This window comes from Camelus dromedarius, chromosome 3, assembly GCF_036321535.1.
Source record: "Camelus dromedarius isolate mCamDro1 chromosome 3, mCamDro1.pat, whole genome shotgun sequence".
Taxonomy (NCBI): domain Eukaryota; kingdom Metazoa; phylum Chordata; class Mammalia; order Artiodactyla; family Camelidae; genus Camelus; species Camelus dromedarius.
The window spans coordinates 84781112-85052059 of NC_087438.1; the positions used below are offsets into that span (position 1 = coordinate 84781112).

At 38.1% G+C, this 270948-nt stretch overlaps 3 protein-coding genes and 1 long non-coding RNA gene across 9 annotated transcripts; 3 read left to right on the top strand and 1 right to left on the bottom strand.

The window, feature by feature from the left end:
• Window positions 1–11922: 11922 nt before the first annotated feature.
• SNX2 (sorting nexin 2) lies at window positions 11923–65189 on the top strand. Its single transcript, XM_010998816.3, has 15 exons — window positions 11923–12081; window positions 33259–33376; window positions 37977–38140; window positions 39491–39557; window positions 39899–39942; window positions 41109–41250; window positions 43480–43558; window positions 48898–48973; window positions 49954–50067; window positions 50321–50414; window positions 51771–51976; window positions 57741–57884; window positions 59083–59163; window positions 59287–59358; window positions 60856–65189. The coding sequence occupies exons 1-15, from the start codon at window positions 11974–11976 to the stop codon at window positions 60904–60906; spliced, it is 1560 nt and encodes a 519-aa protein (XP_010997118.1). The 5' UTR covers window positions 11923–11973; the 3' UTR covers window positions 60907–65189.
• Window positions 65190–73935: 8746 nt separating this feature from the next.
• SNX24 (sorting nexin 24) lies at window positions 73936–208332 on the top strand. 6 transcript variants are annotated; one of them, XR_010379569.1, is made up of 8 exons: window positions 75994–76279; window positions 149302–149385; window positions 160093–160197; window positions 199707–199801; window positions 200220–200299; window positions 200615–201208; window positions 201737–201801; window positions 206791–206838. XR_010379569.1 is itself a non-coding variant. In XM_031448902.2 (8 exons), exons 1-8 carry the CDS (start codon window positions 76220–76222, stop codon window positions 206884–206886), a joined length of 618 nt encoding a protein of 205 aa, XP_031304762.1. In that variant the 5' UTR covers window positions 75994–76219; the 3' UTR covers window positions 206887–208332. The 6 variants fall into 6 exon arrangements, 2 of the variants coding, with proteins under 2 accessions (XP_031304762.1, XP_031304763.1); XM_031448902.2 differs by having other exon boundaries at window positions 201176–201208; window positions 206791–208332; XR_010379560.1 differs by lacking the exon at window positions 75994–76279 and adding an exon at window positions 73936–74034 and having other exon boundaries at window positions 200220–201208.
• Window positions 208333–220433: 12101 nt separating this feature from the next.
• Window positions 220434–232602, bottom strand: PPIC (peptidylprolyl isomerase C). Its single transcript, XM_010998822.3, has 5 exons — window positions 232422–232602; window positions 226016–226129; window positions 225469–225562; window positions 222969–223153; window positions 220434–221092 (listed from the first exon to the last, which is right to left on the bottom strand). The coding sequence occupies exons 1-5, from the start codon at window positions 232536–232538 to the stop codon at window positions 220964–220966; spliced, it is 639 nt and encodes a 212-aa protein (XP_010997124.1). The 5' UTR covers window positions 232539–232602; the 3' UTR covers window positions 220434–220963.
• LOC105105063 (uncharacterized) lies at window positions 232492–235583 on the top strand. Its single transcript, XR_010379573.1, has 3 exons — window positions 232492–232539; window positions 233560–233598; window positions 235242–235583. It is a non-coding gene; the product is annotated as an uncharacterized LOC105105063 (long non-coding RNA).
• The last annotated feature ends 35365 nt before the right edge of the window (window positions 235584–270948 follow it).

Genomic DNA, 270948 nt, shown 5'->3' on the forward strand with positions numbered 1-270948 from the left:
AGGAACAGAAGAGGCGTTCTAAGCAGGAGTGAAAAAGCAGCAGTAGAAAAGTAAGATCAGGAAACAAGAAGCTATTTGTTTAGAGTTACAGTTCTAGGTACCCAGCTTGTGTGAAGTATAAACATTCCTTACCCTCTGATTTAACACGTTAAAATTTTTTCATTAAAATCTGGTTCAAAATATGATTCAGTGTCACTAAAAATATTTTCAATGGAGATAGTAGTACCTACTTCCTAGGATTTTTGTGAAGCTGAAATGATACATAAAACATATAGCAGTTACCAGGCATGAGTAAGCACTCAATAAAAATTTTAGTTGCTGTTATTATTTTAATCGTTATTAAATCAATATAGTTCCTTCCAGGCATTCTCTAAATACATCATCTTAAAAAAATGTTTTTAAAAATCATTAAAGCTTTCTTTCTTTCCTCCCTCGCTCTTTCCATCCTTCTTTCCTTTCCTCCTGCTATCCTTCCTTTTCTGTTTTCTTTCTTCCTTTCTTTTTAACCACATCCTTCTCAAGACAGTGCTCTGGCCTTCATTATTTTAACTAGAAAGTGGTTGTAGAAATTTCACTTCACGCACAAGGGAGGCTGTTTTCTCCCACTGCACATAAACTCAGGTCTCTATCCAGAGCTTTAGGTTTTGAACATCATCAAACAGCACTTATTTGAATAACACAGTAAGAATCCTTAAGATATACATAATGACAACACACAAAATGATACTTAAATACCAAAGATCTGATAGATGTAAAACTACATATCAGTTGATTAAAGACCTTTCTAGTTTTAGAGGCAGAACCAAATATAGGCTTTTATCCTCTAGATCAGTGGTTCTCAAGTGTGATACTTGAGAACCAATATTATCAACCAATAGCATCAACATTATGGAGAACTATTTAGAAAAGCAAATTCTTGGCCCCACCTCAGATCCTTTGAATCAGATATGCTGAGGGTGAAGCCCAGAAATCTCCAGGGCATCCTGGTGCACACTAGAGTTTGAGAATCACTGCTTTCCCTAAGTGAACTTTTTCACAAAGACACTGTCCCACAGGGAGTGGAAAAACCATAAACAGATTGTCATCTCACCATGCCCTCATGACCAAATGGGAGAAAAAGGAAATGATCTTTAGTGATCTTTAGCCAAGAGTTAGTTTCTCTAGCCCCTTAGGCAAATGGAGGAATTGGGTGGGTGGAGGCATTCAGACAGCCAACAAGCCTTCAGGGAAATTGAGTCTGACTTTGCCCCAACAAACAAGGTCAACTTAAATTAGCAAGTAGCTGTGACACTGGCAGCATGAATTTGGTGTATGCTCTATTGCGTTATGCTGTTTCCAGAGATTGTCATCATTCCCTTCCTCCCATTTGACTGGCTGGATGTAGTTCTTTTATTGATGGGAGCAGGAAACAGGGACAGGACAGCCCAATCACGTCAAGGGACACCATACATTCAGGGTTGGGGCTGCCAGTCAAAAGGGAAACTCCAAGTCTTTGAAAACATGTACCCCAAAGTCAATCACACACTAAAATTTAGATAGAACTTTGGTACCTGAACTTAAACTGCTGTATTTAATCACATTCCATCAGTCTGTTTTATATCTAAAGGCTATGGCTTCAAATACTTTTGAGAATCTGGCATCAAAGCTAGAAAGCCTCATTATCATTGATGTTTACCTGGAGGGCCTTGGTCCCATACAAAGGCATTATTCTATGGAATTCTCACAAAAATAAACCAACAACTATAATTAAAAAAAAAAAAAGTCCCCGCAATTGCACATTCGTAGAGTTTAAAAAATTGTTGGAAAAAAATTTATTAGTATAATCTCTAACAGTTACAATATGGTTTCTCAGATCATTTTTAGGGCCATTTTGTATAACTTATTCATGCATGATTATATCATAATTAAATATAAAGAAGACTTAAGTTTTTTATTTAATTACAATATTCCTTTAAACATGGAGGACAACAAAGGAATGAGATATAAAGACTGTTTCTTCACTGGTAAAATGACAACTTGAATATAAAATACACTGAAGAATAAGATGTTCTCACTGTGAGCACTATGAGTAATGAACAAAAATGTCACCATCTAACTATGTAAATAACATACTGACTCTATAATATTCTTTTCCCACCTATGCAAATATTTTTCATTTATACTCTATTTGCTGAGAGAAAACCATTTTAAAATTACTTCCTTAAAATAGCCATCTTCTTTATTTCTTCTAAGCCCTCTGTTTACTTTCAACTAAGGATATTTTTAAAGTTTCAGGCTTCTCTGGTGATTATTTTAGAAAAGGGTTAGATATTGGTTTAAGGAAAATTTTTTTAATTATATAAAAACTACCAAATGGATGGAATTTCTTCTGATTCTAGTTTACTGGCTCATTGGTTCTAAAATACATATTATGCAAATATATGGAAATTTTTCTACTGATAGAAGGAGAAATGTGTACGTTCTGTATGTACATTGTTCTTAGTTCATGAGAATGATAGTTCTCTAACAGCAGGAACTAAGTCTCTTTGTAAACTTGGGGCTCTCTTGAGAATTTACTTGTCTAACTATAGTGCTTTGAAAGAAAATATAATTCCCATTCAAATTTCATTAGATTCATTGCGTTTAGAGATGATTTGTGTGTTATAAAAACAGTAATATTTGAGATTTCCTCATTAATCTTAATTTCAAATACATCATATATATGCTGCCTTGAAGTAACAACACACTGACCTCTTTTATGGTCTGATGAAAACTTTTCACTGTTACTCCCACCCTCTTCAATACTTCTTCACGTAGGAAGAGCAGAGCGAGCAGAAAGAAATGTGCCTCTCTTTAGCTCCATATGCCTTGCCACCTCCAGGCCGTCATTCTGTCTCATCTGCCTAGAATTTAAGAATGAGACTTTTCTGCTCGGCTATGCATATTATCTTATCTAATCTTTCCAAGAAGCCATTGAAGAAGTTCCTATTTTTACTATCTTCATCTTATAGAAGAGAACCTTGAAGCAAAGAGATACTCAGCAACTCTAAAGCCTGTATGTTTCACCACCACCCAGCACTACCAGAGACAGAGGAGCCTCAAAACATCTGTATTCATGGAAAGTACATGTACCACTCCCAAACTATGGGATCTACTTGCACACATCTTTCTTTCCAAAGCCTGTGCTTTTTCATAGTATTTACCTTTTATCAACAGTAGTCATGATAAAGAAGAAAAATCCTGCTTATCAGAGATGATTTGTAGTTGTATTATTTTGGATTAGGTTTGGCTGTATGTGATAGAAATTCCCAAACAAAGATGGTTTAAACAAAATAGAAGTTTGTTTCTGTCTGTTGTGAAAGCCTGGAAGTAGGCATCCCTGGGGCTGATACAGCCAAATCTCAGAACCACAGAGTCGGTCCCCCTCTACTTTATTGCTATACAAGTTCCATCTTTACCTCATGGTCCCAAACGACTATTGGAGTGCCAGCAGTTACATATGAATTCCAGCCTGCAGAAGGAGTAAGTGGGGAAAGGGCACATCTCCTTTATTATTTTTTTAAAGAAGTTGTGCTTTAAACTCCTGACATTATATAGGGTGGCCAGAATTAGTTACATGGTCACCCTTGGTTGTACGTGAGGAGGAAAAGTTCTCTTTATTCTGTTACTATGATGCCTTCTGAAACCTGATGCTTACTATTAAGGAAGGATAGGATAGGGCTGGATTTGGATTTGAGGGATCAACTCACAGTCTGCCACAGCGGGTCTGGGGGGATTCATTCATGTTGGGAGGACAGCAGGGTGAACTGGAGACTCTGAAGTGTAGGACAGCATATGCCCATAGAGGTCTCAGCCATATGTAGCCAGATCTATTAATTTTTTAAAGCAAGGCCAGAAACCTGGATTTTTATGCAACATTTCCTGATTTTTTTAATATAACCAGTTGATTAAAATATTAAACAAACAAACAAACAAACTGTGGGCCAAATAAAAACCATCTGTGTCAAGGCTGCAGGCTGAAAGTTTGCTTTCTCTGATCTAAAAGAATTGGCTATTTTTCTTTTTTAGATTTATTTTCAATTAAACAACAAATAATGATTGAGGAGTACAATGTGTCAGATATCATGTCAAGGGCAATGAAAGACAAAAATACAATCTTTCACGGGAACAAGTAAGTCTCTGATGTTGGAGACAGGGTTCATAACTAGAATTGAAAAAAAAAAAGGTTGCAGTAACTCTTTCAGTTTTATTTCATTTTATTTTGGGCTCGATTTCTTACCTGACCCCAACACTGTATCTTATTTCATTAGATCTTTACGCCACGTTTAGTAGTTTCCATTTCTATTTTAGCTCACGCAGGTAAATAACTGTCCCTAGAGTTCTGTATTCGTAAATGCATCTCTTGGAAATACCAAATATTCTCTTCCTGATTTTGTTGCCAATGTTCCACTCTACTGAAAAATTGCTTTAAGCCTTTTTTATATGCTCCAGTCCTTGTAAAGTTAATCATACACACTTACATGCCATAACTTGTGTCTGAACTTGACTTATCCTCAAAAGAATATGTGATGGAACAAAAATTATTAATATGTAAGTGTCTACAACTTTCACTACTGCTCCTCCCAGCAGTAGAGAGGTGAGAGCCATGGATGCAGCCACCAAAGCCACTCAGGCTCTGACTTGATAGTCCTCCCCTGTCCTGGGAGACATGAGACAGCCATTCCTCCCCTTGTCCTCTGGTGCTGTCATAACTGGCAGACTGGAGTCAGGACCAGCTATATAATTTGCAGGGCCAGTGCAAAATGAAAATGTAGGGCCCTGTGTTCAAAATTGTTAAGAATTTCAAGACAGTAACAGCAAAGCACTAAATGAAGCATGGGGTGCTTCTGAGTGCAGGGTGCCATGTGGCTACACATCTTATTAGCATGAAGCTGGCCATGACTATAGTAGTGGACCTATGGACACTTGGAGCCAAGGAAATGGGCAGCAAGTGGGTAGCAGGAAAACACAGCCTAGAGACATACTTTGGGGATTTTTTCAAGGGCATTTTGGCGTGAGAGGCACAGCGATTGTTTCCAGTATGAGAAAAGGGAGGGAGGGAAAAGGGTAAAGTTTTTTTGTTTGTTTAGAGTGTTATGATCTGCATGTCTCTCTTTATGGTGTTTAAGAAATAGTAGTGAAGAGGATGGACCTCGAGATTATCATACTAAGTGAAGTAAGTCAGACAGAGAAAGACAAATACATGATATCACTTATATGTGGAATCTAAGATAATGATAAAAAATAAACTTACTTACAAAACAGAAATAGACTCACAGACATAGAAAATAAACTTACAGTTACCAAAGACGAAGGGTTGGGGAGGGATAAAATTGGAATTTGAGGTTAGTAAATACACACTACTATATATAAAATAGATAAACAACAAGGACCTGCTTTATAGCACAGGGAACTATATTCAAAATCTTGTAATATCCTATAATGGAAAAGAACCTGGAAAAGAATATACATATATAATACACTGGAAACTTTGTAAATCAACTATAGGTTAATTTTAAATAAATAATTATTTTTTTTTAAATAGGAAAAAAAAGTGGGGAGGGAGCTCAGTGGTAGAGCACATGCATGCTTAGAATGCACAAAGTCCTGGGTTCAATCCTCCATTGAAATAAATACCTCCATTAAAATAAATAAATAAATACCTAATTACCTACCTTTCCCCCCAAAAAATAAATAAAAATTTTGAAATAGGAAAAAAGAAATAGAAGTGAAGAAATAATTATTCTGAAAGGATGTTTTACTCTGTAGGGCTCTGTGCCATTCAGGAACTGAGACATAGGGATCATGACTGTATAATCATTTTACAGCTATTAGTAATGTCACTGTTTAGGGGATCACTGATACTTCTAGAGTGAAATAGTAGTTTGTTGGCATTTATGACCTGTGAGAAAGCAAACACTGTGCTTGACTTCTTTCCTTCCTTAAACAAATGTGAAGTCCTTCATTCTCTTTCGATAAGAAGCTTAAATATTTTCATTCAACTATTGTTAGAGTTAAGCAGCCAAACGATTATTTTCTCAATATAATGGCAAAGGAGATCATAATAAATCTTATTTGTTCATAGCTGCTACCCTGAATGTCACTTCACTCACCAGAAGCTATGTTCAAGGATAAGCTCTCTCCAGGGTCTTTTTGACTTGCTCCCCTCACCTCCCACACACCCTTCCATCCATAACTGACTGCTGTCTTCACTCTTTCCACTATGCCTCCTAGACCCCCAGTTGCCATACAAATGTTCTTACATCATCAATTTCTGCCCAGAAACTTCCTTTGACCTCCTTGCCTTGAGTAACATGTCACTTTTCACCAAAAATAAAGTTCCTACTGGGTTCTAAATATTACTTTAATGCTGACTTTTTAATCCCCTTGAAAAAAAAAATCCCTCCTTCTTTGAGATCCATGCCACCTGCTATCCCTCCTTGTCATTGAAAACCGCCTATTTCTGGTTACTCCTTCCTGTTGAGGGGCTTCAAAATCCTTAGCTTCCTTGTTCCTCCTCCAAGCTCACCCCCAAAATATCTAGCCTTGAATCAATCTGATCATCCACTTCCACTCCTACACCTCCAATGCTAGACTATAGGAGAAAATCACTCAAGTGCCGGGATTATTGATGCCAGAAACATACGGTCTCCACCTCAGTAGACTTCCAGCACTATTTGCCAGTTCCTTATATGTCCCTGGTGAATATCCACGCCAAAACTTTACAAGGTCTACTGAAAATACTTGGAATTCCTTATGTCACCTGTGCTCATACTGACTTATTTTATTTTAGAAATTAACCCTCCCTACCCCAAAGGGAATATGTATGTATAGCTCTTAGGTGTGGACTTCTTCCATTTCCTGCCCCTATATTTATAAACAAGTCTGTAAATGCATCCACCCTGTGGTAAACCTACTGCATTAATGGCCCAAATTAGTGGTAAACCTACTGCATTAATGGCCCAAATTAGTGGTTTCCCCTTTCCACACCCTTTGCTGTGCAATTTTGTAGTCCCTTCCCATTCTGACCCTGGGCTTGGCTATGTGACTTTCTTTTGCGAAGGCTTGAAAAAGTACTTGTGTGTCTCCACCTTCTTTTTTAGAACCCTGCCATAACCTTGAAAAGAAGCCCAGTCTAGGAGAATAAGAGCACATGGAGCAGAGCTGAATTGTCCTAGCCAAAACTAGCCTTGCCCAGCCAGCTCCCAGGCAGTCCCTCAGCTGACCACAGATACATAAACAAACCCTACGACAAGATTTGCCAAATCGGGTCTTGCTGACCTGCAGAATCATGACAAGTAAGAAATGGTTGCTGTTTTTAGTAATTGGTTTTGGGATGGTTTGTTATGCACAATAGCTAATACAGGCTCTAAATGACCCTCTTTCCATTCTCAAAGGAAGAAGTGTACCTTCTCTTTTTTAAGGCATGTTCCTCTACTTCCTCTTTATCCCATTCCTGCCTGTATGCTTTCAGACCTTATCCGTTCTGATTATTTCTCTATATTGTATTTTTATCCTCTTGTTCTCTTTTCACCTCTTTCCCTAATACAGAAACATGTTTAAATCTAACTGAAGCATGCACAAAAAAATAATCGTATGGCCTCAGCAAGTTACTGACCTATTCTGTCATTCCTTCCATTTATATTTCTTAAAAGAATAGTCTACACATGTGTATTTGTCTGGGTTTGCCATAGAAACAGAACCAACAGCATGTGTTACATATATATATAGAGAGAGATTTATTTTAAGGAATTGGATTATGCAATTGTGGAGGCTTGGTGAATCCAAAATCTGATGGGAAGACCATCAGGCTGGAGACTCAGGGAAGAGTTGCCCTTCAAGTCCAAAAGCAGTGGTCTACTGGCAGAATTCCTTCTTGCTAAGGGGGGAATCAGTGTTTCTTCTGTGAAGGCCTTCAACTAATTGGATGAGGCCCATCCACATTATGGAGGGTAAATTTGTGTTACTAAAGTCCACTGATTTACATGTTGATCTCATCTCCAAAATACCTTCATAGAAACATCCATGATAATGCTTGACCAAATATCTGGGCACCATGGTCCAGCCAAGTCAACACATAAAATTTACCATCACAACTTGCTGTATTCATTTTCTGTATTCACCAATTATTCACATTTTCAGTTATCACCTTATAAATATACCCAAGGCATTTGATTCTTCCCAACACTCTCTTCTTTGTCCTTTTACTTCCTTTTGCCCTCTCTCCTCCATTAATTTCTGTCTCTCTGACTGCTGCAGTTTTCTTTATGGCACCTCTTCCTTTGCCTGCTTCTTAAATGATCCTTAGGATAGTGCTTCCAAGACTACCTGGATCCTCTCATGTACTAGTGGCTTTCACTACCAAATCTATATCTTCCACTAAGCCCTCTCTTCTGAGTTTCATATATTCATTCATCTGTTCATTGAAAGTATTAATCGCGTATCTATTTTACTGAGTAGTAAACAATGTTGGGGTTCATGGCAACCTCTAAAATGGCCCCCAAGATCCCTGCCTCCTGTTAGTCACACCCCTGCTTTATCCCTCTCCTTGAGTGTGAACTTCTAATGAACAGCCTACGGCAAAAGTGCTGAGATGCCACTTCTGAGATTAGGTTACAAAAAGACTCTGGCTTCTGTCTTGCTCACCTTCTCTTGTTCTTTCTTGGCTCACGCTGTCTTTCTTAGAGTCTTCATTCTAGGGTAAGCAAGCTGACATTATGATGTAATGTTGTATATGAAGCCGTATGGAGAGGCTTGTGTGGCAAACAACTCACATCTCCAGGCAGCAGGCAGCAAGACTTGAGGGCTGCCACCAGTCATGTGAGAGCTTGGAAGTAGATCCTCTCCTAGTTGAGTCTGGAATTGACTGCAACTCTGCTGGATACCTTTACTGCAGCCTCTTGGGAGACCCTGAGTAGAGGCACTCAGCTAAGTTGCACTTGGATTTCTGACTCACAGAGATCACGAGAAAATAAGTACTTGTGTTTTTAAGCTGGTAAGTTTGGTATAATTTGTTTTACAGTGATATACAGTTAATACAAGGCTACCCAGGATCCAAAGTCAAATAAGGAATGGCTCTGGAACTCAGAGATCCTGCAGACTCTCAAGGGTAACAGAAAGGTGACCATGATCACAGTACAATATAATAGGTGTTATAGAAACATATACAGTGAGTGATAGGAGCACAGAGAAGAGAATTTCCATTGTACTGAAGAGTGAAGGATTTACTTGGTAGATTTTATTTTGTCATTGAATGAGGAGGCTAAGTCATTTGCTGAAAATGGAGAGAAAACGTGACGGGATACTCAAGGAGAAAATGAATTTTTTAGAACCTCTACTGGAAAGAACAGTTGAAGGATTTGGAAAATAAACAAATGATAGTATCTAGGCAGTGGAGAGTTGGGTTTAGGATCTCCATTTGAGGTTGGAGTTTACTTTTCAAATGCTCTTAGCAATTTGGATATAAGATTAGAGAAGTTGATGGTTGCATTTGGGATTTCAGAGATGATAAAATAGAAAAGCATGGATCAAGGAAAAAGAGAGCTGAGAAAAATAGCAGAGAGAAATAGCAAGACAATTCTTCAAGCTCTTGCTCAATGAGTTTAGGTTGAATAGGGAAAGAAAGACAATCAAAGTTGCTGAGAGTTTTGGAAAATGCAGCCAAATCTGACTTCCCACCAATCACTAGGGCTCCAGGAGTCAATGCTAGGTTTGGCTAACCCTAGGTCATGCACTCCATTCCTGAGTTGGAAGAGACTTTCAGCCGAGGGTGGGAAAGTAATGATTACCCAGAGGAAATTTAGGTATGTTGCCATGAAAAGAGGGAATGGATGCTTTGTAACAGATACTGCTGTCCTACAATAGTCTCCATCTCTTCCAGGGTAAGAGAACCCCTAATTTTAAGGAGATGGAATAACGATGGCATTTCTTTGTCTCCTGTAGCTTGGGATGGCCATGTAGCTAATGAGGTCATGAAAGCAACATGGACAAAAGCAGTGTGTGCAGTTTCTTGACTGTGACCTCAAAGGGAAGGGGATATCATTCCATATCCCTTTACTCCTTTCCTGCCTGCTGGAATGTACTGTCCTTGTGAGCCAACTCAGACCATGAGGAAGAGCTTACATCCTAGGGAGGGCAGAACAGAAGCCACCTGTAATCCCTGGATGATCTCATGGAGCCTTCATCATCCTACATACATGAGGGATAATTAAACTCCATTTTTTTAAAACCACTTTTAATGCGGTTCTCTGTTACAAGAGGCTGGACCTATATTTCAACTAATTCAGATATTCAATAAAAAAACATAAGCTGGGAAAGAAAAAAAATTATAAGCTGGGAATATAAATGACATAGCATAAGACAGAAAGGAGTAAGCAATAAACAGAGGCACAGGTAAAAATTAAGGATACAGAGAAGAATCAACTCAAACCAGGCTGTGAGCTTTCAAAGGAGGTTAAAGTTGCTGATCAGTGACAGACTCCAGACTGTCCATAGGTGGTGGAGTGCAGGCCAGGAAACATGCCTCGACAGCTGATTATTCCAGACAGGCAGACGGCAGTGGCGATGCTGATGGTAGCATGGTAGTGACAACTGGCCCATGAATCAAACTCACGGAAGCAACATCTAGACCTTGATATATTTACTTACATTAGTTGTGATTTGGGTTGATGCTTCTTGATAATAATCATAATCAGAATTAAGAAATTTAAGGGTGGAAGAAACCCCAGCAACTAGAAAAACCTTCTGTGCCAATGCCCTTAAGAAAAAAATGCCAGTGATGCTAAGTATTGCATATAGCCAGTAGAACTCAGGGTTTCTAAATCCCTAGTGAGGGCTGAGGGTTTGTATATGCTTAATTTGTAAAGAATTCTTGTGAAGCTTTCTTCTTCTCCAGCAAAGTTATAACCTCAGGTTGCTATTTGCGTAACACCCCCTTTTATTTTTCCATGAATCTACCTTACATTGGCATAGCACTCATATTTCAGCATACTTTCACATATTTTCTCATTTGATCCTGACAATGATCCTATGCAGTGAGGTGAGTGGAGAGTGACATTCCCATTTAAATTATAAGGAAATTGAAGTGGAAAGTCTTCAAGAGAACTTCCTATGATAAAGATCTAGTAATTGGCAGAGAGAATGGAGTATGATGCTCTTCCCCGAACACCGACTGATTTTCCTAATTGTTATTTTCCAAGACATACTGACTCTATGGAGGAAAACTATTGTGTGGCTTGTGATAACATTAGAGTAAACCTCAGACAATAAGTTATTCAAGGCCTTTTTGTTATCTAGAGCTGTACTGTCCAGTAGGCAGCTTCTAGCCACACGCAGACTATTTGGATTGAACTTAAAATTAAGTACAATTTAAAACTCAGTTCCTTAGTCACACTAGTCACATTTCAAGTGCTCAGTGGTGATAAGTGGCCAAGGGCTTTTCTGCTGGACAGCACTGATCCAGGACATTTCCATCATGTCAGAAAGTTCTATCTGATAGCCTAGCGATTTAAGAGTATGTATCCCTTCCACCAATCTTCAACCTTGCTCTGTCTGCTTAATCCAAGCCCAAAGATGGTCTCCATCCTCTTCCACTTCCTAAAGGAGATTTAAAAACTGGTAATATCAGAATCGTTCGGCCTAGACCTAGTAAGAAGGGCTGTGATAATAAAAGCCCAAGATTTTTCCACGAAAGTCAGAGCAGCAAGTGGGCGGTGAAAAACTGGTGACCCAGACTTGGAGGTGGAAGGAGAGGCAAAGGGGAGGGGCTGCGCGCTATGCGCTCCGGGCGGGCGCCGTCACGAGGCTGGGGGCGGGGCCGCGCGCGCGGCTGGGCGGGGCCACGCGAGGCGGGCAGGGAGGCGGGGGAGCCCGGCGGCCGGCGCGCCACCCAAGCCGTGCGTGCTCACGTGACAGGTCCGTGAGGTCCCGCTCGCGCAGTCGTCTGGGCGAGCGAAGATGGCGGCCGAGAGGGAGCCTCCTCCGCTGGGGGACGGGAAACCCACCGACTTTGAGGAGCTGGAGGAAGGGGAGGACCTGTTCACCAGCACTGTCTCCACCTTAGAGGTGAGGCCGCGTCGCCGTGGGTGCTGCGCTCCGTCGCTGGTGCGCGTCTCACCTTTAGGTGCCTTTCCCCTGCCCCGACTTGTCCCTCCCCATCCCCCCGGGTTTGCAAGGACCTGGTTGGGGCGACACCTGTGACGCGGGCGCCACCTCGGGTCCCTGTCAGTGGGCCGGAGTTGGTCTGAGCGGCTAGGCCTTCTGAGGAGAGCAGCCTGTGGGCCGGGGGCCGACATAATCCCCTATGGGGCCGGGAACCGGACGGAGCATCGCAGTGCCCTTTCCCCGCTCAGCTGGTCCTCCTTGGTGTCACTTGCATCTCTTCTTTGAGAGCGGAGAAGGTATTGCCCTGGGTTCCAGCAAACCTCACCGCGCTGCCGGACCTCCGCAGCCCCTTTAGAGAGGTGCTTGCTTTTCCCTTCCCAGGGGAGGGTGTGCCTGTGAAAGGGAAGACCGACGAAAAGAGCGCTGATGCACTTTTTCCTGTTCTGGCCCTTCATGCACTACTAGTTCTCTTGGGACTGTTATGTAGTTAAATGCATTTGATCCGTTTTGTTTGTCTTCTTTAGCTCCTAGACTTTTAAAGGCTCTTAGTGTTTAGAAAATATAAAGTGTAAGGGAAGAAGTAGTCCAGGAAACTGCTGTGGGTGCGGGGTTGGGTTTTTAAAAAGTTACCAGGGGAGAAATAAAAACAGATCCTCACTCCCTTTTCCTCTTTTCTCGCATGATCAGCGATCTCTGAAGCTGAATGTTCCTGTTTTTGTCAAAGGAAACGCCCTCTATGAAGTTAACTTCTTGGGCCTCCTCTATCCAGTTCTCGTATGAACTGCTTCGGCTTTGATGAGAGCACACACACCTCATAACCCAACTGTGTGTGTGTATGCGTATTAAAATAGAAGAAAACTTCCCAGAGAATTATTTACCTTGAACTGTACTTCCTGTTAAAGTGCTTTTTAGTAAGTTTTTCTCGTTGTTCACCTCTGCAACAAATCAATTGGAAATTACTGTAAAGTGTCCATTATCTGAAATTAAGTTACCTGAAACTGGGTACTCCGGGAACTGTTTTCAGTACTGACCACATTCTGCTAATTGTAATATGCAGGTTCCTGGCCAAACCCCACCTCTCCTCAAGATTATATGCTTCTTGGGGCTAGGGATAGTGCCTTGATAATTTTCGTGTTCCTCACGAATCCTAAACATTCTCACTTAGCAAGTATTTGCTTAGTAAGTTGTCAAAGCCAGCATCTCCTAAGAAGTAGTAAAAAATAATCTTGCACAGCAGATTAGCTTTGAGGGTTTGTTCTCTTGTAGTCCTTTACATATGCTCTACAGCTCCCTTAACATGTATTGAAAGTTAGTGTCTATGCAGGATCCTAAAATCTATATTCCCTTTAAAGTCTACAAAGACTTCCCACCAGCAAAGATCAGAACGAACTTAATTGACATAGTATAAACTAGAATACAGTGAACACTAAGCATTCTGTCTAATTGAAATCTTTACAGTTGAATAAAAGGAACCATAATTTATAGTTCCCATTTGGATGGGACTTGTTAACAAGCTATTTGACTTTTTTTTTTGGTAAAACTCTGCCGAATTTTGAGTATGAATAAATTTATTTTGGTTAGTACGTTGTGAAAGTTTTTAAGAAGTTGGTTTTGATTGTTCATGTAAACCGCTTATTTCATGAGACTTATTCAGGTTATTACTTTTAAGGTAGTATAATTGTGAGAGTTATAAATTAAGAATTGTTTTTGCTTTTCAAATTATTTGGGGAAAGTTATATAGCATTATTTATTAGTATACCAACACTGCTCTAAAGGAATGTTTTTTTCGGTACTCCACTTTTCTTTTGAATAGTGTGTCAAATTTCAGTGTACAGGAGAAACCATGAGTTTCTTATTTAAAATGCAGATGCCTTTGCCTTGCTAGAATCTGCATGTTAATAAGTGTTCTAGGTCATTGCTTTTCAAACTTTATATGTAAGGTACCTAGAGATCTTGTAAAAATGCAAATCTGATTCTGTGGAACTGAGTTAAGCCCAATATTCTACATTCTTAACAAACTCTCCTCTTGACATTGCTTCTGGTCCATAGACAACAGTGAATTGCAAAGCCCCAGGTGATCCTGATGCAGATAATCATCTTTGAATAGTTATTACCTAGGAAAATAGTTATTACCCAAGCTGTAAATTGTAAGACATAAAAATTAATGTCTTTGTATTTTAAAAAAGTCAGTTTTTAAAATTATATTATTCATGTAGAAATTTTCTTTTGATGGCATTTGAGGAAAAAAGTCCATTGAAATCCATATAAGTAAAAATCAAATTATAGATAGCTTCAGTGTCATAATTAATAAGCTTGTAATGATTATATAGCTTAGTGTATTTGTATGCTATGAGTATACTTTATCCCAATATTAAACTCCTTCCCTTTCAAAATTAAGAATAGTCACATAAAAACATTCAGTAGATAAAGCATATTTTAAACCCCTAGTGTATGTTTCTATTGTGACTATGAAACAGAGTGCTGAAGGGCTGGCATAGGAAGCAGAGAAGATAGTGAGAGGGGAAAAATTTTGGCAAAAGCTTGTTCTTTTTTGGTACCTGAGAGGTAAGTCTCCAAATTGTTTAGGAATACTGCCTTTTTTCTTTCTTTTTTTTTTTTTTTTTTAAATAGAAGTTGTAACCCTAAGCTTAAAAGATACTTGCCTTAAAGAAATGTAAACTAGTAAGACAATGCCTTAAAAGAGTCTGGAAATATATATTGTATGCCCATTGTTTTTTTTTTTTTTAACAGCTTTATTGAAATATAATTCACATACCATGCAACTCACCCATTTAATGTGTACAATTTTGTAGGTTTTAGTATATTCACAGATATGTGCAACCATTACCACAGTCAGTTTTAAAATATTTTCATCACCTCAGAAGAAGCCCCATACCCTTTAACTACCATCTCCCGTCACCTTCCCTAAGCCCCTCTGGCCCCAACCTTAAGCAACCATTAATTGACTTTCTGTCTTTATAGACTTACCTCTTCTGAACTTTTTATGAATGAAATCACGTGATGTGTGATCTTTTATGATTGGCTTCTTTCATTTAGCATAATGTTTTCTAAGTCTATACTTCACTCTTTTTTATGCCCAAATAATATTCTAGTGTATGGCTATACCACATTTTGTTTATCCATTCTGTCATTTGTTGGACATTTAGATTGTTTTCACATTTTGGCTATTATTAATAATGCTGCAGTAAACATTTGTGTACAAGTAGAATTGCTGGGTTATATAGTGACTCTACATTTAATCATCTGAAGAATTGCCAGAGTGATTTCCCTTAATGGCCACACCATTTTACATTCCAACTATGTGTGAGGGAACCAGTTTCTCCAGATCATCACCAACACTTACTTTCTGACTTTTTGATTCTATCCAGTATATTGTGAAATGGTATCTTAGTGTGGTTTTGTATATCCTTATCTGTTACATGATTTGCATATTTCCCCCCATTCTTTTCATGTTTTGGATGGTGTCCTTTGAAGCACAAATTTTTTTTAAAGTTTTGATGAAGTCCAGTGTTTTCTATTTTGTTGCTTATGCTTTCAATGTCATATATAAAAATCCTTTGCCTAATCCGAGGTCATGAAGATTATATCTGTTTTCTTCTGAGAGTTTTATAGGTTTGGCGCTTACATTTAAAGCTTTGATCCATTTTGAGTTAACTTTTGTACATGCTGTGAGGTAAGGTCCAACTTCATTCTTTTGCATGTGGCAATCCAGTTGTCCCACCACTGTTTGTTGAAAAGACTCTTTAATTCTCTATTGAATGGTCTTGGCACTCTTTTTGAAAATCAGTTGACTGTAGTTATTTACACCAGGTTCTTGTACTAACCTCAAATCTTAAGGGTTAGCTGAAGTTAAACTGAGAACCACAGTTTCCCCAACATTTCAAATGAAATTTCCAGGTAGGAGATTCACAGGTCTTATAATTCCTTTCCCACCATGTAACCCCATGCCGTAAGTGCTCAGAAGATACTGTACTTGACTTCAGTAAATACTTGACTAGTTAGTCTCTGCCATACTGTTTAGATAATAATGGGAATGCAAGTATCAGAAGGTCATGCAAGTCTTTGAGGACAGAAAATCTCCAGTGGAGAAGAAAGAGGTGTACAGAAAACTGATATAGATAGACTGTGATTATGTGATCTGAAAACACCAGTTTTCACTGAAAGTACTAGTGAAATGGCAGAGATTCTAACTTTTAAAACTGTTCCTGACACATAGTAGATGAACAGTAAATGTTTCTGTTGGCTAGGAAAAGTCAATGATGGTAATATTAGAGAGTTTGAAAGGTGGGTCACTTAAGGCTCAGTCCGTATTCCAGGGAACCATAAATAATTCTGAGAGGCTGAATATAGGATGTTACAGTTGATATGATGATACTGTGAAGAGCTTTTTAATTATTATGTAGGCAGTTGAGAGCTGTGTAAGATTCTAGGGATTGTAACATGAACACCTGGGAAGATTAATGGGCTGGCAGTTACAAGGATAAATTTGAGTGGGAGGTATCATTGGTACGTTGACGAGTTGGAGGTAATTTGAAGTCTGAGGTTAAAGGCCTCAAGAAGAAAAGTGCAAATAATAAAGGAGAGAAGGAAATTGATGCTATAGCAGGTTAAAAGATAGACATCTTAAGACTTGAAATGTTTAGGGGAAGGAATTACAAGTTTATTTCATTTGGGTATAAGTTACACCAGGAAAGATACCATCAGGCAGCTAGAAATGCTCAATGTACTAGAAATAATAGATTTGGGAGTCTGTCAAATTACTGAGTGCTGACACTAAACCGGACTCTGGAAATCTAGTCCCTGCCTTCATGGAGTATATGAACCAAGAGGAGTCAACATACTAGACATAGCTGTGTGAACAAATAACCTGCAGTAACAGGTGATACATATGTAATTGATATATGCACATAGTACAGAAATAAAATAGAAAACTGGAGTGACTTAATTGCTTAGAGATGATCTTTGAAACCCTGAAAAGTGAGTGACATTATCAAGAGACTAAATAAAGACTAGAGACTCTTGATAAAGAACTATAATATCCATTGTCTCAACACGAAAGGTATTAAAAGCGTATAACTTGTTTTCTTAATTATATTTAGGTAGGCATCCAACTTTAAATATATTAAGTTTTTGAAAATTTTATTATGAATTACCCATGTTTTAGAGGAAAAACATTTTGTGACCAGGTGTTTAAAGGCAACAGCATGGAAAATTACTAGAAAGAGATTTATGAAGAGATGTAACTCTAGTTGATCACTTTCCCTGGAAACCATTAAAGTTAAGAATTTTAGAATGAACTATTTTTGGGTTGTTTTTTTTATTGAGCTATAGTCATTTTACAATGTTGTGTCAAATTCCAGTGTAGAGCACAATTTTTCAGTTATACATGAACATACATATATTCATTGTCACATTTTTTTTTTCTCTGTGAGCTACCACAAGATGTTGTGTGTATTTCCTTGTGCTATACAGTATAATTAGAATGAACTACTTTTAGTGCCTATAAAAAATGTTATTCTTTGAAGTTGCTTGAGGCAGAAGTGCTTTTTTTTTTGCAGGTTTTTTTCTTAAAAAGAATGAAATTTGTTTTTAATGTTAATTTTCAAATGCCCCCTGTCTTTTTTTTTTTTAAGAAAATCTTATTTTTAACAGTTTTATTGTGATATGGTTCCTGTACAGTAAACTACACATATTTCAGATTACAATTTGATGAATTTTGATAGCTGTATACATCCATGAAATCACCATCACAGTCAAGATAGCTAACATTTACATCCCAAGAGGTGCAGTTTTTGAATTCTCAATTTATCCCTTCCCACCCCTTTACCCCCTGGTAACCTAAGTTTGTTCCCTATGTCTGTGAGTCTGTTTCTGTTTTGTAGATAAGTTCATTTGTGTCCTTTTTTTTTCTTTAGATTCCATATGTAAGTGATATCATATGGCTTTTTTCTTTTTTTGGCTTACTTAGAATGACGATCTCCAGGTCCAGCCTTTTTTTTTTTTTTTTTTTTTTTTTTTAAGTGGACATACTGGGGATTGAACCCAGGACCTTGTGCATGCTAAGCGTGCACCCTGCCACTGAGCTATACCCACCCCACCTCAAATGCCCACTTTCCTATAAAATTGAACTTTTGGGTTTTTTCCTGTGACGATAATTTTTAGTTGAGATAAAATTTACCACAATTAGTAAAGTTCACTACTGTCTCAGTCAAAATATAGGATACTTCCATCATCCCCCCAAAATTCTCTCATGTAGTTCTCCCACTCCTAGCCTCTGGCAACCACTGATCTATTTTTTGCATTATAGCTTTGTGTTTTCCAGAATTTCATATAATAGAATTAATTATTTTATATTACATAAAACAGTATGAAATTTTTTTAAGGTAGCTACTTTAACTTAGCCTAAAACATTTTGAGATTTAACTGATGTTGGCATGTATCAATAGTTCATTCCTTTTTATTGCTGAATTAGTATTTTATTTTATATATGTATTATAGTTGTTTGTTGTTGAAGGACCTTTCTCTTGTTTCCAGTTTTTGGCATTAATGAGTAAAGCTAACAAACATCTGTGTACAGGTTTTTGTATGAACACAAGTTTCATCTCTTTTGGGGAAATAGAAGTAGGATTGATGGTTGTCTTCTAAATGTATGTTTAACTTAAGAAACTGCCAGACTTTCTGCCAGCAAGGTTCAAGGGAGATGAGGTGCAGGGAGATGAAGTTACTTTCTTTTTGTCCCACAAGTTAATGGCTGTAGTAATAATATAATTCAAGATCCTATCCATTAGGACAGTGTTCTCCAAGTCTGAGAATTGATAATATGTGGTTTCATTAAATCAAAAGCATGATGCTTTAAAACAAAAGCATGTCACTGTATTTCCTGGCATCCATAAAAGTTATTTTGATGTTGAAATTTTATCCCTATTCAGAGAATCACAGTTACTATGTATTATGAAGGCTAGCCCCAAGGAAACCAGTGCAGCTGGATTTGCCTGTTTTAGTCTCTGGTCATGTTTCCATTCATTTTATCTCTGACATCTAATGAAATTATAAAAGATCCTAAGAAAGAGAAAGAAAACTGCCAAACTGTTTTCTTCAATGAGTGAGAATTCAGTTGTTCTACATCTCTGTCAGCAGTTGTTTTATTTCAGGCAGTGGCATGCTTGAAATAAATTTTCAGGAATTTTATAAGCTGGTTAGTATTCAGCCATCGTTAAAATTAAGTTATGTAAACATATTTAAGTAAGTTATATTAAAAACAAAGGTAATAAATATTTAAAACTCATCACTTCCTAATTCCTTTATTGTGTTTTAACTATTTTCTGTGCTCTTGAGGCTATGTATTTATTGTCTGTATGGTAGAAAGTACATATCTTACTGGCTTCACATTCAGTCGGGGTAATCAGCCACAGAGGGCATGTTAGGGCACAGAAATCAGCAAAAGCTAAAATTCTTTGATGAAGTGTTCTTTCACATCTTTTGCCCATTTTATAGTGGGTTTCCTTATTGAATTTTAAGAATTCTTCAAGTATTCCAAATACAAATTCTTTGTCAGATATGTGTTTTGAAGATATTTTTTTCCAGTCTGTGGCTTGTCTTTTTATGCTCTTAAAATTTCTTTCACAGAGCAAACATTATTTTAGTGACATTCGAATTACCCTTATTGATAGCATTTTAGATGTTGCATGTGAAATACTTTGGTGATGTTAACCCAAGGTCCCAAAGATTTTGCTTATGTGTCTATCTATAAGTTTTATAGTTTTAACTTTTATATTTAAATGTCAGTTTGATTTTTAGTTAATTTTCTTATAGAATTGAGATTCATTTTTTATTCATATACTCATTATTCAAGCACCATATATTGAAAGAAAACCATGTTACAGATTGTTTTATGGCTCTATCATGGTAAATATTACATGTGTACTTGAAAAGAATGTGTATAGTCTGATACTGATACTGGGTGGAATATTCTATAAATATTAAGTAGATTGATAGTACTTTTCAGTACATGCAATGACATTGATAAAGTTATTTTTTTTTACTTTTTTTATTGAGTTATAGTCATTTTACAATGTGTCAAATTCCAGTGTAGAGCACAATTTTTCAGTTATACATGAACATACATATATTCATTGTCACTTTTTTTTTTTTTTTTTTTGCTGTGAGCTACCACAAGATCTTGTATATACTTTCCTGTGTTCTATAGTATAATCTTGTTTATCTATTCTGCATATGCCTGTCAGTATCTACAAATTTTGAAATCCCAATCTGTCCCTTCCCACCCCCTGCCCCCTTGGCAAACCACAAGTTTGTATTCTATGTCTATTCTGTTTCTGGTTTGTATTTATGTTTTTTGTTTTTGTTTTTGTTTTTGTTTTTAGATTCCGCATATAAGCAATCTCATATGGTATTTTTCTTTCTCTTTCTGACTTACTTCATTTAGAATGACATTCTCCAGGAACACCATGTTGCTGCAAATGGCATTATGTTGTCGTTTTTTATGGCTGAGTAGTATTCTAGTGTACAAATATACCACATCTTTATCCAGTCATCTGTCGATGGACATTTAGGCTGTTTCCATGTCTTGGCTATTGTAAATAGTGCTGCTATGAACATTGGGGCACAGGTGTCTTTTTGAAGTAGAGTTCCTTCTGGATATATGCCCAGGAGTGGGATTCTTCAGTCATATGATAAGTCTATTCCTAGTCTTTTGAGGAATCTCCATTCTGTTTTCCACAGTGGCTACACCAACCTGCATTCCCACCAGCAATGTAGAAGGGTTCCCTTATCTCCGTAGCCTCTCCAGCATTTGTCATTTGTGGACTTTTGAATGATGGCCGTTCTGGCTGGTGTGAAGTGATACCTCATTGTAGTTTTGATTTGCATTTCTCTGATAAGTAGTGATATTGAACATTTTTCATGTGCCTATTGATCATTTGTATTTATTCTTTGGAGAATTGCTTGTTTAGGTCTTCTGCCCATTTTTGGATGGGTTGTTTTGTTCTTATTATGTCGTATAAGCTGCTTACATATTCTGGAAATCAAACCTTTGTTGGTTTCATCATTTGCAAAAATTTTCTCCCATTTCATAGGTTGTCATATTGTTTTACTTATGGTTTCCTTTGCTGTGCAGAAGCTTGTAAGTTTCATTAGGTCCCATTTGTTTATTCTTGCTGTTTATTTCTATTGCTTGGGTAGACTGCCCTAGGAGAACCTTTTTGAGATGTATGTGAGATAATGTTTTGCCTATATTTTCTTCTAAGAGGTTTATTGTATCTTGTCTTATGTTTAAGTCTTTGATCCATTTTGAGTTTATTTTTGTGTATAATGTAAGGGAGTCTTCTAGCTTCATTGATATACATAGATCTGTCCAATTCTCCCAACACTATTTGCTGAAGAGACTTGTCTTTATTCCATTGTATATTCTTGCCTCCTTTGTCGAAGATTAGTTGACCAAAAATTTGTGGGTTCATTTCTGGGCTCTCTATTCTGTTCCATTGGTCCATATGTCTGTTTTTGTACCAATACCATTCTGTCTTGATGATTGTAGCTCTGTAGTATTGTCTGAAGTCTGGGAGAGTTATTCCTCCAGCCTCTTTCTTTCTCTTCAGTAATGCTTTGGCAATTCTGGGTCTTTTGTGGTTCCATAAAAATTTTATTATTATTTGTTCTAGTTCTGTGAAATATGTCCTGGGTAATAGGAATTGCATTAAATCTGTAGATTGCCTTGTGCAGTGTGACCATTTTAACAATATTGATTCTTCCAATCCAGGAGCATGGGATATCTTTCCATTTTTTTAAGTCTTCTGTAATTTCCTTCATCAGTGGTTTATAGTTTTCTGTGTATAATTCTTTCACCTCCTTGGTTAGATTTATTCCTAGGTATTTTTTTACTTTGGGTGCTATTTTAAAGGGGATTGTTACTTTACTTTCTTTTTCTGTTGATTCATCATTAGTTTAAAGAAATGCAACTGATTTTTGAACGTTAATCTTGTAACCTGCTACCTTGCTGAATTCTTCGATTAGTTCTAGTAGTTTTTTTGTGGACCTTTTAGGATTTTCTATATATAGTAGGTATTGATGAAGTTTAGATGCTTTATACTAAGTTAAAGGAAATAGACTTAAAAGTTTCTCCATTGGGTTGCCTTTGCATCTTTGTCAAAAATCAATAGAGCACACATGTGGGGGTCTGTTTCTGGACTCCATTTTGTTTCATTGATCTTTGACTTTACTTTTGCCAGTTCTATGCTGTCTTGATTACTGTAGCTGAGTCTTGAATTTTCTTTTCAACTGTTTTGGCTGTTTTAGTACTTTGCCTTTCCATATAATTTAAGAATCAGTTTATTGATTTATACTGAAAATTTCTGCTGAGATTTTAATTGGGATTGTGATGAATCCATAGATTAGTCTGGGGGAAAATTAACATATTAACAGTATTGAGCCTTTAAGTCATAAGTATACTATTTCTGGTTTTTTTTTTTTTTTGGCCCTTTTTTTAACCAGTATTTATAATTTATTTATAATTTTCAGCATACAGATTTAGCACATATTTTGTTAGTTTTTATCTAAGTATTTTATGGTTTTTTTGATGCTTTTATGTATTTTTACATTTACTTATTGATGACATGTTTATCTTGTATTCTGCAACTGTACTAAAAACACTCATTAGTTCTAGTAGGTTTTTGTAGAGTCCCTGGGATTTTCTATGTAGACAGTCATGTTGTCTGTAATTGGTTTTCATTCTTTCCAGTCTTTGTACCTTACTTTCTGTGGCCTTAATGCATTAGCTAGAACCAAGGGTGTAATATTGAATAGAAGCAGTGAGAGTGGATATCTTTTCCCTTTTCAGGCTTATAGAAATATATATTCATTCTTTCTCCCTTAAGTACGATTTTTTTAAGAAATGACCTTCATTGGGTTAAAGACATTCCCTTTTATTCCTAGTTTTCTGAAATTTTGTATCCACGAATGGATGTTGATTTTGGCAAATGCTTTTTCTGCATTTAATAAGATGGTCATGTAATTTTCTTTGTTAGTTTGATAAACCCCTGGGATAAAGCCCACACATTCATAATTCATAATGTATTTATCCTTTATATATTGCTGCATTCAATTTGCTAATATTTTGCTTAGACCTTTGTGTCTGTGTTCATGACAGATATTTGTGTGTTGCTTTCTTTTGTAATGTCTAATTTTGGTAACAAATACTGGCCTCATTAAATGAATTGGAAAGTGTTTCCTCCTTGTCTGTATTATTGAAGAAGTTGTATGGAATTAGTCTTTTTTCCTTAAATGTTGACAGAACTTGCTAGTGAAATCATCTGATTATGCAGTTTTGTTTTTGGAAGATTTTGAACTACAAATTCAGTATCTTTGATAGATAGAGAAGTGTTTCTTTTTGGTGAACTTTGATTGTATGTAACTTCTAAGGAATTTGTCCGTTCAATGTAAGTTATGAAATTTATGGGCATAGGTTTTTTTGTAATACTCCATTATCTTATTACCATATCTGTGGGGTCTATGAGTAATGCTCCTTCCTTTTCATTCCTGATACTGGTAATGTATGTCATCTCCTTGTTTGCTTATTTATTCATTTATTTTAATCTTCCTAAGGTGTGTCATTTTACTACCATCTTTTCAAAGAATCAGCTTTTGGTTTCCTGATTTCTTTATGGGTTTTTTGTTTTTTGTTTTTTTTGGTTCTGTTTTGTTTTTTAATTTCATTAATTTCCTTTCTGTTTAATTTGTTCTTCTGTTTTGTTAAATAGAAGCTTGGATCATTGATTTTAGCCTTTTTTTTTTTTTTTGGTATTAGTATTTAGCTATATATTTCTTTGTAAATACCTCTTTAGCTTCATCTTACAAATTTTGATATTGTGTTTTGTTTTCAGTCAGTTTAAACTATTTTCTAATTTCCCTTGTGACTACCTTTTTGACCTGTAGGTTAATTAGAAGTGTGTTCATTTCCAAAATGAGGATTTTCTAGGTGGCTTTCTGTTACCAATTTCTAGCTTAATTTGATTATAAGCAGAGAATGTTTTATAATTTCAGTTCTTTTAAATTTGTTAAGGTTTGTCTCATGGCCTAGAATATGATCTATTATGGTGAATACTCTGTACGCTTGAAAAAAATGTATAGTCTGATGTTATTGTAGAGTCTTATGTTATTGTTAAAGTATTCTCTAAATGTTAAGTCAAGTTGATAGTATTTTGCATGTCTTCTCTGTCTTCCTTTGTTAGGTGTCTATTCTGTCAACTGAAGAGAGTTTTGACGTCTCTAAGTAATTGTAGATCTTTAATTTTTTATTTCTCCTTTTCAGTTTTTCCTTCATAGATTTTGAAGCTCTGTTGTTAGAGACAGATATTTAGTATTGTTACAATTTCCTGGTAAATTGATCTTTTATCATGTGATACTCCTCTTTATTGCTGGTAACACTCCTTATTTTGAAGTTTATCAGTTGATAATGTGGCACTCCAACTCTGTTTGTGTGACCTATTTTTCCAATTGCTTTGCTTTCAACTTACCTGTCTTTACAGTAGGTTTTTGTTGTGTATTGTTATTTTTATATTCAATCTGGACACCTCTGTCTTCTAATTGGTGTGTTTAGAATATTTACATTTAATGTGAATATTGGTGTGGTTGGATTAGATTTTACTTGTTTACTGTTTTTCTCTTCTGTTTTTCTCTCTGAAAACAGAAGGAAATGTATACCTAACCATTTATGATCCAATTAGAGTTAATATTGTACATCTCCAAATAAAATGCAGAGCTTTACAACCATATAGGTCCGTTTACCTCTCTTCCTTTGTGTTATAGTTCTCACATGTGTTACATCTCCATACGTTGAAAACTTTGAAAGCCAGGCAGTGCTATAATTTTTGCTTTCATAGTTATGGCCATTTTAAATAATTTGAGAAGAAAAATGGTCTGTTACATTCCACGAGTTACATTTCTGTGGCTCTTCCTTTATTCCTGAAGGTCCGGGTTTTTCTTATTTTCTTGTATCTCTTCAGGCTAAATAACTTGTCTTAGCCCTTTTTTTTTTTAAGAGCTGACCTAGTGATGGCAGATTCCTATAGTTTTCTTTAAATCTGAGAGTAACTTTAATTCACCTTTGTTCCTAAAGGATGTTTTTGCTGGATATAGAATTCTGTGTTCACAGTTCTTTTCTCTCAGCACTTTAAAGATTTTGTGCTACTGTCATCTGGTCTCTGATTTCTGATGAGAAATATTCAGTCCTTCTAATGGTTTCTTTAAATGTAATTTTTTTGTTCTTCTGAAACTGCTTCAAATTTTGGATTTTTAATCTTTAGATTTCAGCCATTTTTAATGATGTAGCTTCATCTAGTTTTCCCTGAAGTTGTCCTGCTTGGAGTTTGCTTGTTTCTGAATCTGTAAATGGATGTCTTTTACCAGGTTTGGGAAGCTTTTAGCCATCAGTTCTTGAAATATTTTTTTGCACTACTCTTTTTCTAGGACTTAAATAACATTAATGTTAGTCCTTTTTATATTATTTCACAGCTCCTTGAGATTCTGTTCTTTTTCTGCATTTCTTTTCCTCTCTCTGTTACTCGGATTGGCTATTTTCTACTGATTTATCTTCAAAGTCACTGACTTCTTTTAAGAACTGTGAAAGGTCTGAAATTTTACCCTCCTGGTAAGCTAACAAATTAACTCATTTTATGGTTGCTGAAAATTGACATGATAAAGGACTTTATTAGTCAAAGCATAGCAAGTAGCATGAGTATGTTTGTGACCATTTCCCTTATCCCTCTTTTGCTAGGGTAGTAAGATGGAGGATCCAGGCTGATTTTGCACCAGCCTTTGGTTTGTGTGACAGCTGATGAAGTTGCACTTAGGGAACCCAGATCATTTATAATAGGCAGTAAGTGTGCCTGTTCTTTGCTCCGGAGGAGACATCATCTTTATTACACTGGACAGTAAATAAGCCTGGTCTTTGCTTGGGAAAGAGATGCTCATCTCTTTCTTCTAAGGCTGTTGCCCAGAAACATAGGCTTCTCAGAGTTTTAGCTGCCTGCATTGTCACATACTTTATCTCAGCTTGGGCCACACTTGTAGAAAAGCAATGAAAGAAGGGAGAGAAAATACTAGTGAGGCTTCCTGTCCCCTGCTCTTCGGGCTACTCGGTCCCCCTTTCCTGGCTCAGTTGACTAGAGAAGTAGCTTTTCTCTTGGGGTTTATATGCTAGTGCTCTCATCATTGCCGTGTCATGCAGCTAAGCAACCAGGTGTGGCCTGAGAGTAGGGATAGGAGAGAAAAAGGTTGAGGGCAGAGAAGAGAAAAAAGAATTTTCCACCTATGTTCTCTGGTTGCAGGGTCCTTGATGTTAAAAAGACAAATGTCTTTTTGTTTTTTGTTTTTTTGTTTGTTTGGTTTTTTCTGGAGGGGGTCATTGCTTTACACACTCCTAGTTTAGGTCTGCAATTGGCATCATACTCAGAAAGAACTGGGAGAGAGAAGAAATGATCCCTGTGAGGATCATTTTTCACATTTTTGACTCCCTCCTCAATCCACCTCTTATTTACTTTTAGATCATTGTTTTTATATTCTGTCCAGAGCTTTTCAATGTTAATCAGTGGGAGAAAGAGGCTCAGGTGGGCTTCTTTTGTCTTGGTTGTTTTTTGTTTTTGTTTTTGAATAGTTATTAGCAAGCTTAGAATTTATTGTAAAAATAATCTGTAGCAAACTACTAGATGATGATGTAGGGGGAGAAAAGAAGAGTATACATTTTATTAAAATACTGATGTCTCAATGCCTGTTTTAGACAACTATAGTTTTGATCACCCAGAAGCTGTCAATGTTCCCTTCCACCATCACTTCCTCATTCAGTAGCCATTCTCTTTCTACTTTCCTTCCAGTGGAGAACCGCTCTTCTTGCACTCACTAGGAACTGAAAGAGACATGGAGAGACAGAGGCAGAGATAAATGAGTCCTGAAGGCCTTTAGTGAGTGACTGCTCATTGACTTGCCCACCGTCACAGCATTCCCATTCTGTCCTCTAGTCTCAGGTGCTGAACTATGAGATAAAAGAATTCTTTTTGTTATATAAATATGCTAGTTTTTCTTTCTCTGATTTTGGTATCAGAGAACTATGACTATCCAAGTTATTAGCAAACATGAACATGCAATTTTGTGTGTGTTTCACTTTAGCTGTTTTGTTTTCTTCACTTTTTTTTTTTAGAATATATACTTTTATTGAAGTATAGTCAGTTTAACATCCAATTATATTAATACATATAGGTTATTAATAGTCTACATATATTCTAACTATGCACTGTATTACAATTTTTAATTTGAACAGTCATATATATCTATTTTAAAGAATTAAAGAGGGAAAATAGTTTCTTTTTGTTATTCAGATATTTAGCATTTCTGTTGCTTTCCCTTCATCCAGTGTTCCTCTTACGTCATTGTTCTTCAGTATAAACAATTCCCATTAGCATTTTTTTAGATGAAGTCTTTTGATGATGAATTATTTTATTTGTAGTTCATCTGAAAACTCTTTATTTCATCTTTATTCCTGAAGGATATTTTTGCTGTTTATAGATTTTTGGGTTGGTATGTTGCCACAACATGGCCTCCATACCCTTACCAAATTAAGACTCAAGGACAGTTTTGGACGAAGTAGAAAAGGCAGCTTTATTTCTTTGCCAGGCAGAGGAGGTCACAGTGGACTAAAATGGGTTAGGCAAAAAAGTATAATAGCAGTTGTGATGCACTTCTCACCATATAGACCAAAAGATTGGTACCCAAGGAAATTCATTATGTAATCATTAACAAGATTCCAGAGGTTTTGATCCCCTGGAAATTTTGATACTGTACAAATAGAAACCTTTGTTTAAAATGAAGTTGAGTGTACAAGCTATATGTAGGACCTTAGTGCCTGTATTTTATTCAGGACAGGTACAGTTGTCCCTATCCCTTGGTATCCACAGGGGATTGGTTCCAGGAACCACTCTCCTCCCCAATACCCAAGTCCTTTTATATGAGTCTCATATATAAAATGATATATGTAATATTTACATATAACCTATGTCCATCCTCCCATATACTTTAAATCATGTCTAGATTACTTATAATATGTATTTCAATGTATATGTTGTATCAATTGCAAATACAGTGCAATACTGTGTAATTAATTGCTGGCTTGTGACAAGTTCAAGTTTTGCTTTTTGGAACTTTCTGGAATTTACTTTTTTTTTTTTTTTTTTAATATTTTCAATCTGCAGTTGGCTGAATCTGTTGGACCCCACAGATGCAGAGGGCCAACTGCAGAAAACATTTCTTTCTTTATTCATTTGAAGTATAGCCAGTTACAATGTGTCAGTTCTGATGTACAGCACAATGTCCCAGTCATGCATGTACATACATACATTCATTTTCGTATTCTTTTTCATTAAAGGTTATTACAAGATACTGAATATAGTTCCCTGTGCTATACAGAAGAAATTTTTTAATCTATTTATATATGCAGTGGCTAACATTTGCAAATGGAAACACTTATTTTTGATGAATATTGTCAGGAAATTGGATCATGTGTGTAATTTTTTTACATATTGACATTACAGGCATTTTTCTGTCAGTAAATGCCACTCTGCTACTATGTGTTTTGAAAAATAAACTTTACTTTTTAGAGCAGTTTTAAGTTCACAGCAAAATTGATTGGAAGTTTACAGAGGTTTCCCATATACTTCCCTTACACATGTGTTATCCTTCATCATCAACATCTTCCACTACAGTGACACATTTGTTATAAGTGGTGGTGTATATTCTCTGGGTTTGAACAGATATATAGTGGCATGTGTCTACTGTTAAAATATCATACAGAGTAGTTTCACTACTCTAAAAATCCTCTGTGCTCTGCCTGTCATTCCTCCCTTCCCTCAATCTTCTGGTGTTTTTACTATCTCCATAGTTTTGCTTTTTCCATAGTGTCATATAGTTGGAATCACACAATATGTAGCCTTTTCAGACTGGCTTCTTCCACTTAGTAATATGCAGTTAGGTTTCCTCTGTCTTTTCATGGCTATATAGCTCATTTCCTTTTAGTCTAAATGATATTCTGTTGTCTGGATTATACCATAGTTTATTTACCCATTCACCCAATTAAAGAAGATCTTCCTTGCTTCCAAATTTTGGCAATGGTGCTTTAAGTATTATGTGCATGTTTTTGTGTGACCGTAAGTTTTCAACTCCTATGGATGAATGCTAAGGAGCACGATTGCTCGAACATACAATAAGACTATGTTTATCTTATAAATGTGCTACCAAACTGTCTTTCAAAGTGGCTGTACCACTTTGCATTCCCACCAGCAGTGTATGAGAGTTCCTGTTGGTCCACATCCTCATCACCATTTGATGTTGTCATTGTTCCAGATTTTGACTGTTTTAGTAGGTATGTAGTGCGTACCACCACAAGGTATAGTGGTATCTCATTGTTTTAATTTGCCTTTCTCTGTTGACATATGATGTGGAGCTTCTTTTCATATGGTTATTTGCCATGTGAATATCTATGGTGAAGCATCTGTTAAGAATTTTGGCCTGTTTTTTAATTGGGTTGTTCATTTTCTAATTGTTCAGTTTTAAAAGTTTGTTTTATATTTTGGGTAACAGTGCTTTATCACCTGTGTTTTCTGCAAATATTTTCTCCCAGCTTGTTTTTCCATTTTCTTGACAGTATCTTTCATAGAGCAGAAAATTTTTATTTTAATGAAGTCTATCTACTTACCAAGTCTTTCTTTCATGGATTGTGCCTTTTTTCTATCTAGAAACTCATGAAACTTGAAGTTATCTAGATCTTCTCCTGGGTTGTTTTCTAGGAGTTTTATACTTTTGTGCTTTACATTTAGGTCTGTGATCTATTTTGAATTGATCTTTATAAAGGGTATAAGGTCTGTGTCTAAGTTCTTATTTTGCCTATAGATTTCCAGTTGTTCCAGGACTATTTATTGGAGAGACTTTTTTTTCCCTGTTATATTGCCTTTAATCCTTTGTCAAAGATCAGTTGGCTATATTATGTAGATCTATTTCTGGGCATTCTATTTTATCCCATTAATCTATTCTTTCACCAATACCACATAGTATTGCTTACTGTAGCCTTACGGTAAGTCTTAAAGTCAGGTAGCTTCAGTCTATCCACTAATTCTCCTTCAGTAATGTGTTGTCTATTCCATATAAACTTTAACATCATTTTATCGATAACCACAAAATAACTTGTTGGGATTTTGATTGGGATTGCATTGAATCAATAGATCAAGTTGAGAAGAATTGACATCTTGACAGTATTGAGTCTTCCTGTTCATAAGCATGGGTTATTTCTGTCATTTATCTAGTTCTTTTTAAATTGTGTTTATCAGAGTGTTCTAGTTTTCCTCATATATATATTGTATGTATTTTGTTAGACCTAATACTTAAGTATTTAGTTGTTTTAGATGCTGATGTAAAATTTTTTTTTTTTTTACTTCAGGTTCTATTTGTTTGTTGATAGTATATAGAAAAGTAATGAACTTTTATATATTAACCTTGTATCCTGCAACTTTGCTGTAATTGCTTATTAGTTCTGGGAGGCTTTTTTGTTGATTCTTCTGGATTCTTCATCTGTGAAGAGTTTAATTTCTTCCTTGTCTGTATACCTTTTATTTCCTATTCTTGTATTACTGCATTGGCTAGGTCTTTCAGTACGATATTGAAAAGCAATGGCAAAAGGACACATCCTTACCCTTTCCTGATCTTAGTGGGAAGGCTCTGAGTTTCTCATTATTAAGTATGATGTTCACCGTAGATTTTATGTAAATACTCTTTAAGTTGAGGAGGTTCCCTTGTATTTCTAGTTTACTGAGGGCTTTTATTATGAATGGGTGTTGGAACCACTCTGCTACATTTTTATGTAGATGTATTTTAGGATATTTCAAACTTTTCAGTATTGTAGACAACCTGACTGACCAATTCTTAGATGTACTCATAATTACTTTCTTAGGTTTTAATTAAGAGATAGTCATTGAGTGTTTGTTGCCATGAACTGGGTAAAAAGTAATAAACAAGGAAAGATAGTCTCCAGAAGAACTCTTTTTATGAGTTTGTAGTCTATAAGCAGGTAAGTGTAATTTGGTAACAAATTATGACAGAAGAAATAGAAATGCAATGGGAGTGTATCTACCACTCAGCTAACCAGATTCAGCTAGAGATGAGATTGAGATTGTCAGGAACATCTAGAAAAAGTTTATAATAAAAGCTTATTTGTTTTTAAATTTCAATAAATAGAGGTAGGTCCACTTCTGTGAGAGTTTGGGTCTGTAAGAATGAGCTCCTGAGAGAAATGAAAGCCTCTCCTTTAAGTTTTCTCATAAGGAATTTGAACTGTTTTTGAAAGCTCTAAAGAAATGTCTTCATGCCAGAAGATAATCTACTCAAAAAGCTGATGAAAAAATCTTGTCAATTAGGAGTGGCCTTAAAAGATTATTTGTCCTACAAAAAGTTTACTAACAGTAAAACAAAAAAATGATAACTTACTCTTACTAAGATTAAGAACTTCTGTTCATCAAAGTCGGCTGTAAAGAAAGTGGAAAAGCAAGATAGAGACTTGGAGAAAATACTTAGTTATGATACATATGTAACAAAGAGCTTGTATCCAGAATATACAAAGAACTCCTACAGATCAGTAAGAATGAAAGAAAAAAATGGGCAAAATACTTGAAGAGACCCTTCACAAAAAAGGATATCAAATTGTCTGTTAAACATATGAAAGATTGCTCAGCATCATTATTTATCAGTGAAGTGCAAATTTAAACCTCAGTAAGATACACTCTACATCCTCCATAATAGCTGAAATGAAAAAGATGGAATATATTAGAGTGTTGACAAGGATGTGAAGCTACTGAAATTTTCATATATTACTGTTGGGAGTGTAAATTATACAACTACTTTAGAAGATTGGTGATATCTTCTAAAGCAGAGCATTCACCTGCCCTGTGATCCAGTTGTTCCACTCCAATGTACGTAACAAACAGAAATTTGTTAACATGTTTGCTAAAAGATACATATATTAAAAAGTTCATACAGCACTATTGGTAGTGGTAAAAAAAAAAAAATACCAATAACACCCAAATGCCTATCAAGAATAGAATGGATCAGTTATGGTATATTTATATAGTGGACTGTTTACAGCAGTGAGAACGAGTGTCTTATTTACTGCATGCAACAAATGGAAGAATCTCATATTCATGACATTAAATACAAAAACCAAACACAAAAAAATATATATTCCATATAATCCCATTTCTCTGAAGAGCAAAACCAGGAAAAACTAATTCATGTTGTTTTCTAGAAATCTGGGTGGGGAGAGGGTAAAGAATGGGAAGTTGCATGAGTGCAGTTTCTGGAGTTGATGGTAATATTCTTTCTTGATCTGGGTGCTGGTTACACAGCTATGGGTTTGTAAAAGTATCTAGCTGTGCACTTTTGACACGTACAACTTTTTTTTTTAAGGAGTATTGGTTTTAACATACTGTAAGAAAACTATGATAAAACTAAAAGCTTTACAATCTTGTTTCCATTATGCTGGTCATTGTGCTTTAAGAAGTACAAAAATAGTCCCTTTGCTTAGTTGAAATATGAATGTTTGGGTGAAGGCACATTTTTAGTTTGAAACTATAGAAATTTTAGAATAATTATAGTTGTAATTTAAAATGTTAAACCTTCCTCTTATAGTAAAGCGGCATTTTGAACTTCTTATTCATGCAGTATGTTTTCAAAATCTGATTTTTACAATTATATCATAATCAATATTGTATGCTATATAAATAATTAAATCTTGTTTTTATTAATTATAATTCAGCATGATAAATTAGTTTCCCTAACTGGATGATTAGAAAAGATTTTCTTTATTAAATCTTAAGTGACTTTTTTTGTTAAGAAAGGAGAAGACCAGTAAAAGTGTGTTTTTGATTCATCCTTACCTTCACAGGAGGAACCATAAATAGCTGTTCTTGTTCTTTCTTCCCTTCATATGAAGAGAATGGTCTTTTTCTGAAGTGTATAAGGACATAATTATAGCAGACAAACATGCCAATCTGTTATCAATTATTGTTTTTTTAACAGTCAAGTCCATCATCTCCAGAACCTGCTAGTCTTCTTGCAGAAGATGTTAGTACGAACTCCAATGGTCCAAAACCTGCAGAAGTTGTACTAGATGATGACAGAGAAGATCTTTTTGCAGGTAATTGTAAATATCTTTATTCTTTTTACTAATTGTCTGTTGTAGAACATATCTGATTAGAAAATATTTCATAAAGCAAAGCTGACATTTTGTGTAAACTATGAGTAGCAGCTGTTCTTGTTAATGACTTAGCAGAATAGGAAATTTCAGTTAGACTGCTTTGTGAAAAATAAAGACTGTTAAAGAGGAGCACAAATGTGGCCCTTTGTGGTTTTAAGCATTTGAAATAAATCACATTATAATTTTATTATTTTGATCGGTACTTAGGCTCAAACTGATGGTTTTGGCATTCATACTTTGAAAAATAGCAGCAATTGTATTCTTTATTACTTGTAAGTAGTCACAAAGCAAAAGTAAATTCTGGATTTAAAAATCACTTTATTTGTAATCTCTGTTTGAAATCTGTTTTCACAAAATGCTTCAGTATTTACCACTTGTTCCATGTTGATTCAGTTTTAGGTGAGTAAATTGATGCTTGAGGAATTTATTTTTGATGTGAAGGTAGGATTTGGTGAAATCCATTCTAACTTATAAAAAATTAAAATTTAGGTACAAATTAATGTTTAAATATTAAAAGGCAAAATCTCCCTTAGAATTAATGACACAAATATTTAAAACAGTGAATCTTTTTGTTTAAGATCTTAATTTACCTAAATTGGTTTTGATTGAGTTAAAATTTAATAGTGTGTCCTCCACTTTTGTAGTGGTTGAATATTTAAGCCATCTTGTTTTTTTCATGCAAGTGTTTAAAGAGACAGTCCTCCATTATAAAGGTCTATATAATTTCCTATTGATTATGTGGAAAGTTTTCACTGCAGATGAATTCATGAATTTTATGAATTCATGTCTGAAAATTTAATGTATGACACCAAACACCAATCATATCCCCCCACCTTTTTTGTAGCTACCTAACAACTTAGAGTAAAAATCACAGTTAATTAAAGTTGTAATAATTCTTTTTATTTTCTTTCATGGACTTTTTTCCAGGCAGTCCTTAGAAGTTTTTTCATGGCATTTGTATTTTAGTCCGAAAGACAACATAAGTTCTTTCTCTACTAAGTAGGTACTAGTCTAAAATTGTGCCTGTTCCTCTAATAGTATAGGGTTGTACATAGGACACTTGGATTAGCCCTTTTATTAAGGACTCTTTCACCTTTAATTCTCAGGATTTTACATCAATGACTATGCTAAAATTCTGAGAACTCTGTGTGAGTATGTGTGTATATTAGGAAAGAGGGTTTTCTTGTTTACAGTGTGCCCAGGCAGTTTGCCACATGAGGACAGTACAATGATATCTGCCCACTAAGCTTAATTAGAAAAGTCTTTTTTCGTGTTTTAGTCTACCTAGCATGACCTGTACTAAATATTTTGATTCAAATATGATCAATGTCAGTTTTTTTGTTTTTGTTTTTGTTTTTGAGGAGAGACACACTGAGCAATAGAAATAGTCATCTGTTTGTTTTGTTTTCTACAAACACTTCTTATGCTTTATCTTTTATCTTAAACTTAACTGCATTTCAATAAGGACATCATTAGGTGTTCTAAGACCTGTATCAGAGGAGAAACTATAGGTATTGCTCTAGAGATTTAGCCATTTTGGTTTTAAAACCATAAGGAGGTTAGATTGTATTAGTATGTATGCTAATGTGTTTGGGGTAGCATTTCAAATATTATTATGTCAGAAGTGGTATCAGTAAAACTTCAAGTGTGACGTGTATTACTGTTATTAGCTTACTTACAAAATGTTCACCAAATACAGGTGACTACAGAGCACCTTCCAACCATTTGTTAAATCCAAACACACACATTAGAAAACTGTCCTGGAAGAATAAGTGAGGGTGAGCAAATTGCCAGTGTTGAAATTGTCCTAGACTTTTAGAACTTTTTTCTGCCAGGGAACTTAGCTTATTTCACTTATGCTTTTCAGCAAATGATACCAAATCTAAGTTCAGTGAATGAAATATTACTTAGCTAATGTTGACATAATCAATTTATACTTAATCCTCAAAGGATCTCTTCCAGGGAAATGTTAATCTTTGTACTTAGTGTCTATGGGGCATTTTCTGAAACATTTAGGTGTAGTTTTAATTAGTCATTGTTAATTTGTAGTGTGTTCGTTTACTTTTGCTAAAATAAACAAGTCATGGGGAGAATTTAAGGCAAACTATATTTTGCTGTACTGAACCTAAATCTCTATCCTTTTTTTTTAAAGAAATTTTAAATTTTTTTTATTGAGATATAGTTGATATATAGTTATGTAAGTTTCAGGTGTGCGACATAGTCATGCACAATTTTTGAAGGTTATACTCTATTTATAGTTATTATAAAATCTTGACTGTGTTCCCTATGCTGTACTATACATTCTTATAGCTTATTTATTTCATATATAATAGTTTGTACCTGTTAATCCCTTACCCACATCTTGCCCCTCCTCCCTTCTCTCTCCCTTTACCTATTTATTTTACTTTCCCCCCTCCATACTAGCTATTTAGATCATATTTAGCTTTTCCTATTTTGAGATCTCCTATTTTTTGAAACAGCCTGTCAGTCTTTGTAAAGAACAATACCTTGCATCAGTGAAGTAGAATGTGATTGAAAAGTTAAAATGACTTTATCTGTACTGCTGTCTCAAAGTTACTACGTCTTTCAGTTTTTTTGTCTGTGGATTTCTTGCCAATAACAGTACCTTTTTCATAGATTTTTGGGTTTCTTTTTGTTTTGTTTGCTCCTTGTTATTTTGCTTGTTTGCAGATTAAAGATCTCACACCTCCTCGCTTTGATATACTTTCTTAATTGTCTTACACTGCTCAATGGTTTCTGTTTTTTTTAAGGCTAAATAACTAGCAATCTTAACAGCCTAAAGTTGCATTTGAGCATTTAGTTTATGTTAGGATCATCTATAGTCTGTTCAGCATTGGTAGTCTATTTTCCTTCCTCTGGCTACCATGGTTTACCACGGTAAAATGGTAAAAAAAACAAAAAAAAAAACAAAAAAACCTGTTTATGTATTTAATTGTTAATATATTTACGTTATTTCAGATAAATATATTACTGATATACTTTTTGAGGTATTAAAATGGCTCACTGACTATCGTTACTACCATCCCAAACCTCAAGGAACCTAAGAACCTCAGGTTAGAAACCACTGTTGTGATCCTGTTTCCCTTACAGTCAGTCCAGCCTGCCTTTTCCTGGTATCAATTCTATATACCAGCACAACTGTGGTTTTCATTTTGGCCACTGATTATAATTTTCACCTTTTTGGCGTTGCTTTTAGCTTATGCAGTTATGGTTGACTCTTGAATAACACGGGTTTGAACTAGGTCCATAATATGCAGATTTTTTTTAACACCTTTATTGCGATGTGGTTCCTGTGCAGTAAACTACACATATTTCAGATGTACAATTTGATGAATTTTGATAGATGTATATACACCAATGAAACCACTACTACAATCAAGATAGCTAACATTTCCATCAGTTTTATTAGTAACTACTATAGTATGAAATGATCCAAGGTTTGTTGAATTCAAGGATGCAGAACCTCGACTACAGTAGGAGCACATATTTGGAGGGCTGACTCTAAGTTACACTCAGCATTTTGAATGTGTGGAGGGATGGCAGCCCTAACTCCAGTGTTGTTCGAGGGTCAACTCTATTTCATTTTCATGGAATTCTTCCCTCTTTTTCACCCTCATATCCTCAGTCCAGCTTTGTAAAATATTCCTGATTTTCCCCAGCCTAAATTATTCTCTTCCATCTGCACTCAAATTATAGCGTTTGTTCTGTGGTTCATATAGCATTTAGATGTCTTGTAACGTTCTTTTTATTGTTCTCTTGGCTATTATTTGTCTTTTATTATTATTTAACATTCCACATGCTTATGTCTTGTTTTCCCAACTAGATTATAAACTCCCTGAGGGCAGGTATGATATTTTACATTTCTTTGTGTTTCTCCATTGCGTTTAGCACAATGTGACTTAGTTTGTAGACATTCAGTTTATTGATCTGATTTGTTTCTAAATATATTTAATTTTAGATTTTTCAAGTGAACAAACACTTTGAATTAAAACCTGAACACCTGTTTGCTTTGGATCATATTTGTATATTCAAGTAATATCCACTAATCTTTAGCAGTCGATTGCTTTAGATTACTAACTTTGTGGATTTCCCTTAAGATAGTTTGGGGCAGCCTTCTGCCATAAAATTTGTGTTCGTATGTATAAAAGAATCATAATGTTGGCCTGAATAAAAGATTTTGGAAGGTAAGTTACCATAAGTATTAGATATGTTACAGCTCCAGACACAAATGAATGTGGAATTATCCACATCATTGCTTTCCTACTAGCTTATTCCTACCACTAGTATAGATAATTATGATGACTTAACAGAATTCTTCCTAAAATCAACAAAATCACTGTTGGTTTTAAAGTTTTGGTAAACAGCTAAGGAAGGATTCATACATTATAACAATTATTTTAAAATGGCGTTTTTATATTTTGGGTCATGCAAAAATATTTTTCATAATTCATTAACTGTTATGTAGACTATTGAGAGTTTGTGACCATGTCCTTAACTAACTTGTTTAATTTGTATCTAGAAGCTACAGAAGAAGTTTCTCTGGACAGTCCAGAAAGGGAACCTATACCCTCCTCTGAACCTTCTCCTGCAGTCACACCTGTGACCCCCACTACACTCATTGCTCCCAGAATTGAATCAAAGAGTATGTCTGCTCCAGTGATCTTTGATAGATCCAGGGAGGAGGTATGGAAAAATGTTTATATTCTAAATTAATATGTAAATGATACATCCCTCCCAGCATCTCTTTTGTTACGTATTTGTAATTAAAATCTTTTAGACACTTTGGAGAAAGAACACTGGACTAAAGAGGTTGAGTGATTTGACTTCTAATTTTATCCTTACCACTTTTTAATCCAGTGACTTGGGCACATCACTTTCCTTCTTAGTCAAGGAATTTGTTATTTGTGATGTCATGGTGATAATATGTGCCTCTCAGGGTTCCTCTTTGGTCAAATAAAATGTCTGAAAGTACTTTGAAAACTTAAACACAATCAAGTGATATCTTGAGTAATTTTATTTGATCAAAGCCATGTAATCACTGTTAGTAATCGTGTTGGCAGAGTAGAGGATGTGTTGTGAGCAGAGAGAAAGCATGAGAGCCTTCCAGGATATAATGATAGTGTCTTTTCTTATTCTAGGTTCTGGTTACAAAGATGTGTTTACTTTGAAAAAGTAACTAAGCTATATACCTAGGATTTATATACTTTATGAATGTTACAATTCAAATGAGGCTTACTTTTAAAAATTCTGTATAAGAGGGCTACCTTAAAAAAATTATCATTAGAAGAATGCACTTTTCTCTTAGATAGTCTTAGACAATACTGATTTTAAAATTTGCAAGATGTAATTTCTGTGCTGCATCTTGAGAATAACAAAACGTTTCTTTGGAACTGCTATTAATAAGGATAGCTTATTTATAGTGGCATAAAAAGTACTACTTTGTAGTTTCATAGGATTATAATATTTCCTACTTCTTTTTTCTGTGAGATTTATGATGATTTCATTGGCTTCAAGAAGAACATGTGTTTACTAGGTAATTAGAGAAATCATGATGCTAAAGTTGCTTATAAGTATAGTAATTTCTGTAAGTACATAGGGTTCTACTGGCAAAAATAATGGCCACCTCCTGGTTTTTAAAGAAAAGAGATGCAACTTTGAAAAATACTAATATTAAAAATAGTTAAGGAGTTAATTATCTTAATAATCTGAAGATTGAGTATGTAAAACAAAAAAATTCCACAGTATCCCTACAGAAGAGTAAAACTTTTGTCTACATCTAAGAAGCTGGGGGAATGGAAGATTTTCTGTTACTTCTCCCAGTGGTCCTTTTCCTGTTGTCTTTGTGTGTGTTTTCTACATAGTCAGGAAGTGAGACAGCTTTTATTTTTCAGAAATGGAGTGTTGAGTGATTTTTTAAATTGTTTGTCATGACAGAGACCCTAATAAAAGATAAATAGTAAAAATTACAGTTTTTAGTGTTATGACTGTAATATAAATTAGAGTCTTTAACACCAAAAAAAAATGCTTTCCTAGATTGAAGAAGAAGCAAATGGAGATGTTTTTGATATAGAAATTGGTGTATCAGATCCAGAGAAAGTTGGTGAGTCGATATTTATTACATTTTGTGCATGCTTCTGTTTGATAATTAGCTTGGTTGTTAATGTGTTGTTTTTCTTAACTAAATGCATTGTTACAATATTAAAATGGTGCTTTTATTTTTAAACCTGTGGCAGCTTTTTTTTTTTCCAACTTTATTGAGGTATAATTGACAAATAAAAATGTGTATATTTAGGATGTACAATGTGATAAGTTAATACATGTACACATTATGAAATGATTACTGAAGTGAAGTTAGCATATTACCTCACATAGTTACCTTTTGTGTGTGTATGTGTGGTTAAGCTTCTGATTTTTCAAAGTGTTGTTTGGCTTTTCTTATAGGTGATGGCATGAATGCTTACATGGCGTATAGAGTAACAACAAAAGTGAGTCTTTTGCTCTTTTAAAAAAATATTGAGCCCTCACTATATGTAGTGTGAGAATGCTATGATTATTAAGTGTAAGTGATCTCTGTCTTTACAAAGATCCAGAAAAGACTGCATATAAGTAAATAGTTAAAATGAGTTGTGAATAGTTTGGTAAGTAGAATATCCTCCGAGAGTATGCATGAAAGGATCTAATCTAGACAGAAGTAGGAGACCATTGAGGAGGTTCAAACAAGAGTATGGCACAATTAGATTTTTGTTTTAGAAAGATCTCTCTGACTCAGTATGAATTGGGAGGGTCAAATTAAAGGTCAGGATTTCCAGTTAAGAGGCCATTGCAATTCTTAAAAAGATTGTAGGCCTTCAAATCTTAAAAAAAAAGAGAGAATCTATAAAGTCCTAGCTGTGAAAAGTAGTACTTTATACTAAGAAATTGGTTCTGGGGGTGAGCAAAATAAACAGCTTGAGTTACATAGGAGGTACAGTCAATAGAGCTTGGATGTAAGGACTTAGGGAGGAGGGATGCCTAAGAACTGTAGTTGTTGGAGTGCTTCTGGAGAAAAGGCAACACAAGGGGAGGAACACATTGTGGGGTGAGATTTGTTAATTCACTGAGCGGATACTTCTTTATTAAACACCATGGGATCAGGCTGTTTTCCAAGCATTAGAGTATAGTTGTAAACAAAACAGAGAAGTGCCCTTCATTCATGGAACTTAACGTTTGAGCAGGGGGAAATATGGTGAATTTGAGGTGGCAGTGAGACTTAAGTGGTGGCTTCCCTTTGGCATTTCAATATATTGGACTCCTAATTACCTCCCCCCCCGCAAATGCTGGCTTAATATATAGACTGAAGCTCAGAGGAGATCTGGGTCAGATGTAAGGAGTTAAGAATCATTGGCATAAATATGGATAGAGTCAGTGAGATGAGTCAAAGGTGGAATAAAGCAAACATTTCCTGTCCTCTTAAGTTTCTGTAAAAAACATCTGTGATTTGAAGGTTTTTTGGATAGAAATCTTTGTATCAAATTAGTTAGCTACTCTACTTTTCTTGCAGAGTAGACCAGTGTGTATGTTATATATATGCATGTTCACAGTTACATGTTACATTAACTTCTAAATAATTGTTTAGTATTCAAAATTTGAAATACTTCTTCTTTACTTGTAGACTTCTCTTTCCATGTTCAGCAAGAGTGAATTTTCAGTTAAAAGAAGATTCAGTGACTTCCTTGGTTTGCATAGCAAGTTAGCAAGCAAGTATTTACACGTCGGTTATATTGTACCACCAGCTCCAGAAAAGAGTATAGTAGGTAAGTATGAATCAAAAAAAACTGATTTTTGTTACTAGTCGATTTGAACTATAGATTTGTATATTCCATGGTCATTTACTGTCATGACATCTCAGTGTCTAAAGATACTGAATTTAAATGTTCTATTTATGATAGTCATTCACCAATTGAAGAATGTATAGCTAGTAGTTTTATTTTTTTATCACCTGAGGATTTTGATTTATATAATACAGTGATGTTAAATATTGGGTCAGAGTTTGCCGAGGTGAAAGCAATTGAAAACCCTTTTAGAGTTGTTAGCATATCTTATTAGTAATTAACACTTAGAGGATATTTAATATTATTAGCATATTTACATTTTTCTAAGGGATGGAGGTGTTTTGTGCTCAGCTATACATTGTACAAAAAAGAAGATTTGATCTAGCCTTGCTCACATAGAAACTATTTAAACTCATCTGTTTATTATGTACCTCAACTTAACATTTAAAAAACATTTCTACTTATACAGGTAATAAAGGCTTACTTAGTTAAAAATATGCAGATTACAAAAGAGGAGCGGAACTTCCATTGTCCCACCATTAAAAGACATCTGTCATCTCTTAAAATTTTGTAGTATCTTTTCCAGTCTTTTCAGAAAGTCATAGGGTTTTATTTACATAAGATTACCCTGAAAAATATTTTAAATGAATTTTACTGATATTTAAATTACTAATTTTACTTTTTTAAGCATTTGATTTGAAAAGCAGTTTTATCAGTTTCCTTTAGGATTTTGAAACCTACTGTATTTACATGAATTTATTATGTTCTTTCTCTTTTTTTAAATTCAGAAATCTAGTGCAGTTATTCAGCTTTTTGGTCTCAGGACCCCTCATATTATTCAAATTATTGAGGACACCAAAGAATTTTTGCTTTAGTGGGTTATATCTATTGATACTTATTATATGAGAATTTTTTAAAATTCTGTTTATTTAAAAATAATATGCTCACTACCTGTAAATAAAATTTTTGTGAAAATAATTTTTGTAAGACAAAGAACTTTAATGATAAGAGAGGCTTGCTTTAGCTTTTTTTTACATTTTTGCAAAATTTCTTGCTAAATAGAAAATAGCTGTTGTTTATAAAATATATAAAATAGCTCATGCCTGCTTATGCACTCTATCTGTTGTGATATAACATATTGTATAATCTTTGTGAAACTCCACTGAGGTCTCATGGAATAATAGTAAGAAAGATAAAAATAACAACTTAGTATTATCATGAAAATAGATTTTTGTGTGTACCTTCCATCCTTCATCAAAAGGGTATCAGAAATCTGGATATCCTGACCATACTTTGACAATTGCTAATCTAGTTAATAATGTTATTTTGCTGTTCTCTGAACTGTTGCAGTGGTATCTTTTGGCCTCCCATTGTCTATATAATGAACTTAAGTTTATCATAAATTATTTATTATTGATACCATTTTTTTGCCTTTTTCTCTATAGATTTTCCTATTCTGGACATTTTCTGTAAAGAGAATCATATACTGTATGGTCCTTTGTGACAAGCCTCTGTCACTTAGTATAATATTTTCAGTGTTCATCCATGTTGTAGCATGTGTCAGTACTTCATTTCTACAGAATCTAATTTTTAAATTAAAAAGAACAGGAAAAAAAGGAAAATCTGCAATCTGATATTAGTGTTAAAATTGAAGTTGCCAAAAAGGAATAATTACATGATTTTTATTTTTTAAATTTGAAGAGTTTCCAGTGTCTCTATGAAAGAGCTCATTATTTCAACTGTTTTAAAACCAGCTATGATAAATAAATAAGAATTCTATGTTCTTAGAATCTGCAGCAAAAGAAATATTTAGCATATTCATGGATTAAACTTACTTTTATTTTTCTAGTCCTTGAAGTAAAGAACAGTAATTGTTGTTCATAAGAAATGAAAACACATTTTAATTTACTGAGTGTAATATATAACAGATAAGGAATCCAGGCAGTTGCAGGTCAGAAAACTACAGACACAGCTCACTCAACCTCAGCTTTATCTGTTCTCTCTTATAACTTATATTATAAATAAGTACTTGCCAAACAGATATTAATATATTGTGAGTTTTCATTTCTCAAAAGTATGATACTGGTTACAGATTTAGGAGCTTTTTAATTTAGTTCAAATTTAAACTATATTTTAAATTATACAGAAATGATTGTAAGAGGATGTTTCACAGTAATAGAAAATCATCAAGAGTTTCAAATTTTTTCAAAGGCATGACCAAGGTCAAAGTGGGTAAAGAAGATTCATCATCCACAGAATTTGTAGAAAAACGGAGAGCAGCTCTTGAAAGGTAATTCTGATCAGCCCTACTTTATTACTCTCATGTTTTTACTTCAGTAATATAAGTTTAATTGCATTTAGTGGCAAAAGTATATTTTAAGTATTAAATTTTTCAGAGTACCACTTGATGACTCTTATTGAGTGCTTTAAGGTTTTATTAAGAAAATTGCTGTTTTCAAAAACACAATACTGTATATTTGTTCTGTTTTTATTCTCATGAATAGTCTGTCTAACAAAGGTAGCACCTATTTTCATCTAAATTAATTTTTCTTTTGAATTGTTACTAAGTAATATTGGAATATTAATAAATACAATGAAAATTAGGTTTGTGCTCCCTCCTTCAATTCTGTATAGTTAATTTTGACTTAAGTATACAAAAGTATTAGTCATTGCTTAAGTTGATTGCATGCATACTTAAAGGCTGATATTTGTGTATACACACACACACGGACAGTATGTATGTATACAATGCATATGTATGCAGTATCTTTCTTTAGTCTACTTGACTCAACACATCTCCTATAGCTTTGAAGACTTATGTTCATTGTGGCTTACTAAAAGGGAGATACGTGGGATGAATTCCTATTCCCAGAATCTTAACATTTATTCCTTGTTTGCTATGCTGAAAATGTGAGAAAACAAGTTTAAAACTATCTTTAAAGACCAACTTTTAGGACATAAGTTGGTAATTACCTAGACTTAAAACGTTTTCTAATTTTATAAATTTTTGTTTGTTATTTTAATTGAATTTTGTTTGTTATCTTAATTGAATCTGCTTCTTTGTTCTTTGTTTTATTTTCTCTCTTGGCTTAAAATTAGTGGTTGAGGTGGGTAGGACAGATTTTAAATGGGAGTAAATATATCTATAGAGCACAAATTATTTTTTAAAACTATTTTTAAAGGTAACGTATTTCTGGATTTTAGTAGTAAATTGTTTTACTTTCGAGAAAATGCTACAGTAAAGTCGGGTTTGAACAATTTGCAATAAGAAAAGCTGGTGTGTGGCTTAAAATCTTGTATCAGAGAAGACTTAAAAAGATGAGATTGTGAAAATCAGCAGTTATTTAGGAAAAGGATTTAAATTGCATCAACAGAAGTTTAGTTTAGACATTAGAATTGATTCTGTTGTGAAAGGTCATAGAATATTTTTAAGAATAAAGGTAGATAATGTACTGCCTTGATTTTGCTTAGTCCTTCCTGAATGTGTAACCATGACCTTTTGAAAAACCTTTCCAGTCCTGTTTTTCTATGAGTAAAATTGAAATATTTCGGATGGCATGCTTGATAAGGAACTTAATGAAGATTTATTGTACCAAGGACATATAATTTGATTCTACATTCACCTTTCTTGCAACTTGGGTGCATTGCATAGTACTTAAGCCATACCTTGGTTCAGTATGTAACATTGAGAATTTTGAGGAAGTGTTGAATCTTGTGACCTAGTGTGTATATGAAGATAGTTTCTTTACTAGTAAATGTTACTTGTTAAATACTACCTTAGTGGAATTTGCAGTAGTGAGGAAAAAAGAAACAGTGTACTACGAGTTTATCTTACATTAGAAAAGATGACTGTAGAAAATATAGGTGAAAAAGTGTAGAAGCAAAGGAATGATTTTTTTAAAGTGATTTTTCTGTGGGATTTCTTAAAATTTTAAACATTAGATAGGCATATGTGTGGATCTGGCAGGTCAGGGAAATATTTCTTTTGTATACTTTGTAGTATTCATTTATATATTTACTTGTTTGTTCAACTTAGAGACTCCAAATGACTTTCTTGAACAAAAAGATAAACATTAGTATTAAAATACAGGAAGAGAAAGGGAGTGGTTAAGAACCCAAGTACTCCTGATGCCAAGTAAAGTAAGCAGAAACTACTTCTAAGTATCCCAAAGATCACTCACTTGATTTTCTTGAGAGTACTTCTTATCTTAGGAGCATATTATGTTTATTTTTTAGGTGAGAAATGTAAAGTAGCAGGATACAGTGTGTAATGATTTAGAATCCTTTCTGTGTTGAAGCCTGCACTTCACTACACACTATCTGTAAGGCCTTGAGCAAGTTATTTAACTTAAATGCATTGTTCCTTTTCTCTAAAATACAAGTGTATCATTTAGGATTGTGTTAATGCCAAGCACCTAAAAACAGAACTGGCATAGCGTAAACAGTGCAGACTGAGTAATCTACTCTTCCGTATCAGGAAGTTTCGAGATAGGCTGATGTTTAGGATTATCAAATCCATCAGGAAATCCTATTTCATTCTTCTAATATATGGACAACATCTTTCACCCATCTACTACTAGTCCAAATGCCTAAATTAACTGCAGTAGGTTTCTGATTGGTCTCCCTGTTTCCATTCTTGTACCTCAGCTCTTTTTTTTTTTTTTTAATAGAGCAGCCAGACTGGTCCTTTTAAAAAATAAATCAGATCATATTCCCACCCCCCATTCACCCAGTCCTCCAGTTTCACTCAATAAAAGCCAGAGTCCTTACAATCACCTATGAAATCTTATGTGATATGCACTGCTCACTCTTACTTATTTGATCTCATATCCTCCTTGATCACTCTGCTCTAGGGCACACTCATCTTTTTGCTGCTCCTCAAAGATCCCAGGTATTTTCCTACCTTAAGATTTTTTTCCCTCCGCCTTCCTACTGCCTAGAAAGCTTTTGTTCTTGGGTAGCTGCTTGGCTACTTACCTTGCCTCTTTCAAGTTCAGACATTGAAATATCACCTTCCCAGTGAAGCCTATTTTGATCATTAGTTTCACTCTGACCTGTTCTGTTTAAATCGTCACCAACCACACCTTACACCCTTGATCCCATTTACTTGTCCCTTCTCTACTTGTCCTTTCATTTTCCACAGCATTTGCCACTTTGTCACATACTACGTAATTTATATGTTTATGGCCGTCTTTTCTTAATAAAATGAAAGCTCCACTGGGGAAGGAATTTTGTTCTCTTATATCCACTGATACATTCTGAGTACTCAGAACAGTAACTGACATGCAGTAAGTGCTCAATAAATATTTGTTAAATGAACAAATGAATGTCATCAAAGACCCAGGCTGTTTTCTGTCTTTCTAGTCTCTCATTGTTAGCACATGTGTTTGAGTTCTAAGCAAGAGAAATATCTTTAACTCTCTTCCTCTGAAGCATTTTGTATAACGTGCTTTATTTTGCTTTAGTTTTGATATGTAAATAGGATCTTGAAAGCCATAAGTGATTATAAATATATCAGTAGCCCTTCCTTAGAGCAAATCTCAGAAAACAACTCTTGTTAAGTTTGATACTTACTTTTCATCAGTTCCATTGCATCTCCCATTTCTGTCTTCCCTCAGTGTGTCTGCTTCTCCCTGTAGCTCTGTTCATGTCTTCTTCCTACATTCTTTTCCTCTTTTTCTTCTCCTTCCATTGTATATCTACAATCCTCTCTGACCTTAATTCTGAATTGATGTATATTTACAAATAGTTGTTAATTTAAAATCCATTTTATGTTGCTTTACTTAATTTTAACATTGTGTAAGCTTAATACCTTTTTTTGAGTGGTTAAGTGCTCTTCGTTTTATGTAATCCTTAAGTTTTACTGTCATCTTCTAGAATATCATTTTCCAAAATTGAGTCCTCAGAATTCTGGTATGTACTAGGGTGAAAAAAGGAAATCTATAGTAAATTGAGTTTTATTAATGTAAGGTTTAACAAAGGTAAACCGGGTTTATTTTCTGCAAGGCTTCTCCCAGTGCTTAATGTACTGCTGCTGTTCATTATGCATCTTAAAGAAAGGAATATGTATATATTTCATGCTTTCTTTATTGAAGAACCAATCTTTTTCATGGAATTTTGCATGAGAGTAGTATTCTGCAGAACCCACTTTAAAAAGCTATTTTAGAATATGGTAGTATTTCCATTTTGTTTTGAAATATTAGAATATTTCTTAAAGGTTGGGTACTTGATGTTTTGTCTTCCTCCCTGCTTGTTCATTTTACAAATGCCCAAGTGCTTGCTATTTACCAGCTGTTGTGTGTACAACTTGTGCAAACTGCTTTAAGCAGCACACAGTTGAAACAACTAAATAACTTACCTAATAGTACTGGAGAACTTCAGTGATAAAATTGTAAGTAAAATTCCAGTGGGAAAATACTAACATTTCTCAGGCTTAGAGGATTAGTGTTCCTACTGCATCTCTTTTTTTTAGCTTTAGAATATATGTAGCAAATATTTTTTTAAACCACAGTGGATTATACTGCACATATCTATGAAATGCTCTGTTTCTAATATAGTAACTACTTCTGTGGGCTAATGAAGTATAATATAGTGTATATTTTTTAAATATATAAAAGCAGAAGTTTTAAAGCAGTCGTTTTAACCATTTAACTTAAGGAGTCATTTTAACCATTATATATTGCATGATTTTAGAGAAGGTAATCACTTTATTTTAGGCATATTTTATAATCTTGTAAAGACATAGAAGAAATTACTGACTATATTTCTTCTGCCGAAATAGTATCTGCATTTAGTAATACCTACTAACTGTTAGAGAAAGTACTATAATTGAAATATTACTGCATGTAATCATTAATCTGGGAAAAGAGTAATTTTTTTAAAAATGAGAATAGTTAAGTAAACAAGAATCATGAAATAGACCTTTTCTTTTTTATGAAAGAATGATTGGTAATTTACTATACGTGTCAGAGGTGGGTTTTTTAGTAAAGAAAAATGACTAAAGTTGGGCTGATAATGATTTAATAATGATGTTTTTCTTTACTTTTATTTTTATTTTATGTGGTGTTATATAAGGAAGACATTAATCAAAAATAGCAAAACCTTAAAAACAGAAGTATTAAAGAAAATTTAGTTCTTGTCAAATAAGGACCAAAATTGATTTGATAATTTAAATCTGCTGGCAAGGAAAAAAAATTAGTAGGATATTCTTCATTTTGGTAATAATAGTGGTAAAAAAACTAATTGACTGGAATATGTGTTTTACTAGGATATATATAGTAATAACTGGGAACATACTGACCCAAAGATAAAATTATTTAACAAACTCATGAATATACCCTTTTGTAAATCTGATGCTTTGCAATAAGAAGTTTGGTAAGTCATTTAACTTCTTCCTGTCCTTACCCCATCCTCTGTCATGTCCCTTTTTACATAATTACGAATTTTCAAACGATGAATACAGTTTTTATTCATTAAATTGGTGTAAGATTCTGAATAATTAGTGGAGGCAGGCAAAATATCTTTTTACCTGTTTTTTTTTAATTTTTAGATTTTTATCCTTTTGTTGAAATAAGATTTAAAGTAAGATACTACTGATAAATAAAGGAGCGTTTTATTCTCAAATCCTAGATATCTTCAAAGAACAGTAAAACATCCAACTTTACTACAGGATCCAGATTTAAGGCAGTTCTTGGAAAGTTCAGAGGTATTATTTCTCCTTAAAAGTTTTGTATGTAAATGTTCTCATTATTTATGATTCAGTATTATCATTTATATAAGAATAGGTGTTCAGTAAACAGTTGCATTAATAGATGTAATAAAGCAATGATTTTTTTTGCTTAGTAATTTAATTGGCTCTAATTAATTACTTAACTAAACTACTAGCAAAATATCTTCTTCTCATTAATAATTATAGGTTCCTCAGTCCCTGTCTTGAAAATTTAAAACCAGATTTAAAAGAATGGCTTATAAATAGTCTAATAATGAATGCCCTAAGTTGTTGATTAGGCATGTGATGAAATATGTTTATTCAGACCTCATTTTAGAGATGGTTGAATGTGTGTTTGTCTACGTTCTAATAGTCTCATTAAAGTTTTGAGATGCAAATTTGTTACTCGAAAGAGCTTCAGTTATAACCATTATAACCATGCTGCTCCTTATGTTTGGCACATTTTGCCCTCTTAACAGGTTATAGTTCTGTTTGTTACTGGTTGAGATTTTTTTTTTTAATTTACTTGAATTTTTTGTTTTTAAACATTTCTTGAATTGTTAAAAAATTCAAAACCGCACAGTCCTAACTGAGCATAAGGAGATTTTTCTCTAGACTTTCTTCTTTCCTTGTAAGCAGTTTATTTCTACTGCCAAACAGGTGGCCAGTGTTAAGGTGCTTGGCAATTTCTTAATATATTTTGACAAACAGAGTGTTGTTCCATCTAAATGTAAACGTGCAAAAGAAAAACAAATGGAAAGTCTATTTTTTAAGTTTTCCTTTGAGAATGTACAAGTAGTGTATTTGAGAAATTAGATCTCACTATTGAATTGTATGAGAGTGAAGAAAATAAAACCACCTTTTTTTTCCTTGTCTTTTTTTTGGGGGGGTGGGTATTAGGGCATTCTCTTTTGTGGCCAGTTAAACCTCTAGGCTTTTAACCGGTTTGTTTGCCCTTATTTGTCATTCAATTCCAGCTGCCTAGAGCAGTTAATACACAGGCTCTGAGTGGAGCAGGAATATTGAGGATGGTGAACAAGGCTGCCGACGCTGTCAACAAAATGACAATCAAGATGAATGAATCGGATGCAGTAAGAGCTGATTTTTCGACTTGAATAATGAGATGAATTAATGAGCCCAACAATTGCATTTAAAGCTGTACAAGTATAAAATAGGATATTAATTTGCTTATTGAGTTTAGTTCTCAACACATCAGTTGACCACTATGGTTATACATGGTTAATTTGTTGCTTTAAAACAAGGAATGTAGTTTGCTATTGGTAACCTAATTTACAGTGGTTTGTTCTGGCTAAGTTAGCTGCATTTTTCATTTTTTTTCCTCAGTGGTTTGAAGAAAAGCAGCAGCAGTTTGAAAATCTGGATCAGCAACTTAGGAAACTTCATGCCAGTGTTGAAGCCTTGGTCTGTCATAGAAAAGGTTTGTCTTATTTATGTGTTTAACACCATAAGTTAATTCAGATATTTTGTTTAAATTGTATTAAATGTATAGTCTGAAGTTATTATTAAAAAGAGAAAACAATAGTTTAAGAGAATTTCTGTTTCAACTTTAACATTTTTTGTTCTATTTTAATCTAACTTCTGATTTAGAAGTAGAAAAATCTTGAGCTTATAAAAGTATATTTTGAATTTTAGAGTTAAAACTGTTCACTTGATTAACTCTTTGTTAAACATTTAATGAATGAATGAAGATTCTTATTGGTAATTTTTATTATAATTAAAGAATGAGGTTCAAAAATTGACATTTGAAATTTTTCTTTAGAATGTTTATTTTGTGCCTATACTTCCTAGAAAACTCTGAAGTATTTATTTTTGAACCTCCATATTTAAAGACATGGAGTGGGTGGAGTGTTAAAAATTCATAGAAAATTTGAATTGTAATTTTTTAATTCTATGGTGAGGTTCTTTTGGTTTTGCTTTATTTTTAAAGAATATATGTATGGCTTTTAATATCACCTTTCTAAAGTACCTGATAAGTAATTTAGTATGTGCCATTACTGGCAATATATTGTAATAAAATAGTTACAGAAATCTACTAATACATTTATTATTAAAAGTAGTGTAACAATTTTTGCTGTTTGTATTATTTCTCTGTAGGGAGTGTTTTATGGTTCTTTCAGAGAACTTTATGTAATACAGAGCAACAGAGCAATCCAGGCAATGTAATTGTTAGTCATTGAATCTGTTTCTCTGTATTTGATGTATCTGAAATGATCACATTTTAAAATCTTTTTGGAAATTCTTAATATTTTACTAAGCATTCTTGTTGCACACAGAGAATTAAAGATTTACATGAATTGTATGTACAATTTTACCTTGCTTTCCTTCTGTGAGCTAAGTAGTATTCTCATCAAAAATTATAGACATATTTTCAATGATATATAAATATTTAAAGGCCAAATATTGTAGTATAAATCAATTGTGAGTGTTCCCAGTGCTTTCCATGTGGAAAATGTATTTTTTGTCTTTTTTAGAAATAGAGAAAGAGTGAGCGCTTTAGGGGGAAAAAGGGAGGCAGATCATTATATGAAATTATTAAACATAGTTCATCCCCTGGGAGTATAGGCAGTGGCTCTTTTTAGTTCTCAGTAGAGCTCTGAGCAGTTGACATTTATGCCCAAGGCATTTTAATGACTGGTTTTTTTATGTTAATTACTTTAAAGTACCTTAACAATTTGTGGATAAGATTTAGAGAAAAAGTAAAAAAAAAAAAAAAAATGCAGTATTTAAAAACTTTACTAGTGAACACTAAAAGTGAATACTTTTTTTATTTCAGAACTTTCAGCCAACACAGCTGCCTTTGCTAAAAGTGCTGCCATGTTAGGTAATTCTGAGGATCATACTGCTCTATCTAGAGCTTTGTCTCAGCTTGCAGAGGTTGAGGAGAAGATAGACCAGTTACATCAAGAACAAGCTTTTGCTGACTTCTATATGTTTTCAGAACTGCTTAGTGACTACATTCGTCTTATTGCTGCAGTGAAAGTAAGACTTATTTTATAATCTTCCCTGAATTCTTCTCACTTCAGTGTATTGCTTAGAAGAATATGGTTTCCAATTAGGCATACATTTAAGTGTGTAAAAATTACATACTGTACTAGTACATATAAAATGACTTCAAGATGATTATTCACAGTTTAATATTTTCTTCCCCTATGACTTAGACAGTACAGTAGACAGAATTGATGTTTTTAAGAGATCTTAGGAATGCCAAGTAAGGTAAAACCAATGCACATTTACTTCTATATTTACATATAAAAATAGAAGTTTGCTACTGATAGCGTTTATTACTCTTTCTAGCATGAACTGAAACTACCCATTGAACTCTCTTAGCATTAGTAAAGTTACAATAAGAAGCAGGACAAAAGCAGAACTGATTGTTGAATGAATATTTAACGGTGACTTTAGCTTGAGTTTGGACTGTAAGCTAACATTCTGTATATATACCAGAATGTATAGTTACCATGTACTTATAGATGAGCTAGGATTAGATTAGATAAAAATTGTGTTACCTAGTGGTAATGTTTAAGGGTGAACAGTGTTGTTTTCTGAATAGTTAGGAAAGTAATCCAGTTAACTAATAAAAATTAGTATTCTACAAGTACCTCCAATATTCAGACAATTAAACTAAACTTAATTTATCTATAACATGTTTTAGAATATACTTTTTAAGATCTTATGGTGTCCTTGAATTACTGTTATGAACTTTAGTTATGATGTGTGAGGGAACTGGAAGTTTACCTTGAATTTAAACATCTAGAAATTTAATGAGACCTTGTTCCTTGCTTTTTTATGCAAAATTTTTTCAGCTAAAGTATGATCAAATTTGTATTCATCTACAATCAGAACACTGATACACTGCTTATTATAGATGATTCTGTTCTCTAGCAATGATAACAGTTATTACTAGAAGGTTCTTAGCACTTTAGTATGGTGTTTTCTTAGGTTTGGCTAAAATACCAATTTTGCTTGTATTTACTAAGATATTACTGTTTATATTCCTGGTGGTTAATTTTTCTTTTCAGTTATTTAAAGATACTAACAATAAAGATAGCAGATACCAGAGTGTACTGCGTTATACATAGGCAACACGTGATATACAGAAATCCAGTTTATAGATAATGGTTCCTGTTTCTCTGTTACCTGAGAGCTGTTATGAAAAAGTGTAACACCTCCAAAAACCCTTTGGGTTCGAAAAGGGAAACTAGGCACTGTCTGTGAGAAGTAGGACCTGCTGAGAAGAACTAACCTGGAAAAACGCTCCCCTACTGAATTGGCCTTTCTGTGTAATGGTTGCTGATCTCTCAAAAACAGGTTTTCTCATACTGTATGAACCTTCTTGCTCTATTTTTACATTCCATGAAATTACAGTTATATTCATGTTTCCCAGAATGTTTTCACTGACACCAAAGGATATACCACAGTCAACTGAGTTTTGGAGATAATGTATGCAGTATCCCTGTCTTGTAGGTTCGGCATGCACATGAAAAACTCAGAACTGTCGAGGAGTAAAATATAAAACAAGACATTTAGGTTTGTTCAGTCCAGAGGCTTCCAAATTCATATGAACAGGAATTCTTTTCCAACTAATATCTTTTTAGATATATGGAACACACTTTGGGAAATAATGAATTAGTGATTGATTGACTAAAAGATAATTAAAGAGCTATAGTGAAGTTATACTTTAAGATAAGTTAAGCTCTTTCAGACTGATTTTTCTCCTAAAATCTAGCCAGGGAAACTTCATTAAAAAGTTGAGAAATTATGGAGTAGGATGATGACAGGGAATTTTTGTGGTCTTTTTTTTTTTTTTTTTTTAACTAATTCATTTGTATTTGAAAAAGTAATAAAAGCACATAACAGTTCTAATAGCCAAAAAAAGTAAATTTCTTTTCTACCTAAAACCTCTAGTCTCTCTTCCCTTGGTCAAATACAATTATATTCTGTGTGTCTCTATAGATTTAGCTATGGATATTTATGAAGCTAATTTTCTATTTCTCTTTCTTTCTTTCTCACCCCCGTTTTCTCTCCCTTCATCTCTTCCATCCTTCTTGAAAAAGTAGTATACTATATGCACTGTTCTTGGCCTGCTTTTTTCACCTGCTCCATTTTAAAGACGTCTCTTTAGCAACTTATGTAAATATGTGTTGCATTCTTTTTAATGGTTGCATTGTATTCCATCATCTAGCATATAGATGTACCTTGAATTATATGATGAGTCCAATCTTAAATATTAAGTATTTTGTTAATAACTCTTCAGGCATGAAATGCCTAGAGTAGAATTCCTTGGCCGAAGAGTGTATGAATTTTAAATTTCAATAAGCATTGCCATATTACTATTTGAAGAGATTATACATATTCTTTGTACTACCACCAATATATGTGTTCCTTCTTCTCCCACCCTATGATGAAGGTATCTTTTTTGTATAAGTTTTAATTTCTTTAGTTATTATGAATTTAAGCATCTTTACAAATGGTAAGCCATTTGCATTTCTTTTTTCTATGAACGGTGTCTACATACTGTTTTCTACGAACGTGTCCTTCATCCAGTTTTCTTTTGATATTTCTGTCTTACTGATTTCTAATAGCTATTTAATACTACTTAGGCCTTTATTTTATCCATATTGAGAAGACTTTTCAAAGTGGATGATTATTTAGAAACTAGGAGTACTTTGGACATTAGAGTTTAGAGCCAAAGTAGAGGGGCTGAAAACAACAGAAATTGGGCCCTAAAAAAAGAGATAAGGATCACCCAGCCAAAATATTGCCCAGGCCTGATCTTGTAGCTCAGAAACTTGTTTCCTTCTTTTGTACAGCCCCTAACATATGAGACTCCACTTTTTATCATATTAAGTGGTAAACTTTTTACACGCATTCTCATGTATTGGCCTTCTGTGAACCACTAGAGTAGGGTCATAGATTGAGGGTAATAGTTTTCAATGTTTTTAGCACTTGAATTCTTTAGGAATTCTTACAGGAAATCCAGATTTATGAAATATATTAGAAGAATTTTTAAACAAGTTCTACTGTATAGTGCAGAGAACTGTATTCAATATCTTATAATTGCCTATAATGAAAAAAATATAAAAAGGAATATATATGTGTGTATGTGTACATAAATAAACTGAATCACTATGATGTACACCAGAAGTGAACACAACATTGTAAACAGATTATACTTCAATTAAAAAAAAAGAATTAATTAAAAAAAACAGTAGATGGATTCCCTGAGAAATTTAAAATCTTCATTATTTGGCTGCAGCATACTTTCAGATTCAATGAATTAGAATATAGTATTAATTAAATTAAAATTGCAGCCTCAAATTTCCTGGTAGGCCAAGAAAACTGCTCCACAACTGCAGACTTGTCTAACCTAGACTAGTTTGCATACATACGTATACCATAAATTGGCAAGGGGTGGAGGCCAGAGTGGATCATCATTGTAAGCATATCCATCTTATAGAAGAAGCTAGTCCTGCCAGAGTGGATTAGTATCTTAATGTGCAGAGGCATACTTTAAGTTATGATTTGATTCTTAAGGATAGCATTTTTAGGTGATCTATTATGGTTTTTATTCTTTTTTTTTTTAATATTCTTATGTTACAAGGGTAGGAAAATGAAGGAAAAGCTAATTCTTACGGAGTTTTTTTTTTCCCTGAAATAACTTGACTTTAGTAGTTTTTCCTTTATCGTAGCTCCTACATCTATACCACAATAAACATGTGATGGTTCTGAGATATTATGAGATAGTAAACTGAGCAGGGACCAAATTAGTTTAAGTTAGTATATCACTGAAAATGCCAGTTGATATATATTAAGAACTTAAGAAAATATTGAAATTAAAGGGCATTTTTGGTTCACTTTTGCCCTATATTGATACATATTTTAAATAATCAAATTGTTATTGAATGGGGGAATTTATAAATGAAGAGTAGATATGGCCCTGTTCCTTTAAAGGGAAACTAGGCCTAGAATCTTAAATTACTTTTTAAATTTGTGTATGTGTCGGAGGTGAGGTGCAGAGATTATTTACTTGTTTTAAATGATAGTGACTTTTTCCGAATATATTTTTGTTGGATGTATTACTTTTGTGATTTTGGTCCAGATCGAATTGGCTGAAGCTAAATTGATTCATAATGAGAAATGTTTCATGGGGAATATGGTCTTTTAAATACAAGAAAAGCAACAGAGTGGACACTAAGAGTTACTACTAATGTAAGAAAAGAAATTACATGAGATGACAAATTAAATCTAGTTAGGTGGATTTAAATGTCTATAGATAGAGTGCTTTAACTTACCAGTTTGCCCAGGCATATCTGTTGTCCTGGTTAATTAAAATATGCACAGTCTTTAAGAAGTCTCTATTGATTTGGAGTTTTTGATGTTATTGCCCACATTTTTGAAATATGCTGCATAATATAAATGCAGTCCAATTATGGTTTTTAGAAATACTATCCAAGTTATTATTTGCACTTTTAGTAGAAATCTGGAGTTAGTCACCTGCATTTATATGTATCTGTTATTTAGAAGTAATCCATAATAGTCCCTACTAATTATTTAAACATCCACTAGGTTAAGTCACTCTGCTATATACTTTTCATTTTATTTTCAGTCCATAAATCTAGATCTCCTTTTCCCTCTTTTACATTTAGAAGAACTGTGGATTATGGAATTTAAATGAATTTACCCAAGATCATACAGTAACAAAACTAGTGTTTGAATCCAAATTTGTTTTATTCGAAAGCCTGCATTTGAAAAAATACACTATCTACATGCATGCCTCTTCATCAGGTTTCTATAAGAACATGTATTAATTTACCATTTCTTGATCCAAAAGCTCTTTACTTGGAGTACATGAAAATAATTGTTTCACCAAGTTATTAATGCTTACTTCATTTGTTTAGTTAGTAAGTACTAAAATAATATGAATATATCCCCAACATCAAGCTAGAAAAGGGATTATTATTGTATTCCATCCTATTCATCAGTTTTTTTCATGAAATTTCTTATGACTGTCTTATGTTCGTATTTCATCTCTTCCCTCCATTCACTTGCTCTTGCTTGGCCAAACCCCTGGAAAGAAGTAATGGACTTGGTTGAATTGTTCTTCTATGGTCTTTTTGTCTATTTCTTCATTTAGTTCTGCATAGTACATACATAAATCTATTTGCCCTTTTCATCTTGTGTAGAACTCCCCCTCTCATTTTGTTATACCTTTACATTGCTTTGCCTTTTATTTATTTGCAATTGGTGATCTCTTCCATCACATTTTTACTTACTTTCTGATATCTTATGGCTTTTCCCGTTTCCTTTTTTCTTCAATTTGTGGCATATTTCCAGCACTTAAATCTACTTTTTATGTTTTAGTAGGAAAACTTCCAATGTAGATATGACACCAGCATTTTCCTATTAAAGGCATCTTTCTTCAAAGCATAAAATTCTGTTAGAAACCTTCTTAGAGGCCACATTTTAAACCCTAAAGGCTAGTGAAATGGATTTGGTACATAGTTTTTTCTTTATTCTGAGCTATTCTATTTAATCTAATCACAGGTTTTTTGGTTTTTAAGCAAATGAATATAGAAATTTATTTTCTCTGATATAAACATGCTTATTTTCAGTATTTCACTATATTAGAACAACCTTTAAGTAGTTGATCTTAGTGTTTTCAATATTACAGCACCTCTAGCATAATGAAAGTATTTCAATGTTAATTCCCAGTTAATAGTACTATGTTATTATTCACTTACAGGGTGTGTTTGACCATCGAATGAAGTGCTGGCAGAAATGGGAAGATGCTCAAATTACTTTGCTCAAAAAACGTGAAACTGAAGCAAAAATGATGGTTGCTAACAAACCAGATAAAATACAGCAAGCTAAAAATGAAATAAGAGAGGTGATTAATTAAAATGCTTTTTTTATCTCCTTACCCAAATTTTCCATGAGTCATTCATATATGCATAATTTTTCATAAATTTTTTTCTGAACCATTCAACGCTTAGCTATTTTTTTAAATAATTTTATGAACTGTTTTAGAATTACTTTTAACATTTTGATCATCATTAAAGTCTTCAGAGCCCTTTGTTACTTCCACCAAATTATAGAATGGATAAAGATGCCTATGAGGAAAAGATTTAAATTAACCTTGAATTAATAATTACATATTTCTTTTGAGATGGTTAATTTGATTTCAGATAATTACTTATTTTGTGCCTAAAAATGGTTTTAGAGATAGACTTGTCCCACATTTAGCTGTCCAGGCAACATTATCCCCCATATATATGTATTACATATGGTATTTTAGTAAATTTGTATAAGTTTATTATAATTTATACACTTTTTTTGCCATGCTTCAATAAGGAAATTGAAGAGGTAGGATAACCTTTATATTACTTAAAATAAATGTACCTGCTCTTTGAAGAGTATGTACCAGTGTTTTGGTTTACATAGTGGGAAAAATATCATTTCATTGCTTAGTCTTCAGTTATTTTATTTTAGCTGTTCCATTGGTCACTAATCACACTGTTCATTGTTTCTGTACTTAATTACTGATAGGTGTTCAGTAGATCATAATTGCACTTTTTTTTTTTTAAATCTGGACATCTCACCATTATAAAAATGTTTTTTAAATGTTTGTCATATAATTTTTCTAATTACTTCCATGAGCATATAAATTATGATGAAAATGTATTCTTGAAATTAGCAGAATATTGCTGATATATTTTTAAGTACTTTAGAGATACAAAGAAATGAGAAAATTACACTAATACTGCTAAATTATTTGGTAGTGAATTTTATACTCAAAATCTTTTAATCTAAATTAAGGTGTGGAGATTGTAGTTTAGTTAGAACTAGACTATCCTAATCTTGATTAAATCTGACAATGACATATTGATAGAAATTAAACTGTTACGCATTTCTGCTACTAGAAAGTTACATACAGGTTTGAATGATGCCAAAGTGGGTTTTGCCTGTATTGAACTTCTAGGATTTTTAGGCATTACATTAAATTAAATGAGTAGTGATGACAGCTAGTTCTGTAATTTTTTCCCAGACAAGAATAAAAATTTGTACCTTTTGTTTGTTTTTATTAGTGGGAGGCAAAAGTGCAACAAGGAGAAAGAGATTTTGAACAGATCTCTAAAACGATTCGAAAAGAAGTGGGAAGATTTGAGGCAAGTATAATAATTTTATACTTTTCTTAACAACGTGATCACATTTTGCTGTGATTTTTGTGGTAAAATCAAGTTTAGTTTTGTACTAATGGACCTTTTTTTCCATGTATTGTACTTTAACAGAAAGAACGAGTGAAAGATTTTAAAACTGTTATTATCAAGTACTTAGAATCGTTAGTACAAACACAACAACAGGTAAGGTAATTTTTTATAACTTACAATTAGTGAAATGAGCGTTTAAACTTGAGGGTTAATAAATAGTAGAGAAAACCAAAGACAGCAAAGGGAAAAATGGTAGTTAAAGTAATTGGAAATTCTCAGGTCTTTTTTGCCTCTACTCCTTCTAAACATTAGGAGAGAGACCCTTTTCCCAATTTTAGGCTGTGAGAGACATTCTGGACTACTTTTCCCTTTTTCTCTACCTTCCCAGTTTTGTTTCTGTATTGATCATAGCTGTTTGAGTACATTCTTTTAGTAAGTACTTCTCTTCCATAACAGATAGAACTTAAACTGGAAACCAAATTTTAAAGGTTTTTTTTTTTTTAAATATTGTTTTGATGTTTGCTTTAGTTTGTGTGGGGTTGGTGTTGATTGTATGCCACAAGTGGCATTTGTCTCTTTAATTAGAAGACCATGGGTTTTAATGTTACATAAAAGAAAGAAGTCTAGGGATGGGGAGTGTATAGCTCAATGGCAGAGTGCTTGCTTTGCTTGCTTCAGGTCCTGGCTCAATCCCCAGTACCTCCATTAAAACAATAAATAAGTAAATAAATTTTTTAAAAAGCCTAATTATACCTCTGTCCAAAAATAAAATTTTTAAATTATAAAATTAAAAAAATTTTTTAAAAAAGTTTGTAACAAGATAATAGAAGTTTTTTTCTGTATATTTTAATATAAATTTGAGTACTAGATCAGACTATTTAATATCTTGAATAGAACAGTTTCTTCCTCCAGTTCATTTAAAAATATGTGGATTAGAAACTTGTCTATATAATATATAATAGATTATATTTTTTAATTAGGTGATGACATTATATCTTCAAATTATATTTGTTTTGTATTTTAAATACTTAGTTCATATACTTAGATGTTTTTTAAATAGAAAAAAATAAGTTATATAAGCTTATTTTTATAGGAATTGTTTTAAACATGTTAGTTTGTACGCCAGTCTGTTCTATTCTCTGGACTATCCAGGAAAGACTGGCAGCTAATTCCTTCCCAGCCTCTTTTCCCTTTCCTGTTTGAATTTTCTTTTCTTCCTCCTTTCTTCTCATTTTTTTTGGCTAGCAATACCTAAAATGTGAATATCTTATGAATTAGGAGATGATACCACTTTATATTGGAAAAGCTCATTACACGTTTATTATTTAAGGTAATCTTATACAGCTTCCATATATACAATTTTGCATAAGTTAAAAAGGTCTTAAGTTTTTAGGTATTTTTATAATTACATTTTTTTACATCAAAACCTGAAATTCGCCAGGAGTAATTAGTATTTTAAAATAATTTATACATGAATTATATTGACAAACTTCATATAAGGGAATTAAAATGATCCCTTTAAGAACCAAACTTTAGTAAATGTTATTCACTGTTAGCTATTTGTATATATTTTTTTCTAGTGCTTCACAGTATATATTATATAAATGACAAAAAGGTTATGAGAATTTTTATTTTTATTATCATCCACAGCTGATAAAATACTGGGAGGCATTTCTACCTGAAGCCAAAGCCATTGCCTAGCAAGAAGATTATTCCTGTTCAGAAGATCTTGGATGTTTGTTCCAGTTATGCAGAATTCCACAGTGAAATCATTTAAAACCATCTAAATAAACCACTATATATTTTATGAATTACATGTGGTTTTTTATAAATATATATTCTGACATTTTATTACAAGCTGCATGTCCTGACCCTCTGAATTAAGTGGACTGTGGCATGACATTCTGCAATACTTTGCTGAATTGAACACTATTGTGTCTTAAATACTTGCACTAAAAAGTGCACTGCAAGGCCAGAAAATTTTACAATATTTTTTCTTTACAGTATGTTCTGTAGTGTGTTCACCCTCTTTATGAAGTGAATTATCAATGCATTGATTAATGTTCACTTACACATTCCTGTATAGAAATTAAGATTTTGTGATTACAGTAATAAAATGATATTCCTTGTGAAGTATTAGTAACCAATTATTTGGGTATGTAAACATACTAGAGATCTTTTAAAAACATTTTTAATAGGAAGAAACTTTTTCTTCTTGATGTATATAAGTGATGCTCTGATCCATTAATTTTTTTGATTGACAGAAAAAACTGAAGTCTTTCACTATTAAATGATAAATGAAGCTTAATTAAGTTTTCTTTTTATGAAACCTTCATAAACCAAAGAACATTTATCTGTTGGTTCAACTTTGGGGAATGCTCTTGTCTTGAGTAAGGAGTAGAATTTTTGAGTAAGTAAATTTTTGAGTAATTTTAGAGTAAGAATTAAGAGTAAGGAGAGAATAATTATCTTTGCTTGTTTTTATCCGTCCCTATTATAAGTACCCAATTTAAGAATTTGAAAAAGACGGACTTATGTGCTTCTGTTACAAGTCCTATGGATTTTGCTCATCCTTTATTATTTTCAAAGTGTAAGACTGCATATATTTAATTTATTCCTTGCCTTTCCTTTGATTTTTCATTTTAAACTAGAAGTAGATCATCTATGACAAAGATTGGGGCTGTGCTAAAACACCCTGCAGTTTGGTGAATAACCGTCAGGATAGTGCAAAGCAAACTTGAAGTAAAATGAAATTTGTCTTCAGCAGCCATCTCACCTATTTTTGTATCCTGTTTAGATGGCAGTTATATAATCCTTAATGTGGATGAAAGTATAAGCTATGATTGGCATCAGTTATTTTCATTTTTAGAAAATAATTCTTAAAGATGATCTTCTCAGGCTTAACATCTACATCTCCCTTCCAAAAGAGTAAGACATATGTGTAACTGAGTCCTCTTTAGCAGCTTGCTGGATACAGTTAACATATCAGAGTTTCCTTAAGATATGTTTGCTTCCACTTACTTTAGTTGGAATTTTTAAGCCTCTTGTAGGTATTGTTCATATTTATGATCCTGAAGTCTAGAAGAATACCTGACACACAATAGGTTTAAAATAAAGCCTTGATTAATTGAAAAGGAAAAAAAAATCCTAGAAGATGCAAAATAATGTTTGCTATCTTAAGAAGAAACTGAAGTAGAAATAGTACAGTCTTCTGTGTTGTTTCTGTTGAAGGTAGCTTAGATACTTTTGAGAAATGAGTAACTCATATTAATATATATCAGATCCTATCTTGTCCCATTAATATTGAGCAAAGTAAAGGCTTACTGGAGAGAATTTCACTGTAGTGATGTTTAGTATTAAGTACATAGTTATATTACTTTCAGAGATTCATTTTACACATACGATAATAACTTAGTTATTCAAAGTCCAAATCTCCCATTCTGCTCTGGTTCATTTGTAAGACCATTCAGTACCTCAAAATAAAATAATAAATATTTTCGGACATGATCAAGTTGAAACACCCATCAATCTTCATATCTCTTCGTATTACTAAAATACTTTCATTTCAAATAAATAGAACAATGAGAGCATTAATATGCTGATAATCTTTTAGTTTTATAGGTCTGAATTTAATTTTTTTTTTTCTTTAAGCAGATAAAAGTTAAAGAAGGACAGCATAATACAGTGGAACAAGCTGAACTTGAAGTTAACATACTTGTGTTCAGTCTTCTATCAGTCAGTAGCTGTGTGACTTTGGGCGTATCACTTACATCTCATCTATGATACAAGGGTATAAAACTGATTCCTGAAGTGCCTTTCTACTTTAAAATATGTTGTTTGAAATATCAAACTTTGATATTAATATTAGTCTATTAGAAAGTCAAATTCTAATCCAAACTTTTTATTAATAAAGTAAAGCAAGGCAAAAGCAAAATTAATGTGTAAAAATGTAATTTCTAAACATAAAAGAATTAAGTTTTTGATTGTATTTTTTGATAAGGTATTTTCAACTATCCATCTTATTTTATACATAGATATATATTTATACTAGCCTCAAAATACTCTTGCTTCATTGTTGCTGTTCTTTAAACCTTTTTATTTTATTATTTAGGTATAGTAAAGTTTTCAAAGTTTGTTGTACAAAGTTTCATAAATGGTTTTAGAATAAAATAAATAAGCCTCTTAACAAGTCAGGTTTCCTTAAAGGAAGGAACTCAGATGAGTAGAGAAAGATTATATTCCTTTAAGAAATGCTTCTTAATGTCTAAGGGAACTATAAAGACTTCCATTTTTCTGTCCTAAAGCATATGACTAGTTATAAAGCTAAATGGCTACTTCACTTTCTTATGGCTCCCTGCATGGGCAGTCGTATTTTAACAAGAGTCAGAAATTGATTAATAGTAACTACACCCTAGGCTGAGCAAAAGTCATCCTGTTTTAAAGGAAGAAAGGTCGCTGATAGGAGGGAAATAACAGCTGTGAAAAGGAAGTCCAGTCACTGGCTTGAGATTTTTGGATGCATTTCCATATCCACTAGTGAGGAAATGTGAATGTTATATAGTATCTTTCTGTATAACATATTCTACTTAAGAGTTTTGAAAAAAGACAGAATCACCATTACCTTCCTTATCCAAAATCTAGAATCAAGTAAGTTTCATTTCTAATTCTCATAATAAAGGATATGGTTTTAAGTTATAATGAAAGCAACTGTTTGGCCAGACACAGAAATAGCAAGAGGGGAATTATTGCAAGAGTGGTATGAAAAATTGTTGATTACTCTGACTTTGTAATCAAAGCCATAAAGAGAGGTCATGGTGATCTGTGGATGAGGTCCTTAGAGTTTAAACCAATAGAAATATAATGTGAGCCACACACATAATTAAAAATTTTCTACAGCCAAATTTTAAAGAGTAAAAGAAACAGGTAAAGTTAATTTTAATATCTAATCCAGTAGCTCCAAAATATTTTAATGTGTAATTCAGTGTATTAAAAATTATTGTGATAGTTAACATTCTATTTAACATTTAACATTTCATACTAAGTCTTCGATATCCAGTGTGTATTTTACACTTTCATCACATCTCCATTTGGACTAGCCACATTTTAAGTCATCACACATGGCTAGTGGCTATGATACTGGACAGCGCAGATGTAGACAGTGCCATTCATGGAACTGGAAATGGAGAGTAAGTGCAACAGTTGTTTGTTATTTACCATCCCAAATCTAGTGAAGAATTCAAAGCTAAATAAAAGGGACTAGTAGGTGTTGCTCTCAAATACAGGTACAATTTAAGTGCAAGATTTTGTAGCATAGTGCTTTGCAGGTGGTGGGTACTGAATATCTACTGGGAACAAATGGTAGCACTTTAATGCCTGAAGGAAACTTAGTCTAGTACAACTTCCTCATTTTACAGGTAAGCAGATCCAGAGCTTAAATCGTTATGATTGAACTGATTTTTCCTCTTAAAATGTTAAATGTCTGTGAACATTCTTCTTTGAAAGTGTATGAACTTTTCAAGATTCCTGTTCTGATCATTAACATAGAATTCTAGGAAGTCCTTTGGTATACACAATTCATTTCTTCAAACTGTTAATTTCAGAAGTGGCTGAGAGTAGAAGATTGTACAAAACAAGAAAGTTGTGGCTTGCTGTCTAATCTTTTAACGCTCATGAAGAAATTAAAAATCCTCATCTTCCTTTCTCGTCACATACTTTTTTTTAATTCTCAAAGAGTTAAATAATATTAAATATTTTTCTTAATTAACTGGATCAAATGGAAACTGTATTTAAAGCCAGTTAAGGTGAAGCTGCCCACATGTTAATACACAGAAAATTATTTTTTTTTAAATTAAGGTCAGTTAGTGGGATAAACTGTTCGGGGGGGTTCTATTTTAAGTTTACGTATATGTAACTGTTTAATAAAACAAAAATTAGACAAAATTTAACAAAAATGAACAATAAATTGCCTTCTTACTGCTTCCATATTCAAGTCTCAAGTTATCTTGATTTTAATCTGTATTTACTTCCTAGATCTTTATTTCAGATGTCACTATATACGTGTGTAAGTGTGTGTGGGTTTGTGTGTGTACATAAATGTACATGTGCATGCATGGAAGTAGGCTTTTCAACCAAACTTGGATTCTAAATTTCAGTTAAAAATGTTTCCCAGGTTCTTGTAACTGAGACAAAAAGGAAAGTGCTTATGTTTTCAGTTACATTACTTCAGTATCATTATTTTGCCAAGACCAGCTTGAGTTGACTATATTTCTGAAATCTGTTCCATTCTCACTTGTACTCTCTCTCCCACAAGATCTTGTGACCATGATAAAGTCCAGATTATCCAAAATCTGGCCTCAAACTACTTTTCCTGTCTTGATCTTACCCCTTACCTTCACCTACCTTTTGCTTTATCAAATGATGCCCCTGTCTTGTGAGCTTGCTCTGTCATTTATGGCCCAGTGCTGTTGGTGTTACCTTGTCTGAGTTACCCTTTTCCACTTTACCAGCAGTTGGTTAAATCCTATCCAGTGAGTAGAGTCCTTATCTTCCATATATCCTCTTTAGTCTCCTAACTAAAAAGAAGCAAGGGACCTCTCAGTCTCTCAGCAGGACTCTAGTAACCCTTTGTACCTTTCAGATTGTACTTACCAATGTTACTTTGCGTTATAGTTGTCTTACTGCTTTGAATACTCTGTATGCTTCTGTGCCCTTGTTGTTTCTTGTAGAACCTAGTGTGGTACAGTTGAGAGAGTACAATGGGGTAGTTAGAAATACGGTTATGCTTCTAGCCTGCCATTTTGAATTCTGGCTCAGGAATCTACTTCATTGACTTTGAGCAAGTTATTTTTCTCTGAAATTTAGTTTCCTTATTTGAAAATGGAAAGTAATAATAACATCTGTTCAGGTACTCCTTCAGTTTATTACGATAATTGATTTGAATTTCTCAGCAATAGCATGTACTTAATAAATACTAACTATTCATTAAGTAAGAGTCTACTTAATCTCAGTCTAAACAGAGTACCTGCATTTTGATTATTTCACCAGTCTTCAGGGCTTCTTCATAACAATGGATGTATGTTTGATGAGGGTATCAATGGGATCTCCAGAAGGATTCCCTCTCAGAGCAGTCTGTCCCTGAGATATTTCTTGGAGCCCTGAGGCTGAAGATCAGAGGTAGAGAGGAAGAATGTTTGCAGTCAAAACCAGTTTTTATTTTATTATTTTTAGAGCTGCCCTCTCTACATAGAGACTCTAGTTAAATGAGTTGTCAGGAAATGAGCTAGAGACCTTTAAAAGGAGTGTGGGGACAAAGGAAAGAAAGGTGAGATAGAAATGTGGCAATTATTTAAGAAAAGGAAAGTTTATTTCCACACACAAACACATATAAGAACATTGACTATGTTGTAGACTAAGGGAAATAGTAATCAATGAAGAAAACACATGGAGAATAAAAAGATCATGATGGCAATTGATGCAACAGCAATTGTACAGCTAAGTGATGGTGAGCACCTGACTGCAGTGGAAGTAGGAGGGGAGATAGGGAAATGGAAGTAAGAATGGGCAAGCTTCACTCATTCATTCATTCATTCAATAAGTATTTGTTCAGTCTCTACTGTGTCAGGCACTGAAGCAATGGACTGGGTATCAAGGAAGGACAAGAGAGTTGTCTAGAATGATGCCCAGATCTCTGGCTCTGATGATTTAGGATACTGCTGCTTTGATTAACTGAGATATTATAGCAGGTGTAGTTTGGGTAAAGAAAATTCTTAGGGGCAATTTATGATGTAACTTCAAAATGAAAATAAGGTATTTTCAACTCTCCATTCAAGATGACAATGTATGAAAACAGAAGTCAGGAGTTGATATTTCATCATCAACTTAGGCATGTGAACATGCCCTATCCCTTAAAGCCTTTGATTGTTAATGAATGCAGCCTTAGAGAAGAAGGAGAATAAGATCAGCCTCCTGAGAACAAAATCCCATGTCAAACTAACATCTAAGGGCATAATGGAGGTAAAGAAGTAAGGTAGATGGAAAGTACCTCAGAGAAAAGTAAGGGTGTTTCTTCCTCTGAACAATAAGGAAAGGAAAGATGGATCTATTTGGAAATAATGGCTGAATGCTTTTATTTTCTTAGTGAAATAGGAAATTAAGCCATCATCAGGGAGGGTTATCAGCAGGAAAGCCAAAGAAGATCGGAGGCCAAAGAAAAATGGTAGATGTTTAGAGAACAGAAACAGAGAAGAGTAAGAGACTATGGATGAGTCCTGACTTTCAAATGAATTTGGAAATCATGAATTTAAAATGAAGCCAACCAAAGGAAGTATCCATTTTTTTCCAGCCATGAGAAAACAGATTGTCTGATTCATTCAAGATTAGGGATTATTGATACGTGTGAGAAAAATCAAGGGGGAGAGGATTTTGAAGTAAGAATTTAAAAGACATCCCCAGTACTTTTCCTCAAAGAATTTCTTTCTACTCTTAGCTGTTTCTTCTGCCATTTATATGCCTTCATGTATCTAAATAAAATGCATATCCTGCTATCTTTTGAATCATCAATTTCAAACATCACTTATTTTTTTTAATGGTAAATGGGAGTTTATTTCTCTTACTCTGCCATCCATCTGCTTCATACACTCATTCCTCACTTGCAATGCAGTTACAATTTTTGGTTAAATCAGGATTCAATATTTTCATTTTTATGCCTATACAAATATTGTTCACTGCTGAAAGTTAAAGTATATTTAATCACAGTTTTCTTCCTTTTTTAGAAAATAAAGTCTATTTTCAGAACAATAGTAGATTTATAGAAAAATTGTGAAGGCAGTACATACAGAGTTCCCATATACTCTATACCTAGTTTCCCTTATTAACATTTTATAGTATAACGCATTTGTTACAATTCATGAACCAATACTGACACATCATTATTAACTGGAGTCTGTAGCTTATTCAGATTTCCTTTGTTTTTGCCAAATGTTCCTTTTCTCTTCCAATATTCCTTGCAGGATACCACATTATGATTAGTTGTCATGTCTCTTGCTCCTCTTGGTTGTGACAGTTTCTCATACTTTTTGTTTTCAGTGACCTTTCTATTTCTTTACTGAGGTAGAACATGCCTTGATTTTTTTCATTTGGTTGTTGCTTTTTTTTTTTTTTAATCTCTTGCTAAATTTTCCCATGTCTTCCTATAGTATCTTAGTACATTTCCCACAAGACCACTCAGATCAGGTTATTTAACCATTCCAATTACTTTCCTTTGGGCCTTCTACTTTATCTGAACTTGTGCTCTCTGGGCCTGTTGTGTCTCTGGATTTGCCTTGCTTTTAACTTTGAAATTGACTTTTTTTCTCCTGGAATCCATTCCCTACGTCCTGGGTCTCATGCCTTCCTCCTTTTTGGTTTATTCTCTTGTGTTGGAATAATACATTCTCCAGTAGTTTCTTAGGTTAAAATGAAGATACGGCAGAAGGATTGTGAAAGTGGCCCTCAGAATGTCTGCCTCTGAAGTCGCATTGCTCTGGTCTCAACAGGTTATCTTTGTCTGTCTGCCTCACAGTGGTGATTCTGAAGATTCCTTTTGCTTCTCCCCTGGGTTGTATTTCCTGTTCTCTGTACCCCACATTTTCCTCTTTCTTGATTTATTCCCTCATTTTGGTAGATAAACAGAGTAGTTTCCTGAAAATGATGCATAGAAACTATACTTTTCAGACTTTATTTTGCCCTAATCCTTGATAGACAATTTAACTGAGTATATGTTGGAAATCATTTTCTCTAGTATTTTGAAGACATTGCCTCATTGTCTTCTACATTCCAGTGTTGCTCTTGAGAATTCCAAACCCATTCTGTTTTCTGATCTTTTTTATGTGAGCTGCCCACACCCCCACCCCTTTTCAGAGTGTAGGATCTTCTATCTCCAGTGTTCTGAAATCTCATAAAAGTTTGCTATAGAATACGTCTTTTTCCATCCTGTGTGGGTGCTTTCATCTGGAAACATGACATTTCATTCTGGACATTTATTTTCTTGGAGTATTTCAATCCGAATTTCCTCCCTTCTATGTTCTCTCTCTTCTCTTTCTGGGAGACTCGTTATTTGGATATTGGATGCCATTGACTGATGCTGTTATTTTTCTCTCCTGTTTTGCATCTGTCATTGTGTTCTACTCTCTGAGTGTACTCTTGTTTTCTGATTGTTCCTGTCTTTAAGTAGCTTGCTGTTCCCATTTCATACATACAATGTCTTCTGTATTTCTCTGAGGATATTAGGTGACAATTTACTTTTTTCAAGTTTTTTTTCCTCCTTGTTTCTGTTTCCTCAAAGTTATTTTTCTGTTTTGACCTCTCTTGTTAGATGCTCTCAGATATATGTTAGTCCTTGGTTGTCTTCTCATAATTAGCAGTGGGAACTGAAAGCTGATTAGAAGCTCTAAGTATAGTCATGGGGCCTGTCAAATTAAAAAAAAAAATTCCATCTTTATTGAGATATAATTGACAAAAATTGTATATATTAAAGGTATACAATACAGTGGTTTCATATAAATATACATTGTGAAATAATCACCACAATCAAGCTAATTAGCATTCATTACCTCCCATGTTACCTTTTTTTTTCACCTCCCTATCCCTCTCCCCTCTGGCAACCACTAGTTTGTTCTCTGTATCTGTGATCAAATTTGTTTCTTTTACTGTTTTGTTGTTTATTCATTTGTTTTGTTTTTAGATTACACATATAAGTGATATCATATAGCATTTGTTTTTGTCTGGCTTATTTCACTTAGCGTAATAGTCTCCAGGGTCATACATGTTGTCACAAAGGATGACTCCAAAATGGTGCTTGCCAGCATCAGTGTCCTTGTGGTAGAATAAGCTCCCCAAAATGGCTACTGCCAGTGTCTGTGTTCCCAGGGGGAGTACCAGTTGCCTCCTGCCTCTCCAGGGGTTGTCAAAATCAGCAGGTGTGTTTGACCCAGACTCCTTTTAGATTACTGCCTCTGTGCTGAGACTGATTTTGCACGTGCCCTTTAAGTAGGGTCTTTGTTTCCCACAGCCCTCTGGCATTCTGTATACAAGCCCTGTTGGCCTTCTAAGCCTGATGTTCTGGGGGCTTGTCTTTCCAGTGCAGGACCTCTAGGCTGGGGAGTCCAATGTGGGGCTTAGAACCCTCACTCCTGGAGGAATATCTCTCCAGTTGTGATTATCCTCCTGTTTGTGCTGTTGCCTACCCCAGGGATGTGGGTCTTAACTGTACTAAGTCTCCACCCCTTCTACCAGGTCTTGTTGTGGTTCCTTCTTTATATCTTACTTGTGGAAAATATTTTCTGCTAGTTTTCAGATCATTCTCAACGATAATTGCTCTGTAAATAGTTGTAGTTTTGGTGTGTCTGTGGAAGAAGGTGAGCTCAGGGTCTTCCTACTCTGCCATCTTGACCACACCCAAGGTCTATCAAACTTGATCATCACTGAAAAGTGATTGCCTTAGGCTGTTTGAAGAGAATTTCTTTTTTTATTTCAGTTTTTTGTTTTGTTTTGTTTTTCCTTTTTCAGATGGAAATTTCTAATGTTGGTGTTTCTAGATGTTTTCTCTTGGGCTAGTCATATTTCCTGTTTCTTGCGTGGAAGGTAAAGATGTAGTTGCCAGCTTCTATAAGGATTCAGCATTCATCATTCAATACGTATATGGTAACTTACCCCAGGCCCCAACTATTTTTTGACTCTCAGCTGGTCCTGTCAACTTCCAATACAAAGACTCTTTTTTTACTCTCTGTCTGTCTCTCAGAAATATCCTCCAGAATTGTGCAAAGGTGGCAGAGGGGATTAAGGGATGTTCCTGATTCTCAGCTGTCACTCAATGTTTCTTCTTTTAGCCAAATACCTCTCATGCTGGATATACCTTTTATTCCCTGTCACTGAGCCTTTTGGGTATTGTCCTGTGTAAATCAGGCTCATTTTCAGCTTTCCCACTGCTTGCTTAAATTGGGCTTTTTCTTGTTTGCTAAAACGGTTACTTCTCATCCATCTGCTTTCTAGCTTATAAAAATCTTTGCTATTCTCTCTCCTCCTGCTTTTCCTATCTTTTGCATTAAAAAAGAAAGGGAAAATTCTTTGTAGTTTTATTGGGGCTAGGAGGAGTGAAATTAGTTAAATATGTTCGGTTTTCTATCTTAACCCAGAAATCCTAACATAGGTTTTTTTAATGCAACGTTGTATTCATAGTGTAGATACACCAAAATATTTTTATCCATGATATGATCAAAATCGTTTCCAAATTTTTGCCATTGTAAACAGTGCAGTATTCTTGTATATACTTTTCCTGCCCTGAACATATGGAACTACTTCCAGAAGTGAAATTTCTGGACTGAATACATGCCTTTAAAACTGTAATAGCCACTGCCAGTTTGTCAACCAAAAAGTCTGTCCTAGTTCACTCTCACCAGGAGTACTCATTTCCCCACATTTTTGCCAACACTGGAATAATCTTTGAAATGTTTGCCACTCTAAAAGTTAAAAAATGACACCTCATTATTTACCTTGCATTTCCTTGATTACTACAGGATTTTAGCACCTCTCCTCATGGTTATGTGGTAGCTAGCCTCCACAAAAGCCCCAATTCTTGCCTCCTGAGACTCAAGCCATTTTATAGTCCCTCCCACACTGAATAGGCTAACCTTTGTAAGCAGCAGGATATTGCAGAAACAATGAAGTGTGAATTCTTAGGGTAGGTGATGATAAATCACGGTAGTCTCCATCCTGGGCGCTTTTGGGTTTCTTGCTTTGGAGGAAGCCAGCTTTGATGTCTATGAACTGAGGCCTCCTGCCAACAATCAATGGTAACTTGGGTAACTTGCCAGGCATGTGAGTGAACCACTTTGTGAGTTGAATTCTGCAACCCAATGGAGTCTTCAGATGACTGTAGCCTTAGTGTACACATCTTGTTTGTAACTTAAACTGCTCCCAGATTCCTGATCAACAGAAACTGTATAATAAGTATTTATTGCTTTAAGCAGCTAAAATTTGGGGAGTAATTTGTTACTTGGTAATAGATAACTCACAGATTTTTTTTGTCCATTTGCATTCTTTTGGGAATTGCCTGTTCACACTGTGTCCTTTTTCTATTGTGCCATTAAGAAAAATTATGTATTCTTCACATATAACATACACATTAACCTTTCATCATACATGTTGCAATTTTTTTCAGTTTATTGAATGCATTGAATTGAATTCAGTCTTTGGTTTCCATTAATTTAAAAATTTTTATCTAGTCTAATATAGTATAATCTTTCCCCTAATGTCTTTGACACTTTTTTTCGGTAATAAAACTGTCTACCATAAGGTTTTGTAGCTTTGTATTTTCATAGAGCTTTTTAGTGTATATCAAATTCATTTTTAAAATGAATTTTACTTTTCTTTCAAATGGGTAGCCAGTTATCCATAAACTATTATACCATTTATTTATACTATTTTAACATTTATTAAAACTTTACTATTTAAATATTTATTAAAACTCTTTATGACATAACATTGTAAAATGACTATAACTCAATAAAAAAACAGTTTAAAAAAAACCTCTTTAAACATTGATCTGTTTATTGAATAGCTTATTTTTTTATCTTCACGGGTTTGAAATACCATTGTTGTTTCATATTATGTTCCTATACATTAAGGGATCTATTTCTGGGCTATTTAGTTCCCTTCATCATTTATCTAATTTTGCTCCAGGATCATACTGGTTTAAATACTATGACTTTATAGTATGTTTTGATGTCCTATCGATTAATTTATCCCCTCATTCTGTTTTTTTGTTGTCGCTGAAACCTGCTCTGGCTATTCATTTTAAAAATGAATTTTAGAATAAGCTTGTCACTTTTCTTAGTGTATTTGGGATTTGATTGTATTAACTTTTAAATTGTTTTAATGAAAACTTACCCCCCCAAATCAGTATAATACTGATTCTTCCCATTCAGAAACATGATGAAACTATTTTCAGATTTTCCTTTATGTTCTTTATTATTTTTAGTTTTCTTCATGTAGGTTTTGCACATTTATTAAGCTTATCTGAAAAAATTTTATAAGTTTTTAATACTGTTATTAGTGAAATCTTTTGGTTTTTCCCTATATTATTTTCTAAGTGGTTAATGTTGGTGTGTAAGCAAGCTATTATATATGATATCTATTGATTTGTGTATGATGACTTAATATGACACCTAATGAAAAAAAATTATTCTAAAAAATTTTATTCTAACAGAATCAACTAACCTTAGTTTTGTATCTTCAATTTCATCTACAATTAACTTTAGTTTTATATCTTCCTATCAATATCTGTACCTCTTATTTATTTTACTTGTCTTACTGCATTGGCTAGTGCCTCCAGGAAAATGTAAAACAATAATTGTGATAAAGTTTTTGACACTATTCTTATGCTTCCTCATATGATGTTGAATAGGGTATATGATGTAGGGATATAGTAAGCTTTATCAAATTAAAGATGTTTCTTGCTATTCCTAGCCTGTTAAGAATTATTAGGAATAGGTCTAATGTAATATATTCTAGATAGATTTTTGAAGACTTCTAATATAAGCTGGTATTTAAAGCAATTAATCATTAAACTTGCTGAAATATATTTCTACCGAATATTAGGTAAACATGGTATTTTTAGTATAAGGATTTTATACCCAGATTCCAGCAGAACTTTAATTTTCTTACATAAATTTTTTGCCTTTATTAACAGGTACTAGCTGTTCAACTTCTTATATATGTATTTGCCATGTATTTTTATTAATGTTCTGGGAAGACGTTTGGCTGACCTGTCACAGATTAGAGTCATACTAAAAGGTATGTAAGAACATCAGGATAATTCATATTGTTCTCTTTGTTGCTATTCTTTTCTTTCCTTTTTAGTTGTTACTCACAGAAGTTGATTAGAAATTTAGCTCTTCTAATTATTAGCTAGTAATTTCATAGCTGTTTATCTTCTCCAAGCTTTAATTATGCCATCTGAAATAATTAAAATGATAAAAATTACAACTAAGCTGATAAACCCTCAAGGACACACCCACATATTAAGAGCTTGTATATTTTCAGCAAGGCAAAATTAAATTATACACAGCTATTAGTAGAATACAGGGGGAAAAAGTTCATTTGAACCACCTGTCCTATCTTCTTGGACCCACACTTTTCTGACTCTTAAATCCAGTGAATAAATAGGTGAGCCACACCAGACAAATATATGTATGCCAGGCAGGCTACTAGCAGGCTGTTGGGGAAGGATCATATAAAAAGTACACTAAAAGCATGATCAGCAATCTGTAGCTCAAGGATTTTACGATTACATAATCCTGGTTTACGTTACACACTGAGACTTTAATAACCTGTTTCAACCAGTCTTGAAATTGTTTTGGGGGTCTTCTGCCATCAGCAGCCATTATTTTAAAAATTTTATTCCTGTGTTTTTACAGGAACACTACTTCTTAGTCCTTGAAAGTCCTCTTGCACCTAACACTCATGATGCTGCTGTGAAGCTTAAATGAGACATGGGATGTAAGAGCATTTGGCATAGTACCTGCTGCATTCCATTGGCTTTGTAAAGATGAATATATAAATTATATAAAAATTTCAAGAAAGGTATGCTTGGCAATGTGCCAAGAAGAGGAGAAAAACAACTTTTTTTTAAGGTGCTTGGTCTAAAACCTAGTAGATGAGGCTGTAAATAAATCACACAGTACAGTGTGATAGTCACCAGAGGCTTATGGGAAGCTACAAGCTGGGCTCTGAACTCAGCATGGAATCCACAGAGCTGTCTGGTTATATCAGGAGGTGCTAGGCCATGGAAAAGAGGAAGGATAGTCTGGTTACAGGGCATAACCTATGCTGAGGCATGGAGTTCTGAGAGGCAGACACATCCCGGAGTTGCGAGCGTGTGAGTGAGAAGGAGATGGGGGGTGGGGTCCTTCAGATGGGGGTAAGTTTGAAGGCTTTGCAGGGTCCACATCAGACTAGTTCTTAAAGCAAAGGGCCTGATTATCTTTTCCGTGACCAAGGTCTCATCATAAACTTCAGAGTTTCAAGGAGAAATGCTCCTTGGGCAAACAGAGGTGGGCGCAGCTGTTTACCTACAGCCCAAGAGGTCACCCCCAAGTTTCTGTTCCGCTCTGTCCTCTAACCTAAGGAAGGAACTCAGAGTTTGCAAAGTTTCCTCAAACTAGCACACTTACTCTTTTAGGTATTTTCAGGTTATTAGGTTCTGGCCTGAGGGGCAGATTCCGGCCCTCACGTTTCTTTTTTCATTTTTCCCCGTCTTCTATTTTCTCTTATGTTAAAAAGCCCTATACAGTTACCGAGAGGCATTTTAGAACTGGGGCAGGAAGCCAGACCGTTTGTCTCAGTGAACAGCCGACTTTCGGGGTCTGTATTACAGCATCATTCCTAGGTTCGACGGCTAACTCAGAACATGACGCTGACCCTGGAATTGAAGGGAAACAGGCAAGTCTTTTACCAAGTGTAGGGTTTACTGCTGTTCATACCAGCCGAGTGTTAAAACGAAAATTCACCAACCAAAACAAAATCAAGAAGCTCCAAGTTTTTCCACTCCTTTTTGTCCCGCAATCTGTTGAGGGTAGTGTCTTGCAAATTGCAAACCTAGGGCTAAGCTCAAGCCCCAAGGGCTGGGAGCGCCCGGGTGCGGCCCTGTCCGCGGTGGCGCGCATATCCCTCTTCTGCAGACACACACAGGTTTCCAGGCCCCGCCTCCTCCGGGCCCAGCTGATCGCCGCCGTCCTTTGGGCCAGAAACCCAGGCGCCCAGAACCCCACACCGTCGGCTCTGGGTCCCGGGCACTGGCCGGGCGGGCCCAGAGCGCGGCGGGCAGCAGGATTCACGGGGTAGCTGGGTCCGTGCGGCGCAGTTGCCGAGTCCCGCGGGCGCCGGGAAAAGAGGCGGGGCGGCGGGGTCGAGGGCGGAGCAGCGGCCGCGACCGTGAGCCCGCCCCCCGCTCGCCCTCCACCGGCCCGCTGGCGCTGCCATGGAGGTCTACATCCCGTCTTTTCGCTACGAGGAGAGTGACCTGGAGCGGGGATACACGGTAGGCGCTGGCCGCGGCCGGACAAGGCCCCGTGATCTGGGGCCGCGGCTACTGAGCTCAGGAGGTGCCTCCGGCCGCCGGCGCTGGGGGTCTCTTTGCTTCCCTCCCTTCTCCTCCCCTCCCCCGGCCCATAGGGAGAGCTGTGCCCCGCGCGGTTGTCAAGGAAACGGGCGCCCCCTCCCTGGTGCGGCGGTGGCGGAGGCCAGAGGTGCAAGGGTTCGGTCCCTTCCCCCTTCCAGCCCCGCTCCCGGCCTCCAGGCAGGAGCGCCGGGAGTCGAGTCCTTGAACGCGGCGCTCGCCATTCTCCCCGCCCGCTGCCCGCCGCCCGCCCTCTGGATTTCGGGATGGACTGCATTGGTTTCTGGCACAGCTGCCCCCCTCTTCTCAGACAGAAGTGGCTTCGCCGCGGGTTGATGTTGGCTTCCAAGTTCTGTAGGATTCATTACGCTGGAAAATACGCTAATTTAAAAAAAAATTGCAGGATTTGTTGGCCGAAGTGAACACGTCTTAATTTTAGATGATTTCCAAAGTTTCTGTTTGTTTGTTTGCTTTTAGTTCTTAAGTGCCTTGAAATGGCAAGATCGGGTACTCACTGAAGCACCTGTTCCATACCTAGAACTGTGGTCTCCGGGGAAAGAGAAACAGGGCCCTTGCCCTCAAGAGTGGAGGAGTGTCCGCGAGGGCAGAGACCCAGGGCAGTAAGTGAACTGTAGGTAGTTGATTGCCCAGTGAACTTAGACATCTTTATCTAGATAGTCATTGCTAGAGGGAGAAATGCCTCAGCCTGGGTAGACCTTGGAAAAACTTACTTCCATTTAAAGAACAGGTAGGCTTTGGAGAAGATTGCGCAGATTTGTTTTTTAAATTCACACATAATTCACTCACTTGCTAAACACCAGTTACATTAGTTTGACAAAGAAGTGTTTTAATCTCACTGGCTTTTGATGACAGCTTATTTGGAACCTTGTGTTTTCATAGCGAGGATTAAATCACCCTCTCAAAGGAATTTTTAGAATTAAAAGTAGTGACTAAAAAAAAAATCCAGAGAGTATGTGAATTTTTAAAGTTAAGTAGACTGCTGGGTCTAAGTGTCCCAAAACAAGTACTCAAAGTGCCTTCCCTTGGGTGGGAAACTTTAAAGAAGAGCTTGGCCATTATTTTTATATATAAATAAATAAAAATGGATTTGGTTAAATATACTGTATCGTCCTCCCAAAAAAGGGTGGAGAAATTGCACTTAATTTGAACCTATTCATGGCTTTTTCCTTAGGCCTGAAACCATGGCTGTCTTTCATTCTTTCAGGTCTCATCTCTCCCTTCCTGTTAGGTTCTGGGGACAAAAAGGCAGCTTGTCAGGGGCCTTGGTCTCTTGAAGGTGAACCCAGTATTCCAAGCTAAGAGTTAATTACCTCCCTACATAAGCACTTAAGTAGAGCCGAATTACTGATTTACTTCTGTTACAGAATCTGTGTTTTAACCCAAGGTTTTCATATTTCTTCTTATTACCTGTTGTATGGCCAACCATGTGCTAGACTCCAGGTTATGAATCAACTGATTTGGAAGGAGCCCTTTTCTTGGTAAACTTGGTAGTTAGATGATTGCTTATGTGATGAAAGTCTGTGTACTTTTTAAATTTTTACTTAAAAAAGAAGTCCTAACTCACGTAGGTTGGGAACTTTTTGTTGAGATACCTTCTGCAAGTGGTTTTTTTTCCTTGTGAGTTTGTGAAGCAGCTATTAGATACTTTGTACCCTGGGCACAACTATTTTGTAATTGTATAGCAGTTTATTCATTCAGCAAATATTAACCAAGTGCTTGCTGTATGTCTCTGTTCTAGCTGTTGGGATTTCAGCGGTGAATAATATTTAATCTTTTTTGAAAAACCCAGAATTTCAAAATATAATCTCAGTTTTCCTAATTAGGAACCTGGTGAAATAATGTATACTTTAGTGTAAAAAGTACCTTTTTGATTGTGTTTTAAATTTAAGAAATATTAAATTGTGTTCTGACAATTCAGTGATAGGAAATTTAAAGCAGAAAGGATCTTCCATAGGAGGTTGGCACCGTGTGTTTACACAGATCTCTATTGATGGTCATTAACATTTGCCTCTCATTTTTAGCGCCTGTGTCAAGTGTTGAAATAAGACATCCCTGTACATGCTTTTTTATGTCTACTTCTAGATTTCTGTAGAACATTAAGTAGAAGTGTTACTTCTGGGCCTTCTAAGTTTTTATCAGTATTGCTAAATTCAGAAAGTTTATACAGAGTTATGCTCAATGTACAAAGTAATTTACCTTTAAGGAGTGACTTTTTGCCCTTTGAACATTTAAACATTTACTGTGGGCCTGCAGTGTCTCATGTGGGGAATTGGAAGATGCAGGGATGCTGTTCCTGTCTATCCTTGGAGACTCTCAGCCCATCCAGGAGCGGCAAGGTCAGAAGGGTTAGGATGTGCTGATGTCAGCTGGAGTCTTGAGGAGGGACAGGGCAGTTCCGCTCTGCCTGAGGGTGCTGCTGGGGTTGGGGGGCGTGCTCAGGAATGCTGACATTTGACATCTGTTGAGATTTTATGCTGGGATTGTGAATTCTAGAAAGAGGAAGTGCAGGGCAGAATTTCATCTTAGGAAAAAGGCATTTGAAACTCCCAAGTTCACACACACACACACGCACACAAACACACAAACCCCAAACAAACCAAACCAAAAAAAAAGGCCACTTCTAAATCATTTTAGTTTACAAAGAAGCAGGAAAAGATATTGTAACAAAATGCAGGTGAAACCAAATATGCCTTCATGGGGAGGTTATTCTCCATCCACCACCCCTTCCCACCCCAAACTCCCCCTCCCCTCCAGGGTGTACTCATTTCATATCTATTTCTCTATTAGCCTGTAAGCTCCTTAAGGCTAGGACCCTTTCAGTCTCCACTGCTGTACCCTGGTCCAGGGCCTATCATATAGTAAAAATCCACTGTATGTGTGCGAACTAAATAGTGAATGACTGAGCCTTCTGACAGGAGAAGAATGTCAAAAGAACAGTGATCCTGAGGCGTGAAGCAGCTCAGTGGGTTGATGGGGGTCTTGCAGAGTGATTCCTGACAGAGAGAGGTGTGGTGAGACCAGCTCACTGGCCTTCAGAGCTGTAAGGGAGTATGGGCTTCAACCTCAGTGGGAAGTCACTGGAGTTTTAAGGAAGGAAGTGACGTGATGAGGTTTGCATTTAGAAAGATGACCTTAGAACATTCATCATTTAAGAGATGCTTGCAAAATGACCGGAAAGGAGAGGATGAGGGCCTGAACTAAGGCAAATGGGAAAGGAAAGGGGAGGACTGTTAAGAATCTCCAGGGTCTGGTGACCGGATGTGAAGCATCAGGGTGACTCCTATGGATACGGGCGCCAATGACCAAAAAAGAACTGAAGTGAGGGGGAAGTTCAACTGGGGGCCCACTGAGTTTTTTGTGGCAGAGGAGGCAATTTCATTTTGGAGTTAGGATCTATCTAAAGGTCTGGGCTAGAAATATGGCTCCAGGGGTTCATCCAGCATAAAAGATGAAGAAAGCACAGAAGCTGATGCTCTTCTCAGGAAGGGCATGTAAAGTGAGGAAAGAGGCAGGACGGAAGGTAAAAATCCCAAAACTCGTGTGAGCGGAGAATTCTCAGCATGGTATCCAGTGGGAGAAGGAAACCCAGGGGTCTGAGGCAGGAAGAAAAAGAATGTTTATAAGATGCTTCATAAGAAGTGAAGTGCTAGATGTGGCTCAGTGTCCTTGAAAGGTGAGGATGGAGGACAGACCACTGGACATGAAGGTGAGCAGGTCCTGGGTGCCAGGTTAGGCTAGGATTTTCAATTTTCAGATACATCGTTGATAAAAACAACAAAACTAGAATTCCTACTTAGGTAACAACATGAAAGTTTGAAATGTATTAGATTTCACTTTTCATAGCTGTAAAAGTCAAGGCATTGAATTAGGTAGTTTTTCAAGTTCATTTTAACTACATGTCGGTGACTGTTGTACTTATATAAATATGTCTTTTTCTTGGGATCTGGATTCTTTCTCTGATTTACTTCATGTATCATGCCTTTCAACACATAAGGCAGCTCTATACAGACAGGGTCATAGTATTGAGGTATGTGCAGGGATAATTATTTAGTATTTTATGGATTAAAATACACAAATGGAAAAGTATAATGAACTGCCATTTACCCATTTCTCACCTTCAGTATTTCACAATTCTTATTTCACTCACCACCCTTCATTCTTCCACTTTTTAAAAAATTCTGGAATATTTTAAAGCAAATCCAAACTGAAATTTCACCTGTAAATGTTTCACTATGAATATCTGCCAGGTAAAGACTGTTTTAAAGAAACATAAATGTAAATGTAAATACTACCACAAAATTAGCAAAACTTTAATATCATCCCAATTCTCAGTTGTTTTTAATAACCACAGTGCATATACTGCCTTGGAATTAACAGTAATCTGCGGGGAGTATTATTATTGCCATTCTATACTGGTAAGAATGAGACTGAGAGGTTGAGTAAGGGGGCTTGGCCACATCCTCTCTCTCTTTACTTTCATCCTCAGAGTAGCTTCTACTTGGTGACAAAATGGTAACAGTGCAGATTATTAAAAAAAAAAAAAAAGGATTGGATTTTACAACATCTAGAGAAAGAGAGGGTGTTTTGTTTTGTTTTGTTTTGTTTTGTTTTGTTTTGTTTTGTTTTCCAGAGCAAGGGCACTTTTCTCCCTTCATATCTCACTATCCTGAGTTGGTTTTTCAACCAGTTCTGTTGCCAGGGGAAATCTGTGTGCTGATTGGCTGCCTGAACCAATCACCATGGCAAGGTTAAGTTAAGCAGGTGGAATGAAAATAGTTAGAGGGCATCTCTGAAGCTAGGAATGAGGTCAGTCCATTCCTGCCATCTAACCCTGCAGACACCACAGTGGGAGAAGGTCAGAAGGATGCTAAGACCACAATGTCCACAACAGTATCTTTCAGTCACCCATTAGAAGCATCTATGATGAATAAGGCCTTTGTGTAACAAAGACATACCTGGCACAGTGCCTCACTCGTGGTAAACTCACAGCACAGGCAAACAATAAACATGTTGAGTGATTAAGTCAAACATGTGTAAGATATGTTCCTTAAAGACAAGAAATAAGAGTTTGAAAATTTTCTTGAACATTAACAGAGTGCTACTTTCACTTAAAAATCAGTTTTTTAACAAGACGATTGCATTTTGCAAATACGGTGCTTAGAAAATGTATCTATTAAAATAAACCTTTGATTTTTGAAATAATTTTAGATTTGCAGAAAAGTTGCACGGTTAATACCGACAGTTCCTATATACCCCTCACCAAGTTTCCCCTGTTAACATCAATACATTACCATGGTAATGTCAAAACAAGGAAACTGGCATTGATACATTATTATTAACTAAGCTCCAGAGTTTTTGCATTTCACCAGTTTTTCCACTAATGTCCTCTTTCTGTTCCAAGATCCGATCTAGGATACCACATCGCATTCAGTTTTGTCTGCTTTGCTGTGATACTAAGTAGTCTAAGTTGTAGCACACTGTGTCTCAAAACTGAGGCAGGTGTGTTAATTAGAAATGAACCGGTGCAGATTAGATTAAATTTTGGTTACTTCAGATGCTTCCTTATTGATTTTTGCTGTTTGGCAAAAGCCTGTTTATAATGTTCCACCAGTTTGTGAGGAAAGCTGACACAGCCTAACAGTGAAGGCACAGGCTGTAGGCAGACCTAGCTGTCTGCCTCAAATTTTGCCTCCAGCACTGAGCCTGAAGTCTGACTTTGGGCAAGCTACTTAATCTCCCTGTGTCTTAGTTTCCTTATCTGTAAAAGAGAAGAATCCTGGCATAGACATACCTCACAGATATTTCAGGTTCAGTTCCAGACACCACAATAAAGCAAATATCACAATAAGGCGAGTCACACAATTTTTTTGGTTTCCCAGAACACATAAAAGTTATGTTTACATGTACTGTAGTCTGGTAAGTGTGCAGTAGCATTATGTCTAATAAAACAATGTACATACCTTAATTTAAAAATATTTTATTGCTAAAAATGTTAACCATCATCAGAGCTTTTAGTGAGCCGTAATCATTATGCTGGTGCAGGGTCTTGACTTGATGTTGATGTCTCCTGACTGGTCAGGGTGGTGACTGCTGAAGGTTGGGGTGACAGTGGCTGTTTCTTAAAATATGAAAACAATGAAGTTTGTCATATCGATGGACTCTTCCTTTCATGAAAGATTTCTCTGCAGCATGTAATGCTGTTTGATTGCGTTTTAACTACAGTAGAACTTCTTTCAAAATTGGACAGCTTATCTTCTGTAATATCCTAAATCTGTTGTTATTTCAACAGTCTTCACAGCATCTTCACTATGAGTAGATTCCATCTCAAGAAACCACTTTCTTTGCTCATAAGAAGCAGTTCTTCATCCGTTCACATGTTATCATGAGATTTGCAGCAATTCAGTTATGTCTTCAGGCTCCACTTCTAATTATAGTTCTCTTGCTATTTCCACCACGTCTGCAATGACTTCCCCCAGTGAAGTAAGTCTTGGACCTCTCAAAGTCATCTATGAGGGTTGGAATCAACTTTTTCCAAACATCTAGTGATGTTGATATTTTGACTTTTTCCCATGAATCATTAATGTTCTTAATGGCATCTACAATGGTGAATCCTTCCCAGAAGATTTTCAGTTAACTTTCCCGAGATCCATCATAGGAATCACTATGACAGCTATAGCTTTATGAGCTCCATTTCTTAAGTAATAAGACTTGAAAGTTGAAGTTACTCCTTGATCCATGGGCTGCAGAATGGATGTTGTGTCAGCAGGCATGAAAACAAGATGAGTCTCATTGTACATCTCCATCAGAGCCCTTGGGTGGCCGGGTGCACTGTCAATGAGCAGTATTATTTTGAAAGGAATCTTTTTTTCTAAGCAGTAGGCATCAACAGTGGGCTTAAAATATTCACTGAACCATATTGTCAGCAGATGTGCTGTCAATCTAGGCTTTGTTCCATTTAGAAAACACAAGCAGAGTAGATTTAGCATAATTCTTAAGGGCCCTAGTATTTTCATAATAGCGGGCACTGGCTTCAACTTTAAGTCACCAGCTGCATTAGCCTCTAACGAGAGTCAGCCTGTCCTTTGAAGCTTTTAAGCGAAGCGTTGACTTCTCCTCTCTAGCTATGAAAGTCCTAGATAGTATCTTCCAGTAAAAAGCTGTTTTGTCTACACTGAAAATCTGTTATTTAGCATAGCCACCTTCATTCATTATCTTTGCTAGGAATTCTGGATAACTTGCTGCCACACCTTGCACTTTGACGTTGTGGAGACAGCTTCTTTCCTTAAACCTCATGAACCAAACTCTGCTAGCTTCAAACTTTTCTTCTGCAGCTTCCTCACCTTTCTCAGCCTTGATAGAATTAAAGAGAATTAGGGCCTTGTTTGGATTAGGCTTTAGTTTAGGAGAATGTTTTGGCTGGTTCGATCTTTCCGGATCACTAAATCTTTGTATCAGCAATAAGGCTGTTTCTTTTTTTTTTTTTTTTTTTTTAATCATTCATGTATACACTGGAGAAGCAGGTTTAATTTCCTCCAAGAAGTTGGCCTTTGCATTCATAGCTTGGCTACCTGTTTGGCTCAAGAAGTCCAGTTTTCAGCCTGTCTCAGCTTTCCAGATGCCTTCCTCACTAACTAAGCTTAATGATTTCTAGCTTTTGATTTAAAGTGAGAGACATGTGACTTCCATTCACTTGAACACTTAGAGGCCATCGTAGGGTTATTTATTGGGATACTTTCAATATTGATGTGTCTCAGGGTTAGGGAGGCCTGAGAAGAGGGAGAGAGACAGGGAGACAACCAGATGGTGGAGCAGTCAACACACACACAGTGTTAATTGATTGAGTTCGCTGTCTTATTTGAGCACAGTTTGGGGGGCCCCAAAACAATTACAATAGAAACTTCAAAGATCACAGATCACTATAATGAACAGAATAATAATGGAAAAGTTTGAAATATTGCATGAATTACCAAAATGTGACACAGAGACATGAAGTGAACAAATGCTAATTGAGAAATGGTGCCAATAGATTTATTCCATGTATGGTTGCCACAAACCTTCAATCTGTTTAAAAAAAAAAAAAGCAATATCTGCAAAGCGCAATAAAGTGCAATGCAATAAAATGAAGTCTGCCTGTACCTACTTTATAGGATGGTTTGAGGATTAAGTTAGATGATCCTTATAAAGTGCAAAGAATGGTGTCTCTCTAGCTGTGTTCATGATTTATTCATTTTATTTCAAGTAGGGACTGCCTTGAAGTTTACTTTTTTTTAAGTTCTTTAATGTGAATTAATAATGTAAACCAAAGTCCAGGATATGTATTTGTACTGCATAAAATAAACTCTTTGCTGATACTTTGAGGTACCACAGAAGCAATTATTACATTTAACTGACTAATATCCTTATTACAACTTCTACTGTGTGTTCCATTCAGGTTTAGTTTTCTAGCCTTATTTACTATGTTTTTTGTTTGTTTGTTTTGTCTTCTGTTTTGTTTTCTTTCATTCAAGCTCCTAGGGGCTAGTATACTTAAAGAAATGATTAGGATACATTATAGACGACGTGGAGATACTTACTTCCCACCTTCTCCTTTTCCTTCCCTCCCCCACTGTATCTCTCCATCCTACAAGTAAGCCATCGGGCTCATACCTTGTATTCTTATGCTGGGTTTCCAGGTACTGATTCAGATTTTTAATGCAATTTCTTCTTATTTTGCTCTGTGGAGTCTGTTCTGTTTTAATTCTCAATTGTTGTCTTGCTTCCCCTCCCTTTTAAAATTAACTGCTTATTATGGAAAGTTTTGACGTCTCCAGCAGTGGAGAGGATAATGACCCCTTTGCTCAGATTTTTAAATGATAAATTCCTGGCCAATTTTGTTTCTCACTGTTTCGCACTGCGCCTTGCCCAGTCTCCCCAGGATTTCATTTTTGAAGGAAATCTCAGGCCTATCTGTGAATATTTTCAGTTTATGTCTTAAAATTAAAGGTTCCCCTTTTAAAATTGAATCACAGTATCATTATCAGATACTTAAAAATAAGTCATTAAAAAAAATAAGCCATAATTCATCAGTATTGTAAATATAAATCCATTTTTACATGTCCTTAATATTCCCATGCATTTTTTTTTAGTGCAGTTTGCTTGCATTGGGATTGAATAATACATCTCCTTATATAATGTGATTGCATAGTACATCTCCTCAGACTTTTTTAGTCTGTAGGTTCTTTTTCTACCTCTTTCTCTTTTTCTTTTCTTTTTTTTTTTTTATAATTAGGTTTATTTATTTATCAACTTATTTTTTAATGGAGGTAGTGGAGATTGAACTCAGGACCTCGTGCATGCTAATCATACATTCTGCCTCTGAACTAGATGCTCCCCTCTTTCTCTTTTTCTTTTACAATTATTTTGTTGTATAAACTATTTGTCCTGTAGAGTTTCCCACAGTGGACTGTGCTGCCTACATCCTTGTGTCATTATTAACACATTCTTCTGTTCCTTGTATGGTAAGTAGGTATAGGCTTGGTCATTTTCAGATTTGGTTTGTGATGCTAGCAGCCACTGAAGAACATTGCCTAGATCTGTTAATTCACTCGTGGTTGCTAAGCATTGATATTGTAATTTTATCATTCCCTCTTCATCTATTGGCTTGAATACATGTATAAAAAGAAACTTTGCCTCAGAAGCTAGTTACTCTACGGTGTGGTTTTTATAGGAAAGGCAGGATAAATGCTTGACTCTTTCTTTTATTATTTATTTGTCAAGGTAATGAGTTGGTTGTCTCCAAAGATCACAAACTACAAGTTATAACAGGCTTTACTGAAGAAGTTAGCATTGTTATGAATTTGTGGGTATTAGCATATGTGATGTAGTTAAGTTCGCTGCATTTGTCATTCTTATATACTTGTTGTTCCATCTTTGGCCATTTTAAAGTTTGGCTTTTTCAAGTTGGGTGCTGTGTCCTTGACACAACCTAAATCATCTTTGATAACTTCCTTGCTTTCCTAGTATAACAAGATATTCCCAGTGAATCGTCTACCTTTCCTGCCCCAGATCTAGAATTAGCTTTTTCTCTAAAGATCCCTGGTTAACTTTAGTGGGAAGTGATTTAGAGACTGTGTTCTGGGCACACGGTGTATAAAGCTGGCTCTCCAGTCCGCAGGTTTTGCACCCGTTCAACCAACTGAAATGAGTGCACAATTCATTGAATCTGTGGATGCCAAACTTGGGACTATGGAGAGCTAACAGTATTCACTGTACTATGCCCTTTTATATAAATGACTTGAAAGGACTTGAGTATCCACAGAGTTTGGTGTCTGCTGGGGCTTCCTTTTTTGTTTGTTTCTTTTTTGGTTTTTTGTTTGTTTGTTTGTTTGTTTATTTTTTAGAGGAAGTACTGGGGATTGAACCCAGGACCTTGTGCATGCTAAGCACACACTCTGCCCCTTGAGCTATACCCTCTCCCTCTGCTGGGGCTTCTGGAATGAGTTCCGCACGGATTCCAAGGGACAAGTGGTATTGTGGAGGTTTCTAGATCTTCTCTGTGGTCAAGGTAGGAACTTGTTTTCCTAGTCTCTTATGTCTTCAACTGTATCTTCTTTCTCCCACACTGAAAATCTCAGTATAGCGGTCCCTCACTGTCTGTAGGGGGTTAGTTCCAGGATCCGCTCTGGATGCCAGAACCTGAGGATGCTCACGTCCCATAGTCAGAACTCCACATCCTCAGGGTCTGCATCTCTTAACCACCAATTAGCTATTCAGTCTCATCTTATTTTGTATTATTAGGGATTTTTTAAAAATTAATTTTCTTTTATACTTGTATAAACTACATGCTGCATCAGGTTGATCTGCTGAAATCTAGCTTCTATTTATGTCCTCTTCACCCTATCGCCTTCCTCTGCCATTGATAACTATTTTTTAAAAGTTATGGTTTATCCTTATATTTCAAATATATATACACATATACAAATACAGGTATACTTGTTCCCCTGCTCCTTAGATTAAACAGTAGTACATTAAAACATTTTCTTCCACCTGCTTTTTTTATATAACAGTGTATATCGTGGAGACGACTACACGGGCATATACAGAGATGTGCATTCTTTTCTATAGCTCTGCTCTCTGTTGTTGGCTGCAGTCACTAGCCTTGTGCATGTGTCTTCTTGTACTTTTGTTAGTGTATCTTTTCACTAGATGTCTAGCAGTGAGTTACTGGATCAAAAGGTAAGTGCATATTTAATTTTGCCAGGTGTTGTCAAATTCCCTTTTTCAGGGATTGTGCAATGTTGCACTCCCATATGAATTTATTGGAGAACTGGTTTCCTCACAAGCTTGCCAACTGAGTGTGTTGTCAGGCTTTTGGATTTTTGCCCATCTGATAGGTGAGCAGTGGTATCTCAGTGTAGATCCCATATAGTCTGCTAGCTAAATTCTGTGACTAGATTGGGCATATTTGAAACATTCTAGTGTCCCTTTTTAGTTGCCTTCTTTTTTTTTTTGTTTAAAGGGGCTATTGTGGGAATTTGAAATATGCTATTGTCCTCTTGTTGATTTTTATTAAAAAGACAGATTACTCAGGTTTTCACTTTATAATTTTTATTCTGAGGAGGAACCAATATGTGGGCTGAGTCTCACCATCTACCCTTTCTTAGTTCTTTGAATTTAGTTAAATTTAGGGATTTTGAAATTGTTTTAGAAACTGGAAGCTTCTGTCTCTTCTACACCCTCCTCTTCACCTTGCTTATGGAAATTAATCTTATTTTCAAAATTACACAATCCAAGTAGAGCAAAGATTCATTCTCGTGATTATTATGTGCCTGCTGTCTCCCAGGCTTTGTACTAGTCTTGTGGGTGCAGGGTAGCTGACACGAAAACTCGTTTTGGAAGAATAAGTGGAAGTTTGTCAGTTTGAGGAAGGAAAGAAGATCTTTCTGGGTTCAAGGAAGGGTCTGGGGAAGTGAAAGAAGTCTTGAGAGTTGGTCAGAAGGGGTAGGTGATGGGGGTAGGGCCAAAGTTTGTAGTTAGATGGAGTGGTTTAGTGGGACTATAGATGCCCAGATAAAATTTTGTCCTGGAAGCACTACAAGTAATGAAATTGTTTTTAATAGAAGAGAAACATCAGATGTCCAGATGACCGAAAACTTAACAATAAGATAGTCAGTCTCACTAGTAACTAAAGAAAGGCAAAGTTGAAAACAAGTGTTTTTTTTAATTCAATTTTCAAAATGAAAAAGATCAATAAAAACCAGTACTGATGAGGTGAGGGGAGTACTGATGAGTACTGGAGTGAGGGGAGACAGGTTCTCTAACATACTGTTGGTGAGACTATAACTAGGAGGATCTGCTTTGGAGGTCAATTTGGTAATATTTGTTAAATAATAAAATATTTATATAACCTTTCGACCCAGCCTTCCCACTTTTTGGTCTACATCCACAAATGTACAAGGATATACATATAAAGTTATTCATTGTCACATTGTTTATAATACCAAGAGAAAATAGAAACAAATTATTCACTTGTCTAACAAATATTTATTGACTGCCTACTAAGTGGCAGGCACTAATCTGCCTGTTTTGGATACAGCAATGAACAAAACAGAAGTCTCTCTTCAATGGGAGTCCATCAAGTTTTCTCCCCTCAAGGAGCTTAGATTCTAGTTGGATGGGTAAAGAGGGCAGAAGGAAATGTGATGATTAAATTATAAATATCTCAGATAGTGATAAATATTAGTAAAATAAGCAAGTGAAGGGGGATAAGAGTGCTTTGGGGATCATCAGAGAAGCCCTCACTGAGAAAGTGACTTTGGAACAGAGACCTGAAGAAGGTGAGGGGATGAGTCACGGAGTTATCTAGGGAACAGTATTCTAGGCAGAGGAAATAGTGTGTGCAAGGAGCATGAGATAGGAATGTGCCCAGTGTGTTTTAGATACAGGAAGGAGGCCAGGGGGTTGGACTAGGGTCAGAGTAAGAGGGTTGGAGGAGATGAGGTCACAGGGAGTGTGGGGGGATGGAGAATGTGAAGTGGAATGGCAGGTTGGACAAGGCACAGGCCAGTAGGAGAGGGTGATAAGGCTTTTACTCTGAGAGAAGGCTTTTACTCAGGAGTGATTTGATTCACTAAGTATGCACTGATTACCAACCACATGATCAGTACAGTGGACGAAGACACAGTAGCAAAGAAAACCAGTTGGAAATCCCTGTCCTTAGATGTTAGTATAGATGAAGTAAGTTTTCAAATGATCAGTTTATCTCAGTGTGGGAAGTATACTAGAGAAGGGTCGGGTGTAGGCAGGAAGCTCAGTTAGGAAGTCATTGTATCCTCGGTAAAAGATAATGATGGCTTAGAACAGTTCTGTGGGTGAACGTAGTGGAAGATGTTTGGATTCTGGACAGATTTTGAAGATGGAGCTAACAGAATTCACTGATGGATTAGATGTGGAGTATGAGAAAAAAAGGAACAGATTGGCTTCAAGGTAGTTATCTTGAGCAAATGGGAGAATGGTGACCCTGTTTACTGAAATGTGGACGAATGTGGGTGGAGCAAATTTGGGGGGAAAGTTCAGAAGTTCTATTTTGGGACATGCTCAATTCAAAATGTTTGACCAAATATGTGGGCATCCTGTGGCTCAGTCAAATTGACACATAAAATTAACTGTGGAAATTCCACCCCTTGGCAACTTGGCACCCATATGCATCTCCAGATAAAGACATTAGCAAGGTCATAATTCTGCCTGATGTGTTACCACTGTCCTGCATACAACCGAGCATATACTAACCCCTTACCCAGAAGAGGAGATAAAAGTCCTTGAGTCATGTGTACTCTTCTTGATTTCCTGTAACTTGAATACTATGATGTGCAGTTAACAATACTCTCATATAAAGTCAGTACATCTTTTCTTTTTAGCTTTTTTTTTTTTTTGGTAGTGGGAGGTAATTAAGTTTATTGATTTATTTTTTTAGTGGAGGTACTGGGGATTGAACCCAGGATCTCGTGCATGCTAAGTGTGCACTCTCCCACTGAGTTATACACCTCCCCCTTCCCCAATATTTATTTTAAACTGTGGTTTAGTCCTTCCTATAGTTGGAAGGTTTTCTCTTCAGATACATACCTATGGAAAGTTTGCACCTCACCTCATTTTTAAAAAGTGATTGTAGTGCAAGGAATAAACATTTATAGAAAAGGTCTGTTTTCCTTATTTATTATTAGTGAACAATTAAATCTCATTGTCAGTAAAAATTGATGGCTGCAGCTTCCAAACTAATGAGCCTGTGCTAATAAATGCAACAGTTGTTCATAATTTGGTGGTAAATGACCTTTAAATGTAGACGTTTACAGAGGCTGTCCTTGGGGAACAATTTAACTTCCAAATGACACCCATGAGTACTTGTTATCATTTAAATATGCTTCCTTTTGTCAATAACAGAATAACAAATACTGGTTAGATTTCTTATGTTGATTCAGATACCAGGAAGCCTGCTGAATAAATTAGTGTACATTTGATTTATATTGACCAAAATTTTTTACATTACTGTGTTACAGGTCAAGGTGACATGCATTTAAATGCCTTGTAGAGCAGAGGTCATGCTTGACTGACATGAATGCTTACTCTGTTTTTAATTAACGTTTAAATATTATCCTAAAATTCCTTCTCAAGTACCACTTATTAGGTACAGGATTGAAATTAACTTAGGACATTGGTGGAGACCTTATTTCAAAAGTCAGTAATCTTGATCTTTCCCATAAAAATTATTGGAGTAAATTATTGTGAAATTTTATCTTGTAATTGGTAGAGAAATCAGATCTGTTTTTTCCATCATAGACTCTGAATTCACCATCTGTGCGTTTTCCATTGATAGTTTTGCAGAAATAATGGGAGATAATGTTGGAAACATTTTGCAAAGTAATAAACGAAGGCTTATCTAATACAGGCAATACTTTATCAAGTAAATGCATTTTTTAAATGCTATCAACTTTTTTATTGATGTCCTTGTATGTGCATGAAAGGAAGCTGGTTTGCAGGGTGAAGATGTGGATTAATTTTGTCAGTCATTCATTAGTAGTCCAAATTAGTATATGTTTTAGGGAAGCTTTAATCAACACCTGACTTGTCCTTCTAGAGTATATCTTCACAATGAATGCTGCTGCTTTTGCATATAAATCTTATTGGATAAGAAGCATTTTGCTCTCACTGTAGAATTTTTTTCACTTATATCGCATGTAGAAAGGTTTACACAATTCAAAAGTTTAGAACTGAAATGTGCAAAGGTTTTTTTTTATTCTTCTCCGTCATGAAGATCTTTGTTATTAATCCAAAAGTATGCCTTAAGAATTTCATGGTAAGCTTTAGAGCTTTGCTTCTCAAGGAATGGCAGCACAAAGCTCCTCAATTTTAAAACTTTTCATAGGAACTTTTACAGCTGTAAACAGAGCTACCCTCTAGAGCAAAAAGGACAGCATCTCTCCCCACCTTCAGTGAATGGCAGAGTCCTGGGATATCAGGTTAGTTTCAGCCGCACTGTAGCTTTCTGCCCAGGCTTCACGTGCCCAGAACACCATCAACCCTGTATGGTCTGTGAGGGTGAAAGAAGTGACAGTGTTGAAAATGCCAGTAAGTGAGAAAAGGAAGTGGAGATTAAAAAAATTGAAAGTGGGGAGAGAATGACAAATGTTTGACCTGCAGACGAGATGAATCATTCCATAGTAGGCATAGTTCTGAAGGACAGAGGAGAGTCAGGCATCATTTCTCATAAGTGGACAGGCACTTTTGAATGACAAATGGAAAGACTTGGGTGTCAGCACCAACATTGGGAGAAGGCAGGCAGTTTGAGAACAAGGCTAATTGTGGATGTGATGGTGTTGCTGGTGGAGGACCCATTGGGACACCATCCAAATAAGTGCTTGGGCTTCTTGTGCAAAAAACTAGCCACTATTTGACACAACATTGTAAAGTGACTATAACGCAATACAAAAAGTTAAAAAAAAAAACCCCAAAACTAGCCACTAAAGCTGTCATGCCTAGCCCTTGCTGCACCGTGAAATCACCTGGAGATCTTTATAAACTACAGATGCCTGGGTCCCACCCTCAACAAGTCTGATGGTTCTGGAGTATTGAGCAACGGAAGTTTTAAAAGGTCCCTGGGTGATTCTGATGAGCAGAAACTGATAACTGCACTTAAAATGTTGCCACAACGCTTGAGATCATTAAGGCAGGTTACTTGCCCCAGCATATCTTAATAGGGTAAGTCAGTGGTTCTTAAGAGCAATTTCAGACTCGATCCCCCATGATTCCTAAATAATTAGGGCCCAGGCGTTGGTAAGGTGTAAAAGCTCTTGAGGTGATTTTAATTTGTAGCTAAGCCTGCAAACTACGGAGTAGGTGACTTACCAGTTTTGAAAAAGATACCCTGTAGAGTGTATATTTAGCATGAAGGAGAAATGTCAGCTTTGTTTTAAAGCTTTAAAGGATTGGTTTACATTCTAATTCAGCCAAAGTGTATCTAGGACTGAGCACTTAAAACACTCTTTGGATCCATAAACAAATGAACTTAAGAAAAGCTTTTCTGACCTCAGCAAGTTTGAGGAACTTCTAAGGAGTGTCACTTGTAAGCTTCGGAGGCAGACAAACTTGGTTCCACATTCTGGCTTGTTACTTCCCAGCAAGGGAACTGGTGTAAGTCATCACCCTCCCTCGTTTCCCTAAAGCGCTGACCTCAGTTTTCTCTCAAGGATCCATGTAAGTACTGGGCACATAGTAAGAACGCGCTGTCTGGGGCTTCCAAGTTATTAACTCCAACAGGGGTTAATATATCATCATGTATTTTACCTTCCTTTCATCTAGTATGAAAATTTTTTTCACCTCTGAATAGTTCCATCTTTTAATTCACTGCTTTAAGTGGATTGTTTTTAAAACTAAGCATCATCAAAAGACCCTTGCAGTGCTTTCAAATTAGAGAGTGACACCTAAAACATCCTCATCACCTCATAAGTGAGAACAAATGAAGAATGTTGCTCATGTGGTTAAAGAACCCATTGTTGACCAGGGCTATTGATTGATTGATTGTGCTGAGATGAAGTTCTAGCTGCTCTTCTTCCCTGTGGACTCCTAACAGTGTTCTCAGGTAAAGCTTTGAATGGTTTGCTCTTTATTTCTGATGTAACAGGGGCCAGACAACCAAACCTACATCTGTAAGTGTGTCCATATCTGACTCTGGTCTGTGGGTGGTGGTGGGCCAGGCCCACTGAGACCCATTCATGTGTGTTTTGCTCTGAGCAGGAGAACTTTTGACTTCTGACTCATCGGTGTTCAGGTTTAGCCAGGTTCATATGATGCCAGTTTTAAGGAATGTCATTATAATCTGGAGTTTTGTGTTTGAAGCTGCTGCTGCAGTCAAGGTTTGCTCCTTCAGTGAGTGAGTTTTGGGTCTAGAAAAGTTCTGTGTTGTTGACCATTCTGTGGCCCAAAGGATTCCAAATGCCTGGCTAGGGAGGTTGACTGTCTGCTTTCTTGCAGGTTTAGCTCAGTTGATGTGATTAGGCTGAGAACATTGGTATGCTGGGTGCTGTGTAGGGACTCAAGACCGGGCTGGCAGAGGAGCCCCGTGGAAGCACCACAGGCAGGAGCTGTGAGGGGGGCAATGGACGAGGGCTGGGGGAAGGCACACAGATGTGGAGTGTGAGGCTCAATTTTATCAGCCCCAATATTTACTCACATTAATTCATCCCACTTATGGTTCTTAAAGGCCTCCAGTACCGGGCTCTAGGGATGCCATCACTTTCAGTGCTTTCTTTCCAAGACCCTCTGAAAATCCCAGAATTCTCTTTCAAATAGATTTCTTCCTGTGAACCCACTGTACACTTGAGCTATAGTTAAATCACTAATCCTGTATTGCTCCTTGGAGAGCTGAATGAATACATACAGTTATGTTAAGCTTAAATATGAGAAAACTGTTAACCTCAGTTTTCTTATCTTTAAAATAGATGAACAATAGTACCCAACCCGTAAGGTCATTGCCAAGATCAAATGACATAAGACATGTCAGATTACAGTTAGCCCGTAAGAACTGTGCTGTATTTAGGCCTCTCTCTGCCTTCACAGCCTTGGCTCAGTCCTTCTCTGAAGGCCAGGTACCAAAACACAGGCTTGAAGCCTATATGAAATACAGGAGGGCAGCTGGGAGAAGGGTCTCTTAATGGGTTTCCTTGTTGTCTAACCCATGGGGCAACCAGGGAGCATTGAATGGGTGAGATTGTCCAAGTAGAGAGGAAACTGGATGTGTGTCCTTGGGTGCTGTCTGGTGTCGGCCTGTTTTACTTGTTCTGATGCTGGACCACACAGCATTAGAGCCAGCTTTTGTGAATCAGGCAGACACTTGTTTATTTTGTGAACTAGACCTCTTTGAGAGGACTTTCTATGAGAAGGGAAGTAGGAACGCAGCTGAAGAGTGGACTTTGGAAGACACCCAGCCACTTCCTAACCATGTGTTTGATGGTTACCAGTTGCTTAAATGCTCTGAGCCTTGGCTCCCTTAAATAGGGATAATGGTAATTGCTTTGTAACCATTTGCAATTGTTCTAATCAAATGAAATAATAGGTGTAAACCCCTTAAAACATGGTTGGTTCTGTAGTAGTTAGTGTTGGCATTTGTTTCTCAAAATTGAAATCTTGCTGTTGAATTTCTACAGAGAGTTCCCTGAGTTAGGCTTGTGTGGGATTTCTGATTTGAGTACACTTGGTACTCTCAATCCCTCTCCTGTTCCTTTGCTTTACCACCAAAGCAAAGCAAAATAAGTAAGTAAACATTTGATAGACATTCCTACATGGCAAAGGAACTTGGGGTTCATGAAGTTGAATTAGAGTTTGACCTGTGTTTATTTTATTCATGAACTGTTTAGAATTTTCTTGTGTCCAGTAGGCACACTCTGTCAAAACCAATTAATGATAAGGAGTTTTAACAAATGCAAAATACGATGCCAGGAGAAAAGATTACTCAGAACCTGAGAGAGCTTGCATATTAAGACTTCATTTTTCTAATTTGAAAGATACATGCACCCCAGTGTTCATAGCAGCACTATTTACAGTAGCCAGGACATGGAAGCAATCTAAATGTCCATCGACAGATGACTGGAGCTCAGGAGGAAGGAAGAATCAAGAATAGCCCTTAGACCTAAACAGACATTTCTCCATTAAAGACAGACAGATGGCCAGTAGGCACATGAAAAGATACTTAATATCGCTACTTATCAGAGAAGTGTGAATCAAAACTAAGATTTTAAATCATTTTTCACCATTATTAGTTAATAAACCATTTCCTGGCACTTTTGGTTCTGTATCCATTTTCAGTATGAAAATGTTTCCTGTATTTTAACTCTGCAGATTACTAGACGTTTAAGCTTATGAAACATTTCCTCCAATTACCAAAATTTTCTTTCCCATGGACTGTTCTTTGTACTGAGTTTCTGTTTTAATGGTGATACTGGAAAACTCTCTTTGGTTGCCTAAATTAATCCCCAATGAACTGTGTCCATCTTTCAAATCTGACTTCCAAATCCTAGGAACATCACTTAAGGTACTAGCATGACACCTCCACCAGGACCACTCGGGCAGCTGCGAGGCCAGAGCCCTTGGGATTGAACTGATTCACGGGGAATCCTGGTCACTGGGGCTGCTGGCACTGTGGTCCAGTCTAGGATAACTCTGCACAGCACCTCTCCCAGCACCAGAATCCTGGCAGGCTTCATTACAAGACAGAGAGCTTACTACAGGAAATCGACCTGGCAGGCTAAGCAGCTTCCTCCTGTGCAGCACAAACTCTGAGAGACCCCTGGGCAGGTGGCACCAAACAGGAGATGGGGGGTGTCCAGGTCACAGATAGAGATGACATGAGAAAAGGTAAAATGAGTGCCTCTCATGTGTTGCTGCAATAAAGAGAATCTGTCATTCTTCTCCTGTTTTTTGGATCCAGGATGGTAACAGCAACTATTTTTCTATTATATGTCCAGCATTATACTATGGGCTTTTCACTTATTCTCTCAGTTACGTTTTTATCCTCATAACTCTCTCCCAACTTTACAAATGAGGAGACTGAGGCATGAAGAAGTCTGTTCAGGTGAGAACCCAGGTCTGGCTTACCTTCAAGCCCAGACACTTTGGGCCCTGCTGCACTCTCCCTAAACTGCAGAAGCCTCAAGCACATGACAGCAAAATACTAAAAGACTTCTTTAGAAGTGCATATTTGCATGGGCAATCCATAAGAACTATGTACTTTTTCCCCATAAAAATGAAGGTTTGGTTTTTTTTTTAAGGTATAGTCGATTTACAATGTTGTATTAGTTTCTGGTGTACAGCATAGTGATACACACACACACACACACACACACTGAGTATATATGTATACATATATATTTCTTTTCATATTCTTTTCTATTATAGGTTATTATAAGACATTGAATGTAGTTCCCCATGCTATACAGTAGGACTTCATTGTTTATCTATTTTATATATAGTAGTGTGTATCTGTTAGTCCCAAATTCCCAATTTATCCCTCCCCCACTCCTTTCCCCTTTGGTAACCATAAGTTTGTTTTCTATGTCTGTGAGTCTGTCTCTGTTTTGTAAATAAGTTCATTTGTGTCATTTTTTAGATTCCACATATAAGTGATATCATATGACACTTGTCTTTCTCTGTCTGACTTACTTCATTTAGTAAGATCATCTCTTACTTTAGTAGGTTCATTCATGTTGCTGCAAATGGCATTGTTTTATTGTTTTTTTATGTCTGAGTAGTATTCCATTGTATAAATATGCCACAGCTTCTTTATCCAGTCATCTGTTGATGGACATTTAGGTTGTTTCCATGTCTTGACTATTGTAAATAGTACTTCTGTGCACATTGGGATGCATGTATCTTTTTGAATTAGAGTTCCCTCCAGATACATGCCCAGGAGTGCAATTGCTGGAACATATGGTAACTGTATTTTTAGTCTTTTAAGGAAACTCCATACTGTTCTCCATACTGGCTACACCAAATTATATTCCCACCAACAGTGTAGGAGGGTTCCTTTTTCTCCACACCCTCTCCAGCATTTATTATCTGTAGTCTTTTTGATGATGGCCATTCTGACTGGTGTGAGGTGGTACCTCACTGTAGTTTTGATTTCTGTTTCTCTAATAATTAGTGAAGTTGAGTGCCTTGTCATGTGCCTGCTGGCCATCTTCAAACTGTTCTTAAATAAATATGCATAAGTCCTTGATTCTTAAAATGGCCATAGTGTTGTCATTTTGAAAGTATATATTTTCCAGTCTTTTTAATTTGGAGAGTTTCTTTTTAAAAGCAACATTTGCTTTATGTTAGAGTTACATTCATTTTCATTGGCCATTTATAATAGTGTCAGTTTATAAAAATGAAGAAATATTAGTCTTTGAAAGCCCCTTGACATATTTTGAACTGATCAAATGCTTAAGTAATATATCTGTAAGATAGTTCATTTTCAGGGATAGTTCCATGAAAGACAGTTAGAGAATATTAAAGCTCCATGCCATTTAACCTCTTGTGCTCTTAGTCTCAGCGTACAAGGAAACAAAACATTTATCTATTATAAAGAAACATAATTAATCAGTGTCACTTAGTAAATCAAGTCTTTGAGTGTATGCTTGGTGCCAACTATAGGCCGTTGACAATGTTAAGGTGATTCTAACCCTCAAGGAGTTTGCAGTTTAGTTCTACACCCAGTGACACAGCACTCATGGATCAGTAACGAATGTTTTATGGAAATAGGTAGCAAAATAGCAAATTGTATTGACTGGAGATTTTGAGAATGAGATCAGTGAGGAGTAAAGTACCTGGAAGACTTCCTGCAAGAAATTGTGCTTAAGCTGCATTTTGAAGCGTAAGTAGGATCTAGATGAGCAGGTGGAAAGGTTAAAGATATGGCTTCTGTGAAGGAACACACCCACCCTGGCAAAAAGGTAAAATGATGTGAATGAACATTGTATGCCAAGGGATGGGAACAGAGCAGTGTCCAGTGTGCAGGAGGTAGTGGTGGGTGGAAGATGGAGGTATTTGGGGTACATGGGGCAGAGCCAGGTGACAGAGGTCCCTGGGGAAGACTGCCTTTGTTCTGTTTCTCCTGGAGCATGGGCAGCCACCAGTGTTGAGGTATCAGAGTTCATTCTCCTTTTGATGGGGAGTGGGGAGAGGAGGGCACAATCCAGTTGATGGAATGTCTGAGTTGCTTTGGGAGGGGTGGGGGCTGGAGAGGGGAAAACGCCCATCACCCGTGTCAGGTAAGGATGAGATTGGAAACTTTGAAATCTGATAACGATGCAGAAATAAGCAGGGCTGCACACATATTTTTGAACAGTAAAGTGACATGAAAATGTAGACATCCTGTTGATTAAACTTACCTTAGTGTACAGAATGTTTCCAAAGGGGGTTGATTGGAGTCAGGTATGGGACCATTGCTGTGTCCCAGGCTAGGAGAGGGGCAGGCGGAAATGACCAAGATGAAGGTCTGGACTGGGACAGTGCCACAGGGTGGACGTGAGAGATTCCACAGCAGTGAGCTTTAGGAACTGTCTAGAACTGGTAGCAAAAAAAAAAAGATAAACAAACAAAATGTAGTGCCCTACGTCTCTGAGCCCTCTACTTGGCACTCTTTGCCCTGCATGTCCGAACTTCTATCCTTCCCTCAGGTGCTGCAGGAGCCCGCTGCTTCTGCCTCCAAATCTCTGTGCTCTGCCTTCAGGGAGCCTGGCCCACTCCCCTACCCGACATAGGTTAAGTTAGCTTGTGTTTCTCCTTTCTGAACCATTTCTAGTTTCACACCAATGACGAGATTTTCACCTTTTCTTAAGAGTTTGCTTCTTACTCCTTTGACCATGTCTCCAAGCCTGTAGACAATGAGTGATGACCCTCTGGGAGCCCTCAGGCCACACTCTGAAGGGTGGTTGCTGCCACCTGTGTCCACTCTGTTCCAGTGATGCTGAGACTCATGATTCTGGCTTTTTCTCTACAGGAAAGACAGGAGGAGTGGCCCACACAACAGAGTCATGGCCGGCCAGGTGGGACTCTGGAACAGCAGAGCTGCCCTGAGCCACATCTGACATGAGCCTAAAAATCCCTGGGTAGTGAAAGAATGTCCTCCTCGGGACAGGCGGTGGGAGAATGGGATGGGGAGTTTGGTGCTGCATCCTTTTTTGTTCACAGAACTGATACATACATAGCTTTCCTTCTCTTCCAAGTGCCTGGTTGGTGTGCAGTCCAGATGAAGCCCGTGGCGGGGTGAGGCCTATTTTTTGTTTAGGAGGCCCAGCAGCTGCTCCAGAGAGGGCAGAGGTCAGGAGGACAAGGTTAGGATGCGGAACCTTCAAGGAGCAGTTTCAGTGCGGGAATAGAAGTCAGACTGCAGTGAACTAGGGGAGCTGGAAAGAGAGTGAGGAAAGCAGAGTGTGGATCCTTTCAGGTGCTTTGACAGTGAAAGGAGGGTGAGAAGTCATAGCCAGAAGGAAAACAGGGTCAGATAAAGGCCCTTTCTTTTTTTTTTTTCTGAGTAAATTGATTTTATTATTTTTTTAACTTTTTTTTTATTGAGTTATAGTCATTTTACAATGTTGTGTCAAATTCCAATGTAGAGCACAATTTTTCAGTTATACATGAACATATGTATATTCATTGTTACATTTTTTTTTCGCTGTGAGCTACCACAAGATCTTGTATATATTTCCCTGTGCTCTACAGTATAATCTTGTTTATATATTCTACATATGTAAAGGCTCTTTCTAAATCAGAATGCTAACAGTATTTCAGGGTCAAGGCGGGGGAGGCAGTGGTGTGAGAGGCTGTAGGTTCTGAGAGGAGAGGACATGTAAGTGGGAAGGAGGCTTCCTGGGAGGCAGACTGCTGTTCTCAGAGTTGCTCTTCCTGTCAGGGGACAGATTTGTGCTGATGATTCAGCTATACAAAGTTTGGGGTTAAGGGATGAGTTTAAACACATTGTCCAATAGAAGTATAATGCAAGTCACATAGGAATTTAAAATTTTCTAGCAGCTTTATTTTATTAATTTATGCATTATCTTCTTCCAGTTTTATTGAGATATATTGACATGTAGCACTGGATAAATTTAAGGTCTGTAGCATAATGATTTGACTTACATCATGAAATGATTATCACAGTAAGTTTAGTGAACATCCATCATCTCATCTCACATAGATACACAAGTGAAGAAATGGAAAAAAATTTTCCTTGTGATGAGAACTCAGTATTTACTGTCTTAACAACCATCATATATAACATAATAGTGTTAAGTATATTTATCCGGTTGTGCATTACATCCCTAGTACTTATTTATCCTTTTTTAAAAAATTGAAGTATAATTGATGTGCAATATTATATGTGTCAGGTGTACAACATAGTGATTCACAATTTTTAGAGATTATACTCCATTTATACTTATTATAAAATATTGGCTATATTCCATGTGCTATACAATATATCCTTGTAGCTTATTTATTTTATACATAATAGTGTTTACCTCTTAATCCCCTACCTCTATCTTGCCCCTCCTCACTTCCCTGTCCCCACTGGTAACCACTAGTTTATTCTCTATATCTGTGAGTCTGTTTCTTTTTTTGTTATATTCACTAGTTCATTTTATTTTTTAGATTCCACATGTGAGTAATATCATACAGTATTTGTCTTTCTCTTCTAGTAACCATATTTTAAAAAGTAAAAAGACAACAGGTACAATGAATTGTAGTAATAGATTTTATTTAGCCCAATAAGTTCAAAATATTATTTAACATGTCATCAATATAAAAATTATTAATGAGATATATTGTGTTTTTGGTAGCATTTCTTTAAATCTGATGTGTTTCACGTGTACAGGACACCCCCATTCAGACTAGCCACATTTTAAGTACCCAACAGCAGTTTGTGGTGAGTGCTACCATATTAGACAAGGCAGATTTAGAGAATAGGAGGGGTCCAGTTTACAGCAAAACATGTCCTGAGGCAGGAATAAAGATACCCACTTTGGGGAGATGAAATTTTATTTTATTTCCTTTAGCTACTGCTGAGAATTTAATCTCACTATTGTTTGTCTCTACTGGCAACCTGAATACTCTCCTGGCTCCTGGTTTCAGCTCAGATGAGCTATGTTGTGCTTGTGGTTGACCGGGCCTTAAGTAAATGGGGTGGTGGAACTAGGAAGCAGTATGGAAGGGGGCTCAAGTCACTCTTTGGGTTCAGTTCCTGGCTCTGCCACTTAGTAGCTGTGAGTCACTGAGCACATTACTTTTCCATACCTCAGTTTCCTGATCTCTAAAATGGGGACAGTAATAACAAATTTTTCTATATGAAATTCTATACTTATACTTATGTCATAAGATTATTGTTGAAATTAAGCATTGAGGACTGACCTATACTTGAGGCTTGACAAATAAATTTTAAAAGGGGATGTTTAAATTACTTTATTTGAGTCCACATTAATCATTGTTATAAATTTTTTTTTTAACTTTTCTAGGGACTAGAACTTATGAGATGTTCCTTAAGGTTGGAGTTTAAACCAAAAACCTGCCCCCTCAATCTTGTGTTTTTCTTTGGAAAAATATGAAAACATAAAGTTTCACATTTACTAAATTAAAATACAGAGCCACAGTCAGTATATTACTCTTAGGAGCTGCCTGAGGGTGGCCAATATGCTCTTTAAAATCTTTCACAGATGGAATAGCAAACTTGAATTTGGAATCTCTGGTGTTTCTGAGAGGGGTGCCACTGACATTAGGCAACTTGATTGTAATTGCCTCCCAAGCTGGAAAAACTTTTCTTTATGAATATCTGAATGAAGAGCTGTTAGGACAGCCCTGGAGACTAGAGGTCAGGGAACAAGGGAAGTAGAAAGCTTGTAAAAAACTACTGTCTATGTGCCTTTTCTCTGTCAGTCAATATCCCATTTTTCAAATGAGTTTTTACAATAACCAGGAAGCAGGAGCATATCCTTAAGTGAGAATGCTGGAACCTGCCTGCCTGCTTTGTCCCACTCAACCTTTCTAAGTGAGCCCAAAGTTGACTTTTGCCTGTAAAAGTGGAAAATGAGCCTGATAAAAATGTTTAGTCTGCAGGGCCTCCTTTTATTTATCATATCAGAAAAGAACAACGTTTTGTTGTGTTGTGGTCAAAATTGAAGCTGACCTTGCTTGTTCACAAAAGCTCAAATCCTGGAGATAAGGGGGGCAGAATAATAGAGCACAATGGAAAGAATAGAGTGTAATTATTTGTAGCTTGTCAAGTGAAGCCCTTTCAAGCCCCAAGTGATTCAAATCTGGGAACTGTGCACAATTCTGTAAACTAACCACAACCAGCATCAGAGAAATCTCCCCTGGCCTGCCGACAGCACTGAAATTGCATCAGTTTGTCATGCACTGAGCATGCCAGCCTCACACAATATCATTTGGTTGCAAATGGGCCTGCCCCCAAAGCCCTGAAATACATTCTGTGGTATCTGACTCTTGGCCTGCGATTTGTCATGTCCCTGCTGCTATCAGTGTACAGTAATTTTAATAGATTCTGATGGCTTCCTTGTAGAAACACAGGATGCATCTGGTTTGGGCAGAGGACACTGAAGAGACTCTGCTGGCTGAAAACAACAGGAGTGCACGTGGAAAAATTGGACTCGCATTTCATTTCGTAAAAAAAAAAATTGGTTACAAACTTGTTTTCTGAATTAAAAAAGAAAAAAGTCCCTGCATGGCTTAATAGCTGTAAAATGTATTACTTGTTATTATTCTTAAAGTAATTAACTCTTTAGGGGTATATTGCTGGCAGCAATCTCAACTTGTAGAAGTCACAGCTATAAGTATGAAATCAGTCTAGTAAATATAGTTTATTTAGCCCTGTGCTGCTCAGCATGTGGTCTTTAGATCAGCAGCAGTGATGGGAGTTTGTTAGAAATGCAGACTCTCAAGCCCCACCCCAGACCTACGGGAATCTTCATATTCTCGTGAGATCCCCAGGGATGCACACACATAGGATGGCTTGGAAGCTGAGAACCTCTGACTTAGAGCACAGACTTCCCAGTCAGGGAGAGCTGTGTTCAGATGCCGTCTTTCTGACTTAGTTGTTTGACTTTGAGCATTTTTTGCTAAGCTCCAGGTTTCTCATCTGTGGAGTGGGGACTATAGAACTGCATCATCTGGTTAGTTTGAGGGTGAAATTAAATTATGTATACATGAAGATAAAAATATCTCCACCTGTACCTGTCTATTTATACGATGTCTAACATGGAGAAAATATACGATAAATGAAAGAGGAATAGTGATGCCTCCATGTACTTTGCCTTAAGAGGATGAAGATTTGTCTAATTGTGAAGTAATTCACCTGCAGGTAATTTCCACAATGCAAGGATTATGAATTTTATTGATAAACTGTAGCTGAGTGTGGCTGAGTTTGGTCTCCCTCCTTACATAATCACCCGTCTGTTAGCCTTTGCCCCACAGTGTCCTTCTGTCGGGATTTAAAGTGTATGACAGAGCCCTGGACAATGCTGGCTCCCTGGAGAGGTGTATGATACACACCACTGACTCCTGGAGATGCGGCTCGGTACCCTCTCAGCATCTGCTGGGTCCTGTTCTAGAGCCTGCCCCTGGGCACCTGGCCGCCTGGCCCTGGCTTTGTGTTCTGGTGCCCCTGTGGGTGTTCATAGCTCTCAGTGTCCCCGAAACCTGTTGATTATCACAGGCTGTCAGTATGGACCCATGGGGTAAAAATGCAAAGGCAAAAATTAACAGCAGGATAAAAAAGCAACTTTTTTTTTTTTAAGAAACACTGTTTTCCCTTTCCTTCATCTCTCTTTTTCCCCCTTTACAATCTCTCAATCTCTGTCTGTAAATGTAGAACTTTCAGCTCACTGGCTTTTAAAATTATGAATAATAATATAAAACTGTAGTTAAGACACTGAAAAGTATAATTTACTTCCCTGTCTGAACCAGTTAGGGTAGTGAGGGTGGGAGGACATAAGGGAGAAGTGGGAGTCAGGGGTAGTTGGGAAGGCCGGACACAGAGGCAGAGGGATGGAGGTGTAGGAATGGATGGAGCAGCACAGAGGACAGGGTTGCAGAGAAGGGGAGGTGGAATACGGAGCAAGGGGGTGTAGAGACTCGAGGAGGAATCAGTGGGCTACCAAGTTTTGTACAGTGTCTGTTACTAGTTCATCTGTGTTTCAGAATGTAGGAGGTAACTGTCCCTCAACACAATTTCCTCATCTTGAAACTGCAGGCAAAATCTTGCATGTTATGTATATGTGTGTTTCCAGGGAGGTCTGCAGATTTTCACATCTGGGACCCCAAGAAAGGTTGAGAATCACTTACTCCAAGTCACAATTCCAGATGACCTTCCTGCCAAAGGTGAAACAGTTCTCTAAGTTGTATTTCTGTATATTTGATTTCCTATCTTGTTAAGCAGTCTTATTCATGTGATAGCATCATTCTGTATTTGTTCATATATGGTTAGTATCTAGTTAAATCTCTCAGTGTGTCTTAAAATGAACAAATGGCGTATCTTCCTGAATGTTATATTTTTTCTTTTCAAATTTTAAACTAACTTGATTAATTGATTGCTTCAGTGATGGTTGTCTTCTGCTATAACTCTCCGAAGTTCTGTTAATGTTTGTGTATTATGTTAAAGAGTTAATGAAATCCAGTAAGCTTTCAGAACTGTCAGAAATGTATTACCCCAGATTGTCACATCATTGATTCTTACATTAGAACTTTGCTTGGATAGATTGATAAATATTTTTAGTGGTGATCTCATTGGTTGTGTAGAGGAGGCAGATTTAGTGTCAGAGTGTTAATAACACTGTTTGATTTATTCAGTTGAGTATATAACTGTCGATGTTAACTTATGAAATTAGAATTTGGAAGTCTCAGATGTGAAACACATTTTCTAACTTTTCCTTGGGTCCCTGTAGGAATAAGTTGATCTGATATGAATTATGGATCTTCTCTCTACTTATTATTGTTACACTGAATTACCCTCAATTGTTTCTGTTTTGGTTTGGTTTGGTTTTATTGAAGTATAGTCACTTTACAGTGTTGTGTTAATTTCTGGTGTACAGCATAATGTTTCAGTCATATAGATACATACATATATTCCTTTTCATATTCTTTTTCATTATAGGTTACTGTAATATAGGGAATATAGTTCCCTATGCTGTATAGAAGAAACTTACTGTTTATTTTATATATAATAGTATCTGCAAACCTCAAACTCCCAATTTATCCCTCCCCTACCCCTTTTCCCCCTAGTAACCATAAATTTGTTTTCTTTGTCTGTGAGTTTGTCTCTGTTTTGTGTCATTCTTTCAGATTCCACATATAAGTGATATCATATGGTATTTCTCTTTATCTTTCTGGCTTATTTCACTTAGTATCATGATCTCCAAGTCCATCCATGTGGATACAAATGGCATTATTGTATTCTTTTTTATGGCAGAGTAGTATTCCATTCTGTAAATATACCACAGCTTCTTTATCCAGTCATCTGTCAGTGGACATTTAGGTTGTTTCTGTGTCTTGGCTATTGTAAATAATGCTGCTATGAGCATTGGGGTGAATGTACCCTCATGAGTTAGAGTTTTCTTTGGATATATGCCCAGGAGTGGGATTGCTAGATTATATGATAAGTTTATTTTTAGTCTTTTGAGTAATCTCCATACTGTTTTACATAATGGCTACACCAAACTACATTCCCACCAACAGTGTAGGAGGGTTTCCTTTTTTTCTACAACCTCTCCAGCATTTATCATTTGTGGACTTTTTAATGATGGCCATTCTGACTGGAGTGAGGTGATACCTCATTGTAGTTTTGATTTTCATTTCTCTGATAATTAATGATATCGAACACTTAATTGTTTCTTTATCTGACAAAACATATGGCATTTCTCTCAATAAAGCCTGTACTCAATCATTATAGCCCCAACTACAATTGACTCACTTTAAACTTTAATAATACAGAATAGGCAATAGGGACTGTCAAATATGTCAGGTGAGGATTAAGAGAAAGGTTCTGACAGAACAGTGTGAGATTGAACACAGACCCCTCATCAGAGATGCTCTTCACTCTTGGTAACCACACAGCTCCCCGACTCCTTGACACCTGTTATTCAATATCAGATTAGCTTATTAAACAGAGAGAGGGCAGGCTGTAGATTTAATGCGACTAGAGGGAGTATATTTTAAACTTTATTTTGAAATAATTTCAAATGTACAAAAAATTGGAAGAACGATGCAAAGAATTCTCTATTATTTGTAACCAGATTCATCAATTTTTAACATTTTGCCACTTTTGCTTTATTGTTGTCTTCCCTGTCGTCTCTCTTTATATATGTATTTTTTTTCTGAACCATTTGCATGCAGGTTGTGTACATTATACCTCTTTACCCCTCATTATTTCAATGTATGTGCCCTAAGGTAAGAATATTCTCTGAACGTAACCACAGTGAAATTGTCACATCAGGAAATTTAACATTGACCCGGTATTATTTGGTAGTCTATATCCCAAGTTTGTCCGTTGTCCCATTAGAGCATTTTTTCTTTAGAGCATTTTTTCTCCCCTCCTGGTACAGAATCCGGGTAAGCATTATGTTTAGTTGTCATGTCTTTTTAGCCCCTTTTAATCTGGAACTGTCTCTCAGTCTTTGTCTTCCATGGCATTGTCATTTTTGTAAAAGACAGGTCAGGATAGACACCCTTCAATTTAGCTTTGTCTGCTGGCTCCTGATGGGTAGACTCAGGTCCTAGATTTGGGGCTGGACATCTCCATTAGTGTTACTGTGTCTTTGTTAAGGTATCACATCCAGAGGCACATGGTATTTGCTTGCCCCTAATTGGTGATGCTAATTTTGACCCCTTGGTTTGGTTTTGTTGGTTTTCACTGTTGTATATTTACTGTTTTTCCTTTTGTAATTAGTAAATGACATTTGGAAACACATTTTAAGGTTATATAAATGTTCTCTTCCTCATCAAATGGTTCCTCCCTGATTCAGCATCCATTGATGATTCTTGCCTGTAATGTTGTTTTTACTGTGTTGTTGTTTTTACTGTGATGTTGCCAGAATGGAGATTTTCTAACTCCATCTTTCCTTCTCTTGTAAGGTTTCCCTTTAGAAGGGTTTTTTTAAAGCCAGCCCTGTCCCCTAACTGTTAAGTCCCCAACGTTATCCTTTGTTTGACTATAAATGATTATTTTTAAGGAAATAAGCCTTAGATACACAGTGAATTTAATCATAATTCTCTTGTACCTATGTAAAAACATTATTAGTTAAAACTTTTATCTCTTCAGTAACTTCCTGCAAGAATTATAAGACAAAATTTAAATAATTCAGAAGAGTGTGAAATAAAAACTAAATCCTCTTTTCTTCCCTTTTTCTCACCTCTCAGGGTCATAGTTTGGTATATGCCCTTCCAGACAAATGTGGAGTTGTAACATAATTATTATACTACAGATTTTTTTTTCAAGTTGAGGATTTACTATCATATCTTTCATATTTGACCATATGAAGCTTTTCTGAATGCTGTTTTGCTTTTTACCTGAGGATATTTTGTTTCCTGGTTGAAATTGTTTAAGAGTGTTGAATTTAAAATGCTTATTTTATTTATTCTAATATTGTCATATTCTATTCTTTAAAATAATGTTGAGTTAGATAACTTTCAGAACTCTCTAAAGCGAAGTGTTAAATTAAAAAAAAAAAAAAGACAAGTTACCAAATGCTGTGTACAGTATGAGACTATGGAGGAAAACACCAAATCAGTTTTACCCATATACACCAAGTTGTTAATCTTAGTTACGTCTATGGAAGATACTTAGAGGAGGAAGAATGTGGGAATTTTAACTTTGTTTCGTTTGCATTTTTCAGTGACAATGTATCTGTATTTTAAAAAATAAAATCCAATTTATTTTTTTAAAGCATAAGTTTCGGATTACTTCAGATTTTCATTTATCTCCTCCCACACTTATTGGTATTCCAGCAATAATGCATCCTCCCAAAAAAGGCCTCTCATTATTCTGGAGAAATATTACTAGATCTTCAAGTTTTATTAAAAATTAAATTGACTTTGGTCTGATTTATTTATGTATAGACTGACTTTTTTTTAAACTCTTGTTATTATATTCAGCTATATTATTCTTTGAATAGATTTTTTGGGGCTGGCCACAAAAATTAATGTTTCTATGAAGAAATGTGTTGTGAATGGTAGATATTGACCTGGGAGTGAACACAGAACAAACTATGTGTGTACGTTGGAGACTGTCTCGTGACCAAAACGGTGCTTCTGTCAGTGAAATAGGAATAGTAAGTGTAAGATTTTGAGTGTTGTGAAATCAAAGTCATACATCTGTAACAGAGTTAGCACCTACCAGCAATGGGTAGTCATCCTAGCAGACTTATTTCTTTCTATTTTTCCCCCAATGATTAATGTTGAAAAAATATTGATAGCTCAGTAGAAAAGAATACTTATATTCACTCAGATTCAGCAGTTCACATTTTGCCACTTTTGCTTTGTTTTCTTTCTCTCTTTCATACACACACACACACACACACACACACACACACACACTTTATTTAGTTTTCTTGGATGAACCCTTTGGAAGTAAGTTGCACCCTTACTTTCACCCCTAAATTATAACATCTCACTCCTTTGACCCAGTGGTTAACTAGAGTAATGATCTTTGCCTGAATAAGCTATTACATTGATAGTTGCAAAATGATTTTCTAATTCCATTATTTCTTCCACATTTATTAACTGGGATTCTTCTGTGACAAGGAACTTTTCTCCTTCCTTCTTCTCCCCTCGTATCTCTAGAGACTTGGGGATTTTTTTTTTAATTACAAGTTTTTTCTACTGTTGTCATTATTCTTTTTTAATGCCCAAATTGTCCCAGATTTGTCCCTTGGGATCTCATTCAAGTTGACTTTGTGTCCTTTTGACATGACCCCATTTGTCTTTGATCACCGTTTCTTGCTTTCTGTCCAACAGGACATGCAGGTTCACTGTGTACTTTTGTAATTCTAGACTTTCCCAGGGACCCCTGCTTCCTTTTTGGGGTGTGGTAACTAGAAACAAAGATATGTATGCTGAGTATGCAATGGTTTATCATTGCTACCTGACCCTTTCAGTTGCTAGAACTAAGAAATACAGTTATATTACATATGTATTATATAGTTATTTATATATACATGTGTGTCTTATAGTTGATTATATACTATGTATAACATACTCATGAGTATATACACATTTTAAATTATGACTACATTTCACATATCTCTTTTTTTATACATAAAAATTCCAGCATTTCAAGACTAAAATTATTCTAACAGTGGCCTACTAAATAAAATGTAAGACCTTTATGCAGTCCTTTTTGTCTTGGAATACGTCTCATTATGTTTGTGCAGTTAGAGTACTGTATTCAAAAGTCATTTGAATTATTTACTCTATATTGTTACGTAAAAAATTTAATATACAATTAGGTTCTTTTCTCTCTTTGTTATTCTATTTGTTGGTTTGTTTTTCTATCTTTTTATTTAATTTAAATTTATGAATGTGTAGGATAATTTATTTGGCTCAAAACTATACAGAAAAGGTATTTTTGGAAAAGTCTTGCTCCTCTTGCATTTATGCCCATATCCATAGGTAACTAGTGTTACTAGATTCTGGTTTATACTTCTTATTTTTCTTTTTTGTACACACACACCCTTACTTAGCCTAATAAATCTCCACCTCTTATTATATCTTCATTCCTTATTTTTCCTTTCATAACAATTAGTGTCATACTATATATAATCTTTTTTCTTCAGTTATTTTTTTCAGTCAGTATATGCTAGAAAACACTCCCTGTGAGTTCATAAGAATCCTCATTTGTAATGGCTACATGGTACTTCATTATTTGGCTAGTCTCCTATGGATGGGCATTTGGGTTTTCATTATTTTGCTTCTACAAATAATACTTCTGAGCAACTGCTATGGACAAGGCATTGTCTTAGTACTGCTTTGTGATATAGTGAAAAATAAGGTTTATTGTCTGCCTTTGAAGTGCTACAGGCCAGTGGAGGGAGGTTTTAGAAGTAGGCCAGGAAGAGAAATGGCCCAGTATCTAGTAGTTCCATATAATCTAGATATTCTCAATAATTTTGAGTTACCTGACTTCACATTCTCCTAGAAGCAGGTTGAGACCAATATATGGAAGCATACCTTACGTAGTTGTCTAGCTTCTAAGTAAAAATGAAAGGAAACCTATTAAGTTAAGGAGAATACTCTTCAGTAAATCAATGTTAAATACTTTATTGAGCTACAAGTGCTAGGTTTCATGAAATTGTTTTAGTTTAGCAGCACTTTCTAAAGATAAAATACAGTTAGGAAAATTTTTTCTTAGGAAAATTTTTTCTCTTACTGGTATTATTCAGCCAAAATGGGAAGTCTATCTTATTTATTTTATCTTTTTAAAAAAACTTTATATCTAACTTTAATTCCTGAGCAGTAAAAACAAGTATGGTTACACAACCCATTCATAGTTTGGGGAACTAGTTGCTTTGGTTTTCAGAGATTTATTTGATTTTGAAATACTGTTTGTAGAATTTTGAAATACTGTGTGTAGAGTCACATGTTTAATGCATAGCACATGCAGTTATTGCATGGTATTACAGACTACTTAGTGTAGATGTAGAAGTGTGTTCTGAATATGTTGGCATTGCTATGTTCATTGCAAATTACGTACAGTGTGTTATCTGTACATGATTACTATCTTGGTTTGTGGTTATACCTGGTCTATATATACCTTGGCTCAGGGAACTTAGAAACTGAGCACGTGGACTCCAGGGTTACAGATTTCTGGCTGACTTTGAGCAATATTTGGCCTTCCTCTTTCTGAGTTCATCCTCATTGTGTAGATTTGTCCTGCCTTTGTAACCGCCTGTTACCTATTCCCACTTTGACATTCATTCTGCTGTGGTCAGCCCCCAAGACATAGAGATTCATTTTTAAAGAAAGTGTCAAAATACTCCCTAGAGCTGAAGGACAGTTTTGTAAATCTTGTTAAATCGTTTAAAAGACAGTTTACGTTTTATTTTAATTAGGCCAAAAAAACCTATGAAAAGTTTATACAGGTTTTAACCACTGTGCAAAAAAAAAAAAAAAAAAAAAAAAGGTTATCTTTTATTTCAGCATTTGTTAATACTTTTCCTTTAAATTGCTTTCTTATTATTTTTTTCATATTGGTATCTTGCCTTTATGGTACTTTATTTTTGATAGATCCTGTGACTGTGAATAACTCTAGCATGCTATTTTGCTTCCCTTATCTACCATTTCAGAATAATGTAAATCCTGTCTATTGGGTTTTCAGCTTTTAGAGCCAATTTATATACAAGAGAAAACTTGGTGGTGGTATCAAAATACAACTGTTAGGAATTTTTGACAGTGTAAAGGTAAAAGAGTAGCTATGAATGGTAGAAGGAGGAAGAAAAGAAAAAGTCCAGGGAGAAGTTTAAAAGCACTAAGGAACATCTTACAGAGAGTGATTTAAAGTTTAAAAAGTAACCATTAGAAGAACTAAAAATGACATAATTCTCAGATATTGGAGAGGGCTGAGCAAAGTGGCAAGTAATATAATGAGCTAGATCCTCACTTTTCATTTGGGGGTCATTAGATATTTTTTAAGGTTGACAAATCAAGAAGTAGAATATGTCTATCGATCTGGTTCTGAAGATAACAGCCAGAAGACCTAAAAGTAGAAACATTTAAAAGGTGTTGCAGGGCTGATGCTGGGAGCTATGCTTTGCCTTTTAATGCCTAGTCTGCACATTTGATATGTTACTATGTATACAAATTACTTTTTTAAAAAATAGTTATCTGTAATAGGAAAGTTATAAGCCAGAAGAGTTTAGAGGAAGAAACAAACCTAGGGGATGGGTTTAGCCATTAACTTGTTTATGATTAACTTATTCCATTTACATTAATTTTAGGTAAAACATCTTAATTTTATCATGATATCATTTCTAACTAATGCAGTACATAATAGCCAGGTCTAAAGGTCAGGTAATTTACTGGTGGAGAAGAGAGTTCTTTGCTGTTTGGATTTAGCTGTCAACCCCCCTGAGATAATTAACACCATGTTGTATCCCACATCTAGGGCCGGGTGTAGGTACCTTGGAGTCCTGGTGACTTGACACAGAGCTGCACTTGGGCTGTGTTCTCTGTGTTAAAGGCCTCAGCTGGGGGATCAACTGTCACCCCTGTCAGGGGGGACCACTGCATGATGTGTTCCATGCGTGCCACCAGTCACACCCTTACCAAGTCAATGCCCCACTTCACCCATCATCCCTGCCACCTGCACCATGTCTTTCTAGCTAGCTAAAGATAATCTCCCCTTCACCTTACTTCAGCCAAGATAGGGTTGTTTTCAAAATAAATTTCACTTGTAAACAAAAGCAGAGACCAAATATACAAGCAAAAAATGTAGCAGGATAGAGATGGGTGAAGTTATGAAGCAGAGTTGTTTCCTTGTTTGTTTTAAGTCTTAGGATAATGAGGTAGCAGACCTTTGGCACATGTGTTGTAATTTTTTCCCCTTCATGCCCATGGCAGACATGGCTAATCCATCCCAGTGCTCTTTTCTGTTGACTCAGCCTTGGAAACTTTCATAGCACAGTGCAGCCGTCCTCAGCAATCCAATTTGGCATGAGGTGTGTATCCTATTCTTTTTTTATTTTTTTGATTGACGTATAGTCAGTTATAATGTGTCAGTTTCTGGTGTAGAGCACAGTGTCCCAGTCATACGTGTAATATATATATCCATTTTCATTTTTTTATTAAAGGGTAATACAAGATATTGAGTATAATTTCCTGTGCTATACAGAAGAAATTTGTTTTTTAAAATCTGTTTTTATATATAGCAGCTAACATTTGCAAATCTCAACCTCCCAAATTTATCCCTTCCCACCTTCTTTCCCCCTGGTAACCATAAGATTGTTTACTGTATCTACGAGTCTATTTCTGTTTTGTAGAGGAGTTCATTAGTGTCCTCTTTTTTTCTTTTTTTAGATTCCACATATGAGTGATGTTATATGGTATTTTTCTTTCTCCTTCTGGCTTACTTCACTTAGAATGACAATCTCCAGGTCCATCCATGTTGCTGCAAATGACATTATATTATTCTTTTTTTTATGACTGAGTAGTATTCAATTGTATAAATATACCACAACTTCTTTATCCAGTCGTCTGTCAGTGGACATTTAGGTTGTTTCCACGTCTTGGCTATTGTATGTATGAACATTGGGGTGCATGTATCTTTTTGAATTAAGATTGCCTCTGGATATATGCCCAGGAGTGGGATTGCTAGATCATATGGTAAGTCTAGTTTTAGATTTTTAAGGAATCTCCATACTGTTTTCCATAATGGCTGCACTAAACTACATTCCCACCCATATCCTATTCTTTAGGTAATTACATTCTTTCAACAAGTCGACTTCGTAGTCAGAACTTACCAGGCACACATTGGTGGCATTCTCTCTGGTTCCGCTTGATGGAGGCTGATTTAGTTGCTGCTGTCTAAGGCACTGGGTCTGCTCTCACACTTTGGTGCCTCCACATAGCCAACCACCATTCCTATCATCTCAGAAACCTCCTGTCCTGTCCTAACCTTTCTGTTTCTGTTTTAAAGTTGGACCACCTGTAGTTGACCAGATTTCTGATGGATGCTCTATTCACTTGCCCATATTTTCCCCGCCTGCTTCATCTCAAGTTTATCGCTCTATGACCAAATTCAACAATAGCACATATACAGTCAGACAAAAAAAAGGTCTCATAAGTCTTGCCTTGTTTCTATGATAGACTACAGCTTATTTATAATAGGACACGGCTTATTTATAATAGCCCACAGCTTGTTTATAAAGCAATGGAGTCCTCCCAACTACTATTTTCTTGGTTTATATGATTTTTAAAAATTATCACGTTATGTGACTGCCCTCAACCAAACATACTGACTTTAGTGAGGTCTGAGGTTTAACCACCACAAATAAAGGCTTATTATGGCTTTTGGAAAATGTGAACTGAATGCTTAAGTCTCCAAAACCCTATGTGTGTCATTCTCACGGCACTCAGTAACTTAAAATTGAAAGCCAGAAATGTGGGCTTTCCTCTAGCTTATTTCTAACATTAGATCAACTCAGTGTTTTAGAATATCGTACTTAACAGAAGTATCTTTTAACATGAGAGGCATGAGCATACGTAGTGCAGAGTTCTCTGCTTATGTGTGAATTTCAGATCTTGTCTTCACTGCCTCATCAGTATGCCAGTAGGTGTCACTGTGTACATTAAATGGAAATCAAAGATGTCATTAAATGAATTTCTAAAATTAAGTATCATTGCAGTTTTTTTCAAAAAGAGAGCACCTAACAGTAAGCAAGACTTTTTTTTTTAAGTAAGCAAGACTATTTTTACCCCTTCCTATTTTTGTTTTTAAAAATTACCTTCTTAGGCTATTTTAAGAAAATATGACTGCATTCTTTCTTTCCCCTATCCTGCTATCTTACTATTTATGAGCTTTTACAGACATGTACAAATATTTGTTTTGGGTGCAGTCACAAGATGCAGAATATAATATATAACCTAACATGTTAAATGGAAAAAAAGTGGATTGTTTTGCACTTGTGTATGTCACTCTCCTGATATAGACCTTTATTGCTATTTGTCAGGAGGGGTAGGATTTCTTCACTCCAAATGTTTAATAGTGACAACATAAGAGTATTTTTAAAAATCTTCTAAGAAGACGTAGTGAATAAATCTGTGCGCAAAAGCACATACACGTTTGCATCTGAAAATTTTTCTTAAATGTTTTTAGGTATTCTCCATATTTATTAGGCTACTTTTCAGATTTCTAAATTTTTTTGTAACAGAAAAAAAACTGTTCACTAATCATCCTTCCTATAATGTTAGTGGAAGAAATGAATTGTTTAAATATTTGAGACTTTTTCTATGGCTTCCGTCTTCTGCTGAGCCCTTTAAAAAAATGAAAGTATTTGACTTTTTGTCTTCTGTTGCTTTTGGTGGGGATGGGGGGTAAAGCAAGATGCTCACTCATTCATTACAAGGCTTTGGTGTTAAGATCAGCAGTATCATAGAATCCTTTCTTCAGTTTTGTAATTACAAATCAAGACTGTATAAATGTTCTGGAAAGCTGTGTATGTGTATTGTGATCTTTTGGGTGAAATACTTACGTGTGGTTTTTCTGTTCAGAAGAAAGTTGATGTTACTTTCATGCACAGTGACTTAGAGGATGATTCACAGTGAATGTGTCTGAGTGAAACTTTAGGTGTGCTTCTATAGAATCAGTGTTAAATTACCTTCAACCTTGTTTTTCCTGATATACATAATAAAAATGGCAGTGTGTTCTCTCTGATGGCAGGGAGAAATTGGCTGCAAGACCTAATAAACATGCAGTCGAAATACAGTGGGGCTTACTCAAAATCCCTTTCCATTTATAACTTTTTTAATTAATAATAAAAACCCAAGTCCCTGCAGGCAGGGTAGTACAGTGCAGCTATCCATGTGCCTGGGGTCAGAGAGTCAGGCTCTGGCCAGTCCAGCAACATCTCCAGTTGTGTATTTATGGGCAGATCTCAGACCAGGGAAAGAAGGGGATGGTGTTCTAGTGAAGGTTAAATACAGGTTGAACTAAATCAATAACATCTCGTTTCTTAAACGAAAAAGTGAAATCAAAGTCAATATGGAAAAATGTAAACATCTGTCGAATCTTCATGATGGTGGATGTATCTGTTTATACTGTTTTCTGCCCAGAGACTCAGGTCTAATTGATCAGGTTGGAGGCCTGGACATTAATAATTTCAAACTGTCCTGCAGGTCACTAATGTATAGCCAGGTTTGAGAACCATATGTCTACAGGGCTTTTTATTACCAAGCAGGTGGGCCAGATGTGATGGGGAAGTTTCCAAATCAGAGTCCAGGAGTCGGATTCAAAGAACCTTGTGTTTTCCACCCTTTCTTTGATGGCTAGAAGCTTACCATATATATGCATTATTGGTGGTGAGCTGTCCTGGCCATTTTTGAGAAATTTTGCTTGATAGAAAGCTTTGCTCTTTGCCATTCCTGGTGGAATAACTTTCATCACCTGCTGCTGGGAGGCTTCTGGCATCAGATGTTCTAAGGGGAGGGTTGGTGCTGCTGTAGCAACAGTAACTTGAGTGGGCTTATTTCTTTAGCTATCATGAAATCAATGGAAATTTACCATTGCACCAGGAAAAAAAAATTAACATACAGTCTATCAGTAATGCTTCTGTTGAATAATATAACGTTCCTTCAACAGTTACTTGAACTTCACTCTTTGCTAGGTGCTTCCTCCAACAATGAAGGCATTCAGTGAGATCTTAATCTCCGAAGACAGCGTGTGCTCTTGTGAGGATAATTCTCGTAGCCGAGGAAGGGGAAGCTTTGTGAAGAATGATTAACTCACAGGTGAAAAAAGACAAGGGCATTAGTAGAAGCAGTTTTTTAAAATGTGAAATATGAAACCTTTAAAAAATTAAGAGCAGGGAAAACACTAATGTATGCATTAGAAAGTACGTATGTTCAAATTTCAGTTCTGTAAGGCCATATGGAAATGGGTATTGTGTGTTATATCTTACCTGTCAAAGACCCAAGGGCCATAATTTTATTTCTTTACTAAGTGTTTTTTTTTAATGAGAAAATGATCTAGATATTTTAAAAAGACAAAACATTGCTAGTATTTGTTATGAGGAACTATTCCTCAAGTATTCCTTAGGTATACTACCTAAGTTTTGGAGTTCTTGAAATATAGCTTGTTTTCATTTAGCTGATATTTTTTATATTTCTACTTTATGCTTTGTACTGTGGTGACACTAAGGAGAATAAAAGACAAAATGCAATTTCTTTCCTTTAGGAATACAGGCTATTTGAAGAGACTGCAGTTTACAACAGTGAAAACCAGTGTATGCTTAAGGACAAAATACAAAGAGATAATAAGTGGTCTTGGAATTCAGGGATGATCAGCTGGTCCAGAGGGGCTGGTGTGCAGTAGATATTTGGGCATTTCCAGCCTCTTTACTGCCCACGATTGGGACCTTGTGCTCCTCTGCTGTCTTTGTTCCATACCACACTCTCATGCAAGGTTTACCTGGCCTCTGACTCTTTAGACTCTGTCTCCTGTCATTGCTCCCTGGACTCCACAGATTTATCTTTCAGGATCTTGACCCTCCATCTTCTCCCTTGGAGTGTCTTGCATACTTGTTCCTGTTCTATCTGACCCTGGCCTTTGGAGGTAAACACAGCACCTCCTCCTCAGTGGCCCATTTGGAATCACTCTGCCTTGTCTTGCTTCATACAGGGTGTCTACCTCTCCATATCCTATAGGTACCTAAATTCAGGATCCCCAAAACTGATTCCATCATCTCCTTTCTTCCAAACACAAACAATATTTTTTTTTTCGTCCTGTGTATCTTTGAGTCTGAGCACCACTGCCTACCCAGGTTCCCAACAGAAAATATGAGGATCATCATTGTCTCTCCCTCGCCTGGGCATTCACCTGTTTACCAGAAATATCTACAGCCCCCGTCTCTGTTCCCAGTCTCCTCCCCACTTCCTGTACCTCACTCTTCTAGAAGAGGCTCTCCCTTGCTGTGTTCCCTCCACGCCTCATTTGAATTTGCCTTTCTGAGTATTTCTGCTGCCTCCTGCCTCTCCACAGCCCCAAGTTCAGACTTGTAGGTGTGGTTAAGAAAGCCCTTTCCCAGTATTGTCCCAATCTGCCTTTTAACCTCCTCTCAACAAGCCCCCCTCTTCTTCTCTCTCCTCCCCCAAGATTCAGCCAAGCTTCAGCTCATACCAGTTTATTAATATTGCACAGATGTATCATACCAGTTCTGGATCTCTGTCTTTGTACTTGTTGTTCCCTAGTCCTGGGCCCATGTCTGCCCTGAAGACAGAGAACCCAGTCAGTACCCAGCCCAGACACTCTCTTCTCTGCGAATCGTTGCCTGACTGCCCCGGGTAGAACCGTTTGCACTCTCCTCTGTGCCCTGTTGATGTCTCTTTTATACCAGCTTTTGCACTGTGTCATAATGATCAGTGAGCAGGTCTGTCCCCATCCCTCTGCCTGCCAATGGTCTGTGAACTCTGACCCGCAGATTATGCTGTATGCATCCAGTTATGTCCCATGTACTGGGCACCTACAGTGTTCAGTTCATCTTTGTTGGATGAAAGAAAGGCCACGTTGAATGGAGTTTTAAAACCTGGAAAGTTTTTGGCCGTGTGTTTAATGTTCTGTTTTGTTTCCCAATTATCCTTAAATTTTGGTTTGCTATAGTATATCTTCCCCATGCTCCTGTATTTAAAGCAGAATTACTTTGCGAATCTGTTTGAGAGGGATATGTTTCTAAATTTTCCTACTTTGACAACCGGCTTTGCTCCATTTATGATGTGGCTCCATCTGGGTGGACTACTGTTTCTAATTGAAATACTCCATTTACATGTACAGATGCATTCTGGTTCTCTTCTTTTCCTAGTTATACAATGTTTTCCAATAAGTGTATTAAAAGATATATAAAAATAATGTGCATTAAAATTAAAAACATATATTTATGAATACTGCATCTGGTTGGTCCTAGAGTTAAATGGTACAGTAGGGACAGGAGACCTCATGCTTGTTTTTCACAGCCTTTGTGAAATCTTAAGTTATGTAGGTTAAGTTTAACATAGTTTTAAAAACTAGAGCAAGAGAAACTTGAGAATAATCAGTTGTTGAAGTAAAGCAGTCACCCAATGAAATGCTTAATTTACTTATAAAATATAATTTTTATTTCTTAATTATTTTAAGGTCATTAAATGTCTAAATACTTTTTTTTTTACAAATCCAAAATTACATTTCTAGGTTTTAAAAAAAGTTGTCTTATAGTTGCAGCTTTTGTCTGTATTTTATAGACTCTTAAATTATTAGTAATTTACATAGTCATCAGATAATTTGGCTTTCTGTGTTTAATCCTGTTCAGCATTCTATTTAAAATGAACTCTGTGACCAAGGGAACACAGCTACGAATGCCAAATGTTTCTTGATAATAAATCTGAGATTAGTTTTTCTTTTGACTGTGACTTAAACTCCATGGAGTTTAACTGGAAAAAAACCACTGTGTTAGGTCGTGTGCCATATGGAAAACAGCCTTGTTCCCCCGGCATCTACCCACCCCTGAGCTATTGCCTGTTTGGCTTCTATGGGCCTGGTGAAGATGTTGGCTCAAGGAGTCATTTTAAGTGAAACATAGATGTTTCAGTTCAGAAAAGTTCTTTCAAGTCCTTAATGTCCTCAGTGGAAGTATATGTTAGAATGTAGTATATATTTATAACCCACATTCCAGCCATGCAGATGTGAAACAGGACTCTGGTAGGCATGTTTGGTTTCAAGGGTTTTTTGTTAGGTAAGGATCCTGATTTCACTCTGAGGTTATCAGCAAGGAGTGGAGGGAAACTGGGAGGTGGGAATAGTGTGTGTGAGGATTAGTTCCTGACAGTTGGGTTCCTTCTGCCAGTGTTCATGAGAAGTTGCACCATCCATGAGAAGAAGTATGTGCTGAGTAGGAGTAGCCTGTATGAGCCACTGATTCTAGAGGTTCAGTAAATACAAGTAATACTGATTAACTGGGTCCAAAAATCTTTACAGTAAAACTTTGCCATTTTCCCCTAGAACACTTGTTTGAAGATTTTCCTATATTTTCCGAGCACTAGTTTAAAGTCCTTCCCACTTTCCAGCTTAGACATTACTCCTATCTGTAAGATTACATTTGCAATCTTGGTTTTCAGATTCACAGGTATTACTTAAGAATTTAAGTTTAAATGAATTTTACCTGACCATTCACCAGCTTCCTTGTTAAACTCTGTCCCACTAGTTATGTTCTAGTCCATTGAGTTGTGTGTGTCTCAGGATTAATCATTCAACCACAATTAAGTACCTACTAGCTGACAAGGTCTCAGTTAGGCACTGGAGACAGAATTAGAGTAACAACTAAGAGTCAAGTAGAGGATATGTAAATAATAACAAATGAACTACTGTAAACCAATGAACTACAGACACACCAGGTGTATACAAAGAGCTCTAAGACCACAAAACCTGCATGGGGTGGGATGTTCCTCTGCATTCTTAGAACAAGCACAGAACTTACCATCCAAACTGTCATACTTTTGAAAGTAAAAGGGTGGCATTGATTGTTGAGCTGGGGTAAGAGGAGTAAACCTGGGCTGTCTGGGGTCAGCGGGGGCATGTGCTCTCCACTTCTCACCCGCACCTGGGTTCCACCTCACCCCCGTGTCTATTTCCTGTCCTCAAGCACCTTATAAGATTATACATAACGGTTGTTGTGTGCCTTATTAATTTTGAGTACAGCAGAGTGGGTCTGATTGGAGGTGATTTTTTTTTTTTTTTTTTTTTTTTTGCTTCCATTTAGGAAGCATTTAGTGCATGAAGCAAAAGTATTTGGAAAATAACATGTGGCCTGTGGTTCAGGAGCACCGAGTTACAAGTGCCCTAAGGCATATATTTTGGTTCAGGTGACTGAGAAAGATTTTGTACTAGCAATCTCAAAATACAAAAAAAAAAAAAAAAAAAGAAGAAGAAGAAGCAGAGTGTTTTATATGGTGTGATTTGTAAAAAGTCAAAACTTACAGTATTTCCTTTTTTTTTATGGAGGTATTGGGAATTGAACCCAGGACCTCGTGCATGCTAAACATCTGCTCTACTGCTGAGCTATACCCACCCCTAAAATTCACAGTATTTCTTGAAACCCCTGACGTGTTTGAAGTAAAGGCATTTACCACCTTTCTGCTTTTGTGTTACATATTTTTCATTATGCAAGCTGGTGCTTGAAGTAAAAAGTCAGAAGGTTTGCCAGAAAAGCCCTCATTCAGACCTACATAAACCTCCCCCACGAGGCCTGGGCAGCACTGTCAGGGCCTTTGGAAGGGAGAGTGGTCTGTGAGCAGTCAGTGCACCCACTCCACCCAGTGTGTGCGGGGGGGTGCTCTGCTGGGCCCCGAGGATGCGGGGTCAGGGGATGTTGCCTCTGTCTTCATAGAGCCTCAGGTCTGAGGGGGAGGCCCACCCTCAAGGAGGCTTCAGGGCTTGAGCAAAGTGTTACAGGAGCCCAGAGGAGAGCAGTGGTTTTTGCCAGAAAGAAGGAAACAGAACCCAGGCGAGGTGCGGAGGGAGAGCTTTGCCAGCAAGTAAGCCACAGAAGTGAGTTTGAAAACCATCTTCTTTTTCAGACTCCGTTGTTTTCCTAGTTAATCCATGTGTTTTTCTTTCCCTTTTTCTTCATTTTTTTCTTTTCTTCATGTACCCTCTGCCTTGAGTTTCTTCTGTTCTCTGGCTTTTAATTTCTTTAAAAAACTGAAAGTGTACGTAAGGAGGTAGGAAGCAATAATTAATAACATTTTTTAACCATCCTCTGAGTGTCACATAGCATACTAAGTAGTTGACGTGCACATGCTTTCACTTACTCCTCAGAGCGCATTTTTAAGGTTTATATGTAGACAGTATCTCCTTTTATAGGTGAGAGGAAAGTGAGGCTCAGAGATTAACTGATTTGTTGGGGCCCATACAGTGAGCAGGAGGGAGGGGATTCGAACTCAGCCTCAGCCTCCCGCTCCTGCTCATTCAGTGCACTGTGCCTGTGTTCCCTGGGTTCAGATCCAGGCCCCCAGTGCTACCAGACATGATTTCAGTGGTGCCCACACCTTCAATAGCAGTTATTCACAAAGGAATAATTCACAAAGTTAGTCCCTTTCACTGATCTTTTCATCCTACACCATTTCCCCCACTGCGCTAAAATGTTTCCAAAACCTTTAACTTGGCTTTACTTTGCCAATCTCTCTTTCTAAGGACTAGGGAGCAGCCTTCAGGCTCACAACCTTCAGCAGGAAACATGATTTTAAAACAAGTGTTTCTTTTCATACTCACCTTAAAGTTCTCTTTAACATTTATTGAAGTAAAAATGCTATTTAAGGAAAAATACTAAGTCCAGATAGGATGCAGATGTGGCCAGGTTGTGAAGGTGCTGTGGGAATGCGTAATTTGGGAGAACATTCCCGCCTTGAGGGAGGAATTCAAGAGAGATGAAAGCCAGACAACCCACAGGGTCAAGTTTTAGCATTTTTCCATCTGGGAGTCCGGGCGGGCTAGTGATTCTGTCCCAGTTGCTGCCTTTTCCTTCCTTGTATGTGGCAAAATGTTTGGAGGCTCTTTGGCTTAATGATCCTTCTTTCAGGCATGTACTGATTTATAACTTCATAGCCATCTGTCTGCCTGCATTGGCCATGGACTTGGGAAGTCCTTGCCTTAAACTGTTATCTTTAACAGCAAAAGGAACAGTTTGCATTAAAGGGCCTTAATCTGGTATTTTAGGTCTTAGAAAAAACTAGGTTTTCCCATTGATAAGTAAATTTTGAATGTATCTCAAGTTATCATTCTGTTCTGTTCTGTTTTCCTGACAGTGTCATAAGAATCAAAGGAATGCTCATTTAAATTTCTTTACCCAGTGATACAAAAGTTTTAAACTGCATAGTTAGGGCTAAATGGCAATTCTGTTTTTCTTTTGTTAAAGGACAGCACAATTAGATTTCAGTAAGATTGAGATTTCAGTGTCTCTGGTGTATTCGTCAGGACAGATTCACAAGCAGTTTGCAAGTGTCCATGAACAAATCAGGTTGATAATACATTGATACCAGCACAAATAGATGGTCCTCATCACCACACAGACAAAACAGTCAGGAGATGGGCTTGGTGCTGTAAGCACAAGTGGCATGATATAATGAAGTTGTATTCCATTAAGCTCTTGTGTACGGGGAGCAAAATGTCATCACCTGAATGTGGCTGCATTTCTGTGATACAACCTCATCTGTTCCGTCAACTAGTTTTGCTCTGATCAATAAGCAGTTTTCTGTGGCCTTTCACTGCTGTCAGATGTCATTGAGTGATGTAAATGCACGTCAGAAACTAGAAACTTGACAGCTCACCCAGAGTATGAAAGAAGAGAGAAGAGGGAAATCACTGCAAAAGACATGGTTGACAGCTGACATCTCCTCGGGGTAACTGATTGGATACTGTAGCGGCCAGCCCTTTCCCCATGTAAACACAGAGGAAAATGATCCTGGTACGTGTAAAATACAGAACAGATGTTTTAAAATAATTTAAGGGGAAAATGATTATTGTGAACTGTAGCATAGTGATCGCGTAAACTGTTTATGTAAAATACACCAAAAATTTTTAGTTGCCATTCATTTTTGACCGAGAACAGTTTAGGTAAATGAAAATGTGATCTTTCTAACCATTTTCTCCATCACCCGCTGCCAAAACTACAATTAGGAAAGTTTGTGTCAGCCCAGAAAGAGATGTGGCCAAAAGGACATTTATTACAACAGTCTCCATGCAACTGAATATTATGTAGTGATAAAAGGAGGAAAAGGACAGGATTGTATCCTCACTTGGGAAGATTGCCGGGGTCCATTGCTAAGTGAAAAAGCAAGACATAGAACAGGGTGTGGTGTGCTGCTTTTTATGTAGAAGAAAAGCACATAAGGCTGACTGAGTTCAGATGTGCACATAGAAAGGCTGAAAGGATCTGTTCACAGCATCCAAAGTGGGGTGCAGGGTGTGCGCTGGAAAGAGAGTGCCAGAATTTCAAGGGAGGCTTCATTGTATATGTTCTCATATATTTTTTTTTACCTTTTTAAACCATATGAATGTATTACCTATTCAAAATATTGAGTTATAAAAAGGCATTTCTTTATTTCATGTACAAAGTTGTCTTAAATGCTCAAAAAGAAATACAGTAGTTATATTAACCAAAGGACGTATTCCAAGAGCAAGCTGGTTAGATTCTGGATTGCCAAAACTAGAAAAAAGCTTTCAGATACATTAAATACTCGTTCAAATAATTTTAATAGCATTGACTAAGATTTAGGGACAGTTAGGTCATGAAAATTAAAAGAAAACTGTTATTTGTTGAGTGCTTACTGTATGTTGAACACCATACTGTGCACTTTATAAATAATAACTTATTTAAAACCTCACACAGAAAGTATTATCATCTCTGTTTAACAGATGAAAAAGCTGATGCCCAGTGAGTTTAAATAACTTACTGTAGACACACATCCAGTAAAGCTGGAGTTCAAACCCAGAGATAAGTCCAGGGTCTGGGTATGAGAGTGGAGAGAGCTGTAAACAGCACGAGTGTGTATAGACCTGGAGGACAGTTGCCTTTACCTGTCTGTGTCTTCAAGAGTGGAGGACAGTGTGAAATCTCTGGGCTGTCTGTTCCCTGTTAAGATGACTTTTGAACCATTTACATTTCCTTCCAGCTTCTATTTCAGTCATAATCCTGTGCTGATGATTAGTTCATCTCTAGCTCTTTTCCGAGTTCCATGGAGGAGAGACCAGTTCTCTTATGCTGCCCACTGTACTCCAGCTCAGACCCTGATCCACAAAAGTGCTTAAAAGTACTTGATGAAGGAATGGCTTCTTTTAAGAGGCAGACTCTGTATTAATGACTGGATTACATCACATTGGTGTGGTTATCTTTTGCAGACTAGTAATGAAATAGTTCTTTCTTAGTGCATGCTTTTCACTAACAAGGAATGCAGCTTTGAGGCCAGAGTGAACTGAGAGTTTGTAGGTTCAAGGCAGAAAGATATCAGTTTATTCTATAAATAGTGAACCATCACTTCACTATTAGGAGTAACAACTGTAAAGGGAGAAGATTGGGGAGTTAAAATCATCAAAGATAAAGTTTACTTTGACAAAGGGAAATTTAATTAAAAGAATCCACTGGAACAAAGTTGCATCAGAACTTTAATCTTACCACAGTGATTGTTCAGAATTTGAGTGGGCATGGGTGTCTTGAGACCTTCCCTCTCCTGGGCTAATCTCCTGGGCTACAGCCCAGACTCTGTTCATGACCACCACATCTCTACTTTCTTTGGTTTTCACTTTTACTTTTGAAGTTCTTTTCCTCTTCATTTCAGGACCAGGGTTATAAGAATACTGGGAGGGGCTCAAAATTAAGGCCATCCCCACTGATTCCCCAAGACCCAGCCTGAAGGAAGACAAGTCCTGATGAATGAGTGAGTGAATGAGAGAGGGAGTAGGGTAAGAAGGATTTTAGGTCAGGGGGTGGCTCCACTGAGGATGGAGACAGACTGGGTGGTTCCTGACGATCAGATTGAGGTGGTGGGCAGTGGCGGGGGGGGGGGGGGGGCGCTGCTGATGGACACCGGGAAGACTCTGCTTTGGATGTCATCAGTCTGTTTCTTACCCATTCACTTTCCTAAGACTGGCTTTAAGTACCTTCTCTGTCCTCAGCACTTCCCAAGAGCAGGAATATGCTTCACATACATGGGCCCTTGTCCTCCTCTCCCAACTGTATGCTGAGTAGGAACCAGGCCCTTGACTGGTCCTTCTTTCTTACACCTCAGAACCTATCACCAGCCTAATCCTTACAGTGTTTTGACTGGAACCCAAAGTTGATTACTGTACATGGAATCCCAGTCATAAATGGAATACATCATTTTATCCTGATGAACACTAACCTGGAGCTTGCATATCATGACCAGTCTTCACTTGGATCTGTATCATCACATGCTTATCATGTAGAGTCAATTTGGGAACCTCAAAGTCATCCCCTCCCTCCTAGAATCCTTTTTAGGACAAGTGAAATGGTTCTACTTCTCTTAAAAAATTCTCTTATCTCAGTGGGATATTTCTGTGTCCATTGACTTTTTTCTCTTTTTTGTTTCACCTAAGGGGGCAGCTGACTTTACTCTTGGTCCACCACTGATGGGGCCCTGAGGATGTCTTCTGCTTTTGCATTCTCCTTTGGCCAGCGTTTATAGTAGCTCCTCACCTCTTCCCTCTCTTGCCCTCACATCCCCACACCCACTTTTTCTTTATTTTTTTCTCTTTTAAAAATTTTGTATATGATTCTTAAAGCTTACACCCCATTTACAGTTATTATAAAATATGGACTATGTTCCCTTCATTGTGCAATACATCCTTGTAGCCTGTCTTACCCCCAATAATTTGTTCCTCCAGCCACCCACTCCTGTATTCCCCCCTGCAACTGGTTACCACTAGTTTGTTCTCTATACCTGTGAGCCTGCTTCTTTTTTCTTATAATCACTAGTTTGTTGTGTTTTTCAGACTCCATATACAAGTGATATCATACATATTTTGTCTGACTTATTTCACTTAGCACAGTGCCCTCCAAGTCCATCCATATTGCTACGAATGGCACAATTTCATTGTTTTTATGACTGCATAATATTCCATCGTGTGTGTATGTGTATGGAATGGAATATATATCACATGATATATATGTGATATGTATAAATTTATGATATATATAATGGATATATATATTTATATTTATATTTATATTTATATTTATATTTATATTTATATTTATATCTCTCACATTTTCTTTAGCCAATCATCTGTCGATGGACATTTAAGTTGTCTCCGTGTCTTAGCTATTGTAGTATTGCTATGAACACTGGGGTGCATGTATCTTTTCAAATTAGAGTTTTCTCCAGATATATGCCCAGGAGTGGGATTGCTGGATCATATGGTAAGTCTATTTTTAGGTTTTAAGAAATCTCCATACTGTTTTCTGTGGTGGCTGCACCAAATTACATTCCTAAGAGCTATTCTTGATCCTTCCTTCCCCCTGAGCTCCAGTCTCACAATCCATTGCTTTAGTTAAACTAACCTTCTCCTTGGCCCCGTCCACCTCCATCCTCACCTCCCCTTAGACGTCAGGTCTCAGTTTCTGCATCACTTTCTCTGGGACTTAGCCCTGACTGGGCTATCTTTTTTCATGCTCTCAGTAGTCTGTCCTTTCCCTTAGAGCATTTGTAAGACTGTGCATTGTGCTGTTAGTTCACTGTATTCCAAGCACCTAACACATGTTTACACAGAGAAGTGATCAGTACATTTTACTAAATAGATGGATAAAGTAACTGGAGCCAGAAGTGAGAGTAAATGACTTATCCAGGATAGCATGGCAACCGTGTATCAGAATTAAGACAAAACCCACAGCATTTTCCACTGTATCTGGATTTGGTTTCTTTAGTAGTCATCTGTGTCCACACACGTGACTTGTTCATTCTGATTGCATGAGGCAAATGTGCTCCTCACTGTGTTTGCAGGGTGAGCTGGCTCTCTGCTTTCTTTCCAGCTGCTCTGTGGAGTTGGATCCTTCTGGGGCATTCTCTGTGCCCCTTCTTAAGGTTCATCACCAGAGCCAGACTTTGTTCTCTTGGTGTTTTAAAGCTAGAAGTTGAATGTTTACCCACTTCTCTTAATTCTTTAAAGTGACTCTTTCAGATTCTGTGTTTATAATTATTTATTTGCACTTTTGTGTTTTAGAGGCTTTTACTCTGAGTCTCGATCTTGGTGCTTCCATGTAAAATGCTTTTCTCTGAATAAGTAGATCTGGGGTCTTTATCTGTAACATTCTGCATCTCAGATTTTATGTTAGCTGTTTCTCTGGCTGAATGACACCCCTGGCCTTACTGACTCACTTGAAAGCAAGGGGCTTTTTATATCTCGGTGGCACGTAGTCTGTTTTCCCAAAATACAATCTCTGACCAGAAAATGGGTTGAATAGTAATCCCTCTTCACATACGCTGCCTGGAAACTGTCAGTTGGGCCTTATCTGGTGGGTGTTTTGGGATGTGGGCTCGTTATGCTTGCTTGGCAAACTCGATGTCATGATTTTTTTCTCAGCTCTCAACTATACAAAAATTTACCAGCTGGTCTTAATTTTGTTATTGGGATGGACAGAACTTCACTGTGATCCCTTTCCTTGTTTGCTCTGCAAATACTTAAAGACTGTTCCCCCTGGGTAAACATCTTTCCTTGCCCCTCAGATGTCACAGGGAAAGATCTCTTTGGTCCTGCCGTGGCTTCTCCATGGAAAAGACTGTATCTCATGTGACAGTGATGTTCTTAAATGTGGCATCCACACTGAAGGGTGATTCAGTATGAACCTAGTATACTGGCTCTCAACTTAGAATTAAAGGAATCAGAGTGTTATTTGTTTGCTTGCTTGTTTCTATTTTTGTTTTTTCCCCTGTCTTCAAACTTGGTTGTTAGACTTTCATGAAGGAGATTTTGAAGGGACCACTGCAGTGTGGTTTTGAGTTTGCAGATGTACCCTCACATAATGATGTTGGTAGTGATGGTCATAAATTTGAAGGCCTTGGTAGAAGGACCCTGTCCAAAGTCTATTAGCACAGATTTCTAGAAGTTGTGAAGGTAAGCTCTTCAGTTATCAACTAAATTCTCTTAAGACAGAATTAGAGTGGTTGGTGTAGATTTATGGTAAATTATAAGCACCATTTTGAATGGTGCTGACAAACCAAGGGACATTCTTAAGAGCAGTGAAGATTTTTCTGGAGAGTGGAAAAGTCAAGGGACAGGGCTGTTGTGGCCTTATTCACGAGTTAATTTTGCAGAAAGGCTGCCCATGATCGTGTTCTGGAAGATAGACTGCTGATTAGTATGAGTCTCTTTCAGGTTGTTTACTTTTCTGATCCTCAGTCTTCTCATCCTTAAAGTAATGACAGCAACCTGCTCCTTCTGCCTCCCATGAGTTATTAAATAATATCACAGGACTGAGATGAGGATCTTGAGTGATCGCTACATGACTACTGAATGTTTCAGAGGCATTTTGGTTTGGAGACAGTGGCTCCATTCAGAGTTTGTTGTTTGCCCAAGACCAGTGTTAAGCGACCACATAATGAATGCTCCATGATTTGCCTATAGGTAGAAAGCTGAATTATGTAGTTCAGATGATGTTCAAAGAAGTTGTATCCTCCATTTATATGTACAGCTATCCTTTGGAACATTTTGGTAAGTCAATTTGGTTTATATCATTGGAATAGCGCTTTTATATGTTGCTTTATATTAGTTATATTATTAATATTAATGATATTTTTCTTCTTTACTAAATTTTCAGCTTCGGAAGCTCTGTCTTGTCTGTAATATGGAGCCTAGCAGAGATTAGGAATTTAATAAATAGTTCGTAGACCTTTAGAGCTGAAAGGGTGCTTGGTGGCAATCTGGTTTCACCTTCTCACATGTTTACAGATGGAGGGAAAAGGAGATCTAGGGGATTTGAGTGGTTTACCACAGTCACAGAGTCCGGGGAAAGTGCAGAATGTGGCCTTTCTGAAAGGTCTTTTCCTGCTCTGTACAACATACAGCACTGCCTTTGAATAAAGTTTAAATGCAGGTTAAAACTTGTGTTTTAAGAGAGCATTCTCTACATACTGTTTTACATATGTCTCCCCATATACACATGCAAGGGTATATATATGTCTGATCCATAGAAAAATTTATCTTTTACTCTTAGTGCAATTACAACTTTTTGCTGCTTATTAAGACTTCAGAGATACAAACCAGTAGCTCAGTAATTGCTTTCTTGAATCTGCCTTTAATAATTACATTTAGTAAAGCTGTATCGAAAATTAGAAAGGCAGAGACTAATGGAAAACTAGATTTTTCACTGAATTAGAAAGCAAGACAATCCATATATTGACAACACTTCAAGTTGAAACAGATCAGGAAAACTGTTTTGGACTGTTTGTCCAAAGAGGCAAACCTGGGCCTGATGGGCAGTGGCACCCGCATTTTATGGGAGCAGAGAAACTCGAAGAGATTTCATGTAAATTGGCATGTGAAGAGGAGAGAGTCCAGGTCTGATTTAGATACAAGTCATTTGAATCTTTTAAAGCCTGGAATTTCTCCTTGGTACTAATAAATAAGTAAAAAATGAATTATATTAATGAAGTAGGAGTATCTCTCAATTAAAGAAGCACAAAATTCACTTGGGGGTCATACCTCGCTCTCAGAAAAAAACCTGAACAGGAAAATGGTGGAGGGCTTCATTTGGCCTGCTTCTGTGGGTTGGATGCAGTGTTTTGACTTCATAGCCAGAGAAATTAGTCATTTTAGTTATATTTATTTCAGAATACATATTAAAGAGATCCCAGCAGTAGATTAACCCAGGATTGTTCAGATACTAGGAAGATAATTAAAATGAGATATAATGATGTTAACTAATTAAAAGCAAAATAAACTGATACCTCTTCTTCACGTGTCAGACAGACAGGGTGTTTTTGCACAGTAGTCAGGAGAGGGGCCAAGTAGCTTGCTGGACCATCTCCCGCCAGTACCAGCCTGGCCACAGAGTTCACACTAAGGACCCAGGGAACCCTTCTCATACTGTGGAGGCACAAGGTTATAACAACTTTAGAAAAATGCCTTTAAAGGGATCTGATTTTTTGTGTCACTTTATCATAAATGTCCTAGCTGAATCCTTTCAATACCAAACTGTTGGCCCCATCCATCCCTTCCTGAGAGTGAGTGCGTGTTTGCTCACAATGCCTGGCAGTGGGATGTTGTTTGTGCCCCTCCAAGGCAAGAGGAAATATGTAGAAACTAGAGTGCTCAGGTAGTTACATACAGGCTCTGCTGCATTCACTTTCAGACTGACGAAGAAAGAGAGATGAGCATTTTGGAAAAGAAAAAGAAGCGGTCGGTTGAGAAGGCATGAGAAGTGAGCAGAGGGTGTGTGGTTCAGTCTTTTTGAAAACCCCTGTCTGGCTCAGATTAACCTGGAGCTTACATTTGACAGAGCCCTCTGATTTCACAGCCACAGGGTAGAGGAGCAGAGGAGGGTGATGGGGTAAGGAGGAGGATTGTCTGCCTTGAGAACTGAATTTGCTGTTTGGTCAGAGAGAGATACTGTAAGACAACTAATGGAATAGAATCCGATCCTGAAGACAATGATTTTGAACAGTAGGGTAAGCATGCAGTTATTTGTGAATGATTTAACATTTGTTTGCCCTGATCAGTATATAAAGCAAAGCACAGAATATGTGCATCTGGCATGGTCTCTACCTTAGAGTGGACTTGAGTTTTCCCTGTCAGTTTTTTGGGTACATACATATGCTCTTATGATTATATATTTCCTTAAACATGAAAACACTGTATTCTATATATAGCCTGCTCTTATTTTTAAAAGTTTTAACAAGATTAACCATATCATTTCCTGTTAATAAATCTGAGACATAATATGAATGTGCTATCATTTATTAATCATTTTTCTACTAAATACTAGGTTGTTTACATTTTTCTAATTATAAATACACTCTTTCACTTTTAAAAGGCATATTTCAATTTCAATTTGGTGCCACTGTGTTGAACAAATAATTCGTATCCTTGTATGTTCACATATTAGTTGGGAAATAATTATCCTTATATGTTTTTGTTCTATTTCTATTCTTCATATGTCTCTTTTCAGATTAATTTACTTTTGCAATATATCCCATGAAAAATTACGTAGTAAAATGAATATAGCTCTTCTTTCCTACATAACTATTTTTATCCTTTTCTGGGTGGGGGAGTAATTATGATTGATTGATTGATTGATTGATTGATTTGGATGATTGATTCAATGGAGGTACTGGGGATTGAACCCAGGACTTCCTGTGTGCTAAGCACGTGCTCTACCACTGAGCTATACCCTCCCCCCATTTAACTGTACTTATTTATTTTTATTTATTTATTTATTTTTAATTGAAGTACAGTCAGTTACAATGTGTCAATTTCTGGTGTACAGCACAAGGTCCCAGTCATGCATATACATACATATATTCTTTTTCTTATTTCAACTATATTTAAATTGGATGTACTACTTGTCTCTGGGGCCAAGCAGCTCACCCATCTGGAAGTGTTTTCACATGTCCATGTTACACTGATCTTGTACATTTTAGTTTGTAGAGGGATAGCCTTGGCAAAGCCATGGTGAGGAGTAGAGTCCTTGAACACTTACAGAGCAAATGTTTGGGAAAGGAATGAACCAATCTTGGCTGGAGGTGTTAGTTCCCTATCTGGTGAACCAACTTTTGGTCCGGGAAAGGACTTTCTCAGAGTTTCTTTTAACTCTGTGTTGTGTCCTGTAGGGGAACGCCTGGCATGAGGTGCACAGTCGCCCTGGCTCTGCCCCTGCAGAAACACTATGGAGAGAAAGAAAAAAAGGCTCATGTCCAAGTGATATAGGGGATTTAATTGTGAGTTTCTAGTACACTAAACCTAGAAGTGAGGCTTGGAGAAAAGCTATATCCTTCCTGCCCTCGGGAGCAGTTTTAGAGTTTTCAGATGTTGGCTGCTTTAGATTTAGCTTGGGCTCTTGGGAACAGCAGGAATTAGAGTTACACATTTTTGGTTTATCTATAGAGACCACGTATGTCATATTACTAAGGGAAAATGACCTATACAAACAACAGAAAACTTGCAAAATGATTATATTTTTGCAAGTCAACACCTTTTCTTGAATCTATTGTTCTTTCTTTAAGGGAGTCAGACAAATTAAGTGATTATGATATATCATGTAACCAGGAGAATCTCTTGTTTGGGGTAAAAGAGATCAATATGAGAAGCTCTTGGAATGTCCTTTTTTTTTTTCCTCTTTAGCAGCTCCTTATATATGGGTTTAGAAATGCTGATTCTACATGAAGAATGACAGTAATACATGCTGAGGCCTGGCCTCGTTAGACTCCAGACTTCTTGGAGACTCTTTGGCACAAGTGTCTGTTACTTAGATTTAGAAAAGGTAGTAATTGGTTAAATACAGAAATTTAGTTGTAAATTTTTTTATTAGATAAACTTAGTTTTTCAACTGTCATGTATCAGTGCATTTTTAAAAGTAGGTTAACTTAAATTTAAGATAAACAATAAATAAGCTATTACTGTGATACAACTTCATCATCTACAATTGCCATGTTCTCAATGCTGCCCATTTCGACTGTCGCATTTAAAATTGCAACTTTTCCCCCAGCTCTCCCACTTTCTTCTTCCTGGATCTATTTTTCCCCCCATTCCAGGTAACCACTTTCTAAAACATACTGTATAATTTACTTATTTTCAAAAAATAAATCTATTGTTATCTGTCTCCCCCACTAGGATGTAAATTTCATGGGTGCAGTGCTCTTTGTCATTTTACTTCACTTATCGACATCAGACACCCTGAACATGGCTTAGCACATAGTAAGTGCTCAGTAAATACTTGGATAAAGAAATATCATCATCCTTTTTACAGTGTAACAATTTTAAACCAAGCATATATTGGGATTGTAAAATATGTGAAAAGTATATTGTTTAAGGAACTATTAAAACTCGGGAGTTTTGAAAGAAGGATGAGAATTCTATGATCTCTAATAGCTTACTTTCTTCTTGTGATGGGCATTTTTTTTTTATTTTTTAACATTTTTTATTGATTTATAATCATTTTACAATGTTGTGTCAAATTCCAGTGTAGAGCACAATTTTTCAGTTATACATGAACATATATGTATTGATTGTCACATTTCTTTCTCTGTGAGCTACCATAAGATCTTGTATATATTTCCCTGTGCTATACAGTATAATCTTGTTTAACTATTCTACAATTTTGAAATCCCAGTCTATCTCTTCCCACCCCCCACCCCCTTGGCAACCACAGGTCTGTATTCTATGTCTATGAGTCTATTTCTGTTCTGTATTTATGCTTTGTTTTTTTGTTTGTTTGTTTGTTTTCAATTCCATATATGAGCAATCTCATATGGTATTTTTCTTTCTCTTTCTGGCTTACTTCACTTAGAATGACATTCTCCAGGAGCATCCATGTTGCTGCAAATGGCGTTATGTTGTCGGTTTTTATGGCTGAGTAGTAGTCCATTATATAAATATACCACATCTTCTTTATCCAGTCACCAGTTGATGGACATTTAGGCTGTTTCCATGTCTTGGCTATTGTAAATAATGCTGCTATGAACATTGGGGTGCAGGTATCATCCTGAAGTAGGGTTCCTTCTGGATATAAGCCCAGGAGCAGGATTCCTGGGTCATATGGTAAGTCTATTCCTAGTCTTTTGAGGAATCTCCATACTGTTTTCCACAGTGGCTGTACCAAACTGCATTCCCACCAGCAGTGTAGGAGGGTTCCCTTTTCTCCACAGCCTCTCCAGCATTTGTCATTTGTGGACTTTTGAATGATGGCCATTGTGACTGGTGTGAGGTGATACCTCATCGTAGTTTTGATTTGCATTTCTCTGATAATTAGTGATATTGAGCATTTTCTCATGTGTCTATTGATCATTTGCGTGTCTTCATTGGAAAATTGCTTGTTTCGGTCTTCTGCCCATTTTTGGATTGGGTTGTTTATTTTCTTCTTATTGAGTCGTATGAGCTGCTTATATATTCTGGAGATCAAGCCTTTGTCGGTTTCATTTGCAAAAATTTTCTCCCATTCCGTAGGTTGTCTTTTTGTTTTACTTATGGTTTCCTCTGCTGTGCAGAAGCTTCTAAGTTTCATTAGGTCCCATTTGTTTATTCTTACTTTTATTTCTTCTAGGAGAAAATTTTTGAGATGTATGTCAGATAATGTTTTGCCTATATTTCTTCTAGGAGGTTTATTGTATCTTGTCTTATGTTTAAGTCTTTGATCCATTTTGAGTTTATTTTTGTGTATGGTGTAAGGGAGTGTTCTAGCTTCATTGATTTACATGCTGCTATCCAGTTTTCCCAACACCATTTGCTGAAGAGACTGTCTTTATTCCATTGTATATTCTTGCCTCCTTTGTCAAAGATTAGTTGACCGAAAGTTTGTGGGTTCATTTCTAGGCTCTCTATTCTGTTCCATTGGCCTATAGGTCTGTTTTTGTACCAATACCATGCTGTCTTAATGACTGTAGCTCTATAGTATTGTCTGACGTCTGGGAGAGTTATTTCTCCAGCCTCTTTCTTTCTCTTCAGTAATGCTTTGGCAATTCTAGGTCTTTGATGGTTCCATATAAATTTTATTATGATTTTTTCTAGTTCTGTGAAATATGTCCTGGGTAATTTGATGTGATGGGCATTTTAAAACTGTGGGTGGATGCCCTTTAGCAGCTGGTTGTAGAACAGAAAAGCTTTCTTCTCCTTGATGGAAACAATAGGATGCCTCTTAAGGATCCTCAATTGTAGAGTCTACAAAATGGTCTGCATTTTTTTATGGGCACAGAACTTGACTCTCTCCACCTGCACTCTGCCCATGTTTCAGGGCTGAGCAGCAGAGCTTTGAAGCTGGCAGGCATACTGCAAACTGCCTATGCACAAGTAATGTCCTCTGTGGGGTCCAATAAGGGCAGTAAGTTCAGTATTGAGAGAACACTGGAGGATCTTGGATCTCACCTTTTTTTTTTTTCATTTTTTAAATTATTAAAAATTGTAAAAGAGTTGATTTACATGCAGTTGTCCAGCTTTCCCAATACCACTTGCTGAAGAGACTGCCTTTTCTCCATTGTTTATTCTAGCCTCCTTTGTCAAAGGTTAATTGATGGTAGGTGTGTGGGTTTATTTCTGGGCTCTGTTCTGTTCCACTGGTCTATATGTCTGTTTCTGTGCCAGTACCACACTGTTTTGATTACTGTAGCTCTGTACTATTGTCTGGTCTGGGAGGGTTATGCCTCCAGCTTTGTTCTTCTTCCTCAGTATTGTTTTGGCAATTTTGGCTCTTTTGTGATTCCATATAAATTTTAGGATTATTTGTTCTAGTTCTGTGAAAAAATGTCATGGGTAATTTGATATAGATCACATTAAATCTGTAGTTTACTTTGTATATGGCTGTTTTAACAATATCAAATTTTCCAATCCAATAGCATGGGGTAATCTTTCCATTTCTTTAAATCATATTCAATTTTGGATCTCATCTTCTTGATGCATATAGAAAAGAGCCTGACTTATCATGAATGACCAGTAATTCTCCACCACTGAAGCTTACTTACCCTTTGCACCTTTTTTGGTTAATTACCTGTCTAATTTCTGTTTATCTACATATATATATTTGTATGTGTGTATATGTATATCTACATAGAACACTGTAACATTTTTGATCTTATAAATCGCATAATTTTTTTGTGAGAATATGTTTTTTAAGAAATAAGCATAGTGCATCATAGAACTTCATGATGTGTTAGAGAAATGAGGGCTTTTAATAGCCTCACATTCATTTAGATTTGTGAGAAACTCAGTGATATTCAGGAAGAGACTAGAAGGTGTTGAGCACCTGTCATGTGCCAGGCTGCATGCTAACTGCTTTATAAATTTTGTTTTATTTATTTACTCCATCACAAGCCCTAAGAAATAGGTATTATCACCCCCCTTTTCCATATGATGGAATTAAGGCTCAAAGTGGATAGGTCATATCTGTAAGGAATCACATCTAGCAGGCAGCAGATCTGGGTGTCAGGTGTGTCTGACTCCAGATTCTTCTTTCTACAGTATCATGTAGCTTCTTCAAATTGTAGTAATTATTAAGACTGATAGTTTCTTTTTAATAAAAGGGCTATATTTCAAAGCTATTTCCATAGCTTTCAGGTCCCCATGAACAATATTCTTTTGACCAGCTGCAACACATTTTCTACAGGAAACCATCTTATTCTGCACTGTCTGCCTCTATCATGTCTAACTTACCTGACAGTTCTTTCTAACAAAAATAACTCATCTTACCCTTTTCACTATCAGACTGCTGAGCGGGACTGAGGTGTATACATGTTCTTCCCAGTGTGTTGTCCCACTGTTCATTATTTGCTTGCTTGCTTTTCCTTCTTTCCTTCCTCATTTATTTCACAGATTCAACCTGCTTTGTTGCCTGGTGCTGTTTAAGGCAACGGGATTACAACAGTGAACAAAATAGATGAAGTTCCTGTCCTTAGGGAGCTTATAATTTAGTGGCAGAACCAACAGTAAACCAACAACCAACAGTGTATGTGTGTGTGTTAATGCCAGATTGGTAAATTCAGAGAAGAAAAATAAAGCCAGTTCTGGGGATGGAGAATGATGGGGAGCTAAAGTCCCTGTTGTAGATGGAGTGCCTAGGTAACACCTCTCCGAGAAGGTGACCTGGAACAGTAACAAAATGAAAAGAATGCTTTCTCAGTAGGAAGAAAGCACTGCAAAGCCTAGAGTTGGGAATGTGCATTTGATGGTCAGTAAGGAGATGGATGTGGATAGACCAGGATGAGGAAGAGGGCATATTAGGAGATGAAGAGAGAGGGACTCTGAAGTCGGCTTTTATGAGGCCTTGTAGACTCGGGTAGGGACTCAAATTTTGTTTAAGGAGTGATGGAAACCCACTGGAAGGAGTTAAGCAGAGCAGTCATGTGATCTGATAGAGGCTTGAAAAGGGCCAGTTTGGCTGCTGTGAGACATAGATTGTTTCAGGGCAAGAGTAGAGCCCTGGGAGGTTGTAAAGTAAGATCTTGGTCCTGGATGAAGGAAGGCACTTCAGATTTGCAAATGACACAAAACTTGGCAAAAACCCTGCCTCATGATTGAGTTGACAGCATCAGTTTTCAGAAAAGTTGCAAAATCCTTGTATGATGCGTTGAAATCGACTTAACACTATTTAACAGGTCGTTTATAAGCTTAACATCAGTTTTCACAATCATTTGTTCCAGAACTCTTAGGGAAGACCTGGGGGTTTTGTTTGACCTCAAGGGCACTGAGAGCCAACAGTGAGTGAGATACAGCTTCCAAAAACGTTTTAAAAATACAGGTTGAAGATATGGAATCTTAAACTAAGATTGAGGGAAGTCAGGGCTCTGCTGGGTCATAGTGGTCAGGCCTCATTAGGAACACGGGGTTCTGAGTGGCCACTAACACAGGTGAGTGCGGAGGCCCACCACACGTACGTAGTGCAGGCTCAACCAGCTCCAGTGATGGAGAGAAAAGTACCTTCTATCTTGTAGAGATGGGTGGATATGGCAAGGTACACTTACGTGGAATCATCTTTTTTCCTCCCTGTTCACCACCAAGTCTCCCCTCCCCTGAGCTGATAAAGAAACAGTTGGAGCAATGACTAGATGCTAATAATCATATTAATAGATAACATTCTTGTTTGGATTCTTGCTAAATGCCAGGCAATATGGTGAATAGTTTACATCGATAATCCTATTTAATGCTTACAACAAACCAATTTGAAAGGTTTCGTTACAAACTGCATGTTATAGGTGGAGAAGTGAGGGTTGTAAAAGTTAAACAACTTGCCCCAAATCAGAGGAGATCAACAGAAGACACAGGCTTCAAACCTCAGGCAGTTTAATTCAAGAGCCAGAACTCTAAACCACTATGTTATACTGCAAAGCTGGTGAGTGAAATAAAAACACTAGTATAGTAATTTATGCATATTAGGGGTTAAACCGGGTTTTTTTATGCGTTAAAATCTGTCCTTTATACTGATTCTGAGAAAATCCGTGCTGAGTTTTAAACTACCTCAGCTATGGATTTGGGGACACAATCCATGGACTAATTGGGGAGTGGCTATATTTCCTTAAGTCCTGGATTCTCCATTTTAGGTGAAACAGTGACAAGGTGGTCAGTAGTGCACGCCTAAAGCCCAGGTCACCTGAAGGACAGCTGTAGGAGCTGGAGAAGTGTGATTTGGAAGGGGAGACTCTTAAAATGCAACAAAGGCTTCTCATGCTAAAATGGAGGACCGTAGGCCATAACATGATCTCAAGACCTCGAAATAAACTTTTCTTCCTAGGTGATCAGAGCCAGTCTTCTGACTTTAAATCATGTTCACACTTTGATGACTCCCAAATTTATTTCCCTGGCCAAGACCTCTCCCTAAGCCCCAGACATGTAAATTCAGTCCTACTCAGTATCTCCATTTGATGTCTAACATGCCCCACAGACTTAACACTGCCAGTGCCTAGCTCCTGTTTGCCCCCATAGACTCTTCCCAGCTCAATTATTGGCCCTATCAACCTTTAAGTTGCTCAGACCCCAAACCTCACCATTAAATTAGATTCCCTTTTTTTCTTTAAATGCACTCCATATCCAGTTATCAGTCTGTCCTGTTGCTTCTCCTTCCACTCACATCTTTCCACCACTCAGCTCTCATTTCTAACTCTTCCCCACTTATCAGTCTAGGCACATAAACATGTCACACATTTAATCTTCCATCTGCCTGGACCACCCCACCCCCACAACCAGATATTCTCACTTCCTTCAGATGTGTGGTAAAGGGAATAATGGACCTCCAAAATGTCTACACCCTAATCCTGAGAATATGTTAGTTGACATGCAGAAGGGACTTTATGGATCAAGGACCTTGAGATCACAAAGACAGTTGTTAATTATCTGTGTGGGGCTAAAATAATCACACGAGTCTTCCACTTAAAAGTGGAAGAGGAAGCAAAAAAGTAGGCCAGAGAAATGTGATATGAGAAAGACTTGATCTTCTGTTGCTCCCTTTGAAGACCAAGAAAGGGGACCATGAGCCAAGGAATAAAGGTAACTTCTAAAAGCTGGGAACTTTGCCTTTAGCTGATAGCCAGCAAGAAAACTGGGACCACAGTCCTACAACCACAAGGAAACAGAAACCTTTTCTCCTAGTGAACCACCAAAGGGAACCCAGCCATGCTAGTACCTTGATTTTAGCCCAGTGGAGAAACGAGTCAAGTGCCCTGGACTTCTGACCTGTGGAACTGTGAGATAATAAATGGATGTTGTGTTTGTTACAGCAGGAATGAAAAACTAATAAAAATTCTCTGCTCAGATACACCTTTATCAGTAAGACCTTCCCTGACCAGCCCATATACTAGCCATACACACGCTTATCCAGCCCCTGTTCTCATTACCCTGATTTTTCTCTGTAGCACTTGTCATCAGCTAATATGCATTTATTTGTGTGATTGTCTGTCCTCTTTCCATTAAAATATAAGTAAGGTTTGTTAGGGATCTTTGTCTTTGTTTATCTGCACTGACTTAACTTCAGTGCAGATGTTCACTGTTTTATCTGCAGTGATTAGAACTGATCCTGCTAGAAATAATCCTTGTTGAGCAGCTGATAGAGTTAGCCTTTGGTTTCCTCTCAGTTTACCGAAGTGCTCTCCTTACCTCGGGCTGTGCTACATTCAGCTTCTTCCCTCCTCTTTTGCTTCAGGGCTTTGCACCTGTTCTGCCTACAATGCTTGCCCCTCCTCTTTGCCTGCTTTTACTGTAGATCTGTTCAGAAACATCAGCTCTTCAGAGAAATCTCCCCTGATACCGGAGAGGAAATTCTGTTCTCTCTCAAGCACTTGGCATTTTTTAGAGTCAGAATTTTATATTGAGTATAGCTCAGATACCTCTTTATACTTTTCTTTATAGTAGTTATCATAGCTCATAATTTGATATTGTTTTGACTATTCTCTTAATCACTCTCTTTCTTTCTAGTATGTAAGCACCGTGAAGACTAGGACTATGAGTTTACCCGCCATTGTCTTTAGTTATAGAATTACAGGGTTTAGGATTGTGGCTTTCAAACCAGCCTGTCCTGGGCTTATGAATCAGCTCCTAGCTTTGTGCCTTTAAGTTACGTAATTTTCTCTGATTTGGTTTCCTCACTATGGATTGGGAAGAATAAGAGTACCTCCATCACAGGGTGTTGTGTGGATTAAATGAGTTAGTAAGGGAGAGTGCTTTGAGCATTGCGCAGTGCACAATACGTGCTCTGGAACGGTAGCTGCTGCTGCTGCTGCTGCTGCTGCTGCTGCTGCTGTTATACAGTGCAGCCAAGTGCTTGGACATAGCAGGTGCTCAGTGAATATCGGTGCAAAGACATAAATGAACTTCATAAGAACTTGATAGATGTATTAAAAATGAATAATTATCACGTATTATATTTACTCTAGTATAACTTTAGAAGGCAGAAATTTGATTAAGCTTTCTCCTAATTATAAGAATAATACATGCTCTGGTGAAAAAAAATATCGATTTTAGAGAAAATTATAGTCATTTGTAATTCTGCCATTCAGATGTCATTTGGACCTATTTTATGTATATTTTATATAAACAACAGCATAGTATGAATAAAATATTTTATACTGCTTTTTCAACTAGCATTATGATATAAATGCTTTCTCAGAACATCTCAAAACAACAGGTTCTTCTTGATGATTATTGTCCCCTAAAAAAATTCTGTTGGGGCACATAATACATATTTATATGAAATAGTCTGTAGGAGTACATTTCCTGAAAATGAGAGAGTGGGACTGTATTTTAAATAATCTTATCATGCCATTTAGATGATCTTTTTAAGAGTAAGGTATGGAAAACAGTGATGCCTAAAGTTCCAGAAGGCTCTGGGGTGGAGGTGGAGTTTCACTTGATTGCTGAACAGAGGACAGGATAGGACTCCTTGGTCTAGGGAGGCTCCCACCTGAGCAGAAGCCCTAGGGTAGGTGAGTGTGCTCTGTGTGGGCCATGGCTAGAGTGGGGAGGATATCAGACGCAGTTGGCTCTGATTGGCTTGTCCAGAGGAGCTGTGAAAAACAAGAAGGGGTTGATGTGTTAGCGCAGATTCTGGAGGATTTTGGAGGGAGGTGGACGAGTTGCTCCTTTTTGCAGAAGCCAAGAGCTTGTGATGAGATGCAATCAGTAGCCAAGTAGTTTGAGAGAGAGATGATGGATTTTTTGTCCCTCTACATCTCAAACTATTTCAGCCACAGATCTGTTCCTTAAGTAGCCTGTGAGGAAAGCTGTCCTCAAATGCCCATGAGAGACCTTCTGTGCTTCCTGCTGGTGTCTTTGTTGACAGCTTCAAAATTAGCAGTTCTTCATTCCATTTCAGACCATCTTACAAAGCACCAAGACATTTTTTATCTGACACACTTATACAGTAGACATTTGATTTTATTAAAGAAGATACTATGGCTCCAAGATATTTAGAGATTTACCCAAGTTAGTCAGTTGTGCAGGTAAAATTTCTTTATCTATTTTCCTTTTTTCAGAGCAGATCATAACATAGAATAATAAAGTTCATACAGCATCTATCTTGAATGCTTAATTATTTAACATAATATGTGATTTATTGCCATAACAGGTCAGGTAAGCAAAGAACTAGCAGTATTCACATTTTATAGAAAATCTAAGTCAAAGCTATATGATATTGAAACTAATGAAAAACTACATTAACCAATCAATATGTATGACCTGATGTATTTGAGTGCCTTTTTTCCCTCCCCCTGAATTGATGGATTGGTTTTGTGTCATAGATATGGCTTAAGAGGAAAAGAAAAATGAAGACTTCTTGTAATCAAGCAGTCAGTCAGGGAGCTGCAGCCAAAATTAGTCAGTAGTAGGGTTTAGACTGAAAACCTGTAATTCTATAAATATCAATAAACTCAAGAAGATCTTTCCTCTATAACCAGAGAGATTTAAAACTAAAACATTTTGGGGAGAGATGATGTCATACTAGGATATCCGAAAGTAATACATATACATGGAATAATTTCCAACTCTGCATAAACCCTACATGTCAAAGGAAAAATAAAATATCTAGTACCTTCCAGAACCAGAAGTTAGTTGAAAAGTTGCTAATTTGTTTTAAGCATTATGACTCTAAATAACATATCTGGATCTCTATTTCTTGATGTTTGAATCTTAGGAAATCTCTGTACCTCTCACTTAGAAATATGAGTCGAATTCACTCCACATCTGTATTTCATGTCTGTCCACCCTCAATTTTCACTATGTATATTATTTTAACTTCATTATTAAAATTAACATTATACCTTTATATTTGTAACTTTGTAACTTAAACCACCCTCTTCATCCACCAATCTTTAAACAGTGTCCTTAAACAAGATGAAAATATTTGGACCTCATTTACTTCCTTCACACCCAATCCTTCCCCTTTCATCTCCTGTTTTCTACTCGTTATGCCATTATTTTTAACACTGACCAAAAATACTTACAATCCGTTCTGTAAAAAATTGTCCTCTATGTTGTATAGATTGATTCTAAAGCTGAATACAATAATTAATGTTCTCAATGTTATAAATATGTATGTATGTGTACATATGTTTATATTTCACTGTATAATCACATTTTGGAACTCTAAGGAAGGAAAGGTGGCCTTATAAATGACTAAGTCTGTACTGCTCTGTGGGGAATATTTCAGGCATTACTTCACATAGACTCTCATTTTGTAAACTGCAGTAAGTCATGTTCCATTTGTTTTGCTTTGTATTTGGAACTGTATGTTGTATACAGTTTTGTTTAGTTTCATGGAATTCTTAAGCGCTTTGTTTTTCTTGACAGTAAGGTGAATGCTTTGACAACATCATTAAAACTTTATTATTATAATAGGTATTAATCATACCCGTTTTCTTCTTGAAAGCATTCCTCATGGAACCCTTTGTCTTCTTACTCTAATTGGAATACTTTTTAGGCTGCATAGCTGGCATTTTAGGATTCCCACCCCCCCACCCCCCTATTTTATTTCTAGATTAGGTCCACAGTTTCTTGACTTCTTTTTTGAATTCTGTTGGGGGTGGGGGAGCTTAAAAGAAAATTTCCTGAATGTGCACTTAGTACACAAAATTTTCTCACTCTTGCATGTCTGAAAAGAGCACTTTCCCACCTTCCTGGTAGAAAATTTGCCTGGATATAGGCAAAAGGTTAAAGATTATTCACCATCAAACTTTGAAGGCATGTGATGCCAACATTTTGAACCAGGTTTTTTTTTTAAATTTCTGTGTATTCTTTTGTTGCACTGTGTACCAAGCTACTTCAGCTACAAACCCTTTCTTTGTAGAGGAGAGCAACAGGGCAGTGTGTGAGAAGACCAGACCCAAATGGCAGTGAAACCAGGGTGGGCTTCTCAGCCTCTTAGAGTGGCAGCCTCTTTATAATGTTGTCTTCCTTTGTATTCATTTACTCCTTCCCCAGACCAGAGTCTTTGATGATAACAAAAACAATGGCTGGCTTTTTATATTACTGTATTTTTGAGTTCTTAATTTGGGGAGGGGGTAGTAATTAGGTTGGTTGGTTTGTTTGTTTGTTCATTTGTTTGTTTTTATGGAGGTCCTGGGGATTGAACACAGGACCTTGTGTGTGCTAATAAGCATGTTCTCTACCACTGAGCTCTACCCTTCCCCCTGAGTTCTACTAAATTTTAACAATTCTACATCTGAAGAAAATTTTTTTCCCAAAGTAAATGTGTGGGTTATTTGTTTTCTGAGCTTGCCTACAACTGAGATTGCCTTTTTGTTGTCTTTACATGTGAATAATAATTTGGATGATTATAAAATGGATCTGATCAAACTCTGCAGACATTGCTCTACTTTTTTGGGAGGAGAGGCATTTAGTGTGGCATAGAAAAAGTTGGGGATCATCCCGATCTTTGTTCCTGCCTTTTTCCATCAGGATATTGGTAGTGCTCACTTTTTCATTATTGTGATTTTAAAAAATCCAGAGTATTAGGTGTATTATTTTCCCTGAGAGGCAGTAAACCCTTTTTATCTTTTCAGCTTAGGAAACTTAGGTTTCCTTTGTCTTTGATTTTTGCTCTTGCTCTAATTTTTGTTGTTGTTGTTCTCTTATCACTGATTTTAATCATTTTGGGTCCTTTCTGGTATCATGAATTTTCTTTGCAAAGAAGAATTATATTAAAAAAAATAGGTACACACATAAATTTAATCATGCCCAACTCTCACACAGCTCTTCTATAGTGGTAATTATTTAGAGAATTGTCCTCTTTCTTTAAGCAATGGTTTATTTGAAGGAATATATTTTTCTTTTAAAAACATTTAGAATTTTCTGAAATTTAGATGTTTTCAACGATATGAGAAAAAAGTTGTTAGCATCTTCTCCACAACCAAAAGTGTACCTTCATGGGTATCGGATTCTTAGCATAACACTTTAGTGACCCAAACTACTTGGAACACTGGACTTAAAACTTTATTTGTATATGGAATCTCCATCTGTATTTGGAAGGCACTTAAAAGTTATTAGACACAGGGAAAAGAATTTTTTGCTTTGTTTGAAAGTGAATAACTTTGTAAGGTATAAGCTTCGGAAGACAGATCATTCAACTTGAAATATGGGTTAAGTTCTTCTTTAGCTTAAGCTTATTTGTTTTTTAGGTTCATTCCTGAAAAAGTGAATATAAACCCACATTTTAAAATATTTTTTCATTGACTTACATAAGTTTAACTTCAGAGATATAATCGAAAAGGAAAAAAAGCATGTAATCAAACTACACTTAGAAACTGATATACAGCAAAATGATTCAGTTATACATATACACATTCTTTTTCAGATTATTTTCCATTATAGGTTATTACAAGATATTGACTGTTGTTCCCTGTGATATACAGTAGGTCCTTGTTGTTTATCTCTTTTATAGTAGTGTGTATATATTAATCCCAAACTCCTAATTTATCCTCCCCTGCCTTCCCCTTTGGTAACCAAAGTTTGTTTTCTATGTCTATGAGTCTGTTTCTGGTTTGTAAATAAGTTCATTGTATCTTTTTGTTTGTTTGTTTGTTTAGATTCCACATATAAGTGATATTATGTGATGTTTGTCATTCTCTGTTTGACTTACTTAGTATCATCATCTCAGGGTTCATCCACTTTGCTGCAAATGGCATTATTTCATTCTTTTATGGCTGAATTATATTCCATTGTATATGTACACCACATCTTCTTTATCCATTTATCTGTGGATAGTCATTTTAGTTGCTTCCATATCTTGGCTATTGTAGATAGTACTGCGATGAATATTGGGGTGCATGCATCTTTTAGAATTAAGAGTTTTTTCCAGATATATGCCCAGGAGAGGAATTGCTGGATCATATGGTAAGTCTATTTTTAGTTTTTTAAGGAATCTCCATTCTGTTTGCCATAATGGCTGCACCAAACAGCATTCCCACCAAGAGTGTAGGAGGGTTCCCTTTTCTCCACACTCTCTCCAACATTTATTATTTGTAGACTTTATAATAATGGCCATTCTGACTAATGTGAGGTAACAAATCATTGTAGTTTTGATTTGCATTTCTCTAACAATTAGCAATGTTGAGCATCTTTTCTTATGGGCCATCTGGATGTCTTCTTTGGAGAAATGTCTGTTTAAGTCTTCTGCCTATTTTTTGATTGGGTTGTTTGTTCTTTTTGTTATTGAGTTGTATGAGCTGTTTTTATATTTTGGAAATTAAGCCCTTGTTGGTCCCATCATCTTCAGATCATATTTTGTATCTAATTGTTTTGTGTATCCCTTAACTACTTATTGTGGATACAGATGATTTTATTGCTTTTGTCTTTTAACACTCCTACTAGTTTGTATGTGGAAGGTTTTCTACCTTTACTGTATGTTTGCCTTTACTGGTGAGCTTTTCCATTTCTTAATGTCCTTGTTTCTCATTGTGGCCTTTTCTTTTCTATCTAGAGAAATTCTTTTAGCATTTGTTGTTAAGCTGGCCCAGTGGTGCTGAACTCTTTTAGCTTTTCCGTGTCTGTAAAGCTTTTTATTTCTCCATTGAATTTGAACAAGAGCCTTGGTTGGTCCCAGTGAGTGTGAGATTCCACATGCATCCTTTAATAGTGGAGTCTATTTCTTCCAGTCCTGTGGAGCTCCTGCAATCCCCCTGGCCTTCAAACCCAAAAATTTGGGGGCTGTTCTTCCTAGTGCAAAACGCCTGGGCTAGGGAGCCTGATGTGGGGCTCAGAACTCTCACTCCTTTGGGAGAACCTCTGCAATATAACTGTTCTCCAGTTTGTGAGTCACCCACCCAGGGGCATGAATTTGATTATATCATGAGTCCACCCCTCCTACCCATCTCCTTGTGGTTCCTTCTTTATGTATTTAGTTACGGAAGATCTTTTCTAATAGGTTCCAATCATTTTTATTGATTGTTCTTCTGTAATTAGCTGTGATTTTGAATTTAAAAGAAAAAAGTCTCATCAACATTAGGTATATTATGCATTTTTTAAATGGCAACATAATGTGTGTATGTGTGTGTATAACCCCACCCCCCTAGATCCCCAAGTGAATTTTAGTGATTGTGAAAAGTAACTGTAGAACTTGGTAATGGAAACGTGATCGATAGAAGGGGTGACATTCCGTGCAGCAGCCTCTGTGTAATGTGTCTCATCCCTGGCCTTCAGGAGGGGGCACCTGAAGGGTGACCTGGTAGGTTGACCCTTAGTGAGTCTTCAACTTTCTCCATCTGTGATTCTCCAGCAAACATGCCAATTAAAGTGGTGATGAAGCCTCAAGTAAGTGGACTCAGAACATAATTTCAGTTGTTTCATGCAGCTCAGCAGATGGAAACTACTTCCATTGCTCCCACATTGTCCTAATTTAAATCTGGGACCTAACACAGAAAGAAGGGGGCTCTGTATCCTATTAACCAAGCCCCTAAGTTGAAGATGTACTTCTTTTGTTTTTGTTTCTTAGGGTGCTTTCCTTATTGTATTCCTGGCTTTGAAGGGTCTTTGAAGAAGAATTTTCTTTAGTGAATTAGTAAACAATTTTTGTCTAAAAAATAATGTATATGTATCTGAGAATTTGAAGCATGTGCATATGTTTTGAGAAGAAAATATTTTCCCTGATTCACCAAAGAAAAGTATTTTTTAGGGTGATTTGTTGAAAAAAGTTGATTAAATTGGTAAAAATTTACCACTTATTTAATAAAAGCAGGTTTCTTTTTTTAATTTATCTTTTTTTATGTTTGACCATTTAAAAAATTTTTATGTAAACAGAGTTTATTTTTGGAAGAGCAACTCATTGAGAGATAAAACCGTTTTAAAATTTACATATATGTACTGTTCATTGTTTCTAAGAACAGTTTAGAGATTTAAAAAGCAGGTTTCTTAAACTGAGTCACAGTACAGAGGACTTTGTTTCTAATCCAAAGAAGGACAAAAGTACAAACACATTTTATGTTTGATGACATAATTTCTGGCTTTCCAAAAGTTGTATTTACATATAAGGCAGAAATATAGAATCACAGGGCTCTGTTTTCACGATGAAGACATGTGACCTTGTAGCTCCTATGCTAATTTTAAGTAATTCTTTCTAGGATTAAAGTAAGCAAGCTTTTAACACTCTTTAGCGTCATGTGACCTCTACTTCTGTTTTCTTCAGAAGGCCAATTGAAATGAGAAACCAGGCTTACTAAGTAATGGAACAGTTCTCCTTCATCTTGGTGTTGACAAACTCTTGCTCAGGAGTCAGAGACAAACTCTTGGAAATAACAGAGCACCTTCTCTTCTGCCAAGCATCCTTCCCCTGCCTCACCTTAGCACTGTGTTTTCATGAGCATCTAATCATATTTCTCATCCCTTGTTCCCTGTCTTGACCCACTGACCTAAGAATCAAGAAAGTGTCATGTTAGTGCCTACTAATTAGTGCACCCAGAGAGCCTTTTCATCTGGCCTTTCAACCTTCTGGAGGGAGGAGCACAAGCTGTCACTCATATCATGCAGGGAAAATGGACCCTTACTACATTTTCCCTGTTTTGCAAACAGCAGAATTAAGCCCAGCTGAGACTGGAGATGAATATGCAGGTTAGGAAGAAATTAACCTAAAATGCACTACTGTTTGCTTCTTATAGATGACAAAGCACTCCTTTCATTGAAATACCCATAATGGAATGTGATTTTAGCCAGACTGTCACCTTGGCATCACAGTGTTATTTCAGTGCCATCATATGCATTTGGTGATTTAATTTTAGGAGAAGAATGTTCTCTGATTAAAAAGTTAAGAAACATTTTAACACATTTACGTTTCCACTGTTTTTAGATACGTTTGCTGGGATACTGCCGTTTATTAGTGAGCATTTGGTTCGAGGGCTCATTAATCAGTGCTTTTGGGCCAGGGTCTCCTGAGCCTTCTGGGTTCTGGGGGATCAGCTACTGTAATTAAAGGGATGAAATATATCATGGTCACAAACTTACCACATCAGACAATTGAGGGTTTTGAACTGGTGAAATTAATCTTTTTAAATTTTTTCCTTAGGTGTTTAAGATAGAAGTGCTAATGAATGGAAGAAAACATTTTGTTGAAAAAAGGTACAGCGAATTCCATGCCCTGCACAAAAAGGTAACTTTTTTCCCCTTTTGTCTTTATGGCAGATGGTATAACGTTAAGACTGCTTTCTGTGGTTCCTAAGAGCTTTAATAGTTCTTGGAACAGTAGGATTTCTTTTATCAAGAAGTAAGTTTCCTTTAAAAATAAACTGTCAGTCCTTTCAAAGTGGACTTTCTGAGTAGGTGAGTCTTCTATTAAGATGTTTTACATAATAGATTGTGACATCAGACTGTTTGTAGTGTACATATTACAGGTACAGAAAGAATAAGACCCAGACCCAGACCCAGACCCTATTTTCTCCATAAAATACACTTAATGTGCTTTACAAAAAGGAAAAAAAAATGATCATTTTATGGGAAGAAGTGGATTAAAAATCAACTTAGACTTACGTGTACCTGGAAAAGATAAGATACATGTTATGTGTAATTAAGGACTGTTAGAAGATCATGTGAAGGGGGCTCATAGCTTTCTTTTGATTTGTAAAGGCCACTTTACAAGACTAGCATTTCAGTTCTCAGATCCATTTTAGTGAAAGTCTCCAATAAAAGAAACAAGAACACAAAAAGAGTATCTGGGTTTTGGGAGAAATGGTCAATATAGAGTAGAAGAGAGAGTATTTTTTATTTTCTACCAAAATTTAATGTTTTGAAAGTTAAAAATTATTGGGGTGGTGAGATCACCTTAATAACTAGAAATACTTCATGAAATTGCCCAGAAAAATCACGATATATGAGTTAAGGCAGTTTTACCGTTTTTCTTTCATATATATACATATTCATATCTGTGTATATACGTGTGTGTGTGTGTAGACTTCGTATGTATGAATATATATATGTATACACATATGAAATGTATGGCAGAATTCAGTTTCTTCTCTTTTGTTACTTTTTAGGTAAGAAGTTAGATGAGAAGATTCTTCAGAAAGAATCTATTCCTTTAATTTCATTAAGGATCTCTGAAATTTTCTGGGTAACTTCAGTGCATAAATGATGTGATAGTGTACTTTGTGTTAAAAGCTCTTTAGCATGTTTTTAAGTTTAAAATTTCTCCACTTTTTACTAGTCAGGAGAATAGAGTAGTGAGTAAAATTTTAACAGGTTATATGGATAAGTTGATGAGCCTGTTTCCCTCTGTTTTCTCATAAAGAGGAGCTGTCACTTATATGTACACTTTTCCATTAGAATGGGAAGGGATAATTTCCATTGCATTTTCCAATTAAATTTGTGTTACATCCAGGTTTACTTCCGAAAGAAACAACACAAGTGAGCACAGATTTAGGCTGGGTGTTGCCACCTGACTTTACGAAAGCCCCCCTACCTCCCCATCCCCACCAGGGCCTCAGAGAGAAACAAACTTGTTGTCTGGGTCTCACTTCCTTCTCAAGGAATTCCGTTTCGGTTTACTTGTTTCTCGAGGAAATGGATTCTAGAGAAATTTCTGCTGGGTACCTCATGAAATAAGTCCAAACAGTGAGATTAAGATCAGAACTTCTCCCCTAGCCCAGCCTCTGACAACCAGAGTCTGGACTAGGCAGCCTGTCACATCCAAGCCCCCTTCTTAACCTGCCAGGTCTCCATGACCCTGACATAGCCCCACCGGCCCCACCAGGTACTTGGGGACCAACTCCACACGAGGCACAGCTGGGGGACTGCCAATTAGGCCCACCCTGAGCAAGAGGCTGCCCGTGCTTCTTCCAAGTGGAGGGTCAGTCATCCTACTCTCTTACTCTAATGCGATTTGTTTTCTTCTGCAGAAGAGGACCCTCTCCCCAGTGATGACAGGCATTCTTAGATTCTCATGGTCAGAAAAAATGCCTAGATTTTCTAGGACTCTTCTCTCATTATCTGAAGTTCTCTTAATAATTTTAGCTATTCTTACTATTGTATCATCAGGACTACTAGAGTTAAGAGAGTAGGAATTCTCAAATCTCTCAATTTTGCATGTTTTTAGCAGCTTTGTTAAAACACTCTTTCAGGCACATAGAGAAAAAAATAACATTGGGGCAGAGTTTTAGTTGGGAAGCTCTAATCTTACGTATTATAGAGCAGAAAGTGGCTGCGAGAGTCTCCTTTACTTGCCCTAGTTATATATATATTAGATTTGGCAAAAAGGTAATTACAAAAGACAGTTAAGTACCAATAATGGCAGAGTGTAAAAATAAACATAAATCTATGATCTTGACTATAAAGTTGTGTGTTAAGGATTGAAATTGGCAAAAAAATTAATCAGAATACACAGGCTTTACTGATCACTGCTGCCACATTGTACAACTATATCTTTCATTAGAACTTTTGTACCCCGATTTCTATATTTGAATTTTGTGATGTACTTTGACTGTTCTATTTTTACATAAAATAGTTTCCCTTTAAATGCAGTTAAATCTTTTCTCATTTAGTTTTCTTGAATATTCAACTATTTCTGTAGTGGAAGCAGTTTTCTCTGTTGCCAGGGTCTTGATTCCCCTTATACTTTACATTGTATTTCTCACTTGTTAAAAGTGATCAGCCTGTGTCCCCAAGTTACTTCCTAAATAATATATGAACTATCAACATGTGCTTTTCACCTTTAGAATGACAGATGCGTGGCTCGTCTCCATGTACCACAAACACACAAAAATGCCTCCGGGCTTATTGTCAGGCTCCTTTTGAGGCAGAAACTAAAACCATCACCTATATGACAGTTCATCTGGTTGTCTAAAGAAAGTTCTTAATGATTATTACTTCTCCCAAACTTTTATAGTTTTTGATATTAAAGTATGAAAACAGTATTCTGTTTACACTTTTCTTAAGATTTCTTTCCAAATTTTGGAAAATTTCAGGAGTTTTTTTTTTTTTCTATGTGTTTATTTTCCTCCCCTCAAGTAAGATTAGCCTTTTAGATTATAAAGCTAAATCTTGCAGAAAGTTTGGGGACAGAGGAAATAACCCATTGTTACCCATGTATATTTCTGCTATGCTAATACCATTGCTATTTTCCTTCATTTCTTTTCTTGCATTTTTAATGAAACAAATCCTGCTGTGCTGAGTTCCCACATGGTGGAAATTATGGTGTAGAAACTGGTGTGGAAGCTCTGGCGGCAGAATGTTCCTGAGCCTGCCCTTACCTCTTAAGTCCTTGTAGTAAGTCATGTGGTGTCTGGGTGCTTCTAGTTCCCCATTTTTAGTATGGGAACAGTGGGAGTGCTAGAGGCTGCCGCATTTTGTGGCTCATGGCTTTCTTCTGTCTTCAAAGCCAGCAGCCATATCACTCCAACTTCTGCTTCCACCATCACATCTCCCGTCATCACGTCTCCTCTCTCTGACTTGGGGACTTCTGCCTCCCCCATGAGACTACATGGAGCTTCCCTGGATAATTCAGGATAATCTTCCCATTTCAAGATACCTAATTTAATCACACCTGTGAGGTAGTGCATTCACAGGTTCCAAGGGTTAGAACGTGGGCGTCTTTTGGAGGACCGTGATTCTGTCTCCCACAAACCCCTTTACCGGCCGGCCGGCCTTCCCACTGCTTCTCCTAAGGAAACATCAGTGGCAGCCAAGCCAGTGTTCCCTGTCACCCCAGTATATGAAAAGTGCTGCCTCTGTCTTTGCCGTGCTGATGGCCTTCCCTCTGTGTTCCCATCTATTCAAACAAACTGAAACAGTTTCACTTCTTCTTCCATGTGCATACCTTTTATTCCCTAATCTCTTTGTTCTTGAAACTTTTTCCATTTAGAGTAGAGATTTCTACTGAAATTAAAAGCGTCTAAGAGATAATTAAAACTTAGTTATGCCAAAGTTTTGTCGGTGGAAAAGTTACCATCAACAGTGGGTACATAGCAGGTCTTCATGGAGTGAGTTCTGTATAAACTCCTCTCGCAGAATAAAAAGGGAAGGGAGTGGTCCCCCCAGGCGGAGGGGATGGTGTTTGTGGGGTTGTGGAATCTGGTCACTATCTTCAGGGATCAGAGAGGCCGCTGGGCTGGACACAGCCGGGCAGGACAGTTAATCATCGGGTGGAGTGGCAGAGGGGTATTTATCTTGTAAGCAGCTGAGCCCTACTGGAAACACATTGTCTTGGGTTTGTTTCTCCTCATTTCAAGCAATTCATTACTCACCTACCAGCGCTGTCACAGCCCAGCAGCTGTGATGATCAGCATCCTCCGTTCTCCTGACAGAAATAAAAAGGAAAAACATTTCCAATACTGTATCTTCAAGACTTTTTTTTTTAAGGGAGAGAGAGATAATGGTTTTATTCTGAAATTTAAGAAATCTTGGGATTAATATTGTTAAAGGAAGTTTCTTTAAAGTGAAACCTAAGAAGCTTAGTACCGCAGAATAAATAGCTTTTTTGGCTTTGTTCTCACTTGAGAAATACCTCAAATAGTGTAGAGAAGAGATAGATATTTATTCCCTTACAGATAATCATAAATTACTCCTCTCCCCCCACCCACTACTGAATCAGTCTTATCAATAAATGAATATGTTATAATATTTCCCATTGAACGAAGAAGACCCCACCTTGGATCCCATCTTCTCTCCCATGTTCAGCCCGTGCTCTCCTCTCTCAGTATGGTTCCTGGAAAGAGGAGCCTCTGCCTTCCCGCTACCCGCTTTCTCTTTATCTGGCTTCTTAGACTTTGCAGTGTCTCTCTGTGCAGTCTGATGATGCCTCTTAGAAACACTTTCCTGACTCAACTTACTGTTTCACTACCTCTTCACTGCTTGCCCTGCCTCTCATCCCTGCTCCCTGAGAGTTGGTTGTCTCAGACCGTGGCCCTTATGTTAGTTTTCTCCAGCAGCGTAACAGATTGCCACAAGTTTAACAGCTTTAACAACACAAATGTATTACCCTCAGGGTCTCACTCAGCTGAAATTAGGGCGTTGCCAAGGTTATGGTCTCATCTGAGGCTTGGGGTCTTCTTAACATTGTTATTTCCTCATTTGGTTGGAATTCGATCCTTTTTATCTTGCCGAAGTGGCTCTCAGCTCCTTGAGGCCACTCTCAAGTGCTAGCCACGTGGCCCTGTCGTAACATCTGCCTGGGGTCTCAAGTGTAACCTGACCAAGGGGGTGGACTGTCTTGTCACCTGTCGTGTAATGTAACCTGACTATCTCACCAGATTCACAGGTCCTGTCCAGACCCAAGGGGAGAAATTGTACAGGCATGTACACCAAGAGGCAGGATCTTGGGAGCTGCTTTGGGTTCCACAACCCCTTTTCTCCATCTGTACGGAATTCCCAGTGTTGTGTTATCTAGTTCTGTGACTGCAATACCTCTTAGGTATTGTGACTCCCAGTTTACAGACTCATCCAACTGCCTGCACATTATGTCTGCACCCTAGATGCCTGTTGGACATCTCTTATTTGAAATCACCAAAATGGAACAATTGATTCTTTTATGATAGGATTTCCTTTGGTTGGCTATAATAGAAACTTGACTAGGTTTCTTAAACAAGTAAAAGATTAATTATTCTCACATTGCAAGAAAACTGAAGGAAGGCAGTGCAAGTTGATAGAGCAGTTGTACAATATCCATGTTCCAGGCTCCTTCTGTCTTTCTGCTTCACTGCCTTTACCTCAGCATGTGACTTTCACCCTCCGGTTACAACATAGCTGCTGTCCCTCCAGGCATTGCTTCCACATTTCTGAGAATAAGAAGAGCCTGTTTCTTTTTTTGAGGAAAGTAGGAGCCCTACCCAGTAGACTTAAACGACATTTCATCAACATCTCTGTCACATGGCCATCCTAATTACAAGGAACTTGGGAAATCGAGTTTTTGCTCAGCAAGTTGGCACTCTGAATGACATTTTTGTTTGTTTATTTGTTTGTTTGTTTGCTTTGTTTGCAGGAAGAAAGAGGGAGTGAACAGTGGACAGGCAACTTGCAGTTTCAGCCATATTCCCCACTCATGTGGGATTCAGTTTTGCTGCAAGTGACTGTAGAACCAAAATAATGGTGACACTAACAGATGCATCTTTATTTCTCACTCACGTAAATGTCAGGGCTGGTGTGGCAGTTTCATGGTCATCAGGGAACCAGGCTTTTGTGGCTTTCCCATTCTCAACATCAGGCTTCCACCTCATGGTCAAAGGTGACTGCTCCAGGTCTAGCCATTAGGAGGAAGGAGGAAAGAAAAGAAAGAACAGCCCTTCCCTTTAAGGTCACTTCTGAAAGTTGCACATACATGTGTGTTGCCTGCCTCTGACTGGAATTCAGTCATGTGGCCACACGTAGAGTCCAGGGAGATTGGGAAATGTGTTCCTTATTTTGGATGGTCATGTGCTCAGCTGAAAATTGAGTGTTATATTCTGCAGAAGAGGGGAGATTGGATTGGGGGAGGTAATTAGTGTTCTCTGCTGCTTAACTCTAAACCTGGCATTCTCCCACCTTTCAGTGAACAAGAGGCTACCAGGTGATGTCAGAAACCTGAAAGAGTCAAGGTCATGGGGTCGTTCTGATCACCCCTTTCCACGTAACCCCACCATCTTCTGCTGCTCTCCACTTCCACTGCCAGCACCATAGTCCACATCACCACTGTCTCTTCCCTGGACTTCCACAGGAGCTTTTCCTGGGCTCCCTGCTCAGATTCCACCCCCTCACCATCCATCTTGCTCTTAGAATCAAGCGTGACTTCTTTAAAGTAAAAATCCTGTCAGGTCATTTCTTTGCTGAAAATGTTCAGTTTGCTTCCCATGTGGAAAGATACTCAAATTCCCACCATGGCCTCCAAGGCCCTACCATGTCTGACACTGCCACCTCTCTGAACTGTCTTCTGCTTGCTGGGACCTTCCTTCTCCAGCTCCTTACCTGGCCCTTCCCAGCATCATTCAGGTGGCTCCTCGAACTTTCCTGACTCATGCAGGCCTTCCCCAGCTGCCCTCAATGCAACTCCTATCTGTTACTATCTGCCCTTACCCTGTTTTATTAAACTTGTTTGTTGTTTTTTTATCTGTTTCTGGGTATGAGATCCCCATGAAGGCAGGAGTGTCTCTAACACCAGACTAAAACATGGGAGAAGCTTAGTGTCTTCTATTCCATGACCTCCTTCAGGGGCTCTTTGTCTTCCCTGGGATTTATTTTTTCTGATAGACCAAAGAATAATGTACTTTAACAAACCCTGAATTTACCCATCTTCTCCCTACTATCTGCTGCTTGGAATCCACCTTCTTCCAGGAGGCTTCTGTCTGCAAATCCTCTGCCCTTTGGCTCCAACCTAGGCTGATCGTTCTCTCTGCCCTTGGATTCCCCTTCCCCTTGCTGATGGGGAAGAGCTATGAGTCCTGATCCTATGTTCCTCTTCCTTGCTTTTAATCTCTCAGGTTTCAAGAACTACATACTTCACTTGGTGTAAAAAAAAAAAAAATGCATGGGAGATAAGCTTTCTCTCATGATTGATGGTGTGCTGGTTCTAGAAATCCATGTCAGATTAAATTGCTGCAGCATTGACCTTCCAGCACCCGTTGTTGCTGATGGCAAGTCAGTTGCCAGTGAGTTCTGCTTCCTTTTTTTTGCCCCCTTATGTTTTTCCCTCTATCTTCTCTTTGTCCTTGATATTCCAAAATCTCAACAGATAAGTGTCAGTAAGTGTGAGTCCTTTTTTATACATTATGGTGACAACTGAACGGGTTCTTAATCTGAAGACATATATTAGGTCATATAAAATGTTTTAATTCTTTGCAAATTTCTTTGCAAATTTCTTTTAGTCTTTATGAAAGTCTTACTAATTTCATAGTAAATCTCCTGGATTAATCCTGTGTTTTGTCTTTTCACCTACCTTTTCTCTCACTTTGTTTATTCTACACTTTGAGAGGCTTCTGTGATTTTATATTCTACATCTTTTAATTTTTAAATTTTTCTGTAATTTTTTTAATTTTCAAAATCTCTTTCTTTTTCTCTGTTTCCTTTTTTCTTTTTTTAAAATAGAGGTAGTGGGGATTGAACACAGGACCTCACAAGTGTTAAGTATATGCTCTACTACTGAACTATTACCCCCACCCCATATTGTTTCTTTTTCATAGCAACCTGTTCTTGTTTCTTTTCCAACTTGTTCTTGTTTGATAGAAGCAATAACTTCTCAAATCTTTTTGTGGATACTAAATAGAATTTTTAAAGATCTCTCCTGTTATTTGATTTTTCTGTTTCCTTTAGGATTAGTTCAGTCTGTTTTTCTTCTCCTTTCTCCTTGATAGTGCTAGTTTCCCATGAAAGAGATCCTTGATGGCCCATCCAACTAGGTTAATTATTCTGGGTATTTGTCCTTGGTTCCTCTGCCTTGGGTACCTATGTCTGGTCCCTCTGTAGGGTGTGTCAAAAGAAGGGCTTCATTTTAGAGAATGAGGGGAGTGAACCAGATATTAAGCTGGGGGACCCCATGAAAACCACACTGACTGAAGTGGCCACCACCCTTCAACCCAAACATTCCATTCAGTTTCTTTAGAAACAGTGACCCTTCTTATGGGGTGCGGGTGTACATGCTTAGGGATAACCCAGGGCTGCCAGTCATTTCTGTGGTCTTTAGCACAGGCTGGGGCATCTACTGATCCCTCTTCTCGTTCCCTCCTCCTCTAAGGCCAGTTCTGAGCACAAAGCCTCTCAGGCTGCTGAGAAGTTTGGTTTCCAGAGCCTTTGCAGGCCCCCTCCCTGAAGTGATCTGGGCTGCGGCTTCCTCTGCTCTCTTTTCTTCATCATCTTGCTCCTGCTTTCCGTCTTTTAGAAACTTGTTAATCTTTCACTTAGTCATTACTCCTTCCTCCCTGCCCCTTTTCTTCATTGTTCTGTGTCCTATTCCCTTTGGCCGTTTTCTTTTTTTAATGTCTACCAGGATTAAATTCAGGTATGTGAAACAGGAATTCCACATACTGGTAACCTGGTAATAAGGATGGAGGGGGGCAATTTTTTTCTCTTAAAAAACAGGTCTGGAGGTGGGCAGTCCTGGCTCTTGCAGTGGCTCCAGGAGGAGCTCAGGCACTGACTCCTTTTTTTCTGTTCAGTCATTTGTATACCTGTCTTCCATCCCAAGTTGCCTCATGGTGGCAGATGGTCATGGCAGCTCCAGCCATCACGGTCACATTCTAGGCAGGAAGAGGTGAAAGAGGGGTAGGACAGAAGGTACAAGTCAGCTGAGTTTGCTCCACTTTAAAAGAGTTCTTATAGAAAGCTTTCCCCAGTGACTTCTGATTACTTTTGTCTTACACTCTTTGCTTTTTAAGCTGAATTTAGCTGAATACAGTATTTCCAATAATTTAGGAATTTGGTTGGTAAGGAGAATAGATTTGGGTTTGCAACTAGCACTTTCACACTGTTATGTTAGTGGCGCTTCAGGTGTGGAGGAAGGAGGCAGACAAGCTAACGTCTTGAACTAGAAGGGCAGATCTTTGAAATGCACAAAGACTCCTCCATTTTCATGATGTGCAACACGTTTCAGCCTGGAATGGTTAATGGTGAATATATGCTTATGTATGGGAAGAATTTGTTATTGCAGTTTTGGATGCTGGGGTTTAACTGTGTGCACTTTCTTAGAGATCACTATGCTATTTCTTGGCATGTGTAGTAAAGGATCAGATTCAGTAGGTTTTCCAAATTTTTAATTAGAACATTAAAAATTATTTCATTTTAGAGATAATGTATTAGTTTTGTGTGTGTTGCTGCTGCAACAGATTAGCACAAACTTCGTGGCTTAAAGCAACACAAATTTATTATCTTATACCTCTCAAGATCAAATATCCAAATTGAGTTTCACTGGGCTAAAATCAAGGTGTCAACGAACTGTAGGGGCAAATTCATTCCTTTCCCTTTTCCAGCTTCTAGAGGTCACCTGGGCTCATGACCCTTCCTCCATCGTCAAAGCCAGTCACATAGCATCTTCCAGCCTCCCTTACTCTGACTTTCCTCCCTCCCTCTTGTAAGGATCCTTATGATTACATTGAGCCCACCCAGGTTGTCTAGAATAATCTCTCCATTGTAAGATAATTAATTTAATCAGATCTACAAAGTACCTGGCTCTGTAAGGTAATATTCACAGGTTTAGGTGTGGATGTGATAGGATGCTCCTGCGACAGGCAGCTCTAACTCAACTTCCAATAGAATTTTCCTTTATTTATATAATAACCCCTTAAAACTGCTGTGGAGAAGGGCTTAGATAAGAATCATCATTCAGTTTTCATCAACAGAATTTGGACCCAATGCTTAGGGATGTTGGAAAGATCAGTGTCTTTTTTTTTAGTTCTTTTTATCATAGAACTTTTAAGAAACTCTCCATATGATACGGTCTAGTTCATATGGCATTTCCAGGGATGATTATAAACAACTGCATTTTATTTTGCTTTTTTATGTGAAAAATACGTGGACTTTTCATCAGAAAAGTGCTTCTTCCAACCAAAATTTTGTTGTATTAGTTGATTTTGGAAATTATAAACTTTGATATTTCCTTTATAATTCATCTACTGAACTTCTAATTTTACAGAAAAAATAATTCTAGTCCAAAATACTAGATGGTGCACAATAATAACAACTCCAAGAACACACAGCTCTTGTCCTGAAACCTGAACATTTAGGACAGCCAAATAAAGAATCTTTTGACACAATTACAGTGTATTTATATTTTCCTTTATCTTTTTTACTGGAAATAGCAGTGGTTCACTTTTTTTTTTTTAATTGGCTTTCCCCTCAAATAATGTCTTTATAATTAAAAGATGTTTTCTTTGGGTTTTGTTTTTTTTTTCTGTTTTTGTCTTTATAGCTTAAGAAATGTATTAAAACTCCAGAAATCCCCTCTAAACATGTTCGGAACTGGGTCCCAAAAGTCTTGGAACAACGACGACAAGGTTTGGAAACATATTTACAGGTAAGATGTGTTTCGATCCTCAATTAATTTCACGTAGCTTAAATAATCACATATCTCAGTATTGTTTCTCAGAACTTAAGGGTGTGATACAAAGTACATCAAGCAACTAAACATTCTAGATTAAAAGATTTAAAACTGTATGTTGTCGGTTGGTTCTTTTAGCTTTAATTAGGTTCTGTTTAAAATTGGTTATGTGGATTGGGGAAGCAAAAATTTAGTATAAAAGTAAAAACTGTATAGAGGGTCGGTCCGTGTTTTTGTTTAACCTTGCAAATTTTGTTCTGTTTTCCCCTCTAAGATTTGTTGCTTCCTCATAACATTCCCAGCCTTTTGGTTTTGAGTATTGGGGAGATAATGAGAGAAACTGCATTTTCAGGGGGCCTGGCTTAATACATCTAAGGAATCAAACTGAGAACGAGTGTATAAAAATTACCTCTGATGAAGTGCCAACTTCTCTGAAAATTAGAATGTGTGTTTTTAAAAGAATGCATAAGATGCTCTTTTCTGCAGCTGGGAGGAGCAATGTAACTACCTCAGTAAGATAAGACAAAGTAATCTCTCTGCCAAGGGACAGAAAAAGCAAAAGGAGAGTGTGGAGCGGTTCTCTGAGTTTTAAAACCAAAAGGGCTAGAGGCCTCGGGTGAATATTCAGGGCAGTTATCATTAATCCCAAGTGCACTGTGCAGGGCACAGCTGAGAGGAGGGCAGGGGGTGCAGAAGCCTTGTGTGAGCCAGGACACCTGAGTCCACTTGAGAGGCTGACACATGAGAATGACTAAGGTGAGCATGATGAGGAGGGATAGGGTAGAATGGGGTTCTAAGTCTCAAAAAATGAAGAGCTGGATTTGACCTAAGAGTTACGGGTTTACCATGATGATCTATACATTCAAGACGCTGCATCAGAGAAGCCAGTAGCCATGACTGTCTTCATCCATTGCTATCTTCGTGACCCCTTCATCATCAACCCTCAGTGGATTCTGTTTGGGTGGACAACTGTGGACTGTGTGAAGCCAGTATGCTATATCCTCTATAGAGCTTTTCTGGGTGGTCGTGTCTGCATGACTGGTGATTAGAAGCTGAGGGAAAGCTGTCGCTCCAGGCTCTTACTTAGAGATCAAGTCACAGGACTCTCCCCCAGTAGAAAGATGCTGAGAGCCTGTCCATGGCCTCCTGCGGTTCCGCTGGTCTTTCCAGCATCACGTAGGAAAGCTGACATGTGGAGCCCTCATTCGTCAGAGGAGAGCTGTCTTCACTGCTTTTGTTCTTCTGCTTTGGGCCATGGTGGCTGGATCCTTCACTACGTCTCCCCGGGAGTGGAGATTAAAGGAAATAGGGACCACAAATGACAGGAAAATGTGTGGCCATGTGCCTAGAGACTCTGTATATGAAGTGATGAGACTTCCAGAGCCTCGGGCGACAATGCAGAGCAAAACCAAACCAAAAAACCCAAAACAAGACTTTAGACGTTGTATCCAAAGGGTAAAAATGCATGTTCTCTATAATTAAATGGAATAGGTAAACAATGCATTCTAATTTGTAAGCCAGATTTTCCACAGACATTGTATATCTTCAAGCTTTAGTTCTGAAGAAAGCTTTACTCTTTCCTCCCAGTGTGTTTGACACATGACTTCCATTACTCCTCAGTGTAAACATTTTAAGTTGTTTGTACTTGGGATATAAATATGCAGATAAAATCATCTGGCATAGAGAGGAGTTTACAGTGACACTCAAATTGAGCTTAGAATTTTCTATTCTCAGAAACAGGGCTTGAAAGATGTGGTCAAGGGACTGAGAGGGCTTGGTTGTCAGTCAAGTCTCAGAGGAGTTCAAGGACGCTTTCTCTTCTGCCTCTTCCCCCTGATTCTGTTTGCATGCAGTGGGACCCAGGTGGAAGTTAGATGAGTGTGAATGCTTTATCAACCCCCAGTGTAATGAAGCCTTGACTGAGGTGTCATTTCTTGACTCATGTCTTATGTCTCTTACTTAAGAACAACAGTTGTTTATATTTTCACCTTTTTTCATAAGAAGTGAACAGTAAGTGTACACTGAGTTTGGGGAGCAAAACAGAGATAGCACATAGAAACTCATGACAAAGGATAACCGAAGCTAATATAAATCTCTAAAAAAAAAAAAAAAATAAGTTTGGTCTAAGAAAACAGTTCCACAGCTGGAGTTGGGCTGATTTGTTATACAGGATGTGCAGGGTGCTATCTTCAGAAGGCCCTATCTACCTGACTAGCCTACCCCTCATTCATTTTGTAAATTATACAATACAATATAATGTTCCATTTGGTCAGAAGTCTGCTCTGGATCAAAGAGTATTGTATTTTTAACTTTTCGAGTAGTGCATGAAGCATCTGTGAAAATTGACCACGTGTGCTTGAGAATGTGTATTCTCTAATTCTTGAGTGCAGTGATGTATAATCAGTTGAAGTTTTTAAAGCACATCTCTTATATCTTAGCTTGGCTGCTAGATCTATAAGAAGAGAGGTATGTTAAAATTTTCCACTTACATTTTTATGGTTGCTGATGTAATTGGGCTTAGTGCAACCATCCATGATCTTTTTATTAGTCCCTCTTTATGAGCTTTTTTCTTTTCTTTCCTGCTTTTGGATTGGTGGCAGATTTTCCCTCTCCTTTTCTCTTCCCATTTTCTCCTCTCTGTCAGTTTGTATATTTTCTTTTAGTGGTTACCTGTTATCTTTAGTTTCCTCCTGAATATTACAAAGACTTTATAATGTTTTCAGCCTGATCACCCTGGATATAGGACTCTTAGTTGGTAGTTCTTTTTTTTCTTGCAGCACTTGGAAAATATTGTGCTGCTTTGTTTTGGCCTCCATGGTTTCTGCTAAAAATCTGTTGTCATATTAATTGCTTTTCCTCTATATGAATATATTGTTTTAAAATGGCTGTTTTCAAGATTTTATCTTTGTCATTGGTTTTCAGAAGTTTAATTATGATATGTCTTGGTGTGTATTTCTTTGAGTTTTTCCTATTTGGAGTTCTCCTAGCTTCCTGAATCTATAGGTTTATCTCTTTTGCCAAATTTGCAAGTTTTTAGCCATTATTTCTCTAAGTAATTTTTCACCCTTTTCTCTTTCCCCTCTCCTTCCAGGACTCTGGTAACAGGAATATTAGCTTTTTTTTTTTTTATTATAGTCCCACAAGGCCCCAAGTCCTTTTATTTAATTAATTAATTAATTTTTTACTGTTTCTCTTCATTGGTCAGATTAGATAATTTTTGTTGTTCTGTCTTCCAGTTGACTGATTCTTTCCTCTGTTCCTTCCATTCTGCTGTTGGACCCTTCCTGTGAGCTTTTTATTTATGTTACTGGATTTTTCCATTCTATAAAACCCCATTTGATTTTTCCATATAGCGTTTATTTTCTGCAGAAGCTTTATATTTCTCTTGTTGAATTTTTCTACTTTTTTCTTTTGTTTCAAATGTGTTCATAATTACTCATTGAAACATTTTTATCATGGCTGCCTTGAAATCATTGTCAGATAATTTTTAACATCTCTGTCATCTCATTGTTGGCATTTATTTATTGATTGACTTTTTCATTCAGTTTGAGATCTTCCAGGTTTTTGGTATGATGAATAATTCTGGTTGAATCCTAGACATTTTTGTATTATGGTACGAGACTCTGGATCTTATTTAAACATTCTGTTTGAGCTGGCTTTCTCTGATGTTGCTTGGTCAGAAGAAGGTGGGGAACAGGAGATGCCAACTTGTTACTACCAAGTGAAGGTAGAACACCAGAATCCTCACTTAGTGTCATTGACACCTGGGGTAGGAGGGGTACTCCTCATCAGTGCTGAGAGGATGGGAGTTCCAGCTCCCCACACAGACTCTGTATGTGGGGGCACGTTACTGGCTGGTGGGGGTGAATGTCCTGGCTCCTTTTTCAGCCTTCTCTGACACTTCCCCAGCACGTCATTACCAGCCTCACAAGGGTAGAAATCTAGGTTTCCCACTAGGCATTTGCTGGCATGAAGGGAGCTGGGCCACAGTGTCTCCTGTGGCATTTGGCTGGAGTAGAGTGGTTTAGTGTTGAAAAGCTTTGTCTTGATAGGCTCTTTCTCTGAGAGGAAGGAAGCAAGATTTTATGGAGGCTTTATTTGTCTGCATCTGTTGATATTTCCTGGTTGCTGGCCTTTTCTGCTCCAAGGCAGGGGCAAAATGAAAACTGAGAAAAGATAAAACTCACCACTGTATCATTCCTCAGGTCCTGGAAGGTATCCTTGCTTCCTTCAATCTTTCAGTCTTCTTATGTTTGCTTTATACGGAATGTTGAAGGGTTTTAGTTGTACTTAGGAAGGATGGGGAAAATTATATCTACTCCATCTTACTGGAAGTAGAAGTGCATCCACTGAATTTTAAATTGTAATAGTAGGATTTTTTTGTTTCTGGCAGTTATGTTTGCTTTTTTTTTCCTAATCAGCCTGGGTATGTGTTTGTTTTTAGATACTCCTTGGTTTTTTTTTTGCTCATATTTTTCAAAATTTTTCTGTTTTATCTCTTTAAATGCATTAACTCTCATTTTCCCAGGAAAAATGATTATCACTATCATCTGAATTCAGTGGGCCATGTTTGGTTTTTTCTAGTTAAGATATTTTATGAATAATTTATAGAAATTCAAATAAAGAGATAGTGAAAGACAACTTCATTGGAATTTTTATCAGAATTTCAAGAGAGCAAATCCAAAATCTTAGCCCTAATCTTCCTGGTTTTTAAAGGGCAGCTTCTTTTTTTAAACTGCAATGCTGTCAGTTATAATGTGTCAGTTTCTGGTGCACAGCACAATGTCCCAGACATGCATATATATATATGTATTTGTCTTCATATTCTTTTTCATTAAAGGTTACTACAAGATATTGAATATAATTCCCTGTGCTATACAGAAGAAATTTGGGGTTTTTTAAAATATATTTTTATATATAGTGGCTAACATTTGCAAATCTCAAACTAAGGGCAGCGTCCTTTGAACAGTACACCTAATTGTTCATCAGCTGCAGTGCATGAACATGAAACATAAACCATCTTATAGATACTGATTCCAGATTTTAAATGCATCTCTAATAGGTTCTAGTGTAACATTGCACCTGGCTTTTTTCTTTGGACATGCATTGTTAAAATCCAAAACCTTGGTAGTTAATAGTTTCATTGAGGAGACAGTGGCTAATGTTGCATAATTATAGATTATTTTCATTTTTAGATTTACAAACACCAACTAGAATGACTAAATTTCAATGAATTTTTTAAAAAGTATTTGCATTTTATGTATCCTTCTAGTCACATATGTATATCCTTTTGTCAAGTAAGGTAAAGCATTTGTCAACTAAGTCTTGGTGCACAAACATCACATCTGTTCCACATTGTTTTAGCAAAATGAGATGGTCCAGGTTCTTGAGGTAAAGTAATGTCTGATAAAACAATTCTTACATACAGTTAGAACGATTTAGTCTTCTACCTTTTGAAAGTAATCTGTCAGTTTTCTCTGATTCCTTTGGGATCTTCTTTTTATCTTTGGTGTTATTTTACTGTAGAACTTTATTACTATAGTTATTCTGCATCTAGGTATATTTTTTATAGATTTGTAAATAATATTTTTGAGGGTTTTTTGAGTCTGATAATTGTAATAACTGGTATCTTCATAGGTCTAAGTTGACTGTTGTTTCTGCTGGTTCTTGCTCATGGTGCCTTGTTTCTTCATAGTATATGTGTGTAGTTTTTAAATTTGTTTGAGTTGTTTTTTTTTTTTAATTTTAGGCTGAGAAATCAATTTCCTGGTATCTTTTTCTTTGGGATTTTTTTTTTTTTATGACCAGGATTGAACTGAATTTACACACACACAGACTTATGTGTTCTTTAGTTAGTGTTTTGTTTTGTTTTGTTTGGATCACCAGAAGGCATTAATTTAGGTTACAAACCTGAGAAGGGGCCGATTTGGGTTATGAGTTTTTAAAGGACATTTCCTCTCCACCCCTTTACCCCGCAGGACCATTCTTCACAGTGGATGTTTCTCATTCTCCCTTTCCCTAGAGGTGTATCCTTCAGCAGCTTTACTTGGAGCTCACCTTTTAGGTACCGCACACCCTCCCTTGGGCAAACCTTCATTTCCTATGTCCATTTACTCCCAAACTGAAAGTTTAAGTTACAGAGTTCACAGCATGCCCACAGGACAGAGGTAAATGATTTTAAGATCCTAATGATTCCTTTCCAAGATAATCTGAGCCTTAGTAAGTGCTAAATGCTAAATCACTTCTCAGGGTTAGCCAAGATCTACACTGGAGACTTGACCAAGGAATAACATACATACTCTCCTGTAACACATTCTCCAAACACATGGAGAGGTTTGGAAAACAAGTTTCATTATCTTACTGACTATAAGATTTTATTTGACATAGTTTGCTTCCCAAAGTAAAATGGACTTTATATCCTATTTATTCAGAGGTGAGAATATGGTTATGAAAGAACCTCTGGAAGGGTCCACCTGTAGTAGAAGGTGACTGGCCATGCAGATAGCGCTGTTCAATTCAAGCCAAACTGAAACATACACGTTTATAAAAAGCAGCTGTTATATTTGTACACATGTGGTATAAAATAGACCTTCAGCAGTCCCACAGGATAACCCCCAAAGAGTTTACATCATGACCTAAACATGTTTTTTTTTTTAATTATATGGTTTGTATGTAGGTTTAATGTTCTGAAGTTCACAGAATGGTAGAGTCTCTCAGTCTGCCTTTGACCCTTTTTAATCATCCCCTGTGCTTCAGAGGACAGCTTTCCTACTTCTGGGCTGTTACCTTTCTCTTCCACGAGCTTCTTTACTCTCCCGAAGACAAGATTCTGTGGACGCTTGGTCCCCTTCCCCATTATGCAGTGGGAACTGCTTCTAAAATGCTGGAATAGTGCTTTATTTTGGAAAAGGTTGGAGCATGCCCTTAAACATTTATGAACCACATTTTCTTACTTCCATACTAGAGTGTATTTGTGGACCTAATTTTCACAACTATATAAACCACTTACAAACTTGACATTTTACTCTTGAATTACTAAAACTATCTGTTTTATGGCCAAAAGCCATTTTTATACTTACATATTTTCTCCTTTTCTTTGCTTTTTAAAAAAGTACTAGCAATTAGTATTCTTTTGAGGGGGGGCCTTTTATCCAAGTCCTGTACAGGCCCCCAAAGTTTTTTGGTTTCTGTTTTTCAGTCACTGCATGCAAACTGTAGGGTAGGCATAACTGAGATGAGAACAACAGACTAAATTATACTGAACTGAAATTCAGTTTTTAATGTTTTCAATGTCCATTTACAAGAGAAGGAGCTTCCTCTTGCTTATGTCAGCAAAACTGCAAACCACTACGTATCAAACTGCTGTGATTGTGAGTAGCCAGGACTGCAAAGTTTAAGTATAGAACAAGTTTCTAATTGAGATGTTAGAATTATAATGATAAATTAGTTTTACTTCTTAAAGGAATTTTCTCATTCTTCTTCTTCATGTAACCATAGATATCTATAAAGATGGAAAAAATCTCTGATGTAAAATAATTTTCTTCTTTTTCCCACCTTTCTTTTTTGTGGGTTAAGTCAAACACATGCATATCTGTTCCTGGCCATTCAGCTCTGGCTGAGGACTAGTTGGGAATTTCTCTTTTAATCCACCCCAACAAGGTGAAGGCCTCGACGAAGCTGAGTAAACTCAGAGTATAGCAGAGAAGTCACTCTCCCAGCGGCTACCTTCTCCCTTATAGCCCAGGTCCTTCCAGTTTTGAGTTTAATTCACAGATTAAAAAGTGATATAATAGCAGCTTTGCTACTTATAAATGACTTTGTTTGAACTGCACCTGAAGTAAAGAACAAGACCTTGTGTATTTGTTCTTGACGGGTGCACTGGTGAAAGAGGGATGTACAGTTTAAATTTCATAAAACCCCTGTAGAAGCCTAGGGAAGTAAGGGTATCTGTGAAGGTCCTGTTTATAACATGAGACAAACTGTTCTTTGTTCTCGTTAAAGATTGTGAACAGTGTGTTAAATAATATTAATGGCTGGGATTGTCAGTACTTAACAGTACTTTGCTCTTACAAGTGATTTTATTGATTGATACAGACTCAATGTAACAGGAGCAGATTATTTTTACTGATTTTATCGAAACCTTAACCAAGTTTGTTGGTGCACCACATATCTTTAAATAGATCTAGATGATGATGTAGATTAAGAAAAGCAAACCACCATCCATCTCTTTTTGATCTGTTAATAACTTAAATCCATCATTGCTAGCAAGTGTGTTCAGATTCTGTTGTGCATACATGTTTCTCTTGTCTGTGGTTGGAAACCCTATAACCTTGTTTCAGTGGTTGGTTTTTCATACAGGGAAACCCTAACCACTTATCCAGAATTTGGCAGACAAGTTTGTCATCGTAATAGGTGAAGTAATTGACAAAATCTGAAGGGAAAAAAAAAAAATCAAGAAGTCTCTGTTATTAAATTTTATTTTTGTAGGCAGGGAGCTATAGAGTTTTAATTTTAATGATAGTTCTGTAAGACTGTTTTGTGTTGAAACATTCTATGAAGGCTACAGATAATTACTTAGGACAACGTATTTTTTTTCTCATTATCTGTATTTTAAAGATTTGCATTTTAATTACAGAGAATTGTGCTGCTTAATTTCAAATGTATTTTTTCAGTGATTTGCCTGGTTCCAATTGGTCTCAAAGTAACATACTTCATTTAAAATAATTTTTAGTGCAGAAATTTTTTTTAAGTTACTAAAACCAGTCATACATATGATTTCTTTAAAGAACACGGTATACTTTCCTTTCAAGGAAATAAACCAGTATTTTAAAAATTCTGATGTGTTCTTGCTCTCACTGGGAAGGTGAGCCTTGTGGAAACCTCATCTACAAAACTGTGGATAAGGAGCCTTCAGAGGTAGCTTAGATCAGTGGGGGTAACATCAGTAATGGCAATTTGAAAAGCTTTAGGAACCTCAGAAATGTTTACAATTTCATAGAGGGAATCTTTATGAAAGAGGGGGATGGAATGGAAATATGCACTCCAGTGCACTGTGGCCCCAGAGCTTTGATCAGGCTTAAAACCTAAAGCTTTGGGGGTTGTAAACCTATGGATTATCAAATGTTGGCCATCTTATTTGGCAGTCTCTGCTGATTTAGAAAGTAGTCTCAGTAGTCATTAACTAAGATTCAATGCCCTAAACCAAAGCACCGGGTTAATAAGACAAATGTGTTGGGTTCAGTCTTCCTCTTGAGTGGGCTGTGCTCTGGCAGGGCTCACGGCTGCATGTTATTTCCAGATGAGAACACACAGGCCTGCCCCCAGCTTTGGAAGCCAGCTCAGTGCCCCTTCTAGAAACAGGTAGTTGGTGATGCCATTTCACGTGTATGGAGAGAAAGCCCACGTATTACTTTTTCTTCACATTCAAACTTATCTTAAAAAGTACATGATTTTATCTGATAAAACTTAGCACCTTGAACTAGCATTATTCTTCTTTAAACATCATTTCCATTAAAGTGGCTGTGGTGGGTTTGAGTCTCAAATAATACTGCAGTTTTTCACTCAGAGAAGATTTTAGGAAACCCGATGTTATTCACGTTGTGTATTTTATCACATTTGTGTGTGATGGATTCACGAGTTCTAAAAGACCCAGCTTTTGTAGTGAAGTTCACCTTTAGCTTGATGACTGTAGTTTAATCAAAAGAAGATCCCCTGTGTATCTATTTTATGGTCATGTATTTTGTAGTAGAAGTGGTCTATTTCTTCACAGACATCAAAAGTTCTCTCCTTGCAGGTTGATACATTTTTAGTTTAACAGTTTTGTCTGCTGTTGTTCTGATTTGCACATATGGATATATTCAATAGTTATGAAAAATACAAAGAATAAAAATGTTTTTCTGTGATTCTTCCACTTAGACCACTGGTTCTGAACCCAGGACAGTTTTCCCTCACAGGGAACGCTTGGTGATGCCAAGGAACATTTTTGATTGCCACGGCTGAGGATAGGGGTGCTGCTAGCATCTAGTAGGTAGAACTCAGGGATGCTAAACACCCTACAGTGCTCCTGACAGCCCCGAACAAACAGGGATTTGGCCCAAAATGTTAATATTGGCCAGGCTGGGAAATCCTGATTTAGACATCTCAAAACTACAATGAACTTCTTTTGTCTTTTTCCTGCACATGTTTTCAATCCTATGTTTAAAAATATTTGTTATATCATCTGTGATGCTTTATAAACTTTTCTTTTAATTTAAAAACAGATCACAAACATTTACCATGTGTTAAATATTCCTCTTAAGACAAGGTTTTTTTTTTTAACTGTTTTAACTTTTTTAATGAAAATTTTCAACATGTAAAGAGTAGACAGAATAATGTAGTAAAACCTCAGATACCCATCGTCGAGCACCATGGTTGATAATCAGCCATTATCAACTCAGGGGCAGTCTTATCTCATCTATATTCTCACCCCACTGTGCCATGTTGTTTGGAAAAAACTCCAAGATATCATATTTCCATGTCTAAATATTTCAGTATGTTTCTCTAATAGAGAAAGAGTCTCTTTAAAAACATTTTTAATAAAGGCTCTGTAATATTTTATCCTATCTTTTGGATACATTATAATTTACTTAAGAGCCTGCTGTTGAGTTTTGGATTATTTCGAGTTTCCCCCTAAAAAAAATATTTTTTAAATCTTCACATGGCACATTCTCATCTTTCTACAGGTGAAACGGAAAGTGTGCAAACTAAGCAAGGCAAGAATGAGCACAGGACCCTTAATTTCATTAAACACTGTGTAACTGGTAAAGATTAATGTACATATCTCTTGCTAATTCTTTCCAATTACTTAGTTCATACAAATTCCCAAGCCTGGTTAATTATGCTGAAGTCAGGTAGTAATTTTGAGCCGTGTTCGACAACAGGGGAATTTTCCTGGGGTAACCTTGCCCTCTCACACAGACTCTCAGCAGATTAGGCCCTCAGCCGGGAGTCCATTCATTTTCTGCTCAGGCCTAATTGCTGCCGACTGCCTGCCACAGGTACCTGGATAGCCTGCGTTTAAGGAGGCAGAGACTTCTGAGAACAAATAAGGAAAGATTAATTGTTTGTTTTGTTCCCTCCCAAGAGAAATGTGGGTGCTTAATCAAGAAAAATAATTTCTTCTGTTGATTTGGCTTATTTGGAGAAAAGATAATCGTGTAAAGGTAGGCGCAAAATGATGCCTTTTGTAAGAGGTATTGCCACTTACCTACACAAGAGACAAGGATACAGGGAAATAAATGTAAGACATTGATGAAATGGATGGGGATGGCTCACATTTCTCATAGTAAGTAATCTGGCTGTTGGGTACCAATAGTGCTAGCTAGTATTGTCATTTGTTTTGTCTGGATCTTCGGAAATCTAATCAAGGAGACAATAGTGTAAAAAAAATCAACAACACTTTTCCAAATTGTTCTTAATTGCTGGAGTACGAGTGAGCTAAATGCTGTGATGTTTCCAATTAGAGGACCTGTTTTAAGCAAGCACTATTAAATCTATCTTTCCCGATCTGATAAATAAGTAATCAAAGAGCAGAGCAGATTAATTGAGAGCTGTTAGTTTCAGATTTCTTAGAACATGTGATGTGAGCCAACGTTATTAGTGATTTGGGGCAATTTTTGGCATGGTGTAACTGTGTCACGTGTGTCTTCTGGTAAGTCGAAAAAGGAAACTGATTTAATGCTATCATATTACTTATGATTTTTTCATACCCCAAACCATTGGCTTTCCAAAATCTCCAGTTTGATGAGAAAGACTTTTGATCTGTTGTAAGTCAGAGTTGACCCTTGAATCTGGAAGGTGAAAGTGAGTGAATTAAAAGCGAAATGTATGTTGTCCCTGTGACAGGAAGGGATACGTTTATAAATACAAGAGTGCCTACACTAGGCAGGAGTAGGCGGAATTTTTCTGTAAGAGATCAGCTAGTAAATATTTTTAGCAAGGAGGGCTGTATGGTCTGTCACACCTCTCACCTCTGCCACTGTAGTGTGAAAGCTGCTGTAGATGATATATAAACCAAGGAGGGGGTTGTGTTCCAATAAAACTTTATTTACCAAAGCAGGCAGCAGGCCAGATTTGGCCCTCAGGCTATAGCTGAGCCCTGGACTTCGAAGCCAGTGGCAGATTGGGGTGGACGGGCAACAGCAGAGGGCTGGAGTGGAAAGAGCGTGGCCTGGCATCAGGAGATGTGGGTTCAGATTCCTGAACCTCTGTTCGCTGCTGTACAAGCTGGGGGAGTTCATTAACCTTTCTGAGCACTAGTCACCTTTTCTGTAAAAGGGGATAAAAAGATATAACTCATAAAGTCGTTAATGAGGGTTACATGAGCTAGTATACCTGAAACATTATCCAGTTCCTGAGCAGAATAAGCATCCAATAAAGAGAAGTGAACACTTTTTTCCTCAGATCCAGATCATATATGACGTGTTTGTTTTGTCCTCATTCTTCTGAAATCCCAGAATATTCCTAGGACTCCAAGGAGCCACAGGGATTAATGCCTAATCTTAATTATTTAGCCATGAAAATTAGAAAATCTTTCAGGAACCATCTAACCAATTCAGCTAAGTCTGTGACTAATTAAAATGCTCTTGGAGGCCATATGAGGCAGAAATGTTGAAAATGAGGCAGAATGTTGTCCCTTGGAAGTGCTGGTGGAATCTTTTATCCATTCACTCACTTAATCATTAGTTCATAAAATAAACATTTTTTTCCAGACCTATTCTGGGTCAGACACTCTGCATCCCACTTTACGTGGCTTATTTCCCAGTCCTCACCACCATCCTTGCTCAACCGCATCATGTGGTATTTGAAGTCAGTCTGCTTAGATTTGGACCATTTTGTATAGAATGACATGTGTAAGCCTGTCTGTACAAAGTACCTCCATCTTCCTCCATAGACAAAGTAGTAGCAACCAGCAGGCAAATCAGTTTGAACTTTTTAAAGAACCTGCTGGTCAAGAGAGAGATTTGAAGAGTGCCGGTACGGGAACCTTGTCCTGAGAGGAGCACTAGCAGGTCTCCCTGGCAGGTCTCCAAGGTGAAGGGTACGTAGTGACCCCCTGGGGTGCAGAAAGTGGTCATGCAGCTTGCAATTATATTGATTTTTTTTATCTGATAGAGAAGTGAATTAAGGCTTGTTAATACTGCCGTACAGTCTGATCCTGGCCCTCTCCGAAGTCCCAACATTAGGCAGCCTGGGGTCCACAACCAGGCGCCTGACTCCGGTGCCCTCACTTGCTTGTTCTTTCCAGTCTTTTGCAGTTTGCAGTACCTGATTAGGTGGATTTAGGGGCTATATTACCTACTTTCAGCCACCTCTCTCAGAAGGCACACATAGCTTATTAGGATCCCTGGAAAGAAACCACAGGTGGAAGACATAACTAGAAGATGCTAGCCCAGGTGCATGGTGGGCCGCGGGAGGATGGCTGCCCCCATTCCTGCGAGTTCTGCAGCCCTCGCTTAACCCGGCCCTTCAGACCAAAGGCCCAAGCAGGTAGGAAAGTGGCTTTTGAAAGGACATGAGCCTGGGAGAGAACATTATAAAACTGGATGCTTGAAAATTTTTCTATCATTATGGGATTTTGTTGCCAGAATTAATGTGTATAACCTAAACTTCTCTCCACCTCCCTTATAACTTGGAAACAGAATTTTCTAGCCTGTTCAAAAATCTTTCACAAGAAGAGCTTCAGTGGGTCTTGGACCCAGAGTTTTCATAAACGCAACATTTTCCAGTTGTTCTACAAGAACAACTGTGTGACATCAAGAAGGAAGGGAATTTCCTGGCCAAATCTCATTAAAAAGTCTTTGTGTTATTGGAGGATGGAATTGGAAAAATTAGTGTTGTGATTCACTAAGTGCAGCTGTTGGATTTATTTGTCTTTGTGAGATACTACTTTTTACAAAAGCAGTCATTAAAACCAAATATTATGAAATAACAGAATTTTCAGTCACTCTTACATACAGTGAAGAGCAGTCACTATGTTCCAGCCTCAGAGAGCATGTTCAGTCACATTACTCTCATGCTGAAATGTCATCATCTGGAATTTTTAATAAGAACAGAAACATTCTTTGTATCATTAAATACCACAAAATGAAATTTACTCTAAATATTAGTTCATTTTTATATTACTTTTAAATTTCCTTTTGTGTACATTTTAAATAGTATGTAATTAATGCAGTAGTACTTTAATATCATGTATAATTAAATATATATTAGGGTGAGGGCTCAACCCTTTTTTATTTGAGAGGTTTATCATGAAAAATATGTGGGAGACATTCCTCAAAGACCCTGGAACTCCCCTGTTCCATACATGCCAATGTGTTTCAAGTGAGTAAAATACGTTTAGAACTCTTTTTTGAGATATTCTTCCTGTGGTACTTCTTTGTAATTTATTAGATGAAGTGCTTTATTTCTAAAAAAAAAAAAAATTTTTGAAGGCCTTCCCCAATTCAGAATTTGGCAAACTCCCATTTTCCTAGTGGAGTAGAAGTGGTGGACAATTTTCAGGCTAGATGAAGAGCTCACGTCCACACCACTGAATATAGAGGGAACTCTAGTTGTGGCGGTGGAGTGAAGGTCTGAAGAATGCAACTTTTTAAAGCATTCCGTGGCTTTGCCTCCTCTGTGTTTTCTTGTCCTGGTTCACGGACAAGAAAGTTTTTCCACAGGGGATGCTTGTTCCCTCGGTGGGAATTGTGACTTTTATCCTATTTCCTCTGTCCCCCCACCCTTGTGGTGACTCAAGAAGACGACATTGGCTCTTGTCCCGGAGTGCCTTTTATGCAGCAGATATGTAAGTAATTTGAATTTGCTGCTCCTTCTCCCTCATCCACCTGCGCAGCAAGGTAGGGTGACCCCATCCGAGCAGAGGATGTGATGTTGGAACTCTGCTCATCTGTCTCTGTTACCATTTTAAACCGTTCACGATAGGAGACTAAAGCTGGATGACTTACTTTCCACACACACAACCGGCTTCAGCAGCACCACACCTAGGGCGCTTCTTGGGCTCACTTCGGGTATTGATGTTGTTTGCCTCGTCATCCCGCTGTTGGAGACTTTCTCCACAGAGCCTCTCATACTGTTTTGGAAAAAACTGGGCCATCCTGGGCCATTCTGAGATTCCTTTATAAAATCCACTCTTTTCCTAAAAATAGTGCGATGACTGTGCCCTGGAAGCTGTTCGTGATTAAGTCAAAGGAGGACTCTCCTGCTTTGTCACCCCCACTGCCGTTTTCATTGTTTAGTGCTTTGTTGCTTTTCTAGTAGATCCTAAAAAAGAAACTACTGCTACTCCATGGTAGTTCCCTCAGTAGCTCTGGCTACTCTTTGTAATTTCTGGGTAGATACTCCTTCTCAACTGCATCTCTGACCATGATACCCACCTACCAAGAGATTGTTTCATGGCTCCTGGTCAGCTAGGACATTGTGATGCTCTTAGGCCAACTGTTCAGAATTCCAGCCTTATTCTACATGGATCTTAAGTGCCAGCCACACTAGCCTACTGACTGTCCCTTGTCTTGGCTCCTGTGTTTGTCATACCCCACACCTGGTACCTCCCCTTTCCTCATCTGTTTACCAACACATCCCAAAAGGCTCATTTCCGATACCCCCACTTTTATTCAACCTTACTCAAATTCTCCACACCCAGATGTAATAGTCTCAAACCCTCATGCACTTCAGCTGACTGTTATCCCATCCCATTCTACCTCTGTTACAGCTCTTAGGGCACTAATCTCATTTCTCCACACCAGTCCTGCGTGCCACCCACCTGCACCCCATACACACACACACACACACACACACACACACACACACACACACACACACACACACACACACACACACACCCATCTCCTAACTTGAGCTCAGCCTGCCCTGACTGCTATTTCAAGAACACCAGATAGATAGTTTGGTTTTAATCCTTTCTTTTGTTATTCTTGTTCCTCTCTGATAGTTTGGAATATAATACTAGATTCAAATGTAAAAAATATCTACATTGATTATGCATTATTTCCTTGCATGACATACTCTGACCTTTTTTTCTATTATCTGATATGTACAACATTTAAAATTTGGCTGCATAAAATTTTAAAATTCTGTTCAGCAAAAAAGTCACCACAAATTCAAATCATGAAACAAATAGATTTAAAAAAATTGTACAATACATATGGCAAAGGTCTAATTCCCATGATATGCAAAGAGCTTTTGTAAGTCACTTGGAGGCAAACAAATAGGAAAATGGAGAGAATTCATTCATTAAAAAGTAATTACAAATAATCAGTAGACAAGAGAAAAATACTTCATTATTAATCAGAATAATAAATTAAAATGAGGTAATATATTTACTTAGATCTGCAAAGATTAAGATCTGCAAAAAATATTTATCCTCATTTTTGGTAAGGAATAAACATTCTTACCTGCCTTCAAGGCATCTGCCAATTGTGGCAACCCTTTAGGAAAACAGTTTGGCAGTTTCCTTTCTATGGATTTATACAACAGTTATTCTTACATAATTGGGCTATGCTGTGTGTAAGGCATTTATTTCATTGTAGTATTCCCAGTAAGAGGAGAAAATGTATTGGAATATCCATACAGTAGAAGAAAGGAGGGGAGGAAGGGAGGGAGGAAGGTCCTCTAGAGACAAAAAAAATTTTTTTTAAGTAATGCTTTGTCTTATCATCTGTAACATTCGTAGTTTAGAGCTCTGTAGAGACCAAAATACAGGGAAATCTTCTAGTCAGAGTTATATAAAAACAAATAGAAGATCTTACTTTTTTATGATTGAAGATTTTAAAAGCCTTTTTTTAAGTATAAGAAATCTGGATTATTCTCATAACCACAACTTTTTATTGTTATTTTTCTTATTGGCAAGACAAATCACATATGTTTAGTAATCCTGCTGTAGTATCACCAGCCAAATGAGAAAATTTGCTGTAGAAGTGTAAGGATGACAGTCCCTCTTCCAGATTGATGCTATTTATTTTTCATTGGCACATGAAAGGTTGCTAAGCATCCCCTGGTCAGGTTTCGCCAGCCCTCTACACTGGTAATTGCATTGTTCCATGTCTTTATCCAGGAATCCCTTGCCGGTAAGTTTTTGGGAGGGACAAGTGTCAAGGCTGAGAAGCCACAGTGAAGTAGCCGTGACTGAGGAAAGATTACACCGCTCAGGTCATTCTACAAAACTTGTCAGTTTGCTGCCCAAATAAATGCCTGGAGTGCGTAAAACACGGAGCAGAGTGACCCCAGGAAGAAAAATCAATTGCAATTCATATTTCATATGTCTGTAATTGCTTGTGAAAGCATGGCAGCGGTTTGTTTGCCGGGCAGCTGTTCCTCTCCTGTTGTTTCCTTTCTTTTCTCAGTTCTAATGGTCATGTCTTTCACGTGCTTGGATTTACAGTGAAGCAAAATCTGGGACTTTTTCCTTTGTCCACATTACCATTCTGATTGCTGGTGCCCTGTACCGGATTTGATCAGTGCATTGAACTGTAGACAGGCTAAGACCACACGCTGGAAATGGCTAGTTGGCTTTGCGATTTGTGAAGGTTTGGGTGTTTTATTATTTATTTGTTTCGCTTTGAGGTGAGAGGAGGGTTGTGGATGGAATCACCTTTCATCAGGAGAGTTATTCATCTGTTAGGATTTTAAACAACAAAATTGAGTTTTGTTGTGTGTGTGTATGGTTGTGATCTTAAATGCTTTTTTTTAAAAATCAGAACTGAGGATTCATAATACCTGCTCATGTTGAGCATCACCCAAGCCATCTATCCTATCAACCCTCTTTTGCTCCAATCCCCCCACCCCATTTCTTTCTGGTGTGAAGCTACTTTTGGATTCGTAGCCCTTCTGTGGACTGAGATGTCATAGGGCTGGAGAAAATGCTGCTCATTTTATGGATTACTGTTAAGTCAACAAAACTTTGGCAGCATTGATTAACTTGACAGTGAGTACAGCAGTACATTTATCACTTATGGCTGTGCTGTAGAAAATCTAATAAGAGGCAAACAATTCCCTTTAGAGCAGTAACAGGTTCACTGTGGCTAACGGTGCATGCACTGGAAATTTCTGCCTTTAAATTATACCCCTGCTGCTAGTTGGGTCATTGACTCAAAGCTACTGCTCTTCTGTGGTCATGCTGTTGTTATTAATTTCATCACAGTTATTTGACATAAATAAATATTTAAATTCTTGCGTATATGTCGTGCTTTTTAAAATCTGAGTAGGTGAATCAAGTACAGTTCTAGAATGATGATCTTAAAATAATAGTTAGAAATAGAGGGTTCTATTATATGAAGGTGAGGAATATCACAAAGAAATCACTTCCCACAGTCAATGCTATGTAATTTGGCTGGTTTTATAATGGAGAACTTTGGGGAAATTTTACCCTCAGCTAAACACTTTGTAAAGAAAAGTATCTATAGTAACAGTTTTTTATGTGAAATGGCTTCAGGCATGTACTGATAGAAATTTGGTAGGGTTTTTCGTAATTTTTTTGCCTTCATACTAAAGATATCCCATTAAGACTTTTAAAATGTATTTTCCTTCTTTCTACTTAGTAAACAGCATTACTCATATCCCCCATATATCATTTAGATCTTTAACAGTGCACTTAGGTATACATATGAAAAAATAGGACAAAATATGTTTATTGGATAACAGCAGTTATATCAAATGATCAGAGAGGTGTGTGTGAGTGTGATGAATTTAGTAGATCAGGGTAAGGAATAAAAAGCTTAGGTTTTTAAACTATGTTGTAATAGTTATCTAGAAAACTAGACTATTTGATTAATAGGTAACTTGTCACTTTTATAGTATACAGAAAATCTGAAAGAAAGAAAACCGTCTTCTCAGGGGCAATTCTTGCTTCACACGGCAATATTTTTCTTTCTGTTAAACTATTTTTTAGACTTTCTAGAAAGATACCTAATTTATCTTTTATTGCTATGCTATGCTTAAATTCACAGTTCAGCTGGAGAGAGCTGGTCAAATGGAGGTGGGGAAATCCAGGGTTTTTTTTGGTGCTTTGTATTTTGCTAGGAAACAGTCTTGAATTGAGGGCTTTTATACAGTAGCATCTGTGACATGATATAGTTTTCTTTGTTGGGAGAGAAGTATTCTGCCTGAATCAATTGTCAAGAGGTTTATTATAATAAGGCAGCTTGTGGTATGACTAAAAGAAACACTGTGCACAAGAAATTCCCACGGCAGTTTGTTTTTAGGAGAAAAACTGAGTTCACCTGAAACATGAATACATTGAAAACCAAGACTTAATAAAACAGAGCTTAGAAAGAGCCAAAAGGGTTGCTGTCCAAAGGTCCGTGCCAGTGATCTCATCCAATATTTGTCTTTGAGATTCTAAAAGGCGTATAAACCAAAATTACTTTTTCTTGAGCTTTGAGAAGTACTGGCTTGAATCAGTAACATTCAAGCCTGTTGATGTTAGTGTTTTGATTTCATTCAATGGGAATGTGTTCTCCTTTTTAATCTATAGGGTGAGCGTAATGTATCTCCCTTCTAAAAACAGTCTTTTCTGAACAAGCCCGTCAACCTCTCTGGATTTCGCAGGTCACAACAGGAGTCCCCTCACTGCTTGCCCTGGTGAACAGAGGCCGGATATTGATTAACTATCACGCTCGCATCAGAACCACTCTTAGGATTCAATTTTTTTGTTGTTTTGCATATTTTATTGATCAAAGTGGTAAATGAGCATCAAGCGTGCAAGAAGACGATGAATTGTTTACTTGCATAAAATAACCTTTCAATAAGGGAAGATGCATGGCTTACACTTTGGTTCTGTTCTGCGGCCCGAAGCAGATGGCATTCAGCTGCTATTGATTTGCTTCCATAGTTAAGGAGCAGCCTGCAACCCTGCATGCCCACCGCATTGTGAGAAGGGGTGTAGATCTGGGGCCCCTGAATGGAAGCCAACAAGGACTGACTAACCCTCCCTAAAGTCCTAAGTTAAAAAAAAAAATCTTATCTGGAAACCGTGAATATCTACTAAAATGGAAACTTGGATTAATGTAATCAGATGTGTGCTGATGCTTTGAAAGAAAGAACATTTGTGGGTCATCACTTATGCAGATGTCGCCAGTGAATAACAAATGGAGTAATAATCACAGAATACTAATTTTAAGTGTGTTCTATTTAAAGAAAACAAAATAAAATATTTCCTCCTACCTTTGGAGTAAAATTATGTAATCTTCACATGTATCATGTGATGTCCACAGAAGTTGTGCTGACAGCCTCCTTCTTACTTACAAGTTGTGTGATCTCCATTCACACAACAGTCTTTCCATATCCTTTGTCAGCAATCACATTTGGTTTTAAAATGTCTTTCCATAATAGGTAGTTACAGATGTTGAATTTATAAATATTTTCCTTGAAGCTGTGTCCAACAATGACTTTATATCTCAAAAATGAAGGGTAGGCTAACCTACCAGTCGTGGCTTTTTTTTTTTTAATTAACGTGGTTATTTTAACCAAAAAAGTGAAGTAGGACTTCTTCAGACAGAAAATGTCTTTGTTAGAATTAGAAAACAAATTTAGTTGTTAAGGACCAGCTTTGCTAAAATTGTGGCTTTTTTTCTTCCCATTCTAGAACCTATGAAATACTGAAAGCCACTTGCCACAATGTGAACACATAGTAAATATATTTACATGATAAAACATGTACTGGTTATTCAGTAATACATGTTATTCAAGCTTAGCTAAATAACTTAAATTTTTTTTTGCAATTTATCATTTTAAATATAAGTAAAATATTCTTAACAAAAATTTATAATGAAGCTGCTTGCCCGTAATAGAACTTTGCAGCTCTCCTTCACTGGGCTCTTTCTCAACAATAAACTGTTATTACAAATGATTGTCCTAAAAGCATTTTCATGGCTGTTATTCTTTACAGTGGAAATGTTGTATTATAAGCTCTGTTCCTTGTTGGCGGGGAGAGGGGCAAGTTCACTTGGCTTGGTCCGATCCAGATGAGTCCCGAGTAAATGTCAGCTCTGTCTCTTCCTGCCTCCACCCCTGCCCTGGTGAAAAAGGTTGGGGCAGGTGAGTCTAATTTAATCTGTAACAAAAAGCAGTTGTCCTTCACATTTCTTTCTCTTCTCTTCTGATAGTACCAGAAAAACCTAACTAATTTCTCAAACCTTTCCCACAAGAGCAGCTTGAAGAGTGGAAGGGCTTTAAGGGGAAAGAGGCAGACCTGTAATGCTGGCCTGTTGAGTGGGTGTCTTATTGGCCATGTCTGCTTCACTCACTCCCTGTCTCTCCCAATGTCTGGTATGATGATGCAGAGAACGCCTACTCTGGGCTTCTTCCAGGATGTACACGCTCTCATCTCCTAGATGCGGAGAGAAGACTAGTTGTCGCACTCAAAAAGAAGTTTGCTCCCTGCTTGCTATGCGTAGAGGAGCAGGAGAGTCTGGGACAAGAGAGCCAGGACAATTAGTATGTTTCTAACAGATAATTACTATTTGTACCTGACATACAGTTGTGTATATAAAAAGTGATATGTCTAATTTTTCATTAGAATAACAAAAATTCACCACCTCCACCTCCACTCCCCTACCCTGCTTTCTTGGCATTATCTGACACCAAGTATCAGCCTTATTTAACAATCTTTTTGCTGACCCAGGGAAAAACTTGGTCAGCATCTTACAATATTTATTTAGCCAAATCAACTGATCATTACCCTCTTGGTCAACTATAGGAGAGTGAAAAAGACAGAAAAGATAATTTTTAATAGCTTTACTGAGGTATAAACTACATACCACGAAATACACATAATGTAAGCACAGTCATTTTTAGTCAATTTATTGAGTTGTGTGACCATCAGTACAACCCAGTTTTAGAACAGTCCTGTCACCCCCAAAATTCCCCTCATGCCCACAGAATCTACTTTTTTTGGCTGCACATTTTGAGGAATTTTTATTATAAACTTGAAAAGGCAAATACATGTTATTAATTGGTGGCTCCTCTCTTTTCTTGTTCACTAGTCTTTGAATCTCTCCTCATTAGTCAGCTTCAAGTTTGGAAGGTGACTCATCCTTGCAGTGTAGACCACATTGAAAGTTGACAGCTATACCTTAAAATGTGGCTTTTGGAACGTGCACCCCCAGAGAGTCAAGAGTTCAAAATAGAAGGTAGGAAATGGGGAAAAGGAAAGGCAGGAAGACAGTAATTTAACCCATTCTCTTTGTGCCTGACTCATTTCCTTTGGCGCACACATTTGTTTTCCAGGGAAGAGTGGCTGGTGGGTAATTGAAACCTCTTCTGCATTAATAGCATCCCTGACTCCCTCATAGTAGTGAGTGCTACTGGGAAAGAGAGGGAGGATATACTTTGTCGAGCACCTGCTGTGTTTCAGGGACCTCCAGTGCTCTGTGTGTGTGTGGAATTGACCTGAAGGAGCTGTTCTGTCATGTCCCACTGCCACTTGTTCACCTGCTGAAGATTGAATTTTCCTTTGTTTTGAACAGTTCTTTTAGCACGTATTTGATCCTATTCCATTTAGCATGTAAAATATAGCATTTTGCAGCAAATTAAACAGCTTTATATAGTATAAAAAATTTACAATTATAGGCAACTTAATTTTTTTGCTACCGGAAAAAAAGACTACCTGTGGGGCATCTGAAATGATAACTGATAACCAAAGCATTTCTCATGCAGTAAATTTTGTCATTATCAGAAGACGAAGCATACTGTCAATAACTGAGAAAAAGATGTCAGTGTTCAATGAATATTTATTGAGCATCTACTGTGGGAGGTGCCAGGCACAGAGCAAATTATTCACGCATAATCTTTGCTTTTGAGGAATTCAGTTTGGCCATTCCATATCTAAACAAATAACTACAAAGTAGTGTGTGTGTGATGTGTACAATAATACATGAACACTAAAACGAGATCAATTTGTTGTTATATGGATGGTTCAGAGAATTTACTCAGCTTTCAACAAGCATTTTAGTAGAATAAAAGCTGGCATTAAATTTGAAAGGAAGAGTAATAAAGGTTAAGCTGGGGCACAGGAGAAATTCTTGTATTAGCTACAATGGATAATATATTAGGTATTTATGTATTCATTAGCTATTTCCTCTCTGAAAACTATTAACTCTTTTTGAAAGCAATTTCAATAATAGTAGTAGTAGCAGTGATGAATAATAATGATACAAGATATCACTAGTTACTGACTTGCTTCTCCAAATAGAAATTTGAATAGTTCCAAATCTTACCTGTCAGTCTCACTAAGAAATTGAGGAAGTCAGAATAAAGGAAGATTTTATTTTCAGCGAGTAATATTTTCTTCTCTATACTTAAAAGGATAATTACTAAATTAGTCCCAAAGACAGAAGTAAATGTAATTCATATCTGTTCTTAACAAGGGGTTCAAGTGAACTTCCTGACATTGTCACTTGCAAGTGCAGTAATTTAGGTTGAATTTCGATTGTTCTTTAACTTCTGCTCCTTTCTTTTTTCTTTTAAATGTTATATAAATTTTGCATAGCTTGTTGACTTTTGCATAATTTAAGGGCATCTTATAGTTTTTCTTCTGTTTGGTTCTTTGCCTGCCTTAAGGCAGTTAGAACCTGTGATTTTCAAGCATTGTTGAATATTTGGCTCAACCGTATTTCATGTGCGTAAAATGTAAACATTTTCCTTATTCTGTTCATCTCAAAGTCAAATCCATTCGAGTCACTGATGACAGTAGACTTTCAGGCCAAGACAGCTTAGGTTATAGCATTAACATGTCTGCTTGCTCAAATTTCAAGATCCTTCAAACCCAAGCATCAAAGTAATGAGCAATTAGTTTAAAGCTATGATTGTGTTGTTTCTATTTTTACTTACAGCGAATTTGATATATTTGAAAAGGTGTACATTTGGGTTTGCTAAATATTCATATTAATTCATCAAGTTATTAACAGGAGGCCGCTGAAAAACCATTGAGATCCATGGGTCTGGGATAGCATCAGCATCCTTGTTTTTCCTGAGTGTCCCTCTCTGCATTCATTAGTGAAGAAATGCCTATTCTATCAAAACTGGGTTTCCTGGTAGAGAGTTCAAACACAGATACAGATGCATCACCCTTCTCTCTGCAGCCTGTTCCCGCCCAGGCATGTGGATATTCTCATCGCAGCAATCCAGTGAAAGTCTTAACTTGAGAGGTAGTTTTTCCCTGAAAATATAATTAGTCACTTATTTTTAAGCACGTAAACATTTTAGATTGTATTCTAAGAGCAGCTACTGCACAGTGAAAAAAAAAATGCATCTTTTCTTTTCTTTTTTTTTCAATTTATCAGATTGATCCTTCTTTTATCTCTGCCCAAATGACACTGTGAGTGGAGCTGGGGATATCTAAGCTTAAAGAAGCTCCTGAAAGATGAGAACATTAACCCCCAGTGCACCGAATTCCCTGAACATCTTGCATTCTCCTGTGCAGACTTGAAGTGGGCACCTGCTGTTTAATGTAATTAGTTTCAGAGGGAATGTCAGATCAGTCCTCAGGAGTTTATTCTGACCCAAAAACCCTCATAAGAAAATATCAGTGAGACAAAACAAGAAAACTTATCATAGTTGGGAAGCTGCTTCTCGCTGTGTTATTTGTTATTTGGGGGCATGTTTTAAAAGAGCCCTGTTTGCTGACTGGCTCACTAATTTTCTGGTTGCAGAATTGTGCTCAAGACAAAATTGCTCTAGCTAGCAGCTGTTTTCTTCTTCTAAAAATGAAGACATGGTGGGCTGCTTAAAAAGAAAAATTAGAAAACACTTGAAATTTTAGCAGTAGGTTTTAGCACTTCTTATGACAGTAAGATTTACAAATTAAAGACAAAGTAAGCTTGTTAATTTTCAAACTGCATTTTCCCATTAAAAAGTGTCCTGAACAAGGCTATTTCCAGTTTTTCTCTTTAGCCTTATTGATGTTCAGCTTGTAATGAACTGTAATCAGAGGGTTGAAAAGGGTCTCGTTTGAGCAGCAGGGTAAGTCTGACAGCAAATGACAGCATCATGGTTCCATTTGGTTTATTTTCCCCAAGACTGAGATGAGCAATCATTTATTTTGTTGGTAATTTGTGAGTCGCATTATCTAGTCTCATGACCCTCTGTGTTTATTTCCCTCTGTCATCCTCCTTGGTTGAGTCTTGCTTATATATTCAGCCTTGGCTGAGCTCCAGAGCTTAAGGGGGGGGGGGGGTTCTGGGCCCCCTTCTAGACAGAGGGTGAAGGGAGAGCAACTGACCCTTGAAGAAGCAGAAGGTTGTTAAAGAGGGAACCACAAGCACCTTTCAGGGAGACAGTGCAGCTGGGAAATAGTGCAAGACCTGGATGCTCAATTTACCCACCTCAAGGGGCAGACTATCCACCTCGGAGATCTGAGCTTGGTGTTATTAACAAGTAGTCATTTAACATCTCAGAATTAATTTTCCCATAAATGCCCTTGATCTTATCTACCTCAAAGGTGGTGGTGAGAATAAAGTGACCCAGGATATGTGAGACTGCTTAGGAAGCCATAAAATATTGTGCAGATATTAGATATTACTATTTTTTCTTAGCAAATCCCTCGCTTAATGTCCTGACTGTCTATAAATTCTTGCCAAAACTTTGTGTAGCAACTGGGCCTTTAGCTACTTTTGGTAAAATATTTGCTACAGTAGTACTTGTTATCTCTTAAAGCATACCATTTGGTCAGAGACTTCAGTTACAAAGTTTCTTTTTATATATTTTTAAAGTTTTCTTGATTTTTTTTAAATTTTATTTTTTATGGAAGTGTATGATGTACAATGTTAGTTTCAGGTGTACAGCAAAGCAAGTTTCTCTTTATATTAGGGCGAAAGTTGCCTCCTCAGTGTTTGCCTCTGTGGATTCTGCCTCTGGAATAACCCTCGTGCATTCAAGCACTGTCAAAGATGCAGAGATGAAGGGTGAGTGAGGCAGACTCAGTCCTGCCATCTAGAAGCTGGAGTTGAATGGACAGAAACCAAGTAAACTTATAAATGAAATAATTGCAGGTGCTGTAAAGGAAACAAAAAATAAAAGAGTAAGAAAAAGATAATCAGGGAGTGAGACAACTACTGGAGTTCGAGTGGTCAGAGAAGGCACCTCTGAGGCAATGTTTAGACTAAGACCTAAGACTGGGGAAAGTTAACTGTGTTGAGCACTAGAAGAAGGCTAAGGGAACAGCACCTGCAGAGGCTGTGGGTGGAAGGAACATGGCCCGTTTGTGTCTCTGAAGACCACCAGGGCTGTAGCTGTATGAGCAAGGGGTGACACTGATGATAGGCAGGCTGTGGAAGGTGAGGGAAAGGAAGCCATCAGCTTTGGCAGCTGGGTGGGTGGTGCTATATCATTTGCTGAGATGAAGAAAGGGAATGGAGGAGGGAGTGGCAGGTGTGTGTGTGTGTGTGTGTGTGTGTGTGTGTGTGTTTAAAGAAATTCTCTGCACATTTTGAGTTGAAGATATCTATAAGAAGTTCAAGTGGAGATTTTGAATAAGTATTTCGTTCTGAGTCTGGAACCCAGAAGAGAGTTCCAGCCCGGAGATGTGAATTTGCATCTCATCAGCATCAAGATTTTAAAATCTATGGCTATTGGTACATTCAGTTAAGACAGAAGTATGTGGAGACCAGAGGGCATTGGCTAAGCGTCGAAAAATCCCAACATTTTGAGGCCAGGTGGAAAAGGAAGAGGCAACAAAGGAGAGTGAAAATGAGAGGAAATCAGAAAGGTTGCAGAAACAAAGAAAAAAATATTTCAGGAAGTGGGAGAAGGTTTTGGTTGAGTGCTGACTGCTCAGATGTTGAGTATGGTAAGGACAAAAGTGGCTATTGAATTTAGCAACACAGAAGAGATTTGTGACCTTGACAAGCTGAAAATGGTGAGAGCCAAGGCCAGTGTGTAGAGGGTAGAGTAATAGATGAACTGGAGATGAGAAAGGGAAACTGCATCTGTAGAACAATCCTGAGAACTTTTGCTATGAAAAGAAGCAGAGAAATAAGCTGTTTTCTCTGAGGGATTTTTTTTTTTTTTTTGGTTTATTTATGCTGTTCTGTTGTTTTAAAATAAGATACTGGAGCATGTTCATATGCTGATAGGAATGATTCAGCAGAGATAGAAGGATGGATGGATGGATGGAAGAGAACTGGAGAGTCAGTAGGCAATGGAGGGAAAGGTTACTTCCTCTACTGTAGCAGAGGAAAGAGAGGTTGATGGAGAGTTATGTAGATAGAGTAGAAGTGTAGATGAGGGACATCAAGTCTGGTGGCCTCTGTATTCTCATTGAAATGTGAAGAGTGGCTCTCAGCTGAGAGGGAAAATGGAGGTAAGTGTAAGGGAGATTCAAAGAGGAGAAGATGTGAAATGGGTGTTGGTCATTCCTCTGGAGCAGTGGTTCTCAAAATGTGATTCCTGGACCAGAAGCATCAGCATCACCTGGGAACTTGAGAAGTTCTCTGAAATGCAAATTCTGAGGCCCCACCCCAGACCTATTGGATCAGAAACTTACTGGGAAGTGGAACCCAGCAATCTGTGTTTTAACACACTCTCTCGGTGATTCTGATGCTGGCTGAAATTTGAAAACCACTGATCTAGAGAAAAGTAGCAAGGCGTATTTTGTAGATAAGAGCTTGAATTTCAAGTGATATCAGTTTCTTCGTACTGTGTGTTTTTCTTGTGGCTTTTAGTGACTTGGGTTGAGACTGCCAGGATTAAGAGATGCCAGGTAAGAGTAAGGGTAAGAGGTAAGAGATGCCAGGATTCAGCCAGAACCAGGGGGTGCTGCGTACAGCAGAGGGAGGGAACCTTGATGGGGCTGGAGGCATTTCAGGGAACTGGTTATGATAGTAGATCATGGAATCTTCAGCTGGAAAGGAAGAAAGAAGGGTCAGAAAGGGCTGATGGGAGTGAGAAATCTGTAGAGCAATGGTTTGGAGTTTCCACTGATAGTCAGGGGGCAGCGCTGTTGCAAAGAAGGGCTCCGTATAGCACAGCTAGGTCATGTCCGAGCTCTTCAGTCCACAAAGGTTGTGCTTTGAAAATCTGACTAAATGAGTTCTGAGTAAAAATTCCATTGAACAAACACTTTAGCCTGTGAGCATGCATTAGTGTATTCATTGAGATATGGCAGGAAATTGCAAGATAGTTGGACACATACAAAAAGCACATGCTTTTAAAAAAAAATGAATAACACAAGTAAAACCACTTAAGAAAATGTTTACTTACTTTAAATCAGCTGTTTAAATTATTCAGCTTCTGTAGTAGTCAGATTATTTTTGTTCATCTTAAACTACTACTACTATAAGAATATTAACTAATAATATTTATTAAGTACTTACAGTACAGCAGGCAATGTAGCATGCTCTAAAGGCAAGAATCTTATTTTATCATGACTGTGACCTCTGAGATAGATAATATTATTGACCTTATAGAAGCGTGGCAAACCTGAGAAACTTGCCTTAGCTTAGTTTTAAACAACTGAAGTGAATCAGTGTTCAGAAGTGCATACGATTCTTGTAAACTGCAACAACCTATGTACCATTTCTTAGTAACTATAAAATAATGAAGTGTAGTTTTCACTTGATCAGTGGCTGTTCCCAGGTGATGCCACCCACCTGAACCTTGGGGAAACATACACAAAAAAGATTTGCTGGCAATAAATAGGAGCATACCTGTCAGCTGCTCCTGGGTCCCTCCCTGGGGCACTGCTGGGCCCAGCTAGGGGTGAGGGTGTTTGAGCAGACCACTACTTGGGATGGTTAGTCTGGTCAACTCACTTTAGTGTATAGGTCTGACAAAGTGTGCAGGTTGTTGTGTGTTGGTTCCTCTGTTGCATCTGTACCCTCGTGTTTCTCCTGCACTTCCTCCTAGCCCTACTGCTGTGGGGCTCCTCAGCAGGCTGTGTACCAGGGACAGCCATGGAAGGAAGCAGAAATGAATCCAGAAATGTTATCTTTGGACACCAGAGGCATGTCTTCCAGCTTCTTCTTCTTTTTCTTCCTTTTTAAAAAAAAATATATATTAGTGTTTCACCCTCAGACTTTGCTAAGATCTTCAAAATATAAAACTTCTGCTTGAAAATGTAAATAGTTATTCTAACTTGCTAGCGTATCATTGTAAACCTTTGCTTTCTCCCTTTAATTGCTCTTAATAGAAAGCTGTTAAAAGATCATAAAATTTGTGATTTAAAAGATGTGTTAAAGTAGAATTGTATTTTCTTCCACCAGCCAATGCTAAATTATTCCCTGTGGCTCATTCTCCAGTAATTTGGACATTCCTTTGTAAAATAAGTTTCATGAAACACTTTCCATTTCCATAGGGATACTGTCTATGATTTGTTTAATAGACCCAATCTGGTAGGATATTTTTCTGGATAATCAGCTTACATTTTTCTTTATTTAGTCTCATCTCATTACCTATATGCTTGATTTCTTTACTATTTGGTAATATGTGTTCTTGGCACCTGCTGTGTTAGGCAGACACATTTTTCTTACATTGGTCCTTTTCCTACTTTTTATGGACAGTGCAATGTATGTGTGAACCTAATTGCTTTTTCATTTTGCATAGGCTATTCTTTATGTTGTGGACTTTTTTAAGGTAGTGAGTTAAAAATAAAAATATTAGGGTTGGTCTGTCCTTCCTTCCATCCTTACTTATTTCTTTCGTTTCTTTTTAGAGTATTCCAACAGGTACTAAAGTAGTAATTTAAAAATAATGTAGCAGAGTTGGACCTTTTCTTTTCTTCTCTCTCTTTGTTAATCTACCCAGTACTCTGCTCTTTGGGCCAAAAAATAGGACTTTTCAATCTGCAGAGGCAAGAAGTCTGTGTCAATAGGGGTTTGGGTTCCACAGGTAACTGTCCAAATAAAAGGACTTAACTAAAATTGGGGTTTATCTTTCTCAGGCATATTATTTTCTCAAGCATTACCCAGTGGTAGGTAATTGTGGGGTTTGTTTGAGTAGCTCAAGATTGTCAGGGATTGGATCTGTTTTATTCTTTTGGCTGTTCCATCATGATCACAAGATGACAGCTGAGCTCAGAGACTGTGTTCACATTCCAGGCAAGAGGAGAGAGGAAAGAGATGGACAGATAAGCAAGAAGATGAGGGCCAGTGGAGCCTGACCATTCACTTTTAGGGAGCTTTTTGGATATTTCCCGCCCAGTGACTTACACTGACATCTTAGTGGCCAGGTCTGTGTCACATGGCAAGGGATTCTGGGAAATGCCAGGATTGGGTGTTACTGTCATTGGTGTTTGTTCTTGTTTGCTTTTCTCAGCTGGGCAGCTTGTCCCATCCCCAGCTAAACTGGTGCTCCATTAACAAGGAAGAAGGCGAGCATAGATGCTGGGTAGGAGCTCAGAGTCGGCACCACAGCCTCTAGTGGTGGAAGGCAGGCTGATAATTCAAGTGTTTCTTCTTAAGTGTAGAGCAGCTCTCTGTGCAGTCATTCTGTGCCTACTTCCTGGGAAATTGGGAGCCCTCAGAAAGCCTGCTAATATCTAGAACCCTCCCAAGAAAGGGTCCGTGTTCATTGTTGAGGGTAAATCCCTGAATAAACATCTGTTATGTAACTCCCAAGTTATGGGGGGATTTATTTCAGCATCAGATTTGGGAGAAGGGCTGGAGTAGGCATTTCTTCTTTCCATGAACTCAGAAAACAGGCTCCTGCTCAGACCTACTGAGCAGGGACCAGCAGCCATGCACATAGAAGCCCACTGTCTCATCTGTCATCCTGTTATGTTCATCTCCCTTCGTATATTCCCTTTGGGATACTACTAACCCACCTGTGTGTGTTATGTGAACAATTTCATTGACTGCTTTTTTTTTTATCTGTTGTAGTCAAGAGGTCAAGGGCCTCTTCCCCACCTTCTTTATTATTTCCTGTATAGATTTGTTTTTAACTTTAGACCTGTGAACCATCTCCACAAGGGCCACTTTTCGTTTGTGATACATTTCTCTGAGGACTTGCTACTGCATCTTGAAATAAGTCTCTGCTTCACCCTCTAGCCGCTTCCTACTGTGTCCCCACTGAGTGCCATGCACTACAAACTTTACTCATTTTAAGTTCTTAAATTCAAATAAAACATTATTTGCATAACACTAGCATTTAAACAGAAAGGTCACTGCAGTGCTTATAACTGGGCAAATATAAAATACTGGTGGGAGTCTTCATTTAAAACAATAGATTTTGCTCAGTTACGCTATGGCTTAGCTAAAGTGCGGTGAGAATGTGTATACCTAAGAAGGCCTAATTGATCTAAAATACACCCCTTGAAACTCAGCTGTGCTGGAGCTGGGTTAGAGTTTTCAGTATAAAGAAAGAGAATGTGAAATAAATCAGAGAAATAAAATAGTTGGGAGAATGTTTAAGGGACTTAGGAGAGCAAATTGTTTTCAAGCACTTCACACACTTTAAAAACATCAATTCCTCAACACACATAGGCTGTGCTAATTGTAAATCTTTCATTAAAAACCCGTCTCCTGAGGCCCTCTCCAGGCAACATCTTACAGGCCTAGTTTTGATTACTATTTCTTCTTTAAAGTAATAAGACAGGGCTTCCATAAGCATATTCTATAATTTGTATTTCAGTTGGTATCAGACCACATGATTTGAATTACTAAATCAGTTTTGGTTTGCTTTGTAATACATGGTTTTATTCAAATGTGTTAGTCCCCTGATCTTAGTTTTGACTTACAAGTAAGTAGCTAGTTTATAATAGCTTTTAGGGTTTTTTTTTCCTATTGGATGGTCAAGAAAATGCTTCATAAATCTGGTGTTATCTGTAATGTGTAATTGAGCCCCATTGTTCTTCAGCATGTAGTTAGGTAATTTAAATGAAACAAAAGTATATAAAATGTGGCTTTAAAGTATTTTATCCAGTCAAAAAAGAATTGGTCAGCAGTTGTCAGATAGATTTTGAAATGTTGTAAGGCCAGATCCTTTTAAAAAGTTTTTGCTTTTGTTTTGTCTTCAGTTTTTTTTTTAATATAGGACAGAAATTAATGGAATTTATTGTTTTTCTTCATCTTGGAGTCTTTAGATACTTGTGAAAGTTAGTTGAGATGTTAAGAAAAGTTTTAAATCCAAAGAAAAGTAGGCTGTATTTTAAGGGAGCTAATTTCAGTGGCTCCCTTAAATTTATCTCTGGGATAAATTAAATTTATAAATACAGTAGAAAATATATATTGGAAAAGATAAAGGATTCAAATAAAATTTACTAAGATAGGAACTAAAGTCTATAGCCCAGTGCTGTTATGCATGCAGTAAATGTCAATAAATATTTATGGAATGAATGAATGGCGCAGTGAATAGATAAATCAGTTGTTCAGTAATTTCAGAGCTAGAGAGACCTGAGTTCCAATCCTGCCTGCCTCCTTACCCTTTAAGAATCCTTACACAGGTAATTTAGCTATTCTGAGCCCCTAGTAACTATACCCTAGTAAAAAGGTAAACAAGGCTATGGTGGACTGTCCCAATAGTGTTGTTTGGGTAGATTGGGCCTTACTGGTTATTATCAACTCTTTAGTGCACTGCAGTCGGAGTAATAGTCTGTTGACCTAGAGCTATATGTCCTTATAAAGAATGGATCCTTAATCAATGGATTGATTAAGAAGCAGTTTAGAGACAACCAAAGAGAGGAGTTGATACGCCATCACTGGATCTGAGGAGCACCATTGCTTTTCCAGTGGTAGTCAAAATACAAATCAGATCATGTCGTGTATACCTAGATTCCTTATCTGTCACTCACCCAGGTAACACCCCTCGATAGCCCCGAAATCCAAAGGCGAAAGCAAAATCCTTCACATGACCCAGAAGCCCTGCTCATCCTCTCCGACTTTTTTGCTCGGCTTCATTGTTGTCTCAGGCACAGCCACACTGGCCTTTCCATTTTTATAATCCCACACTTCCACCTTCCACAGGCCTTCAGACACGCTGTACTTTACATCTGAACTATCCCACTCCCTTTACCTATTAGCTCATTCAACTCCCAGCTCAAGGGTCACTTTCCCAGGAGAGCTTTCCTCGCCTCACAGGCTACTAGGGTGCTTTGTTACTAACGCTTGAAGAAACGAGTTACTTCCCTTCAAGGTACTTAGTTTGTAATCTCACATTCATGACTGTGATTATTTGAATTCCCTCCATCTTCCCCACTAGACTGTAAATCCTGGGCGGGTAGCATGGTGATTGTTCAGCTAACCATTGTGCCAGTGGTTGTACCTAGTATGACGTGGTAAATACATTTTTTTATATGAATAGATATTCCAGAAACACAGTGAACATAGATTTTGATATTAAAATAGTTCAAAAGATGGTTGGTTTTCCAGTTTCTTTTGTTCCATAGTTAGTCTTATCTTTTTAGACATATTATCAGAAATTAGATTTCTTTTGACCAATCTTTCTTAGGCCAAATCACATTGTTTCTTTGTACAGATGCTTTGCCATTTTAAATAGGCCCTTGTCAGTATCCAGCTTTAGTGCAGGTCCTCAGATTTCTTGCAAGGGAGTCTGTAAAGCCTTGTGAAATGATAGCAGATGTCTGTTTGAATCTATGACTAGCACAGTTTTCACCAGACACAGACACATCTTGGGAATGTGGCACACAAAGAGGGATGCGTGGTGCAATGGTTCTTCCAAAGCACATCTGATTTTTATTTTTTGGATAGTCATGAGCCTTCTTAGATCTGTTTACTGACTTTTTTAAAGTGTCCTTTGGTAACCTTACTGTGGCTCATTTTGTGAAATTGTGAGCAAGTGCTAGGGAGTGGGTAAGTGGAGGACTGAGGACGGCAAAGCCTCAGTGAGCTGGTAGGTTTCATTCCCAGAGGACAGTGACACTGCGGCCCACTTACTGCAGTGAGGAGGTATTGATTTTTCTCCCTCCCTGTTCTTAGCTGCACCTCTGAAGTGGTGATGGTGTGAAGTGTCTTCCCTGGTGAAGAAAGGAAAAACTGTCGTGAACTTTGTCACCCCAGCCATCGGACATTTCAAACCAAACTAGATGGAGTAGGGAAAGAGCTTTCAGGACTCTTAGAAACCTCCTGACTTAGTTCAGGACCCTGGCTTTTATGACAGAGAGTTTCCTGGCAATTTATAACAAACCTTGATAGACAATGGGAAGAAATGTGGATTTTTTTTTTTAAAAAGTGTTTTGAAAAGAGAATAAAAGGATCATATCAGTGAAAACAATGCAGCTTTGTGCTGCGATCTTGGAAGGTTAGCAAAGTGGTCTTGTCCAAGTTTTCAGCACGATGTTCAGTTCCCGTTATAATTGGCTACTGGGTAGGTTTAGACCTAACTAGAATGCCAGCGTTCGATTTCGCCGTGTCCTCGGTGGAAATGTGTCACCGTTTATGCTCGCCTTAGTGACAATTTTCTAAAATGGAAACTCGTGGGAAATCATTACAGTGTTTATATGTCTCCCTGTCGGACAGCGTTATCCTGTGATATTTTACCAGTGTTTTCCACTGCATGATGGCATCTAGCGAAGGTTAAGGCAGAACAGGTCCGTCTGTAATTTTGTGACTACATTTTACTTACTGAAGAAGAAAAGATAACTGACAATTAAGTATTTGGGATGTCATTGAGAGAACATGTGCAACTAATCAATGGTATCCTTTGGGAACATGATTTTATAAAGCTGATAAGGTAGAAAAATCAGGGTTTCATGATTTGTGTTGCATGATGATAATTGCACCTTTTCACTAAAAGAGACATTTCTCCTGGAGTAAACACTGAGCTTGCAGGGGATGCTGGCACTTGTGCTATTGTTTTCCTGCCCCCACTCAGGTAGTTTTTTGGTAAATGTTTTCATAAAGCTTGAGATTGTTTCCATTCTTTGCTTAGAATGATATTTCGAAAGGAATATCTGATCTATTTTAAGGAAAGTCATTTGTTCTTCTGTAACTGGGTAACGTTGTAAAAAAATAATCATTATTTTTTGCTCCTTACAAGGTACACTCAGGTGCCCCGTTTTAATGCTTACAGAGTTGGATATAGTCATAGCAAAGTCTGTTACATAGTATATCACCCACTTGTTACAGCTCTTTGATTTAACCCCATTTCCTATCTGCATCTTAGTAGTAACCTGATTTATAGTGTGTGTACTTCCTAAGTGATAAATTGGATGGAAATTTCTTTACTGTATTTTTCTGTTAATTTTATAGCATCTTCAGTCTGCGTGTGTATGAAAGAGCAACTAAAAGATGGTTAGAACCCAGATATTTAGGAGTTCTCATGATGCCCACTCTTCTCATACATAGGCCATTTTTCCTAGTTTTGTTACACAGATTACTTCTCTGCTGGTTTGGATGGTACTTTCTTTTTGCTGGTGAGGCTTTGAAAATTGCTACCATCCTGACAGAATGGTTAGTTACCTTAAAGACCATGTCATGTCCTCCCCTGCCTTGTTCCATGCTTGGTACCCACTGTTGAGTGACCTCTTCTTATGGAAATGATTTTAAATCTCCTAGTCATTTTCATTGCTTGGTAGGTGTAGGGCACTAGGGCTTCTTCAGCTCAACTCTGCAGTAATTGAGTTTAAATCTTATTTTTCCCTCATTTTTGGCTGACCCTCAGAACCAGAGCCTGTTGAATTCTAGAGTAGCATATAGAAGACACAGAAGCCATAAATATAACCTGCTTTCTAAATCCAGTACAGCAGTAGATTTTGGTCTTTCAAAAGAAATCCTCCACCAAGGGAACCTCACAACCCGACAGATACTTTCAGCTGCAGCCTGGAGCTGAAAGCACTCATGAATTCTAATCGCAAGGTGGCACACACTCCAGTGGGGTTCTAATTGACAAAGAGGCAGAAAACTGAGACGAGAAGGCGCACATGTCCTTTGAGGAGCTGGCGTCCCGCACAGGCCCAGCAGTGCTTCAGGCTCCAGGCCAGATGAAGAGTGTGCCCAGCCACGTGGCTGCCACCCTGGGCTATAAGCTCGTGTCCTTGTCTAGGTCGCCAGGTGCCTGTGAACCCCCTGCCACTGGCAGCATGTTTAGATACATACATATGTGTATTTTTCAGCAAGCCAGATTCTCAGCTTTCATCATTTTCAAAGGGATCCACAAATCGTAGCAGACTAAGAGGCTGTGTTTGTTAGATGGACACTAATCCAAACTTCCAAAATCGATAAAATAGTTTTTTAGGAACTGATACAACAGAAAGATTCAAAGGGAACAGAATTAACATTTATTGAATGCAATTGTGTGCCAGGGATTCCTGGAGACGTCACCTGATCCTCACAGTAACCTCTCAGGTAGACAGAGGAGGTGTTTGGACCCAGGCCTTGCTCTCAAGGCACATACTTCCTGTGACATACACCACACTGCCTCTCTGAAGAATGAAAATGACTAACCACTGAAGATTAATCAAAAAGAAAGATAAGCAAGCTGAAACAGCAGGGATATATGATTTGATTCAAAAATGTAATTGATAAGCTCTTAATTAAAAATGTAATATTTTTAAATTAAGAGCTTGTCTATTGAGTAAGATTGGGTGCTTTAAATCTTACTGGGGTTCCAAGCCTGTTGGCTGGCCCAGGGTGCAGCTTCAAAGAGTGTTCCTTCTTGACAAAAGCTTTTCAAGAAACTGGATAAGATTTAAATGAAACAGTCGTGAGGCCCCACTTCACTGCTGGGTCTCTCATGGAATTAGATCATGTGTTTATGAACCAAAGATTTGGTTAAGTAATTTAATTTCTGTTTTACATCTCTGTACTAATGACGGTCATTTCACTTGTACCTACTGTATTAAATTAGATAAATTCTACTATATTACCCTCTATCTCTGTTTGGGGTTAAGTATTAATTATTTTCTTATAAGTCTTCTTGACAGATTTTAGGAAATATTCCCTCCACATACCTGAATGCTTAACTCACCACCCTGCCAATGCTGCTTTCTTATAACTGTAAATCCTGAAATCCAAACTGGTAATTGTTTTGTAGAAAATATTATTTGAGAATATTCAGTGAACATTTAACAAAAATGCTCATGGACTTTTGGAGTATTCTATATTCTCTTTTTTTGGCAAGTATATCTGACCTAAAACAGTGTGATCATCTGTTTGGATTCTCTGTTTGGGGAGGCTGAGCAGGATTAATTCCCATCCTGGTGTTGCAGTGTAAACAGCTTTTGCCTGTCTTTTGTCATTAATGATCATGCTGTAGATGTAGCCAGTGCATTGTAAGCCAATCTGTCAAGGCAAATAAACAATTCACCTTGTTAAAATTCCCTAAATCTTGCATTAATAAAACCAAAGTAACCCCCTGAACACTCAGGAGATGTCTTCCTCCATACTGCAGTGATGGATGACATGTCTAAAGATCCTGGAAATTAAGTAGTTCAGGTCATTAAAAGTGTCCCACACTTGTTATTGATTTAATTTATTTTAAAAGGTGGGGGTGGAGATAAGAATGTTCCCCCCTCTCCTGTTCTCTTTTTTTTTAATCTGAAAGCTACCACTTGTTCATATAATTAAAACTATTGCCTGGGTGAGCAGCTCTGTATTTGTTACAACATTAAGCTTTATTATTCAAATGGGTGTTATACTTTTAAACAGAGATCTAGAAATGAGTAGATAATCATTGCAACTTGTATTACAGCAAAAATTCCTTGGAACTAATAAATGTGTCTCATGAGTCTTAGTACTTTTGATGACCTTCTGGGCACCCCAAAAATGTCCTCAGGTAAAAATTTAGATGAAGGTCAAATGATTTGAAGGAAATTAACTGAAATAGTAATGAAAGTATGCCTCTGGATAGAGGAAGGGTTTTTTTCTCTCCATTTTATGAATTTTTCATTTTTTCACTTTATAATCAAGAAAAGAGTAAACATTTTAGATGGACAGATCAGTGGGTGGTTGGAGGATGGATGGGAAAGCATTTAGAGAGTGCAGAGTTTTTCAGTTCCTTATCACTACATGCTAAGGCAAGTTTAAGTTATGTGTGTGTTTACTTGTTTATCACTAATTATCTCCAGCAGTCCCCACTCTGCTGGACCCATGGTATTCACTGCCATATCCTGGTGCCTAACATAACAGATGCTCAGTAAATACTTGTTTAATGAAAAAAGTATAACCCTAAATACTTTTCTTTTCCTCTCTTTTTTATTTCTTAAGCTTTGGTGGGTACAGTGGGCTATGTAAGGAATTGTAAGAGCCCTAGGCAAGGCTGGCTGTCCAGACGACCCCTCTCCAGAGACAGAACAGCAGAAGGGTTGAACACTAGTGTAGGACTGAGGTCTGCTGCTACGATTGGTGACCTCTGTAGTAGCTCAGTCCGTTTATATGTCCTAACTGGGTCACAGCATTCCAAAACCCTGTGAGACATGGGACAGTTCCGAATGTAAGCTGTGGCTGAAAACAGTGCATTATATAGAATTATTTATATACAAGATACGATATGACCTTCCTTTTGTCATTTGTTTTGTAGCTTTTGCGTCGTCCTGCCTAGCTGTTCCTCATCAGCTGCGTGATTGACATTTCATCATCAATCTCATTGTTATTTAAACAATGTGTGCTTATGGGGGGAGAAGCCATGGTACATTATAATAATGACCCTTAAGAATAGTTATATTAATTTCAGAGATTATTGCTCGATGTTTGATGCATTTTCCATGGTCTTTGTGAAAAAAAAAAGGGGGGGGTGGGTAGGAAGGGTAAGACAATCATTTCTCTGGCAGACTCTTTCAAAAATGACTATATATGAAAATGCACTCTTATAGTTCTCCATTAGATTTCTCCTGAAACTGCATAATTTGGATATCTGAGGACTGACATGGTTATGCCATTATGCCAGCTATTTAGCTGGGCTCCCTAAGTGGAAGAAGTCTATAGATTTTTTTCAGTATATACACTGATTTACACTTAGTGTAAAATTGTTACTGACCCTTTAAGTGGAGCTGTCCAAATAGCAGTAAATGTTGGTTGATCCTATTGCTGAAACACGTGATAGCTGAAGGATCTTGACTAAATATTCCAGTTAAAAAAGCCATGTATAGTATTTCCTAAACAACAGCAGTCTCTTATACACACACACACACACACACACACACATAATCAGACCACTTTATCACTCAATTAGGAAGACTTGATCTAACTATCTTAGCAGTATTCTTGATGTTCCCAGGTTTTCTGAAATACTAACACTTTATTAGAACCTCCTTGAAGGCAGGAACTTTGTCTACCTGGTGGCCAACTGTCTCGCCCCTTAGTCAGCATCTGGAGTAACGTAGGTGCACTGTAAATGCTGGCTGGTGAAATGGAGCATTTGCTGACACTGAATAGCATGCATGTTGGCCTGAATTCCTGGTGGGTGAAATGGGGACCACTCTCATTTTGCTTTTGGGTCATAATGTTGGTAAGAACTTTGACGAATGGTTATGACTTTTTGAAATAGTTTATTGGTTGGATTGCCTAGCAAACTTCACTTTCTCATTCTGTTGTCTACTTTCACAGGCTGTCATTCTAGAAAATGAAGAACTCCCCAAACTGTTTCTTGACTTCCTAAACGTGCGACATTTGCCCTCTCTACCAAAGGCAGAGAGTTGTGGGTAAGAGTGGTTGTTTACCTATTGGACATGTATCTTAAGTTACATTTCAGTCACTTACTGACCTAACCAGTCATTTACTGGTGCCAGAAGGGCCAGCCCGGCCACACACGTGCTATGGGCTCAGGACAGCACTCACTCACCCTGCCTGAAGTCAAAGGAATTCCTCCTGCGTTCTTGTGCCCATATTACAGCCAGATGACCACTGCTCAGGTTTAGATGTGAAGAACTGACTTTTTAAATTATGCTGCTATATGGAATGTTGTTATATCATGGGGATTATAAATCTACATAGCCTTTTACAGACTAATTATTTGTGGACTCTTGGGCAAAGTCTGTATCCCGTTGGCATGTATATTCACATGATTTTAAAGCTGTAAGTGATCTTAGAGATGATTTTACCCAACTCCCTTCATTTTAGAGTTGCACAAACTGAGACCAGGAATGAAGTGCCTTCCCAAGATCTCTTGCCTTGGAGCTGGCAGAGCCCAGGCCTCTTGTGTAAGCTCCTTCCCCACTGTCCTGCTGCCTCTCCCTCAGGACCTTCTAAATGCAGGGCTGCCGATCCTAATCCTCTTTTCCCAAGAAACCAGATATTTGATCTCATCAGCAATTGGGAAAAGTTGTTCTGCAGAATTAAGTCTGAAATAAGCCACTCGCTCAGCTCTGGGCACCTGACTGTGTTGAGTTGGCTTGCGAAGGCAGTCAACAGCATCCCCAACATGTTAAATCTGTTTACAAAGAACCAAGTCATCACAAACTCTCTACCAATGCAAGTTGGGGAGAGGTGTTTATCCATTTTCTTGCTGCTTCCAGATGTGCCTGAAGGACCCACACTAACTGCAAGACATTTAAGCTAACCGCACCCAGAGTCGTGTTAAACCCCAGCTGTCTGCTGGTGAGAGGCTACCAACACCTGTCACAGCTCCCTCACCAGCCGGCTTTGCTTGGGGCCACCTTCCACTCATCCCAGAACAAGAACACACACCCCACTCAGCAAATCGTATGCATGGTCACTGCGCCTTCTTCCAACTAGCATGCATTTGCTGGGAGATTGGTCTTCATGTGTGGTTGTGTGTTTTTAAGAAGAAATATTGGGAATGAAGTGAGTGAAATCTTTTCTTCATTATATAAGTCCAAAAGGAAAACCATGGGATTTTTAAGTGATCTTCGGGAAAATTGAAATGCAAGAATGTTACAGTCTTAACGTTTCCTTAAAATGAGGCATCAGCAATGCCGTGACTCTGTGAAAATACCTGACTTTTCAAAATGTCTCCCACTTCAGAGCTCTGAGAATACTGGCTGTTTCTTCCTTTGTTGTCATAAATACTGACCCAATTCATATGGTCTTTCTCTTTTCTTTAAAAATAATTTTAGATCTTTTGATGAGACAGAATCTGAAGAGTCAAGGTAAGAACAAATTCCAGTCAATCAGGAGTTACACCAACCAAGAATAGGACTATGGCTTTGTTAAATGTTTAATTGCCATCGTCCAAGTGTTTCAAGTCATGATTTTGTTGAAGACCGTTGTTAGGAAATTGATTTTAAGATTATAAATATTTAATGGGAAGTTACAGAAGAACAAGTCACATTTAACAGCGAAGAAATAAAACCCTATGTTGTTTCATACAAGTAATAAGAATACTATTTCATCAATAACCAGACTATAAGATATAAAAAAAAAAACAAAAATGCTTTTCAGCAATGATTTACGGTATAGATTGTATATCTACTTCAAGTTCTACAAAGACACGTTTGGAAGACGTATGCTGCTAGTTCGTTCCTCCAACTCTGCTTTGCTGTTATTCCCACAACCGTAAGATGCAGAAACCTTGAGATGTCCCCGCACAGCAGTTTGATCCCCTCAAAGCTAGTTTGTAGTGTTTTCTGTTTACCGTCTTCCCCTGATGCTGACATGCCTGTTCTTGACCTTTCCAGCAAACTGTCCCACCAGCCGGTGCTGCTGTTCCTCAGGGATCCATACGTCTTGCCTGCAGCCAGCGGTAATCAAACCTGTCATCTGCTAACAGCTCTTTACTGATCTGACCCTGCACCACATAAACCACGTTTTTAATACAGGTCTAACAGAGTGACATTGGTCCGGGGCTTAATAATCTGCCAATAAACCAGTGCTCTTGGTGTAAGAGACATTGAGAATTTTAATTGGGGCAGGCCTTTCAGGAGGAAATGTAATTTTTTCTTTCTCTCTTGCCAGGCTGTTTTAAATTAGAGTAATAAGGGGGAAAGGTATTTATTGTCCTTAATTTTTTTTGGTGGTGTTATTTTGACCTCTGTTGGGTAATTTTTTTTTTTTTAACAAATGCTAGGGTTTGAATTCAAGGCCCTGGCCCTTTTTTAAAAATGTTTCTTCCCCAAAGCTGTGTCTACAGTGCATGGGTATCTCCATTTAGATTACAGCATCTTTGATGGTCAAATATACATTTTAAAAAGTTGTATATTTAAGTATAATGAATTAATTTAAGTATAACTTTAATTCAGTATTTTAGCCTGAGTCCTTTTTTTGTGCCAAGAAATTCATATTATTCGGAGTCCCTCTCAAAGTGTTCTGAGTAGATTCTCAGACATTATCTCATTTAATTTCCTTAACAACCTCATGAAATAGGCAGGGCAGGCATCATCATTCACACTTGAGAAAACTGGGGCTCAGGGGGGTCCCTGACTTGCCCAGGTTCACATGTGTGGTGGGCGGATCCCGTTTTGCCCAATTTCTCCTTTGCATACAGTGAATTTTCAGCCTTTGTTTCAGAGAGTAACCAGAGCATAGTAAATAAATAGCAATAGGTAAATTACCTATTGAAACCATTCCTCCATTCTGATAATAAGCAGTTATCACCAGCAAGAGAGAGGGGACTGTTCTCTGTGGCAGGGATGCTGGTACTCATGTCACCCGCTTAGCTGTCAGTTTAAAGGACGCTGGCTAGGGCACAGCCCTGCTCTGTTGAGGGACTGTTCTAGCAGAGAAAGCTGCCTTTGCTGTACACAAATAAGGTCTCATAGTATTTTCCCTATAGAATCCTTTCAGTGAGGAGTAATTATCTATCTTTAGCATTTGCTTCCCATCTAACAAATAGGGATGGTGTATTAGTTGATACTATGTTAACAAGATGTTACATGTAACAAATATCATTTTACCTAGTCTAGATTAAATTGGCAGTGTTTTATAAAGTATTTGTACTAGGTTTTAAAAATGGTTCCACAAGTACTTTTTCCAGGTACTGTTTTTGCTCTGATAGTTCATGCATTTGACTGAAATTCCTGTAAAAGTGTAGAGTGGAATGATCATTGTGGACTGGAATGGCCAGGATGCTTTATGGAAGAGGGAATATATTTTATGATCCTTAAATCTGATGCATCCAGCTTATTAAGGAGCATGTGCTGTGTACCTGGCTTGATGGTGAAGGACAGGAGGAACTTTCTGAGAAGGCGCATCAGGGCAAATGTCTGGAGTTGGAAAGAGGAAGAAGTATGGGTCATTGGTAGAATGTTGATGCAGCTGAATGACTTGCACAGAGAGGGGATTCCTGTTTCAGAGTAAATGAAAGTCATGGGATTGATGGACAGGATGCAACCAGGTATGGAAGGGCCAGATACTAGATCTACTTTCGAGAAACTTCGACCCACCCAATATCATTAATCAGATTCTTGTCGTCTTAGAAGCATTATAGTAGCGACATATTCTTGCAAATCTTTAGCATTTAATTTAAAGATAAATTTTACTGGCCTCATATGTTTGTGTTATAAGGCCTCTTAACAAAATGTTGAGGTTCCTATTCCAGAGGAGTCTGAATATGGATGTACCTTTACAGGTACAGTGACACCCACAAAATTAGAGGAGTGTCTGTCTTTAAAATTCTGACAGTTAAGCACTATCCTCTTATAAAAATGCTAAAACTAAAACATTATTGTCTTAGTATATGCTTATTGGCCTTTGTTTTGATTTTTCTGGGAAATTCGTAGCAGCTCTCACCCAGGTCCCCAGAGACTGCAATGTGGCTAACCTCTGCGACGTTTTTCTGTCCTCCTCTGACTTGACTTCTCATCGTCTTTAGCCGCTGTTGGCCACTTTCTCCTCCATCAAACACCATCTCCCTTTGGCTTTCCCACTTTTCTGCTTTTCTTTCAGGCTCTGGCAGTTCAACCAAAGGCTGTCCTAGACCCTCTGCTCTTCTCATTTTACTTGAGAAATGACTGTGGCTGGGATTACCTTGCGTATACAGCTGAGTCACAAGATTGTTCTTCTATCCCGACCCTCTCTGCGAGCTCCAGGCTGTCACCGTGGTTGCCAGGGTCCCCTGTGGGTGGGGCCCTGGCTCACGTTTCTGCCGGGACCCCCTTGCACACTCTGGTCCATCCTCATTGCAGTTTTCTCTGGGCCTGAGCTGTGTTGAGCCCAGTCACCTCAGGGCCCCTGCTGCTGCTTCCTTCTCAAACCCTCTCCTTGTCCTCACACATCGTTGGCCTTTCGTCTTTCAGGTGCAACTTCAGAGAGCCTTTGCTGACTCTCCTTTCAAGTAGCCTCCAAGAGCACCTCCACCACATCCACTTTTTCTTTAAGCTTAACAATAAATGTTTCTAAAAATAAATGAAAACCAACAAAAATAACAACAAATCCTATCCTAAATCTCTTTCCTCTTAATCAACTCTCAGTGAGAAACAAAGGCAAGTGCAGTTTTCTGAGTAATTCAAGCAGTAATGGACATTATATTAAATGATGCATATAATAAAGCCAAAATCTGGTTAGAGTGGAGTGGAACAGGGGAAAAAAAAAGACCTCGGATTATCTCATCATTGGTTACTAGTTGGTGGACCTTGTTATAAAATATCTCTGTTCCATTCGCTTTTATCTGAGCACCCTATTGACTTCCTTTATAACAATGATCACGGATTGTGTTTCCTTTCCTCTCTCTCTTTCTCTCTCTTATATTCACCCTCTAAATCTCCAGCATCTGGCATATGCTCAGCATTTGCTGGACAGTGAATACAGGGCCTAGGCATGTGCTGTTCCCTCTGCTGGGAATGCCCTTCCTCCAGACACCCTCACAGCTGCTGCATCACATCCCTCAAATGGCACCTTCACGCAAAGGTCCTTCCTCACCTTCCCATCCCCTGTCACTCTCTGTCCTCATGCCCTGCTTTATTTTTTCTCCTTGCCTTTAAACCACTGCTTGACCTATTAGAGTGCTCTAATTACCCGGAGTGTTTAATGTTACCTTCTTTTTGTCCTTTTTTGCTGATCTTATTTATTTGAATCAAAATGTTTTAAGCTAAATATGCTTCAAATAGACTTTTTATATTTTGGGTGGCAAAGGATAAATGCATATATGCTAATGCATGCAATATGTCTAAATTTAGGTTATTGAAAATTAACAACTTCATTTATGGCTATTGGTTTCAATTCATATTTGTGTGGAAGAAATACATTTAGAATTAAAATTGACTTAGCTAAATCATTGATTTTGGATGGGATCTAAATATGTAGGTGAAAGTCTGATGACAAACTTTTAAGGATACCTTTTTCAAAAAATCATGTTACTTCATGTTAGGTAAAAGCAACCATTAAAAAAATCAAGTGTCATCAACCAAAAGTAACTGAGTACTTGTGTACTGGAGATATTTTAAAAACGTATTTTGCTTGTTTATTCACTTGTCTCCCTGACTGATGTGTAAGTTCCACGGTGTGGGCAGGCACTGTTACGTATGTTCCCAGTAATTAGACAGTGCTTGGTACGTAATAATAGCTGGTACTTACCGTGTGCCAAATTCAGGCCCAAGCACTTTGTTTCATTCATCAATTTTTACAATGCTCTTTAGGTGGGTACTCTGAAGAAATACCTCACCAGTCTTGTTGAATCCATCACCACTTTGAACTTGCTCCAGTCCACTCCCTGAATGGCAGTCGGAGTCATCTCTTCCAAACGTTTCATTTCTGTCTTACTCTGCTTAAAATCCTTCAGTAGCTTCTCACTGCTTTTCAGATAAAGTCAGACTTCCTGTCCATTCTTACCAGGCTTGAATTCTCCCCCTGCCCTCACAGCCACTCCTCTTGCTACACTCGCCTCCATTCAGGTCGTTGAATCCTGCAGGCACCTGCTTGCCACAGACTTTCCAAGTCCTCTCCTCCCTGATGAGGTCCATTCCCCTTGTATGTGGTTTTACCTAGTAGGTAGTATAGAGATTGGATTAATAAGTGAACATACTGTTTTTTGTCTTAACGTATCAGACTGCTTAAGTCCCTTAATAAATATATGTATTTAAATCCTGGATATAACTGTGTGCAGATTGAAACTGAGAAATGAAACTTCTGGTTTCTGTGATAGATTGATTCCCCTGTTCAAGTTATCCGTTCATATTTTACCTACTCTGATAACTAAAATGTGGTACAACATAAATACACCTCTGAATTTCCTTTGTATCTCCTATAAAAGTGTAGCCAATTTTTCAAGTTTGACAGGATAGCTTTTGTCACAAATGTGCCCTTTTTCATTAGGAAGACAGGCCCCCATCTCACTGCTCTCTCGAAGCTAGTGTAACAGAACAAGCATCCGCAAGTCTGCTCAGCCTCAGCACTGCTGTAAACCACAATGGAAAAACTGCAGCCAAGTATTCCCAGTAGAAATCTTGGAATTCCTTCAAGTATATTGAGATTTTGTTAGAAATTGAATTGCCAGTGTAATCCATCTTCCTTGTGAGAAAACATTCAGATAAAGAGCTGGGGCTGAGCAGCATTAACCATTAGAACATCCCTTAAATCAATAAGCTACAAATCTGGCCATGCTTTCCTGCAGCACCTGGTGCTACACAAACGTGGCTCGAGGCTGAAGCAGTGTGACTGATGGCACATCCGAAACGAGGGCCAACTGTACAGTGATGCAGACTAAGTTATGCCTGGGTCTCACCTCGTTACATCCTTCAGAACACAGTTGTGTTTTATTGATGTGCATAAGAAACGCAGTTTTCCTTTTGTTTTCCAGATTTTCCCAATGTGGTTATTGAAGGAGTTCTCCATGGGATATTTTACCCTCATCTACAGCCCAGGTAGAAACCCTTCCATGGCTAGAAGAAGCTGAGGCAAGTTTCGAAGGCGCAGTGAAGGAAATCGATACCTACCAAATTAACCCAAACTCTCTGACATAACTGCTCTCGCTAGTGGTGAAATTCACAGCCCCAGCTTAATTCAAGGCAGGGACATTTCCATTAGAATGGTGCTTTAAAAATAGAAACTGAACCTGGACGGTGCTGAAGGTTAAGGCCAAGTGTTTTAAGAAGTAGAATGTAGCTGCCAATTTAGAAACCCAGGAGAAGGAGGCTGGAGAGGATCCTGAGGGATATAGGGGTAACAGATCAGTTCCTCCCTACTGCAGTCGCACCATTTGCTGATTGAAAATCTTATCCTGAATCACAATGAGACTGATCAACTTTGGTAGCTTTTTGGTTTAGATTTTATGATACACTAATCTTTTCGTCATGAGCTTTTTCTCAGCCAGTAATGGATACATTCTGAAGTGCTGGCACCAGGATAGTATCACAGAAACACACTGTGCTAAACATCAGGAAGGAACTAAACTGGAAATTAAATTTTACTTGCAATATTAGGGCATTTTTTAAAATTATGGCATTTTTATTTATGTTATAGTGGAGTTGCATCATATCCAGGGGTTAGCTTCTAATTTCAGCACTTAAGATAAAATGGTACTGTGTCAGGATTGTCCTTGAAAGTCCTTTAGACTGACGCCATTTTGAAAATCTGTATCCACTACAACCAGTTTTTCCTCTAGTGTTCGAAGAGATGACTGTTTCTTCAGTTGAAGACCAATGGAAGTTGTTGATGTGTTTAGGGACTATTTTGTATAAAAAACACATACCTTTAAACACTAGAATTACATTTAGCCTTGCAAGATGCTTGTCCTCTAAGAGACAGATGAGAACTCAGTGACTAAGGGAACATCAGATTGACAACACTCATCTTGGTTTACTTGAGGACATCCATTCATTGACGAGGTGGTACTACCATGGGATTTATTGTTATTTTCCTTACTCCTCATCATTTCCTTTTCACTGACCTCATATACTGAATTAATGTAGATTAAATGTGTTTGTGATGTAACTCCACTATACATCTTACATTCATATTATGAGTAGTAAAAGTTGAAAGCATATATGCAACCTGTATGTGTGTGCTGTATTTGGGCATTTTCTTGAAAACCAATTAATAGCTAGCTTATTTATGATTATTAGTTTAAGAAGCTTCTGTGTGGGAGAAGAAATTTAGATTTAAAACAACTAAATCATGGTTTTTGATTAAGATCTAAATATAGAAGTTTAAAGCTTGCTGAAAACTCTTAGAGATATATTTATAATAGATTTGTTACTCTATGCTGGAAACAAGCAAAAACTAATAATCAAGTGTCATCAACCAAAAATGACTGAATAGTCAAGTTTTGGAGATATTTTTAGATGTTTTTGTTATTAACTATTTTGAGTTCAATAAAAACAAAGAACAAGAATTATTTGAATATGTCTTCTCCTAGGATCTTATTGGAAACACAAATTGCGTCTTGTCTCTTTACACAAACGCACACACATGTAAAAATTCTCACTTATTCACATAGAGATTTATTTCTAATCTGACAAGGTAAGTGTTAAATTACCTGATTTATTAAGCTAATAGCTACTCATTAAGTAGTTCATGATTTACTGAGACAGTAAGAATTTTTAAAAAATAAAGACCAAGCATCATTGGTGGCACACTACTCAAGAAATCTTTCTTGAGAATTAAATTTATTTCATTTTTTAATTTAAACTTTTAATATGTCATTTCATATTCCATTTCAGTTCCAATGCAGGAAATAGAAACTGCAGTAGCTATTTTAAGCAGAATGGAGTAATGAGAAACAGTATTTACAGGATCTTTTGGAAGGATGAGGGGAATGAACTCCTGGTGGGTCTCCAGGCACAACATCCAGAATGCTCCAGCAGTTTCCAGGGAAGCTACAACCTCTACCTTAAGTAGGAATTCAGGGAGCCAGGTGGCTGCTATGGAAGGTATTGAGGTCGAAACACCACTGTAGCTGCAACCCAGGGATCAGCAAGTAGGATCAGGAAGTTACCACCATAACCAGGAAGCTGATGACTGGGCGCTAGAACACAGTGTCCAGCTGTCACCACCTACACCACAGTGGCTTGTCAACACCCATGCCTTTCTTGTCAGCAACCACAACCCAAAGCAGCAGGAAGATGCATTCAACCACTTCCATCCTCTACAGCTCATGAAAGTACATGCAATTGGTTGAACAGCTTCAGTGGAGTCTTGGAAGGAGCTGAAACTTCCTGGTCTCAGCAGCTCAGAAGTGCACATTGGAAAGATGATGGAATATATTTCCATAGTCAAAAATTTAGTAAAAAACATACAAATATATGTAAAGAGAAAAGTCTTTCCCCATCCCGTCTCCTGTATTCCCAATTCCCCTCCCAGAGACACCACTGTACTTGGTTTACATGTATATATCCGGAAATAGTTCATCTGCATGAAAGCAAATATTGTGTACATTTCCCCTTTTTCACAGAATATGCATTTTTCAAAGCATGGATTCAGAGGCAATAGAGAAGTGAAGAGTAGAGAGAAGAAAACAGAATAAAGGAAAAATCCTATTACCACTTAAGCCAGGATATGGGAGAGCCCTCACTGCCTCATCCCCCATTTCTCAGGTTTGGTGGTTTGCCTGGGGCTGATCTCAGAGTATCCCCCAATTGCTGTTTTATGCAGAGCGGTTCTCAGGCCCACCTCAGTCACCTGGCCATTTTGCATATGGCAGCTCTAGTGTCCTTCCTACTACTCCCCCAACCCCATTTCAAATAGCAGGCCACGTATGCAACCCCAGAAACACTAGACCATTGCTACTTGGTAAATCATTTAGTCATTTCACTTTGAAAAGTGTGGAAATCTCATGATCACAGTTTAGAAGTAGCAAATGACTTTCTTCTCATTTGTCAGCTTTGATCAATTGATAATTGCTCTGGTAAGGATTCTGACACACCTGGTAGAGTGGATATGATCCAAAAACAGAAAATAACAAGTTTTGGCAAGGATGAGAAGACATTGAACACCTTATACATTGCTGGTAGGAATGCAGAATGGTCCCACTTCTTCAAAATGGCATGGCATTTCTTTAAAAAAGTAAACAAAATTACCATATGATCTAGCAACTCCACTTCCAGATGTATACCCATAAGAAGTGAATGCAGGGACTCAAACAGAGATTTCTATACCCCAAGTTCTTGAAAGCACTATTCACAGTAACTGAAAGGTAGAAGCAACTCAAGCGTCCATTGATGGATGAATGGATAAAATGTGTGTACATACAATGGATTATTCAGCCTTAAAAAAGGAGGAAATCTTGACACCTGCTACAACATGGATAAACCTTGACTACATTATGCTCAGTGAAATAAGCCAGTCACAAAAGGACAGCTGCTGCAGGATTCCACTTATATAAGGTACCTAGAATAGTCCAACTCATAGAAACAGAAAATAGAGTGGTGGTTGCCGGGGTCTGGAGGGAGGGGGGAAACTAATTAGTGTTTGAGTTTCAGTTGGGGACGATAAAGTTCTGAAGATGAATGGTGGCAATGGTTATACAACAATGTAAATGTACTTAATGCCACTGAACAATATATTTTAAAATGGTTAAAATAGTACATTTTATGTCATATATATTTTACCACCATTTTTGAAAAACTTTTTAAAGTATTTTGAGTGAGTAGAGGTTGAGTGAGTAAAGGTGTGGTAACCAATTAGTGATCTTTGTCACGGCTGCAGGAGTTTCTGCACACATACCAGGTGCTGGTCTCATATCCCTGGGAACCTCTGAGATCCTGAAACAATAGTTCTAAACCAGAGATGTGCATCAGAAATCACCTAAAACTATGAATCAGTAAATCTGGACTGGGGCCTGTGGTTGGGTACTTAGAAAATCTGCCCAGTTGATTTTCCTACACCCTTGTTAGGAACCACTGTTTGAGGGAGGTGAAAATGTGAGATGGTTCATGAACTCCCCCCCTTCTTTGATGATGATTGACTTTCATGCCTCCTGCAGAATCTGTTATGAGAAGAACATCGACTCAACTCTCAGAGTATTGCATGTGGTCTCAAGGAGAAGGGACTTAGTGTGTTCTGGCTGCTGTGACAGAAATACCAGAGACCGAGAGTAGCTTATAAAAAACAAACAGTTATTTCTCCCTGTTCTGGAGTCTAGGAAGTGTTAGATCAGGGCACTGGCACATTTGGTGTCTGGGAAGGGGCTCTCTTTCCACTGTGTCCTCATATGGCAGGACAGGGGCCAGGGAATCTCTATGGGGCCTCTTTCATAAGGGCACTATCGCTAACCTTCCAAAGGCCCCACCTCCAAACACCATCACACAGGGGACTAAGTTTCAATATATGAATTTTGGGGGAAGGGGCGGACACAAACATTCAGCCGATAGCAGGATGCTTTGAAGCAGCAGCAAGATGACACAAGTTTGAGTAGTGATCTCAATTGATACCCTATATGGCTATACATTTCTTTACCCAATCATCCAATAAAATGCACTTGAGTTCTCTCACTGGTTGAAGGCACAGTGTTCATTATCTAAAGAATAGAGATATAATCCTTGTTTTCTGGAATTTAGGGCAATTTACTGGGAAGTGTCTTTCCATTTAACTGAATTGGATATGAAGTTCGGTGATGAAGGCTATCTTCTCCAGTCTCTCTTTAAAGCTCAGCTTTAAAGCAGTCATTTTCATCTTGGCTTTGTTTTGGTTTTCATCCTTAATGATAATTACGAATTTTGAATTCAGCAACAAAAACCCAGGGAAGTAGCAGACACTAACTCAACACTGAAAATTCTGCCCCATTTATGTTTTCCATCCATGCAGAAGCATAGTGACAGCCTGGATTCTGACGTGGGTGAAGAGGTATTGTGTGTGTGTGAGAGGGCCGAAGGGGGTGTATTGAAATATTAAGCCACTGAAGTACATGTAATTGACTAAAGAAGTATTTTGTTTTGTATCTGTGGAGTATGATTGTAATTCTGACCTATAAAATGTGAGACACTTTTTGTCTTCATTGCTCTTACATCAGGCGTCTTGCTGTCAACGATGTCTCCAGCTTTGGTATTCTCTTCACTTTGATATCTTATGTACCAAGTTCCTCTGGGTGCCCTAAGGCTCTTCATACTTCATCCCATTATAACTTTACAAAGCTTGTACAAACTTTCACTGAAGAAGAAATTGAAGATAAGGTAAATAACTAACACGACTGAGCACTGATTTGGCGAAATTCTGTCCACAGATCATCCCATCAAAGCCTCACAACATCTTTCTGAGGTATGTGTTCATATTGTTCTCATTTGACAGAAAAATGAAGGCTCAGCAAGGCAGGGTAGCCTGATGAAGACCACTAGTTAATAAAGGGGATCAGGATTTGAACCTTTCACACATGAAATTCAGGCTAGTCCACTCCGCCATCAGCCTCCCATTAGAACTGTTTGTATTTATGTGCATTTAGAACCACACATGAATACTCAAGTCAAAGAGAACTAGTATTGTGACAGTCACTCACATTTCTACACTGTCTTAGCGTGCTTTCCCATCTCCCTGGATTCACATATGCTCTGTGCTTTCAGCTGCAGCCTCCTCCCAGGTCTCTCTGCTTCCACTTTTACAATAGTCCATCCTCCTCCACTCAGGAGCCAGAGTCATCTGTTTAACATATCCATCAAATCATGTCACTTGCTCAGAATTCTCCAGTAGTTTTCATTCCTTCCTGCTACCCTCTCCAAGTTCCTCTGCCCTCCTCTTCCTGGTTCTTATCATCCTGGCAACACTAGCCTTGATTTCCCAGGACTTGCCAACCTTGGTTCTCGCATGGGCCCTTTAGAGCTGCTGATCTCTGCCTGAAACCCCCTTCCCGCCTCTCTTCAGAAGACTGCTCACTCTCATCTGTTAGGTCTCAACTTAGATGCTACTTCCCCAAAGAGCCCCTCCTTGTCACCCGAATTTATGCTGCACCCCAACTCTCACTCAGCGCCGCTGTTCTGTCATAGCACACTGTTACTTCTTTCACAGTGGTTTTCACTGTCTGTAATACCCTGTTTATTTCATTAATGTCTCCCTTCGCCCCACCCTCCACCCAAAGAACATGACCTCCATGTGGGCAAGGGTAGCGTCTGACTTGTTCGCGCTGTTTATCCAGTGTGGGGGCTGGAGTGGATCTCAAGAACCACTGCTGAAGGAGAGATGATGTAGCCTGTATTCCTACCACCCAGCTGGGAGCTGACTCCATGCTTCACAGCAGGGCCTTCAGACATGTGTGCAGAGCAGATGACCTTGAAACCAAGATTTGCTACATCTTCCCAGATTCCTGTAATGATTTATCCTGACTGTTCTGAAACAGTAATTTTCTACAGTTTGCTCACCAGTTCGATACACAGAATGGTAATGGCTTGAGTGACCATGTACTTGAATGATTTCTTAAATGTCCATCCTTTACAAATGCTAATTCGGTGGTTAGAATCTATGGTTCTGTGACATCTGAGGACAGTGGTTTTTTGAAGTTTTGGACCTTGCATCAGCAGCATCAGCATCACTAAGAACTTGTTGGAAGCACACATTCCCAGGCCCTGCCCCAGACTTACAGACTCAGACGCTCGGAGAGTGGAACCCAGGAATCTTAACAAGCCTTCCAGGTGATTCTAATGCACACTAGAGTTTGAGAAACCCAACTCTAGGAACCTTTCAAATTATTTTCATGTTGCACATTTTTTGATGTTCAAACTTTTTTTTTATTTAAAGAAAACTCACAGTACTTCCAGGGTGAACAGGCACAAAATCAAACAGTGCCAGACGGCACTAAAAAGGCTGGTGATACCTTTAAGACACCAGCCCATGAGCAACTCAATTAAACCAATAAAGTATTTTAAATGCAGTTAACAATAAGAGAGATCATACACTTAGAAATTATCTTTGTTTACATAAGCTTTTATATCTGGTTATTGTAATTTTTCTTAATTGCAGAAGGCATCATGGTATCTTTCTAAATCCTTGATATCTTTAAAAGTGAATCTGAGTAAACTAGAATCCTTGACTTCATGGAACTTGTAGAATAATGTGGTATTAGATGGATAAATACCCCCCACAATGTGTCTTTATAAAATGTTACATGCTATAAAGGAAAAATAAGAAGGTTTACTTATATGCAGGGAAGATATCTAATTGAGATTTGGATGGGTCAGGAGCCTTCTCCGAGGTAGTGACATTGAAGTAGAGATGTAAAAGTTGTTTGAGGAATTAGCTGGCAAGAGTGGGGAAAGGGTGGAGGTGCTGCAGAGATATCACCAGGTTCCAAAGCCTCAAACAAGGACAGCTTCAGTCAGGGTCCCAAGGGAAAGCTGGTGAGTTTAGAGGGTAGTTAAGGGCTGGGGCTGGATCCCACAGGGCCCACCTTGGGAGGCGGCGTTCCAGAGTTTGGCTTATAGCCCATGTGCAATGGGAAACCATCGATGGGTTTTATACAGGAGGGAGATGATCTGTTTTACTTTATTTTCTTCAGCTTTATCAAGTTATAATTGACAAATAATGGTTTGGTTTTTTATATCTATGTATTTTTATTTAGGTATGAAATTTTTTAAAATGTGACATCCTCCCAACAGCTCACAAGCATCAGCAAACAATATGCAATTTAGGATAACACATCTGGTGTATTACACTTGATCTGATTTACTTTTAAAAGCTCACTCTGGCTACCTGTGGAGAATGCACTGATGGGTGAAGGATCTGAAGCAGAGAGACTGTTAGAGACCACTTGAATAACCTGGGTGAGAGATGACCATCTGTGTTAGCAGAGTGGCAGTGGAGAGGGTGAGACATGGATAATCAAGATGTACTGCGGAGCTACCAATGAACTTGCTGATGGACTTGGATGTGGGAGGTAAAAGGAAGGGAGGAAGAAGTCAAGGAGGGGTTTTTGGTTGGAATAATTGGTTGGATGGTGGTGCCATTCATTGACTGGAGCTGGGAATGGGAGGTTGGGACCTACCGTAGACTGAACATTTATGTCCCCTCCCCCAAATTCATATGTTGAAACCTAATCCCCAATGTGATGGTATTTGGAGGTGGGTCTTTAAAAGGTGACTGGGTCACGAGGGTGGGGAGAATTCGCTTGCTCCTTCCACCATGTGAGGACACAGCAAAAAGATGTCCATCTGTGAACCAGGAAGAAGGCTCTTGCCAGACCCCAAATCTGCTGATGCCTACATCTTGGATCCCAGACTCCAAAATGATGAGAAATAGATTTCTGTTGTTAATAAGCCACCCAGTCTATGGTGCTTTGTTGTAGCAGTCTAAACTAAGACAGGACCCCTATCCTCAGGGAGCTCCAGGTTGCTGGATACATCCTTTCCTAGGCCTTGGTCTCTCCTCCAGTTGAGACACTGACTCCTTGTTCGCTGGTTAGTATCTGCAGCTGCTTGAAAACAAAACTAGATGCAACACGATCCACCAGCAGAAGAAAACTAAGCTGGATTTTTCTCGTTGTGGTGATAGATTTATGCTGTTAACTTTGTGCTTGGTTCACAAGGGTCAGGGGTATGCTCTGTAGCCAGGAACAAAGCAAAGCATGGAGATCAAATCTGTGACTTTGGCCACAAAGGGCATCGAGCTGCTGCCTCACTGGTTTACCCGTTGTGAGCTGAGTGACTGCAGTTTTCTCACTGACCCACATGAATCGACCAGCAAAAGAGGATTCACATGCAAAGTCTTCCACAGTGGACACCATGTCTCCTGCAGTACCTACAACTAGAGAGAGAGTGGTTTCTCATCACTTCTCAGGTAAATCCACACCGCCCAGCTCAGGGCTGGGCCTCAGCCACTGCCAGCGGCTCATGCCCAGGGTGTGTCGCTGAAGCCCCCTCCCACCCACCACGGACACTGCCACTTAAGGCTCGCCACCACCTGGGACCTTCCTTTCACTGCTGGACACACACCTCATTTTTGCCCGCCTACTTCTGTTGTGCCTTTCAAACCTTAGCTCAGAAAATAAAGAGGAAAAGTTTTTTTTTAAAAAAAGGTAGCAGTCTTTGAAGAAGTCAAAAGACGAATGCCAGAACAGCCTTTCTGGTCCTAAGCGATGCTAAATACCTCATAGTACAACTGTAGGCATATTCTTTTTGGTTGCCAATTCTGAACATACTGAGCATCAGTTATGCATGAAACAGGGTCTGGGGTTTAGATGAGGAGTGTGATCTAATTCTTGCCCTAGAGGAACTTCCAGTCCATGGAGGAGCTAGGAGACACCCAGGAAGTAAGCAGTTAGAACACAGTGTGAGGAAGTTTCCAGTGAAGGCTCCTTCAGGACATGCTGAGTCCTGAAGAGTGATGAGAAGCAAAGGGGTCAGGTAGTCTGGCTAGGTAGAGGGAGCAGCTTGTACAAGGCTTGGAGGTGATTCAGAAGTTCTGAGGTCAGGACAGCAGGGATAAGTCTTGACTTTCTCTGCTCCAGGCTGACCAGTTCTTAGTCCTTCCCTTACGACGTTCTGTCCCAGGGTCCTGGTGTCCAGGAGAGGCAGAGGAAGCAGACCCATCTTGTGTCCAGGTTGGAAGAAAAAGGTTGGAGTGTTCAAACTGAGATATCTATCCAAATGACAGGACAGAAAATTTACCACCTAGGACAGATGGTGACCGAAGTTTTAATAGCACTTTAAAGTCCCAGTGTGCTTCAGGAAGAAAGTCCTTCATACCCTCTGAAAAATTAATGGATGTGGAAACTTACATGACTCCTAATAAAACTTCAGAAGTAGGCAATAGAAAGGATATTGGCATGTTGAGTCCCCTCCAAATCCTCCAAATTTATGACTCCCGATCGTACTGATGAACTAGTGGTGGGCTTTAAATTCCATTTATGGATTTAGTAATGCATTTTGTTCTCGCTATTAGTATTTGTCAGATAGACTTTTTTAATATTTCCCCTCCAGGCAGGACTCCTGTGACTAGTGACTAGTCTCTAATTCTGGATCAGTGCCAGTTGTTTTTCCAGCCCTCTAGAACATCAGTAACACTAGCAAATCTCCAAGTAGGTGATGTTATATCACACCTAACACTTACACTTGGCCAAAATTTTAAGTCCACAAGATGAATTGCAGACTTGCAGACTTAAGTAAAAGCCGTTATGTACTTAACGGTACCAAATTTTTCCATTACAAATCCTGTTTTTACTCTTTCTTAATTAAAAAAAAAAAAGTGCCTTGAGGGGACTTTGAATTTCTAAGCCTTCCAGATCAAAGATTTCTTCAGCTGTCTGAATTATAGGAATGTTGAAAAACAAAAACAAATCTTTTTCCTGCTATAAAATCCTTCCCATATTTTTGTCTTTATGTAACTCAAAACGGCTGACCTAAAAAATGAAGTTCTAAAAATTCACCAGAAATGGCGTAGTTCGTAATTTTGAAAGTGTCATTCTACTTAATCTGATCCAAGAATAAGTTTTTCTAAATTCTTATTTGATGATCTAGAAAATTGCCAAATAGCACTTCAAATAAAATAACATATGTCTAAGAATACCAGGATGTTTTAAATTGTTTATTAAAGTGATTCAGGACTAAATTGTAATAATTTGGGCATGGTGGTAGTGAGGGCTGGTGTAATTTTCCTCTGACTCCACAGACATCCTTGGCTACATATGTGTCCTTTTAGCAGCACGATTGGCAAAACAGGGAGCTGCTTATTTCAGAAGCTTTTGCAAGAAGGTGTAGACTTTTTATAAAGCAGTAGTTTATATGCAGTCATCATGTTGCTGATATTTTCAGTATACATCCTGACCCTCGGCATAAACTGCTTTTAGCGGGGGGGGTGACGTTAGCTCATTGGTAATCTGGTATAATAGCTACTCTTACAGTTTGCTACCAGGCACTAGTGGTCTCAGAATTTCAGCACTTCCAAAATGAACCACTTCTTACTTTGTCTCTAGAGAGATATTTCATTATGCTCATACTAATGAAAAAAACTAGATGGCAAATATGGTAAATAGGACGTGTTCTTTTGCACGAGGGGGTGGTAGTGGCTTAGTGCTTTCTGACACTTGAGACTTAAGGCACTTTTATATGTACAAGAGGACATTTGTTTCCAATTTCTTCCTGTGTTACCTTTAAATTTTTTAATAAGTTTTTTTCTAATTATTAAAAAGAAATACAGTCTAGAAGAAAATTAAAAGACAAAAAAGTAAAAAATACAAACATAAAAGAGTTTTAAAAATCCCACCATCTGCATTTGTTTTATGTCAATTTACATTTTGTTGATTTTTGCTTTATGAGAATGTATTTACATAATTGAGATCATGTTGCATACAGAATTTCTACTTTTTTCTTTAAAACATGTTACTCTGAGTTCTGTAGCATTAATCTTAATGACTGTATAAGATTGCTTTGTAACCATTTTGGGACATTCAAGTTGCTTCCAGTATTTTGCTAACATAAATAATTCTGCAGTTCACCACATTATACATAAAACTTTTCCAATATTGCTGTATTAGACAAAGATTTTAGGTTGTAAGCACAAGAAATCAGTTCACTCTGGCTTAAGCAAAAGGACTATATTAGCTTGGGTAACTAAAAACTAGGGATGGAGATGGCTTCAGGCATAGCTGGACTCATCTCAGTGTCTTCCGGAATCCATCTTTCCATCTCCTGGACCAGCTTCCCTTTGTGCCATTTTCATTCTCACGCCTGCTCCTTTACCTCCTCCCAAAAGATACAGCAACTCTTTCCTACTACTTCCAGCAGAACTCCCACAGCTGAGGCTCACTAACTCGACTGGTGTCATACATGGGTATCCCTGAGCCCATCACCAGGGCCAGGGTGTGGGAATATTCTGGTTGGCCTACAGAGCATCCCCATTCCCTCTCCCACCTCTCCCATGTGACTCCTCCATTGCCCTCACTCTGCACACCTGGACCCTTTGCTGTTTCTTGAACCCACCAGTCTGCCCTTCAGCCAGGGCCACTGCTCTTGTCCCCCAATGTCCCCACAGCTTTCTGCCCCCTTGCTTTCTTCAGGCCATACTCAGGGGTTTCCCTGACCACCTCTTCACTTTCTAGCCCCTCTCTCTGCTGCCTCCCTTCACAGACTTATGACTACCTGATGTTCTGTGTTCACATGGTGTGTCTGAATTACCATCTCCTTGCATGGGAACCACGAGGGCTGGCACTGTCTGTTCACAGCTCTGACCAGCATTCAGTATTCACCGAGTCAGTGAATGAGTTTGCCAGGCCAGGTGTGTACCCATCTGTTGGGTCAGCCCACCCTAAGGATAAGCAGTGCCTGAGGGGATGGTGGGATTCCTCAGAGAAAACAGGTGGTCATCTCCAGACCAAGCGGGACTGGATGCTGGACTAACCAAAACAGTGATGCCCCTTCAAGTTCAGACTGCTTTTGACAGCAAATTCCCAGGGGTGGGACTTCAAAGGATTCGAATGTTTTGAGGTTCCTGGTATGTTCTTTGCTGCCCCCTATAAAAATTCTCCTTGTAAGGGACAAAATAATCTTTCTTAAAGGAATATCACATTGTGCCCCCCTAAACTGAACTGGATAGGAATAACGGAAGAGCCTTACCCCAGCACCCCAACCCCTCACACCCGTGATCTGCCCTCAGCCTATCTCTGACCTCCCAGGTCCGCATGCTCCCGCTCCCTCTCTACCTGCAAGGCCTGAATCACAGATCTCACCTGGCAGCCAGCTGACTACCCTCTGTCCTTCAGAGCTCACCTCAAAAGTCCCCTCAGGAGCCACTAGAACAGCGCCCCTCCCCCACCGCACCCCAGCCTCTCCAGCAAACCTAGTGGTTTTTATACAGTGCCAAGACCCTTTTATTTGTTACCTCATTTATTCTGTCTTCATCACTAGAATGTAAGTTCCACGATGCCCTGTTCTCATCCATTGCTGTATCCCCCATACTCAAAGCTGGTACCTGGCCTATCAAAGGCCTTTCATAAATTCTTCTGGGAAAAAAAAATAACCAACTGCTCTTCAGGAAAGCCGTAGCAATTAACACCCCATCAGCAGTAAGAATGCTCATTTCATCTCATCTCTCACTGAAGCAGTTTTCTTAGAACACAGCTCAAGAGGTGGATTTTTTGGACCTTCACTGCGTGAGTCTCCAGGTCTCAGAAGAAGCTGTGGGGCCGTTTTCTAGCAGCTCCCCTCTCACCTGAACAGAGATCAGGTGCACTGTGCTACTGCCAGGTATGTTACAACAAAGCCCTAACAAATCTAGCTTAAGTACAGCCTGAAGCTTCAGCTCCACTATGTAAATGAAAAAAAAAAATCCTTTTTGTTGCAACTGGACTCAAGGGAACTTTCTAAAAATGTTACATTGAGTAAAAATTAGTGAGAAATCATCTCAAGTATTTGGGATGTGGATGGGCACCATTTCTGTGCATTCCCATCCCCGATTATCCAGCTGTGTTTGTATTTTGATATACAGAATCTTCTTTAGTCTGTTCATCATTAACATGAAAATGCATATGCTTTTGTACATTACTTTTTCAAAGAACTTAGGTTTAAAAAAAAGTCTTGCAAAAATAATTGATCTATATAAAAAGTATTTAATATAGAGAACACCAAAGCACCTTTCACAGGTAAAAGTCCCTGTGCCATATATCAGATAATACTAATCAAATCTCCCTTTACCTGAAAAGAATTTCTGTTTGAATACAAAGTAATAAACTTCCAATCCCCATCTTTCTCAGACAGATCTTATATATCACTCAACCCAGGTATCACAATTAATCCAGCAAAGTAATGAATGTGTTCTTCAAAAGAATATAGCCAATAAAAAATTTTCTAGTTTAAAAATAGCACCACTTGAGGAGAGGGATATGTCTTTTAAGTGCAAAGTCCCTAAGCAAGTGATTTACCAAAATTCATGGAAACTAAACTTTGAGTGGTTGATCTTTGTAACTTCCCTGTGATCTAGGGCGGAAAACAGAAGAAAGTTTAAAAACAAAGCAAAACAGTAACTTTGAAGACTCAAAAGACACACACACATACACACACACACACACACACACCCCTACACCCCTGCCAGAGTGTGTGCTTCTTTGTTTTCTGCTAGTTGTATCACCAGTCAGCGACCTCTACCACAAAGGGCGTTTTCACATCGATCTTGCCGCTGTTGACGATGGAGCAGTCGGTGAGCGGACGGTCATGCCCATCAGTTGCCTGCAGTTCTATGGAGTGGACCACTGTCTGGTGAGAGAAAAGTAGACCCATGGTTCACTACTGACCAGCAACAGTGGTGATCCAGAAGTGAAATCAATGTGAAGTCTGAAAGCCCAAGAGGGGATAAGTTGTTTTTTATGATTATAAAAACCATGCAAGCTAAGTATGGAAAATTTAAAAATAGTCAGGAAGTTTATATATAACAGAATAAAATTTACCCACTACCTTGCCAATTAAAGAACATATTTGTGTGTTTCCTCCCTTCTTTTTATTAGTATTTTATATTCTAAAAAAAAATTAGATATTTTTACAAGCATCTAGCTCTAATAAAAAGTATTTCTACTCACTTGTTAGAACCCAGCTTAAAAGTTAGCATGGAGTTTGAGTCAGTTTCAGCTCCACTCTATAAGAGGTCTAGGCAGAAGAAAGTGGGCCAGAAAGCAGATTTATAAGCAGAGATAGTTCTGGGTTTGCCCATTTTAATGTGGACCCCACCCATTAATCTACAGGTTGAATCTGATACTTCTGTAACCTCAACCACACAGTGATGTAAAGGCCCCTTTGTCTACTCTGGAAGGCTCCAGAAGCCCATGTATCGCTTTATGCTTCATACTGTCAAGGACTCGGCAAGGGTGTGGGTATGTATGTGCACCTGTGCACACGTGTGAACCTAGAGCAGCAGCCACACGTCCGAATTACCTGTGGCACTTTAAAGCCTGTGTATTTAACGGTTAAATTGGACATTTCTGTGCTATGTTTACCACAATTTTTTAAATGCTTATTTGTGGGCCCACGTCTAGAGGTTCTGATTCTGTGAGTCTGGGGTGAGGGCCACTGTTAACAAAGCAACCCAGATGATCTCTGGAGGATCAGAGGATGGAATTCAGAAGATTCTGAAAATCCCTTACAACAGTAGAAACACAGTTTTTTTTTTCTTATTCTGTAAAGACAGTTATAGTTTTCATTTGTTTTTCAAGGTAGTTTATGACTCACAAATTGTGAAGGACTGTTCATCTGAGACCAGGCAGCAGGTGTCCCAGGATGTGTAATGTTGGGAGTGGAGGAGAATGAGGATTTTAAGGTTCCTATTGTGATTATGATTGTGAATTGGACCCCATGGATATTCTTTGAGACATAGCAGCATAAACTTGAATTCTCTTTAGTAATTTTGGTTGCTATACTCTGTGTCTTTGAAGGTGACTTATGTCTGTACTGAACCACGTGGGGCTCAGGGTTTTTAAAAATACTTTATTTTAAATTGTGGTAAGAAACACATACCATAAAATTTACCATCTTACCCATTTCTGAGTGTACAGTTCAGTAATTTAAGTATATTCACATTATTGTGCAACTGATCTCTAGAACTTTTTCATCTTGTAAAACTGAAGATTTATAGTGATACCCATGGAACACCAGCTCCCCATTTCTGAACCCAAGCCCCCAGCAGCCACCATTCTACTTTATGTTTCCATGTATTTGACTAGATACCTCATTTAAATGGAATCATACAATCATTTAGTGACGAGCCTGTTTCACTTAACAGTATTCTTAAAGTCTGTCCATGTTGTATAGCCTGTGACATGATTTCCTTCCTTTATAAGGCTGAATCGTATCTCATTGTATGTACATACAGGATTTTAGTTCATTACATTAAAAAGAGTTTCCAATTATATCAAGTAGTGAGATAAATTAAGTACTCAACTTCTCATGCCAAGTCCTCAGCTTTGCCCCAATGCTCCTAACAATTAAAATACCATACCACATATAATTTATTCACCTCGGAAGAGGCAAGTCAGCATATAATTATGGCTGTCTAACAAGCACATTTATAGATTAAATCACTAAAGGTACCCCCATTATAAATATAAAGCTTTGAACAAGAAAAAACAATATATCAAGTTACCATTCCATCGATGACTTTTCCAAATACCACATGCTTGCCATCCAGCCAGGTGGGCTTGGTCAAGGTGATAAAGAACTGAGAGCCGTTGGTGTCTGGCCCTGCATTGGCCATGCTGACCCACCCAATGCCATAATGCTTCAGTTTGAAGTTCTCATCTGGAAACGTCTCACCGTAAATGCTTATACCTGGGTGAGACAAAACAAAAAAGGGGAGAATCAACAGATGTTATATGAAAGGAAATTCCTCAAAGGAAAACATAAAGTTTGAGTAGAACTGAGTAATAGAAGCCTGTAGGAGGTGGGGATGGGAAAAGATGGTCCAACATAAGGAGGAATAAAGCAGAGGATAAAATTAACTCCTTAAGGAAACAGAACACCAGGGACTGAAACAAACAAATGAAAGTATGACACAAGATAGTAGGGTCCCCTCTGGCCTCAAACCAAGACCCAAACCATGACCAAGCAAGTCAGTGATTTCACTCTGAAATGGGAAGGAAGCAATGGACAGGATGAAATCCTGAACCCAGAGAGAAAGAGGACGAGCCATCCTAGTGGCTCCAACTCTGTCCTGAGATTCAGCTCACTTGTCCTGGGTCACTCCTGTCTCAGCACCCAACCCAACTAGGGTGCAGTATGCACCTAGTCTACACTCTCAGCTAATTCTCACAACAGTCCCAGAGAATGGGTATTCTCATTCCTATTTGAATGGTAAACAGAGATTATCAGACTCACAAACGGCAGAGCAGGACATGAACAGTGATGTTCTGACTCTAACACTCTTTCCTGCCTCAGCACTAAGAGCAATAGTGCCAGCCTGGAAGTCATTAGGCATGGTGACTTCAGGGCTCACCAGGATACAGAGGGTGATGGCAATTGAGAGCACCCAAGGATCCAACCTTGAACAGAAGCCCCAGAGGCAGGCATGTAGGCTGGAGTCCTAGCATAGCAGCAGGGAGAGCAGAACACATTTTTCCTATAAAACAACAGTACGGACCAGGAGAAGTATCTCTCCATTCTCCAACACCTTGAGTGCCTGTCATGCCCACCTCCTCCACTTTAGGACTCCTTATCCATCGGTGACCAACCTTAAAGCCCTGGCTCAGTTAGAAGGACCAGAAGTGGCTATCAAAGGCAAACAATTTATAGCTGATTGGTCAGTGACACACAAGATAGCCTGGCAGGAAATTTCTGCCTGCAGAGAGGTCTAGGCTAAATTTAAGTGATCCAAAAAGTCCTATCTCCAAAACAGAATATTTTAACTCTGCACATGCACACACACATACGGCAGGAAAAGCAGGCAGAGACACACAAAGAAAAGAGGACACAGTAAAGCTCTGTCACCATTACTTCAGGGCCTCAGGCAGGATGGTGGGGTGCCAGTCCAGAGGGGACCAGTACTGGAGCTGCAAGCTTTTCCAGTGAGACTCAGCTCTGCAGCGGCTGGGACTACTGTGCTGAGCATCCTCACCAGCCCCATTAACCCAAGCAACCTGCACATGTTCTTCTGCTCCATTCAACATTCCCATGCCCGGCAGCATCTCCGCAGGGACTAAAACAATCGTCCCGAAATTTTGGACAAAGCCAAGCCTTTAATGGTAGCCATTTTGTTATAAATAAACCATTGCAATAAACATAAAATTAGCCCTAGGGCTTGAAAATGACCCAAGTGTTTCTTTAAAAAGTTAGCAGTTTAATATCCACCAAAACCAGTATTTGCTGAAATAGAAATCTTAAACCTGAAGTAAATTTAAATTCTGTGTAATTATGTATATTATGTGTGTGTTCAGGAAAAGAACTCACAACATTTTTGAGGAAAAACGGTCACAGGGGCTGGGTAGCTGGAATCCTCAGAAACAGTAAGCTCAGGGATATCTGAAAAGCTATAAACTTAATTATTTGTACTTTAAAGAACTCTAACTTTGTTGATAAAAATTAAGTTACATTATATTTGACAACTTGTCTATTACTTTCACTTTTTTTAATTATTGAAAAGCTCACAGTAAAATGAAAGAATTTTGAAAGAAGGAGGCAAATTCACCTGTAATCCTGTCACCTAAGTGTCAGTCTGATCACCCTGGCATGATGCCCTCAGGCCTCCTGCACCAACCTACACATTTGCAGCTGGCTGCCACCACACTGTACAGTTTTATAGCCTACCTTTCTTTGTGATGACAAACGTCTTTCTGTACTGCTACATACTAGGAGTCTACCATTCAATCACTGCAGAACAGTCTACTAAATGAGTACATCTCCACTATAGAAAGATAATGAACACCAAAGCAATACTGTTTTAAATTAGGAAGCCTAACTCATTTGTACCTACCAAGATCTTGTTAGATGAGGCTCCCCCCAAACTCCATCCTTCTTAAAGAATTAGATTGGTTGTCTTTATGACTTTGTTCTTTAAACCTGGGAGTTCGATATACTGGATAAGTATATTGTCTTAATCTCAGGTTTCACTTTGGTAAGCAGGAAAGGAAAAATGTGAGAGACCACATTACCGCCAGTGCCGTCTCCACGGGTGAAGTCTCCTCCTTGAATCATGAAATCTTTGATGACACGATGAAATTTGCTTCCTTTATATCCATATCCTTTCTAAAGAGATTAAGTCAATTAAATATACAAGTAGATATAACCCATACTGAAAGATAAAGCCCAGTGTTTATCTGGAAATGACAAAATGAGAAAGTTACACAAAATATCTACAGAACTAGATCAGGTCCTTGCAATAATTTACTGATAGAAATTTATCATTAGCTGACCAAAAAATACATAAACAAACTATGGAAGTAAAGTACTAATGTGCATAAGTAAAATAGAGAAATCTGCATTTTCACTTGATAACTGTTTCCCCCCACTTTCTAAAACCCTGAGTGCTTGAAGAATACACATTTTATAGGAAAATAAAGTAAAATATTATTAGATGTCTCAGGTTCATCTCACTTACTAACTTAATACTTATTTTCCCAGCATGCATCTTTATGCTTGGCTTAAAAGAAGGAAGATCCAATTGTGTGCACAGTTAACGGGAATAAAACTGAGATATACCTCTCCTGTTGCCAGAGCGACAAAATTTTCCACAGTCTTGGGCACGACTTTTCCAAAGAGGCCAATCACTATTCTGCCAACATCTTTATCTCCAATCCTCACATCAAAGAAGACCTGTGTGTGGTTGAAAGGCAGAAGGTTATAAGATGGAAAAGCCGTGCTATAGGGTAGGTGAACATTACAATCTGGGAGTTGATTCGCATGTAAGAGCCCTGCCCACCAGTATTTTATAAAGGGGTCGTGAAGGAGCATGAGATAAATTAGAGCTCTGAAACCATTCTGTAGGTGCTTCTCCCTCACAAATATTCATTTACCACACATTTATGGAGCACCCCCCTGGGCCAGGCCCTCTACCAGGAACGGTTTAAAGTCTGACTCAATGCTGTGAGAGGCAGCCAGTAATGTCTCCAGGAACTCCTCTCCTCCTCACCCCAGACCAACACTGCTGTCGCCTCCTGTTTCCTAGCTTTGTAGACGCAGGTAAGAGTGGAGACTTCTTCTGAGAGGTAATGCTCTCCCATCTTGGCAGGAGAAAAAACTGGTGAGGAGAGAAATTATCTAACCATCCAGATTTATTTATTTTTAAATTCGAGCACTGCCAAACTCCCACTGAGTGCTCAATAGACATCTGCTGTCAAGGGAACTGCGAAAGATGATCAAAACATACAGCACTCCTCCAAAAGGCCCGCCATGTGCTTCCAAACATGCTAAGGCACCAGGGCTCCAGCACGTCCAGAGAACAGCAGACATTACACTCGGGTCCTGACAGGACCATTTTCCCTGTACACTCAGACACCGAATGCAGTCGTCATGTTCCCGAAGTTGCACAAGTAGAACGTGTCCTTCCTCTATCACAACATTTTAGAACTGAAGAAAGAAAGCACACATCAGGAGTGAGTGTGAGTCACTTTTTTGCAGATAAACCTTAAAAATTCACTTGAACCTTTTTTTAACAGTTTCATCTGAAATGAAATTATACATGTTTTCCTTCACAAATCACTGTGTTCAGACGATTCTGAGACAGAACGCTTGAAAAGGCCACGGAGTCGAAGGGCATTCTATTAGCGAGTTTAGATTATATGAAGCAATTTACCGTTTGAATGGATAAAAAAAGACATTTAAGAGATGGCTTTAAAAAAAAATAAGAAGGGTTGTCACAGAAAAAGATGTCGTACAGTTTAGAAAAATCACTAAGTAAAGACTGTCAAGCTTTATTTAGTCCAAGACGAGGGCTTCTGCCAATATGTCAGTTCGTCTGTCACCGGGTGATGTGATATTTAGTGTTCCATGTGGCATTCTGCAATTTTACACGGCCAAAGCAGCAAAAATTGTTTTATTTATATAGTAGAATTTTCCAGAATGCACAAAAGACCGTGCCCTTGAGATGCAGCAGTGCACTAGAGAAGGACAATTCAGGAAGCAGCATTCACGTGCACAGGAGTCCAGTTGTGCAGAGCTGGGGCCAAAGAGAAGCAGGTTCTCCAAAGGGATTTCCGAGCCAAGGAGTAAATTCAATAACTGGCAATAAGGAAGCAGAACCAGGAAAGGAGTCGGGGACATAATTGTAAAGAGACACCATGTAAGCCAGTAGAAAAGCCTGCGAGACTTTAAAAATAAAGAAGAGAAAATAAAGTCCATGAACATCTCCACAGCAAAGAGAATAAAATGTGAGAGAGCAGTGTGAGAAGATGAAGAAAAAGTGTCTATCACCCAGCATAGCTCTTCAATAAGAATCTCCTTTTCTTACACGTGGCCTAGCACATGTATTAATATGATTTTTTCCCCAAACCTCAGCATCCTTCACATTCAATGAGTGATGGCAAGAAAATATAGCATAGTTTCCCTAACTCTAATGGAAATGAGAAAATCAGATCTTATTGTCAACAAATATTTGTCAAAGATCTATATAAAGGCAGTGTGAGGGGACCAGCTCCTGGAGGGCATCCGTGTCCTAAGGGAGCTTACATAAAGAGACCGGCCAAGTATTTGCAGCAACATGGATGGACCTAGAGATGATCATACTAAGTGAAGTAAGTCAGACAGAGAAAGACAAGTATCCTATGAGATCACTTATATGTGGAATCTAAAAAATGATACAAATGAACTTATGTACAAAACAGAAACAGACTCAGAGTTGTAGAAAATAAACTTATGGTTACCAAAGGGGAAAGGAGGAGAGGGATAAATCAGGAGTTTGGGATCAACAGATACACACTACTATATATAAAATAGATGAACAGCATGGGGAACTATATTCAATATCCTATAATAAACCATAATGGAAAAGAGTATGAAAAAATACACACACACACAACTGAGTTACTTTGCTGTGCACCAGAAACTAACACAACATTGTAAATCAACTAAACTTCAATAAAAAAAAAAAAAGAGGCCAAGAAAATGAACAACCACAATACAAGGTGGCCACATGTGACAAGTGCCCCAAGAACACTGTATACCCAGCGTTCTGGAGGGATGTTAAGGGCTGAAGGAAGGCATCCTAGAGAAGGTGTGATGTGAGGCCAGCCTGAAAGAAGGGAGCAGCCTCCAGGGATAAGAGTGGACACAAGCCCCACCTGGCAGAGTTCTTTCTGGAACCAGAGCACCAAGGCAGGAAATCTGATCCACGTGCAGAGAAGCACCACAACCCTTCTGACCACAACTGGCTGGGAAGGGAAACTCTCACCAGCTCCAGATGGCAAAGGAAGGATGCTGACTAAGAGATACAGGTTTTGTTAGGCCATGTTAGAAGTGTGAAAGACAAAATTTCAGTCTGAGGCTGAGTCCAGTTGGACTTCCATTGATCGTTAATATGGCTCTCTCTGACTATGCAGGGAATCCCTAAGGGGGTAGAAAAGCTGTTCTTAGATCCCCAGTGCCCAGCGCAGTGTCAGCTCAAGCAGGTTCTCAAGAAAGTCTAAATAGTTCAATGTAAGGTGATAATGAGGACCAGGGCACACACACCTACACACTCGGTGCAGGTGGCCAGGGTGGCTGTCAGGCAAACCCTCTCACCCTAGATCATCTGACTTTGATGCCTGTCCTTGGGAACAGGCCCTGTGCTAAACAAGTGGTGGGGCTGCAAAGCCCCTACCCCCTGGAGTCACAATCCCACAGGAGAGAAAGCACATGTACAGGGAGCTATAATATAATGGGAAGTCAGGTTTTATCAGAAGATGTGCACAGATAAAATGCCACGGATAGAGGTTGTTTCTGTAGGGATCAGGGCGGGCTTCCTGGAAAAGGTGGAACTTGGATTCCACGTTGCACTTCAGGAGCAGGCGCCTCAGTCACTCCTTTTTCCCCTTATGGCTGCCCTTGAAAGTCATTTGAAAATTATGGGGCACTGGAGGTGAGGAGAGACAGGGGAAGAGGCCAGAGGCACTCAAAACAGTCTGCCCCAAACCCCTGTATTGTTAATCCTGCTTCCGTTTGCAAAGCAGCTGGGGAAGACACCAAGTATGTGAGCTGTGATGTCAAGGAAACTGTTCCCAAACCCAGCTCCACTAATAAGTGGCCGTGGGACCTTGGGCAACTCTGAGCTCCTGTTCCTCATCTGTACGCAGATGATGATTCCTCTCAGGGCTGCACTGCCCGCAAGGATTACTAAGACAACACAAATAACACTAACAATTGACCTCTTAAATCAGTAACTTCAACTGGGGCTAAGTGCTTTACCTGCATTATCACATCTAATATGCAAAACCCTGCCTCCAGTAGGTATTATTTCCATCTCTATTTACAGAGGCGAGCCTCAGACATTATCAGATAACTCACTGTTACCCTGGCCTCAGCCTCTTGGCCACTCCAAGCTGCAGAAAGTGCCAGCAAGCTGTGACGTGCATGCAACTGGAAAGACAGCAGCATCACTTTCTATACTCGTGGTGCCTTTCCCTGCACAGAGCCCATGGCATCTGCTGGAAAATGCAGGGCTGCCAGTGCCAATTCAGTGGACTTTGAGACAGAGCCCTGACCCTAGCCCTCTATGGCTGGGCAGGAGGCTGAGGTGGTGGCTGTCAGCAGGATTCATGGACAAGGTAAGTGCCATGAAAGGGCCCTGGGGGGGGGGGGGTGCAGCACTTAACACCTCTCTTATTTACAGATTCCTATTTTTAAACAAAATCAGAGGAAAAAGTAAAGACTCCTGGGAGAGGGGTAGATATAGCTCAGTGGTAGATTGTGTGCTTAGCATGCACAAGGTCCTGGGTTCAATCCCCAGTACCTCTACTAAAAATTATAATAAAATAAAAATAAATAAACCTAGTAACCTCCTCCCCCCAAAAAAAGATTAAAAAAAAAAGACTACTGGGAAAACAATACACTAGAATGATAACCAATTAATCTACTTTTCCATACTCAGAGAAATCATTTTTAATGTCTCCATTTTCCAATAGATTCGCTATTTTTAAAATGCCCACTGAAAAGGTAATTCAACAGAGATGAATCTGTAGAAGGACATGCCTACACAGCTAGTTTTTAGAACTTAATGACAAACTCATGGAGAAAAAAGGAGATACGCTGAGTGACTATTTCAAAAGTACAGCACAGGAAAACTCAGTGACAGCACCCTGGACTTGAGGCTGAGATGCCCCAACTTTCCCCCTCGTGCAGCCCCCAGCTTCCTGCCCTCTCTGAGAGATTCCCAGTCCAGGCTGCACACCTCCAGAGATTGTGATTACTTGCTCTGGGGTGGGTCTCTGAACTGGTAGGTCTGAAAGCTTCCTGGGTGAAGCTTGTTCCCAAATAGTATAGGTGATGTCCTCACACTAAGAAATTATTTGTTGCTTATCTGAAATTCACATCTAACAGGGCATCCTGTATTTTATCTGGCAAACCTACTCCCACTCCCCTACCCCTATCTAACCCATCGGCAAGTCCTGTTAGTTATACTTCAAAAATCTATTTTCAGTCCCTCCCTGGTTTCCCATTTCCACAAATATCCCCCCTATTCCAAGCCACCACCATCTGGACTCTGACCTGGAGCTCTGAATGACCTCCCACTTCACTCTCCACTGAGCAGCCACAGTAATTGTTTAAAAGCATATACGAGATCATGTCAATCCCATTCTTTAAAACCCTATATTAGGGTGTATTTCCTTCATTTCATCATTTTATGAATTTTATGTTTATGGCTGTATCCCATGAGACCCCCCCCCCCCGGTAGTATCTGCAGGCTGAAGGCACCACTCCTCCCCCCACTCCCAACCCTTCAGCTCTGTGTAAGCTATTTCCCAAAACTTAGATACGCAAAAAACATCAAGGGGCTGGGAGGAGAATCAGCGCTCAAATCAATCAGGCTCAGTTTATCACTGCACACACCCCGTAGCGCGGCCTTTCTGTTCACCCTTAGGCTCCATCAGATGTTGGACTGAACCTCCCCCGCCCTTTATCCTGCCCTCTCCTCAGGTGGGGTCTGTGGTAGAGGGTGAAGACACTCTACTACTAGTTCAACACTATCATTTCTCCTGGCAAACACCAGACTGATTGTTAAGACCACTTGCAGCTGCCCTTCCTTCCGGATTCCAAGACGCTACCGCCAGCGGGTTTTCTCGAAGTGGTTATCAAGGGCACCAAATCATTCCCTCCCTTCGTCTCTCCCTGCACCCTCCCATTATCTTCTAGCCTTGGGTAAATATGCTGGGGGGAAAAAAAAAGAGCTGAAGCGGTAAAGACACAGTCTATGGCAGATGTCCCGCCTAATCGAGATGAAAAGGCTGGTCTCAGTTACACAGGTGCCGCCCGTGCTGTTCTGGGACCATCCCAAGTCCAGAGTCTACCCGCCAGCCGCCAGAGTCTGCAAAGCGCACCTCTCCCTCGCAGGGGAGGATGATTCCTACATTGAGAAGGAGAACAGCCTTTCGTTTAAGAAAAGCCAGGTAACGCCTGCACCGGCACCACTGCAACAGGAGCTGGACCTGGGCTCTGCCAGGGCGGGTGATAGCCGCGGCGGGCGGCCCAGTGCAACCCCTCCACTCGAAGCGCGTCTCCTCCGCCCATCCTCTCCCTACCCCGCCACCCCGCCCCACATTCTTCCTGCTTCTATTTCGGAGTCCCCGCCACGCCGTAGGAAGTACTCGGTTGTCTCCTTCCTGGAGAAAGGGCCCACCGGTTCCGGAAGCTTCTCCCAGCTCCTGGGCCGGTCACGTCGTACCACCAGCCCGGGAGACAGAGTTCAGACAGTCTGCGGCGGGGGCAGGCTGGGACACGGCCCTGCGCCCTCAAATCTCCAGGGGGATAGCGGCCCCCGCGCGCGGGCAGCCCCCTCCCACCAAGCCCCGCGGCCGCCTCCAGTCCTCAGCGCCCGGGAAGCCCCCTCCCCGCCCCTCGCCCGGAGATTCCAGTCCTCAAAGCTGCCTCATCCCCCCCGGCCAGCACGAGGGGAAGTTGCTGCCCGCCGCTCGGTCACCTTGGCCGTCACCGAGGGGCCTCTCTTACGGACGCCCGAGGCCCCTGTAGAAGGCACGAGCGCGCTGAGCCCCACGCAAAGCACGAGAAAAAGCAGCAGCCGGGGACTCGAGCCCATGGTGAGCGGTGGCAGTGGCAGCAGCGACTCCGATGCGACAGCTGGCGGGACTCCTGGCCGGCTGCGCCTGCGCACTTCCCGGTGGAGGGGGTGGGGGGGTTGTGGATGGAGCGGCTGGGGCAGGGCTGGAACCTGGAGCGCCTCCTCCCAAGTTCAGCCCAGCGACCCAAACTAGGGACTTGCAGAGGCGCGCCACCGAAGGCGCAGCCGCGTCCAACCGCCGCGAGGGCGGAGGGTCCGCTGGGCGCCGGGGTCAGGAGTGAGCCAACGCTGCTCGGGTTTGGCAGCCTCGACTGGGACCCGGGAGCTGAGGGGTGCGCGCTGGGGCATCTCCAGGAACTTACCGCGTAGACGCATATTAAACCTGATCCAAAGTCGATGACTCTCTGGGCTCCGGGTCCGCCTGGCAACTTGCGCACTCCAGGGCGGGGGACTCTGAGGACCGGTCCGCGTCTGTGACCGCATCTGCCCTTGGAGTAGCTTCTGCCACCCCAGCCAGGTTCCAGGGTTCCATCGGAGGCTTTAGTTAAGGTTTGGATGCCTCTCAGAACTTTGGGATCCCGGATGTTTTGACGTGATTCCACATAATGAATGACTTCTCACTGAGATTATTCAAGTTGGGGACATAATTTTTATAAACTTAAGAATTATGTTTAGGAAAATTATTTAATGGCTTGGGGAAATGCTCATATTTTTAAGTGGAAAACGTGGGTTGCAAAATCACATAAAAATTAGGATCTCAGCTGTGAAAATAAATATATAAAGGCATTTTAAAGATGAAAAGGAATGTACCAAAACATCTACAGTAGCTATGGTGATAGAATAATGGATTTTTGTTTTCTTTGTAATTTTCTGTTCTCCCAGATGTTCTACATTGAGCATGTAAGTATTTTATAATCAGGAAAACGTTATTTTAAATCTCGGTGCTTTTTGAATTAGGACTTAAAAGAACCTTTTATTTTAGTGTAATAGCTCCAAAATTAACTACAAATTAATAATAGTATTCTCTTGGTTTTCTTAGGGGCTGGTGCCACGACTTTCAAGACAGGATTTTCCTTGGGTAAGCAGATAGGATTCCTATGTGTGACTAAGTGTAGATCTAAAATTACACTGAAAAAAATTTAAATTACACTGGAACCATTTATTATGTACACAAGGAGTAACAACTTTTGAGGGCTGGGCAGAACATTTCTGAACTATTTTGATATTTCAGTCCAGTAAAGGATCTAATGGCTTGCCTCATCACCCCTACCCACAATAAAGAAAGAGTCCCCATTTTGTAGCAAGCTAAGGATATCAGAGCACTTATTCCTGTATTTATTCTTTTTGATCCAGGTCTAGTACAATGTCTGGTGTATAGTGGTTTCTCAGTAAGTATTTGTTCAGTGAATAAATGTGTCTATCTACTTTTAAAAATCATTTTATTGGGAAGATTAATGCAAATAAAGGAAAGTGCACAAAATGTAAATGTGCAGATCAAGGAATTATCACAAAGCAAATACAGCTAGAACCCCACCCATCCAAAGAAGTGAAATACTCATCAGCTCTCTAGAAATTCCTCTTGTAACCACTCCCAGTTATTAATGCTTGCTTCTCCCTAAATTAACCACAATCCTGACTACTTACAATATGGTTTAGTTTTGTTTTAACTTTATGTAAATGGAATCTTATTGTATGTCTTCTTTTGCTCAAATTTATGTGTGTGAAATTCATCCATGTTTTTGTGTGTAGCTATTTTGATGTCTAGTACAAGGTAGGGGTTGAATTTATTATTGTTTTTCCATATAAATTCCACTTGTTTCAGCACAATTTATTGAAAAATGTCTTCTTTACTTGCTGCTCTGTAATGCTACTTCTGTCATGGAACAAGGGTCCCCACCTGCATGGGTTTGTTTGTGGACCCTCTTTTCTGTCCCATCAGCATATTTGTCTATCTTTGTGGCAACACCACATTATCTTAATGAAAACAGCTTTAAAATAAGTCTTCATATTTAGTAGTACAAGTCTTCCCACTTTGTTCAACAGATTCTTGGCTGTTCTTGACCCTTTATGTGTCCATATAAACTTGAGAACCAGCTTGTCAGTTTCCATACTGGGATTTTGATTGGAATTGCATTGCATGTATAGATCATTTTGGAAAGACTTGGCATATTCCTCCATTTATTTAGATCTCTAATTTCTCTCAGTAAGTTTTCATAGTTGTCTGCCTAAAGGTCTTACACATATGTAGATTGATTTCAAGGTGTTTGGCTTTTTTATGCTACTGTAAATTATGTATTTTTAAACACTTATTTTCCTGTTTGTTGGTATTATATCATAGTAAAGTTAATTTTGTATGTTAATCTTCAATAGACTAGTTTGTTAAACTTACTAATTCTAGTAAATTATCTGTGAATTACTTAGGATTTTTCTGCATAAGCAACTATATCATCCATGAATAATAATAGTTTTATTCCTTCCTTTTAATCTGTATACCTTTTATTTCTTTTTCTTGCCTTATTGCACTGGCCAGGACATTCAGTCCAAAAAGAAGTGACAGTAGGATGAGTCCTTGTTTTGTGGGTTAAATTGTGCCCCCCAAAATTATGTTGGTGTCTTAAATCCAATTATGTTATGTCGAAGTCTTAAATCTTAGTATCTGTGAATGTGACCCTATTTCCAAATAGGGTTTTTTTGTTTTGTTTTATTTTGTTTTTGTTGCAGATGTAGTCAAGTTAAGATGAGATCATACTGGTATAGGTTGGCCCTACTCCAGTACGACTGGTGTCCTTATATAAAAAAAAGGAGAAACAAAGACGCACACAGAGGAAAACACCATGTGAAGACAGAGACAGAGATTGGAAGGATGCATCTGTAAGCCAAAGGATGTCTAGGGTGGCTGATAACCACCAGAAACCAGGAAGAGGCCAGGAAGGATCCTCCCCTAAAGCCTTCAGAGAGAGCATGGATCTGCCAACACATGGATCCTATGGTAAATGTGTGTTTCATTTTGTAAGAAACTGCCAAGCTGTCTTCCATAGTGGCTGTATCACTTTGCATTTCTGCCAGCAATGAGTTGAGTGTTCCTCTTGCTCCACATCCTTGTCAGCATTTGGTGGTGTCAGTATTTAGATGTTAGCCTTTCTAATAGGTGTGTGGTGATAATATTTTAGCTTTCAATGTTGTGTAATCAAAATTTTTCTTCCTCTTCCTCTCCTTCTCCTTCTTTTCCTTCTTCTCATGAATAACAACATTCCTGAGAAGAAAGAATCCTGAAAACTAAGACACAAAGAAGTTAGTGTTTTGTTTTGTTTTTTAATTTATTTAAACTAAAAGCAAACTTAGTTACCCATTTCTCATACCCCCATCTCCCACCTCTGGCATTTCACCATCTGTTCTCTGTATGAGCTTACTTTTTTTTTTTTTTTTTTTTTGGTTTTCTGTTTTATTTTGTTTAAGATTCCACATATCAGAGATCATATGATACTTGCCTTTCTCTGACTTATTTAATTTAATTCATCATTTTTTTAGCCTTTCTTCTTTTATATTGCTCTATGTGCAATTAAAATGATAAAATTCCCCTTAAGGAGCACACTTCAGATGCTTTCCACAAGTTTTGATATATAGTATTTTCATTATCATTCAGTTAAAAATATTTTCTAATTTATACTTTTTTTTAAAAAATCTGAATTACTTTGAAGTATAGTATTTTATTTCCCAAACATGACTTTTTGATGATCTTTTTGTTGGTGATTTCTACCTTAGTTGTATTGTGGTGAGAGACCATATACTTTATTATCTTATTCTCTTAAAACACATGGTGACTTGCTTTATGAGATAGGACATTATCAATTTTTTTGGAAACTGTTTCCTGTGTATTTAGTGCATTCTGCCCTTACTGGACTCAGTATTCTATATATGTCTATTAGACCACATTTGTCAATCTTGAATTTCATATCTCTATCTTTACTGACTTTTTATCTACTTCTTACAAGGGTTGTAAGAGTTACTATAAGAGTGTGGTAAAAGCTCTCATTATGACTGTAGATTGTCTGTTTCATCTTGTAGCTCTGTAAATTTTTCTTTATATATTTTTCCTTATGTGTTTTAAGGCAACTTTGCTGGGTGCAAACAATTCCAATACTGTTTTGATAAATTGAATTCTTGTAATTATGAAATGTCACTCAAATTCTAGTAATACTTTTTCCTTAAAGTCTGATACTACTGTAACTCACCATCTTTCTTTTGGCTACTGAATGCATGGTTTATCTTTTTCTATGACTCTACTTTCAATCTTTCTGTGCTTATGTTTTAATAGATCTCTTGTAAATAACATAAATTGTTTTTTAGTGAAGCTTGATCATCTTTGTCTTAAGTAGGATATACAGTCTGTTTACATTTACTGTATTTACTTAGTATGTTTGGATTTAAATCTAACGTCTTCATATTTTATTTCTATTGGTACCATTTTATGTTCCTCTTTCCTTTCTTGTTTTATTCTGTTTCGGTGGAACAGATTTTAGTATTCTGTATTCCTCTTCTACTAGTCTGATGGTTACTCATCCTTTTAATACTCTATCAATAGTTTTACTGAAGATTACAATGTGCAGTCTTGACTTTTCAAAGCCTAACATTACCTGTTAGTTTTACTCTCTTTCTGGATAATACAAAACCTGAGGACACTTCTATTTGCCTTCTGTGGAATTTTATGCAATTGTTGTCATGTATTTTATTTTTAGCTGCCCCCAACACATAATCAGTGTTGCCTAGTGAAGTCATATACGTTTAGATTTATTGACATATTTACATTATCTCTTTATTACTTTCTGTATTTCTAAATTTAAACACTGATCATTTTCTGAAGAACTCCATTTGGTAATTCTTTAAGTGCTAGTCTGCTGGTGAAAAGTTATTTTATTTTTCTCTGAAAATGTCATTCCTGGAGGATATTTTTGCCTAGTATAAAATTATTTTCTTTCAGAATATGTCATTTCTTTTGAATTCTAGTTTCCATTATCTCTATTGAGAAATCGGATAAGACTCCTTTGAAAGTAATCTGTCTTTTGAAAATCTGGTGATTTTGATATTTTTTTCTCTCTGTATTAGGGTTTTAAAGCAGTTTTACTAGAATTTGCATAAGTGTAGATTTCTTTTTATTTATCCTGCTTGGGATTCATGAGTCTTCTTAATTCTGTGACTTGATGTCTCTTACCAACTTTAGAAAATTCTCAGTCATTAACTATTCAAAAGTCACTCGTAGTCTCTCTCACTACCTAACACAATTACTCTCATTTGTGTACATTCCTTTATAGTCTCTCGCACAAGTTTCAAAAGCATTTGTGTGATATAATCATAGTGTAAATTGTACAATTAAAACTATAGATAAAATGTAAGATTAATGTAAAATGTATGCATTATGTTTTACATGTATGCAAATATACTGCATGTGTGAATTATAAAGGGGATTAGCAACTCTGTTGGCAGTTATCTCTGGCAGCGTCAAAATAAACAATGGAGGTGTATTTTTATAGCTTGCCACTTTTGCTGTAGTTTTGATTCATCACAAAGAAGGAGTGCTAATGTTTCACTTATTAATGACTTATAAGTACCATAGAGTGCAGTTTTATCATGGTTAGTTCTTTCTAGTATATCAGAAGCAAGTTTTAGATTTCTGCTCCTTTTAAAATAAATATGGCTCTCAAAGCTACATTTCATTGTCTTTCAAAAACCTTTATTTTTTGTCCACTGTGTTTTCTCTTCATTTATATAAATAACACCTTAGTTGAGTCAAACATTACCTTCCCCTGAAACTACAATGAAACTTGGCTAAATTAAACTCATATTTAGCAAATAAATGCCTAAGGCTTTTGTTAATGGCTAGTTATTTGAATTGTGGGGTTTTGCCCAGGAAATTTCTTTCACGTGTTAAGATGAGAGTACAGTCACCTTAGATCATGTAGAGGGACTAGAGTCTACTGGCTAGGATGCCGTATTGGAGTGAAATTACTGGGGCTCTCTTATTGTCCCCATCTTTAATGTGCATGGCATGTTTTTTTCTGGAGCTAATTATTTACTCAGATCTTCTTCCTCCATGGACTATTAGTGCCAAACTTTGGTGACAAAGTTTTCAAGGAATTAAAAAGTCATCTTTTATTTCCTAACCTGGACATAACTAAAAAACACTCTTAATGACAGGCGATGCCCCCATTCTCACCCTCCCAGAGCTCCTTCACCAACCAGAAAAGGAGGGGCAGCACTGAGTTTTGTTGGCACTTACCCACACCAGACCCTGGGGTGCAGAAATGAAGATTTGAAGATGCATGGTTCCTGCCCTCAGGAAGCTTCAAAGGGAAGATGTGTACATGAAACAGGTTTAAACTATGTAAAGTGACTTTTATTTCATGTCAGTCAATGGTCCTGAGCGTATGAAGTGGAGATTCAGCCCATTGAGAAAAACTGCAGAAGAGAAATCTAACCTTCACTGAGTTCCTACTACGTGCAAGGTACTTGCTTACAATATCCCCTTTAATCCTGTGAGCTAGGTATTGTTAGCAACATAAAACTGAGGAACTGAAGTTCATTTGAAACTTTAATATGCATGTTTTTATGAAGTTCAGGTGTGATGGAGATTTCACAACTATCTAACCTAAAGTAAGTGGTCAAAAATAGTTAACTTAGGGAACACAGAAGCATAGTTGGGTCTGAGTATGATAATTGGGAAGTGACAAGAAGTGGCGAGCAAGTGAATATGGCTCTTGCAACTCAGAGTGTAGTAGGGGATTGATTAAACACTGATTATATTCCAAAAATTAGGGAAAATACGTTTACGTGAGGGAACTGAAATGGACTGCTATGAAACCCTGATGATACCTACTTCATGCTGCATTAATCTGGGTGCTGGATGTGTCTACCTTGACAGGTCAGCAACCTTTTAAAAAATTGTTTGGAAACAACCTGTTATTTAATTGATCTGTTTATTTATGTTTTCTCCTATTCACTGTTATTTACTATTCACCATGGCTGCCAACTTTTAAACAGGCTTGGTATAAATGTTTGTTCCTAAACCTTTGCAGATAGATGTGTTTTATGTAACAGTTATGGGTCCATTAACATGAAGCACTAAAATACAAAAAGAAACTAAAGAGATTTATAAGCATATGAAATGCCCTCACCAGAGACAGCTGAAATAAAATATCCAAAGTCAAAGGAACATTTGTGAAGTTACTACGAGCAGTTTATCTACTTCAAAACATGTTTTGTGGGACAGAGGCATACTATATATTATTCTTAATTTAAAAGGTAAAATACAAATTGATTCTCATTTACTGATAACGCTCTCTCACTGTATTTAAGGACACCCTACTATTGTAGAAGAGAGAAATCCCACTGTAAATACTTCTTTGTCATTTGTATTCTTGGTAATAGAAATTGCTTTAATGATTTTTCTTTAAACCCTGGAAATTTCAGAAAGCTTAAATTATTAGTATTTTTAAGTGACATTAAAAGACTTCCAGTATTCCTGTTTTGCAAAAATACCCAATTCTGAGCCCAGTTGCTGGTAGCAACAGTAGTCTACAGGGCAATTTTTCTTAGCTGCAGCTTGAGCTATAATTAGTATCTTCAGAAACAAACATTCCCCCTACACATACCGAAAAAAAAAGTTGGTAAAGTAAAATGGTGGCATCTATCGCCTCGTTAAAACATCAGATTGACAAAGTCCATGTACTACTCTGTTTCAAAAAGTTCCAGCTCTTTTAAACATTGGCATTCTTATCATTTTGTGCGTTCGTTCGGTGCTGGCCACTGGCTAACAGAGCCTGTGTGGATTTCTCCTTGGATATCTTTTCCTCCATCAACTGATAAGCCAGTTGCTCCTAGGATTTCTGCTCAAGAGCACTGCTCAGGAACGCAAGCTAATAGTACCTATTTGAAATTGTTGTAGAAAACATTCCTTCTCTTCTTCTGTTTGTTTGTTTCTTTCTCTTTATAAGGAAAGTAGGTCTAAAGGCTATTGAGTTTTCAGGTTGAGATGGCCCGGGCACCAGAGTGGCAGTTTAATATACTTTCCTTGGAGAGGAAAGACACTGACATTGTAAATCTAGCCTGTATTTGCTGTCATAGAACTAATCCATGGCCATAAAATTACAGTCAAATATAAAATAAACTGCAAGCCACTGTTTTTACATCAATCTATACAAACTAGCTAATGCATTATTTTAGGAGTGAGAACAAACATTTTAACTGATCCTTAAACATGAGTTAAAGTTCCTGTAGGTACAAATTTATTTTTACAGTAAAAAATGTTAAAATTCAGGAATATAGAAGGAAAAAAAACCCGTTAAAGTCCTAATTCCCCCAAATAAATACTTTTAACGCTTTGTTGTTTTTCCTGTCAACCTTTTGGTTATTCTGTTCATCCAGCTTTGCATTTTATCTTTTTCATTGAATTCAATTAATATAATGCTCTCTGGAATGTCTTCTATAATGATGTGTAAATTATGAGTTTAAATCATGCTTTTGGAAGATGTAAGATGGTTTACAGAAATGCTGAAGTGTTAAGTAGTGACTCTCTTGCCACTGCAAAAAAATTGTTCAAAAGAAAAGATTCTCCAATCTTGCAATCACCACACCATCGTTTCAAAAGTAGCAACTGAACATTGAATTTGAAAAGGAAGTGGGAAAAAGGAAAAAAGCCCAAGCCCAGGTGGGCACGGCTAAAGAGAGCCCGTACTTTTCCTCCGAGTCTCACCTGCTCTAGGCCGATACCAACTCTTGGCAAATCTCAGTGCCTCCTTTATGCTGCTGCCGCCAGCTAGGCCCGGCTTTCATCCAGACCTCTTAGACTCTCAACAGATAAGCATGGCGAGGTCTGGGGAAAGGAAATAATCACCAGCAGCGTGGAGGGGAGAGTCCCCTTCCCATCTCCCTGTGGCTGCTCTGTGCCCAGGCTGCCGGCAGAGGACTTCCAGCAGCACCACCACTTCGACCTGTTCTCAAGCATAAGCTGGATGAAAGTTTTGAAATAGGTTTAAGAAGTGAGGGTTTTTACCTCTCTTTCTACCAAGGGCACATCCTAAACTGATTTGAACGATCTGAAAAGCCTCTAAGATTTCCGCTCAATGAGGGAACATGCCAAAGACACTTGAAAACTGTAACATTTTTAGTAACAGGAGCCAGTAAAGTCCTCAAGGCTGAATGTAAATCCTGGAATTCTAGACTCTCCTGACTTGAAGGGTCTTTTCAGAAGTGATCTTTCTGTTATGAGTGAATGACTTGTAAGCTTCAGTTCAAAAAAACAAAAACCAGGGAGGTTATTAATTCCTTTTCGGGAGGTTACCGAAAAGTCTTGCCTTCAATTACAATGACTGCAAAAATAGTTTTTCAATTTACCTGAATTAAAAAAAAAAGTGGGAAATTATTAATCACAGTGATGGGTGTGTTTGCCTTGTTAAGAAGGTAAGTATTGAATGTGGAATTACTGTATCCTCACTGAATAACAAAAAATCCCACCCCCACCCCAGAATGCACACCCTTCTGTCATGTGACTGCTGCTCAGCTCATCCAAGGTGGTGTCCATTTCTCTGCCCCGTTGAATTCAGACTGGCCTTGTTCGCTTTGACCAATAAAATGTGGTGGAAGTGAGGTGGACTGAATTCCTAAGCCTTCGCCTCCAGTGGCCATGAGTGCTACCTGTACTTTCTGGGGCGCGGGAAGAGGCAGCCACCTGAGGCAGTGAGTGTAGCCTACAGCAGACTGAGAGGCCCACGGAGCAGAATCAGGCAACCACCACCGGCAGCAACTGCCAGATGCGTGAGGGAGGCCATCTTAGACTGCCCGCCCAGTCGCCCAGCCAGCTGGCTGCATGCTGCTGTGTGGGTGAGCAAAACAAGACCAGCAGAGGAACTGCCCAGCCAAGTGTGAGAGAGAAGTTGTTGTTTGAAGGCACTGGAGATTTGTGCCCTGCAGAGGGGATACTGAGGACCTCTGGACTGGGAGATGCCAGGCAGGGCTCAGGGGGGTGGCTACCATATCAAAACAGGGAAATTAAGCAAATGTTTGTGCTCCAAATGATGATTCCTTTCAGCTTATTTCCTATTTAACTCTCAGAATATAGAAGGCCAAATTTTGTCCTTCTAGGCAGAAGAGAGAAAAAAGTATTCCAGGTGGAAGCTTACCAGCCCTAGAGGAAAGACCTAAACCTACTGATATCCAAAGTTCCCCAACAGACAACCCAGCCAGATCATTCTACAGTGAAGTGCAACATGAATAGGCCGAAACTAAACATCACAAAACTTTCAATCAACTTTCTGGTTCCCCATATTAAACATAAGTAGACAGCCAAGGATGGCCAGATATTGATGGGATGCCATGAACCTTGAAGGCAGAAGCTAAAATGAACCAACAGGGAGAAAAGCAACTTGGAGAAATCAGAAGCAATGCAGAGAAAAGAAGACAACAAAACACCAAAAAGTTATCAATATCCTTGGAGAGTTATTACATTTGGGGAACAAATGCTATTAGTCAAAAAACAAAACAAAACAAAACAAAACAGAAAACCCCAAACTTCAAACAAACCAAAAACCCAAGAACTTTCCAAGAACAAAAATTCTTTTTTTGCTTTCAACCTTATATATTTTTATACAATATCTAAAGGTTATACTCCATTTACAGTTATTACAAAATATTATCCCTATTCCCCATGTTGCACAATACATCCTAGTAGCCTACTTACTTACACCCAGTAGTTTGTACCTCCCACTCCCCAACCCCTATATTGCCCCCTCTCTATCCCACTAATAACCAGTAGTTTGTTTTCTACATCTGTGAATTTTGTTATATTCACTAGTTGTATTTCTTAGATTCCACAGGTAAGTGATATCATACAGCATTTGTCTTTGTCTTTTTCTATCTGACTTATTTCACTTAACAGAGTGCCCTCCAAATTCACCCATGCTGCTGCAAATGGCAAAATTTCATTCTTGTTTATATCTGGGTAGGATTCCTATATATATATATATATATATACACCACATCTTTTTCATCCATTCATCTGTTGGTGGACACTTAGGTTACATCCATATCTTGACAATTGTAAATAATGCTGCTATGAACATTGGGTTTCATAATCTTTTCAAATTAATGTTCTTTTTTTTCCAATTATATACCCAAGAGTGTGATTGCTGGTTCATATGGTAGTTCTATTTTCAGTTTTTTGGAGAAACCTCTGTACTGTTTTCTACAGGAGCTGCACCAATTTACATTCCCACCACCAGTGTACAAGGGTTCCCTTCTCCCCACATCCTTGCCAGCATTTGTTATTTGTGTTCTTTTTGATGTTAGCCACTCTGACAGGTGTGAGGTTATACCTCACTGTGGTTTTGATTTGCATTTCCCTGATGATTAGTGATGTTGATGTTGATCTTTCTGTGTGAGTGTTGGCCATCTGCATTTACTCTTTAGAAAAATATTTATTCAGTTCTTCTGCCCATTTTAAAATTGGGTTGTTTGAAAAAACAATTTTTAGAATTTGGAGTCCTAAATGCAGAAATGGTATTAGAGCTGGAATTAGAAATGTTGAAGAAGAAAGTTGAATAATTTTTCTGGAAAATAGAGAAAAAAAGACAAAGAAATAGAAAAAGGAAGGGAAGAAAGCGTCAAAAAAAATTTCTAAATAATTTCCCAGAATGAAAGAATATGAATCTTGACTGAATGGGCCCACTAGATATCCAGCATCACAATCACAGTGATTCATCACAAAAGACATCAAGCTAATGTTTCAAAATGGGAAGATTCTATAAACTTCAAAAAAGCAAAAAGAGGTGGCATAGAAAAGATCAGGAATCAAAATTACTTCAGACTTCTCACCTGCATCACTAGAAGGAAGCTAAAAGACAATGAAGGAATGACTTCAAACTCTGCAGGAAAGTTATTTCCAGCCTGGAATGCATTGTCAGCCAACATACCAACCAAGCGTAGAACAAAGATGTTTTCAGACAAGAAAGTTCTAAAGAATTTTACCTCTCATGTACCATTTCTCAGGAAGCTCCTGGGGACTATGCTCCACCAAAGCAAGGGAGTAAATGAGCCAAGAAAGAGGAAGACGTGGTATACAGTGCTCGGAGCTGGATGGCAGGAGCTAGTGACCAGAGTCCTCAGGATGAACAGAAATAGGGGCACAGCTGCACACCAGGTGGGGAGGGGGACCAGTCCTGACTGGAGCAGCGTGACTCAAGAGATAGACATGGTCCTTTATGCTGCCCTTTGCTCCTCATGAACCTGTTAGAGGCTGTGTCCCACCAAGACAAGGAGTACACCAAGCATGAGACCCAGGAGACCTGGAATCTAGACTTGGACATAGGCAAAGGCAGTTCAAGGAGGGCAGCCAAAGGACACTGAGGAGCTTGAGGAGGGCTGTCTGAAGACAAAAACCAAAACCAAATTGCTAGACAGATAGACAGATAGATCTGTGAATAAAATGTTTTAACAGGCTTTTAGAAGGTATAAAAAGAATTAACAAGAAACTAAGCAAAGAAAATAAGCAAACGAAAAATCAAGGCAATTATTAATTTCAGGGAAAGTAATGATTATACAACATTGAATATATTTAACTAAAAATTATATTGTAATGATACTGAGTGGATGAAGGATGTGAAACAGATGGATGGTGGTTTAAGAAAACTAAATCCTCAACAACCATAATGGAAAGTCACATGATAATGACTAAAACAGGGGAGGCAAAGATAACATAATTTTATATTTAGTATTGCTATATAGTATTAGGAGTGAAGGTCATGATGTTTGCAGCTTACTTTTAAATAATGTATCAAAAGTGTGTGTATGGTTATATGTATATATATGCTTTTTGACTTTTTTCATAATAAAAATAATGGATAAAAGTGCATAATATAGGAAAATGATGACGTATAAATGTTGAAGCAATAGCTCCCTGAGGACAGAGACTAGGGTTGTGGTGAGGGATGGGTCAAGGACTGGTGTTTTTTGTGAGAAGCCTTTTAGTTGTTACTTTTTTGACTTTCAAAACTATGAGCCTGCCTCACTTAGATAAAAATTAAAATTTGTTTAGAAATTTAAAGAAAGATAAAAGGACTCATGGTCCAATTTACATTCTACCACTATTAGTTTCATGACCATGAGCAAGTTCTTCTCTGTAGAAAACCACGGACTTACAAACTATTATAGAAAGAAAGTTCAACTAGACCCTCTACTTCAAGTCAAAACTGCCTACCCTCTCATCAGACACAAGCTTATTTGTTTATTTAAACTGTGTCTTTCTTCATTACATCTAAAGGTCTAAAACTCCTAATTATCAAATTTCATTGAATAGAAAAGAACTTCTCAGTAAGCATTACAAAAAGGGTTTAGCTGTTTGTCACAAAAATTTGCACTTAGACTCAAGTTCATCCTCGTCACCGTCAACAAGAAACCCGGTCTTCCTAGATTCCTAGTCCCTGACATGGAAAAAAATATAGAACATCTGGAGCAAAAATAGCTCAAATGTAGAATCACTTGGGGAATAATTTGGACTTACACAGTTAAACGAAAAATCTCCAAAGTCATATTCGCCAGAATTACATCCAAGAACAACGTTTTATTTAGCAACTAACTGAGATGAATAGCAGCTTCAGTAGCTCTCAGCAAAGGCTCTATTCATCAAATTTAAGGACACAGGCAAAGGAAATTGATTCATTTCTGGACCTGATTGAGTTTCCACAGTTAGATGCATTGGAGGGAGACACGGCCTGAATGCTTCAATTCTGTGGTCATTGCCCGCGTGTAATCTGGTCTGGTACGCCCCACCCTTGTGTCCTCAGGTCCAGCCGTGCTCCCCGCATGGAAGAGGGTCTTATCTCCGTGCCATTTTTAGAATTATCAATGAGATCTTTAATAAATACCTGTGATCTTTCAACGGAAGTACAGCTTTCTCTTAGGAGATGCCTGTGTGTCTGAAACAGGAGAAGTAGGAAATACTGGAACACTCTGTGAAAGGAGGGCTCAGCGTGCTGCCTTGTACTTAGTCGGTGTTCTATCAGTGGTTGTTAAATCAGCTGAAGGTCTCGTGTTAGACTTACTATGATTGACACAGTTGTAAGATTTCTTTTCACCTCCTCCGCTTCATCCTGAGAGTCTGCTTGGAAGCCAGAAGGCCATGCTCCTGTGGCATTGTTATCATTGCCACTTCCATAGTGGTTTTGAGTCACTTGAGTCACACTGGCTCAGTGTCTCAACTCACCTCTGGAGTGTAAGCTCTGTAAAGGCAGGCACCCTGTTTGTCTCCTTCACTCTGCAGCACAAGGCACATGGCAGGTGCTTGGAAATGCTTGTTAGAGGAGCAGGCTTGGTTCTGGTTTTCTATTTTCAACACCCAGGAGCCTTATTTGACATCAGGATGCTAGGTTCCTGAGTCAACACGTTAACTTGGATTTGTAAGCCTTACCTTTGGAGTTAAAAGAACCTGGATCCGAGCCCCAATTTTACCTATTAACTGTGGGAATTCAGACAATTTACTTAAACTCTCTCAGCTTCAGTGTCTCTACAAAGGAGGTGATAATAACACCTTCTTCACAAGGTTTTAGTGAGAGTTAAATGAAATTATATATGCTTATATATATATGTATGTAAAATCTAGTACATCCTAAGCACTCAAAAATGTTAGATCTTTTCTGTGCACAGACCAAGTTACTGATATGTAGAATTCCTTATAAGTAGTGATAAGGGACTTAAGGGGCTGCAAACTATTTTAAGTAGCTCAAAAAGGCTAATAGGATTGTTACATTTACTTATTATAATGATAATGACAATGTTAAGCTTTTGGGGTATCAACTTGCTGTTTCATGCTAGTCAGCAGTCTCTCTTGGGACACACATGTCTCAGAGTAATTAGAAATGAAAAAATGAACTATTCATATATGTAACTTAGTATAAAAAGCTCAAAATATGGAGATTATGAGGTATCCTTGGTTACTTGCAACTACAGTGGATCCTTGGTTATTCAGAAGCATGTTTGCGTCTGGACCTCAACTCAAGAATTTATGATGGGCTTACAGAATTTGGGGGACTGAAATGTTTGCTTCTGGGCACTTCAAGTGTGTTTAGTAGTAAAACTAAACCAGTTTCACAACAAAAAGAACATGTACTCTGACTAGAGTGAGCTATTTTATAATTTTTCTTGAAACATAACAAGCGCATATGTCTAGTTTGTGTTAGAGGATTTTATTGCAAATTACTAAATAGTGGATAATGGATAAGCCTTTTACCACAAGCTTTTATTACTAGATGTCCGGAATCTCACAGTGGCATAAAATGACTATGGCATTCTAAAGAAAAATATTTATATTTACATAGCCTAGATTATTTGTGAAATCCTATAAACCCTCAACTCTCTTGTATTTTACCCTTTAAAATGCTTCAAGAAATTATCAGTTAGTATAATTTGGGGAGATAGTGTAGAGATATAAAATCAGAGAAGAGAGACTATTTACTAGCCTTATAAATATGTTATAAAAATCCTAATGATTGCATCAGATGTCGCTTGTTTATTACCAAATTCCTATGGGACTGCTTATGGTATGAAAGAAAGAAAGAAAAAGAAAGAGAGCTCTTTGGATCTTTGGGTGGTATTTCCTAACTCCTTGAATATGTGGATATTTTTAATGTCATTTTGTGTGTTGTTAAATCAAATTTCCCGTTATGTGGATTTGAAGTTGATGGAAGCCAGACTGAAATTTAGGGGAAGGACATTTTTTACTAACAGGGCAATTAAACATTAAGCCATTGCAACCATAAGTCCTGTTTACATTTTCATAAACCAAAGATCTTTTTACTCCTCCCTCCCATATTTTTATCATTACCCTATTGAAAATATTGTGAAAATCTGCTCCATGGAAGACTGATATACCACAAGTCACCATGTGACATTTGTGCCTGTTGGGCATTTAAAATACTCACATTTCTGTCCCCTGTCCATAAAGAATTTCTGAGATGTATTTTATCTTCCTCCCCTTGGGTCAATTCTATAATGAGACTTGATACCCAGGAGTAAGTTTTTAAGTGTTGCCTACTTATTTGGAAAATAATTATCTAGTTTAATTCTTTACTTGCAATATATGAATTAATTAAAAATAGAACTTTGTGAGTATGTTTATTGCAACTTAGATCTTAACAAAAGCTTGAAAATTGAAAGGAAGCTTTCAATTTTCTTAGTGAATATACATTTTAACATCTATTACCTCCATAATAACTAGCACTTTATCACTGTTCCATGATATAAATATGTAATAAACAATGTCTCACTTGGTTTCTAGAATAATCCCATGAAGTAGGTGGTACAAATACTATCAGCCTTATTTTGCTGATAAATACACCTCAGGAAACTGAGGCTCAGAGGGAGTTGGAAGTTACTTGCCCATAGTGAAATGGCTATTAAGTACTAAAACCAGGACTCAGTCTCTAGTTCTGTGTTTCTTTTCCCATTTTTAAAAAATTGAGATGAAATTCACATAACACGAAATTAACAATTTTAGTGCATAAGATTCAGTAACATTTAGTCCATTCATAGTACTGTACAATCATTGCCTCTAAGTAGTTTCAAAACATTTTCATCACCCCAAAAGGAAACTCTGTACCCATTAAGCAGTCACTCTCAGCCCCTGGCAACCTCCAATATGATTTCTGTCTCAATGGGTTTACCTACACTGGTTATTTCATATAAATGCGACCATATAATATGTGACCTTTTATGTCTGGCTTCTTTCACTTAGTATGTTTTCGCGGTTCATCCACATTGTACTTACATTCCTTTTTATGGATGAGCAAAATACCATTTTTTGCATATACTACAGTTTCTTTACTCACTGGTGGATGTTTGAATTGTTTCCACTTTTTGGTTTTTGTTAAGTGGTGCTGAGAACATTTGGATATTTCTTTAAATCTAATTATTGTTAATGGATATTTGGATTGTTTCCATTTTTGGCTATTATGAATAATGCTGCTATGAACACTTATATAGATTTTTGTATAAGCGTATATTTTGAATTCTCTTGTATATATACCTAGGAGTGGAAACACTAGGTCATATGATAATTCTATCCATAACTTTTTGAGGAACTTTTTGTCAAACTATATTCCATGGTGACTGTATCATTTTATATTCCCACTAGAAATCTATGGAGGCTCTAATTTATTCATATCCTCACTGATACTGGTTATTTTCTGTTTTTTTTTTTTTTAATTACAGCCATCCTAGTGAGTGTAAAGTGGTATTTCGTTGTAGCTTTGACTTGTATTTCCCTAATGACTAATAATGTTGAGCATCTCTTCATATGCTTGTTGGTCCTTTACATATCTTCTTTGGAGAAATGTTTAAGTCCTTTGCTCATTTTTAATTTGGGTTGCTTCTGTGTTCAAAAATAATAATAAATTATACTTTTCCCCCTAAAATTCCATATTTGTTCCTTTGGAAAAGGCTTACCTTCCTGCTCCATAAATGTGTCATTATGTAGGGAAAATATAGTTATGCCTTCTTGACATATTTTCATGTGTATGTGTATGCTTACCTATGAGTAAGACATAAAATTCTCCATAGGTGGTGGAGTTGATGACCTAAGGTGAAGGTTGAGATCATCCATTTGTCAGTCACCGTGGTGCTGTTCTCATGCCGAGTACCCCTCAGATGAGGAGCCAGGGCTCAGTGGTAGGGTGGACAGCAGATTTGGGAACATTGGCTTCTATTTAAGTTGGACCAGGAAGAGGAGGAGTTGCCTGGTTTGCTGCCCTGTGTCAGGGAATAACGTGGCACCTGCTCTGGAGTGGAGGTCAGGATGGGGTGGCAGAGGTTGTGGGGGTGAAGGGAGAAATCCAGAGACTCCGCATACGTGGCTGTAGCAGCCTCCTGGGCCAAGAGTGTGTTCACGGTCAGACAGATGCCCAAGGGAGTCATGATCGTTCTTATGCTGCTTGTATTTTGTGTGACTATTGCCTTCTGTCTGTCTCGGTACTGAGTGCAGCTCTTTGTGAAATTGCCAGCCTGTCTCTAAGGGGAACATAGGCAAAGGTTCCGTGCAGATTTGGGCCAGTATTTTGAAGGGCAGGCAGCTCTAAGAGCCCAGTGAGGTGGTGGCTGTGGTGGAAATAAGGGTGAGAACCACCAGAGGGAGGGAGAGGCAGGGGAGCCAGCTTCCGGTTGCTTTCCTCCCCGACTCCCTTCGGTGTTTATCCCTCACGAGGGTCTACATTTTTCTGCAAATGTGACTGGATAATTCTTTGAGATATTAATTTATAGGCTTTTCTCATATTTCTCCCTTTTACCTCCTCCAACCAATCAAATGGTTGCCTCTGGTCCATCATCTCAGGAAAAGGAGGGGACTAGGCAAAAGGCAGAAGCACACTATAAATTACTTTTTGTGTGTCCTCGGAGAGCCCATGTCATTAGAGGGGCAGAGAAGATTCTGGATTTGAACAAAATAGTTGGGTGAGGGAGGGGGCCTTCCTTTTACCCCCAAACTCGAAGAAAGGTTCTCTTGGGCTGGGGTGGGTCTGGGCATGAATGCAGAGAGGAGTGTGGGTCATGGAGTCGAGGGGCCTGTGCCCTGCTTTCCAGGAGGAGGAGGCGAGGCCCCAGGGAGGAGACGATTGGGTGGGTGTGCTGCTCCCTCTCCCCCGCCTAAAATGTCCACATTTTAATCCCAGAACCTGTGAGTATGTTACCTTACGTGGCAAAAAGGACTTCGCAGATAAGATTAAGGATCTCGAGATGGGGAAAGTTAGACTATAGCACCCAGGTGGGTACAGTGTCCTCACAAGCTCCCTACAAGAGGCACGTGACCACAATCAGGGACGGTGTTGTGATGATCTGACGCTGCCGACCCAAAAAGTCGTAAAAAGGCGTAAGAAGGAGGAAAAGGCCGCAAGTCGAGGGATGCCGTGGCAGAAGCAAGAAAATGGATTCTCCCGTAGAGCTTGGAGGAAGATGCAGCCCCGCTGACGTCTGGATGGTAGCTCCTGAGACCCATTTGGATTTCTGACCTCCAAAACTGTAAGATAAATACTTTCTTGTTTAGTTTTGTTTTTAATTTAAGAGACAAAGTTTAATAGATACGCAGCTATAGGCAACAGCGGGCCACACAGACGAGGGGTGCCTGTGTGAGCCTTTCTTGTTTTAAGCCACTGAGTTTGTGGTCACTTGTTACAGCAACACTTGGGAACTGAGACAGTGGGCTGGAGGCAGGGGTGGCTGGAGGCCGTGTCGCGAATCTCCTGCACCTCAGGTGGGGCGCAGCAGCAGCAGCAGGAAGCCGGCAGGAGAGCTTAAGGAACCACACGCAGGGAAGCCCCAGGTCTGACTGTGTGGACGGGGGACCAAGGACCCAGTGGGCTCCCACACTCAGTGCCCTAGCATGGCAGGAGTGCCCCACAATTTCCTGTCACAGTCCTCAGGAAGGCTGGGAGCTCCCTCCAAGTGACATTCAACTTCTGTCACCTGGCCTAAATGAGCGCTTAAACTATAAATAAAGGAAGCGATGATTCTTGCACACTGAGCTTGAGGGCTGAAATTCTTCCTTTATACATAATGTTTTCATTTCAAGCCTAGGGGATGGGATATCTACTGTAGGCCACACTTCATGTATGTATGTTCTAGTTAGTTTTCAGAACGCAGTGAGGTAAGGACTCCTCACTGTTAATGTCATTTGCTCCTGAAAATGTGCCAGGTGAAAGATTTTTGGCATGAGGGAGACTATATTTCATTATTTAAAATATTCTGGGGGGGGACTTTGGTTAATTAATATAATTCTTATTGACGTGTAATTAATACACAGACACTACTAATATTTAAAGTGTACAATGTAATAAGTTTTGACAAATGTTAATACCCATGAAACCATCACTACAATCAAGATAATGAGAATTTCATCACCCCAGAAAGTTTTCTTGGTAATCCCTCCCACCCACCCTTCCTGTCCTCTCGCCACCGACCTTTAAAATATTTTTAAAAATGAATTCCAGGCTTATCTAAAAATGCAATCAGTTTTCTCCAAATATCACCGAACATCTTAAACATATAGATAACAAACACTCCATCAAGTATTTCTGCATCATATAAAGCATGAAGAATACCCATCATCTAATTATTAAACCCATCTCTGGGTATTTTGCATTTGATACACAATACTATACAGTATTACATACAAACTATATTTTCATGCTACACTGAAATGAACAGTAATGAAAATTAACACTGTACATATATATATCAAGATACACAATGAATGCAAATATCACAAAATGTGACCCTCTAGGGTGAATGGCTGAGATCCGACTGTGGCTCAGGTATGCAACTTAACTTTTTCTCTGCTGTGTCCATGAGGATGCCTCAGAACTTAGGTGACCAGATGGTTCATGGTCTCATTGGGGTAGGTTCTGTGAGTTGAAGAGGAAATGTTAATAACTCTGTTGAGATAATAGCTGAAATTGGAACTCTCTGAGGCAGCATGGGCTATACGGTCATTCTACTTAGAGCAGTTTTACAACTTGGAGAGTGAATTTTGCAAGTTTTACCATAAATATTTGGCTAGTAAGAGTCCGGTATTTTCTTGTTCCTGTTTTTCCAGCAAGAGATCTAGGACTCCTGCCGTAGATTCTATTACTTGCCCAGGGTTGCACAATAATTTCACCAGTAGCATAGAAATTCAAACCCAGGTCTGTAGGCTTCACACTGTGGTTTTTGTGAGCGATTTCAAAGACTTTAGACTTGGATCTCTTTGCTGAGACTCCAGAGGACTTGTTCCACCCCCACAACAAGCATGGAGGGCCCTAAGGCAACTCTTTTTTCCAGTCTTCTGACTCACAACCTCCAGGGCTGGGGCCAGTTTGAATGGTCCTACATATTGAATGATTTAGTCTACTTTACAGGCTTCCCTGCAGAAGGGAGGTGGGACACAGTCATTCCACTGCCATTCGTTCATTTAAAAAAATTTATTGAAGTATAGTTGATTTACAGTATTTTTTTCGGTATACAGCAAAGTGTTTCATTTATACATACATTTTTTTCAAATTCTTTTCTGTTATAGCTTATTAAGATATTGAATATAGTTTCCTGTGCTATAGTATCCTTGTTTACCTATTTTATATATAGTAGTGTGTTTCTGTTAATCCTAAATTCCAAATTTATCCCTCCCCTCCCTTTCTCCTTTGGTAACCCATAAGTTTGTTTTCTATGTCTGTAAGTCTATTTCTGTTTTGTAAATAAGTTCATTTGTATCATTTTTTTTTAGATTCCACATATAAGTGATATCATATGATATTTTTCTTTCTCTGACTTACTTCACTTAGTATGATAATCTCTAGGTCCATCCATGTTGCTGCAAATGGCATTTCATGGCTGAGTAATATTCCACTGCATTTGTATAGACCACATCTTCTTTATCCAGTTATATGTCGATGAACATTTAGGTTGCTTCCATGTCTTGGTGATTGTAAATAGTGCTGCTGTGAACACTGGGATGCATGTATCTTTTTGAATTTGAGTACCCTCTGGATATATGCCCAGGAGTGGGATTGCTGGATCATATGGTAAATCTATTTTTAGTTTTTTAAGGACTCTCCATACTGTTTTCCATGGTGGCTGCACCAATTTACCTTCCCACCAACAGTGTAGGAGGGTTCCCTTTTCTCCACACCCTCTCATTCATTCTTTCAACCGATATTTATTGCTTTTTGCTTGTAACTGTGATTCTTGTCACAACTCCTGTATTAGTCTCTTCCAGTTCCTATAACAAAGCACCACAAACAGGGTGGCTTAAAACAACAGAAATTTCTTCTGTCATGGTTCAGGGGCCAGAAATCTGAAATACAGGTGTCAGTAGGGTCATGCTCCCTTCAGAGGCTCTAGGGGAGATTGTTCCCTTGCCTTTTCCAGCTTCGGGTGGTTCCTGATGTTCCTTCACCTCTGGCAGCATCGTTCTAGCCTCTGCCTCCATCTTCCTGTGGCTGTCTTCCTGTCTGTCTTTGTTTCTACTTGGTCTTTATACAGAGACAGCAGTCATTGGATTTAGTACTCACTCTAATCCAATGTGACCTTACCTTAACTTATATCTGCAAAGACCTTATTTCCAAATAAGATCACATTCTGAGCTTTCAAGTGGACATGAATTTGGCGAGGTCACTGTTCAGCCTAGTGCAGCACCTCCCCTGCCGTTTACTTCTCACAAAATCACCACTTCTTTGCTCTTGCCAAGACATGACCAAGAGGTAAACATCACTGGAATATCCATATGGGAAGAGTCTTGGGTTGCATGGTCTGGTGGTAAAAGACAGGGTGCTGCCAGGGCTAGAGATCTTGTCTTGAAGCCATGTTTGCAGAGCTCTCTTCATGAGATTGGAGAAAAGTCCTTTTCCTTTTCAATGAATAGGGGTTAAAGGGAGAGAGTTTCTAGTGGAAATTTGGGAGCCTTAAAACTATCCAGAGCCACTTCTTGCCATCACCACCATCAGAAGAGAGCGTTAGAAAGAAGAAATTCTTCTCCACCTTATTTTTTTAAATCAGTCTTTAAACAAATAGCTTAAGCTGAAAATACTACTTGAGCAATTTGATTTTTAGAGTTAATGAATTTGAAAAATTACTCTTTCTCTATTATTTTGCTCTCAACTTGTTTTGAGTTGGATCTGGAACTGTGGAGTCTTGTCTTAAACCTTTCCCTTCACTTTTTAAAAAATTTGCATTTTCTTAAATGTGGTGATATTCTTTTGGTTGTTTTATGGGGGTGGGGATAGTTATGTTTATTTATTTGTTTTAATGGAGGTCCTGTGGATTGAACCCAGGACCTCATGTATGCTAAGCACGCACTCTACCACTGAGCTACACCCTCCCCCCATTTAAATGTGAATTCTTATCACATCTAGCCATCCCCTGCCATGGTCCAAATACCTTGTACATCACTTAGTTTTCTTGACTTGCCTCATCACCTCTGAAGGAATATGCCAAATGCCTTTGTGCAGTGGACACAATGTCACTAGACTGTGTGCATCTTGCAAGCAGATACGGCCCCTTTTCCTCTTGGCATCCCCTGGATTTTACAGCATGCCTGGCATATAGAGATGAGACTCCCTCACATGAATGAGGGAATTCTGTATTTGAAAAAGAGACGAATTTTACCTCCTCTGCTAATTGGATGTGTTTCTCTACTTTAGAATGTTCCCCTCGTCTCTCTAGACTGCTGCTTGGAATTACAGATTTGTTCCTATTACTGCCTTGTAGCCTCTGCTGGTACCTCTGCTAATATGTTAGCAGGTGATTCACCCCTCCATCTAGTAGCTATTGCTGCTCTGCAGACCTTATAACAAAGAGCGTGTGAGCTGCAAGCTAATCATGATCTGAATCTTCCGGATCCCAGGTACATATTCAGATGTAAAGCACCTCGTAAATGTGTAGAGGAGCTGCCTTGACACATACCAGATGAGGTTGCTGCTCAGATTCCATGCGGGACAGGCACCCTGCCCTGCTGTCTTATAAAATTGCCCTGGCTTTTATAGTAAGAAAATAGTCTAATGAAGTTCATGCTCCATGAAGAAAAATTATGGGTAATTTATGAACCAATTCTAGGACAAGATTTGGAGCATTAAAACCAGTTTGCCTCATTCTTATCTTTCAATACTTAGAACTTTGGAATCACAAATCCTGGAATGTCATAATGTTGAAGCTGGCACACTTCAGCCACTTCAAATTCTAGTTTTAGGAAAGAATTGTTCATAGAAAACTCTCTCCTAATTTAGCTACCTGTCTAGTCTAGAGAAGCACTAACAAATACTCTCCTTTCTCAAATGTTTCTTATTTTGCCCACCATTAATTTCACTTTGATGAAGAAGGGATATCCTGAACATTATATAAGGTACATTGCCTTTCAGTCCAGACAGAGAGGTAAAGATGAAGTATTTCAGCCCATGGAAAATCAAATGAGTCATTGGCCTTTCATCTGTCTAGATTCTCTCCTTGATCCTGCCACACTTTGTTAGTATTCAAACACCAAATGATGATGTCTTCTGTCATTGCTACCACTTACCACCACATTTTTCAAAATTTGCATTGAATTGTATTGCTAAGCCTTTGGAACTTAGCCGATCGCTTAACCTAGTGGGACAAACTCTCCACTCAGTTTTTTTTTTTCTTTTTTTGGCTTTACAAGGTATCTTTGTATTTTATTGTATATAAAATCATAGATATGGAAATATTATACAACATGAACTGCCTAAGAAATTTAATAGCACTACTCTTGAATGTTATGCCAGTGATGTACCTAAGTTCCAATGTTATTGTTTTTTAGTTTAAAATTTTTTTTAATTGAAATATGCTCAGTTTACAATGTTGTGTCAGTTTCTGATGTACCGCATAATTCTACGCAGTTTTGATCTCATTCCAGCAATACAAATGCAATCACTTGTATGGGGCCACTCGAGGTCCTGCATGTGGCCCTCGATACTGTGCGGCCATCCTGTGATGACTCAGTGGCGCCCTCCTGATCCCACCTGGTGGTGGACTGAGTGGTGCCTGAGTTCCAGGTCACTCACGGGAATGCGGCGGAACAAGTGGGAGATGAAGTTCTGGTACTTACGCATCTCACAACGTTGCACACTCACTGGAAATTCAATAAGTGTTACTTGAGGTCAGGTGCTAGTCTAGATACCAGGAAAGAAGAGGAAACAAAACACACAAAGATTCTGGCCCCCAAGGAGCTTCCATTCAGTTGTGGGAGACAGACACTAAACAAGTTAAACACATGCTACTTCAAAATGATGATACACCCCATGGAGAAAAACAGGGCAAGGGAGGTGAATAAGCAAGGAAGGAAAAAACCAGGGCAGGCCTTGCTGAGAAGGTGATATTTTCATAAAGGCCTGAAAGGGAAGAAGGGTTGACCCATGAGGCTATGTGGGGAAAGCATTCCAGGTAGAGAAAAGAGCCAATGCAAAGGCCCTGAGTGGGCAGCCTGCCTGTTAGAAGATTGGTGCAGAGGCCAATGTGGCCAGAGGCCAATTGACAAGGAGGAGAGAAGGAGGTAAGGTCTTTCAAAGACTTCAGCAGTAATGCATTTAGGATTTCCCAAGGAAAATTTTGTTTCCAGAATTTAAGAAGATGAATTGTAAAGTAGTTGATGGAACGAAGAGTAGATGGGACTTTGATGCCATCAGGTTTCCTTTCTGTGCTCCAGAGCAAGAATGTTGGAAGAAGAAGGAGAGGGGGCAAGTGAGAGAGGGGAGGGAGGAAAAGGAGCAAGCTTGTCCAGCCCTGCCTGGCTTTCCCCCACCCTCACCCCTCCACACCCCGATCCCAGATCTCTATCCTCTCTCTAGGACACGTAGAAACCCACAGGGAACTGACCTGTCCAGGGTGGAACTCAGCAGTTCTCTGAGACACATCTTCTGTCTGCCCTGCCTGTGGACTCACCTTTCACAGCCGTCAGCCAGCTTTTAGTCACCCCCCAGGGCTGAGTCATTTTCTGACCCTAATAGAGAGGGATTATAGTGGAGTTGATTTATCAAACATTTGTTCATTGAATGAATATCTTTTCAAGTCCTACCATGTGCCAGGCACTGCTACCTGGGATAAGACTTTCTTCCTCTTGTGCCCAAGGAACTTAGATGCTCACCACAAATATAGGACACACTGTTTAGGTGGTGGGGGTGCATTTTTTCATCTGAGGGCAAACTAAGCACAAGAAATACTTAAACAGCCTCTATGTACCCCCAGAGACCGCAGGCAGGAAATAATTCTGAATATGTGTGTTAGTACTTCCAGTGGAAAAGAAGGAAACTTGAGATACTTTAAGGAACCCAGCCCCAGTTAAGGCTGTGATGTTCTTTAAGAAATGACCCAACTTTAGAGAATGGGTCTCATTGTTCCTTCAACACCTGGCATCTTTCTGTTCCTCACTTCTCTACTATGCGACAACAGGGAGACTCATTGTTTTGCTCTCTTCTTCCCAAGAATCTACTCTTAGGGACCCAAATACTCTATCCCAGATTCACACTATCCAAAAGAAAAGATCTGATTGGTCCATCAGTCCCCCTCTAACACAGAATGTGCCTCTGGGCAGAGACTGGACAAGTCTACCTAGTCATGTATAAATAGCAGTGAGGGGGTCAGCATTCCATTCCTGGCCAAATTAGCTGTGGCCATTGCAGTGGTTTCACACGATACACCTACATGTTACATCTGCCTCTCACCGGGGAAGCGATGGAAATGACAGAGTTTCCCAGAAGGCCCCTCACTTAATTTCTGGCATTCTGTTCCTTCAAGGAAATGAGAGGAATTCTCTGTTCTTTGTCCCCACTTCTTTCTTTCCTCATTAGACCTCCATCTACCCTGGCCTGCCCTATTCCCCATCCGCTCCATTACCATAACATCCAGCTGTGCAGGGTTTCTCATTGGAATGTGTCTGTTTGTTCGTTTTTGACTCAGAACTCTGCGAATTTGGATTTAACAAGTGAGAATTTTCCCCATTGTTCCAGGAGCTGATGCTGCTTATGTTATTTCCAAACTCTCTATTTCAGGTGGAATTCATGAAAGCCACATAGCTCAAAGTTAATTTAATTGCTCTTTCAGACTATCTGGGGCTTCGCTAGGACCGGCCAAGTTCCTGCTTCTCCTCTGTGTCGATTAGAGCACATCATGTCTGATACTGAGATTTCTCCACACCATTATTACACTCAATGGACGTCATTTAGAACGTTGTGGCGTCACTCTGGTGTGAGAGATGAGTGCATTCTGCCAGTCTAAAGATGTGTGCTGGCATTTCCTATTAAAAAGAAAATGGACCACACACTTCTTGCTGTGCTTATGAGGCCTTAATGGGAATTATTAGACCAGAGGGAGGATTTGTAAGAGATAATGGTAATGTGATCATTCTATCGGTCATTCTATTTGAAGGAAGGAATCCCTTCATTTTCCTTCCTTCTTGGGAAGAATTGTTTACGAAGGTGCAGTTGATCACATCCAAAGGGCTGTGTGAGGGCCATGTGGAGGCCTCAGACAAAGACTCTTCTTCAGGATATAAGAGTATAAACAGACTAATGAGGAAATAATTCAGTTTGTAGTCACTTATGCCTGGCAGTATTAAAGAGAGTGAGCTCTGTCTACGTAGGGCACAAGAAAACACTCTCCTGACACTGAGAGGAGACTCAGACTCCCCAGGTCTGCCAGCCCTGCCTTCTACCCCCACCATGGGGTCTGAACATCATGACTTACCTGCTGGCTTTGATCCTTCTGGTTTTGTCTCTGAGAAGCCTCCATGTGGTGGGGGCTTGGGGATCATTCATTCATTCACTTGTCCATGTCTTTATGTATACCTTTGTTCATTCATTAATTCCTTCACTCACAAAGTTACTCATTTGATGGTGATTCAGCAGTATGTGATGAGAGTCTCCATGTGCCTGTGTCTTGTCAGGTGTTGAGTGATATGTAAAGATAAAGGGAAGTCATAATTCCTATTCTCCAGAAGTGTATTGTTTTATTTGAGAGACAAATCTAGCACATATCTTAGAGTTTAGTACAGTACATTGCAGTTCAGAATGTCAGTGCCAAAAAAGTAACCCAGACAGTAAGAGCTAGGTGAACGTGAGCAGTGGAGGCTACTTGAGCAGGACCCTAAAATACGAGGGCATTTGGCAGGTCTGGAATAGGGAAAAGGAAACTCAAAGCAGAAAACACAGCATCAGCAAAGGCAGAAAGTCAGAAATGATAATGGTGTTCATTGGGGAGAGTGGAGAGACCATTCCTGCAAGAGGAAAGGGGCCGTATTTGGAGTTGTAGGCAGTGGATATCAAATTAGTTCAGGGCCAAACTGATGGAAGAATCTGAATGAAAGAAACAGTGCATTTTGACTTTATTCAGTCCAGATCTGAGAACCCCTGGCATTCCTGAATATAAATGTGATGCTATTGCAATAAACCTAAGACCAGGATTTCACCATTCACCAATAGTCAGTTGGTGTGCCTGGAAGTACAGGGTGGAGGTGAACCGTCATACAGAGAACCTCCTTAGTAGGCAGTGGGAGGGGAACAGGAAAAAAGATCAAAGAGGGTTAATGTCTAATTTTCCTAACCCTGTGTGAAAAGTTAAGAACTTTATGACGTAAGTTTACATGGGTAAACTTGAGTCAGACAGAGTTCGCCAGTGAGAGAAAGCCTTGTGGTCAGTGGCTCATTTAGAAAGCAGGATGCATTGGCTCACATAACTAGACTGTAGGAAGGGCTCAGGATGTAGCTCCAGGCAAGAGGGAGGGTTTTATTTATAACTCTAGTAATTTTACATAAAATTGAAACAATTACTTCTATTTGTTTTTGATTAATGTTCAAGTAATTCACATATTTAACAAATTATTTTTCTCTCGAACATTTAGCACCAGTTATGTATCTAAATTCCCGCAATTTTAAACAAGAAGAACAAACTTATTATATACAAATAGAATAATGCAATAATAAAGACTTATAGAGTACTTACTAGATGCCAGACACTATTGTAAGCACTACATATATGTTAGTCATATAAATGTGTAAAACCTGGTGGGCATCCATTTTTTAATTTCAAAAATTGGGTTGATAATAACTTATCTGATAAGGTTGTTTTGACGACTATATGAATAACAGCTGGGGCAATTGTAGAGCTCATCTCATTTGCTTTTGACCTCTCAGGAATCACCGTCCTTCACTGCCCAATGTTCAATATTTTGACAGATTGTTTTATACATTTTGTTCAGTTTCTCCATTCTTTTGGACAGGAAGGTAAATCCAGTCCCTGTTATTCCATCTTGGCTGGAAATGGAAGCTCAATAAATTTTTTAGGAAAAAAATAGGAGAATATATTCATGATCTCAGGATAGGGAAAGATTTCTTTAAAAAGCATCGAACATTACTCATACAAAATTAACATTTTATCTTAAAGTTAAGACCCCATAAAGAGAGTGAAAATTTAAGTCACAGATGGGGAGAAGATATTTGCAATGTATATTATTGACAAACAACTCATAAATAGACTACATGAGAAAGAAAAAAACTCTGCTGATTAAGATCTAAAAAAACATAACCCAAGATAAAATCATGCAAAAGTATAAGCATCACAAAAAAAGAGAAACTCTAAATAGCCAGTGACCAAATAAAATGGTGTTCAACTCATTAGTAATCAGGGAAATGCCAATTAATATCAAAATATCAAAAATTGCCACCAGATCGACAAACATTTAAAAAATTAACAACTGCCAAGTGTTAACAAAGTGTGATATAGCAAAAACTCTCTCCCATTCCTTGTGGGAGTACAAATTAATGTAACTATTTTTGAAAACAGTTGGCACTTTCTACTAAAGTTTAAGTCATAAAACCCCTATGATCCAGCAAATTCACTCCTGGGTCTACACCATACAGAACCTCACACATTTATGCATACAGGTTTAAGAATGTTCATAGTGGCATTTTTCATAATAACCAAATAATGAAAATAATCCAAATGTCCATCAGCAGTAAAATGGATAAATTATGGTGCATTCTTATAAAACACAGCATTAAAAATGAGTGAACTTAGTCACACACAGCAATGGGGATAAAACTTACAAAGGTAATTTTGAGCAAAAGGAGTAAGATTCTAAAGAAAGCATTCAGTATGACTCTGTTCATCAAGTTCAAAAACAGTGACATGAAGTATATTGGTTTTTTTTTTAACATTTTTTATTGATTTATAATCATTTTACAATGTGTCAAATTCCAGTGTTCAGCACAATTTTTCAGTCATTCATGGACATATACACACTCATTGTCACATTTTTTTCTCTGTGAGTTATCATAACATTTTGTGTATATTTCCCTGTGCTATACAGTGTAATCTTGTTTATCTATTCTACAATTTTGAAATCCCAGGCTATCCCTTCCCACCCTCCACCCCCCTGGTAACTACAAGTCTGTATTCTCTGTCTGTGAGTCTATTTCTGTCCTGTATTTACGCTTTGTTTTTGTTTGTTTCTTTTTGTTTTTGTTTTTTAGATTCCACATATGAGCGATCTCATATGGTATTTTTCTTTCTCTTTCTGGCTTACTTCACTTAGAATGACATTCTCCAGGAGCATCCATGTTGCTGCAAATGGCATTATGTTGTCGTTTTTATGGCTGAGTAGTATTCCATTGTATAAATATACCACCTCTTCTTTATCCAGTCACCTGTTGATGGACATTTAGGCTGTTTCCACGTTTTGGCTATTGTAAATAGTGCTGCTATGAACATTGGGGTGCAGGTGTCATCCTGAAGTAGATTTCCTTCTGGATACAAGCCCAGGAGTGGGATTCCTGGGTCATATGGTAAGTCTATTCCTAGTCTTTTGAGGAATCTCCACACTGTTTTCCATAGTGGCTGCACCAAACTGCATTCCCACCAGCAGTGTAGGAGGGTTCCCCTTTCTCCACAGCCTCTCCAGCATTTGTCATTTGTGGATTTTTGAATGACGGCCATTCTGACTGGTGTGAGGTGATACCTCATTGTAGTTTTGATTTGCATTTCTCTGATAATTAGTGATATTGAGCATTTTTTCATGTGCTTTTTGATCATTTGTATGTCTTCCTTGGAGAATTGCTTGTTTAGGTCTTCTGCCCATTTTTGGATTGGGTTGTTTATTTTTTTCTTATTGAGTCGTATGAGCTGCTTATATATTCTGGAGATCAAGCCTTTGTCGGTTTCACTTGCAAAAATTTTCTCCCATTCCGTAGGTTTTCTTCTTGTTTTACTTCTGGTTTCCTTTGCTGTGCAGAAGCATGAAGTATATTGTTTAGAGATGCATTCTAAGGTAATATAACTGTAAAGGAAAAATGTAAATGTTTCCCTTACAAAGTAACTCATATCAAAGGGGCTATTACATAAAATAATACATGAAAAACACTTAATCCATGACTTGGCACAAAGTCTATGCTCAATAAATTTTAGCTGAAAGTATTTATCTTTATCCTGAAACCCAGTCCTTTTCCTGGCAAACAGCATGTACTTGGGTTGTGGGTCTGGGGGTATTAAGTTAACCAGTTAAACCCAAGATGGGTATCCTAATGATCAAGACATTAGGAGTGACCTGCTGCTTAGCCTACCTGTTATGGATTCTAAACAGCATGTATTTTTTTTTGAGGCATTTCTTTTTGTGTGAAATACATATGTTCTCCATCATAATTATTGATTCCATATCCAGCTTTTTCTTACAGTTAAAGAGAGAATATATTTAGCCAAAGCAAGTAAATGTGCATTTAGGAGATCAGTCCAAACATCAGAATAAATATCTTGAAAGTGACTGGAATCAAATTGCAAGAGAGGGGATGAGGTATATGGTAAATATGGCATACTGACTGTCCTGACAACACTGTCTACATATGGATGGGGTTCTGGCTCAAACATTTAGAGGTAAAAATATAAGTAACCTTGGTTTCCCACAAGAGTTGAATAAGGAAACTGACAGCCTAACTTTGGAAGTGCCAACTGTCCTTGAAGCCAACTGTCTCCACCTTATGGAAGTGGGAGGGCAAACAAGAAGACAAGGAACTGAACAATTAACCATTTCTGTCTACATGCTGTGTGTCCATTGCTGAGCTATATGTGTTAACTGGCATTACTTCCATGATACCAAAAGGTAGGAGACATAAATCTTAAAGAATCCAAAAAAAAAAAAAAAGGCAATGTGCATAATAAGATACAACATAGAGTGCCTTCTATGTTCTAAATATTTTCCCAGGACAAACACATTGACTGCTCATAGCAACACTAGGGATTTATAGGTGAGGTCTGTGGTATACATAAATGTTAAGTAACTTATCTGAGGCCACACAGCTACTAATTTAAGTTTTGGAGCTAGGTTTGAATCCAAATGTTCTGATTGAGTTATGTTCACTAACTATAATGTCTGTCTAACTAAAATGCCTATGTTGACAGTATTCAACTTCCAAAAGCATAGAAATTATGAGTTTAGCACCTAGTTAGCTACAGTAGTTAGTTAAAAATAGGGAACCACCAGGTGGTGTCCTAATTAACAAAACCTTATGGTAAACCACATCACAAATTATGTGAATGACTGGGAGGTTTGTGTATTGATTAGATTGCATTTGGCTGCAAGTATAGTGTTTTTTGTCTTGCTGAAGAAGTCTACAGGTAGATAGTCCAAGGCTAGGAATGTAATTTAATGATTCCACATGGGACCTGGGCTCCTTCTACATCCTGGCTCTTCCACATTTAGCCTGTAGCTTTCTTCTTGAGCATTGCAAGATGATTTTTGCCTCCCTTCATTGTGTTTGTGTTCCAGGATAGAAGAAATAGGAAAAGACAAAGGACAAAAGTCAAAAATCTAAAGGGCATGGCAGCTGAAGATAACTCTTTTTAAAATCTTTCTTGAAAGTTTTACCCAAGAAATTATATTTCATTGGCTACTTCTTAATCAGTCCTAGAGAGTGAGTAGGGACAAAAGGGTTGCTAATGGGTGTTGGGTCAGCCAGCTGTTGTGTGTCACAAAACGACTTGCTCTTGGAGCCATAGTTATTAGTTAAGGCTCTGCTTGTAGGAGATAGTCATGGTGGCTTTGGGAAGGGAGGCATAGTACTGCTGCATATTGTCTAGTAAGTGAAGAGAGATTCACTGTGAGCAGCCTAAGACTTGTCAATGGTAATATTCCTTACAAAAAGGGACCGAAAGTATTAGCAGGCGAAACCTTCTTAGTGGAGAGGACATCTCCTATTTGCTTGTCAGTATTCACCCCTACTCTTCTAGTAACAGCACCCTGGTTTTCCTTTGGAAAGCTATTCCTTCTCAACTTCAGTCTATGTGGTTTGGTCAGGGGTAATGTCCAGACCTGGGCAGTCAATATATGCTATTTCTTTGGTTGCAATGTTTAGTTCAGGGATAATTGAGGGACTCAAATTAGCCTGTTAAGACTCAACTCTAGAACTTTTGCTGAAACAGAGGTTAAATGACCTTTTCCTTGGGACTTCTGTCTAGAAGAATAAGGCAAGCTTGGAGCTGCTGGGGGCAACCATATGGTAGACTTTGCCTGAGATTCAAGTTAGAACAGAGGAAGGCAGAAGCTAGAAATGAGAGAGATTAAGACTTCCTGAGGTTGTTTGAACCTCTGAATGTATCTATACCTGAAACCCCGCAACCCGGTTTTTCATATGTGAGTCATTGAATCCTTTTTTTTTTTTAAAAAAAAGGAATTATCAGTTTAATTTAAGTTCTGTCACCTGCAATCGAAAGAATCCTCAGTAATACAGCCAGACTGCATCATCCCAGATTCTTCTTAACACCCTTGGGGGACAAATCACCGTGGTCCTCTATCTTCATACACACATACACAGTCACTCAGAGACTCACCAACTTGATCCTCGATCCTTTTTATTGGGAGAAGGGAGTGAAGGGCCCCATGCCACTCACTTTCACAACTCCATATCTGGAAATGAGAAAACAGTGCCAATAATCATATCACAAGTAAAATGGCATCTGCACAAGTGAAATAAAACATTGCTAAATGTTCAGGTGTTTCTGATCCATTTTTACCACAGAAAAAAATCATTTTGAATATACTTGCCCTTGCTTTATAGAGCATTTTGAGGGATCAGCCTTGTGGAGCAACCCAGGGCAATCCATAAGACAATGTGACCAATAAAGAATCTTGAAGGTGACAGAATAGTAGTGATGGATTTATGGAAGATGTTTTCTGGACTGCTTGGCCACCTCTGCTGGCTCCAAGACAAACATTTATTTTGAGGAAACAATTGTGAAAAATGCTGCTGTTGGAAAACATTTGCTTATGGAGCAAACATTTGATTTTGAAATCTATACTTAAACTATTAGATTGCTGCCAAATAAAATACTTGTCCACTCAAGCATATGTTTCAATTGAAGATGTTTGCCAATGTAGACAAGGAGGAAATGCCCGAAATATGGCCAAACTTAACAATATCTTAAAACGCCAAATTGCTAATTACTGAATTTTTAAATGTTACTTTTCCAATCAATGTTTCAGTGTCACTTGTCAATTACTGCATTATAAAAATGCAGTAAGAATGTATTATGTAATTATATATAGTCTTTTTTTTAGTTCTACGTAAGAATCTAGCAGTCTTGTCAGTGAAAAAATGATTTTTTTTTTTAAGATTCAAGATTCTTGTCATTGTTCTGTAATTCTTTTTTTTTTTTCTTTTAAAGGGGGATTAACCACAGTCTGTAAGGATCCTTGGAAAACATATCTGCCTATTTTAAAACATTTTCCTATATGGCTTTTACTTCAGAAAGATCTAGATCACTACTCTTTTATATATGTATAAAAATAAATGTATATTATATATTTTTTGCATAATTCTTTACAGTTTAAAAAGAGCAGTTCAGAGGGTCATAGCTTACATCATCCAGAGTCAGGAAATGGAGTTGCCATCTTACCAAATCATGGGCCAGTGCCATTTCTGCTCTGCTGATGGCTTCATCTTGCAGCCCTCAACTGGTTTTCGGTTATCTTAATTGTGAGTTGATTTTCAGATCTAAATTTCAGCATATTGGGTCAGGATATTCTCATGAAAACATTTTTCTGGATCTATGGATTGTAACTATGGGGTCCATGCAGGGACCCCAGGAGATGGTGTTCTGGCCCTTGGAGAGGGGGCAGCCAGCTAGCCAGTCATTATTCTCATGAATGGAGGAAGAAAAATCACCTGGCCTCCCAGGTAATAGACAGTTTATTTTCTCAGGCAGTTCCCTTGTCCTCAAATGCTTTTCCTCAGTTCCTCTCTACCCTCCTGAATGCAAAAGATTTTTACGATCTCTCTCGTTTGTGAAGCTTTGCTTGATTATCTCTTAGCCTAAAGGATGGCTTCCTCTTCTGAAATCCTCTGCCACTCACTGGTTCCAGGTCCTGGGAACTGGAGAGGGAAGGCTGAGTCTCTGAAAGATTTCCTCAGGATCAGATCATTGAAGACAGGGGCACTGAATTTCCATTCTTTTGGTTTTCCCCACAGCATCCTCCACAGTGTCTTTATTTTGGTTAAAAGACAGGTTTTCCATATTCTTTTCACTATAGGTTATTATGAGCTAATGAATATGCAAAAGAATATGTATATATATATAACTGAATCACTATGCTATACACCAGAAACTAATACAACATTGTAAATCAACTATACTTCAATTTAAAAAAAAAAATCTTTCCAGTTCCATAAAGGAAACTGAGAATAGGTTCTTTTTTTTTTTTTTTAACTGAGAGTCTCTTTTAAAAGACAACATAGACTCACCAAAAATAATACAATAAAAACAAGCCTCAGTGTCATCCTTTGATCCCCTGTCTCGGAGGAGGGTAAGAGCAGGCACCAATCCAGCCAGGAGAGTGGAGGATAAGGGTGCTGTCAAGCTTCTGGGGTTCCCCAGGTAAAAGCCTCTGTGGGAGTCCTTTTTCCTCATGCTGGCTTGAGGGAAAGGCCTCAGGGCCCTCTCATTTATGGGGGTACCTGGAAACCATCCTGGCTCTTACAGACTATCGCTGGGCACTCAGGGAAACCACCATCCATTAGAATCCACCAACCTCAGAATGTAATCCAGCAAGAGCCTATGTTCCAAAATTCAAACAGATGCACTGCAATATGCTTGCTTTATCCTGGTTATAACTCAAGGCCTACAGGCTTCAACTAATTTAGGCAACAAACTGGTAACCAAAGGAAGACTGTGTTAGAACCAGGTAGCACTTGCTAGAAGAGTTTCAAAGGAGATTATCCCAAAGATCCCTACTAATTCTCTTGCACACGGTAGGTGCTCATCAGATATTATACATAGCTGGGCATTTGTAGGTAGGTAACTTCCAGTTGGGCTTGTCTGCTCTTACAGCTGCTTGGAATAATGGAAGAGCAAACTTTTGGGGGAAGGGTGGGTGGGAAGGAGATAATGAAGGGACCGTTGAGTTACTGAAGGGACAGTTCCCTTTGTCCAGTTATTACCCTTCCCCTTACTTGTCAAGACTTAAAGAAAAAAGAGCAGCTGTTTTTCACTTAGTGGCTATTCATTAAATCTTTATGGGATTGAACTGCTGTGGTATGTTTTAAACTCATGAGATCTTTACAAATAATAATAGCTGATTTCCCTACAAATGGAAAGGATATATTTAGAGGCTTTCCTGGGAGAATTAACTGGCCCCAGGGATTTGTAATGGACTGTCCAGCCTTTCACCTCGAGGTCAATAGGTCAAATCCAAATCAGGCCTGTGGTGGCTGAGAGGCATTGTTTGAGTGACAGCTGTCAGGTGACCAGGGTGAAAGGAGCTGGAGGATTGAGCTGCACTTCAAGTGAACAGGTGCTGTCTGCGGTGATCTTGGCAGAGTATGAGAGTGGTCAGAAATGGGCCAAGCTTGGTGTCTCAGCCCCAGAGGCCATCTTTGACCTGGCAAAGTGAGGAGCTTGCCTCCCCAGTACTGTTGGGACAGGAGGAAAGCAGAGGAGACATGTATAAAACTGCCAAGGCCTTGGAAGAACGGCCAGGCTCACGATGCATCACCGGGGAGAGCTGACTTCTCCAGACTAAACTCTAAAAGCTCCTTCTGCCTCCTGCATCTTACTCTTCACACTCTTGCTTCAGAAGGTAGCTGACATTGGGACAAACGAGTGAAGATGCAATCAGTGGGAAAATGGCAGTGATTCAAATAAATGGTGTGGGTTTTCTTGTTTTCAGGTTCTCAATGCATTTGACACACCACACCCCTTCGGCTCATGGCATACAGAAGGTGGGGTTATAAAGCGTGGTAGAGAGGAAGGGCAGAATTTGGGAGCTGCTTGATAAAGAGCTTTGAGTAGAAAGTCACATGACTCCCATCCTTCTGCCTGACCATTGAGAAAATGAGGCCCAGACAGTTTGGAATAGGTTGCTGTGTAGAGTCCTAAGTCCCCAGCAGCAGAGGTGACTTAAGCTGATGTAAACAGTGAACAGATGTATTTGAAAGGAGGCTGTTCCCACCAGCCTCTTGTGGGAACAGGTGGGAGCAAAGGGAGCCAAGTACGGCCAGAGGCTGAGGAGGCAGGAGCCTTACCCAATGCCTTGGGGCTTCTTCAGGGGAAGCCCCTTTTACTCTGTTCACTCCTGAGTCACAGGTTAGGGCAGGGAATGCCCCACTCTGGGCACAAAATCCGCCTCCTCTTGCTTTATGTCTCTCTCCAAATTTCACCTTACAGGAGAAGCCTTCTCTGACCATTGTATTTAAAATAGTAACACACTCCACCTACTGCACCTACTGCCCTCACCCCTCCTCTGATCCTTTCTTTAGTGCTTTCCACTTACTGCTATCTGACAATTACTTGTTCATTGTTTACTCTGTCTCTACCCCCCACAGTGTAAACTTCACGGGAATCTGGATGTTGTTTGGTTTTGTTTTGTTTTAAAGTCCCCACAGCCCCTTTCTGAGGAGATAGAGCATCCACCAGAAGCTGCCTGTGCCCTGAGGAGGGGAGCCTCCTTGAGATTCCAGGTCTGGGCAAGTTGCAAAGCTCTTCCCTTGGGAACTTAATAGGGATGGAGGCTAGGGTGGTCTCTTTCCAGAGATTTCCCCCTTTGCCTGCGTTCCAAAGTCCTCAGTCAGTTGGCCCTTCCCCATCCTAAAGAATGGAGAAATGGAGCTTCTAGAATAAGTGTGAATGAACAGATGTAGAAGTAGGAAAAAGGACCACTGGAGGCAGAGTCCCTGTGCCATTTGGATGTCACATTTTCAACCAAGTTTTTAACAGCAGGCTAGAGGGACCTGTCTACTAATCTGGCTAAACAAAGATTCCTCCTAGCTGTGTCTGGCCTCCCTTTTCATTTCCCTTTTTCTCCTCCCCTTCTTTCACCTGCAGTGCCCCCCACCCACCGCCATCCATTTCCCAGGCAAATAAATCTCTGGGAGGAGGCCAGGAAAGTGGATCTCAGAGAACCCTTCTGAATAAATGTCTATATTAATGAATTATTAACTCAGCCACCCATGACCTTAAACCTAGAAGAGGGAGAGCCCAGGGCAGACAGGAGAGCTGCTGAATCCTTTATTGGAGTCCTGTCAAAGGCAACCGACCTTTTGTTCCCCTCCTCCACAGGAAAAAATAATTAATAGGAAAGGCAAACTTTAAAAATGTATGTCAAACGAAATCAGATAGTCTCCCAGACAGAATCCTCTTTTTGCTTTCCTGCCCCTTCTGGCCTTTCCCTCCCTGCTCTGTCCCTACCCTCACCCCCACCCACCACTTCCCCTCCAAGCTAAGGGTACAATGGCTTTCTAAGGATAATTTTCAGGAAAAAAAATTGCTCGAGAAAATGATGAATTTGGGTAGTTAATTTATCGATCCCAGCTCCTCTTCCCACTTGTTTTATTTTAGAGGTCATTAATCAATGAAGAAAAACACCACCGTGCCCCCCGTTTGCATT

Bases quoted from the DNA above. Each gene is read 5' to 3' on its own strand.
- SNX2 (XM_010998816.3), top strand. From the start codon at position 11,974: ATGGCGGCCGAGAGGGAGCCTCCTCCGCTGGGGGACGGGAAACCCACC. The intron at 33,377-37,976 runs GTAATTGTAAAT...ATTTGTATCTAG, and splicing joins CAGAGAAGATCTTTTTGCAG to AAGCTACAGAAGAAGTTTCT. The intron at 50,068-50,320 runs GTAAGAGCTGAT...TTTTTTCCTCAG, and splicing joins AGATGAATGAATCGGATGCA to TGGTTTGAAGAAAAGCAGCA.
- SNX24 (XM_031448902.2), top strand. From the start codon at position 76,220: ATGGAGGTCTACATCCCGTCTTTTCGCTACGAGGAGAGTGACCTGGAG. The intron at 200,300-201,175 runs GTAAGCTCCTTC...AAATAATTTTAG, and splicing joins GCAGAGCCCAGGCCTCTTGT to ATCTTTTGATGAGACAGAAT. The intron at 201,209-201,736 runs GTAAGAACAAAT...TGACCTTTCCAG, and splicing joins ACAGAATCTGAAGAGTCAAG to CAAACTGTCCCACCAGCCGG.
- PPIC (XM_010998822.3), bottom strand. From the start codon at position 232,538: ATGGGCTCGAGTCCCCGGCTGCTGCTTTTTCTCGTGCTTTGCGTGGGG. The intron at 226,130-232,421 runs GTGACCGAGCGG...AACCACACACAG, and splicing joins GCCCCTCGGTGACGGCCAAG to GTCTTCTTTGATGTGAGGAT. The intron at 225,563-226,015 runs GTATATCTCAGT...TAATCTCTTTAG, and splicing joins TCGCTCTGGCAACAGGAGAG to AAAGGATATGGATATAAAGG.